The sequence below is a fragment of the Pezoporus occidentalis genome, unplaced genomic scaffold (assembly GCF_034315485.1).
Source record: "Pezoporus occidentalis ecotype Australia unplaced genomic scaffold, CSIRO_AGI_Poc_V1 ctg2, whole genome shotgun sequence".
NCBI lineage: Eukaryota > Metazoa > Chordata > Aves > Psittaciformes > Psittacidae > Pezoporus > Pezoporus occidentalis.
The window spans coordinates 7610017-7851443 of NW_026913855.1; the positions used below are offsets into that span (position 1 = coordinate 7610017).

Sequence of the window (241427 nt, forward strand, 5' to 3'; positions counted from 1 at the left end):
AGCCTTTCCTTCTGAAACAGGAAAAAAAATAATAAAAAAAAAAAAAAAAAGAAAGAAAAGAAAAAAAGAACCAGTCTGGAAACTTTCAATCTACTTATGGCTCTACTTTGATCTCCCAATATCTCCATCTCACTCACTCCTGGTTCCCTCCATCCCGCTTCCCCCTTCACCATACCTTTTTCATATTTCTGCTGTCCAGAGCAATGAGCCTCCAAGCTTACCCTTCTGTTTCCTTCTCTTCACCGACCATGAAGTAACATTTTGAGTTGCTGTGAAAGGGGGTTTGCTTCATCCTCTCTGAAGTCTGATCATTTGAATTAGGAAGGGATCAACTGTGCTTCAGGTGTCACTATAGCAGTGCTGGGGATGCACAGCTCAGCCTCCTGCTGCTGCAGTGACAGCAGTGAGCTTTTTAGGCTCCACTGTGTTTTCTGTGTGTATGTACAGCCAGCTCCCAAACTCTTTCACCTCATTGCATTTTTACTTCTCTTTTCTTCCTCTACTTCCCCCCTCCCACTTTCTTTCAAAGCATTTTTACAAAAATGCATAATAATGTTCATGAGATATTGACATTTTTTAAGGATTTATGACTCAGACAGAACATCTGCATTTGATGTTTCTTCTCTTGGCATAACCATAAGAAATAGTTCAGCTCCTAAAAGGTAGAGAAGTACCAAATTAGCATCCAGGAAGGATCACATGTAAATGACGGGATGTGTGCTGATGTAAGCAGAGGAGAATTGAACATGTAGAACAGGAGAAAGGAAGTGAAAGAGCTGTGGTAAGACACCATCATAGAGGCAGATGCACAAATGGGGAAACGCACCACCCTGAACATAGTCCAGTGGCAAAAGCCCAAGAAAAAAAATCCGCAAGATTTACTGTGGCTATGGCGTGATCTGAGAGGAACTCAGAAGCTTGAACTGTCTCCTGTGGCGTGATTTGCCCCACTGCCCTATTGGTGAACAGGGCTCTGACAAGTTTTTGTAATTAAAGAGATTGAATCACAGTTACCCAGTTCTATAATATGCTTAAACCAAATTAATACATTCAGTGGAAATTCAGTTAATCTCTGCACTGAACAATCACAGTTCCTTCTGCTCTATTCAATTTCCTCACTATAATGAGTCAGTGTAAACCCTGACTAAGATGTAGCTCAGGAGATGTAGTCAAGACAGAGATACTAATGCATCCAACGGAAAAGGACTGATTTAGAATTGCAATTTGCTCGAAGCTCTGACAACTCAGAGGAGCAGAGTTGAGTTGTCATTCCAAGCAAAAACTGATTTTCTCAACACATTTAAATAAAAGACCAGTAACAAGTTGTGTCCCTCAGGGATCAGTGTTGGGACTGGTCTTGTTCAACATCTTTGTCGCTGACATGGACAGTGGGATTGAGTGCGCCCTCAGCAAGTTTGCCAATGACACCAAGCTGTGTGGTTCGGTTGATACCCTGGAGGGAAGGAATGCCATCCAGAGGGACCTTGACACGCTTGTGAGGTGGGCTGATGGCAACCTTATGAAGTTTAACCATGCCAAGTGCAAGGTCCTACACCTGGTTCGGAGCAGTCTCAGGCACAGCTACAGGTTGGGCAGAGAAGAGATTCAGAGCAGCCCTGCAGAGAAGGACTTGGGGGTGTTGGCTGATGAGAAAATGAACATGGGCCGGCAGTGTGTGCTCGCAGCCCAGAAAGCCAACCGTATCCTGGGCTGCGTCAAAAGGAGCGTGACCAGCAGGTTGAAGGAGGTGATCCTGCCCCTCTACTCTGCTCTTGTGAGACCTCACTTGGAGTATTGTGTGCAGCTCTGGTGTCCTCAACATAAAAAGGACATGGAACTGTTGGAACAAATCCAGAGGAGGGCCATGAGGATGATCAGGGGACTGGAGCACCTCCTGTATGAAGACAGGCTGAGGAAGTTGGGGCTGTTCAGCCTGGAGATGAGAAGGCTGCGTGGAGACCTCCTAGCAGCCTTCCAGTATCTGAAGGGGGCTATACAGATGCTGGAGAGGGACTCTTCATTAGGACTGTAGTGACAGGACAAGGGGTAATGGGTTAAAACTTAAACAGGGGAAGTTTAGATTGGCTATAAGAAGGAAATTCTTTCCTGTTAGGGTGGTGAGGCACTGGAATGGGTTGCCCAGGGAGGTTGTGAATGCTCCATCCCTGGCAGTGCTCAAAGCCAGGTTGGACAGAGCCTTGAGTGGCATGGTTTAGTGTGAGGTGTCCCTGCCCAGGGGAGGGGGGGTTGGAACTAGATGATCTATAGGTCCTTTCCAACCCTAACTATTCTATGATTCTATAAGTTCCTAACTTACACTTTTAGTCTCTATTTTGATTTCTTATTGTAATTCAGGATGGAAACAGTATCCCAGTATTGGAATGGCCTGCAGGAAGGTCTGGTATTCCAGCCTTCCTACTGCCTGGTGTTATCCTACACAGTGCTAGAGCAGCTGCAGCTTGGTAATGAGTAACCCAGCGTGCTAATAACCATGTCCTTTCCCACTAAAGTGAAAGTTGAAAGTGCTAATTCAGTGGTTCCGGTTAAATACTTTATATTACTTTATATTTGCACTCAAAGTGGTTTTAAAAGAAGATTAATGATGAATTCTGCGTATGCATTATCTTTAACAAAGGCGTGTGGCATGTTTTAGTAGTATTGTTCAGGACTGTTGTCACATTTCAGCTTGCTTCATCAGGTGTTGTCAGAGCTGTATGAACGTTAGCAGACAGGTTATGGAGCCAAGAGTTATTTACTTTTAGACATTATTTTTTTTTTCATTTGCGATTTATCATTTTTGAAAGAACAGCATTTGCTTCTTCCATCAGATGAAGTTCTGGTTTTTTTCTTTTAGTTTGGGGAAGTTTCCTTATTGGATTTTAATGAGATCAAACTTTCTTCAGTGCCCTTAAATTGGTAGTCAAGGTAGTGTCTTATTCAGTAATACGTAAATGCACAAATTCAGCCTTCAGTGTGCATGTGTATAATTTTCTTTTTTTTCAAGTACCTCTCTAATAATATAGAAACAACAGCTAGCATAGTTTATCAGAAAAACTGATTAAGTAACTAATACACTTTAAGTATCTAGTACATTTCAAGTATTAAAAAGTAAGTTGTAATCAACCAAAGCCTCTTAGAGGACGTTGCTTCATTTACTGCAAAGAAAACTGATCCCATCCATGTCAAGGAATAAAATGTTTACGATTGTGTTCCCAAATAAAAATGAAAGTGATGTTTGGTTTCTTTCAACAGAGCCACATAAGCAGTGCTGTAGTTCACCAACTCACAGTACAAGACCCAGAATGGTACTGATGAAGTTAATGGGTTTTCAATTAGACCCTCAGAAATTGTTTTCTAGAGTTCACTAGGTGAATTACTGAAATTGTATGACAGTCAGCACTTTTGAGCTGAAAATGCAGTGTGTTTAGATGCAGTGCGATAGTTTTATTTTATATACCAATACTTTCACCATGTTTCTGTATTTAAAGGGTGGCTACAAAGATGATGGAGACTTTCTTTTGACAAGGAGTCACATGGAATAGACAAGGGGTGATGGTTACTTCCAGGAAGATTCTGGTTGACATAAGAGGAAATTTTTTCACAATGAGAACAATCAACCATTTGAACAATCTCCCCAGGGAAGTGGGGGATTCCCCAACATTGGATACTTTTAAGATTCATGTGGACATTGTGCTGAGACAGCTAGTCTATGCTTTGCCAAGAAAGGTTGAACCAGATGATCCTTGAGATCCCTTCCAATCTGGTATTCTATGATTCTGTGGTTCAATAGAGCACCAAAATGGAAATGGGAGAAAAGAAAAAACCACTAGGAATGATATCCTGTAGGATACACTTTTATGTTTTGATCTGAGAGACATCTAGTTTGGCTTTTTGAAAATGCTGTGATATCTCTATTTATGAAGGTTTGCTCTGATAGTAATGACTAATCTGCATTGAAGCATAGATGTGGCTAATAGTTTCATAGCTTTTGTGAAGCCGTAGTGATGATTAGTTGACATAGTTTGGTGGTGACTTGTAGTCTGGGAATTATCTCTGAAGGTTTGTGAGAAACGTACTGATGGGAAAGTCTTAAGTATAAGAAAGAAAATGTCAAAAGGTGGTGTAAGAGGTGTGATGTAGGAGACAAGAGACAGAAAAAATCACAATAGCAAACACTGGCAATGTTGCATCCAACATTGTTAGCAATTACAGAAACCGAAAGGCACAAATTAATTAGTCATTGAGGTCTTCCAATTTCTGTTAAAAAAATAAAACAAACAAACCTTGATTTTTGCTCTGTTCCTTACTGACAGTAACAGAGAAGATGTGAAAGGGTTACTGCATTTGCATTCTTTCTGCTGCTGCTCTTACAAACAGGTTTTGGCAAATATATATGGGATATGTTTTCCTACCCTTATAGCCAAACCTGTGCTGACCGAACACTCTGGGGTGGAGTGGGAATCTCATGCCCCAAGTCTGGACAAGTAGAGAAGAAAAGAAGAAGGTGTTATAGCACAGCTGAGCATCAGCGACAGAGCTTGCTGAAGGGGAAAATTAAGAACTAGTCTGGGAAAAAGCTGTAATTTTAAGAGCCTGTTCTCCCAAGCCTAACTTACTACCTCTAGCATAGATCTGCACACAGTAAGCACAGTGCTCATTCTGCACTTTTTCTAGAATGGATGTGCTTTTAAGATATTAAAATCTTGCCTTGTGTCTTTAATGAATAGGGAAAGCATGCTTTTGCACTGAACTAGATACCCCACATAAAGTCCTTCAAAAGACAATGAAAATGAGTGGAGCTATAAGTTCATATGTCGTCATTGCTATCTACATTCTATGAGGGGGAAAATTTAGTATTGGGTTTCTGCTTTGAGAATGTAGGGGCAATTCATAGCATCTTAACACTGGTAAAGGCTGGGGAAAATGCACAGAAAGGGGGGAAAGAGGAATTCATATAATAGGTATTCTTGAGGTTAAATTAAATCTGAACTTTCCTATACTTTTAAAGTAAAGGATCCTAACTTTCTAAAAACATGCATGTATGAGGTTTGAATATAGATCTGTTGTAAAGATTTTGTTTTCGCTCCTCAAAATGTGCCACCCTTGTACAGCACAGTAAGTTGTCAGATTTTTGGGGGTTCTGTTTGTTTGTTTTGTTGTTTTGGTTTTTGGGTTGGGTTTTTTGTTTTGTTTTGTGGGGTTTTTTTTTGAGAACTGAATTCCCCTAGGGTATCTATCTTAACATCATATAAAATATGTGTCTCATACTGGGCTAGATTCCTGTGCTCTCCTTCATGCCAGTAAGAGCTCATCTGCACTTAGTTCACTGTGAAACACAAAAGCCTTCATAAAATAGTAAGACATTAGAATCAAGCTTAAGGTCAGCCCCTCATTCCTTTTTGCATAAAAGTCACCAACACTTGCAGTATGTTCTAACAAAATTCATATGAATCATTATTTTCAACTTCAATTTGTTAGCTAGATAATTAAGAGACTGCAAACATAGTTTCTATAGGTCTGAGGACACAAGGGACAGCTTACTTCCCTGCATTTTTCTAAACTGGTTTCAGTATGTGGTCTTTAAGGACTGAACCAATGTGCTGATAGGAAGGAAATCAAGATTTTAAAATATTGCTGTATCATACTTAATTTGCAATGTTTTTCCTTATCTGTCAGCGCAGTTAAGATGACATTTTGCAGTGATTTAGTAAAGAGCAAAATGTTTTCAGGCCTTTTCCCATGGGTTATTTTATGTAAAGAATAATAAAATTTCACTCATAATTTTTTATGCATTAATACAACTACTTCGTATTGTGTAAAAAGATCTGTAAAGGGCTCAGATACTTTGATTTCTTCTATTTTTGCAAAAGAAATCTTTCTATAATTAAGCTTATGCCATGGAAGATTTTCTTATCGAATTTTCCTTTTGACATGATTGATTTCTGTATTGACTTTAGGAAATGGAAACCAGTAAGTAGAAGCTGACATAAAAGAAATATTTGGGGTCTACAGTAATGCCGTTTGCTACAGTAAGAGCTGAAGTCCTGTTGTGGTTTAAACCCCAGCCAGACAGCTTGTTCACTCACTCCCAGTGAGTGGTGCCGGGCTGGAAGCAATCGAGCCCAACCCCTCCCACCCACCACCCCCCCCCAGGGCTCCCCCCTTCCCCACTCCCAGAGGGATGGGGAGGAGAATCAAAAGAGTGCAACTCCCACGGGTTGAGACAAGAACAGTCCAGCAACCAATGTACAACACAAATCACCACCGCTACCACCACCAACAATAATGATAAGAGAAAATAACAAGGGAAGAGAATACAATACCACCGGCCAAGAAACGAGTCCAACCCAGAAGACCCCGTGTCCTTCCGGGTAACTCCCAGTTACCCCCCACCCCGGCCATGACGTGCTGTGGTATGGAATACCTCCCTGGCTAGCCTGGGTCAGGTGCCCGGTCTCCGCTTCCTCACAGCTTCCCCTCCTCCCTGGCAGAGCATGAGCCTCACAAAGTCCTTGGTCAGGGTAAACATTACTTAGCAACAACCGAAAACATTGGTATTATCAGCACTGTTCCCAGGCTGAAAGTCAAAACACAGCTCTGCACCAGCTACCAAGAAGGAGAAAAATTGACTGGTACTGCTAAACCCGGGACAAGTCCAAATTGCCACCACCTTCTTCTGCACATGCAAATGTATTCTTTTGCTCTGGGTTATGGTTGTATCCTGTTTGAGGAGGGCAAATAAACATAGCCACTGATTCACCTGTCACTGCAATGGTGGTGGGTGGGAGCGAATTTGTACATAATTAGGATACCTGGCACAGAATTTTGGTCTGGAAAACATTAGCATATAACATGTCAGAAAAGCTGAAGCCTTCCCATGCTCTTTCGCATAGAATAAACATGAGAATAACCTGCAGGTGAGTGGATTTCTGTGCCAACCTGCAGTAAGTGTTGGCTCTGCTCTCGCTGCTATTATTCACTGCTCCAGATGACCGGTGATACTGATGTTGTTACATCTATGTTGAGCAGCAGTACTACTGTGTGTCAGATGTGCTGTAAGTCATAAAATTGCAAAGTGATGGTGGTGATGTTCCAAGTGAATTTTTACCTACTGTGTAATTTCATAAAACAATAAACACAAATCTCCTGCATTCATCCTGTAGCATAGTTAATTTGCACAGCATCAGGTGAAAAATCACTGCGAGTTGCTCACCTAATAATAATAACGGTCAGCCAGAATTGCTAATAAATCAGGCTTAGACACTCGAAGACATTCTATCTAGATTATTTATTTTTTCATTACAGGGTTTGATTTTGCAATTTATTATTCCTTTTATTATTTACACTCTACCAGTATCCACATTTTGAGCTGTTACAGACCAAACTCAGCAGAAGATGCACATCCCTGCTTCAGGGATCCTACGCCAGCTATCACAACCTGGTCCATGCTTTGTTCAGTAGCAAATCCTGCACAGGGATGGCAGCTCCAGGCATCTCCTCCCAGCCTGTTTCCACGACCACCTGGCACAGGGGCTACACACAGGTGCAGAGGTCTGGAGGAGCAGGTCCAAGTGTTATCTGGGAGCAGTGAGGCTGCCACGGGTGGAGCAGGAGTTTGACTCCAAAAGATGCTATTCTAATAGACATCTCCTGGCAGAGCAGCAGTGAGTGAGTTTGAATAGGCATTTTTCAGCTGAGAAAATTGTGGCAAGTTGTGGAGCGAAATGCCAGTCAATTCTATATCTCTGAATTCATAATGTGCAGAATAAAACATTAGCATGTAACATTTGACTGTTGGAATAGATGAAAAGAAGTTATTTTCAAATTCCCCAAATGACACGAGTTCTGCAATTAGAAGTAAAGGAACTTCAAAGTCTCCCAAAAATGCTACAATAAGTGTCATAATGCCTACAGGGGAGAAAAGCAATAAAGCTGTCATGAGACGCAGATCTTTACCTTCCATTTTGACTCTGGGATGAGCAGTTGTCCATACAGCAAATAGGTACATATACAGTTGCAGTTTACAGTTACAGTTATGCTTCAGTCTTGGACGTCACAGAGACCTTCCCTCTCTCTTTCTCTGTGTACCACTATTGGAAATAAAATCAGCAGAGCTGCTTTAACTAACAGCCCGAGGTTCAGAAAGAAAGCTGGGACAGACTATGGAGAGCATAATCAACAAAAAGTCTTTGGAGATTTACTCCCCCAACCCTGATCTGTCAGTACTCAAAATTGCTGATTTTCCAAATGTGCTTAAGCCCACATATTTTTCTGGGCTTTCTGTGCAGATGGAGGGAATGGAAATAATTGAGTTGTGAGGAAAGGCTTTCATTTTGGTGCACCAAGAGGCTTGTAATAAGAACATTAGCACACTTATTAAAATGTCTTGTTTGTTCATGCCCGGAGTTTTAGACAGGGTATTGGTTTTTCTTTTTTTTCTAAGATATCTAAATAAAAAGCTAATAGCCAATTTCTGAGCTTGGCTGCCTAGATGGGAACTTGCTAACATTAATAGATTCTCATTAGAGAAATCTTATCATGCTCCGGTCAACAGACATTTGGTCACAGGTAACAGTCCATTTAAAAGCAGGACCAGCTCCAACAACTAGGGTTGCTGTTTCCCACTGCAATGCCAGCACTTTCTGCTGAGAAACCTGCCTTTGCCAATCCTGGGGGAACCACTACAGCCAAGAGGCAGTATATGAGCCATCCTGCTATACCTGCCTTCCTGCTGGTGTTCGGGATGTGACCAGCAGTCCTCCAGATCCACCGGCTGCTGGCTGTCATTTAGGCACCCTGAGGTAGTTGTGGCCTTCACCAAAGTCATCTGGAGCCTGCCCTGGACCAGTTGCCAGGGAGAGAGAATGCTGAAGGAATCTTTCTCGTAGTTCTCATACTCGTGTCACACCCATATGCCACAGGGTCCTGCCTCCAGACGCCACACTTATGCAGACCTACCAGTGCACAGCATGTGTTCTCATTTGGAGCTTGCAGAACAATTGCTTTCTACAGCCTTTCTCTTTGTAGATTAATTCTGTGACTGGAATGTCTCCACAGCCACTGCATGAGAAAAGATGAGTTAAAACTAAGAGCCAACCTGTCTCATAGCTAAACAGAGGGTCCTACTGCTTATTAATGGATTTCCACAGGGATTCCACATGTAAAGCTGAGTTCCAAGGGACCATGGCACTGCAAACTAGACGGTACATTGCAGTCTTGAAAAAGGCAGGTGCTAATCATTGGGAACACTGTCTCCATGAGGGAGATAGCTGCAAAGATCCAAACCTTAAGTCATAATAGCTTTTCCACAGTTAGCAGAGATTACGTAAACCCTGAGCCAAAGCCCCCAACATCTTTTTAATTTTGAACAGAAGGCTGAAATCCAAATGGTGAAACATTCCAGATTCAGCAATCATAAATCCAGGAGTGACATGAACAGTAAATTTAATAGGAGGAACCCATATGAGTGCTGTTACCTTGTAAATCAGCAACAACAGAAAAAACTCCTTCATATACCCATACACATTTCTAATTAAATCACCTAAAAAAGGAAGAAAAAAGGTAGTCTGAGTTGCCCAAGCCTTAGAAAGACATTTCAGCACTTGAACTCCGCCTTCCAACTGAACTGGTGCCAGGGGCTTTGTGAGGCTTTCCTTGGCAGAGGGAGGAGGGCAGCTTCCCTCAGTGTTTGGGGTACATATGCCCCATTTGGGGTCTGCCTTCTCCAGCTCTCCTGTAGAGCTGTCCATGTAGCAATTCCTCTACCCACCCTGCCATAGCCTGGCTCAAGGGTAAGTGCCCTGCCATCTCATGAGGACATTACTTAAGTTTGCAAGTAGTTCTGTATAGACTGGAAACTGACAGTTTTGTGTGCAACTAATTACACAATAGCTTTATGCTTTGCATGGCCTTTAAACACTTCCATAATTTAAAAAAAAAAAAAAAAAAGAAAGATATTTTTACTGTAAATGTTGAAAATCTTCAAAGTAAAAATATAGTAACAGTGAACCTAATGTACTACATAAATTCAGAAATATATCCCTTCATGTCAAAGTATAAATAAAAGCATCTATGCAAAGTGCAAAGACTATTGGAAATTCTGAGCAATGATGTTCAGATATAGCTGAACAGCAGTTTAAATTATATTATTTACAGGAAGTTTTTCCCTTCACACCAAGAAAAGAAATGCAAACCTATCAAGGAAACCATAAATAGTTTGGGTTTGCATCTAGTAAATCATGACGGAGCTCAAATATTATAACAGTTTCCCACGTTGGATGATTTATTTTGTTGGGCACAAAATAATATTTCCTGAGTTGTTTATGCTAGGCAGCTGTTTTGGAAAGTTACTGAGACAGCAGAGGTTATGTTACCTTTCACTTGCTTTATAGTTTGACAAGAAATTTGTTCCAAATGTCCCTTTCATCTGGTGGCTATACCCAGTGCTGGAGTATGAAAATAAAATAAAAAAGTAGGGAAAATATAGAGCAGTTCTGCAAACTGCAGGGTGAAGAATTTCCCCAGGAAAATTAGATATCTGCAGAAAACCCTTTTAGATGTTTATTATCGTTTTGTATTAAGGATTGCAATGCTCCTGTTCACTGGACATTTCTGTATAATACTTCATCTGGTGTTACACATTTGGTTCGTTTGGCCTCAGCTGCCATTATCTAACAGGCTTCATTTACCTCAGCAGAGCTAAACCAGTCTACATCAAACACAGATCTGGTACACAATCCTCAGAGTTAAGAAATGCATAGCCCTTTTCTGTATGGTTAACAGAAGCAGAAAACTTCTGTAAGGATGTAACATTATGTAATTCTGTTGGCAGACCACCACATAAGTGTTTAAGTAACTGTTGGTATAAAACACTAACTAAAAAACCCCAAACAAAAAAAAAAAAACAAAAACAACCCAAAAACCCAAATACACTGGTGCAGACGTACACAGAGATTCAAAACCTAAAAATATATAAAAGACCTAGACATACAGAAACATGAGTGAATCACCCTGCCTTCAAACTGATAGATATGAGTGATTTTATCCTGTGATACTAGGAGTATGATGGACATTGGGTTGTAAATAGAATATGTTCCAGGTGCAGGGAATCTGTGCCCTTCCTCTCCCAGCTTTAGTTATCAGGGAACTATTCTCTATCATTTGATACATTAACTTTTATGGTAGCTCTTTTTCTCCTTTCTACTGCTGGGTTGTGAAAGCCAGTAAGGGGAAAAAAAAAAAGTGCTGATGTTGGTGACGATAACTTATTAAAAAATAAGGAAGTATATTAATATTTCAAGAACACTAAACGAAGGGAAAACAAAGCTACAAAGATCGCTGGGTAAATTTGCACCTGGTGTTAAGCAGCAGAGTGTCACTGAGGTGCAAGATGTCTTCGTCTAGTTCAAACAGAAATTAATTCAATGAGGCTCTGTAGTTTTATGTCATGTAGGTCAGACTGGACGAGGGCTGTGGTAGCTTGTGGTTTTATATATAGACTGCAGAAAGTGGCCAAACTTATGTCCCTTCTTTAAGTGGCATTGTGTATGCCCACAGAGGAAACGGAATCCAGGGCTAAATGGGCCGTTGATCTGACCCAATGAGATATTCTGTTTTATAATCTTATCTATAGATCCCCATCATGACACAAGAGAAGTTCCAGCCTATGCTCATCTTATGAAATATGTATCAATTGGTCTACCTAGATTCTATCCTTCCTCTTATATTCCAATTCTTCCTTTGCTTATATCTATTTGTTCTGTTTTTCAGTTGTTCCCCAAAGAAGGTCATATCTTCCACAGATTTCCTGCAGTGTGATTACTACACTCTTGAGCAATACAAAAAAAAAAAAAAAAGAGAGTTATAAAGATATTACGTTCTCCAGGGCCATGTATTTCATTTCCCATAATGCAGAATTCCTTAATTCTGAGTTATGGAAAACACTGGTAAAACGTATGCGTCAGAAGAACTAGCCACAGACACTGCAACAGACACAGTCGTGCTAGGGGATGGTTTGTCAGATTGATGCCTGCAACTCCAACAGGTCAGGGCCTCAAAGTTCACTTTTCTTCCTAGGAGGCAAATTCAGAAGGTGCCTGCCTCTAGTTGATTCAAAGCATGATAATAAAAAGGGTTTGTTTATGTTAAAGTCAAAAAGGTTTTCAAGTGATGAAAGCCTACTTTGCCAGCAGTCCAGCTTCAATAGCCACCTGAAGAAAACTCCATCCTAGACCACAGACAGAAAACACCCAAAACACCTCATTACCATTATTCATATTCCATTAACGGAGGCTAAAGATGTGTAAAATAGAGAAGGAAGGGATGAATTAATTAACAAGGCAGAGGTTACATTTAGTGACCCCTGTAAGACCAAGATTTTCTGGACCATTTTTAGAAAAAAAAATAAAATCATTATTTAAAAACTAGAGCAGTCTTACAAAGCTTTTCCTGCAAATTTCTCACTATCTTCCTTCCTTATCTAAGCATTGCTCTGTCAGCAGTGTGCTACTGTTCCAACTTGCATTGCAGGAGCACTGCTGAACCAGTGTGGCCTCTGAGAACCACCCCAGCAAGGCACTGTGCAACCAGAGAGCAATAAGGGAGCAACTAGCATATGCAGGAGTTAAAAGTGCGCTTGTCAATGTGGGGCTCTAGAGCTGGGCTGTAAAAATTGAACTGGGAGACACTGCACTGGCTGCTGGGTGAGCAGGGGGTGAAATTTCACTGCTGTTCCTACTCCAGCCTTCCTAAATCTGGGACATAACACTTCCATAAGCACAGTCACTCCATGAATGTTTGTGCCATACAATAGCCAAAATTTGTCCATTTTTTTTAAGTGACTTACAAACTCTAACAAGTATTTCAGATTGGTTTTGGATTGTGATCTTCCTTGTTAAGCATGCTGAGTTACAGAAGTTCAAGAGTTTCTACAAGCAAGCTCCAGGGGGGCAGTGTAAGATGTTACCCTCTGTTTCCCGCCCTCCTCCCATAACACGTTACAAGCCTGTTAGAGGAACCAGCAGAAGGTTTCACATCACAGTCTAGCATACAACTTAACACTAAGGTTTTGTTAATGCAGTTTGGGCTGAGAAAGCAAATAGTGAAGGGATGCAGCTAGCACAGCGGTAGACATCTGGTGCAGCAGGAAGGCAGGAACTTCTAGCAGAGAGAATCTGGGTAATAACCATGAAACCACTCCAGCTCAGTTTGCTGGAGTTCACCTGTCAGAATCCCAAAACCATTTGCTTTCTGCAGTGCCTGATATTTGCTGAACCAAGTCAACTATTTGCAGCAGAGTTCTGCAAGCCAGAATTTCCCCTGAGGTTTTAAGAACTGATAATCCAATATTAGATAGGATAACATTAAATTAGGGGAATACAATCTCATGCTCCAGTGCATATGCCAACTTAAAGCCAAAAACATGTAGGTAGGAATCTGAGCTGTAAGCATATTAATTAACCCATAAATATTGCATGCCTTCTCCTGAAACACCTAGTGCACTGCGTGTTGTCTGGGGCAGAAGGCTAGATGAGAGAGTTTAAGTCTGGTCTGATAGCTACTTCTGACAGCTATGTAGTGATGTGCTAACAAAATACTGTGTATTTGAGTGCTCCCACTGTCAATATATTTGGCACTTGCAACTATTGCAATGTTAATCTGTGTCCCTAAGTAACTAGAGTATGCCCCTAAAAGCACTATGCAAAATAATTTTGACCCTCATTCATGAGTAATGCCCAAATAGATTTGTGCATGAAAGTAACATGAAGAAAGTTGAATGAAGGACTTCAAATAAGTATGAATGAGGATCTTTTTTATCCAGTTTCCTAGTTATCCGGAAGGGCCTTGCCATACAGTACAGCACTGTATTTCTCCTACATTTTCTGCTGTAATAATACATGAACTGTGTACATCTACATACGGATATCATTCAGGCAATATTCCTTGAATATAATCTGGGTTTTGCCCCTTGGTGATACAGCACATAAGAAAAAGCTCTACAATTCAAAAACAGCTAAAATGCTATTTAGGACTTATTATATGTCTTGATTTCTATGTAACACTCATTTCAGACAAAATTAGGGGACTCCATTTATTTTTCCTTGGAGTTGCTCCTAAAATTCTAGGATTTTTCCCAGTGCAGCAACAATCTCTTCAAAGCATATAAGAACCTACACTGAATTTTCACAGACTCCTGAGAGCTGAAAGAAATACCCAGCTTTACTTGAAGTCTGTTCAAGACTCATGTTAACAAGACACTGGACCTAAATTTGGTCATTAGGGTTGAAGTCAACACCATGATTAGATAAACATGTGACTTCCAAAGAGAAATAACTCACTTCTATTGTACCTGGAGCAAACACACAGCTGATCTGCACCTATGTAAATTTATCCACTGACTGAATATTGATTAAATTAATGCTCAAAGATTCCTTGTGATGATACAGTGCAGGTGTTAATTTTGCCTTGTAAGTGTAACCAGTCACTGATTTGGAAAGAAATTGAAAAAAAATATGTAAACAGGTTATAATTTCCAACCAGCCCCTGCAGGAAATTGTTGCCTACTTAGAGCATCTCCATGCACCAACAACTGATCTGGCATTTGCCACATAAAGAACAAGGTCTCCCCTGGCAGAAACTGCAGTTGGTGCAAAAGGGCAGCTGGAAGTGTCCCCAGGGGAAGGAAGGAACTGCTAATAGTCAAGATGTAACAGAGGGAGTTTCTACCCCAGCATCAACACACGTGCTTTAGGAAGGTCCTACTATCTTCCTTCTTCTTACCCCTTTCATCTCACTTCTTCTGTTGTGCTAGAAGTCTAATACCTCTTTATGCGGTCACTCTCTCAGGACAGAGTAATGTGTACAGGGACTTCAAGAAAGAATACCAAGCCTTTAACAAAAAACTATAATAAACCAGTCCTAAATTCAAGTTTGTACTGGGTACTGGAATTTAAAAAGTAGTCAAAAGCTTTTTCTCCAAAGTGTTACCCAACACTTGGGGAAAAAAAAAATTAAAAGGAGAAAAAGAAAAAAAGGGAAACAAAAAAGGGAAACAAAAAAAGAAAAAAGTCAAGTCCAAAATACAGTTTCCATTTTTCCATATAAGAGGAAACAAGCCTATCCCAAAAAGAGTTAGCCCAATTTCTGCTGAACTTCATAACTTTAATAAGCAATCTTCCTTTAAAATCAATACAGAGCCAAGGAAGCGAGATGAGGAGTTTACAATATGATATAATATCTGAAATACTACCGTCTGCAGTCTTCCTTGACACCAAAGGTCAAGTTTATGAAAGATTTTACTCCCAGTCTCCTTTTACCTGGTCCATATTTTTCAATTCTGCTTTAAGAGACTTGGCGAAAATGTATTACAAGGCACTCCAAATATCTAGGTTTATATTAGATTATTTTTGTCTCCAAATGAAAAGTATTAGTTAATAAAAACTGTTTTCACACCCCTCAAGAACTGTATTCCATTATTCATTTGGAGAGGAAAAGTATTGAATGACTTCGTGTCTACATGAAACAGAAACCTACTTTGTCCAGTGACAGAATGACTCTCTCCTGAAGATTGAAGCAGTGAAGCTGTTTTTCTAGATTGTGTTTTTCTATGCTTCCTCTCCTACATTTCCACAAAATACCAAAAAGTGACAACACCTATAACTAAAAAGTCCAATAAAATATGTAAATTAAATTTTTTTTTTAATTGTTGTTGGTTTTTTATGTTCTGGTTGGTTTTGACTTTTTTGAAGTACTTTCTATGTTTGGCTTCACTTTATCATTAATTATTTTAAACTTTCAATTGTGGATATTTTGAACCAAAAAGTAGAATGCTGCTGTGGTTTAAACCCAGTCAGGCAACTCGTTCACTCACTCCCCCCTCTTCTTTCCCTCCCCCTACTCCCAGAGGGACAGAGAGGAGAATCGAAAAGAATGCAACTCCCACAGGTTGAGATAAGAACAGTTTAGTAACTAAGGTATAACACAAATCACTGCTGCTACCACCAATAATAATAATGATAAAGGAAATAACAAGAGGAGAGAATACATCTCACCACCAGCTGACAGATAACTCTCCCCCCCAGCCCGACCAAGCTCTGACCGATACCTCCTCCAGCCCTGCAGTCCCAGCCCTTCCAGGTAACTCTCAGTTACATCCTGGGCATGACGTGCTGTGGTATGGAATACCTCTTTGGTCAGTTTGGGTCAGGTGTCCTGTCTCTGCTTCCTCCCGGCTTCCCCTCCTCCCTGGCAGAGCATGAGGCTCAGACCAAAACATCAGGCCAAAAGTCAAAACACTGCACTGCACCAGCTACCAAGAAGGAGAAAAAGGACTGCTACTGCTGAACCCAGGACAAATGCATTATTATGTCAGTACTGAAATAGATACTATATTGAATGACCAAGTCACTCATTCAATTACTTAACTTGCTTTGGCTTTGAAAAATTAAAGTGAGTTGACCAACTTTTTCATTGAAAAACCTCTGTATTGAAAGGTTCTACATGAGCTAAATGCATATTTACCTCAATACATAAATGATACTGATTGACCTGTTCATATCTGTTGAGGAATTCTGAAATGTGAAACTTAAGTTTCACATACCTAGCTACATAAAAATTTTAATGCTGAGATATCATGTCAATACTGAAAAAACAAATCCAACACAAAGACGTTTTCGATTTCTTCTGTCTCATATCTCCCACTAAGAATCTGTTCTTCTGATCTAATTAAAAAGAAATTAAAAGTTGTAGATATTTATTTATTTCACATTTATTATTTATAATTATTTATAATTTCACACCTTTAAATCTTATGTATTCACATTACTTTTAATATTATTTTCTTCCATTGTTTCTATAATCAAGTAGACTCTGAGCTCTCTTCAAATATTATCTTATGGTTATTTAGCCCTTGGCAGTGTGTCTATTCATATGGCAGAAATACTTTATAAATACTTTATAAATCCTTTGCAGGATCAAGGTCTCAGCCTACAAATAGGTAGTGGTTATGAAGTAGAAGTGCTGTCCTAATTGTATGCTATTCTGTAAAACAAAGTTGTTGTCCTATACGAAGCATCTGAAACTTTAACATATCAATTTGCAAGATAAAAACACTAAGAAATTGACCTCAAAGAGCACAAAGTAAATTCTAGTTCTCTAAAAAGGTAGGATTCGTTTCTTTGGTGAAGCTAACTTCTACCTTGTGAGTTTCATTCAAATACTCAAAATGGAGCTTACTTAAATTCGTCCTGGGTTTGTTTCTGTCACAGTCCATGCTCCTTCTGATGGACAGTCCAGGAATACTTGAGAACACTGTTTATTTCTACATATATGCTATTTTTAGCAGTCTTCTGGATGCAGGGACTTATTCTTGTAGTAATCCCTTCTCTACTAAACCACCCAACATTTCCTTTGTTTCTTTTGCTCCTTCTGCTCTTTCAAATAGAGTTGAGAGCCCACAAAAAGAATCTTGGTAGCTGATTCCCATCAGAGTAATATTTAACCTGTTGATTTCAGCTAAGGGATCTGGCTTTTATTGCCACAGGTAGGGAAGATAATTAATTACTTGCATTAACATTCTCTGCAGTTTGGACTGACTATGGCTCAGGACAGAATTTTTTTCTTTTTTTTTTCATTCTCCATCATACTAAGGAGTTTCTGAACACTTTGAAACACATTATTCCTTGTACTTCCAACAATTTGAAGTGATGTGTGTAATTTATAGTGTCAGAAACAGGGAAAGACATACGGTTGATTTTTTTTCTTCCCATGGAAATCAAAGCTTTAATATTTCGTTTCAGAAAGAAGATGGCAGACCAAAGGAATGCCCTCTGCTTGTTGCCTTGATAGTCAGGAGACATGAATAATATCATTGATGTGCAAACACAAAGAGCTGGAGGCTTATAACTCTGTTTCTGTATGATTAAAGACCTTCAGGAGGTACTTGGTGCCAATAGGCACAGGATATTTATGACATAAGGAAGCAGAAATGACAACTGACCTTTCCTGGAGTCATAAATGAGCCTGCAACAACTTCGGGTTCAATCTCCCTGCAAATCCCTCTTTTGTCTTCCCACTCCACATGATCCCATCCTTTTGGATCCCTTGCTTCATATTACTGTGCGATAGTCAGAGTGTACATTTTAATCACTGGAATTCCTAGTCTCCTTACCTTTTCTTACCAACAATCATTCTGATGAAGAGGATATTCTTCCTCTACTCCTCTCTTTCCTGTCCCTCAGATATCAGTGCTACACAAGTGAGCATACATACAGCAGGCTCAGTCCTACCATCTCTCCCCCTGCTCCCAGAGTGCTCATGAAGTTTACAAGAACCTGGAAGTGACAAACTTGGAAGCCTTGGATATTTGCATTTTGCTTGGGGGTGTTTTATCTTTGCAGCCACTGAAGTAGCCCTGCTGGCATCTAGCAGAACACTGTGTGTGAATCACTCAGATGGCTCCAGAACTGATAGCAGCAGCCTGTTGTAGGCAGGGAGCTTCCCAGACACCACTAGATCTTTGATCACAAATAATCATTAAAAGTTGCTGCCAGAAGTCCAGAATGAGAGAAAAACCAAATTAATTATTTGGCTGCAATTTACAACATATAAACATACCTGTCAACTTTTTGAGCTTAAGGAAAGTTGACTAGCACTCATGTTCTCTGCAGAAATAATCAACAAGTTTGCTTAGAGATAGGTGCTGTGATAAAGGTCATGATGGGACACAAAATCAGTCAATTTTTCCCTTTGACACTGTTTTCATTTGTCCTTGCTCCTTTTGCTCTTCACAAATTGAAAAAAAATGGCAACAGTAGTGCTCACTGGCAAAGTATTTCAAGGATTAACGATGCTGAGTATTGCCCCCATTTAAAAAGAGAAAAGACCAGGATATGTCAGCCATGATACAGAGTAGTAATTGCACCAGACACATTTAAACTCCTCTGGTTTTAGTCTGTGTTATGCTCCTAACCTCAGAAATGTTGTGCAATGACTTTGGAGTCATCCAATCTCTTTTTCATATAATTCCATTGCTCAATGCATAAACAATTGTATCAAATCAGAAATCCTGGTACAGCTGCCCTACTGGAGTAATTTAACCTTTCTCTTGGACAAATATATTAAAATGTCAGTAAAACTGCCCTCATTCCTATGTCCCTAACCATCTCTTTTTTTTTTCCTCTTTTGATTTTCTTGCTGCGGTTGACATCAAATACCTTCCACTTATAAAGCCCATTCTGAAGTGCTTCATAGGTTATCTTGATAAAGCTGCTGGGTCACTGGTTTGGTCATTTCACTTGTTCCAAGAACAGAAAGCCTCATAAATCTTTGGTGACATAATCACCATCTTGCAGCATGTGATGGCCACAGGTTGGGCCCCACTTAATTGCTTCACCATTGGTCATTGTGGAGGAAGATAATGAATTTATTAAAAGAAATAAAGTAAAAATTCCCAAATAAAAACTTTTAAATTCTGTTTCTGCTAGACTGCAAAGGCAGTAACATTCCCTGAGATGAATACCAGAAGACAGTGTAACAAATTAATACAAATGAAGTCATTCCTGAGTGACTCCATCTGCTTTGGAAATGAGGCTCGGACTTTCCAAAATGTGGCCATGTTCCAGATAATTAGGCCTGACTCCAAATGAAGCCACACAGGTAACTTATAGCTTCATTAACTCTCCTCAGGAAGGCAAGCATCCAAAAACTAACCTTAATAGAGCAGCATATGATCCATTCACAATCTGTTTGATATTAAAAAATGAACTTTGTTTTTACTATGTTACATGAGTATTAGGCCAATAACATATGCAGAGCAAAATGTTAGGGATTAGACATGTTCTTGCATCTTGTATTACATGCCAGTCACTATATGCAGAGAACTGGGATTGCAATTTTTTATTTACAAAGTTTAATCAAAATATATTAATAATCTACAAAAACTAAGCAAGGCTGATAAGGTGTCTGCAAGTGTCTTTCCTCTATAATCAACAGGAGGATTAATAGGTAATAACAAATGTTATTCATCTTCATAATGGCTAAATGACAGCCTGCTTAAAAATAACAAATGACTACTCTTCATTGACTATTACAGGGTGAATATGACCTTCACGTATTTTAAGCAAACAAGTCCTCCTTTCAAAGACTTCCCCAGTTCTTTAATTGATAATGATGAGATGCTTTATCTTTGCCAGGGGAAAAAAAAAAAGCTCAAGTTATACCATTTATTTTAGGCTTGTAGCCATTTTATATAGCTCTCTGTCAGAAAAGACGCTGAGATAAAATACTGATTTTTTCATCAATAATAAATTAATGCATAATTAAAGTGGTTAGTGAGGTGCATAATGAACTCCTGTGAGATGTTTTCTCTTAATGTTTATCAGTCTTCTGTGTGACTTTTTTTCTGTTGATTTGGTGCTGCTTTAATAAAACAGAACTGGAAACCACCGATCTGAAAGAAACCTCAAGAAGTTTTCTCATACATCTGTCCATCCCAAGACAAGAGCAGCGATGCCTCAGCCATCCGTGGCAGAAACCTCTCTTACGGCTTCTTGAACACCCCCAGTGTTAACAATTCCTCCCCCTGGGAAAATCAATCCTTGCTACTAGAAATATTTTCATAACTTGAATCTGCCTTGCCATTTAAGCCCATACGTATTACAGAGTAGGCACTGGAGTTTCCAGACTGAAGGTCTTCTATAGATTTAATCTTACCTTCCAACCAAGTTTCTTTGGGTCTGAAATGAGTGAAGTATGTGCAACAGCTTACATACGTCATCAGTCAGACTGCTGAGGTTGGAAGCCTAAACAAGTGCTGCCTCATACAGTAAAAACAGTCATTCTTCCTAGTAGAATTTTTGCACAGTGACTTATTTGGGTGTTTAGGTTGTTTTGTCAATTTAGGCTGCTCTGATCCCTGCAAATGATGATTTACAGAAATTCTGGCCTTTTATAGATACCAACAGCCAGAAAAAGGTGTCCGTACTTCCTGTTAAAGTAATGCACGGTAGTTATACTTTCTAGTAAGGTAAATTAGGGCAGTCTTTCGTGAACTCTCTCTATAGCTAAAGAAAGAAACAGAGTCACTACCATGCCTGTTTCTGCAATTTGAAAGATGCTGCTGCATTTGTCAGCTCACAGCCATATTTGACTCATTTGCCATACAGTTTACACCCACAAGATGCGAGATGAGGTGGAATTAACTGCTTTCTCCTACCTTTTGTTTCTGTCACAGTATGATGGATGTCACAAAAAAAAATGTCATTAGCCAGATATACTCAACTAAGAGATACAGTGATACTAACATTGTTGGAGATCATTTTACCTATCTTAGATAAACATTTGGAGTGAAGAGTGCTGTGCATTAGAAGGAACCTTTTAATCATGCTCCATAAAAGCAATCCAATATTGAAACAAGTACAGTATTGGCTTTCCTTAGTCTCATATTAATTATGGAAGAGTATAATGCTTTGTTTTAAAGTTTTTTTGCTGTGAATTCAGTGATCTGGATCATTACAACTTGGCCTGGTTTATTCTAGTATCTGGCTTTTCCTGCAATAATTATTTATTTATTGTGTAATTATCACTGAATTTTCTTTGTTCAGGAACAAAATGCAGATGTTGATTTCCTTTTTTTAACATGCTTACTGAAATATCACCCTAAACCAGCTAATAACTGAATACTGTCACAAACAAAAGTAAATTGTATCTTTTTGAATTTCCTGAGCTACAAGTATGCCAAAATACAAACCTCTGCTAGAGATGTGCACACACACACACCTGCACTTGCACACACACACACACACATTAATAGAATGTTTCTTATAAATGTATACACTATAAATTTATTCCAATCATCTTCCTTTTTGAAAAATATGATGAAAATTAAATGAAGACTGCTCATTAGATTAACTCATTAGCAACTTTCTGAACATCTGGTTCAAGCTACCTAGGCACAGCAAAGGCAGGCAGATGGTTTGATGTTCTCAGACAGCACATGGTCAAAAGCTAACTAATATTTGCTGTATAAGGAACGTACCAATTGTGCCCTCAGCCTTAAAGAGATGATTTATTAAAGTTATCAGCATTGCTTCCTATAATAACAGCACTTTACTCTTTGTGCCAAATTTGAGAAAATCAGGAGACTGAGGAAGAGCAAGGTGAAAGGGAGTATTATCTGAAAATATTTTCCCTTCTGGGCTTTCTTCTCCAACTCAACCTCCCTCTCAGGAATATTTTCCATCAAATTTCTTGTGTTTTCTATATTTCTTGCTTGTGCCATGATTTTATGCCCATTTGTTTTCTATGTAAAATTACAGAATTATCAATGTGGTTTTAATGTGAAAGCTCTGCCTTTCTCATTATAATGGTGAATTACAGAGTGACAGGCAATATCAGCAAAAGCCTGTTTTTCTTGCCTTTCTCCATGGCAGAATTTCAGTCATTCATTGAATAAACTGATAACAGTAGGAACTTAATGCTAATCACCTCTGCAGGTATTATTTATTTGATTTGAGATGACTACACAGCAAACACTGAAGTAGTGTTGGTAACTAAAGAGTCACAAGCTGAGGGCTAGCACACCAGACTTCATTTGCTGGTTTGTGTAGGGGGTACTGCATTTTGAAGAGCCATCACAGAGACAGAGATTTTCATTCCTGGTGACCAGCAGGGTTCTGGATTGTGTCGCCCTGTATTTATTCCTTCTAAGCCCAGCAAAAATAGGCTCTGTCTCTAATGAGATGTTATTCAGTGAAAGATACTGACAAAGCAAACTAATACAGCGTTGATTAGCAAGAGAAAACTAGTATTAAGGTTAGAAAAGGCAAATAAAGGAGTGCAGCACCATAGATGGCCTAAATATGGGGAGTTCCTGGTCTGTGTATGTGGGCACAGGAGAGGCAGTTTCTTTGGGACTCTTTCCAGCAGGACAGACACGTGTAGGATGCCTGCGTGACCATGGCACCACTGCAGGCTGAGCAGTGATGCACCCAATATGCCTGGACAGGGAAGTAGATGGACCAGACAGCTTTGGGAATCAAGCAAATCTTGGCTTTGCCTGCCAGGTCCACAGGGAAGAGATGAGCAATGCTGGGAGGGGAGTGAGTGTCATAAGTTAATGCCTGAACACAGCAGGTGGGAGCCCAGAAGAACCAACACTGCCTCTGTCTCTCTGTGACTTGAATTTACCCCAGTTTGTTTCTGCTTTGCACAAGCTGCTGATGAGCACACTTGAGCTCTCAACAGACAATAATTCTGCTCACTGGTATTCCCCTCCATTTCCCTGTCCCAAATATTTATTTTTTTTTAGTGCTCTGCAGCCAGCTGAGGAAAGACCAGTTGTCTCTCTAGAAAGGGCTGCATTTTTGTTAAAGGATGCAGTGTCTGTTGTAATTTGAAATCAATGATGCACTAGGAAGTGAGGAAATGGCACTACATAAATCAGTCGGCTATCGATATTGTGTTTGTTGCTTAATAGCATAATTTTAAAAGAAAGTTGTCTCCAGACATTTACCTTTACTGTCTAGATGATGGTTTAAGACAAGGTTGTAAGAGGGCTCAAGCTTTTCCAAGTTCACCTGAGTATTTTTCAGTGTTTTTCGTTAAGGCTTATAGAGGTAGGCAAGGAAGCATTTGTTCCTTTACTTCAGGAGCTGAGATTCATCCCATATTTTCGTTTTAGAGAACTATGTCTTTACATATTGTAAGTCAGAAGGTTCAAGTGATTTTTGTCACTACAAGGCAAATCATATTCGGACCTAGCAAGAAAGAAAACAGGTCCAAGTACAAGGAAGTCACAAGAATTTGAGCAAAGTTTGATGAGTACCTTCTATATGAAAAGCCATATGTATACTTTTATAATGCAAATATCATCATGAATTGCAGTTTTTAACAGAAGTACTTAAATGAGAATAGAAAGCTGATGAAAAGATTCCTAGCATCACTGAACCAAATCTTGTTGATTATAGGTATTCTTGATTCAGTCCTTTGGGAGCATTTCTGAAGTGAGCCTTACAGAAACATGTCTGTGTATTGCTTATCTTCAGTCAACATCTACAAAAGCTGTAGATTTTATCCCCAGAAACACCTGGCATTTTAAAAAAGGAAGAATGCACAAGTCCATAATAATACCAGTACACGTGGTATAAATCTCAGGAGTCAGGGTTTTGTTTATAAGCAGGCTTCCTAGAGATAATCAGCCAGAGAAAACCATATTACAGAGAACCCATTTAAGGATCTATTGAAAAATATTTTTTAAATTAGTGAAAAAGTATTAAGGTAAATTCCCAATGTATCTTCTTTATTACTGTATCTCTTGAAAGAGAGTTTTAAGTGGACCTCTATTATGCAGGCACACAGTAAGGTGCAGGAGCCAATGTCTGATTTGTCAACACAGTTCTTGTTTGCATCTACAAATAAGATACATATCTATTTTCCTTATTTATGCCTATCATTTAAGGGCAATTTGAAAAATTAGGCCTATGTGCAAGTCTTCTCTATGTTTACATGCCTTGCAGTCTTTCCTATGTCTTTCCATAGACATGGGACTGGATGCAAGGAGCTAAAATCTAAGGATCTGTGAAAAAATCAGGCTCAAGAAATAATAGGAAAGATAGAGATTATTGTTATATTAGCCTATGATGACTGGCAGTACAAAACGTCCCACAGATCTTTCAAAAGCTTCCATACAGGTGGATTTGGTGGTGCTGGCTAGAGACTAAAAGACCAAAAAAAAGGGTAATTTGGTCTGTCTGTTACCTATGAATTGTCTAAGGAGGGGTTATTCACACTGCACACAGTCTATGATCCAAGCTTTATGATCACTAGCTGTCTCCATACAGCAGGTAGATCTGGAAGCAGTATTTGGCAGACTAAGTGAACTAACCTGCTTAAGTCATTGCTAGCCTAAAGATCTCTGTCCTCAATGGCAGCAACATCACTACCCTCTCTTGTTTCTTCTATACCTTCACTGTATACCTCAGAAACCTCAGTTACACTAAAATTGTCTGGGGTTTTGCATTACCTGAGTTAACACACACTCTTTTTCACTCTCACATTAGCCTGGATAGGAAAGAGCTATCTCAGATACCTTCAGAACCTACAGAAAAAAAAAACAACCAAACCTAAATTCTGGCCATTACTTGAGCAAATAACAGAATCACAAAACGGATGGCATTAGAAGTGGTCACCAGGGTCATCTAGTCCAACCTCCCTGCTCAAACAGGGTCATCTAGCATGCATTACTCAGGTTTGTGTTCAGACATCTCTTGAATATCTCCGGGGAAGGAGACTTAAAAACCTCTCTGAGAAACCTATTCCAATGCCCTGTCACCATCACAGTAAAGTTCTTCCTCATGTTAAGATGGAACTTCCTGTGTTTTAGTTAATGCCTATTGTATCTCATCCTATTGCTGGCACCACCAAGAAATCAAATGTTTCCTTCAGAGCAAAGACAAAACATTCCATTATAATATCTGTATGAAACAACTTGACTTTCTATTCTGGGAAATAAACCTAATGATACTGAAATAATATTTACCATTTTTTCACTTCTATCTTGCAGCAGAACAGAAACTTTGTAAGTCCATACTCAAGACCAAGTAGTATATAAAATCAACACCTCTTCAATTCACTTTGGGCTTCTCTTCCAAGGAAACAGCACTATCCATGTTCTGCTGCCACTGAAAATAGTATTTTCTGATTTTGTGACCAGAATGTAGTAGTCATCATATGAGGAGCCAAAGGTCAGTTTTTGCTGATGGCTGTCATCCTTTCTATCCATGAATGAGAAGATTCTTAGTAGGATAGCAGAGGTGGCTAAAGGGGATGTAGAAGGAAGCCTATGACTATGCAAAATTCCGAACAAGCAAGCAAGGCAGCAAGCAGGGACGAACTTTTGTGTATATAGAGCTACTGCATGCAACACTTTCTTATCCCTGTTAATTCAGGTCTGCATGGCATTCCACAATGGACCCAAAAGTTGGTTAACATTTTTTTTGGGTACCTTTTGCAAGTTACATAGTAAAGAAAAGAACTGGGGACAAATCAAGTATACTGCATCATTCTGTGTCACATTAAATGTCCTGTCTATTCTGGTCTTATCAGATAAACTCAAGCCAAAATTTAACTAATCCATTTGCATAAGAAAAATAATCCCAGGGAGCCTTGCATGAGATAATTTTTCATTAAAAAAAAAAGAAGTTTGGCAATCAGGTACTTTTAAAAACTACTTTTAAACACAACGTTCTGAAAGTCCATAATAGGCTTGAGAAAAAGGCAAAGCTAATTAAATTAAATTGCATCACTTTTATTTTCTTAAAGTACTTATTTAATATTAAATGAGTTATTTATAAATAACTACAGACAACAAATGGATAAATAAAATAGATCGGGTGGACTGAAAATTAAAAGTTAAACTTAAATATTCATAGAGTTTTTCTTCTCAGTGCTAGAATTGCTCAAAAACTTTTTACTGCAACATTTCCTGTCAGAATGGTATTTCATCAGAAAAAAAATCTCTGTGGGAATATGTCAATTATGACAAAATGGAGGGGAGGGGCAGTAAATGAATCCTTTTAGTGGTATCAAAACATTCTATTTTGAAATGTTACTGAACATTATCAGCATGGTGTTTCTTTTAATTATAATAATTTCATAGTTTGGTGTAAAAGTAAAGATTGGAATAAAATATTCAGGCGTTATAAAATGTGTCTTTTTTAGCCTTTTTGAAAGCTTTTTTTTTATTTTATTTTATTTCACTTCCTTTGTCTTCAAAATTACATTTTGGAAAGTTATGTTGTAATTTAGGACAGAAATATCTCAGCTCTTAACTCTTAAAGAAGGGAAGTTTCAAATTTCACGGGGCTTTACTTAACGTGTTCATATCTTTCACCCCATTGCTTACTTTAGGTGACATATTTGTCTTAGGAGATGACATAAAGAAGATCTAAGATGTTGTGTTGCTTTGTTGGGGTTTATTTTCTTTGAAACATTCATCTTTCAAATGGAAACTTGTTCATCTAAGAGATTTCATCCCCTTCTTTTCTGACTGATTCCCCGTTCTTGCAACATCTCCACCCCATCTGCCCCTTGTAATCTAATTCAGAGCACAAAAATAATTTGGAGGTTTAAACAGAACACAAAAGGAGGTTGGCTTGGTTTTGGCTTTTTTAAATCTATTTCCTTAAAGTAGTGGGTTTTAATGCAGATCATTTTGATTATGCTTGTAATGTAACCGTAAAAAAGGTGTCAGTGCAAGCTGTCAGTTCCTGCAGTAGAGGCAAAGGCTGGTGATGGTGGGTAGGCAGGAGTGAAAGCAGTGAGGAAGAGGGGAAAACAACTTTTCTGCCAGCCTCAATACTACAGGAAACATGGTGGTTAAAAATACTCAAGCTGTCTCATTTTACAGATGATTGAATAGACACCTAAATAGGTTGGGATTTGGTATGAGGACTCTCATCTCAGAAGTCAAGGGTTCAAATGTATTCCAAATCAATACTAACTGAGAGTTATTACCTTTGGATGGCCTATGCAAAATGAATGGTGGTTCCAGCTTAATTTCTAGTTGACAGATGACTGTGCCATCAAAAAAAAAAAAAAAAAAATCCCATGATTGCATTTGGTATTCTTCAGATTAGCCTCAACATTATAGAAGCCAAAGACAGACTGGGCACGGAGGTGGAATTAATCTCATCTAAAGAGACTATAGTTGGTCGTTCCAAAAAGCAGAGCTTATTCAGGCACCTTAAGGCATACTGAAACATTAGTGCTTGAAGTTTGCTCTTCCCATGAATAAAGAAAGGGTAGAGTTTTCATATGGTTTTGATCCAGCATCTTTTTGTGGGGAAAAAGATATAAGAAGCTTATTTGTGCTTCCAAGTTAAGATTGTATCAGTCTCATTTACAAACCCCACCAAGCCATAAAAAATGAATCTGGGCTAAGAGTTGGCAGAGATGTTCTCAGTCCCAAAGTATGTTTTAAACCACATTAAAAAAATATCTGTTAGGCCACTTATAAGTTAAAATACTCAAGACCAAACAGCAATAATAAAAAAGTCCTTTCATGTAAGTGTGGAATGCAAAGAGGAAATCGACTGTCAAATATTACATGGTTTAAAAGATATTCCTGTGTGAATTAAATGAGGAAGCCTTAACAAATCTTTCTGCTTATATCTGAGGATACTTGAGAGGTTCTTCTTGCTTGAACTGTTGGGAATATGCAATCAGCAGGTCCTGGAGACAGACCACAGATTGCTTTAAAAAAATGTGACATTTTGAAATCACTGCAGAACTTTACTGCCATGAAGGAAAAATATGTAGATTTGGCTTACTCCCAGAAGGAAGATGAGCCACATAGTTTCATGCAGCTTGAAGGCGTTAAATTTGGTTAGTGGGAAGGCCAGTTAAAAGACAATTACAACAGCTTAAGCATGAAAAATAAGAGTATACTGCACATCAGCACTCTTGGTTCTCAAGCAGAGATTGTGAACCTTAATTCCTGATGCATTTCTCAACTGCTAAAGAAGGATAACTGATAATTTTAAGGGGGGGAGAGGAAATCTTCTTGTCTGTGCATGATAAAAGTACAATATTTTTCTACACTCAGGTGCCCCCTTCATCCTTCGAGATACCACAAGCCTGAAAAGAGGTAGCTCTTGATCTTGGCACCAAAATGCTTATCAGATAAACGTAAAGGGCTGGATCCCAAGTCACCATGGTTAACTCTATGTTCCAGAATCTGTGGTGCTTTTCATTTGGTGTGGCACTTTGCTGCTGTTCTTTGATGTCAGAAGAATGGATCCAATATGAACCATGGTGGGAGGGAAACCCAGAGACACAGAGAGCTGCTGTCTTCTTTAAACTGGTCCCAGCACAGGCAACTAGGAATGTAGAAACCTGGAGCTTCATGTGGTCAGCATCTCTCCTGCAATCTCCTGCCAAGATTAATTGGACATAGGGCACAAAACAATTTTGAGCCATGTGACCCAGGAATAAAAAAAGGTCTCACCAGAACTATTAAACAGTCTGAAAGCTCCTTAACTGTCTCTACTAAAAATGTTTCTGGTCTGTGTGTTTAAAAAGAAAACAAGCCCATACCAGGCACTTCAAGGGAGCAGGGACACATTTATAGAAAATGTACTGGATTAGTTAATATATTTTTACTATCCCTAAATTGCATAGAGCTAAACTGTAGATAAAAATAACAACCTGGGAATAAAGGGGTGTTGAGAGAAGAGTTAGTACAGAAAGACCAATATTCCACTTGCAGTTTCCAGAGATAAGGCAGTCTTAAATAACAACAGATATCCCAAAATAAAAGATTTAAGTGAATGTCAGTAGTGGATGAAATAATCCTTGGAAGAGCTATCCAAGTAGTCAGTAAAAAGATGAAGGGTGCTTCATCCTGATTTATGTCCTACCTCAAGTGCTACTTGTAGAGGCCTCTTTCATGGTGATTGCATAGTGAAATGCACAAGATCATGTTGTGCCCAATCTGTGAGAGCTGGGGGTCTGGCTGGTGTGGAAGAGAGAAATAAATTCTCTTAGCTCCCTAAGCAAACAAAGGGTTTACAGAGAGGAACAGCTTTTTTGTGTCATGTAATTAAGCTCTATGTATGTGTTTACACATATAGTTGGATTATACATATGTATAATATACGTGTACACTGCATACGTGTATTTTATATGGAGATGAAAACATTTGGAAGTCTTCGTACCGGGTGCAGGTGCCCATGTGCTGTGCCCTGTGCACAGTGGCCAGTGCTGCCCGGTGCCGGACACAGCCGGTCCCAGCCGGCTCCAGCGGCCCCACTGCAGGGCAGAGCTGAACCCCTCAGCCACGGGCGGGCGCCTCGGGGAAAGCCTGGGTAAGGAAGGGCAAACGGTGCCCGGCAGCCAGGGCTGAGGGGAACCGGGTGAGAAACAGCCCTGCGAGCCCCGAGGGCAGAGAGGGAGGAGGGCAGGAGGGGCTCCGGGCGCCAGGCAGAGATGCCCCTGCGGCACCGGGAGGGACCCCAGTGAGGCGGGGACATGGCCTGGAGGAAGCTGCAGCCCTTGGAGAGCCCGCACTGGAACGTGTTTATCCTGAAGGACTGCGTCCCTTGCGAAGGTCCCAGGATCGAGCAGGAAAAAGCGTGAGGAGGAAAGAGCAGCAGAAAGGAGCTGTCAGGCACTGACAGCAGCCCCGTTCCCCTGTGCTGCTCAGGTGAAAGAGATAGAGGAGTCAGGAGTGAAGTTCAGCCTGGGAAAGGGGGAAGAATGCTTTAGGTTTTGTGTTCATTTTTCAAGACAACTTTAATTATCAACATTAAACTTTTCCAGGTCAATTGGCAAGGAAATTTCCTGTATTTACCTGGACCCATGAGCTTTTCCACCCTATTTTGTCCTCCTGTCCTACTGGGGAGGAGGAGTGAGAGAGCAGCTAGGTGGTGTCTGGCACTCAGCCCAGGTCAACCCACCACAATCTCACAGCAGCAAATGGCTTCCAAGGCCCCAGTGAGTAACTTGTGGGTTGTAGTATTTAATCACAGAAGAAAAAGCTGCTGATTGTCTCAAACTACCTATGAGAATTTGATCATACTGCAACATTCAGGGTTTATGAGCCAGAGAAGCATCAGCTGCAGAATATCTTTAAATCCTAGTCCTCTCTGATACAGGGAACACATAGATCTTTGAATTCATCTCCATCCAAGGAAAACTTCCCCTCTCTCCCCTCCACCCAAAAAGATCTATGTCTGATACGCTGCCTAGCCTAGCTGAAGGTAGCAGTATGCTTGCTAACAGACCCTGTGTACCTTCTGCTCACTGTGATTTATAACTTTTTCATTTGGAAAGATCTGACTGCTCCTGAAAAACTAAAATAACGCTTCCTATCCCCCAGCCCAAAGTAATTCAATTGCCTAATGAAGTTTTTGTAACAGGTTTATGCAGCAAGGCGTTTACGGGCGTCAGTCAAGGTTAACTTGTTTCCAGTTATGTTTGCTACAGTTTAGAATTGCTACATTTTGCTACATTTTAGAACCAAACTGTCACGTTTTGCTACTTTTTAGAATACACCTTCTAAGAAAAAAAAAAACACAAAACCAAACAAACAAACAAAAAACCACTCCAAAATCTGGATTGGTCACAGGCTCCACTTCTCTTTTCTGAAACACCTGTAGGAGGAACCCTATCTCATTACATTCATTATCACCTCCTGCAGCTAATGAAGGGGGAAGAATGAAGGAGAGGCAATTCCAGAGAACAGCTCCTATCCTCCTCTCCTTCTCCATTAGCTATAAGAAAAAGTGTGAAGAGTCTAAGCACCTCCTGAAGGTGTTTCAGCTAAGCGGGATGAATCCAGTAAGCCTGAGCCAGGAGCTCATAAACTCTTGCTGCTATAATGAGCAACCTAAACAGCAAAGGCTGGAGCCAATCATCCTGAAGCAGTTTCAGCACTAAATGAGCTCTGACAGCCCCATGGTTCCAGAACTAAAATGCAATTGAAATATACGTTGCACTGAGTGGAAGAAGAAGCAAAAACGAGAGTCCTGAGGTTGCCTGGAATTGTGGAAAACAAGAAGAAAGTGAGGTGGTTTTTGACTTTACCAGCAAACAGAATCCACAGGTGCATTGAGAAGGAAGACAATGGTAAGGTAACTGATTTTGACAGTGGCTTGTTCATAGGCATAACATTTTATTCTGCTGAAAACAAGAATGCTTGTGCTGTCAGGAACAGATGCCAGAGTCTTTTGGGAATTACATATATGCAAAGTGACAGTTAAGGCAAAACATCCCCCCATGACTGATGTGAGTTGCCGGCCCCAGGGCCCCTACTACTTTGCAAAAAGAAACTGCACTTACCCATGTCAGTAAATGCTGGCTGTGAATTGCCATGGTATCAACAGAGGTAATGGTTATCTGCAGTTGCCTGATATATTCAACCCAGACAGGACTGTCACCTTCTCAGAGTCTCAGAGAGGAGAGAGGCTGGGCTGCCTGAGGTCAGCCAGCTCTCTCCGAGATGTCCTCAGCCAGGCAGTGTGCCTGGCAGGCTGAGACAAGTGGGACTTTCAGGACAGATGTCAGTCCTACCATAAGGTTTACTGCCTCCCTAGGCAAGTGACATTGAGGTTAGAGGGCAAGTCTGTGAGCTTGAAGAACGGTGCAACACACTGAGTCCCTGGTGTAGGTGTTAGTCTGGCTGCAATGGTGTAGAGCTGGGTGTTAGAAGTATTATAGCTGGAAATTCTAATAGTAAGCTCTTTCATTGTAAGGGAAAAAAAGTTGGGGAATTTGCTCAGCTCCTGAGACAGAACTTGTACAAAGTACTGAGGATCCGATGAAGTTATGCAGGCCTGTTTGGTTCTGACCACAAGCCTAGGAGTTAGTTCTGTCAGAAGTGCCACAAGCCTAGGAGTTAATTCTATCAGAAGTCTTAAACCCTGGGATGTCTAACAAGGATTGCACCCTGCTAGCAGATGCCAGACCAGAGTGCCCCCTCCACTTCTGCAGGGTAGGGAGCAAGCATGCTAATCAGCACTCAGATGCTGGGGGTGCTGATGAGTGCAGAGATAGAGAGGAGGAAGGAAGATCAACCTAATAAGTAAAGAGATCCCAGACTGCTGTTTGGGGACTGGAATGAAAGAAGTGTGCAATGATACCTGACCATCAAATCTTAAAGGTACTAAATACAAATCAGGAGCCAAAGGGAGATCAGTTACCTCTACTGAGAAGATACAAAGACATTTGCAAATGGCAAAGGCCAGGGAACAGGACTTCAGTAAAGCAGGTGCTATGTAACAAGACATATCATTTTAGACCCTGTCTCTCATGTATTTTCTTCAAACTTGCCCTTAAATTACTGTATGCTGCAGGAAAAGCCAAGAAAGTTGTTCTGGGTTCTCAAAGGTATCATAAACAAACAGTTTTGCCTTTGTTTCTTTTTTGTTTTTGTTTATTTAGCATTATGCCCCAACTGATTTTTACAAATAAGGTATCAACCCTGAGGTTCAGTGATTAAAAGGTCAAGATTAACACTGCCATGTCTGTGAAGTGAGCTGTTAATAAGGAAGAGATTAAACAGAAGATTGAGAATATGACATTTTCAGTGAGTAGAGAGTCAGCATAACCTTGTAAGAATCAGGCAGGAAGGCAAAGTTTTGTTAGTTAGATTAAAAACCAAGGGTTTGAACTGCCAGCATGGCAGCTGGAGGTCTGTTAAAAAAACACTCCTTTTCAGTATATCCAGGTAACTGCAATTACTACAGCTGCATTCTTTTTGACATAAAGTACTAGTCAGATATTGCTCTCAGCCAAGTTGATATACACCTGAAGTAACTGTACTGACATATAAGAGCTGATCTGGGGTTAGCTCCAGCACAGCCAACAGCAGTGTGTTGCACTTAGTTGTGTCTTCTTTCACTGGGAATGTCAGGAGCATCTGCAATGGGTAGCACTTCTGGCTGTGCAAGGTCTCAAATATGGATGTTAAGACAATCAGTTCTAGCTTGTCTTCTGCTTGGCAGTGGCTTTGTACAGAATAATAAGGTGTTAATGTCACTGGCACTGCTGGAGGGGAGAATGCTTCAGTTCTGGTGCTGTGTGAGATAGTGTGCAGGTTTCCTCTCTCTTTTATCCTTGTCAAGGCTTACATTCAGCCCCACTGGAATATGGTAGTGTCCAGTAGTGGCTTATGTGTTGTAGCCAGTAACTGTTTGTTATAGTTCTCTATCATTGGTGAGTGAGGAAATGTGTATTTGGATTCTTTATTTTGTGCTTATTTGGTTATGTCCTTATACTACATGGGTTGGAGAAGTCTACCTCTCCAGAAAGGACCTGGGGTGTAGCTTGGTGCACTTGTATGGTATGCTCTTGTATGGTATGCTTAACACAATTTAGATGTTGCAGGAAGTTATTGCTTGGTTTATGATCCAAAGGCTGTTGAAGTCATCATAAAGAGCCCCACTGTCTCTGAATCAGACACTCATGTTGCCCTTTACATTCATGCAACAACAGAGTCCTTTGGGATAACTGGATGTGAGAATCCAGAAGGGAAGTTTCTTTGTAGAGATCTCAATACAAATTTGAATAAACTAATCAAAGCCAGAGGTAAACATTTGGGTAATAATGTGTGGCCTGGTGGAAACAGGTGGAAAGAATGTAATATGTGCAACACACAGCCTCTGCTGGGCTCTAGATAGATGAATCCTAGAAAAGTGATGTGTCATAGTGGCCAGCTTAGTGAGAACATTGCCGAGTGAAAAACCTCAACCAAAAAGTAAGCAACAGGATTAAAATAAATAAATAAAAGGCATAAACCCAAATCTGACTGCATTAAGAAGTATCAGGAGAATAAACCTGAAAATACTTTACTGATATTGTAGACTTGGGTAGCTTGCCTTGATCCTTAGTATTATCTCTTGTTCAGGTGGTCTCCATCTTAGAAATTATCTGACCAAGTATGTCAGTTCCAATGTTGTTATAATAGTGAAATGTTTTATTACACTTATTACAGCTTATTTATGTCAGAGACTCCAGAAGCCTCAGTTATCCCCTGCTGATGAGGTTTTACGTCAGTCAACAGAAGGGCTCTAGCAACAAAAATAGTTTGAAATGGGAATTTCTCCCTGATTTTTACAATGTCTGCCTCATGCATTGAACTTTAAATCTCATCTTTACCTAGAATATTATTTGAACAGCTGTTTGTGCTCCAGGGAATGACTAAGAGCATTTTCACTTTCTCTTCTTTTTGTGACACATTTTTTTAAAACTTTTATTTCCTGCAGTCTATCAGCCAAATTACAAATGTTTCACACACTGGAGTATTTCAGGCAGCTCTCACCTATTCAGAAGTGTACATTAGTATACCTCATTTAAACATAGGGTAACAGCCTGTCCTTACTTACAGCCTCTGGAGCTGACATGATCAGTGTTAAATCCCAGTTTCTCTCTTCCTCATGAAAGACCTTGGCCTTGAACAGGTGTGCCCTCTCTGAGATAAGCTGCAAGGTGCAGGTGTGCTCTGTCTCACATCAAGTGGGCCTCACCTCCCCATCATCCGCACTATCTGATCACATCCCTTTTTCTTCCAGAAGGTGCACATCCAGGTGCCAGAGCTAAGTGTAGACACAACCACTTGAGACCTGTACTAAAATTCATATGGGACCCTGTCAGTTGTTTTCACCATGAAAATTAATCAGCTAAGGCCTCATAGTATGAATTTTCTGACTTCAAGATTTCATTTGATTCCTTATGTAGAAAACCAATTGGTCTCTAAGGTGCTTCTACATGTGAGTTTTAGTTCAGATGAGGAATGAGGTTTTTAAGCAAATTTCTCAGTTGTCACCCTTACTCTGCTCTGTGTCATATTTGTATTGAAAGCATGTTAACTTCTGGATGAAAATAACCCAAAAGGTACACTCTGGGTGCACACTGATATGCTGCAAACAGTAACAGGTATTCTGTTCACAGGACCAGAGTAAATCTAGTCCAAATTAAAGCCAGTGTTCATGTCATATCCTCTATATCAGCAGTTTAATTCTAGAGATCCCCTCCTATTGTACACCACTATTTGTTAATGCAGACCTAGCATAAGAGGATATTAACACAAAACTATTCCAACTCGCATTAAACTGTCTCAGAAAAATGCCACGTATTTGGCAATTGAAGGGCGCAATAATGTAATATGAAAAATGCACCAGAGTTATGTAAATTCTGGCATTTAATTTTCTGGTACTTCATTTCAAAACAATCTGGATGTGGACAGTATCAACATAGCTGCAGCAATGTTTGTGAATACTAATATTATTATGAAAACTTGCATCTTGAAATACAGTGAACACTGATTTAGAGTCTCCTGTTTCATATTTTTATTTAATCTTTAAAGGAGTTTAAAAAAAAAAAAAATATTAGCATGAAGGACTTCCCAGGAGGCCTTACCCTGCCCTCAGAAGCATGCAACAAGACACCTGTCATGGAGCTCATGGCCTTCATTAGAGCAGACGTACCCACTACCTACTGCTTGATGCAGCAGTAGACAGAGGTTTCATTCCTTAGAAACAGGCAGCTAAATCTCAACAGCTTTGATTTTAATCAACTGTAATATCTGCTGGTGTCCTCATCTTAGTTCCCCCACCTTTTCAGTGCTCTCAGAACCCAGACTCATGGGGCAGTTCCCAAGAGAAGAAACACAGTGATTTTCCGCAGGTCCTTGGGAACATTCTACCTGTGAAGTGACTCAGTCTTTCATAGACCTTGGTGCTCATTAAGCTCTGTGCAAAGAATGGAAGATCCTGTGCTCTTTGTTTTTCACTAGCCTGATCAGAGTAACTGGTGAAAGTATAGAGAAGCTTTCCTTTCAGTTGGTAGGCTTTTGAGTATGTGAAGTTTGGATTAAATAAATTAAAACTATCATAGACAGGAAGGCTGTGGAGAGCCAATAGAAAGCTTATACTCTGGAAGTGACAGAGTTCATGACAAGATGATCAGAAGAGAGGGGAAAAAACCCACAGTAAAACCGTGGAGATGGGCACTGCTCCTTAAGTCAGATACATTCATCTATGGTCAACTGTCAGACTCACAAGACCTTCAAAATTGGAAGCTACATTTATAGAATCATAGAATAGTTAGGGTTGGAAAGGACCTTAAGATCATCTAGTTCCAACCCCCGTCCCCCGGGCAGGGACACCTCACACTAAACCATCTTACCCAAGGCTTCGTCCAACCTGGCCTTGAACACTGCCAGGGATGGAGCATCCACAACCTCCTTGGGCAACCCATTCCTGTGCCTCACCACCCTAACAGGAAAGAATTTCTTCCTTATATCCAATCTAAACTTCCCCTGTTTAAGTTTTAACCCATTACCCCTTGTCCTGTCACTACAGTCCCTAATGAAGAGTCCCTCTCCAGCATCCCTATAGGCCCCCTTCAGATACTGGAAGGCTGCTAGGAGGTCTCCACGCAGCCTTCTCTTCTCCAGGCTAAACAGCCCCAACTTCCTCAGCCTATCTTCATACAGGAGGTGCTCCAGTCCCCTGATCATCCTCGTGGCCCTTCTCTGGACTTGTTCCAACAGTTCCATGTCCTTTTTATGTTGAGGACACCAGAACTGCACACAATACTCCAGGCGAGGTCTTACAAAAGCAGAGTAGAGGGGCAGGATCACCTCCTTCGACCTGCTGGTCACGCTCCTTTTGATGCAGCCCAGGATACGGTTGGCTTTCTGGGCTGCAAGCACACACTGCCAGCCCATGTTCATTTTCTCATCAGCCAACACCCCCAAGTCCTTCCCCGCAGGGCTGCTCTGAATCTCTTCTCTGCCCAACCTGTAGCTGTGCCTGGGATTGCTCCGACCCAGGTGTAGGACCTTGCACTTGGCATGGTTAAACTTCATGAGGTTGCCATCAGCCCACCTCACAAGCGTGTCGAGGTCCCTCTGGATGGCATTCCTTCCCTCCAGGGTATCAACCAAACCACACAGCTTGGTGTCATCGGCAAACTTGCTGAGGGTGCACTCAATCCCACTGTCCATGTCAGCGACAAAGATGTTAAACAAGACCGGTCCCAACACCGATCCCTGAGGGACACCACTTGTTACTGGTCTCCAGATGGAGATTTGTTTGCTACCTGTGATCCTCAGAATGCCAGGTATAAATTTGATGTGGAGGACAGTAATCTCTCTCCTATGTCTTGTTAGGCAGGTTAAAGAAAATGCAGAAAGCCAGTTCTTCAGCTTCTTTACCCAGAAGCTGCAACAAGCAGAAAGTTCAGGAATGTAGAAATTTTTTGCTTATTCATATTTAGACCTTACAGAACTCAGTAGAGGAAGTGTCTTCTTTGCACTAACTTAATTCTGAATTTCCACTGACGATGTTGTGGCAGCTATCATAGCTACAAACAAAAGCAGAATTGGCTGGCGAATCAAGCTAAACAGAGAGCAAAAGAAATACTTTTATTCTTCAATATTACTGTCAGGGTGGCTTTTTCCCATCGAAAGATTGAACAGCTGAGAGCATTGTTCAGTATAAGATAACCAAGAAGAACTCCTCACTCAAGGATGGCTGAAATTGTCCTCCCAGTGAGACACCGCAAAATGTAGAAGATGAAAGCAGACCTTAATGAACACTTATAATGTTTCTCCTGCCTATTCTTGCAACAAAACAGAAACCATCAGAGATGTGTGAATTGCAGGAGCTCAAAGGAAAACTACATAATATTTCCAAAGGGAGGAGGGTGCTGCCAAGCCATGAATAATGTTCACTATATAGGAATTGGTATGCAATTATTTACCCTTGTTTTCTGCGTGTTCACATCAGCACATGAAAAAAAGAAAAAGGCAAAGGAATACATGTAAAGTTAATCTGGGAGTGAGATTCACTGATCATTAAGGAAAGTATAATAATACTCTAATACTCAATTTTTCTGCCTTTTGCATGTCCCCTTCTCCTTACAGTTTCCTCAGTCTTTTAAGCCCATTTGTTATTTGTGAATCGGGAAATATTCCCTGCTAAAGGCATTTGGGAAACATCAAGTGGTGCGTCTTAAGAAGGAAAAATTAAACAAACAAAAGAAAGAAAACCAAAACCACATCCACAAAAACAACCCCAATACCAAATAAGGTTATTTTGACAAGCTTTTGAAAACTACATTGGTCTTAGCTGTCCAAAAGGGAAAAGGATATTTTACAATACCTGTTGAGGATCAGATCCTATAATCGGCATCTACCTGCAAATTGGTCTCTACAAAAGAAAGCTACAGTATGCTGCTTACTTTTTCAAAGGAAATGGGCAGTGACACTTTCTAGAAGCTCTAATTTGAAAAGGTTTCTGCAAATAAAGAAGAAAAAAGGCTGGTGTATATACTGCTGTGATTTAGTTTTGTTTGTCATGAGGAAAGGAAATAAATTTTTCCAGTTTCGAAAGCAAAGAATCCTCTTATTAGTGTGTGTGTGTAGCAGGTCAGGTGAAGAAGAAAATCCATGTTATAGGTATGAAAAAAGCTAGACGTTTCAGCTCAATGTTTATGAAAAGCAAAATAATACATGGTACAAGCCACTTGGCCTGGCTGGGTGCTTAGTGAGGCAGGTAGGCAGGTAGGAAAGTAGAATACCAGGTAGGAAGTAAGGAAAGCCAGGGAAAAAAGAAGGCAGGCAGACAGACAGACAGACAATGTAGGAAGAAAGGAGGGGAAGTGGAGAGGGAGGCTCTTGTCCTTAGTATCTAGTGACAGGATGTGTGGGAATGGTTCAAAGCTGCTCCAGGGCAGGTTTAGACTGGATATTATGAGCCATTTATGTACTGAGAGGGTAGTCAAACACTGGAACTGGCTTCCTAGAGAGGTGATCAATGTCCCAAGCCTGCCAGTATTAAAGAGGTATTTGGACATACCCTAAATGACATGCTTTAATCTGGTCAGCCCTGAACTGGTCAGGCAGTTGGACTAGATGATTTTGTAGATCGCTTCCAACTGTAATAGTCTATTTTAAAGGAAGCAAAGCAGGGAGGAAGCAAGCAAGAAAAAAAGGAGGGCAGAAACTTGAAACTTTACATTCACTTTGCTGTGTCAAGTCTATTGTTTGAATTTTCTTCATATGTCTTCACATTCAAGTGTAATCTTTACCTGCTGAGCTGGATTTCATTTGTGGGTTTTAGTATCCTTAATAAACTTTATTACTGTAACAAAAACAACAACTGCCAATGTCATAGACTCCTGACGACCATGAATTGACATCTCAGCTCAGTGAAATGGTGTTGTTCAGAAACCAATCAAACCCATACTTAGGTTATGCTAAATCCCAAGTAATTTGAAGCATGAAAGAACACAATAAGTGAATAAGTGTCCCTATTCCTATAGATTGTTTCTCATTCATTTGAACTGAAACATGGGTTTGATGTCTGTACCAGATCTGTTTGTAACTGTAGAAGTGTAAATGCATGAAAGACATTTTTATCTAGTGCATTCAGTCTGGCACCTTATGATGAAACAGAACTGAAACACTCATGTGTCAACCAAAACAGGTGTTTGGCTGTTAATGGAGTTGAAGTGAAAGTTTGAATAGTGTAGGATGAAAGATAAGCTTGAGGAAAGTCTAGAGAATACGTTTAAGTGCCTAAATATTCCAGGCCCATGTAGACCTCTCAGTGTGGCCCAATCCAAGGACATATACAAAGCAAAGCTTCTGGAAGCCTCCATCCCCGTGTCTTCCTCTCTGCTTACCTCTATTAAGGCTAAATGTGAGCACATAGAGACTGCCAATATGCTGAAGAGTAAGCATGTCCATTACTAGCCAGTGTGCTGTCATGTCTCAGTTGGAAATCAGGCAAAAAATCTAGAGTACCATTTGCCAAATTTCCTTTCTCTGCTTCCAAAGACTGCCTGTCCATAACCTTCCTCCTTTCCATTCCCCATCAGCAATGCCTATCGTGCAGGCTGGCAGGCAAATGCAGTGCCACAAAAGAAACACTGAAGTTCCTGGCAGTTGTCTAGCACCCAGCTCACTTTCTCAGAAATAGCGCTCTTTTATACAGGTATCAGGTAACTGATCTGGCAGAAAACAAGTGAAAACTGAATAATATATTCTGACTTGACAAAATGCAAAGTATTTCTTGGGTGAATTTGAGAAAAATAAAAAATCTGTGGTCCTCACATGTCATGTAACAGCCCCAACACTCAGAATAAATTATAACATATCAGCTAGTGCATACATTTGACAGTCTCAAATCCTTAATCTTCAGCCCTTACGGTTCTTTGATTGCCCCTTCTCTGATTCTTACTACCTCCTCCTGAGTCTTAGTACCAGGAATTATCTGCAGTAATTCTGTTTCAATTACAGCCAATTGTCAGTAATCTGAGTTTCTGATATGCTTCATATAAAATTATTGTCAGGCTGATACAAAGTCTGTGTTTGTGTACCTTTCCTCTAAAAAAAAAAAAATAAAAAAGGTAGAAAGAAGACTCTTCTTTGCAAATTCACAAATTATGCAAGTTTGTCCATGATCACCAAGGCAAATTAAAATTAAAAACATAATGTACATCACCAGTTTATGAAAGATGTTGCTGAATTTGCCAAAATGGGACAAAACCTTGGGGTGCTATCTGAATCATAAGATGAGCTTGGATGGTCAGTTAGTGACAGTGATTACAAAAACAAAACTCCCACCCCCCCCACCCCACACACACTTTATTTCAGCTTGAGATTTCAAGGAAATGCTGCTCTTTTCTCCTGAATGTGTCTCTGGTTCCTGTGATCTGGATAGGGTGTTTACCAACTCCCGACTGGGTTAACAAAATTTTCTGTACCTAAACAAATGCTTCGGTTCCAGCAGCCACAAAAGTCATCTTTCTGCTGCCTCCAGACCCTGATTATAAAAATTGATTTGTTAAGTGAAGTTTTTCTATTATAGTGACATGGTAAGGAATGTATGACATCAACTGGGACTTTCATTTTTGTAGTTTAATTTACAGGTCTGTATTGAAAGAGCCCCAGTTATCTAAGCAACAGGCAAAAAACTAAACAAATTGTATGTGCAGGCTAGAGTAGGGAGGTTACATGGATCTGAGGTTTGACTCTCCCAAATTTGGAGTTATCAGTATACCATATCATCCAGTTCCGTCTACCTTTCTCATGTTAAAAAGAGCCTTAAGACATGAATGAGATTATATTCCTTCCCACGCTAGTGAAGGTAAACTCTTTTATCCACACAGCCATGGATGGAAATAGCATCCACTGGAAAAACTATTTTCAAGAGACTTCACAGCAATATTTCTATGTGACCAGGCTATGATCAGAAGGCATAAAAAGATGCCAATACCCTTCTAGATACTTCTCCAACCAATGTCCAAACCCTGGTTTCATTAAGACAATGTGCATCCTGCTCTCTGTAGGAATTCTGTTGCATTTGTTGCAGGGAAGGCAGGGAGCACAACATGCATAGTGCCTCAGCCATCGCAAGTCATACTCCCACACTATTAATAGAAGTCTAAGGGGAAAGTAGATTTGTATTAAAATACCAGTGTGTCATGGGACAGTTGAGATACTGGAACATTTTTGCTGCCCTCTGCAGTATTCTGTCCCAAGTAGCCATCTGCACTGCCTCTTGGGTGTCAATAGCCCTGATAAAAAGTGCAGGGAAAATGCTCTGCAAAAGAAACTATAACAATTCTGAGCTATCAGTCAGCTTAGTTGGTTATAAGGCAGATTAGGGACTGTATCTTTCTGCATTGAACTTAATTTGTAAAGGGTACTATTTCTTAGAAATGCTCATGATGTAGAATAAAAGAATTATATCTTATATGGCAGTCTTTTGTATACATGTGTCTACTATCTCTACTGTCTATTTTTACTGGTTGTGTTTACAGCTATTACTGGTAGCATATAACCTTGCTATTTTGGCATTGCGTCCAAGACAACCCTACATCTGTACATGTAATATGGAGCCACTCTCGGTACACGTAGGAAGTCTAGCCAAACCGGGCAATTGCAGAGCTGTTGCACGTTTGAAGATTGATTCTGCATTGCTGGAGCAACATGGGTCCATCTCAGCTGCTCACATGCTACTGGTTTTAGAGCTGCACACACTGACAGGGACATATGAACATGAAAGCTGAAAAAGCAAAAATGAAGGGGCTGCAGGAACTGTGCTGTCTGAATAAATATGAGAGCCCCCAAGTTTCAAATGAAATGGAGTGATGGAGTCTTGTAAAAAACTATCATCGGGGAGAGAGAGAAATGTATTAGGATGCTTGTAGGTCATTGTTAATTAAAAAAGCATCTGATTATCATTAACATAAATTGTCACTGAAGGATAATGGGCCCTTAATTGCAGGAGACAAACAGGCTGAGTTAGCTTAAATAGTCTGGAGTACATATACCATATGATGGAGCCAGTGGGGAAATTGAAAGAAAATTTTAAATTTGCAGATAGGCAACTAATTCAGAAAACAGCCTCATGTTGAGCTTCAGTGTTCTGTTGAATAGCAGCAGAGCCAGTATAGATAAGAGTTGAACTAAAGCTGTAGGAGCAGTGAATTTATTATAGCTGAAAACAATATGCTTACTTTTCCAGAAGCTAACAAATTAAAAAGAGCAATGTAAAAAGTCAGAAACTCTTGATATTTAAAGTATATCTTAAGAAAATAAAATCCTAGCACCTAGATTAATTTGTATCTCTGCCCTTGCTGGATAGTTCCGTGCCAAACACTATGATAGTTTGATTTAGTAATTCTTTGCTACAGATAATTCCACCTAGTTAGAATTTGACTTGGAGGTATTTGGTCTTCCCCTTGCTCCACAATTCATTCTGCTTTGCTCTTGGAGTGCCAGTGGCTATTACCAAGAATAGCCCTGTGACTGACACAGCCTCCAAGGCACTTAGAAAATTATATCTGTTTGAAACTCCACATTTTAGAAAGCCTTAGAAGTGAAAATGTCTTTTGTTTTACTTCCTTATTGTGTGGAAAAATGAAAAATGAAAAATCATCTGAGAGAAGGAAAAATACTAAATAAAGCAGGAAAAGCTGTGAACTCAAACCTTTCACTTAGTTTCTGTGATATGCTCAGTGTTTACAATACTGTAGAATTGGAGATCTCCAAAATGACGATGAATCTTTTCCATCATTTTGGATTGCTCTTACTATGTCTACAGGCAGTTTAGCAGCTGTAGTTTGGGAGTTAGTTTAGTAAGTTACCTTGGTAAGTAACGTTATTGAGTACTGAGTTTTCTTATAGTATCTTCATTTTACCTAGTATGAGTGTTGCTACATAACTTAGCAACTAGTAGACTGGTGACATTTGCCATCAGAGTACACAGCATTAGAGGCTAGCATTGCAGAAACTGTAGTTTGCAAGTATTCATCTCAAGTAATGTAATTCCGTGATTCCACAAAGTTGTTTTGTGTCACAACAAAAGGAAATACCAAGTCTTATGCACACACAGCTGTATAAGATAAGCACTAAGATAACAGATGTTATTTGTAATATTATTTACAGGTAGTAAACATGAGGAAATCAACATCTTTCTTTTGACTTTGTTGGAGTTAAAATGATTTACGTAAACCACGCATTTGTCCCATCTCTTATAAATGTATTTCTCAGGACACCATATCCCTTTTCTAAAGTACTGTATTCGGAGATTGGTTCCTTGGAAAGTGCTGTATCATTGAATATTAATTAAACCATTTACATTATCATAAATTAATAGCTGGTAGATTTTAGCAAAGAGTGATATCTCTTCTAGAGGTATTATAAAAATAAATGTCTTATTTCATTTATAACTCATTGGACATTTTTTAATCTTTTAATTTTTATAATGGTCTTTCATTTTCAAACAAACACATCTTAGCTTCAAGTGTGCACTGCTGTTTTGGACTGGGGACTACTTCATCATTTCTGAAACCATTTGAAAATATCCAGTCCTGTCTCTTCTTTATTGTTACTAAAAATGTCTGCTGAATTTGAAAGTAGGTTGAGCTCTCTAGAATCTTACTTTTTTCAGCTAGACTGACTATGACAACCAGAAGGTGCTTCCTGAATATATTATCTTTGCTCCTTTTGGATTTCTCTCTAGCAGGTAGCCTTCCTCTGCAGAAAGTGACTGGGGTCTTTACTTGAGCGCTCTTGGATATAAACATGCTATAGAGGGAGAAGCGCTCTGTGCTATTGAAAGTTTATCATGGTTTGTTTACCTTAGAACTCTAAACTTGGAGTCCATGGTAGGGAGGTGGCCAGACCTGGAAAATGAAAGGGTGTGACATTTCCAGCAAACAGACCATAGCTGAAATTACAGCCTAAGGACATACTGCCTTTGGCAGAATGAGCCCTGGTCTGGTCAGGGTCCTGAAAGAAAAAAAAATGACAAAACAACCACTATGCAGGTTTGTTGGCTAACAGTTACTATTTTGAACCCTTTGGATGGTGAATGCATGCTTCTCGTATTAAAGTTACTGCTTCATAGGAAAAAACACATTCCAAGTTGTTAATACTCCTGTATCTGACCATTGTGACTTGTCTTTAAAGGAACTTGCTCTTCAAACGGTTTTCTATACTCACCTAGAAAACCCAGACTCTTCCGAAGTATCCTGATACTATAGAAGTAGTCCCCATCTGGACTTAAAGGAGGGTATTTTTCATTTTTCATTCCCCTAATGCCTTGATCCCTGAGCTAAAAAAAGAAAACCTACTTTGTCACAGATACTCAATGATACTAAAATATGAATGCATAAAAAAGGCTCAATTGTATACAGATTCTTTGGGGAAGATGTTTGTTGATACCAACAAGATTTTTTGCTTGAGTAAGGTCCACAGGATTTGACCTGATAGGTGTCTTGAGGTTTTCTACCTGAATTGTGCTGTGATGACAGCTACAGTGACAGTAGCAGTGGATCAGATTTATGGTATTTTTTTAAGCTTGTAAACTCAGCTCACACATGGGCATACTGGAAAACCACTTCTTATGCTGGGCAGGTACATTTACATATGCAAAACAAAGTTTCAGTTGCCTTTAAGCATGTAAATTAGCCTCTTATGTGTCTGCTTGTGAACATGTGCCTCAGAATTAGCTAACGTGCCCTGAACACAGATTTTTGCTATGTTCCAAGGAAAGTAATGTTGCCAAAGGAAAATAAAGAAGAGAGGTTTTGTTGACTTTGCTCTTATTCTATCTATATGAGGAAAACTGAGGACATATTTCATTTATGAAAAGCTACTTCAACCAGCTGAGCAATCAAGTTAGAGGCACCTCAGCAATAACACACTGCCTTTGTCATTTTCCATACATTTCTCTATTTTATGTACTGCACTGATGTGGAGCTTTTCTTGGAGAGTTTTTTTTTTGAATCACTAAATAGTTGAACAGACTGTCACTAGAAAATGCTTTGGAACATTTATGAGCATACATTTATTGTAAATATTAATTTACAGTGGAGCTATTTCAGTACCAGAGCTTAAGAAACAGTGTCATGAAGATTCTTAGCTACAATAATCTATAATTTGTGGGGTTTCTTTAGTAAAATACTCAGTCACAGATGGCAAATTTCAGTCAGAATTAATCAACATTTAAGTATGTTGACATGCAGTATTATTTTAGCTTATTTACCTCTTCAATGTATCCATAAAATCCTTAACGCTTTATCTCTGCCTTTTAGAAAAAACATCATTATGGTATAAAAATAGTTTTTTCTCACTCTGTCTGCTGGGATCTCAGTGTATTTTCCAGCTAATATGCAAATAACTGCTTTCCTGCTTAACTTGTTCCCCTTTTTGAAGATAGGAATAGCATGCCAGAATTGTGGTTAAACACGTTGCTCTAGACCTGCATGTGCAGCTTTGGTCTGTCTTTGGCATCTGACAGCTAAGACTGTGTTCTGGCATGGTATGTTGCAAACCATTGCCTAAATTCTGCCCTAGGGGGGCACATGGGTCTGTTCCCAGGGGTAGCCTTACTCTGCAGCCCTCCTTACTGCAATGTGCTCAACAGCTCTGCTTCTCCCTGAGCCCTAACCATCTCTGAGAGGCAGAAAGGAATGAGCCTGTCCACTTCCCTGTTCAGAGGGATGAGCTGGAGGCCCAAGGCAATAACTGCAGCCTTTGGCTTTCTTCACTGCAAGCTTCCCCTTTTCATTAGGCTTGAGATGGTAACTGAAATTTATTAGCCTAAACTGGTCTGGGACTGATGAGATTTACAGTGATATATAGAACAAATGCCAAGATGGAAAAAAAGGATGAAAAATTGAAAAGATAAAGTTGTACTGGTATCTTGTTGAGGTAATTGAAATGCCTTGTTATGTTGTATTGTGCTGGGTTCAAATAAAATATAGGTGCAATTTGTCTAGATCATGCCTGTAGCACACTACAAAACAGATTCTTCTCTTCTAGAGTTAAGGACATGTTCAATTTTTGCCTGTCAGTGGGGACTGTGAAGAGGTGAGATGAGACTAAAACTTCTCCTTATTGATGTAGTTGACAGTTTGGCATTGTTCGCGCTACACTGCTTGCAGCAGGCCAGTGAGCATTCTTCAGACACCCAGGGGGATTTCTGCAGAGAAGTCCAACACACCTATTTTTGTCCCCCAGCAATTTCCCATGAGATCCCTGTTCCCTACTCAGAGAAATGTGATTAGCTCTGGTGCAGAGCTTTGCCCTCAGAGCCACCACTGAGGCTCCATGGGCACCAAGGGCTGTTTGCACTCTTCACCAAGTTGTGTCTACACTGTGAGACCATTGGCCCTTGTTTGGGCAGGACTTGCAGGTGACTGTTCAGGAGATCCCTGAGCTCTTTGCCTCTGGCCATCAGCAGAACCAAAGTCTAGAAGCAACACACATGAAAAACTGGGATCTCTCTAAGCTGCAACAAAATTACTTAGAGATTATACAGACTTCAGGAGGAAAAAGATGCTTTTTCACAAAAAATTAGGTGGATTTCAGAAGTTCAAACCAAGCACTCACTGAAAATCTTAAATGTTACCTGAGTCAGGATAAGAGACTGAGTATCCTGTCTGGCTTACCTTTTATTTATTCCCAACTTATTCTTAGAGTTCATTCAGAAAACACAAACTCCAAGCCATTCCCTGCAACAGCAATGAAGAGGCAAATATAAAGCCGAGGATCACCTGCTAACTCTTTTTATTACCAGTGGAAGTATGACTCAGGAGTGCCAGGGTATACCTACTGCAAGTCTAAGGGGTGCAACTGTTTTCTAGCAGACTAATTCTAGTACAGCCACCCTGTGGCTGAAAATTGCTTTCCATAAACTTCCTCAGTGCTTGTAGGATGCAATTTGATTACTTCAGGTGGTCAGGAGAAGATCTTGTCAATGCAGGAGTGAAAACATGTCAGACACTATTAATAATGCAGATGAGTAACCAGGTTCCCAGGTAGGTATTATATAATTACATACATAGCAGCATTGTAATAGTCACGGTGATCTAAGGCTGTAATAGAAGATAAGTTTGTGAGGAGAAATAACATCTTTTATGAAGCCAGCTTGAGTACCTAGGGAAAAAAACAGACTACTTTTTGCTGTGGAAAGGGCTTGTGTGCATGATCCGTCTTCCTATTCTGATCAGTTGGTCTAATAAAAAATATTTCCTCTATCTACAACCTTTGCCTTGCAACTATATGTGACTTGAATCAATAAATAGATCTTCTTTGCACAGTAGATAATCATATGATAATTCACTGCCAGAGAGTTTATGTCAGTAGTGACATGTAAGCTGCAGACAAGGTCTTTTTAAATACAACCATATTACATGTATTTTGAAAAATACTTTGTGTTTGAAGGAAAAAAGTCATTTTATTCCTATGAAAGGAACCTGTAATGTGTTTGCGCAACAGAATTCATCTTTCTTTGTCACTGTAGTATCTGTCTCTCTTTCTCCATAATGCCCTTCATTCTCTGCTTTGTGCTAAGGATAAGTATTGACTTTGCAGAATCACTGTAGCAAGCTGTAAATTATGTATCCAAACCATTCTACCATTCTATGATTCTATTCAAAGAGAAATCACTGCCCAGTTCCCATAAAGGGAGCATGAACAGTGCTGGGCAGAGTTACGCTGCATTTTGTATTGTGACATTCAGTACCATCAGGAAAAGCAGCTCAAGCACAGACGTCACCGATTTAAGTTCTGACAATAAAAGCCAGCTCTTTTTAATATTCATATAGGGAGATCTGGAGGGTTTTCCTTCTTTATCTTATTCCTTTCCATTAGCGCCTGTTGTTACGCATGCAGAAAAGGCAATCCTTTATCACTACAGTTCCCTCACCCCAGACAAGCATATAGCTAGCAATTTAACAATTGCCTGTATAGCAACCAGCAAACTACTTGTGGTTTGTCCATAGTACACATATCATACCCTGTGGTAGAGATACCACAGCAAACAATTCACTCCTTTTGTCAAACTGGTGCAATTAAAGATATTCAGAATTGTTTTACTAAATGGCTGGAAGAGCAGAAGATCTGCTTATCAGTATTCCGTAAGACATGTTGGAGAAAAAAGTAAGTAAAATTGTAATAATATAGCTGTATATTTTGCATTTGAAAGTTTCGCATACTGTGTGATAAAAGTAAGCACACTGAAACAGTGGTGCCAGGAAGAGACCCTGACAAGGCCAGCGTGCCATGACAATTCCTTGGCAGCTCCCTCTGACACTTTCAGCTATGCAAGCCTCACGGTGCCCTCTGCCTGGGGTAAATTTTTAGATGTGGGTAGCACTCTGGACTTTTTTGCCTGTCTTGAAACCAAACCAGGTTTCAAACTAAACTAATGAAATCCAAAGCTTTAAAGTTGACTCCTACCCTCGGGATTCCCTGGCACTGCTGTGGAGTTTTACAGCCTTAGCGTGAAGGAAAAGCTAATGCATCTGTCAGAAGTAGAAAAGGCAGTGTTTTCCTCAGTGGCTCCAGACCACAAATTACTTTCCTAAAGACACTGATGGAGTAGACCATGGTGATGATCTTTTTGACAGAAATAGAAATCCATGTTCAATTTGGTGTCTTCCCTAAGGACAGCCATTGAGAAAGAAGATGCTGAATCCTACATCCCCTTGAAGAAACAATGGAATAAATAAGACTAAAATGCTAAACTGAGCATGAAGTTTAAGAAGAGGTGCAAGAGACAAAGGCTTTTCTTTAAAGTGCAGGAGATAGTCAAAAACAAGACTGTGCTACCAAATGCCCAGTAGGTTGAATATATGTTTGAATCAGGTTTGCTTTAACCTTCTTCTAAAAGGTGACCAAGAAGAAAGCCTTCCCCTGCTCTACGTAAGCAGTATAGAAGGTAAGTTACTGTACTAAGTGACTGAGTAAGGCAAATCAGAGAAAGCAGAGCAAAGATGCACAGTTCTGAGGGAGGAGACCTTTACAAAGTTTGCCTGACAGTGGTAAGCTCAGGCAATCTCTTGAATAGGATAAAAACCCGGGCCCTAATCCTGAGCAAGGCCCAGGGTCTCATCACCACTTACGTGGAAGAAAGGGTGAGTAGAGGCAAAAGGAAATGCATGTGCCTGAGAAGATGGTGTCTTGGGGCTTGTTGAATGACACATTCCAAGGTATATCCGTATACATGTCACAGAACAGGTGCATACATATAGATGTGTGTTTTTTTCTGCTGTGCTGCTGTCATTTCAAGTTCTCCACTAGATTTCATGTGCATGCACTCTTTTTAAACAGATTCTGCAGAGTCTGGGATTCTCACCATTGTGGCATGTGACATTTTGGGCTTTCTTGGATAAAAGTAGAGCTGGTATTCTTGCCTGTGGACACGACAACTTGAAAGCTATTCCTATTACTACTTTAGTAGCATTTTACAAAGGTAGATGTGATTTTTTGACCATACTTATTCCTTTCATCATTCTTGTTATATATGTATTGTCTTTATATGTCACTTCTTCAGCAATGTGCAGCTTTGCTTTATGGCTTTGGAAACATATTGATTTTGGGAGACAGCGTCACCTTATTTTTGGGGATACGGAATTCTTTTTAGTTAATATTTACCTTTTCCTTTTCTCAAGTAGACTCTGTAGTGCTCTTGAAAATTGTTGTATTTTGAAAAGCCGTGATTTATTGCACAATAAAAACCAATACAGTTTACATCATGATTAACTGCAAAATCAAATCAATGGTTAAATGAGCACCCAATATTTTAAAAGCCATGAAGGTGCTACAAAATCTACATCGCATCTATTCCTCCAACATTTCCTGGAGCAAATATTCAATTCCAGCAGTTATAAAGAATGAGTGTTCCATGTTAGTCACCTGTAAAGTGATACCACAGCACAGCACAGATCTGTAAAAAAAACCCTTCTTTTATTGTCTGAAGAGTCATGAACAGAGCTGGATAAAGTGAGGCAGCTGTATATGACAGAAACATAAAAGCTGCTGTATGACATAAAATGACAACACAAAAGTGGAAAATAGTTGTTTTTCAGCCTTCTCCTCTCTTGTTCCTTCACCTTTGTCATTTAGGTAACCTGCAACTCATTCTTTATTTCAGTCCTGTAGGACAGAAAATGGTATGAACACATAAGCAATATCCATATATAATGCTGCTTCTTCCCAGTCTCCCTTGTAGGAGAACAGTGTAAATAGCTTGCAGCATACAAAATTCTCTTGTTCAAAGAGCAATAGTAAAATGTTTCTTTCATCTTGCATAAACCCTCTAAATTTTAAAACTACTCGCTGTACTGCATTCTTTAGTATTTTTTACTCTGTTTTGCATGGTTTTAGCATTATGTATAGTATGGTGGCAGGGAGAACATCAAGTATTGGAGAGAAAGGATTTAATTCTTTCATATAAGGACATTTAATAGCAACTGCTTAGTGAAATGCTCTATATTCAAGAACTGATTTTTATGGTTTGTGTAAGGTTCGAGAGGACAGTTTCTTGAATTTAAAATTGAAATTTTATTGTTTGTTTTTGAGGAAGGAGGTGAGCTATAACTTCACCAACCTGTTCTGTACATAATATGTGCATTCTGCAAATGAATGCTTGAAACCTTCTCTCGTATTTCCTGAAAAAACCTTGTGTTTGAAACCATGTAATGTTGAGACAGATGAGTTGATGGGCATATTCTTTGCAATATGCTCTCAACTCTGGTGTCAGGGGCACAGAAGAGTGCAAGGCCAGGCTGGACAGGGCTTTGAGCAGCCTGGTCTAGTGGAAAGTGTCCCTGCCTGTAGCGGGGGGTTAGAACTAGATGATATTAAAGGTCCCTTCCAACCCAAACCATTCTGTGATTCAGCCCTGTACTGGGGAGGAGAAGAGGGGTGGGAATATGAGGCAGTGAAATGCAAGTTCCTCCTATTTTACTGTGTATCACATAACAGGTCTGAAAAAAGTAAGTCATAGGCACATTACTGAAATCTGTGCCTGTGAAGGAAGACAACACAGGGCAGAAATTAGCGCAAGCAGCCACATTTGCATTAGTAAATGTTTGGATAACCCATTCAGCTGTATGTGAAACTTGAGGAGTTCATGTATTAAATGTGGGGGGTCCAGGGCTCACTCTATATTATAGAATTCTCCTGTGTTTTCTGTGTCATGAATGCTGCACTATGCACTATGTATTAATTCTAAATTACAATCTTAAACACTAGACAATATATACATTTTATTTTCATAGTGCTGTGGTTCACGCAGTAATCAAAGAGCATCCACAGCTGTTGCCATTCTATTAAAGCTGTTCTATTCCATTTAATTTTTATTTTTTTTTCTTCTTACTTCAGTCCAGCTTGGGTTAAAAAAAAACCACCAACAAGCTCAAAGGCAACACTTGAATTGAGATGCAAACTTTTCAAGTGGCATCTGTTTAGCCTTTTAAATTATAATCAGGTATATTCTGAGTATGCTGCATTGAAGCAGAGAAATAGAGATGTGTGCACGCACTGCAAGAAGCAAGTATAATGAATAAAATCCTAGTCTAGAAAAAAATGACACATTGATTCAGTAACCAGCTCAATTCTAGCAAAAGGTAGTTGTTCTTTTAGTCAGGCTGCCAGCAGTAACTGTGTACTGATAACTTTCTGGGGTGTTACTGCAACTATTCTGTCCAAATACTGGAGAAGTGGTACTGCAGAGCGGTTTTGCTTACCATTATCAAAAATGCACCAAGTCTCTGTCACTGACCAGCGATGTCTGACAAGAGCCATTTCTGCCTCCTCGGGCTTGCATTAAGAATGTTCAATAAGCCTGAGGAGTCCAAAGATGAACATGCAACAGAGAAACTGGGAGAACAACCTATTGCTTCCCAACACAAAGTATTCATTTATCATAGCTGTAATTCATCATTTGTTTTGGGCACTTTGCCAGCATACAAGCTTCCAACAACTTCTCTCCAGAGGTTTGACTGCCCTTTTTCTATTGTAATGCTGAAATGACTATGTTATGATCACTATGAAAAATGTGGGGCCACAAAACTAGCCAGTGTGACCTTATTTCTGTAAATAATCATTAGAGTAAATCTGGAGAGAGAAAAAAAAAAACAAAACTTGACTGTATAATCTGAATCTTCATCTCAAGATCTAATTGTTGAGGGACTGGCAGAATCCCAAGGAATTGATAATGAGATTTAAAGTCTCCTACTGCCATTCACTGACTTGGACACAGACTGGTGGAGCACAGCTCTGTTCCGCGCTCAGTGAAGTTGCTTCAGGTTTGCCAGTTTAACTGAGATGGGGAATGGGCTCTACACTGACAGCGAAAACAAGTGATTACTACAGGGAGCTGTTACAGAGGTAATAACATTCTCATACCCAAGTGGACAAGTTTCCCTATAGCTGTTACACACACATGTCATGAAAGTTGGTGCAAGTTTGCTGCCTTCCCACACTGGGCAGAAAAATGGAAGTTGGCACAGGGATGGTGTGAGAAATATCTTCCCTCCTAGTTACTTCAGGTCAGGATTCAGGCAAATTAGTAGGCAGAGAGGATGCCTTGTCCTGCTTCTGCCTCTGCTGCTGTCGTTGTGTGGGTAGGGAGTATTTCAGCAAGTCTGGCAGCTTTTATGAACACTAAAATGATCTTTAAAAGTGGATGTAAAACCCCTTTATTATTTGGTTGTTTTTCCAAAGTCTTAGACAAACCCTCCAGGAAACTGTACTGTTTACCCTCATAAAAGTAGCTCTGACATTAGTCTCAGGATGTTTATCAACTAAAACTGAGCCTTCTAAAGACATTCAGCTTTCACCTCTGTACCCGTTTTGCTAAATAAAGAGAGCGTTCGCCTCCCCAGCACTACCTTAGGTCTACCTCAGGAGCCCGTTTTCTCACGGCCCGTGCGGGGCGTTCTGAAATCCTCCCAAGATATAAGGAGCCCTGCAGAGGGGAGACACGGGGGGCTGCTTTTCCCACCGCCCGGAGCTGCGTGGGGCCAGCAGGCGGCAGGTGGGGGGGTCCCTGGGAAAGGCGGGGGGGGGGCGGGGGGAGGTGGGGAGCGGAGGAGGGCGCAGCTCCTAGGCACCAATCGCCTCCCGCAGGTCCCCGCGGTAGCGTTAGACTCGCCGCGATATTAGCGGGCAGCGGAGCCAGGGGCAGCGGCCGCCACTTCCAGCGGGGGCAGCTCCTAGGAGCAGGGCGGCCGCGGGGCTCCCGCCTCCTCCTCCTTCTCCTCTTTCTTTTTCTCCTCCTTCTCCGCCCTCCGCGCAGCCCCCCTCCCTCTCTCCCGCTGCCCCCCGGCTCCCCCCACATCCAGAACCAGGAGCGAGAGGCAGCGCTGCGAAGGCGCCCAGCGCGGCCCCTGCGGACCGAGCGGGGCGCGGTGATGTGAGCGGCGCACCCGCCGGAGAAGGGAAGTCCCATCTCCAGCAAGGCAGCCGGGAGCTCCTCCGCCCTGCAAGGTAACCCGTCCTCTCTTTCGGAGACTTCTGCTTCTTTTTACCTTTTCCCGTCCTTCCTTCCCTCCCCCCCCGCCTCCCCGCTTTTAAATTTTATCTTGTCTTTATTTCTTTCTTCTTTCTTCCCTTTCCCTTTCCCGCGCCCTTAATTCCTGCTTCTCCTTTTACCTTTTTTAAATTATTATTCTATTATTATGTGTTCCTTTTTTTTTCTCCTTCTTCTTCTTCTTCTGCCCCCCCCCCCCCCCCCCCCCGCAGCTGCCCCGCAGCAATCATAGGGTGATGAAAGGGGGGGGGGGGCACGACGCAAGCCCACTCTGGACCGCTCTAGAGTTTGCCTGAGACAATCTTCCCCCCACCCCACTTTCCCCAGGTGCAGAACCGCGCCGGGCAGGGCAGGGCGAGGGGCGTCCCGGCAGCGCAGCTCGCCGTCGCGTCCCGGGAGCAGGTCAGGGACACGGAGGGGAGGCAGAAAGAGTTGCCTGTGGCCCGGAGCGGCGCAGTCCAACTTTCCCGGGGCGGAGAGTGCAGGGAGCCGCGGCGGGGGCTTTCTGCAGAAAGCGGAAAACCGATAGAAAAATGGGATGGAGGTGGGGTGCTGCACAGCAGGAGCTGGAAACTATTCCCCGCTCCCGCTCCCTCGCCCGTCGTCCCTTGCTTAGCCGGGGTTTCCGAGAAATAACACCCCGTACCCATCTCCGGGGGGGGGGGGGGGGGGCGTCCGGGAACTCCGGGGCTCGGCGGGTGCTGCGTGGAGGGGATCCGATGTTGGGGCACAAATGGCAAAAGATACGGAAGGAAGAGACCCAGAGGCTGGGACATAAATCAGGCAGAATACATGGGGAGTTGATGAGAATAGGTCTTTTCACCCTTAAAAAAAAAAAAAAAATAGCCACTTTGGAAGAGAAAAAGGAGGCTGATTATTGGCATCCAGCTCTGAAACCCAGGCAGCTGATGCTGAAGGGAGCCAAAGGGAGCAGTTCTTCTTGGTTTAAAAACAGCAAGACAGTCTCTGCCAAAGATTGCTGTAAACACTGAATAAAGATTTCATTGTGGCTTGGTGTGACTGGAATAATTAGGCAGTTAATTGTTCATTCTGATCTTAAAGTGCAGTAATCAGTGGTGCACAGTAGGAAAAATACGGGAAAAGGGAGGAAAAATAGTGACAGGAAAATGACAGGAAAACGTATCACTTTTCCCTCTTCTGCAGGATGTCTCTTTTCGTGCGTGTATGAGTGGGACCACGTGGGTCCCAGTCTATCTAGACAGAGAACACCTTTGTAAAGCTGGGGCGTAATTGTGCTTTTGCTGCCACTGTGTCAACATCATTTCAGGCTGGACAAAATCAAATTATGAGACTTAAAGAAATCCTATTTTATGGAAATGAACTCTGAAGATGCCTGGAAAATGAACATCTTAACTAGATTGACTAATACCAATTAATGCATTTTACTTATGTGTACACTTTATTGCCAACTCAGCAGGGATGAAAGCTAATGGTGCCAGCTTTTGTGCAGCTCTAAGACATTTTTCAGTCACACAAGGTTTTAATGGTAAACTGGTTTGAGTTTTTAACACAGTGATTGTGTCCCTGTTCAGCTCAAGTTCCTTGCAGCAGTGACTCTTTCATGGTAACCTAATGAAATGATCTCTTGTTACACTGTGTTAGCTATTCCCTGTGACACAGCAGGAAAATACAACCTGTGTATATTTGTACTGGAGGTGGTTATAAGTTGTCAAGCAAGATGTGCTTACAAGCAATAGAACATGACTTACTGATATTAACTGGAAGATGGCACCATAGGCAAAAGATGCTTTTCTTTTCTGTAGAACATGTTTTTCCATATATATGCATTTATGATGAAGAAGCATAATAGTGGATTAATTTACTAGACAGGGTGGAAGGATTTTATGTTTAAAACAAAGAAATCTTACAAAGTCTCAATAGTCATTTGAGCAAAATAAAAGCATTACTCAAAGTCTAATTACAAAAGAGAGACTCATCCTTCATTTTACTTCCTTGACTTTAGAGTAGTTATATGAAAGATTCATCTGGCTTGGAGACATCCATGTAGCCTTCCCATCCATCATAAATAAATAAACAAATACGTGTGCTGGAATTGGGCAAGATTTAGAAAATAATTCAGTTATGCATAATTTTCTGTCACTGCACATGCAGAAAGCTAGGAGCTGCCCATTACAGAGGGGAAAAAAAGGAAAAGAGCTTTCATTCAACTCTGTAAAGCAAAGCAATTTGTTGTATTTTGTTGATGCTGCATTTGTTGAAGGTTTTGCCCTCCACTTTGTGAGATTTTTGTGGAAAGGCAAGTAAAGAAAACATGAAGTATACTGTCTATCTAACAGTGTAGAACTAATATAAAACACTGCAGTCTTTGCTCAGATCATGGGGTGTAGAGGAGCTGGGATGGAATGGTGAATCCAGAGGTTTGTCTAAAGGGATGGCAAAAAAACCCTCTTAACAACTGGCTATGTAAGGGCCAGTGTTATGATACATTTTACAAGCATTTTTATTAGGCTGTTGAATGTGCTCTGTCTTACCACAGTGATACTCAGTATTCTGAGTACGAAGAGCATTCCTGATTTAATTGCAAGCTGTACTGAAAGGACGTCTTCAAGGCATTTTCCTTACCAGTACAGTCTCGAGAGGGATGTTGTTAACTTTATTTGCACCTATCTAGACCAAGAAACCTGAGAATGTTCTAGACTTTTTACAGAAACCCAAAAGTGATCAAGTGATCATGTAAGAACACTGCTCAAGTTCCTGTTTGCGATGTTCTGACAAAGAGAATGTTTCTAAAAATCTGCATAGTCTACAAATACTACAAACACCATGTTAAGCTCTAGAATAATTTGAAGACCAGTAACAAGATTTTGAGAGAAATCTGAAGTGTTTTTTCCTCCATTTTCAAATGCAAAATTAACTAAGTGGCTCTTCATTTCTATACTAAAATGCATTGTAAACGCGCTTTGGCCATCACAGTAACTCTAGGAAGAGGTCTTGCATTGTTCTAACATGATTTGCAAAATACATAGAAGTTTCTACACTTTTATTCAAGGAAAACATTTGATGTCAATTTGTAGTTAAATCCTGAGTACTATCTTACACCTAAAAGTTGTTTGAAATGCACAGTACATTTTCATAATAAAATTGTGCTGTCACAGACTTAATTGTTATTCATAACAAGTAGTCTCACAAACAGATTCCCGTCCCTGTAAGTATTCTCAGTCAGGCCAATTATGACTAAATTACTGCATGTTCTCTTCTGTATCAACTAATTAAAGGGTAATTAATAAAATGATAATTTCATTCCACGGCAATGTCTACATCTGGTTGTCATAGCAGAGATTGTTTGACATATGGTTAAATGGTCAGATACTATATTGTATGAATGCAGCATTTTCACAGAACACCTGCTAAGCCAGAGGAATTTTAACCTTTCAGATATTAATTTCAAGACTCTGTGTCAATGTGCTCTTAGACTGTTTTGCTCATTTTCTCCACCTAGTCTTCTTACTCATTTAAGAAAATTTAGTTCTCAAAGTTAATTTAAGTAACTCTGGAATGGGGGAAGAGTAGGAAGAAGACTTGGGATATTAGATTGGAAATAAAAGATAAAATAATACTACCTTGTCATTGTGGGAAATAAAATAGATGGTTCTAGATTAATTTCTGAGAGAAGACTCTTAATTCATTCTCATATTACTGGGACCTTTTCTTTTAAGGAAAATCAGGCTGGAATTAGTATGGAGGCAGAATTATCTTTTTTTCCTAAATATAGTTCTATGCTGGGATTAGAACTGTGGTCGTGGTCACAACAGCATGGACAAATCTGCATTACAGCCTTTCCACGCTATACCTGTCATATGTAGATAAAACAAAACTTAGCTTCTCAAGGACGATAACCATAAAATTCACACATGATAAAGAAATTAAACAATCTTTTATCTGGTCAACAGATGATATGAATGAACAATTATGTTGTAGATACCTAATGTGCGAGGTAATGTGTGCACCTACTCTGAAATATCAGTGGTTGAAATTTTCTGGGAAGTCCATACATGTGATTTTATATGTAGTTTAAGGGAATAAATCTGAAGATCCAACATTGCCTTGAAAAATTTCAACCACAGCTCTTTCAAAGTCTGTGAAAGACTGTATTTTTGTCCATCAAAAGCATACACTCTAAGTAGTGATACTCTAATGAGGGCTAAATGACAGTTTCTTATCTGTACTGGGTCAAGCTAAATCCCTCATAAAACTAGGAACAAAAAATTAAATAACAGGCATAAAGTTTTCCTTCACTTTAGTAAAAATAATAAATAAAGCTTAAAAAGGGGAAAATAGCTGGTGTTTTTTCACAAATAGAGCAAAGTAAAAAGGATGCAGTAAAATGCAGGAAGACATGAAAGTCTGTCTTTTCCCATGCAAACGATCCTCAATGAACAGTTCCCCAGTGAATAGTCAGGGTCGCTCATCACCTCGCGTGGTCAGGTGCAAAGTATGGCCAGTGATGTTTATAAAGCGCTGTTTGTCCATCTCTCTGAGAGCCTGAGCCCTGCTTCTTGAGAATTTCCAAGTGCACAAATCCATCTCATTTTCATTCTACTCATGTAACTCATTAACACCTGGAAAATCTTTTATAGCATTTAACTGCATCGGATGAACTGCCCGGCACATGTTTTTCTAACAGGGATTTCACTGTGGTATTGTCAAAGGGCCCTTATGTCACAGCTGGGAACATGAATCTGTCATGTCAGTACTGTACCTTGGTTTTATACAGTAATAGTGTATGAGTGTGTTTTATGGAGGAGCTGAACATGCCCATATACTGTGTTAGCAGAGAAGAATGTGAAGCTTGTTCTCCTAAATAAAGATTCAGGCTGGTGCTAGTAGAGTACTTTGTACCATTTAAACACTGCAGCCCCTAAGGCATTGCACTTAAGGAAAGGGAAGTTTGAGGCAAGCAAGATGCATCTTAGTATTTTAGTGGTGTAATGCTGCTAGTTAGCGATATGTCATCATTTACATTTCAGTGGGAAAAAATTGCCAGCAGTTTCTAATTCAGCAGAAGCAAGTTAACTAGAAGTTGATACGAGAATCCTTACCCTGGGAATATTTGTTTTTAAAGCAAGTTTGATTTAAATATATTTGGCAATATAAGAAGAAGGGGAAGAGAACTAAATGTTTCCTAATTCCATATGCTTTTTGTGTCTAATAGGCCACTTTAAAACCCAGTTTTCAATAGATTACTTTGTAGCTCTGTAATCAGAATGCCTTGGGTAAGATAAGAAAAATAAGAAAAAAAAAGAAGGTAGAACTGTGAAAACTGACTGTAACGCATGTATAAAATCTACTTTTTTCACAGGAAATTTTAACATAGCTATATACATTTTAATCTGAAAGTTAAACACTTCAAATTCACCAGCTACAACACTACCAAGTATGTCATGATGGTACTCCAAAAGATAGACCACCACCTTTGAAAGTGTTTTCAGACTTGGGAAACTGTAACTGTTGTGAAGAAGTTGACTTGCATCCTCATTTAAAAAATGAATGGATGAAAGGAGCATTTCATGTAGTCACAGGAGATTCCGATTTTTAAACTTCTTGTTTTCCTTTGAAAAGCATTAGTTCATATGCTAAGAAAAATATGAAGGGAATTTCAGATACTCAGGGTGAAGGTACGCTGTCAAATGCATTCTGTATGTTTAAAATGTTTGTCTCTGTTGTTTTTGAAATAGCTTTTCAAAAGCCTGAGCATTCAAGGGTTGATACCCCAAACCATAAACAATCCAAGCTTAAGCTGGAATGAGTGAAACAGCAAGGTTTACAGCTTACAGGACTGCCTTAGGAATTTCTCATTTGATTTTCTCCTTTTTGCCATTTGCATCATATCCTGTTTTTTTCTAACAGTTACAGAATTGAGGTGCTCTTGAGGGCCCATTCCCATGTCCTCACCAAAGAGGGAAGGAACAGAGCTGGTTAGGGCTGCTGTGGGGCCTTTGGGGAGAACACTTGATATGGTTTTTCAGTAGGGCGTTTCTGTAAATTATTTCACTGTGTTCAGAAGGACTGATGCCCTCCGTACTTCTGTGTAGGTAGCCAACAGAGCAAGCACTCACCAGGATGGGTAAGGTTTGCCTTGACGAACTGTGCAGCACGTGACAAGGTAGCCCAAGAGGTGCTAGCAGGTTTCCAGTTGAATTTAGGGCTGAATTCTTCTACATGATTCTTTTTAGCCTGCTACAGAAGAAAATCAAAGGTAAAAAATGAATCTATGTAATTATGGTGGGTTGACCCTGGCTGGATGCCAGGTACTCACTAAAGCCACTCTGTCTCTCCCCTCCTCAGCTGGGTAAGGGAGAGAAAATGCAGCAAAAGGCTCATGAGTCCAGATGAGGGCAAGGAGAGATCACTCGCCGGATACTGTCATGGGCAAAACAGACTCAACTTGGAGGAAGTGAATTTATTATCAATCAGATCAGTGTAAGATAATGAGAAATAAGATCAAATGTTAAAACGCCTTACCTCCACCCTTCCCTTCTCCTCGTGTTTAACTTCTCTCCCAATTTTCTCTGTCTCCTCCTCCCAAGAGGTGCAGGGGGATGGGGAATGGGGGTTGTGTTCAGTTCATCACACTTTGTCTCTGCTGCTCCTTCCACCTCAGGGGGAGAACTCCTCACACTCTTTCCCTGCTCCAGCATGGGATCCTTCCCGTGGGACACAGTCCTCCACAAACTTGTTCAACATGACACATGGACTGCAGTTCATCATGAACTGCTCCAGTGTGGGTCCTTTCCATGGAAGCAGTCCTTCAGGAACAGACTGCTGCAGTGTGGGTCCCTTCCAGAGGTGCAGTCCAGGAACAGGCCCCTCCAGCGTGAGTCCCCCTCAGGGTCACAAGTCCTGCCAGCAAACGCTCCAGCGTGGGCTCCTCTTGCCATGGGGCCACAGGTTATGCCAAGAACCTACTTTTAGCACAGGTTTCCCACAGGGTCACAGCATCCTGCTCCAGCGTGGGTCCTGCATGGGCTGCAAGTGGGTATCTGCTCCACTGTGGACCTTCATGGGCTTCAGGGAACAGCCGGCCGCACCATGGTCTACACCATGAGCTGCAGAGGAATCTCTCCTCTGGTGCCTGGAGCACCTCCTCCCTTCCTTCATTGACCTTGGTGTCTGCAGAGCAGTTTCTCTCACATACCCTCACTCCTCTCTCTGGCTGCAGTTCCCCAGGTTTCCACCCCCCTTCTTCTTAAATCTGTTAACCCATTGGTGCTGCCACCATTGCTGATGGACTTGTCCTCAGCCGGTAGTGCGTCCGTCTTTGAGCAGGTTGGCATTGGCTCTAACAAATACGGCGAAGCTTCCAGTCGCTTTTCACGGAAGCCACCGCTGTAGTCCCCCTGCTCCCAAAACCTTGCCATGCAAACACAATACAGTACTTAACCTTTCTACATGCCCAGTTATTGTGAGACAGTTAAGAGCCCTTGCAATATATAACTTGCTTACAGCAAAGCAAGTTCAGGGTTGAGTGAAAGGTTTAACTATAAATTGCCTTGCTTATATGAGTTTAATTTAGAATTGCAATCATGCTGTAACATAAATTAAAAATACCAGTAGCAGTTCCCTAGTTGGCAAATCCCTTAAGAATAGTATAAGTACCTCACTAGATTATTATATATAGAGTACCTTCTGTGTGCTTAGCCTACTGCTGAAATTAGTCTACTTTTTAATTTTAAGATATGTTTGACTAGGAGAGCTTTAACAGGTGACTTTAACAGTGCTGACTCTCACTGAGAATTAGGTGACTCATTTCTAGAAAGGGAAGGTTCCTAAATGAAAAGAAGCAATTCCCTGGGGAAAAAAAAAAAAAAAAAAAATGAGAGTTTTGCCCCAAGCATCCTCCAATCCATGCATAATCTGGACAGCATTAGCCATCCAAGTGTGTATTATGTATTGCTTGACCTGCAGGTATAATATCTTAAGGCGTCAGAGCAAAAATATGTTTTTAAGAAACAGAGTGAAGAAATAAGAAAGAAATCATCATGCCTCATGAAGGATGTGTGAATGGCAGATGAATGCCTCCCTGGAAAGAGGAATTTGGGAAAAGATGCATCAGTGGTCCATTTTAGTTGGACACTCAGTTTCTTTCAGTGTCAGAGGAGGGTTCCATGCATCAGCCAGCGACTGTATCTCATGAAAGGAACCACAGCACTTGCCTGTTTGGTTTGTGCTTCCCATATGGATTTGCTGTAGTCTTGTGTCTCCTTCAGAAGGTGATATGGAGATGGGCAGGCACCATGCAAACAATTAGGAGTGTTTGCTCCTCATGAGCATCTCCAAGGCAAGGGGGACTGAGCACAGGTTAGTAAATTTATTCTGATAGCAAGCTTACACATTCTTTTTTTCTGGGCATTCCGTTGGACATCCAGGGGAGGTCCTGTCAAATGACTACTGCACATCCTTGATAATGACAAGGAGAAGAACTAGCAGGCCTATTGGAAAGGCAGCAGTCAACTACTGACATTATCAGAGTAGTGTCTGTGTCCCACAGCCCTGCACACCTAACATCCCTGTGACCCTTCTCAGGAGGAAGGGCCATAAAAAACACATATTGCCTTGGCAGAACAAGCTCTACACTAAGCACTTGTAATGGAGGAGGTGCATAGTGACGGTGCTGTAAGGAAGAGCTGAAATCAGCCTTCAAGCAGATGACAAGAGAGGATCTGTCAAACCAGCCTTCAAGAGGACAGAGAGCATGCTAAGAGAAAATGATGATAATAGCAACAAAACCTTGTGGAGACTGAACAGAGGAAGAAGCTGCAGGAGGGCAAGAAAACAGAGGATTTGTATCGTGAAGCAGAGAGAAAGAAATGACAAATGCCTTCATAAAATAACAGAGACAAAAAAAGGACAGATCTGATCAGTGGCAGGTATAGAATTTGGCTCTGGCTTAGAGAGGGACTAATACAAAAAGAAGACAAATAACTCTTTCACAGGCTTGCGAATGAGAATGGCAGAAAGCGGAGCAGTTTGTGGTAACAAATAGAGATTGGAATAACAGCATCTGGATCCCACAAGAAGACTCCAGGGTGAGTACAGGAGTATTGGAGGGGTTTTGTGAAGAAGTCAGATTCCTATATTTGTGGGGGAGTTTCAGGTTACAGCTCATCAGTATGCCAAGAGAAAGGTGTCAGCAATGTTTTATAGATATTGAGGTTATATACATAATGGAACCATTACATAAAAATGCTGTACTGAATCATGGCTAAAGCTTTCTTATGTTGTATAGACTTCAGAAAGGTTCATACTCATTAGAACAAGTTCAGGGGCATTGTTAAGGGTGCTGTGCTAAATATGCTGTGGTTGAGGATCCACTGGTTTTGGTAGGCTAGTTGTGCTGACTTGTGTGCATGGTAAATCTCAATAGTAAGCTGAGGACTGAAGAACTGAGTGATAGATACAAATGCATAGAGGAGATAATGTTAAAAAATATAGGAAAAAGAAAAAAAACAGCAGCTCAACAGTGAGTTGTCAGCCTCTATCTGTTGTTTTATTGCATGTTTGCCCCATATAGCTCTTCAAGTGCCCTCTCTCTTACTGTCATGCTGTTCTGGGGCAGCGGAAGGAGCTCCCATTCAGACTCATTTGTATTACGATGACTGCTATGCTAAAGGGTGACTATCAGTGAGGCAGTGAATGAACCATGGTTAACAGTAGCAACACTCAGTAGAGTTATTAACTGTTCCATACTAATTATTTGCTGTCTCCATCCCATTCATTTCACACCTTTGGGAGATGGCAGTCCATTGCATTACTTCTGTAATCACTTACTGGGTTGTATAGGTGTTTACACAGAATAAACACATATAACAATGTGTGGCAGGTAGGTATTTATTCTTTACTACAAATTCCTAGCCTCAAAGCATGCATTTTGATTAAAATCTGTTGCCACTTTAATTCCGTTGCCAATCAACCCTTTGACTATGAGGTCCTTATTTTGTTGAAACATCAATAATTCTAGCATAAAAAATAGCTTACAGAGTTTTCTACTTGTTTTCTTCTTCATATGTCAACATCAGGAAAATGCTTATAGATAACCATTCAAAATAGGTTTTTTTGCAATTTGTTCTCTTTCTTTTCTAAAATATGAGTGCTTCAGTGTTAATACCTTTGCAGAAGGCAAAAAGTGATTGTCCCAGAGGTTCATGGCTAAGATTTTTGAAGCTACTGTAGAATCTGGACACTTAACTTCCTATTATTTTTAATGACAACTGAGAATCCAAATTCCCCATATAGCTACAGTTACTTGTCAAATTGGTTTCAAAGTGCTGGGGGATCAAAACTGGTTTCATTCTGAGAAAAACTGCCTTCTTTTCTCCAGGAACTTATCACATTATTTACTGAAGAAGCAATTGCCCAATGTTATAACATATTTTACTTACTAGCTGTAAATATCCAATCTATCAACCATTACGTGCATTTGAAATGGTTTTTAAGTCCATTGGTGTTTCTTTAGCCTCTTTACAAACTATCAAGAGCGCACTGAACCACTTAACTTCTGATTTTAAATATCACCTTATGCAGGATAATTGGATAATTGTTTTATTGGAAGACCCTCTGCATTGCAAAGCTCCAGGAGAGTTCGAAGTCTGGTTTCTGTGTTAATGATTGGTGATATCTCTGGCTAAATAGATATCTTCACTTCTGTGTTCACAGGCTATTCAAGCACACGTCTGAAATCGTTGCTTTGATGAACTTCTTTCTATGATAATTTACTCATCAGGGTACTATTCCACAACATCAGTCTGTTACTTGAAGAACATTTACACATTGTAGTGAAGCAGAATACAAATTAGAGAAATGTTTTATACAGAGATTTTTCTTTCCTGATTTGTTTTACTGCATAGAGATCACTCAAAAAGCATCCCCCTGCTGCGTAACCCTACTGCCAATAGTAACTTTAGTAACAATCATACAGTTCTCCTTTAATACTAGTAAACTCCATAAGAATAAGAAACACAGGGTAATGTAATGCTGCATAATCTGAATGAGTTCAGCATTAGAAAAATTAGCAGTAAAAAAAAAAATAAATGGTAGAATGTGGGGATTTTTGAAAGCTCAATACTAGATAAAAATACTTAGAATGGAGATATCAATGAACTGCAAAGAAGGATATGTTTGAAAGTTCTGGCCATATTGACCAATAAACAATTTATGGAGAGAACAAACAAACCGTTAGAATATTTTGAGACCATAGCTTCTGACAAGTATACTTTATTTATGATTTTGCAGTACAATCTTCTCCAGTAATGTTTACAGGAAGTAAAAAAAGAGGGGAAGGAGAAAGAAGCAACATTCCAAGTATTTTATCCTCTTGTCTTCTGCCACAGTTGGAGTATTGTCAACATCAATGAGAACCTCAATATTCCTGTCTCAGAAAAACTAGGAAAACCACAGATGTGACATGTTAAACATTTAAGGAAAAGGGTAGGAAAGAATGGTTCTGCTTTATCTGAAACTTGTACAATGTACTTGTACAGTGCAAATCAATGAGAGCTGCAGGCACAGCCAAGTGATGCTGGGAGAAAAAATAGGAAGGGATGGGGTGGGAGAAGGGCACCGCCTTAGCACAACTTCTGTCACTGTTAAACACCATATTGGCGATGCCAAAGGTTCCCAGTCTGATGGGATTATATGTCTAGATAAGTGCAGTGTATGAGTTTGGCTCCAAACCTCTGGATACAACAGGGATTTTGTTGCTTTTGACCACACAGTGGATCTAGGTGCTTGAGGAAATACATGGGGTTTAGGTTTCTGGGACCCAAGCACCAGGCTAAGGTAAAACTTCTGTTAGTAGTTATGATTTGAGTTTTAGAGGTGCCTGTGGGTGCTAGGTATGATGCAAACTCCAGTGATATAAACACACATACGACGCAGCGTTGCATCAAAGTGCTTCCAATCCAAATACCAGACCTGGGAGATATCACAGTTCTGTTTTGGCAAAGACATGAGATTCCAAAACCACAGATTTTAGGAGGAAACCAAAGCTTTTAGAAAATTCGCAGATGAAAAAACTGTCAGAGCATTCACATTTAGAAATGAATAGGTAAAATTTTGATCTGTGTCTCAGAAAATCACAAGAAAAAGCCCTGATTTGAGAAATCTTGATTTTTTTTATTTTTATTTTTTTACTTGAAGGAGAATATATGCAGAAAGCCAAAGTGTTGATAAACAAACCCAGAGAAGAGCATGGGCCATCAAGGAACAAGGTGGGGGAGAAGACAAACACTGGAGTCAGCCCCCTGCTTCCTAATCCCCTACTACCAATTTGCCATCACAATTCACCAGACATTTTCCTCTTTTAAACCTAAGCCAGAGTTTCTGAGCCATGGGCTGAGAGAGTGGAGAGGGCAGCAGTGCTCTTTGGTTTTGACACCCACCAGTAATGCCATGTGCACAAAGTGCCAAGGGGTGCCAGTGTCAACCCTGCTGTAACGTGTCCCTTTTGATATCTTGACTTCTTGCAATGGCGCTGTCACACCACACTGTAGCCTAGGTGGGCTCCCTTCCTGGAGACCCTCTGCCCCCTGAGCACCACTTCTTAGGGCAGCACTGCTTCCAGGCCACCATTGAAGAAACTGATGTGGAAAACTGGACTAGAAATAAACACTTCAGGAGGCCCTTACCAGTATCTTTCTGCTTTCAAAGATACTCTGGCAGTGCTGGTTAACTAGACAAGTGTGCCTCTAACAAACATATCGAGCTTGATAAATGGTTCCCTATTAATAACCTAATTTTGCTGGATCTGATGAGCAGCTTATAGAGTTCAGAGGCAGAAAAAGACTGCTTGAAAGATGGCTTTTACAAGAAGTTAATTGCATACAGTGTTTTCAGAAATATTAGGTCAGTTCAAAAGTTGGGTGTCTGTTCTTCTTTAGTGGCAACAAAATTAATTCTTCTGGGCTTGGGGAAAAAAGGAATACTTTGATTTTTGCCAGTTAATATACTGTTAAATCTTACTTCAAATAACATTTTTAAACATTCCAGAATGGAAAGGAAGAATCATTTCAAGGATGAAGGCTGGTGTAAAATAATTTCAACAAAATTGATTGTGTTATAGACACTATGTTTATATGACTTTTGTAAAATATTGCTTTTTTAATGCTAATATTTCAGCAGTAGAAAAGAAATACTGTAGTTCAGTTCTGTTCTGGACACATACATAAAAATACCATTTACATCAGTACAGCAATGAAAACAATGTGATTTAAGTGGGGAGAGATATTTCCCCATAGGCCATATTCTAGCTTTAATTACACCCTATCTATCTTAAAAATCCAGGATTTACTATCTCAGGACAGACTGGTGTCTAGGAAAATGACCCATGTCAGTATTTCAAAGAAAGATGTAAAAAAACTTTACAACATGGCATGTCTTTATGTTATTCTGCTCTTTAATACACTAATGCAAGCTCACTGGTTCCCGTGCGGTTACGCTGGTGAAATTAGAATGAGATTTCACTCAAAGAGGGTCTGAGTTTTGTTCATAGTAAGCAACTAGTTTTTGATTGTTCGATGGTTTCTGTTGTTTTGTTGGTTTTTTTTATTAATTTATTGCTGTTGTTTTACAGGGATGACCTCCCCCCTCCCTTTGGCTTGGTCATTCTATCCATCATGATAGGCCTTATACAGATTCCTGATCTGTACCTTATTACAAATTTTATAGAAAAGTGTTTATTTCCAGTGTGCTTCTTGATTCCCAGGTGTAAAACATTTTTTTAAACCAACATTATTGTGGAAAGAATGATGAAAGGTTTTGCTTATAAATAGCACTTTTAAAACTTGTGGTTGTGAAGAAAGATTAATCTGAAATGCTTTTCAAAGCCCTCTTTATCTACACATCACTCTGAGACTCTAGCTTGATACAAGTCTTCTTAGCTGATATTCTGCCTTGATAGTCCCACTCAAAGGATTCAAAAGGCAAGCTGTAATAAAACAACTAGGTTTGATCACGAAAGTGCCCAATTAAGTATTTTCCTGTTGTTCATTAAATTTGAAAATATTCATAAAGAAAGTAGACCTTTTAGCAAAATGCTCCACAGTGGAAAAGCTGGTTGACATATATTTTGGATTTGGGATGAGATTTTACAGTGGTGTGAAGCATCTTGAGAATCGCAGCACCGTGAGACTGTCACACCTGGTGGGGTTCTAATCATGACTGGAAGGAAGGATCCATGGGGTAGACAGAGACAAGTGGGTCAAGATTATTAGCTTCCAGTTGTGGCCATTTAGGTGGAGTGAAGGAACACCACATTCCTCCTGTCCCCAACAATAAATGTTTTATTTCTGAAACTTCAAGATGAACCATTTCATAACACAGAAGTTAACATATTTGCCTTTTTAAACTGATTTTTAAGAAATTTATAGATAGATAAATTACATTATTTTGGCTTTTTAGCCTGTCTCAGTAGGAATGCCAAATACTATAATTTCCTGTAAGATGAAAATTTTGTTTTCAATCTGATATAAAAATTGTATGATCATAGTAAATATTCTATCTTAAATCTCTTGTAAAGGGAAAATTAATAGGTACTGCTACATTTCTCTTCAAATGACCCTTAGCTAATCTAGACTTTATAGTTGGAGTGAGGTTGCAGCCATCAAACTGTGTGTGTGCACAAGACTGGAAAAATCCCAGTTATCCAAACCTATGCTCCAAAGTTTCCTTCACGCAGAAAAGTATTTTCAATATTAAATCCTTCCAGCATCAGCATCCTATAAAAGCAAACTCTGAGAAATGTTTCAATTAAAAATATAGTGGAAGAAAGAATGAGTAACCCCCAAAAGAATCTCCTTCATGAATGCAATATGTTTTGAAGGTTTGGGAATCTTCCCTTCCAGTGTGTTGAGGAGCAGGAAATTCCAAAAATCCCTTAGCTTCAGTGAAAGGAAAGTGAAAGTGACAGTCTTTTAATGCAGCATGAGAAGTCCTGCCCTGTCCCTTTTATCCACTGAAGACTCATCCAGCTAATGTGTTAGTGCTATTTTTTCTGCTGAGGATATAAATTAGATCCTTACACTGCAGTTCTGCCATATACCCATCTTTTTTTCATAGTCTCCTGTTTCTCTCTCTTGATAGTGACCCTAAAGTGGGCTTGCTATTACATGAGTTTTTAGCCTGAGCACATCCAAATTATTGATCTGTTGAAGTAGTGTTTTGATCAACCTGTAAAAAGGCAGAGATATAAGGCTAGAAAAGTGGCATCTGTTCTCCATTGTGTTCTTCTTTCCTGATCTATACTGAAGGCATGCAATATGCTCTAAATGTTTCTTGAACGTCCTTTCGTCTCTAACAGTGCATTTGCCCACTTACATGTTTCAAAATTTACGTCTATATCCTCTTTTCTATGCTTCCCTAGTGACTGGAGATAACCTCTAGATGACATGACATTAATCAGAAAAGAAAAGAAAAAAAGCCAAAGATCAATAGAGTAGGTTTTACTATGTATTGTCCCAGCATGTAATATACTGAAAAAACAGGCTCTTTCAAAATGTTATGGTAGGTAGGCATTTGCCCAAAGCTGGACTTGAACGACTTTCACACATGAAAGAGATGTGATTCAGGTGCATTATCATCTCCAGCTCCCTGGAACAGTCTGTGAAGTTTGCATCTTTCTAGCAGCCAGTAGGAAGCTGCACCTTCTGGGAAGCCAGTCTGAGACCTTGGCACTAGCTCCCTCAGAAACTAATGACCATCACAAACCCCACCACCTTCTCCTTCATAAGTAAGGTGCTTGTTTTTTATTTCCTAACATATGGCAGAATGCAGATTTAAACCAACAAAAATGAAGTCCTGCCAAAGCAAAATACTACACTGCATACCCAGCTCTCCCTTGGGAGTAGGATGAGGGGGAGCACGAACCTTGCATGGCAGATGCTGGTCATTTAATGCTCTACAGGAAGGCACTCGGATGCCACAATGACATAAGACACCGTGGGGAACACAGCAAAACTTCTATAGCCCTCTTCTCAGCAGCATGAGAATCAGGGCTGATATATGGGTAGAAGCAGTAAACCTGAAAAGATGACCAGGAGCAAGTGCCAACACTAAACAGCCTTAGTGTTTCCACTAGGCAAAATCCCTGCTTTAGAGGATTTAAGTCGGGCAGAGCCCTGTGACGTTTTTTTTTCTGGGGCATGGGTTCCACTCCTGTGTGCATGTGCGTGTGTGCGAGCATCACCCATTCTAACCCAGACAGTGTACACTGCAGAAGTTCAAAGCTTTTGGATTCCTCTTCATTGCTTTTTTTAGAGGCTGTCTCTGATCTTTGCTTTTCATCCCTGCATTTATTTGGAAGCATTTCTCCCTCGGTTCTTCATGTGGCAGGTTGCATGCAGATTCGTTTTTCTGGTATTCAGCAACCATCCACATTGCTTTGTACTTAGTTTACAACTTCACGGGCTGTAATGAAACCAACACTTGAAGGAATAACTGGATAAGCAGGCCTCTCTCTCCAGCTGCCATGTCTAGTTGTAGCAGAAAACTGGTGTTTCATTGTAAAAGATGTTAATTTCAATCTGAGCTGTAGCTGTGTTGAGAGGCGCATAAAAGGAATTCTTGATTATCTATATCAGTACCATTGTCCCTGGGGACAGGCTCTGAATCTTCAGATCACATATGGCAAGAGTGCTGTGATAAAATATGCATCAATAAAACTTTGCAATTTATGATAATAAAGAAGTTGAAAGTTTTATACACAGTGATAATTATTCTTGACTGGTATTTTTTCCTTCCTCTAGTTCTTCAGTAGCCTTTATTTTTAAGCCTTTTCTGCATGTTGTAGCAATGACTGCATCACTGACACTGTGGTTTCGCAAACTGGTGGGTTCACCTTGTTTCTAGGTCCTTTTACCTTCTGTAGGCATTAGACCGCTTCTGAAAAAGCAGTAACTTGCCCTTTTGGGAAGGCTCCACAATACTACAGCTCCACACTCTTCTTCCTGTTCTTTGCATGCACATGCACTGCATCCAGAATGAATTTTGGAGTAGCTTCCAGAAAGGATCAAATTATATTCTTCTGATCTTTCTCTGCATATCTCATTACTATAATCAATGAGAGTTGCATACATTTGAATGAAGGCATTATTTATCCTGTATTGCATGTCACCTGCATTGTTTTAAATGTATTTCATCTAAATAGAGGTTTTATTCTTTCGAAGTAGGAAAACTAATGATATGTTTACACTCCCAGGAAGTAAACAGTGGGCTATTAAAAACAACCAATATATTATCTGTGACCTTATTTTTTTCCTCAGCTCATTATATCTTTGGTGGCCATAGTATTGAGAGACTCTGTCTTCTGCTTGACAGCTATTAATCATATAGCTTGAAATGTATGGCCTGACGCTGGCACGCTTGGGTTGTGGCTGACTTCAAAGGGACTTCCACATGTCGTGTTTACAGGCAGCTCTCCTTTACTGAACACCCTCACTGACGTGTTTGCATAGCACCTAGCACAATGGGATCTCAGGCTTTATTGGGACCCTGCTGTAACACAAATAGTCATCAGTACTTCCTGCCTTGTGTTTTCCCTTTTTTTTCTTTTCTCAGTATTTTACTTCAGTTGGCCTAACAGAAATAAATCATCTGCTTTTATCCTTTTCCAGGCCTATTCCTCCACGATTAAGGACAAGCTGGGAAACTACTTGTGAGAAACAGTTTAGCTGTCAAGCTATCTCAAGCATGTTTTCTTTATTCATGCTCATTTGAGTGAGTTGCGTGCTGCTGTGCAGTGGTAGCAAAGTACTTACCTTGAAGGACATGCTTATTTCCTATCAACTTCAATAGTACTTAAGCACCTGCCTGAGGTTCAGATGGGCTGAAGGGCTTTGCATATTTGGGTACCAAGGCCCTCCTCAAGAAATCTGTACCTATTTAGTCGCGCTTGTTCAGCCTTTCTCCATGTTTCTGAATGTGCTTGAGTTTCATCAAAAGCAGAGATTTAGATCATTTGTGTAAGTGCTTAAGTGAACTTTGGCATCTTTAAAAGTCCTGCTGAACCTGGGCTGATCTGATTAAGAGAACCCAAATGTTTTGCAAAAAAGAACAGATTGATTTATAATAGGAGGGCTAATTGCAAGTACTTTCCCTTTTTGCATAGCTGCAGTTGAAAAGAAGAAATGTTATACTATTAGTTCCACTTTAAGGAGTGATGAGAGATTTAGTTTACAACAATAATCATTTCTAATTATATAGTTCTAAGGAGAAGTGGACAATAAGACCAGCAGTGAAAACAAAGAAGATCTTACGTTTTTTTTCCTACCTCTGCATTTGTGTGACTTAACAGGAAATTACAGACTATTAGAAAGTTGATTGATTTTTTTCTCTTAACTTTGTTATTTTTCACTAGGGTGATCCTTAAAACAGGTGGCTTTCAATTAGTTTTGTTGACAGTGCTGGCTAATGTTGTAGTGATCCTTGGGAGAGGGAAAGAAAAGAGATTTATTGCAGGAGGGATAAGCTAGGCCAGACAAAGAGACAGAGTACATAACCACTAATTAACTCATGTAGTCATTAAAAAAAAAAAAATTTAAGAAGAAGGGGAAGGAAAAACAACATGCAACCTGAAAGAGGATTGTAAAGCATTTCTGCACTGCAGATCAGACCCTTGAGCTTTCATTACACTGTGCATATCATATTAGATAGTATATATGAGCCAACTGCATATAAATCATACTCTCTCAATGTTGCAAGTCCTTGTCACAGAGCATATTTAATTTAACATTGTAATATTTATTTTCTAAAGTTGTAAGTAGGCCAAAACATTCCCAGTAAAATGAGCATTCTGCCACAGCACAGTGCTTGACCTACACTCCAGCAGAAAATTAACCCTAATTCATCTTCATAGTGACCCTATGCCAAATAGTTATTTCAGATGTTCCATTCTTGCCCTTCAGTGACTTTGTAAAGTGAAGCTGTAGCAATTTTGCCTAATTCATTTTGGATTTTTAATTACATCTGTTCTATTCATTTGTTTCCACTTAAAATCGTGTTGTGCTTGGGTGACTTGTAAGCAAGCTTTGCTTCATCTGAGTATCCTTTAGGGATAAGCATAAGTCAGAAGGCGTGTATGTCTGTTGAAACCATGTCAAATGGGAACTGCTATCTCAGATTCAAACTAGAAGGCTTTGTTTTCCAACACAAAGGTTCAAAGCCTGCTTAGTTATTTCCATGTGTCCCTTTCCCTTCCCTTCCCTCACTCCCATCAGGATTATTTTAAATTCACATTGTGGATGAGTGTTTGTGTGCATATGCACAATTCACTGGAAAACAGAGGCCCTTATTGTTCAGAGCTCCTCCAGAAGTGATTTGGTTTGGGCATTCATCTCACAACCATTTGCACATCTCTAAGACCAACAAGATTTCAGTCAATCTGCTAACAAAGTCTGTTTTTAGACACTGTGTAAAGAAATCCTAGAAGCTTCAAGAATTTTTATCATATGTTTGGGTTTTTTTTTATTCTTTATAAGAATTAGTAGCAATTGATTAAGAATATGTGTGCTCATTTTGCCTATTATTTGAGTGATTAATTATATCACAATACAGCTGGTTCTGCGCCTCCTAAGATTAACAAAGATACTGTGTCTGATTTCTGTGATGTTTTCTGTATTTGTAGAAGTGGGCATATTTAGGCTGCAATGAAGCTGCATAGGGAGAAGGCTGGAGAAAGGACACAGACATAAGACAATCTGAGTCTTCTCAATGAACTCCTGCCAGGCAGAGATGAAAATGTTTTGTGACAAAGTCTATCAAATTGCCTTTATCTTTTGAATGCAAATTAATCCTAAGAAGTTACAGTATAGGAGGAAAAGGTGAAATTCATTTAAATTAAAATTAAATTAAAAAAAAATTATCAAAGTCAGGTGACTTCTGATTTTGACATTACAGGCAGAAAAGTAAAGCTTACTTGTTATTTCCTAGCTCTAGTACAGCTCTGCTTATGAAATAAAATTTGACCATATGGGAGCATATGGAAAAACCAGAAGGTTAATATTTGTGGGAAAGTACCTCCTACAGGTGGCATTATAATTAACCTTGTGGGTCCTGAGCTCCCACGTCAGTTAAGTGTGCACGTGTGCCACATCCCTGCATGGGACAGGAGCACAGTTCCCATGACAGGACCACCAGGTGTTCCTGGCCACACCAGGGACTCTGGGCAGGTCCCAGGCAGGGAGTGAGGCTGTCATGATGCCCCCAGGCTACCCTTCTGTGCTGGGAAACTGCAGGTAGCATAGCTCATCCGTATCCTTCAATGTACCCAGCGTCTGGGCATGCAGTCCCTCAAAGTTGAGGCCACACTGTTAGGCAGTGCTGTGCTCTCCCACAAAACCCTGTTGAAATAGTGGCTGGGAAGCTGATTTCTTGCACTGTGTGACTTCCTGGCACCCCTTGCCCTGGCATGGTTGTGGCACCCAGGGTCTCACCAGCTGGAAGTGGAGGGGAAGCTGTGCTGCAGTCTGCTCAGCCTCACTTCTCCTTGTTGCCTGGGCTATTATTAATGGGCTCGTAGGACCTGGCTTAATACAAGGTTTTGGCATTCTGTCTCCTATATTTGGGGCAGGAGTTGGGGTGTCTCTGTGTAAAACACAACCCTGTGGCAACATCTCCTTCAGCCCCATGGGCAGCTGAAATCATTCTGACTGTGCTCTGGACAACATAACATAGGGAACGCAAACAAATATGAGGACTAGCAGTTTACAGAGAGGCATGTGTCTGGGACATAGGTGTATCTGTTAAGGGAATAAATGGTGCAAATATATTTGGGGCATGAGCTGAAGAGGGAAGGTAGGCAAAGGCAGGACCAAGGGCAAACAGCTGGACCTGTGTTTTTCCCCACAACATGTCCATGCCAAGCACAGCTGACCAGAAATTACTGGAGAGGGTGAAGAAATGTGAGCAACTGAGTAGGAACATCTTAAATACCAACAGTACAATCAAAAAGTACTCACCTTTGAAAAAAACTTGAACCTTTTGCATAGCTTTAATAAATAAATTTTGCAGAAACAATGCAATGTTTCAAAATAAATGATGCTCACAGAATCAAAAGCTGTGATTTATCTTTAAGCATCCTCATGCCATGTGGTTTATTAAATTTCAACCTTGGCTCTCAACTGTTCGGTTAATGTAGATAATTAATTTGATTATCATTCACTCAGGCTGTTTTGTGAGTGACCGAAACATCCCCATACTGTTCCTATGAGTATTTCTGTTAGTTAGTGTGAAGAAATAATAAATTTATTTTTTGTTCTTTTGCTTGCTCATTATCGTTCTTTCTGGCAGAGAGTTATTCTGTAGTACCTAGTGTGAGATTACTGATGCCTGCCTTAATGCTTACATGCTTTTTTTTTGAGCACACAGTCAGTATTTGTTCTTAGCTACGCATGCATCTTCTAGTCACATTAGGTGATCCTTTTTTTTCTTCATGCAGAAGATTGAGGAGGAAAGGCATGGACATCCTGTTATACTGCACTTCTTAATGACTGTACATGTATTACTTAAAAAAACCATCGTACTAATTGTAAAAAGCTGCCTGGCTGCAGTATACAGGCTAAAAAGTGTTATGTATTAGTACATTAGATTCTCTTACACTTCTTGGTTGCAAAATTATTACATGAGTACATTAGTTTAGAATAGAGCTGTAAGTACCTAAATATAGCAGATTTTCTTACCCTATTTACTTCTTGTGACAAAATAAATGGAACTTGGTTTTACTGGCGTCCATTCATTGTATTCTGCAGTAAAGCTTCCACTGAGCTCCTGAGATGGAGCTAACTTTATGTGGTATAATCTTATCAAGCACTGTAGGCAGTCTTCACACCGTTCATTACAGAGGATGCCTGATCCAGCCTCTTATGGAAGGTGCTTACTGCACCACTGACTAGCAAAAGGAAGAAGAAGAGGTAGTTAACTGTTGTTGGGACAGATGATAAAGTTGGGCAAACTTTTGGACCCATAACTTTAATTCAGCTACATAAACCTATCTAATGAAGGATATTAATTCTGCTCACAAGACTTGTTACATGACACCAGCGCTACTCTCTCTTACTCTACACTGCACTCTTCTGACCAGTTCCTGAAATAACGCTGAAATCCCCCGGGGGCTGCTGATACAGATATGTTTGGGTTAGGAAGGCAGACCAGCAAAAAAGTAAAACTAGGGCTTTTTTAAGTGATGTGGTCATCTTTCCCTTCCAAGAGTAATTGCAAACTTGAGACCGGGGTATTTGAAATCCTTTTTTTTTTTTTTTTTTTTTCCCAGGGTAGAAATTCACCTTGAACTTCTAATAATAATTTAGCATGGATTGTTGATTTCTCTTATGAAAAAGGCATCTAAAACTGTGTTTAGTCTTGCTTCAAGCCTTCAGGAGTATTTCTTCCCAATTTATGGAGTGCATTACAGTAGATGATAGTAAAACCAGTGATTTCAGGAAAGTGTCTGGTATACCGCAAGGAAAAGAAAGTCCTTTCTCATCTGGCTAAATGAGAGAATTACATACCCTAACTTGTTCTTTGTACCAGCACAGGTAACCTATTGCAGTTCAGAGCAATGGACAATGTTTGCTGCAGAAGGATAACCGTGGGAGCCTGCAGCAATTGTGTTTCTTCTTCTCAGCATCCTTTGCCTCTCCTTTGGACCTGGAATGCCTTGAAAAGGTTATGGGGAAATATGTGAAAGTGCTGAGATGTCTCTTCTCACAGCAGGCTTCAGTCACTGCTGATGCCAGTCTTTAGACATGACATATTTGTTTATAAGGGTGGAAGTGAAAATTATCAAACCTATCTTAAGCACCAGGTCTGAATTCAACTCCACTGAGTTCAATGAGAATTTTAGCACAGAATTCCATTGAAATATTAGGCTCACTAATGCATATAGGAAATGACAGACAATATCAGTAGCCCATGGAGGAAAACAAGCTATCCCACATCTTATACTACTATTATTTGTTACAAGGTCATCTCCCAAGGAGTGCTGAATACTGGGATGACATACTCTACAGAATCGTGTGTGTGACATACTCTACAGAAACTCAACTCCTGTAGCCGAGAGCTTCAAACTCTAAAGCACCATATCTAGGTCCCTGTGGAAAGCCACAGATCTTCTTCTCAGGTTCTTATGTCACAGGGTACATGTGGTGCATTCTTTTTCCCAAAAGCTGTGTATCTCACATATAGAGTAGACAAAATGCAGTATTTTTTTCTTCACATTGTTTTTACACTACTGACAGTAAATTTTATTTAGAGTACTATTTAAATAATATTGTGTTATACTATTTTTTTTTATAAGGGCATAGGAACTGTTCTTAATAAGCACTATGGGTCAATTTAAAATAACTTTTGAATTGCTGCAGAGAACACAATCTTATTCTTGTATCTTCACTTTGTTTTCCATTGCTGTGCTATATTGCTGTTGTAACTAAATGCAGATAACATTTAGAATGTTGTGGGCGCTGGAGGAACAAAAGGAAAAAGCAAGGTTGAAGTTTCTGTGACTTGAGAACCTGAATAGATGCCATGTTGAGGCAAGATATACTAAATAAAGAAGAGTTAAGGCAGCAATTGTTCATGGTAATAGTATTGTAATATTGGTAATGTAGTTCTTGATAACATAATGGCTTTTCTCTTGAAGACAGGCACCTGAGAATAAATAGATTACAGCTATTTGCCCATTAACCTCAGCATTATTAGATGCCAATGAGCAATTGGAGGGGAGCCTTCAGGAGTTTTCTGACTGTAAACCAGAGGATATCTTTGGAAGGTATTTCTTGTACAGACCATGAAGATGGCTTTGGGGGACCAGAGCATGTGCAGTCACACAGGCTAGCAGAGAAATAGGAGCAGTACAGAAATAAAAAATGGGAAGTTATATAGGAAAGTAGAACAATGTAGGATCTTTAAAGCAAAAGATGACTCTTGATCCATATATATCTCCAGTGTTGGTACATTTGCCTAGTGAAATACATTGTTAAGTAAGACCAAAATATTTGATTTGGGGTCTGAACTGAACCCCCTACATTACAGGCAGATTTTCAAGAAAAATAGAAGGTATGGCTACCTGTCCTGACAACTAAAATCAGACTTTATTCACTCTGCTTGTTACTGCAGAATTAATGGGCATGCACAGATCTTGCTAGGACACTTTGAACTATACTGAAAGACAGATGTTTTATTAATCTTGTTCTGGTTAGACTACTTGGAACAAAGCTGTAAAGGAAATACTAAAATATTTTTTCTGAGATTATAATAACCTGCCTAAGTAGCTTTAGTAAAGCAATAGATAATGGTGACAAATTACCATGGAACATTTATGCAGTAGAGATCAGGCTTACAAGAACACTGAATGAAATGACTAAGGACTGCAAAGGTAAAATAAATTCGCGACTCTTAGATGCTGAGGTCTATCCCATGGTGAGATGTGAGAGCTCATTGGGGATTTGTTTCATTTAACTTCTAAGTGAGAAGTAAGCAGAGAAACTGTTGGTATAATGAAATTTAACAAGTTGCTCCAGGAGCAGTGCAATTAAAAAAGCCTGGACTCCTACAGAGTTGTTTTCTACACCCATAGATGCCTGTCCCTCCTCTGGAGTAGCCTTATTGCCTCCGTTATGGCTCCTTTATTCTAAGCCACCAAGACATCTCAAGTTTGCTTCCCCATGCCCCATGAGTGTCTGCATAGCACTCCAGAGTCTTTCAAGGCCTCAGGAATCCACTGCATGACAAGGTCCAAGCCAACCATACACTAGCTGGCCAGCCATATTCACAGGCAGCCCATCAGAGGCCAAGCCTAAAACTCCAATTAACTGGGTAAAATTCGCTATAGGTTTTCTCTCTGTGGGACACTCATTTGGGTCTTTCTTCTCTTTGTTGTAATTTTTGCAGGGTCTTAATCATTTCTGGTGTTGTCAGCTCTGAATTAAGCTGAAAACTGCTGAAATAACTGAAACTGGAATAAGCCAACAAGTCTCAATTCAATTCAAACTAATTATGAGCAGCCTGGATAGGCAGGCATAGATAGAGAGCCCTGTCTGAAGGAGCAGACCATGAGTGTGTGAGCTCCGAAGGCCCTGGTTATGAAATGGCCCTAGAGATCCATCAGTTGGTGCTGGCATTGTGCTTGATACTGGAGATGATCCTGTATTATGCAGTCCTGTAAAGATGATCCAATCCCATATCTCAGACATGAAAACCTTTTGAGGGACTGGTATTTTCTATAATTTTGTGGCAACAAGATGCTCAGCACCCTGGGCTGCTACACATCCAGGAACTGACTGCTGTTTGCTTGCAGATAAGTGGGACGTGGGCTGTAAATCTGATGTACTGGACTGCATCTGCAGGGAGGCTATACCTCCCATGGGCAGCGTGCCTGCCCAGACCCTGTTCCACAGGCACTGGAGAGTCATTCTCTTCATGTAACACATATTTATCTAGAACTGCCAAGTTCCTGAGCCTGGGCTGTCCTTCAACATTGATATGGTGGCTCTGTCACAGTGAAAGGGATGGCAAAATTCTCTAATTTCTGTATGAGACCATGTTTGAAATGGTGCAGTCACTGAAAGGGATTATATTCCCAGAAGGACGAGACAGCAAAGAGACATAAGCAAGGCAGCAAAAACCCTGCCTAAACTGCATGAATATTCCTCTTTTTTGTTGTACAATGGAGTGAATTCAGGATTAGCCAGTTTAAAAATGAATGTAATATAACCGTTTCCTATGCAGTAACACTGAGACATAAGCCTGACCCTGTTTTTCAGCAGCACACCATCCTCTATTCATTTAAGGACACACTTAAGAAAAGATGCACGTTTCTGCCTTGGTGAATTTAATAGTGCTGAAGTCCATCCCACTGCAGGACAGCAGTTAAGTACCTGCTTAACTTTCAGAAAGTCACTAAATGCCTGCTGTAATCCACTCTGAAGCAGACGATCATCTCAAGTACAAAGACATCTGCCTAGAAATGAATGTGTATTGAACTGTTCATTTCATTGCAGTTATTTAGGACGTTTAATTACCATGTTATGCAGTTAAGAGGGTAATAAAATATTATTTAAAAAATTATTAATAGCTCTTGGATAACAATATAACTAATGCTCACCTGCAAGTAAAATCTGTGCTGATTAGGACTGCACTATACATTGGTGCTGCTGGAAGAGCTTTTGTAATGAAATTAGTGCATTGCCTAAAATTGAACAACCCTGTAGTCTATTATGCCTCTTCCAAGACCCATCAAAATAGTAAACAGGAAAGCAAAACCTCTCCAATGGGTTAATTCAATTGTGAAATACTGTGGAGGAGGTGCAGGAGGAAGAGAAAAATAAACTCTTTCTAAACCTTGCAGTAATTAGTTGCTTGGCCAAGAGATGAAACCCAAAGTCTCTGACTTGGATTTAATGCTTATTTAAACAGCAGTTGCTTCTGTGTCCTAGAAATGATCCAATAGTACCCATAAGCAACCCACATAGTACCCATAATCCCAAAGCAGCAGAAAATTTTTCAGACTTCTCACCTTAGCCTTTCCCTTTTAGTGAGCCTCATGTCCCTTCTTTTTAGGAACTTGCCTTGCCCTTCAAACCAACAGCTAAATTCCCTCTCCAGAAAATGCAGGACCAAGTCATTAATTTCTTGGAGTCAATGGCCCTTGTTTCAGTGTGTAGAGGTTCACAATGAGCTAGTGAACAAAGCTTTGCCATTTAGGCACTACAGTCAAAGAATGGCGTCTAATTACCTGCCCAAACAGGGCAAACCAAGTAAAAAAAGAAGACCTTGGGTCAGATTTGGATCTGTGATAAGCTGCTGAAAACTTCAGGGTAATCAGTAATGCTACTGCATATTTAAATTTAGCTCTGTGTCCACTTAGTGCATTAGTCAGAGTCTCAGAATGTGTAATCAGCAACCTGCAATTAACTCACTGTATTTGTATGCTTCTGATTAATCATAACACTCCATATTATTATTAATGCAAACAGTTACCATGAAATATTTCTTCATTAGTTCTGGCTGGTCGACTTTTTGGTTTTTCTCTTTCCTACTGGAAAAAATAATTAGCCAGGAATAATACAATTAAGAATGTTTTAAATCAGTTCTATTAACTTCCTTTGTCTAATCGGTTGTGTGTTCCTCAGTCTCCTTTAAGTTTTATCAGAGGTGCTTCTTCTGCACCAGTGCTTCTTCAAGGATTGTTATGTGATCTGACTGTCCTCCCCTGGTGACTGTGAGACATGCGTATCAGTGGGGGCAGTGCGATGTAGGGCCTTGACCTTTAATTAGGACAAGTGAGTTAGCTGGACGATTTTTGCATTTGAATTACAGCCAACACTATTAGGCAATTCCAACCTGCGCTACATCCTCCCCTCGTAATGCTTCCATCTGGCATCATCAGGCAATACCGCTTTGCAAAATGCCACAGTGGTACCATTTGGGAAGATCTGCTCTGGAGAATGTTCAGTAATTCTTCAGACCAATTCGGGGGAAGCAGACATGGATTTGGAAGTATTTTCTTCATATGTTGGCAAAGTCATTTTGTTGTTGCTCTTCTGGACTCCTTGGATTTAAATAAGACACTTCCTTTGGGTATTATTTGAATACGAACAAAACCAGCATTTGACTGAAGTTCTATTACAGCTCAAGCAGCCTCCTGTCTTTTACCTCTAAAATTTCTAAGTAGGGCAAAATTTTAGCTCCATTAATGTCTGGAAAAACCTAGGGAAGAGTTGTGGTTTGAGCCTTTGCAATACCTTGAAAGCTTAGGGCAAATTTTGTTCTCATTAAATTGAGCTAAATCCAGGTTGCTTTACATTTGTGGTTGTTGTTGGTTTACTTCCTTTAGCTTTAGTTCTTTCAGTCCTCTCGTTAGTTAAGTCAGACCTCTCTTGCTGGAAAAATGGGGGGCTAAAAGGTCAGCTCTGGCTTCCCTTTACGTTTCCCCAAAGCAACATATCAGTTTGATAGAAGGCATCAGAGGAGGGAGATTTAAGAATCAATTGTGTGACTGAAAGGAAATGGGTTAAGGCTTTATTTCTGAGAAAAAAAAATGCCTCAAAGTATAATCTTTCCCCATCACAGCAGTAGGCAAAGACATTATTAATGCCAGTGACATATTAGGATGAGAAGTTTGTAACTGGAGGCCTGCTGCAGCCAAGCTAAAAATGAAGTTACTTCAGCAATTGCCAGCAAAGAGAGAACCAGAAATAAGTAACGTTTGCAGCCAAGGCAAATTAGCCCTCGTAGTACTTAATCATGAAAATACTTCCTCTGCCTCAGTGCTGATGTGGTCTGGTGTGGAGAGGCAAAGACAATCCTTATAAATCCTTAGGGATATAACACAGGAGATAGCCAAAACCTCCCAGTACAGTGAGACAACCAGTATGAACACTTTGCCTTCCCTCTCAAAATGCCTTTGCTTTTTAATTCCAGGAAGAGTTCTTAAAGCTGAAGTGTCCTTCTGGCCCTCATGGTAAACTTTATTGCAGAAGATCACCTTAACCAAACAGAGATTAGCCTTCCTCCATGGTCACTTGGCTCTCTTCTATTACATTTTGTGCTTTACTGTTTCCTGCCTTATTGTTTGTTTTTTTTTTATTTCAGTAGCTTTAAGCTTGTCCATTTTTTCTGGCTTGAGGCTTAATCTTTCCCATCTCCTCTTGCTTGACTGTGTCTTTTTATTTTTTCTTTGCTTCAGGTCTCACTAGTTTGTTCTTTTAACATTTTCTTTAATACTTCACTCCTGAAGGTAGGTTTTCCATACACTCAAGGGTGCAGTGTAGGCTGGGGGTGGTGATTTCACGGTGTTTGCCACTATCTGCTCCCTATCCCCAAGTCCTCCATCACTGCTCCTCCCTATTCTTCACCTCCCCAGGCTGTGCTCAGTATCATACCATTTTCTTTTGCCATCCTATAACAGCTGGTACCAGCTTCCTTGTGGAAGGGCTTGTAGGCAGTCCTCCTGCCACAGGGAGGGAGACTGGCTTTTCTCTAGGAAATCTTGGTACTGCACAAATCTCCCTGAAAGCAGCTTCTCCATCCCAGCCATGCTCATTTATCAGTAAAGACAAAGTTTCCTTGTTTGGGGTGGGAGAGAGGGGAAAAGGAATTATGAGACCCATTAACTAGAGTGCCTATGAAAAATAACTTCTGCTTCTTTAATTCTTCACTTTATTTTGGTCTTTTTGATAGTGTTAATGGTTTGTGTTTCTTCTCATCACTCCTGCAGAGACAGTCCTCCCATTTTGTCTCTGTGGGATCTGTTCCTCCTTGCTGTTGCAGTTTCTCATATTGGCTTTCTGCCCAGTTTCTCCACAAAAAGACACCTGTAACAGGAGTTATTATTTTTTCATTATTTCAGCTTTCTTTGACCTACTTGTTTTTAAAGCTTCTGATTTACAACTTTTCTTTTCCCAACCCTTCTCTTGGTATGTTTTTGTCCTTTTGTCATCTTTTACACTTGCAGAACCCAGGAAACAGCCTGCAGCTTAGGGTGAGGTGCAACTTCTCTTCTTCCAGACACATGATTTAGGTAGTTTAGAGACCACATCAGTCAAGTCTGCGTACAGAAGATAGGAGCGTGCAGAAACAGTGCAACTTTGCTAGTTGTAAGGGCTCTGTTAATAATAACCTGAAAATGACACAGAAAAGAAGCAGATTTCAGAGCAAGACTCTACTGCTCTGCACTTCTGTATAGTACATGATATCAGAAATGAATCCAGTTTTGAGTGCTTTCTCATTACACTATCTTTGTAGTAACTTAAAAGGCTGCCCAAAGCTGAGGGCACTGGAAATGCAGGCAAGACCCATTTTACTACCTGTCTGAGGAGGTTCCCCTGATCATAGCTCCTCTCCCTTACGCTCTGCGCTTTCGCAGACTTTCCCCCTGAACCTCCAGGCATCTCTGCTGGCCCACCTTTCCCAGTCCCTGTGAATGTGCTACCACTGCCCTTGGTATTTGCCAGATCCTTCCCTATATTCTCCTATCAGGTGATCATAGATGGTTGCTCTAATGCTGTGGTGAGTATCAGAAGAGAAAATGGTGCAAGAAGAGTTAACTTCTTAACTGTACCTCTCATTTAGGGGAAAAGGCTGCCTACTTCTGCTCTTTTTTTCTGTCTTTCCTGCTTTCTTTTTTTCCCTTTTTAGGAGTGCCCTTTATTACGAGAGTGACTTGTATCAGCAATGTAATTCTTCCAGCAAACTCATTCTACTAATTTCAAAAGTCTGTTGGTGCTGTTTTATTCTTGTCATGTCAGATGCAGTAATCCAGTTTGCATTCACAATTAGATTAGGAGGGACATGAAATACCTGCATTTGCAAAATTAGTGTAGATATTTACCAGTTGGCAGCTTGTTCTCTTACTCCTCCCCACCTCACTGCTGGAAGCCCTTAATCCACTACTCAGATGTATAAGTTGATGCCTTGCTGTGAATCAAGAAAATGTCTTTCTGCATTGTTAATTTCTGTGGCATGATCTCACCTCATGTTGTCTTCACAGACACGTGCCATAGCATAACCTCATGAGATATAACCTGTACTCTAATAAGCAGCAGGGAGTCAGTATGCTGACGGTGCCTCCCAGCAGCCTGTCTTCAGACAGCCTTGTGAAAGGTACAAAAAAGAGAAAAAAAAAAGAGGCAGCCCAGCTCAGGTAGCTCCTGTGGAAAGGTGCACAAAACCAGCACTACATGGTGTCATTAAGAGCCTGATGCTCTCTGTGGAAATGATTGTCAGGGACCACTTTTGTTTTGTTCATCCCTTTAAGAGTGCCCCAGGACCTGCAGGACAGTGAACAGATAGAGAGCACAGGACAACATCTGAGCCTACAGCTGCCCAGAGCCTGTCTCCAGAGCAGTGAGTATTAACTAGATGTTGGAGACAATGACTTGCAGGCTCAGATGCACCCTAAAGCCAGCACTCAAACTCCACCTGGGTTTAAATTGACCTTTTTCCCTTTTTACATAAACAGGATTCCCTGACTGTCATTCCTTGTGTGTCATCCGTCTGCTGAAACCTTAAAGGTGACGTTCTGCCAAGTGCATGAATTGGCTGTATTTACTATTAAAATGCGGGTACCTTTCAACTTCCTAGCACTTTTGTAGGAATATTCACAACAGAATTGAGCATGCCTAACCATGAAACTCCACTGGGAGTTCATTGCTGTGGTTTAATTTCTTGCTCCCACTTCCCCACACATGATCTCTTCTTCCTCCAGCCCCTAAAACTCTCCTAGCTCAAATTCAGGTATCTTTCAGCATGCTCCTTCCTGCCTAGACAATACTCCAAAAGCAAGAGCAAGAAACAAAGATATGCCTCACAACCAGACCTCAGCTTTGTTTGCAGTCAGTAAAGGGAGGAGATGGGACACAAAGCACTAGCCAAGGGCTCTGAAGTATTTGCTCTTCAGCATCAGCCAGGGACATGTATTTCTAAAGTCACCGGTGAGAAAACACTGTTGGCAACTCTTTTATGTTTAATCTTCTGGGATGCTAGTTTGAGCCCCATGACGTATTATGACAATGTCATCCCAGAGTTACAAACCTGCATGCTTTTCTGCCAAGGAAATGTGATGAAAGCTGCCAACCAGCTCTTTGTGCAGCTTAGTAAATTCTAGGTAATTTTCTCTTACGAAAGTGGTAAGAGTGTAGGGGAAAACAATAAAGAAAAATAATCTGCAATTCCCCAGAAATTACCTAGAATCATCTCTTAGGGAGAGCATCAGGGGATGCTTACCTCTCCTGCCTGCAAAGCAGTTCACATGCCGCTGCTGACCTGTAGCATTTTCACCCTTTTTCCCAGTCTCTGCAGCCTCCCTCCCTGCTCACTCTTTCCCTTGTCCTTCAGCCACGTCTCTTCCCACACACAGGCTGCACTTCCCCAAGGAGCCACCCCCGATCCGCTGCCTGGAGAGATGTGCTTCCAGCTTGCCAGTGGCAAGATGAGCAACAGAACAGCGGGCCAGCAGCCTGCCACGTTGTTTCAGGGGTGGCATCAGGGAAGGAAAGCAGACTTAGCTGGGGGCAGGCTTTTCCCAGCTGAGGATTCATCTGGCCAGATCAGGGTAGTTGGTTAGTACTTCCCAGGGCTAAAGCCTTGGTGCCCCAAGCAAAGGGAATTTAGGCACTGAAATGTCAGCAGCTCTGTTGCCTGCCTGGTGCATATCAACACAGCAGAAAAAGGCTGTTTTCCTTTCCATGGTGGCCTTGCAGCAGAGCTGGATGAGAGCCAGTGTAAGGTGTGGAGATGAGGGCTGCAGCTCTCAGGCCCCCAGAGTCACCAGTGTCTTAAGGAGTGTGGGATGAGCCCAAATTTGTGGGAGGCAGGGTGCTGATGGGGTTGCCTGGGCACTCAGGACTGTCCTTTTCTTGAAGGGAATGAAGCAGCCAGGCTGCAGCTGCCTTCGGTGTGGGCAGTGCATCTGCTCTCTCCCTGAATCTGTTCTCTCCTGTGTGGAGACCTCATAGCAGCCTCCCAGTATCTGAAGGGGGCCTATAATGAATGCTGGGGAGGGACTCTTCATTAGGGACTGTAGTCATAGAGTGAGGGGTAACAGATTCAAAATTAAACAGGGGAAGTTTACATTGGATATAAGGAAGAAGTTCTTTACTGTAAGGGTGGTGAGGCACTGGAATGGGCTGCCCAGGGAGGTTGTGAATGCTCCATCCCTGGCAGTGTTCAAGGCCAGGTTGGACAGAGCCTTGGGTGGCATGCTTTAGTGTGAGGTGTCCCTGCCCATGGCAGGGGGGTTGGAACTAGATAATCTTAAGGTCCTTTCCAACCCTAACTATTCTATGATTCTATGAATACATACCCCTGCCAGGATATACCACTTGCCTCTGAGTTTCCAGAAGCACTCTGAGTCCCTCCATGAGGGCACCCTTGTGCAAGGTGCCACCCTGCTATTGCCAGGTAATCTGGAACAGAAAGATTTGGTGATGGAGGAGTCTGACCCAAGCTGTGGCTGAGCAGAGAGGGTAAGGAGTGATACAGTTTAAGCAAAATGAAAACAAAAGGGCTCTCTCAATTTTCATATAACTGTTGACATACGAAAGCTTAGAGACAGTTTATTTAAAGTGACTCTGTTACCTATTAAATTGCAAAAGACCGAGTCCTTTGGTATTCATGAAGAAGAACTCATGAATTCCATAACAGTTAACATTAAAAACGCAGCAATATGCTGAATGCTGATTACTGAGCTGTGTAAAAAAAAAAGAAAAAAAGAAAAGAACACAGAGCAGTATTTTATTCTGTTACTTTCATTCCAGGTTGATTTCATTACTTCAGCAAGCACCGTGCTAACAGCTGTAACCCTACACTGCTCTCATGAACTGCATTTCTTGGGCTCCTAAGCCCCCATCTTTGTCTGTAGTTTGCTCACAATACTGCAGAAGAGCACACTTGGTTGATGAGAAAGGCTTGCAAGAGCTAAGGATAGGAAAAAATCCAAGATGGGAGTGAGAGTGCCAGACACAAAGTGAAGAGTTAAAGTGTGCATTTGTAATGTATCAGTGGTGCACTGGATTATTCACGCTTCTGCTCCACGACTTGAAATTGAGGGTGGTGAGAACAAGATGTTCAAAACCTATCTAGATGATTTCTCAGGGGGGTGCTGTATAAATGCGATAACCATCACCAGTGAGAATAAATCAAACAGCAGGGAAAAAAAAGCAAGCAGCCTGGTCTTTGGTGAATTCATTCTGAGTCTTATGTGTCAGGAGCTATTGTACTTATCATCTAAAATCCGACTTACAGCCTTATCCCAGCTCTCCATCAGCCTTTGGACTGCAGTGAGTAAACTTCTTCTGAACGACTGTCAGTTTGTAGCCAGCGTAGGCAACGCATCTCTGTCAGGAACAGTAATGCGTGTCGACAAGTGCACATTAATTTTAGATTATTCATCCTGACAAGGCTGTTGATTTTGAGGTTTGCTGCAACTGTTGGTTTAAGCAGGCACAGAAGGAAGCTGGAGGCATGAACAAAACCCAAAAGGGGACTTCTGGGAGGGGAGCTAATATCCTGATGAAAAGTCTTCCTAAATTTGTCTAGAGCTCAGCTTTCTGCTTGGAAAGCTGAAGTGAAATAGAGATGTATTTCAAGGTCTAGCAACACAGGAGATGTAACCATGGCAATTTAACCTATTCGGGCTGAGACAGGAAGAAGCAAGATCAAGTTCCTTCAGTCCTTTTATACAGAAAATGCTTCATGTATGATAAAGGATGAAGGAAAGGTTGACAGTGAATGAATAAAGGAAATTAAATAAAATCCATGCAATGGGAGGCTGTCCTGTACTCTAGAGCTGCCAGGAGGTGTCCAGCTCAGCCAGCCATAACAGCTGGGGCTGAGAAATATTCTGTGTTAAGATTTTACCCCAAATAAAGTTAATGATAAACCGCCCCTGACTTGAAAGAAGAACTGATTTTGCATTACATCACCAAGACGAGCTCTGTGAGGGACTTCTCCCACAGAAGCGTATGGAGAGGTACAGTCCACTGACATGTGGTTCAGAAGGGCCTCCATCTCAGAAGAAAACCATAGAGTACACTGGAGGAGTTTTCTTCAGCATGTGCAAAGCATCCACATCTGCTATCTGCTGTGCAAAATAGATGTAGCTGCCTCACTGCCCACCAGACTCCCTGTGCTTCTGTGCAGCAGGGCCGTGAAGCATTTCAGTGAGCTGCTATCATGTCAAGTGATGCAAATGCATTCATAAGACTTTGAAACAACTTCATGGATCATCCATTTTCATGGATCACTAGTAATTTAAACAAAAAAGACTAACAAAATAAAATTATTGCACTCCTGTTCACACTCCTTAATATTTGTCTCTCTAAGTTGTTACCCTGAAACCATTAAAACTGAATGACACCAGTCAGCATGTTCAGGGACATGCAATATGCTACATAATAGAACTGTCTGCCATCCCCACAAGCAAAAGGAGAACCTACATATGAAAAGAAGGGAGGAGTGAGAGATATTGTGTATTCAGATTTGGTTTGATTTTTTTAATGATGCAGGCAAATATAAAAAAATACAGGCGTGTGTGACAGCATCCACATGCTTTGCTCTTACAGTGAGGAATTCCACAGCTGTGGGACAGGAGGCTGATTCTGTACCTCCTACCATTAAGCATCAGTATTTGCTTTTCTCTTCAGATTACATTTTTAATGTGCATTGCACAACCACAGGCAGCACTTCTTTAACATTGTCTTTTGATAACCACAGCTTAATGGTCTTCAAACTCATATAGTCAGACAATAGTTCTTGTCATTCATAAACTTTTCTGTTATTGAAATAAAATTGTGGCAAAAACCAGCTTCTTCAAGATTTCCTCACAGAGTACAAAGAGCTAAAACTGCGGTCCTCTTTGAAACTTCAACAGCAAGCAGGCTCCATTCCAGAGATCTAAGTGTTTGATGTTCTCCTTAAGGAACAATTTAACCCATGAACTGTTAGTATTTGCAGTTATTTTGGTGAATATGGACCAGAGCATTCCAGATACGCAAGTCTTCAGACACAGGTTTCATTCGTTCTTACAAAAGTGCCACCTTTTGTTCTGGGAGTGGCAAGGAGAAACATTGAGGTGGTGTATGGGCTTTGCTTCCGAGATTAGTAAACGTCAGGGCTGCGGAGCCTAACAGAAATGACAGCCAGGTCTTAAGAGACTGATCATTCTGCAATTTTGGTTGTGAGTACCAAACCGGTGATGGTTTAGTGCTATTGGCTAGTGATTACAGGGTTTACCCAGAGACTGTGTTGTTTCCTGTTTAGCATACTCCTGACCTGGAGCACCCACGCTATTTAAGCCCTGTTCTTCTCTGCGGCAGAAACACTGCCAGCTAGTGACGTGGAGGACAATTTCACAGGCGAAATGGTTAAACAATAATCATCTCCCTCTGGCTGCAGAATTAATACCAGAAGCAAAATGTAAACTGACACAGACCTTGACACAGAACCAGCTTGTTGGAAGGCTTGAGGGAAGGCTTAGGCTTCAGGTGCAAGTAAATTGTCATTGGGAAACATCAGTGGCTTACAATCACGCACAGCTGAATGATTCGCAAGGGGAAGGGGTGTCTCCAGCTACACAGGCTTTCAGAGCAACACACGGAGCAAGGAGGGTGTAGCTTTCCCAACAGAGGATGAGCAGCCCAAGTGAGTAATTGACTAAATAGCATGAAATCTGGCAATACTCAGTCATCTGAATTCAGGTGAAAAAAGTAGGCTGAGATACTGAACCTGCTTCTGGGAGAAGCAGCGCTAAACCTAACATGCTTTCCCTCGTGCCAGGCTTACCAGCCTCTTGCAGCTGGATAGGTCCAAGGCAGAGGGCCCTAATTTGGTATGACTTCCTAACCTAAGGAAATTGCTTACGGCAGCATGTGATTCCCTTTTATTTTTTTTTGCCTGAGCATATATGTCCCAATGCCTTATCTTTATCTTCTTTTTACATGCAGAACTTTGTACCCTACTGCTGCTTCCCTTTCCTTCCTCTCCTTGTATGTCCTAGCCTGCACCCTGCATGTATGGGTATAGGCAAGGGAAGACCAAGACCGTGCTATGACCTGCAGTTTATTCTCTACTTGGAAAAAGGGGTGGAAGGAGCAGGCAATTCCCTCTCAGACTGCAGCAGACTGTGGAGAGGGTTATGTGGCATGCTTGATTATGTGAAGAAAAGCTTGTTTTGAGTCACAGTCAATTACAGCTAACTCATTTCGAAAGATTATGGCTTGTGAGTGCAATGGCATTACAGGGTGGAAGGCTGACGTTTGTGGGCCCTTTCTTCACTCCTGTGGAGAGCTAAAGGGAAAAGAAATAAAAAATAAAAATAGAGCTGTGAGCGGAAGAGGATTTTTAGGATGGCCCTTGAAATCAGATAAACACAGACAAATCTGAGTAAGAAACTCTTCACCCATTATCATTCTGTGCTCTCAAATGCCTTACTAACTGTTTTACATACTGATGCTTACAGGATTTTTCTTTTTCCTTTAGTCATAGCTGTTTCAGTAAGATTAAATAACAAACTCCAGGATTTTATAATATTTGAGTGCGTTGTAATTTTAGTGGTCATCCTTAATCTTTTTTCCCTAGCACAGCTCTTTCTCTGCTCAGCTTAATATTTAAACTGGATTCATTTTTAATGCCTTAATATGCAAACACATTTATGTCAAAATTGATTCAATATTTAAACTTGTTCTGTTTCAAACACATTTTATGCTTCAGCTGCTTCAACTTGTAGATTATTTCAAATGTGGAATTGATTCCAAAATTAAGCAGGTTTAAATGTTCAGTCAATTTATTTTAAACTATGTGTGTGTTTTAGAGACCTGTATTGAGAAATGATAGGGTTTTTTACTGGTGTTTTTCAGTTCACAGTGTGTCAGCAGTTTGAAAGTGAGTCTCTGTGCATATGGCTGTTCATAACTTGCCAAGTCTACTATATGGCTTATAAAATGGCAAATGGTTACGCAGTGCTGAATATGGTATATAGACCAGCTAACCTCAGAAACATATGTTTGTCTGTCTTAAAAATATTTGTTGAAAATTACAATGAAAAACTACCTATCTGTATGTGCATATGTTTAAATATATAAAATAATGCCCTTCCAAAATATGCCATTTCCAAACATAACTGTGAATCTAGGTTATATTTGTGGAACAGCTTGGATAGCCAGAAATGAGAAGTGGTGATACGTTAGCTAAAAGTGAAGGCATTCTGCAACCACCACTGACAGCCACTGAGAGAATCCCAGCAATCTCAGTCAATCCTCCCCTCCATGTGAGAACCTGCTTACTCTGAACCCTGAAAAAGGGTACTGGGTATTTTGGGAAGCAGCATCTTTGCTCTTTATCCTAGCAGAGTTGCTTCACTGTGTAAAACAGACAAATATTACTTGGAATGGAAATTGAAAGCAGGTTTCTAGACTCTCAGGTGAGTATCCTCACAGATCCCTCTCATTTCTCTTTTGTACTCGTAAATGTTTAATTATTTATGCAAAGTGGCACAAAATAAACATGAGAGATTAAAGGAGATACGTAACCAAATTTCTTATGAACCACTGGCTTTGGAAGTCTAATCTGAATCCCTTCTTTGCCTGTTTCAAAGAAGAGATTTGGAGTCTGTTTACTTTCTTCTTCTAGTGCATGTAGAATGTTCCAAAGTGTATTATTTGAGTTTTAATTTTTATTGATTTTTTTTTTCCCCAAAAAAAAACTCAAGTGGCACTGAAATCTCTCTTCAGCAAAAGTGAAGAGAGTGAAGTGGGGTGGTGTTTTTATTGATTTCTTTTTTGTCCATTTCAGAGGTGAGAAACAAAAAAATAAATGTGGCTTGAAGTAATTCCCTTTTGGTTTGGCTGAGAAAAACTGTCTCCAGGAAACTTAGTGTTTTGTAGGTGATTTTTTTAAATCATAGTGCAAGAAAATAATCTCCAGTTTTTCAGCTGGCATGACTTTTTTGTAATCTGATGAGAAAGAAAAGGCATTGAATGAGAGAAAAGCAAACACCTTTACAACTTGATGCACAAGTGATGTGTTTGTATGGTAAACAAGGAAAGACATTTTTATGTTGTCTGGTTTGTATAAATGACCAAAGGTACTCTGCTTCTGCTGTTATTGATCTGGTATTTTTAATGAGTATTGAAAGAAAAAAGGTTAAGTTATTGTTAGATGATTGCTTGCAACATTGTTGGTGCATTTTAGTAAGACCTCTCCTTGCAGAAATTATTTCCTGTCATTCAGAGACTGCTAATTTGAAGATACTGTTCATACAATTGCAATCCAAAGCAAAAAAAGCTCATGCAAATTACTTCTCAGGTTGGTTATAATGTGTGAGGGTAGAAATTAGTTAGAGTTTTGGCTATTTTTCAAGACTCCTATGATTTAAAAATGGTTTTGTTCTTCAAAATGAAATGTCGCTAATTATGTAGATGAACTATTTTTTGTTCTCTTCAAATTAAAATTTCTGAGTTGTGAACATCTGAATGTTGGCTAGAGCACACATATTTGCTGCTTTCATTTCAGAACCATTTAGTACACACAGAGGTATTATCGCCACAATGGTTTCACATTAAGAACTGATAAGTTATATATACCAGCCAATATCATTTGTAAAAACAAGAAGTAGGTTTCACATTTGCATAGCTTTTTAGATTTGCATAAACTTAAGTTTGTAACTTCAGAAACACTATTTAAAGCTGTTTTTAAAGAACAAAACCATAGGTAGCATAAGGTGATTGCATGGGTTTATCAAGAGTCTATGGGTTTCAGAAGACATTACACATAGACACACAGACGCACACACACACATGCTCTTACTGAATGAGTAAGTTCCTGTGTTATAGTTGCATAATTTTTTATGTCACTTTGTAATTTATGGCCAGTTCAGATACTGGTGAGCGCTTTTTTCCTAGAAGGACAGCAGCAGTAAACCAATGAAAATATTCGGGTGCCCAGCAGTAGCAGATTCATCAGGTAGGAGAGTGAGAAATGCAGCCAGTCAGCACCTAGGCAGATGAGAAAAGCAACCTGAGGCTGCATTGATCCTAGTTAATTAAACATGCCCAGGACTGCTCTCTGGTGCTGAGACCAGTAGGCATGAAACAGGCCATAAAACCGGAGACTGTTCTTACAGTCTTTAAAGACTGATGATCACCATCCCCTGCCCGGGCATCATTATTTAATTTACTAAGGTAAAGATAGCCTAGCAGTTCCCATCAAAGCTAACTTTTTCAGGGCACATCCAAAACTCCAATGGTAGCACATGGTGCTATGCAGCCCTACCTGCTTGTTTTCAGAAGCAATATAAAGGCTTTTGGATTAGTAGCTGCCATTCCCGCTCAGCTCCCTTCCCAATGTATGTGGCAGAACAGCCACTGATGAAGCTGGACTGTGCCCAGAGTCCCTGCACTGCACCATCATGCACCCCAACTTTCCTGGGCCCCACGTGCAAGAGCATCTCAGCTCATCCAGGGCACAGGCATGACCTTGGTTTTGAGCTTCATTCCCCCCTGTTGGAGGCCGATAGGAAGCCATCTCTACAATATCAAGGGGAGGCCTCCCAAATGCAGCCAGAAGAAGGAGGAGAAGAGCATTGTCCAGGAATGAATGAGCAAGCTAGAATTGTAAAGACAGGACCTGTGTCCCCTGGGAGACCAAGCAGCCATTAGAACCTGTGGCTGGGACCTCATGAGGAGAAGCAGCCTTAGTATCATGCCTGAAGTCTGCTTTGCTGGAGAGGAGAATGGTGATACTCAGTCACCATCCTTGAGACTGAAAGAAACTTTCACCAGTGAGAAAACGTAATTAAGATGCAGTCTGAAGGGAGATCAGGAAGGTTATTTGGATGTGAGCACTGTGAGAAGTTAGGAAATGGAAAATGTGCTAACAAGTCACTGTCTGATTTATGTAAAGTACCCTGTGCTTCCTAGGACACAGCCTGGCATGAAGGGAAAAAAAAGCTGAATTACGTGTTGGTTTCATTGTGTTTACTGGTCTACAGACGTCAACATGACCTTGTCACTGAAGAAAATTAGAAAATTAAATACGTTTATGGTTTTGACAGAAATCTCAGACTGCTTAATAGAGTGGCAAACAACTAACTTACTTAAAAATCTATCATCCTTTATTAAAGATGCAGAATAAGAAAAGATAAAGATTAATATGTCTGATATATAAACAGCAAAGTATCTCCTTTTTAGTAATATAGCACATTTCCTTAGATTTTAGCTGTAAAAAGACCATTTGGTAACCATTTGGCTGATATTAGAGATTATAGTAATTGTTGCTACTAAAGAAAAACCAAAATGCCATCTGAGCTGGGTCGCAACTGTTTTGTCATATCTTAGGTTCCAAAATGTGCACCAAAGAAGGAGCAAAGAGCACCAAGGAAAGAAAAAAATTGTTTTGGTCTCTGAGACTGGCTCTTATTTGCAACAGCGCTGCTAGAGAATGGCATGCAACTCACACATTCTTCTTGGCCCTTTCAAGAGCCTGCATCTTTGGACTGGTGCTGGGCTGACTTGCTAGTAGCTCCCTCTTTGATGGTATGCTCAGTGCAGCAACCAAAGCGGCCATCTTAACCAAGCACATCAGATTCACACAAAAAGAGACAGGCATGTCAAAAAGCATATACAAATGTATGTAAGAACATCCAAATCACACCCAAAAAAAATAAAAATAAAAGGAGCATGGGAGAAAAAAAGGCTATAAAACAAACACATAACCAAAACACAACAAGAATCCCAACCAAATAGTGGTGGACATGGAAAAGAGCAATAAAAAGAATAGAAATTCATTAAATTCATTCAATACGCAATAAATATTTGCCAGAAGCAATCCTGAATCAAAAGGGCTGTTGATGTCCTCTAGATCTTTCTGATTTTTCCTTGGTTCAATCCCAGAATTTTCCAGGATCAGGAAAAGTAAGATCCTACAATGTTAAGGTGCACCCTGTGATCAGAGGAGATATCCCCATCACACACACTGCTGTCTGCTTACTTGTATGTTACTAATTATACTTCCTTCCAATCAGCTTTCAAATATAGCCCTCCCAAAGGAAATGGTAGGTTGAGTAGCTTATTACCCAGCACAGTGTTTTTATACAACTGATTTCTGTTCTTATTTTCAGGTGCCTGTTGCTCAGACTTCAGCAGAGTTCCCAGTCTTAGTCAGCTGGACGCCTCATTGTTCTCCATGACCTTTGCTGACTTGTATGGTCAGTTTTGAGCAACAGGCTGAACTCAATTCTTGTTACTTCAGAAAAAGCAGTTTCTTACTCACAACTGCTCAGTTATTGTGTAAATACTATAAAGCGAAGAAAAAGAGCCCTGCCAGATCTAAATACACACAAGTTGCAATCCAACATGCACGCAGTCATAATAGGCCTGTAGAGTTTTAGAAGGAGCATCCAGTGATACGTTAATCAGCTCTACACTGCAGTTTGATACATGAATTATCAAGTAAATAAAACATATACTTGTACACCTTCAGTACCCAAAGTTTGGGAGCTCTGAGTCCAGGTACTCTCTTTATGGGCTATCTGCATTGATGTAATAGCCAAAAGGCAGATCAGCTCAACACTATGACCATATTTCTAGAAAAAAGTTACTGTGACCCAGATCTCAAAGAATTACACTGAGATGAGCACAGGAAATGTTAAAAGTTGTCTGTCCTAACTTGCAATATATATTTATGAAATGCACAATGCATTAGGTGATACGGGCTCCTATTTCATTAACTACACATTTTGAAATGAGATTTTTCTTTGTCTTTTAAATAGCTCTTGTAAGAATAAGGAATATCATTACATCAAAGGAACTATTCATATAACCCAAAAGATCTGACATAAGCCCTCAAATGCCAGGCAACCCGTAGAAGATATTAGAATTCTGTGTCTACTTCTAGCCATAATGCAAATCAGTAAGAAGTTCCAATAAAATGTCATCCTTTATGTTGTAATTCTGTGACAAAAGGACTTGAAGGCAGACAATGTGAGTATGCCCAGGAGTTTTTTTGCCCGTACTTTTCCTGAGTATGCTCAGAGTATGATCACCTTTCACAGTGGTAACTTTGTCATTGAAATAATTTTTTAAATGCCATGATTTGTTACCTCATAAGGCAGGGTTTGATACATCTCAGACGCTAAGAAAGCTTGAGATTCACTTTTTGCTCCTGAAGATGGCTTTGGGATGTTCTGCCCTGTGGGAACCTTTCTCACCTCCTTGATGTTGTCAAACCCTCCTGCCGCTACTACTTCTGCTGATGGGGGCAGTTTTGTACTCCTTACATTGCTAGTCAGCTCTTCTAGCAAGGGTATGGCGGTGGCATTGAGTTCAGGATGCAGTCATGTCTTTCTCGCCTTTGTCTGTCTGTGTTAGGAGTCCAGGCTATACTTATGTTAGCAATTTGATTTGGAGCAGAAGTGTAACACTGAAGCAAATGTGTGAATTATCACTATTATTTGCTGGTTGAAAAATCTTCACAATTCTTAAAAAGACAGAGCAAGAACAAGAAATACAAGGCTTTTATCCATACACAGTGGACAAGCAGAACAGAGCATACTGTACTTTGGGTGCTTTTCCTTATTTCTTTATGTTTATTTCCATGAACTTTTAATTCTATGAGAGAAAAGACTAATACTGAACTCAGGATTTTTTCTATTCTTTTAAAATGGAGGAACACATACCACCTGTAATAGAAATTCTAATAAGCTAACAATAAGTTATCAGGATTTTCTCTAACCATCAGATTTTATGGCCTTGAGAGTTAAGTAATGAAGAAGGATCAATACAGAAAAGAAATCAATATGCCTTGCATGCACTCTTTCCTAAGTTTAGAACAAGCTCTCAGAACTGTCTGTAATTCCTCCACTGTAGCCATATATTTTGAAAGCTGTGCAAAATCAGCCATGAAAAAAAGTTCTAAAAGCAAACATGAATATAAAATTCCACCCCTAAAAAAAATCAACCACCACAAAAAAAAACTACAAAAAAAAAAACCCACCACAAAAAACAATCCAACAAAACCATGCATTTGTTCCTTTGTTTAGTCAGAAAAAAAAAAAAGAGATTTTCATATGGTGTCCAACAGAGATGATTCAGGGACTAGTGATGAAAATTACTACAGATACAAAAAGACTTCGATATGAAGAGATAGTGAAAATTGTGAAGCTGCTTAGTCTGGCAGTTAAACAAATAAGACAGAGCATCATAAAGATATACTGAGTAATGAGTAATACAGAGGAGGCAACTTGGGAACTCCTAATTACGTTTTCTTTATAACATATAAGTAACTGCTAAGATGGGATATGTTTTTACCCAAAAGCACAGTTCAATGTGAAATTTGTTGCACTAGCTATCAGTGAGGCCAGCAGTCTAGTGAAAAATGCTAAAAGGTTAGAAATGTATATGTACATTGAAAATGTCTATTGTTACCCTGGGTCATTTTAAAAATATAATATCATTAAGACGTATTTTTCCAAGAGGAAGCCAAATCTAACATGCTTTTGACATCCAGTTTGCTCCACTGTTGTATGTTAAGAGTGCTTTTGCACGTCCTCTGAAACCTCCCTTACAGTCACTGGCATAGGTAGGAGCCTGAGAGGGGTGTCAGTACTGTGCACTGGCTTAGCAGCATCTTTGTATCTCTATAAAATGGAATTAAATTAGGGCTGCAGGGACAAGAAGCCACCCCTGCCCGAACAGGACCAATTATACCTTCAGTTCAGCCTGGTTAAAAGGAATGGAGGTATGAGAGCCTCCCCCTGCAACCTGCTGCAATGCTTGATAAGCCTTGTTCTTGCAAAGTCTCTCATGCGTGATTCAATCCCTCCTCGCTGTCAGAAAGGCCTCCTGTGTAGGCTGCCCACTGTGGGCAGACAGTGGATTGTGCCTTTCTTCTTCGCAGCATACTTTTATGTGTTTGATGACTGTTACGATGCTGCCTTCTTAGTTCTTTCTTCTTCAGGCTAATTAACTGCAGAATTTCCTCTGAAGTCATGTTTTCCAGACCTTTAATCTGCCTCAGTGTTTGCTTTTGCCCTTTCTCCAGTTGAGCTACACACTGGTTGAAGCACAGTGCCCATATCAGAATGCAACCCCACGTGAATCGTTCTTAGTGCCAAGTGTAAGAAGGGCTGTTTCAGATGTCTTGCTTTTCCCCTGTTCATACATCCCACTATGTCATTTCCTCTTCTTGTACCTGCAGGACATTTTTGAGTTTTGCTCAGGGTGTGATTGATTACAACCCTAGAACTGCAAATTGCGAATTATTTCCTCCTGGACATGTACAGCTGATTAACCCAAAGAAAGTATATACCTTACTTTGCCCCTCTCAAATTATGTCCATTGTAAAATAAGAAATGGGATACCCATGAATTTTGTAATATACCGTGTGAACAGGATAATTTGAAGAGGATAATGGGTCACTTAAAGAGAACTTGTTCAGTCGTTTGCTAAGTATAATTTAGCTTTCATTATTTATTACAGTAGCAAATCATCTACTCATAACATCCTATGCCGAAGTCTGAATTCTTTATGACTGAGAATCTTATTACAACAGTTAGCAGTACTGAAAAATTTCGTTGTGTGTGGATTTGCAAAACAGAAACCCTTTTGCAGTTTTCACAGAAGTCAACAATAGTCTTATAGAAATATGTGATCTGATTGGTTAACTTCCTTCAGGAGCTGATGATTATTGATCTTCTAGGAAAGGTAAAATACAGAAATGTAACAAATCATTGAGTGTTTTGACCCAAATATGAGCAAACGTTTTGTCACTGATATTACAGTTTTATGTAGAACAATAAATGGAAATTCTCAGATGTGTTAATCTCATGAGAGGTGCTTAAGATTAAAAACCAAATGTTAAAGACATAACAAAAGGACTGTCAAGAGAATAATTTGGTAGTTATTATTTTAATGTCTTGAACTACAATTTTCAGAAGTTACCCTATTCATTCTTTAGTAATTTACAAATTTGATTATTTTTGCTAGTCCTATAGATAGTTTTCAGATATCTGTAAAGAATTGATGCCAGATTTCACCTTTTCTTTCCAAATGACACAACTGTGTAAGCTATGAAGACTGTGAGACTTTTTAGGTGGATATGAAGGCAAAATTCTAGTATAGGCACTGCTGTATTCACATTGAACTGCCTGCATAATTATGTCTCATTTTCCTATTTATGTGGAAGTTTCTATACTGACATGCTGACAGGACAGGGGTTCATACAGCCTGTGAGGTTTAACGTTCTCCAACCTCAATGAAGAGACAAGCCCAAAGACACCTCAGTGGGTTCAGAGCTTTCAGCCTGGTAACTAGCTCTCAGGACCCCACAAAAACTTCCAGCTGCATGTCTTGCTTCCATGCCTTTGCTTCTCAGATCATTTTCTGGCTCCAGCCCAGAAGGAAGAACAGGAGCTCCTGCCTTCTACCTCCTGCTTCTCACCATGGGTATGGGTGAAGCAGCTGGAGCTGTGCAGCTATTCCCTGGCCAAGAAAAGGTAGAAAGCCAGCCTCTCTCAGGCTGGATTAGTTTAGTCTTCCCAGAAGAAAAATGGACAGCCAAAGAGTAGCTGTGCCCCTTTCTGAATCATCCACTTGTTCATCTGTTCTTATATCCATACAGAAAACATGCCTATTCTCAGTGTGGGCAGATGGCTACATTTCTGTTTAGGTTTTAAACTGGGGGGAAAATTTTATCATGTCTTAAAATTTGAGCCCATACTTGACAGGGTATGTTTCTGCTGCCATTCATAGCCTGGGGTTGTGCTCAGCAGTGGGGAGAGGGGGTGTGACTAGACAGAGATGTTCTTCTTTTTTTTTGCTTTATTCTCAGTTTCTGCTAATCTAGTGACATTGATCTGCTGCTATTAATAAAAGCAACTATTTACCTCACTCGTCTTCAGACTCTAAATATTCTTGCAAACAAAGCAGTGCTGTTTATTTTCTATTAAAGCGTTTTCCCTCTCTGTACTCCCACTCACATACAGACAAAGGCTGTTAACATACCACAGCTATCTGATCACAATCAGGACCTTGCAACTTGATCTTACTTAATGGATCTTTAAGTACAGGAAAATGTTGTTATTTATTCAAAGTGAGTCAAGTCTTTTGTTTTGAACATAAAGGTTCTTTCTAATTCTGCAATTCCTTATTTGTTTACTTAAAGTTCAGAAAGAAAAAAAAAAGCAAAACTAACTTTTTCTTTCCTTTGTATTTAAAGCATGACAACTTGCAGAACATAAGTCCCTGCAAAACCAGTTCTGGCATATTACTTAGGTTTATTATTAGTTGTGTGCTAGTCCTCCACTTAAATTAAGTACCTGTGATTCACTGGGTTAGACAGGCCTTCAGAGGTCCTGGCTGTTAGAGTCTCTCTCGTTTTCCCTTCAGACAGAAAAAAGATGAGCGTGTGCCAGCTCTGAAATATCAACTCCGGATAAATAGTAGTGGTGTCTACCTCTCTGGTTTCCTGCTGTCCAAGGTGCTGACAACCTTTGTGTGTATTTATCTTCAGAGCCTCATTAGGAATATGGATGATGCCTTTTTACCCGTATTTCTTGCCTTTGTTTCAGTAGCAAATGTTAGCAAAATAAGCACCTTGAAAAGAAGGTGGTATATTTCTCAAATGCCTTCATGACCATGTTTTGTTCTTGTCTTCAGGCTGTGTATGATTGTCTGAATACATAGGAATGGATGATAACTGCTCACAAATCACTTTCCTTGGTTACTCCCAGAAGCTAGCATGGGGAGAACTGGGCAATACATTTTAATCCATAGCTCCTTTAAAATCTTTCCTGACCTTTTGTATGAGAAAAGGGCTCATGAACATTTGGAGTAAAGATCCCAAATTATCATTCGAAGAGGCTGGTGGTCCTCTGTCAGGGATCCCTCTTCCACTGGAAGTGAAGCATCTAATAAGGCATTCAGTAGCCAATAGCAGGGGAGAAGGAGAACTTTTTTTCCATTTGTATGTAACTTCACTCTGAAAAATTACCACATAAAAAAGGCATCTTGCTCAGGGGTCCAACAAAACTCTTGAGTTTCTCTAGTGCTTTTTCCTTTAGTTAGCCCTGCAGACTTGCTGAAGGTGGGCAGACGAAAGCTGAGGTTTCTATTCCATCATATGCATCACCTTCAGAAGTGTTTACAGACAGCTAATTAGTCACAGCCTGCCTAATTGCAGTGAGGCCAAAAGAACTGCATGAGGTTCAACAGTGACACAGCTTGGCACATTAGCCGTTCATGCTTGGTAGCTGCGTAAAGGATATTGCTGGTCGAGATCTACACATGATTTGCAAGGTCTGCAGTAGGGAAACAAATATGCACTTTACTCTCAAGCTGAATGTATTTTATGCAGAAAATCAGCATGAAGTAACAAATATAAACACCCAAGATACGATTTTTGCTGTAGCAGAACTTCCTAGGATAACACTGAGTTTTAACGTTCCCAATTATGCTACAGGACATAGAGATCTTTGAGGTCTTCACATGTTAATGTCTTTTTACTTTTTTTTTACTGAATTTAATCGTGGAGTTATATCTACCATAGTATACATAGGTTTAATGTTTAATTCACTAGGTCCCCAAGGAAATCTGCAGGCTCTACACAAAGCCATGAAAATCTGCCTTTTCCATGCAAACACCCTATTGTCAGGCCTACCTCAACACCTCTCTGCAGCTAACATCTCTTGATTAGAGGAAAACAAAATTAGACCTCAGCTGCGATGTGGCTTTTCAAAGCTCCTCACTTTGGCAATTCAGAATAATATTGAAATGTGCAATCTCTGATAGTTGAAACCAGAATTAAGGGCAGATCTGTAAAGGAAAGGCAACTTGGGAATGACAATAGTTATTATGTATCCTCCCATTTTCCTGGTACATGAACTATTGAATGTCCAGCAGTGACACAGGCAGGATGCTGAAGAGGGAGCAGAGAGCATTTGGGCAAAAGCAAACCAGATCTATTTCAATAGAAGTAAGCTGCCACTTCAGGCCAAAGCTGAGGACCAGAAATAGCACTTGGCATCCTTGTCCTTACAGCAGGATATGTGCCAGAATGGTCCCTGGCACATGCCCATTTTGTCTGCACTTCAGGACTCAGCTCAGCCCAGGATAGATGTGGCTGTGCCTGCACCTTCACTCCTCTCCAGGCTTTCAGCTGGGTCCTGGAAGAGTCAAGAGCACCCCAGGTACCTGTAGGGCTCTACACTGCTGAACTTGCACACCAAGACGTTGGGGAAAAAGGGAGGCTGCTGAAAAGACCCAGACTAACACAGAGGCAGGCAGTGAGGGTAAGGAAAATAAATGGATGAAACAATCCAGGCGAATAGGAGAAATAAAGACAAAGGAACTGGTCACTGGCTGCCTCAGACCTGTTTCTCATTTTGCCAATGCCTCCTTGCATGTGCAGCCTACTGAAACCCATTTGCAGCTGTGTCCCTTCCCAGCTATACCACAGCCAAACCTCTTTAAGGCTGAATCACTCTGTACAATTCAGAAAAAAATGAATGAGTGTCCTCCATCACTACTTTGCTTTAAAAAAAAACACCTACAATGACTTCAGTCTTGTGACAGTCATTCCTTCCTCAGCTGGCTCCTCTGAGTTCCTTTCTCACCCACTTCTATTTCTCTTTCTGCTTCTTTTATATGATACTTTTGGTAGAGGCCATGAAAAAGAAAGGCAATAAATACTGTGTGTTCAACCATTGCCAAAAGCTGGAGTCACTTTACAGAGACAGAAGGATCCAGGGTTTACTGTGCAATCCCAAACGTGAAAACTGAGACAGGTCATTGTGGAGCTCAGATCAGAAGCTGCATTGCTACAAGGTTGTTCTGGTTTTCTGTCCTGTCAGTCAAAAGAAATCTTTATTATATTATTAATTTAAAATATAAAAAAAAAAAAAAAAATTAAAAAAACAACAACAAACAGCAACGTACAAACGTAATGTCTTAATAATCTAGTGTGCTGGATTGGAAGCAAATTCATTTCATTGTTCAGGACCAATTTATGATAGTCTTAAATAAGCTTTCTCTAACAGGTGGTGCTGCTATAAATTGCATGCCTCAGTTTACTTGCTAAGGAGTACAATTAAGCCAACACAAAGCTGGTTATGACTCACATATAATGAAATGAAAAAAGTATCATCATCATTAAATAGCAAATAAAGCTGTTGATTCTTTGCATTATGCTGTCAGGTTTAATTCAGTTGCATTTTTTTCTCCTGTGAGTACTTAATGATGCAGTTCATGCTGAATTCTCATTTTAATGCACAGAATGGAGTGATGTCTTACCTTCTTACCTTAGCATCTAAAACACAAGCCTGCTGAGCCCCAATGTGTGTTTGTTGGACTTAATTAAAGACAAACATTCACAGCTTCTGATAAAGGCAAGTATTTCAGTCCTGAGACTGTTTGGGGCGGCAAGACCATGGACCAGCTTTGTGCACAATGTGCTGTTAGGCTGTGGCTGGCTCTTTGTGCCCATCTCCAGCTGAATGCACTAACAGCACCTTCCATTTAGTTTGCAAAGATAAACCAGGCTCCAACAAATGGCCTATAGAGCTGGAGCAAAGGAGAGGAGGGAAAAAAAAAAAAAAAAAAAAAAAGCTGCAGCAGTCAAAATGTGTACGAAAAATCCTGAAAGACTTTGTGGTCTGGTCAAAGGGGAAGTGGGGAGCAGTGCATAAAGGAGGGAGAGGTGGGTGAGGGAGAGGGGCGTTACCTCTGAGAACTTTGTATCAGTAGCAGGTACAGAGAAGCATTGAAAGAGACTACATGGATGCTGGGAGCCCTTCATTATAGGACATGCTGTGCCTCAGATGTACTGTTGGCATGAGCTGGGCTGCTGGTTGCCTAAAATGGCAGGGACATATTGTAATATTTCTGGTAAATAGGACTATCTGAATAGTGGGAATAGAGGGGGAGTTTTTGTTGATTTTTTTTTTAAACAACCACCATACAGATCTGCTGAATAGCATATTCACTGGGTATTGTTTAAGCAGCACTTTTCCCTGCTTGTGGTGGGTTTGCAATACATGTATTCATGCTGAGGGCTACCTTATTCTTTGAGCTATTCATAAAGTACTTTCTTAATATGCGTCAATGGCAAATTTGGTCCTGGCTGAGTAGCTGTGTTAGAAGCAGTCTAGACTGATGCTTTTTTTCCACTTTTGACTTTCTGATGAATATGACCTGTGACTTATAGACCAGTACTGTCCTCTTGCCTCAGACCTTCGAAAGTGATCTCCCTCAGCTCCAGCTATCATAGCACAGACCTCAGTGGGACTGCTTGTTGACTTCACTCCCACTCACTACAAGTCAGGATGTCAGAGTGCATGGCAGACAGCAAACTCTGATTAATTTAGAGGTGATGTGTCTGAGTGATGTTCCTTTTCTGCCCAGATTCACAGGGGCTTCCAACACATTTATGAGAGTACGCGAGTCCCCTTCACAAGAACTGGTGAATCATTTTTCTGCTCCTCCAGATAAGCATATCATAAAAGCAAGAGATTAGAATAAATCCTCTGGCATAAATTCAAGCAAACTTTACCTGCCAACATCTTAATTAAAAACAGAAGGTATCAGATAGAGTGAATTTGTGAAAATATGGACTGTGGGCAAAAAATGTCAGGAAAGAACCTCATGATGTTCATTTCCTCATGAGGTCCTAGGCTCTGTGCTTCTCATGTTCTTTGTAACATGTGCTTAGACCCATGGGAAAAATATGCCTCCCCTTCTTCTACCCCACCTCTTTATTTCTCACAAGAATGAGATGCTTATAATATTAACAATGTTGATGTTGAAGTATTGTTGTCACTTGGGGTGTTTTTTAGCAGAGTATTTCAATTCCTGGAAAAGCCACGATCATCTGATTGCTACAGAGATTTAATTTTTTGACTCCCTACACCACCTGAGGTAAAGAACCTCAAAGAAGTGGAACCTTCTCCACCCACAACAGAGCTTGGAGCATTGTCTGTTAATATGTAGCCATGAACAAATTGCGGAGGAAAAGTTAAGGTTGGTTGAGACTCTTTCAGTCTTGTGAGGACACCACCTCTCACAAAACTAAGTTTCAGCTTCATAATGATCTGAGGTTACTTTTCCCTGAAAAGATGAATATTGTTATTTGTTATCAGATGTCATCACTGCTTTTTTAAGCTTCATCAAGAGGCTAAAAAAGCATGGCGTAAAGTGCTTCTAAATTTCATTTCATATCCTGTACAGGTCTGTGTGGGCATTGTGGAGCCTACTTTTATTCTCCAAACATATTTTTTATTCTATTATGCTGAAAAATACATAACAGAAAAGAAATACTGATTTGGGATCTGTCTTTTGAATGAAGGAGTTTTAGATCAGTGTAGGCATAACTTTCCTGCAGGATGATAATAATGCAGCAGAGTTTGATGGAATTAATACAAGTGGGTCCGTCACCTCAGTGATTTCCTGAAAATGCATGCAGATATATTTAAGTTCATATTCCTCTTCTAAATGGGCAGGATATTTCTTACTGTGTAGATAGTTCCTTGAACACATGTGAGAAAAAGAGAAAACAGCTGTAAGAAAAAGCAGAAACACCTTGCTGTTTTAAACTGCTTTAGCGCTTTAAGGTGTCTCCTTTTGCTTGTTATACAGTTTCCTTTTCTCAACATTTAATCTTCCTTCCTTCTCACCTATTTTGTTTTTCTGTTGCAGTATGCTACATGCTGAATTAAATAAAAGCAATTATTTGCAAACTTAAATGAGCATTTCCCTAAGTAGGTTTGTTTGCAGCTTGTTTACTGCTGTTTGCAGCTGTTTCAGATGATCGTTGCCCATCATATGTCTGGGAATGTTTGCAGTGGAGTGAGATGGTCCTCTGAGAGGTGGAGCACCCCAAATTCCTGACCCCATTGGAGAAGCCCTCACCCACCATGGCTGCAGAGGGTGTTCAGCTGTTTCTGAGGCAAAGCCTCCAGGCAATAGCACTAGAAGCAGCAAATTGGTTTGTTGGGTTTTTGATTATTTTTTTCCATCTGATTCTCCAACTCAGTGAATCATTAATATGGTTTAGAATGGAAATGAAAATGCCACAAAAGAGCATCTCATTGCAGGATGTCTGTAAAGATATATAAAAGGATCTTTCCATGGGTAATTATTCAAACCACTTCATATAACTGTCACCATTAAAAGGTCACTAACTTTTACCACACAGGGATTGCTGAAGATGCAGTCTTGGCACCACCTTCTAAAGTTAGGGGAAGTACTCTAGCATCACTCATGGTCACCTTTGATGCTGCCTGGTTTTATCTTCCCTTAACTTAGCTTAAGTCAACTGGACTCAACTGAACTCATCTTTAGTATGTTAGTAGAGAGGATTAAGCTGATCGCTGTGACTGCCAGTGTACAACCTCATAACAAATAGCAGCTCTTTCCCTGAAGAACTTTCACTCACAAAATGATAGACAGACCATATCTCAGCCACATGGTCTTTTTACTGGTAATAATTGCAATTACAACCTACAATGTTCTTGCTATATTTCATTTCAGATTTTAATTGCATACTATCATTCTAGTTCCAAATTAAGATCCCAGTGCATATTTTAAACTGCCTGTAAATACACATTAAAAAGATTACATCCATTACACAACCATGCAAGCAGCATATATGTGGCACATTAAAGAAGAAGATATTCTTGAAGACCTTGCTCTCAACCCAAATGTATGCATATACAAAGTTTCTGTGGAAAATAAGTCCTTTGGGTATATCCAACATAATCCTTTTCCTTATACAGTGTAACATCTTCTCTGTCACATAGGGTTGAAATTGGATAAATGGATTCCAATTTTATTAGATGAGGACTGACAAGCAGAAGGAAACTACTGTAAACGCATTTCTTTGGGAAATCCAGCTAAAAATCCTTTATTCTCAAGGTTGGTAGTGCCTGTGGTATTACTCCCAACAATATAATATGCAGCTGTATTTTGAGGCTGCAAAAATAGCAGGCTACAGCAATGCTGTTATTCGGAGGCTGCTCTCCTGCTGGCTGCCTAAGTCCTGGGCATCCTGAGCATCTGCAGAGCCTAGAAAAGTTGTATATGGGCACAACAGATCCCAGCGAACATTGAATGTCATCCTTACAGTCAGACATCAGTGCCCCCATTGCAAAACAAGTGAACTTTGAGACTCACAAAAGACAAAAGAAAGGAATGTTTATGTCTGAACTGAAGAGGCTGGAGTGAGGAAGGTTTGAGAGTCCAGAGGAAGGTACAAAAAAGCTGCATAAAAACCTTGTCTTGCTTGGAGTGAGAAATCAAGGTAGATGGTAGGTAGGGCTGAAGTAGCCCCAGAGCTTCCTTCTTTCCTTGGTCAGAGAGAAATTTTCCATATGGCTAGCTCTTCAGAACAGCAACTTTGTGCTTGCACAGACCAGAATAAGGTGTCTCTAGTGATTGCAAGACTGCCTGAGAAACCTGCTATTCTTTAACTTTTTCTTATTCAGCTCTGTTTATCCTGCCCACTTCTCCAATAACCAACAAAAAAAAAGGAAAAAAAAAAAAGAAAGAAAAAGGTAATGCTTGAAAATTTGAAGATTTCATTTATAATGGGAGGTCTGGAGGAAAGTGTTTGTTTCAACTGAAAATTACTTCCACAAATGCATGTTTTACTATGGGAAAATTATGTTTTTAATCACATTAACTAGAGAGTAAAATATTCTAAGATGCACACTAACCTCTTCACAATGAAGTTGTCTGCTGGTGTACCACCCCAAGCATGTCACAGTGATCAGTTAATGTGCTTTTGGATACTTCGTTTGGGAGCTGCCACTGCTGAGGGCCCTTAAATAAGTGCACAATTATTAATCCAAATATCTAAGTCCAGGCAGCTTTTGATATGTTATCCTAGTGGTTGTGCTCAAGTTTCAGTAGCATTGGAGATGGGGGTTTTGGTAATATGTTTCAGATTGTAGAAATTAGAGCAGTGTTCCTTATTAGTGATTGATTATTCTGTACTGGGAACTCTTGTGGAATGGGCCTTTCTCCTGCACCAGTAATAGGTGGCTGATTAGTACTGATTTAATGATGTGTAGCATCTTATCTTCTGATGAGACTGGCACTCACAAGAAGTGCCAGGGATGTGCCTTTTGAGAAGCTGACATGGGCTGCATATTTCATGTACTGCTGGAGAGTGCAGGCAGACTGTGTAATCATCAAACCCCCGAAGATGTATGTATCTACAATTTTCCTGTGTAACAAAAATCCTGTCATCTGTTGACATAAAAGACGTGAGATAACAGCTTCGCAACCCTACATAGTTCTTCAGTCTGGGCAGATGAGACAAATCTAAATAATTGAGCATGAACTCCTATGATTTTCTTCATGTTAATGCAGTGCCACATCTAAAACATAAAATGGTTTTGAACTTAACCACACTCATCTCCTGCTTGCAGTGATCACTGTGTTTTCCAGTCACTGTTAATGAAAAGGCCAGCAAGGTAAATGTTGGATTTATACATGGTACGTAAGGTTTCCCTTCTGGCCGACAGCAGCTTCCTGCTCTGCCTTTTCTGCCACATGCGTTTGGGAAACTGCCCTTTCTTCTTTGATACAAAGATGTTAGTGTAAAAAATATATCCTATATATATATATGACTTATAAAATACCCTAAAAATATATACCCATGTACATCTAGGTGCACAAACATACACATGCATATACACAAACACATTTCCAACTAGCAACAGGGTCGCATCCAGCACCCTTTCTCAGCTGACTGCTGACAGCCTGCAGCCCATCATTTCTCTCCAACCTTGGATTTTTTCAAGCATGTAAAGAAAAAAATTCCAGCATTAATAAATCCCTTTCACTGAGTGGAAAGCTCCTAACTGCCTCCCATTTGAAACTGGGAATGGGCATTTAGTCTGTTGTGATTACCACTGCAGAATATTCCTTTTTACAACTTAATCTTATTTCCTTTTAGTAGTGTCTGTTGGTAGAATTTCAAAAAAAATGACACCACAGCAGAATGCTCACCAACACATTCAAAACAACCTAAAACCAATGCTTTTTTATTGCTATCTCTATTTAAAATTACTGCAGTTTGTATTGCATTTACCTGAGATTCACAATATCATTTCCAACTTACTGTCTGATTTTGAGTACTTTTTTCTTTAAAGCTTTATTTGTTACTGCATTTTTCTATAATTATACCATGATCACTCCTAAGTGCACAGTTTACATTGAACAGAGCCATTAAGCGTTACTGCTGGTAGTTGATTGTTTCACACAGTTGTGCGGAGATCTTTATATTTAGAACCAAAGCAGCTTTATAGGGAAAAAAATATATTTAGCTGCAGGAATTTCCAGTCACTATTTTTGTTGACGTCAGTAGTTAATCAGGCTGGACAACCTATAGGATAATTGTGAATCCAGGGTGAAGCAGTTCTGTGCTCAGCAGTGATCTCAGCATCCTTGCTGTGCATATGGTGATGTGCTTTAGTGGCTGGTTTTGAATTGTGCTCTATCTGATGCAAAGACTTCATGGTGCACTATAAGCTATCAACAATGCATAGTTTCAATCTCTTTGTTGCTTCCTTCTTTAAACTCATCCCTAGATGAGGAAGGGATCTTATATTCATAAAATGTGATATTGATCCCACCTTTTTAGTGAAATTCATTTGAGTTCTGTGCCAAATTTATGTGAAAAACTACTAATATCTTTACAGCTCAGTGGGGTACACTATAGTTTGAGGAAAACATTAGTATGTGTGATACTACTAGTGTTGAATAATTAACATACACTTATAACACCTTTCATCTTTATGGGTTTTAAATGTGCAAGAATCATTTCATTTTTCCCCAGATCACATCTGGGGAAAGAGCAGCATTGAAAAAGGATGTAAGCTTTCAAATAGTCCAAGGTAGGAACCACAGATGACTGCTGCACACAGGTGAAACAAAGAAAATTTTGATAGGCAGAAAGTATTAGCAGGAATCAAGCATCTAGTGGTGGAACTTTGCACAGTGCCTTACACATGTTATTAACTGAACTGGAATTTGGAAATGACGCAGCAGACTTCACTGCCCTGATTGAAAGGCCTGCCGAATCTTTTAATAGCCTCATATAAGCCAGAATTCATTTTAACATCCAGTTCAGAAGAAAGAGCATGCCATCTGCAGAAGTATCTGTGGCAAGTGTGCAGTTCTCAGGGATGTCCCACTCTTGACATTTTCCAGCCCTTCCCTAGCTTTTAAAAGCCCCAGAAATCATAATGCAGAGTGACATGAGTGCTTAAAAGCTACTGCAGGATGCATCGAGGAAGGGAGGGTCTATTTGTATTTGATAGTTAAAAGTTTGCTGAATCAGGAAAAAAATTCTTATGACTGTATGAAGAGTAAACCTGAGCAGCCACAGTGGCCTTTGGAGAGCTCAGCGCTCTAAGCATGAGGTTAGCAGCCACAAAGCTTGTCAAGATAGCTCAGCATCATTTCTGACTCAGTACATCAAACAGCAAAATAGGCAATCCTCAACATACAGGAGAAGGGATTAAGTTGTCCTATGAATGGAAAGCCAAGCATCTTTGGCCTGATGTTCAGAAATTATTAATTTAGAGCTGCAGAGGGGAAGGAAATTTTGAAATTATTTGTAGACCAAAGTGCTGATAAATTAAGTAGCTGCATGGAGCAGCAAACTGAGATAAGCAATACAGTCACAGGAGAAAGAGAGCTCCCACCCTTCGGCACCTCTTGCTCTTGCACTGAAGATTGGGGCTCTCCATCCAGTCAGGATCTCTTGCTCCAGTCCAAATGGAGGTCCTTTTTCCTGTGCATTCACCGTTGCCTCCAGTTTTTGAAGGGAGACACAGTGCAAGAGATTACCTGGATCAATAGTAACAAGCAGAAGGGGAGAAGGGTTGAGTGAGGCACTGGCACCTCTAGTGTGGCTGGCAATGCTGCCTTATTGCTGAGGCACCCTGCACCTCCTCCCAGGACTGCCAGGATGGAAGAAAGTCTTTGTCCATGGAGTCCTCCAATAGGATTGTCCATCTCCAAGGATGGGGAGCAGCAGAGCAGCCACCAACCCACCAGCACAAACCTGCTTTTGGATACTGTAGCACTCATGAATGCAGCAAAGCTTTTTAAGCCTTTAACAACAGCCACAGTGAGATCATAAAGGACCAACAGACATCAATTCTACCGTGACTGGTTTGGGAAAGTTTTGTTCTCTGTCCAGCCACATGGCTGGTTGGCAAGGCATCCTGCACCTTTTGAAGTGGTTGGTTTTGTTCCTGTTCAGAATAGCAGGCCAGGCAGATACAGTGCCACAATGAACAAAGTCAGTCCTCTCTTCCTGCATCTCTGAAGAGAGGCCACCAGTGGGCAGGCAGATGCGTGTTAATTCCTCCCGTAAGTGATGCCTCTTCTTCCCCTTGTATTGGCAAACACTTCAGACGTCGTCTGTAACTTCATCTGATGTGCAATTGCTATTCTATCTTTATATTTCTTAAAAAAAATTATTTCCTATTTTTACATTTCTCTATTTATAAAAAGAAAGAACCATTTTATTCCATATTCAGATTTCTCCAGCATGGCACTAGTTAAAGCCAATGACAGTCTAGTTTGTTTACAGACATGGAATCCCCTTTACTGACTGCTCCTAAGAAAGGAAGGTTTCTAGACAATAAATAATGACTGAAATGGATCATATTTTCTTTGCAGGAAAGTAGGTTTTATTGACTTTGCTGTGGTTTTAAGTTGGAAACAGAGAAGCTGAGTCCCGTCTGGGCTCTAGAAATACCTTTTTTGAAGATGATCATTTGTCCTTTGGACAAATGGGTGAATAGCCCATATCTGCTGTCGTGGTTTAAACCCAGTCAGGCAACTTGTTCACTCACCACCCCCCCCCCCCTTTCCCTCCCCCTACTCCTGGAGGGACAGAGAGGAGAACTGAAAAGAATGCGACTCCCACAGGTTGAGATAAGAACAGTTTAGTAACCAAGGTATAACACAAATCACTACTGCTACCACCAGTAGTAACAATGATAAAGGAAATAACAGGGAAGAGAATACAACACCTCACCACCAGCCAACCCATAACTCGCCCCCCCACCACCTGACCAAGCACTGACCATTACCTCCTCCAACCCTGCAGTCCCAGCCCTTCCGGGTAACTCCCAGTTACATCCTGGGCATGACGTGCTGTGGTATGGAATACCTCTTTGGCTAGCTTGGGTCAGGTGTCCTGTTTCTGCTTCCTCCCAGCTTCCCCTCCTTCCTGACAGAGCATGAGGCTCACAAAGTCCTTGGCCAAACCAAAACATCATTGTTATCAGCTCTGTTCCCAGGCCGAAAGTCAAAACACTGCACCGCACCAGCTACCAAGAAGGAGAAAAATGACTGCTACTGCTGAACCCAGGACATCTGCTCTGATCAAAAAGAATAACTAGTAATGAGAATGTATGAAACTAAAATATGGTAGAGTATCTGAAGTGCATGCTTCTGAAAAAGTTGAATTCACAGGCTTATGACTATAAAAAAGTCAATTCAGAATGGATTTGCCATTCCAGTTTTGCTGACTGTTCACAGTTTTTAGAACTGAAGATCACGTTGCAAAACTTGCACTTTGCTAATTTTTTTCTTGAGTACCTAATGGAAAATGAACCCATTATGAATTTTGCATAGCTTTCTCTAGAGACATTTTAAAATTATCTAGAACTATACATTCTTTTTAGGTAATTAATTTAGTTATGGGCTGTTTAAGAAGCAATTGCTTATTTATGATTCAGAAGTCATAGAAGTTATTAAGGTCAAAGGGGAGCTCTCAGGATTGACATTACAAATTTAAAATGTGAACTTGCATTTTATTTTTTTCAATTAATCTTTTTTTTCCCCACTGCTTTCACCAATTTTACTATGTTTTTGTTTTTTGTATGTGATGTTAAAATTAACTCATTTTTATAAAAGACAAAAGTAAGATCCTTGTACTTTATTGTGGTAGGCAAACATTCTGTCCCAGATTCTACACCAAGTATCCTACAACTCAACGTTGGCATGGCCTCACCTGCAGTGTAGTGTGCAGTGTCAGGTTCCACAATTTAAGGATCTAAAAATATTAGAACGTGTCCAAAGGAAGGCAACAAAGATGGTGAATGGACTTATGAGGAGTGGCTCAGGATGCTAGGTTTGTTCAACTTAGAGAAGACTGGGGGTGACCTCACTGTTGTCTACAACTTCCTCATAAGGGTGACTTCTTCTCTCTGGTGGGTCAAGATAGGACGTGAGAGTGACTTACCGGTAGATGTTGCACCCAGTTGCAATAACCTGAAGTTACACCCTCTGTTCTTCATTAATGACTGTATCACAATTTCCTTGGTTTTCTGACATGAAGCGGGAGCATGAGAGCTGGAGAGAAAAAGAGAAGGACAGCACTAAGTACTGCTGGACTTCTTTTCACTATTAGTTTCTCACTGACTGTGAGAAAAGGGGCTGGAAGAAAGTGTCTGAGGTAGAGTGGTAGTGGAGAGCATAGTTTACAGTGAATAATGCCTTTTTAGAGCTTGACTTACAGCAGTATGTTGAAAGGTGTTTGACATATTCTCGTTTGGTAACAGTAATCATGCTGGTCAAGAGAAGATCCTAATATTTCCCATTGGCATTCAGCAGCCCTAAGAATGAAGGGTCCCTTTCAAATCTGATGGTTCACATTTCTGTCTGTCAGACACTGTCAAAGAGTTCATTTCCTTTGCACAGTTTTGAGTCTGTCTTTGCCTGGAGAAAGCACTTTGAACTCACTTTATCTCATCTGCAAAGGAAGATGACAGCTCTTTTCTATAAAAAAAAATGTGTCAGATTACTATATTATCTCTTAATACACTCCTTTCAGCCCCAGACTGCCAAATAGTCACCACGGAGGCAGGGCAGAACTCCAGACCCCATTGGTCTGTCAAGGGTTAAGACTGTACGTCGTGATACTCACCCATAGAGTAAGGCACAAGATGGACACAGTGTGGGACAAGGAGAGAAGGAAATGTGCATGGGGGAGGGGAATAGCTGAAATTCATTGTACACTTCATTTCTAGTTTTTAAAATATGCCTCATCTGTCCTTTTTACACACTGTAGTCCACTCTGTTTTTCTGGGCTGCCCAGTCCACTCCAGTATAGAATCATAGAATCATTTAGGTTGGAAAAGACCTGTAAGAGTGAGTCCAACTATTTATCTAACACTGCCAAGTCCATCACGAAACCATGTCCCTAAGAGCCACATCTACAAATATGATCTGAAATACTCCTTTATCCATTTCCACCTATGGGGATGGTGGCAATGGTGACTAAATGGACTGCTCTTAACCTCTCAACTCATTTTTTATTCTTTGTCAGATTAGAAGGATTGGCCAAGCAGCACAACATCACCTCACTTTGCAAAGCGGTAGCCTGCCACTGCTGTCTACAACATGACTTCACACATGCTGCATCCAATCTATTTCTACGCTGCATTGTCACCAGTTAAAATTGGTCTTGTTCCTCCATTTTCAAGCTGAAAAGAAAGAGGAACAGATAAGCCCCAGTTTAATTTGTTCTGGCAATTATTGGAAATCTCCCACAGAGAAAAGAGCCCTTGCCTATCGGTGCGGAATGACACACAGCCATATGGGCCCAGACAAAAGGAGACCCTGCTTTTCTGCAAGTCTATTCAGGCATGTATAGACATATTGGCTGAGGTACCAGCCCATTCACATCTTAATGGGGAAAAAAGAGAGACGAGGACCTAAAAAAAAAAAAAAACAGAAGAAGAAAAAGAAAAAAAAAGAAGAAAAACTATCAACTGTGAACTGGCCTTGGAGGCTTGAAAATAAACTGTACTGGTGAAGAGTGGGAATGGAAACTCTTTTGACTATCTAGTCCAGCAGATAACTACACTGCTGCTATATATGTTTTAAAAGTATCAGAATAATTCTGTCATTACAGATAAAGGTTACTGTAAGATTTGGAAATGCAAATTGAAGATGTGTGTTTTGGAGAAGAGGTACAAGCTAAGCTTCTTTTTTTTTCCCTCTTTCTGTCCCTCTCTTCCTCTATTTCTGCAAATCAGGATTCAACATTAATTCAACCCAAATGAAACTGCTAGGATAAAACACCTATGAGAAGCATTTTAAAATATAATTTCCTGCAAAATGAGTGTGTAAGTTTATTAAAAACACCAAAGTGCTAGTCAAAAGGTGAAAGAAATATATTACATGATTATGGAGGAAGAAAGAGATTATTTAAGAAATAGCTGAAATGGCAGTTCTTTTTAAATTGTCATGTGGATGCTTTTAAAATGCAATGACAATGGCAGCTATTCTTTAAGACTTTTTCGTTATACTCTGCTTCTGATCCAAGGTAAAAAGCATTTGTGGAGAAAATCACTTAAATTCTAGGTAGAGTTTTTTTTTTCCCTGCCCCTGGATTAATTTTCTCAATTTATCTCTTTAACAATACTTTATAATAATTCTTATGGCCACCTAAATTGTCTACACTGAAAACAGCTGACAGGAATGAATGTCAAAGTTTGGTCACTGACATCCCAGAAGTGATTTCTCATTACATTAATAACATGTTACAGAAGATGAGCCATAAACTTTGCAAACAACAGACAGCCCTCCCCTTCCCACCTTGTTTTTAAAGAAACTGTCAGGACTTATCCAAAGCTCACTGCATTGATTGACAATGCTTTTGCCAGCTTTGCTGGATTTGGACATAATGCATTGTTTATAGGGATTAGAACCTCTGCTGTTGTTGTTGTCTGCAACAGAAATTTAATAATGTACAAAGCTAAAAAAATCAGCTTGCTTTTTGTTAATGGCAATTTATGTGTGGGATGATTAGAGAATAGCTCTTCTGGCTGACCAGTGTTCTAGTTAGACAAGTTTAAAAAACAAAGTTCAAAAACAAAAACTAGGCTCCCAGATAGTTAGAAAATGCATGTGCAATTCCAGGGAAATTAATTCTTATTGCAATTAGTGGCCATTGTGTTTGAGCATTAATAGCCTGGGGCAAACATAATAAACCAGTTCCTAGCTGTTGGTAATGACACATTTCTCAGGGATTATTATTTAATTAACAATAATTTGAAAGGGTGGTTTAGCTGAGATGAAGTATTCATTTATATGGCATATCTAAACAATACCAGATCAAAAGAACACATAGTCTGCTAACATTCCTCTTGGTCCTTTGGTTTCATTTGTGAATGTCTGTCTGCCTGCCTTAGTACAGAAATCATTATTTTTCATCTGAGCTGCTTTTGTTGTGGGTCCATATAACAATAACCAGTTCCCCCTTGGATATTTGCATCTTGTTTGCTCATCATACAAGTGTCTTCTGGGTCTGTGCAGACGGTGATTTTAATTAGAAATGCTGACTTGATCAGGAAACCACCTCCCACACCCACTCTTTCTATCCTCTCCACACCAGAATGGGACAACTGTTTCCCCAACACATGCATTATTCATACCAACCACCTCAACATGAAATGTTTGCTATTGTTCCCACCACCCACACATGTAGCTTATGTTCTCCCAGCATCCTCTCTAGTGAATGGCATCTGTATACCTCACCTCGTAGATTATTGGTCCCATTTGTATACTGGTGCATCAGTTGAGAAAGAGGATAGATCACCAGACAAAGTATGTTCTGATTGGTTTGGGATGATGTCTTTTCTAAGAGTTGATGCGTACTATGATATAAATGACACTTTCTCTTTAGAGCGGGTTGTGTTAAAAAGAGGACAGAGCTGATGAAGCACCTGTGGCAGATGCTGCCCAGAAGCGCACAAGAGGAAGGCAGTATGTAAATAGAGCTGCTGTAGCAAATGTAGCAAAGAAGAACAGAGAAGTGCAAACATAGTGAAGGGTATGTTTTAACACTACTATTTATTTTTCTTGGTGACATAAAGTATATTTTCTTTATTACTTCTCACTGAATACAGTGAATTGCTCAAAACCAGGAAAGATTCAGAAAGCGTGTATTTCTGTGTTGGTAAGGAGCAAATGAATACGCAGTGTTCTGTAAGATGTGGACAAGCTGTCTGAAACGCTTCTTTAGAAATATTAGGTAGCTCTCTGTTGTATCCATATAAAAGACTCAGGAATAATTTCATTATTTGCTCCTCAAAGTCTTTTCAAGGAGGCTGTAAATTTAAACCCATGCATTACCTGAGACTGACAGTGACATGGACTTCTCATTCTTAAATAAATTTAAATCTCTTCTAATTGAACGGTTGATTCGTAAAACAGGTATTAGGCACATACATTTCTATTTGTGCTTTTAGAAAATTTCTATTCAGAGTTAATCCATATGTCGTGACTGTCTCTAAGTTGGAAGCTTATATTTGGAAGTAGATTAGAATGGCACTTCTGTAGAGCCCAGACTTCCACAGTAGATCAAGAATGATTATAGTGACACAGAATTTCAGTTTTATTTCAGTAGAATTTAAATATTTCTTTAGTCCACACAACATCAAAGGTGTCATTCTAAATAAATACCTGTGCAGTGCTCTATCTTAAGGCATATCTTATTAGGTACAATAATCAGAGTGATACAGTATTGCATCAGAGACAGCACATGTTTTGAAATGTGTCTTGTGGGAAAACAAAACGGGGGATATGTAACAATATATGTATTTCTTTGAAGAGAAGGACGAGTTTCACTGAATGAAGCTCATGCTAATTAATAATGTTGGACAGCTACTATAGCTATTCTTGAAATACAGGATGAATATTAAACCAGAAATAAAAAGTTTTATTGTCCTTGACATGTTTTTTTCCAATTCACTGTTCACATTTCTCTATTTTACTCAGTTTTTCTTCATAGCACAGCTACAGCTTCAGAGTCCACCCTCTGAAATTAATGGTGTGTGAGGATTATCATTAAAGAAAAAAACTGCATTTTTTAATGAAAGCTTCAGAGATAGATAGGTGAATGCCTGTTAAAACCCTCCGCAAGAAAAGCAGTCCAGCTTCTGAACATGGGAAATTCCCACCTTCCCTCCCCCAGCCTCTGACCAGGATGAGGAACACTGATTATTTTGCTGCTCCATCAGGGGCCATCCCTCCACTTTCCCAGCCAGCTATGTCCCTCATGTAGTGTGGTGGCACTACTGCAGGGGCTCTGTGAAACCTCTTTAGGCCAGAGCAGATAGGGACTCACAGCCTTTGGGGCAGCTTTTGGAGAGAAAAACTTGCTTCTGCCCAGGTTTGATGTGTACAAATTCTTCAAGGTTCCCTGCTTCTGCCCAGGGCATCCACATCTGTTTCAAAATGCTTGGAGAAGGGTATAACCTCAGCACTCACTGATTGCCCAGAGCCATTTGCAGATGCTTCTCAAAGCTGGGCTCCCAGGTACTGTCTCTGTCAGCTGGGGCAGGTAGGAGATGCAGGCGGCCACAGTGAGCGTAGGGGATAAATCACAGGAGAAGAAGACCCTGTTCCAGCTTTGGCTGGTGGTACTTGAGGCTGCCTGTCTTTTGAGCAGAACCAGGACACCACAGATCTCCACACCTTGGTGTTACTCCAGCAGCCTGCAACTATCTATGAGTTTTGCAAGATTCCACTTATTTAAATCCTAAAAAAAAATGCAGCTGTTTGCTGCGGCTTCCTAAACCTGATTTGTTATTCTACTTTTGATATTGAGCTATAAATTAGCAGCAACTGACTTAATCAAATCTGATCATGTCTTCTGTGCATCTCATACCCCTCCTCTTTAGAGCTGTCCAAGCACTTATGGATGTGAGCTGCATGAGCTGTTGAGTTTGCACTTCCTAGTATGAGCAAATGGTGCATATTCATGAGCATGTCATATCTTCTAGAGAAAGTGGACACCATGCTTTCCATATGTGTCATATTATATTGCATTATATTATGTCACTTTATAGTATATTGAATTACATTATATTATACTCTTTTACTTTATGTGAGTGAAATGTTAAGAAACCCAGTCTCCTTATATTATGCAAGTGGACATCATTCTGACATTAAAAAGTAAAAAAAAGTCATTTAAGCTGTATTTTGCTTATTATCATGTGATTGGCAGGGAAAGTATTTCTTGAAGGAAAGATATTCTACTGGCTGAAGAAGAGGTGATAGATTTTTTGACAGATACTACTATGAATTTATATTGCACTTCCATGCCAAGGAATGTCATAGCAATATAAATAGTATATGAATAATATTTTAGTTTCTTCAGACATATCTTGTGCCTGCAGTTATTCATTGTTGCTAATGGAACAATTAATAGGCTAATAGGCACAAATGATGCAATACAGGCATTTAATTCTGCTATCTGAATGCCAAAGCTACATTTGTAGCTACAAAGTATATAGGTAGATGTTGTAATTCTTTTATGTTTTTTGTGTGTCTCTGCAGCACTGCAGGTCGTATCTTCATGGTTCTGTTCACCTGAATATTCTTACTGAAGTCAGCTGGAAGGTGGAAATGAACAAAGCAAATAAGATTTGCCCTATGCAAAACCTGTACAAATCCAGAGATTAGGCAAGAAGCTTTTTGAGGGAAATTTGCTCTTATACACATCAAAACACTTTGTTTCACATTGAAATATGGCAAATCCAAGATCAAATGCAATGATGTAGAGCATTGCTGGAAGACCACATAGGCCAAAAGCAAGAGTATCAATGCCAGATTTAAATGGATTTAGGTAAACAGAAAAGTAAGTAGGACCGGAAAAAGAACACTTCGATTCTTACAGTAAACTTCAGTCAATTTTTAAAAGGCAGAAATAGCTAGAGTCTCTTATATGTCAACTGTCTAATGCAAAGAGGAATACCTTACTGTGCCCTATGATGTTATACAGCAAACTATGACAGAATCACAGGGGTTCAAATTTTCTTTTATTGAAAATATGTTTTACCTAATAAGAAGGGTCAGTTAATTATTTTTGCTTGAATACGTATACTGTGAAACTATACTCTGAGGCAGGAATCAATGAGAAAAGTGTGCAGGTAGTCCTTGTCTTCTCATATGGGAATTTTAAAGGTAATGGGGAATAATGGTCTTTTACAAAGCTGTAGGGAGTTTTGCCTAGTTAGCACTTTTGTATGCTAACTCAGACTTTAATAAATTATCAATTAGCACATGGAGAAACAGAAACCCCTTTGCAATCAATAGAATCATTTGATGGTCATTTTATGAAGTAAGGTGACAGTTCAGTGTGGTTAGGGGGATTACAGACTAGTTTGCACTACAAAAGTCGTTATTCTGGGACCAGGGGTACAATCTCCTCCCTGCAGGAATTATCTAAAAGAACGTCATTTACACATATAAGGCTCTGGATATGATTTAACTGTTGTGAAATTATTGCTGCTATGGAAGTGTGGACCCACAAGGGCAATCAAAGTGCAGCTGGAGTGAATGCTTTATTCCCAGTTAGCCCCATGGTACGGCAATCACAGCCAAGCACCTTCTGATCATCTCTTCCTGGAAAAACTAATTTCTTATGATGATCAAGAAAAGCATGAGCTTTTTTCATCATGCTTTTTCCTAATTATCATGAGAAGCACTGCTCATTGTAAGGTTCATTTGGTATGTTCACATAAGCTTAAAAATATCATCCGTGTCTGATAAGGTTTCTCTTTACCAGTGAGTAAAACTGGCTTATTTGAGTATTCACACAATAGAGGCAATTCACAGCACATGTAGGTTCAGCCTAACAGAGGAGGAGGGGAGAAGGTGAAAAAAAACCCAAAGAAATTATAAAGGAAGACTAGATATAATGAGCACTCAAATCTTTTGTTTTACAAGATGTGATTTTATATGCATTTCAGGGACATAGAAATGTAGAAGTTTTCTAATTACCTTCTGTCTTTTCCTTCTGTCACAAGATCAGAGGTCACTTAAATGACTTCCAATAGACTACTCTGTAGCCTTTCTCAAAATCTAAAAAAATTACAATTTTTTCAACCTTTTCACAAGTTCTGTTTTTCCATACCTATGCTTACATTTCTCTCCATCTTTCTGGCAGCGGTCTGGGAGTCTGTCTGATATCTTGTTTAAGCTGTGATGCACTGCCTTTCCCTGCTAAGGATGCCAGTAAAAGTCCTTCAAATACAAGACATGAGCAACTTGCCCAACAGCCTGTTGAAACAGCAGAGTGGCATTTTCCTCCTTTGCAACAACCTATGCATCAATGCGTTGGCTCCTGTTCAGTTTGTGGTCAGCTCCTTTCCTACAGTGCTGACTCCTAGGCCATTGTTCATCTCTCTATGCCTAGGTGTTTGATTTTGCCATTCCAAGGCTTGTGCTTTGCACTTGTCCCTATTGAATTTTTTTGTATTGATTTCCTACTATTTCTCTAATTTATCAAGATAATTTTGAATTCTAACCCATCTTTCCAATGTGCATACATCTTACCCCACTTCCCAAGTGCTTATATCTCCCAGCCTGATGTCATCCTCACATTTTGTAACTGTACTGTATCATCCAAACTGTCAGAATAAACATTGAACAGTGCTGGTCAAAAGCAAAATCCTGCACTGATGATGACTCCCAGTCTAACTCTGAACCACTGCACTGGTTCTTTGAGCTGTCTTCTAGACTGTCTTACTCTCATTTCACCTGGGCCACATTGCCCTATGTTGTCTTTGACAATGAGTTGTGGAGTTGTGTGAAACATTTTAAAAGGTCAAGATGTATTGCAGTTTTCTCACCTCATCTGCTGGGCCAGTCATCTTGTCAAAGAAAGGAAAATAAGAGTGATTTGTTGTCAACTTGTTCTTCACAAATCCATGTTGGTTATTCCTTAGCAATTCATTATCCCCTGGATGCTGAAAAATTGATTGGTTGTTCCAGTAAATTCCCATGCATTGAAGTTGGAATGATTGCACTGGTTCCTCTTCCTCACTGCCCCCTCCCCCTTTAAATATAGGTGTGGTTTTCCTCTGCCTGTCCTCTAGGATCCCACTCATCTTCTACAGTCATATGAAGGCAATCACTAATGTTTTGGCTATTTCTTTAGTTGGTTTCTGAAGTAACTGAGGGTAAATTCTGTGCAGACTGATTAATTTGGCAAGAGATCTTGAAAAGATAGGTTATACAGCTTGTGAGAAGACAGAACATAATATCCAAATACCGCATCAGTTTTCACTGGACACTAAGTCAGGCTTTTGGCTAAGATCAAGCTAAGTTGATGAAGTAAAAATGGATCCTTCCACCACATTTAAAAAGGGAAGATGTAGTAAAAGGCTGAAAATCTGTGAGAAATGGAAGGTGAAATTTATACTGCTACATCTTTTTAAAGAGGCAAAATGATTTTTCAGTCAAAAGGAAGAAATCAAAACTCATGCTACAGTGCATAAACCAACCACAAGGGTCAGCAAGGAATTCTTCTCACAACACTACAGCCTTATTTTTTATGATTAACTAAAGATTGTGTATCAAGCAATATCACACTATTGATTTTAACATTGAGCACTGGTGCTTATTCCCACTGTTCTTTATTTTCTACTTCTCTTCCCCCTCTCTGAAACATCAAATACAAAATATTTGATTAATAACATTACTCCTACAAAGAGAAAGAAACAAAGTTATAATCAAGGCTGGATTTTTCAGCTTCACCTGGAAGCAAAGTTTCCTTGAACAAACATTTTTCAGGCAAATCATTTCAGTTTTCATGCACTTGTCTTTTAAGTTTCATACGTTTTCCCAGCAACCCATAGCTCAATATCTCAGAAAAACATCACTTTTTTTTTTTCTTACACCTTCTCTAGCTAAAATTTTATTTATGTCAGACTAGAAGCCCACCCCATTTCCATTTGGGAAATACTGTCTTTCCAGCTTCTTGGTAAATCCTCTTTGCTGCTATTAATCACAGTTATTTTGATGTCAAGTTTATTTTGTTAGAAAATCCTTCATTTGTGAACTATCACCTCCAAAGCATACTGAGAAAGAGGTCAACTGTTTGGAAGAATTGGCAATTTCCAAAGGCAAAAATATTTCGGTATAGCAGAGATCTGGTTTGGGAGACCATGTTGCTTGATGGCGAAATGACATCAGTCTAGTGTCTATTCCCTATAGGACCTGTTAATACCCAAGGAACAGACAAAAATACAGTAATCCTTGGGATCTCTGTCTTTCATAATACTAATGGAATATCAATGCACTTATATTAGTGCATAAACTCATTTCCTTGGAAAATCAGACTCAAACCAGCTGCAGAAGATTCTCCCTTTTGAAGGAGGACAACAACCAGATGGCTCACAGCAGATAATGGAAGGATGGGAATTTTGGCCAAGAATACCTCAGCTCGTACAAAAGCTGCTATTGCATCAGCATTACAAATTGAATGCCAAGACAGATAGAGCACATGGTTTTTGAGTCCCCTCTGAAAGATTCACCTTTAACAAACTGCCAAGCCAAGAATTTGCCAACAAGATGAAGCTTAAAAAATCTTTTATATTCTAGTAAATGCTAGTTCTTCTTAGACATTAAGAAATTCAGGCAGAGGAACAGCCATCTAGCACACTAAACCTTCTCAAATGGGAAGAGACTGGTAAAGCTGGGAACATGTCCCATCAGTGGATTATGAAGAAGATGGAAAATAGATAATTGAATCCTCTTTGTGAGGGGCATTGTTAGTGCATGCTGCATTTATAGATGGCAATTAGATCACTCTTCATATACACTCGCTGTGGAGACTGAAACAATTGAGTTTGAAGGCAAAAATCTAGAAGCTGGCATGCAAAGCATCTGGGGCTGTTTTTTAGGCTTTACTAACCAATTCTTGCTGTATTAGAACAGTTCTGGAACAAATGAGGTCAACACATCTTTTTCCCTTTTTACTTTATCCTTTCAGCTTGAAAGTGTCCTGTGAAGGCTAGACACGCATATTCTGTATTTCTAGAAACACTTTGAAGCTAGATGATAGGAACAAGGTAGACTTTGACAGTTCAGATTGAGAAAGAAGCTGTAAGTTTCTTTTGCTAGTTTGATTTCATGGACAGCAGCTTGAATTTGGATTGAAAATGTTCATCCTGTTGGTTAGTGGCATGTCTTTATGTTCAGACAAGGCAATCACTGAGGTCAGGACAAGGTACAGATGCCACTGCTGTACAGGTGAAGCAAGGTCAGATTGGAGAAATACAAATTATATGAAAGATTTCCACATCTTAGAATCTCCTATGGCTATTTTATAGGTTAAAGACAATCCTTTCTCTATGAATATAGCCACAATTTTATCAAAAAAAAACAAAATAAACCCCACTGTGTGCTGGTGGGTGCATGAGTGAGGGACGAATATTGTTTTCTGGTTGGAAAAAGGAGTTACCCATCCACATCTTTGTCTTCAACAGATGACTTTGAAAGGTGGTTGTTCTGAGTCTATTTCTAATATGACAAAACACTGTATGAAAAGCCAAGTTAACCAGAAACACAGTCATAATTAAGCTGGTGAGTTTTCACCAGTAACAGCATTTAGGTACTTGCCTATCATTACTTTTGATCTTCATGCATGGGAAGAAATATTACCTCTATCTGCCCCAGGCAGACAGCTGCTTCTCATATCTGTCTCCAGGTAGCAGATAACATGTTTTCCATCTTTGACATTTAGGGAGTATCAGAGAGCTTTATTATCTAGCAGCAGCCATGGGATAAGAAAGAGTCCAGTTTTCACTTCTATGTGGAAATATGTCATATTCTGGGGACTAGCATACCCAAAATGCAATGTTTTGTAGTCAAGGAACATGATTTGCTACCATAGCCACCACGCAGCACAGACAGGGACACCTCAGGTTCAAAATGCAGTCCAGGTGTGCAAAAGGAATAGGTTTTATCCCATTGCGGGGGAATGGCAGATCAGGAAAGGCATCTGCTCAGGATCTGGAAGAGGGGAGGGAATGAAGCAAATGGGCAGAAATGAAGCAAATGAAAAATAGAGGGAAGGCATTAGTACATTTTTCTCAAAGAGGATTGTAACAGTTGTGACTAAGTCCTGTTCAGGGCTTAAATATTCTACTGCCTGGGGCAGCAAGATGCATCCCTGAGCTTTATCTAGCATTTATTTCTATTTTCCAGTTTATCTGCAATGCCTCACTTAGCTCCTACTGAGGCTGACTTCAGCAGGGTTAGTTAAACCAGCATGGAGCTTTTGAAACCCTTTTGTATTTCTGTCCTATTTTTACAGTAGTATTTACGGTACCTCACACTGAGAAAAAGCTGGAGATCAGATCCTCCTCTGATGTAAGTTATCGGCATTATTTTATTTGGAAATGTTTACTTTGTGATTGTGTTTCATTATTTTTGATCTTTTTAGGCATCTATAACCATAGGGTTGGGATTTATATGATGGGACTCCCTCTGTCGTTTTGTGGGATTTTTCACTCTGCAGGCACTCTGTAGCTTTGAAGGGCTTCAGATCTTAAGCAAAATGAGTTCACTGATGTGTCCCGGGAGAGACTGTTGACTGGTCTGTAGATGTAATTTTATGACAACGATTGTATTCTGAGTTAATGTTTATGCACCATATGGTATGTTGTCAAGTTTCATTGTATTTATGATAAAAATAAAAATACATGTTCAGGGCCAGTCTATTTTCAAGAAAAGTAACAAATGCCTCTAGATCTTTCCTTTCAATTTAAACTCTCTCATTAAGTATAACAATAGGTAATGATAGCAGTAGGAGTGGCCCGGGCCAGAGATAAAACATATGATGCTGTGGAAGCAGTCCAAAAACATTTAGGACTATAATCAAACAGCCTGTTTAGAGGTACCTAACTTAGGTACTGCAAGTGTTAGGATTTCTAAAATGAGACAAGTGTTATGTAAATTGCTTAAGATATTTTAGATCCTGGCTCAGTGGAGCCTCCATCCCTAGAGGCTGGTTTTAGGCATCTATTGCTGGTGGCTCGCCTTGTACAGAATATAGCCTACACTTTCTTACTGACTGGCACTGCTGTGGGGTTATTGCAAAGACATTTTATGACAAGGCTGTGAGCAACTAAGAGTACAGGAAACATAAGAAATAAACTGTATAAACATAAAATAATAATCTATTTACCAGGGGGTAAAAAAACTGTTCAGTACTCACACACCCACGTTGGGTTTAAAATAACACGAGAAATTCAAGGAACAAAGTATATAGCTCACTAGGAGAATTCTTTTCAGTCAAATTTAGTTTCTTCCTACTGTGGTCATTAATGAGTTATTTGGTTTCTTTTGGCAAAATGGTGGGGGGAAAACTCTCTAAAAGTGTCATTAAACGCAGAAACAATTTTTCATCAACATGCTGCAGTGTATGTACTGCTAAGAAACACATATATATATATTAGAAATATCACATGTATTTGTGTATTTATGTACAGAGAAAGTGGAGGAAAGTGTTTAAAAATGATTGTCTCTCTCTTCCCCACTTTCTCAGTGTAACATGTCTCCTGCAAATGAATTGGCTCCACTCAAGCAATGTGCCTGCATAGGATCCACTAAGGTCTGTAGCATTCTGCATGACTGCTGGGTCCACACAGCAAAACACATTGGAAGGACCAGGCATAAAAGATATAAGAATGTAATTAATTTTATGAATGCAAATAGTCCACTGGCTTTCTGGGAGATCACTTGATCCACATGATGAACATATACACTAAGCATGTACATAAACCTTTTCAATTCTGAGCTTTTTGACCATAAAATCTCTGTGTTTATGCAGATATATATTGAGCATAATACATTTCAATCCCAGTGGAACTCTCTGGATGCCCATATGGTCATCCAAACTACTAATATTTTTATCCTTTCCTTAGAAGCGATGTTCTTTTCAGAATTAACAAGATAAATGGGTCACGTACAAAAATGCTAGAAGTTGGTTCTATATCTGGCAGATATTTCTTTTTCCTTTTAATATTTTCCCAGAGCTAGATATTCAACTAAGAATAGCTTAATTACGATACAAGTATTTGTTAAGGAGGAGTCTTTGAAATTGGAGCATGAAGAGGAGCTCACACTTGGAAACCACCTACTTTAATTCATAATATGGGGCAAAAAGAGAAATTTGTATTTACATTGGTGGAAAATGCATTATTTTGACCCTTTTGTGTAGAACAATCAGGTAGTTTCTTTGTACCGTGTATGGACCACCAATTGCACAGAGATCCATCGATCTTCACTGTTTTTTATGAAGTCGAAAGCCCTGTTTGTAACTGTTTAGTGACATGAAGAAGGATTCTCTCTGCAATATTTGCAAGAATAGAAAAAATAACCTTAAAGTGTGAGCTGATAATGAAATATTCATCACAAAAGCAGGGGCAAGGAAGGCGTTCACCTTGGGACAGGGATCTAAACAGCACAGGTGCAGCTAAGACTATTACAATGGAGTACTCAACTATGGGTAACAAACTGGGTTCTGAAACATTTAAACTGTTCTTGAAAAATAAAAAGCCTTCTTCAGAAATCCCACAGCTTTTGGTCATGCAGTCTTCCCGGGCTCAATAGTTCTTTTGTGTGAGCAAGGAAAACAAGATTTCCTTTCCTTTACTGCCCTGAAGTCTTTTGCACATCCCCATACTGTGCCATGAAACATGTTTCTATAATGTATTTCATATGACAAGCAGAGGCTTAATTCCATCTTTGCAGATGTTCCTAAGGACCCATTTTGAAGGGTTCTAAGAAAAAACTTGCATTAAGAGAACATTAAAGATTTGGTTTTTACCTCACTCAGTCATGCCAGCAAGTGTCTTCCTGTTTGACTGGTCCCCCTGATCTGCCTGCAAGGCACTACCTAGCCTGAGGCAGAAGAAGAGGCTCTGCCTCAAAGCCTGCATCTTCATTCAGTGACAAAAAACACTAAGGCCCACTTAAGACCAGAGATACTGCCAAGCTAGCCCATTCAAAGCATATGGCTATCATCCTAATGAACTGTTATCTGTAGAGTCAAAGTGACCCCATACTTCTCTATTAAACTCACACAGTGAAGAAGCTGTCTGCATGAGTACTCTGAAAGACTCAGTCATCCCTTACCTAAACTGTAGCTCAACCATCACTTGTGCTACCACACAACTCAAACCCTAAAAGTACACGTGTGCCTTTTACTCTGCTGAGAAATATTCTGCTTGACTAGGAGTTCTTGCAGAGCCAGAGGCCAGTAGTACATACCTGGGGGAGAGGAAATTGTCAAAAAAAGAGTCTCAGAGAAATCAGCAGCACCTGGGGCCAGAAGTTTTTTGTTCTTTTAATACTAGCTGAGGACCTGAGACAGAAAAAATTAAATCCCATTCCCCTTTAGCCTCAGAGACAGAGGAACCATTCTTGATTAAACATTATTAATAGTGGTAATTTACCTTTAGTCGAGAAGTAAACTGTGATGAGTTTGAGCCTGCTTGCTCACAGTTTTGGGAAGACACAATACACCAGGAACTCTGGTATTAACAAATATCCTCTACAAGATTTTACATTAGTTAAGAGAAAGTTTCCTGATGGTTGCCATACCCCAGAATGAGATTACATTGGGAATACGAAATGCTTCTAGGGATGTTACCCCTGCAGGTTACTGAGTTGCGCACTGTTTTCAAGAAATGTTCATCATGGAACTGCACTGCAATCCTGAGTGACATTCAAATGACAAAAGCTGTTATCACAGGGAGCCTGAAGCATTTATTTCCTTACTCTTGCCCTTTATTTCACTGTTTCTACATATTTTGCTTTCTTCTGATAGAAAACACATGCAGAAAAAAAACATCCTGATTATCATATTTCTTTTGATATCATTACTGGTCTACTGGTAACTCTACCAGTTTAGTTAACCATGTCTTGATACTACTTTGCCTGAGTGCTGTTGATCCTTGTTGGCTGAACTTAATTACAGGAGACGTCTGGCACAATTAGTTTTGAATTTGTGGTTTGGAAGTTCACTTACAAACAGTTCTCTTTGACACTAGAATTGGTCCATTGTGTTGTATCACCTTTTTGACACATGAACAAAAATGTAACTGACTTGTACAGTAGATGGAACTTCTTAGAGTAAAAACTTCAGGCAGGACCTTCTTTTCTGGATTGCAGCCTGCCTCCACTTCCCCCTCCTGTTGCATGGCAGAGGCAGTTCTGTGTTCCCTCAACTCATGTTGAGGGATGATGGAAGGCCCCTTCCTACATTTACTCACCAACAAAACATGGGTTGTCAATAATGTCCCCCTGACTTTGCCGAGAAAAACTTGGTCATGCCAAGAACAAGGTGGACATACCCATTGTGTGAAGAGGACTTCAGCCTCCACTACCCAATGTAAGTGTAGATCAGCAATTGAGAGCTAAGGACTCACAGGACAGAGAGAGGTAAGCACTGCACACACAGCTCTTGGACTCTTTTAACTGTGGGTATCCAGCAAACTGAGCCTTGTCCCTGTGTCTCCGAAACAGCTGCCAGCTTCTTTGTGAAGCAACAGACACACAGGTTACTGCTGTCCTTCTGGGCTTGTACTGCTTAAATAAATCCCCATTCTTTGCCTTTGCAGACAATAAGCCCTAGCACATTACATAGGCAATATCTAAACAAGCAGCAGTTCTGTACATTGCTCTGCTTAGAAGAGATTTACCATGTTCCATTCTTAAAGTTTGTCCTTTTTTTGTTGTATCTATTGAGCCTTAGGCTGTAAACTTTCAAAGGTAAAGGGCCTACTAGTTGTTTGCTACACTTCACAAGTCTGTGGACTAGCAGCACTTGTGTAGTCACAGTCCTTCTGGGCTTTATACTTGGAAGCCTTATTTTGTGTAGAAATTAGTCTGAGATAGATCATTAAGTTGCCTTACTTCCGCTATGGACATCTATTCCAGACCTAATCTGCCTTTTTCAGATTTCAGGCAACTTTTGGATTAAATTCTGAAATTCTGTTTCAGTAGATTTGTGAGTGTACACAGTTTTCCAGTTGTACAAGCTTGGATGCTGGGGAATTTTTAAACACTCTCTTCTCTGTTGAAACACTGCATTGTCTCAGTCTTCAAAACATTGTCATGCAACTCTTCAAAGTTTTTTTATGATTTTGAAATCTTTCAAGGATTTCAATTAGAAATATGTGTCAGACATCACCTGCTACATTTATTACCACAGCATAAAACAATTAAGCCTAAATACTTAAGTATAGAACACCAGTAAAATAAAGTGTGAACTGCTTGCTTAAGCCTGAGCCCTGTATGCATTTCCTAATAAGTTTGTCCTGAAAAGAGAAAGATTTCTTAAAAAGAACAGCAAAAATACGAGGCCCACAGAGTAAATGTAACTGGGGTGTTTTGACAGAGTAACTTGGGTGCAGCACCACATCATTAAACTCAGCAAAATGGTGAAGGAAAGTAGCCTGAAGTGAGCTCACCAGCTAAACTGACTTCATGACAACAAAAGATCCTAGACTGATGAGAAAGTGTTCTCTTATAGAGGTCAGCATTCCTCTGCCTAAACAAGCCTTTCAGACTTGTGAAGGAAAAAATGTGTAAGCTTGACTTGCTTGGACACACCACCCAATAACATGTGACCATCAGCACTCTGAAACCTTTTGTGGGTTATAAAATGATTAACTGACCATTCAAATTCTAGAAATGTTGAATTTGTAGCAGCAATCAAATCCTCAGGGAGGAGGCAGCAGAGTGTGAAAGCTGAATTCCAGCAACAGGGAGGTTGAAAGAATAATTAAAATTAGAAATAACTTGGAGCTGCTAAAAGTTATATTTAAGGTTTGCAACATAGCAATAATACCTGTATTTATGTAGACGTGTGGGCTTGCACGTGTATATAATTACAATGACATAATTTTCAAATAGAAAGATGGTTGCCAAAGTGTGTTCACCAGCTATTATTTTTCAGAGTGAACTGTTTTTAAATATTCCCTAAGGACTTCTGGTCATAAATACTTCTAAAGAGTATGCACTTAACTCATGCCAATCAATACTATAAAGCAACACTACAGCTAAGTTAGCGAAGTAGAGAACTCTTACTTATTGACTAAACCCTGGTGATTCTTGTATCTAAGGCTTCAGTTCTGCAGCTTATATGGAAATAGAATTCCTAGTTTCAGAAGGTGTGCATCCTGCTATTGTATTTTTATATAGAAGATTAAATATTTTACAGCATATATGCCTATTGAGGAAAATCTTTTACCTTGGTGGGGGGGGGAAAGCCCATTCTCCTATGACTTTTCTTTAACTTTACAGGAGACTACCATTCCCAGAACAAGGATCTCTTGGACATTTTAAAGGACTACACACAGGAGCTACTTTCTTCACAAGGGACCTAAGATACTGTGGTTTGACTTTTAAGTCAGCCCTTGTAATACAGATGTGGACTTCAGGTAGAATGAGCAATGCAAAGAGCTTGCTTGGACTTGGCATGTCCTTGTATTTTTGGGGACTGATGGACCTTACTACAACTGTGCTGTCAGGAAGTGCCAGGCCCCTCACTGAAGGGCAAGAAGACGACCTGTCAGACAAGCTACATCAGCGCATGAAGAGGAGCTGGGTGTGGAACCAGTTCTTTGTTCTGGAGGAGTACACAGGAACCGACCCTCTTTATGTTGGGAAGGTAAGACAGGAGGATATCTGGCAGAATGTATACATCTGAGTATCTGCAGACTGTGGTGAAATACAGGAAGTTTCCCTAAGTGCCTTTACTTTCCTCCTGGCAGTGAATTTATTTATTTAACTTCTGCGTCTAAGAGCTTTTCCCCAGTGTCACCTTCTTTTGGGAAGAATTTCTGTTTCGGAGGCTTTCAATCTATTTGCCTGTTTCAAAGAAAGAGATCTGCCACATCAGTCATCATCTGTAGTTATGGTAGTGTTAGAAAATCTGCAGTGATCTTTCCAGGGACTCCAACAATGTCAAGGCAAAACAAGGTTTTATTGGCATGGAATTAGGAAAGAAAGGAAAAATTTGTGATCATGTTTCTGTCTGTGATCAAGTCAGCTGAAAGCTGAAATTCACAATCTAACTAAATAAATAGCCAGTTTCCCTTGAAAATTGACATTTCAATTTTTATTTTCTAAAATTCTGTAGGGTCAGAGTATCTTCTTGCTAAGCACAGCTTGACTGCAAGTTAATGCTGTGGACTTCAGAGAAGTTGATCCAGATCTAGAAGGATAGATGGACAGCTCATTAAATCCAACCATGAAGGGTCCTCTTATACCCCAATGTTATCAATATTCTAGCCAATTTTGGTTTAAAGTATAAATTTTATTAAACTGAGTAAGCGATAGCAGATAAAACAGGGCTGGGTGCGCCGGGGAGCCCTCCGCTCCGCCCAAGACGCACACACGCGGTCCCTGGGAGGCGGTCCTTTATCTTCTCCGGTTCAAGGCCCGGCCAATCCTGTCTCCCCTCCTCACTCGGATGTTGACATGGCTCTTCCCCATTGGTTCCCTTTGTTGCAGGGGTCTCATTACTGAGAAGTTTCGGGAAGTTTCGAGAAGCTGCCAGAGGCTTCGAGAAGCGTCCACTGCCAGCCTCCTCACCGTCGCAGCCCCCTCCCCTCAAGCGTTGCAACAAGACACCACTTCGAGGCACCCAGCCTCCTTTTCTCTCTCACAATCCCGCACAACAATACAACTGACCTCCCCCCATTACCTACAGAGTACAACAGTTACAGAGTCAAAAGGAGTATTGTTTCACATAACGACAGCCACAGAGAGCCTCCCTTCCCCCAAACCTCTTGATGAACAAACCCCACACATTACACCAATAACATACACATCAGTACAGATACATGTCAAATGGATCTCTAAGCTCACCCCATCTTCTTGGCAGTATTTTGCATTTACATTTCTGTAGCTCCTTGAGGAAAAAGCTGGTGGAAATCAAAGCAGTGATATCTGCCATCACAATCTCCCTCACTATAACCATCCTCTTTTTTTCTGTTTTCTGACTGCTTTTAAAGACTCTGAATTGTTTAAAGTATTGACCCTTATTCAAAGGTTTATGGTCAGCACCAAGGTGACAAATCTGAAAAAAGTGGGGAGGAGAAGATTTAGTGTACTTAAGTGTTTGAAAAAGACAATTAAGATTTTAGATGCCTAGAATATCAGATACCACTATGATGGGTGCAGACTATATATAGGTAGATATAAAAAATTAAGAACTAAGAAAGGATGTCAGAAAACAATTCCTTTCATTGCTTATTTTTATATGATCAAGGCTTCTTCTTTCTTTCCTATCTATCCATTTGCAGGGAAAACAAACCAAAAACAAGAATCACATATCCAGAGGCCCTTTTTGGACTTGTATTTATCATTCTGCAGCCCCATGAAGCTAATTTGTGCCTTCAGTCACTCCAGTATAAATCAAAATGAATCCACAGGCTTCAAAAGACCTCCTCCTCATTTATCCCTGTGTGACTGACAGCATGATATTCTCTCCTTCCTCCCACAGCAACGGCATTCCTACTGATTGCCGCCAAATGAGACCTCATTAGTCTTCATTCATCTCTGCATCTAGCATTTCAGCTCTTGATATCTGTATTGATTAAAGAAATTAATATTTGTTTTCATGCAATTGCCAGCTTTGGAACAAGGGCCAGACATATTATTTCACACGCTCAGTTTCATCTGAAATGACTCCAGACTTGCACTGTGAGCTGAATTTTAGCTAAAACAAGTCCTGGAAGAAATTGACTCATCGTTGGTTGATACTTGATTTTGTCATTAGGAGCACAAAAACTTGGCGCAGTCGGCAGTGCTCTTGAACTCGCTGCTGCTCAGCTCTGCTGAACGGGGTGGGGGAAGCAGATACAACTCTTCGTGATCTGTGCCCACCATACAAAGGCCCAACCTGCTGTCAGAGAACTCTCTCCAGGAATGCCAAAGCCACAGCTCTGTCAGCACAGAGTGTGAAAGGGCTAATTAGCTCGAACAGTTAACAGAGCCATTTAACCCCATACACTGTTGAGCTGTCTGGGCTGGATCTCTCTGAAGGCCTAGCTCTGTGCTGTTCCATGTAGACCAGACAGGGAACTCTATTGCCAGAATGGGCCTCTGGGGGGCAAACATTTCATCTTCTCCCACCCCTGAACTGGGGGCAGAGCAGGCAGCTGAGCAGTGGGATGAACGCAGTGGGGGTTTCCATGATGGAAAAGCTTACCCTTGTCTCACACAGCCAAAGGCACAGGCTCTCAGAAGGCCATAAAGCCTACTACAATTTGTCACCCTGCCTGCATTTGTGCTGCCTGTGTCTTAGGGATCCTTAGGAAAGGGAATAGTCTGTGGGCTGAATTAATTGTCCTGGCAGGCCAGAATTTTTTCAGTCCAAATCACCTCAGGCTGACTCTGAAACAACTCTGGAAGGGCTTGTGCAGGGCCAAGAGGAGGTGTGGAAGAACTTCCAGCCTACTGCTTGCTGCTAGCACCAGCCCCCCAAATAGCTCTGGGTCCCATGCCTGGACAGGCAGAGCATCTTCTGATTGACACCACCCACAACACCGTGAAACACCCTGCTAGCAAGGCCTTTCTTTTATCCATCTGCCCACTCCAAGCCCAGGTCAGAAGGAGAAAGAGTGCACAGCATAGATCCAGTTGTATCTACTTTATATTCTGAAGGATTCCTGTAAGAGAAGGGCTCTTCCGGATGCTCTTGTACAGCTGTTTCTGGCTAGCTATGTATGACTAGAACAACCCAGAAAGCACCCTGACTTGAACCATAGGTGCAGGCTTGCCTAATATGATTTTCAAGGCTACTATGAAAAAATGTAGTTTCCTATGTAACTGTAAAGCAAGGTGTAAAGTAGCTTATGGACAGGGAAATTAAAAGAAACTTCCTGAGGTGAAGTCGTTATAATTTTTGCTTTTCTGTAGTGTTCATAATTTAAAGTATTTCAGCTTCTGAGGTTCCTGGTCCTGTCAGATAAATACAAGGCTTCAACTTCCCTAGAGGTAGCCATTATTGGCTAATAGAACAAACTAGAGAAACTGAAGCCCCCATATTTGCTACAGCAGCTAAAACTGTGTCAGTAATTGAACTGGGGACAGACTTCACCACTTTGCCATGTTGGAGACTCCCTAACCCTGTTTCAAAGCATTTGAACCATAGCAGATGAATGAGTAACAAAATGCTTCCTTTCTATGGACTATCACTGTAGATCAAACAAACTTACTCATGCATCCTCACTACCTCCCTGGAGGTAGAGAAAGGAAAGCACATCAAGGATGGAGTCACAGCCTGATTAGTAGAGCTGTGCAAGTCCTCCCCTGAGCTGCCCTCCTCAGCACCACTCTATCTGCTTTTTGCCAGGAAATGTGTTGTTTAAATGCAGATATAACCTCCGTAATCTTTCGCACCATCCTCATCAAAAGAAGCAATCCAGGCTGACACAGTTAACAGTTTCTCAGGAGTTATTCGCTTTATTCCTCCCATATTCCATTCCTTAATATGGAGGAGAAAGTACAAATGAATTTCTTCTGTGTCAGCCACAGGGGAGCACAAATTATTGCACCACCTGTAAAACAGAGCAAGCTTAAACCTGGATCACCTTTCCAAAGTACTGACTTCTATGTACAATCTGAACTGCAGGATCCTGATACTGGGTTTGGTGTGAGCAATGGTGCAACCTTCAGTCCCTTCAGACACCAAATTCTTTCAGATTTATTGCAGTCTGGCAGTATTATGGCTTTTATGCTCTTTTTTGCTGTGTCTAGGGAAAGCAGGTTACACAAGAAGCTGCAAAAGTGCCGGTAGCATTTCTTGCTACTTAGTTTTGGTTGAGACCCAATGTTTGTAACAAATCAATTAGACAGAGATCCTCTTGTACTCCCAAATTCTTATTAGCGTGCCATGTTCATTCCTTGTTTGCTCCCTACACAACTGCAATCATTCCAAACAGGCTTTGGACCAAAGGTGCAATTTAACCTATGAGTTTAATTCAGCATCTTCTTCTAAGTCTTTTAAACTTCCCTGAGCACCTGCTATTTTAAAAGGTACGCCCTTTTCTTTTTTCTTTTTCTTTTCCTTTTTTCTTTTTCTTTTTCTTTTGATGTTTATTTTTATTTTCCTTTTTTCTTCTTTTTATTTTTATTTTTATTTTCCTTTTTATTTTTAGTTTTATTTCCTTTTCCTTTTCTTTTTCCTCTCTGAAAGACTCCCATCTCTCAGTTGCAGTAGTCACTAAAGAGATCAGTGATGAAGCAATGAAATGAAATATCAATGGCCTGACATGGCAATTGTCACAGTCTTCCAGTCTGTTGCCATTAGCAATGCTTAGGGCAGATAAGCTAATTTGTCCCCTATTAAACTTTTTCATATGTGTAAGTTACAGTAGAGTTTTCAGTGTGTTTTTAAATACCTCAGAGATGAGATTTCTTCGTTCTTTTTTGAGAGAATAGTTTGTAATTAAATGCATTAAGTTTGACTTCTGCTTTTCCACACAAATTATCATTTATATTTGGAGTCTTTCTTTCAAATCCTACCAAAACTGTGCTCATATATTCCATTTGTTATTCCAATATTTTCCTTTCCAGTACAAATATTTACCTATGCATATATGTATATGCATTATATATGCATTTTAAAATGTGCCAAACTGAATCCAGCCCACTTCGATCACTTTTTTCCTATTATTTACCTATTCTTTATCCAAAATGATAATCACACAATATTCACACCTGAGCCATTCTTGAATATCCCATTTTGATTATTGCATCTCAAGTCTATTGTGTTCCTGTCTTTTGGAACTTAACCAGCCCCGTCTCTGGGCACAGGTCTTTATGTTCTATCCCATAAAAGCATGGAAGTATGAGCATACTGTTAAGAATCTTCCTACTGTGAGTGAAATAAATAGATCGATTTATTTGTCTTTTGATGTAGTATCCCAGTATTTCATGGGAACTGTGTGGTAGTCCACAGGATGACTTCTTTCTCTGTTTTAGATGATAATTAGCACTGCATTTACTTCTCTCCTGTTCTGTTGCATTCACAGCTAAGTGTGGCTGCTCAGGACTAATCAGCAGTCATTCAATAAATCCATTTACTAATTCTCTAGAAAATCTCGGATGCCTCTAATCTCTATGGCCTGCCATGGTCACAATCATTTCTCATTTACTTTACATACTGTCCGTTCTTTCCTGAATATTTAAGGATCAATCCTAAATTTTACTGCTAAAATTTTCATGGTAGAAAAAAAATAAAAGATTTCTGAATCATGACAGTTACTGAGTAGCTCTCCCATCCTGCTTTCCCCTTGATCCCAAACAGATTTGCCTTATCTGTCCCAGCATTATGCTACCCCTGACTCCTCTTAAACCATGTGAGCAAGCACAGTCCGCAGCTTTGCTGACCTCACCTTATCCCAAGCCTGGCAGTGAGGCCTTCTCAGTGGCCATTGCAACCAGGCAAAAGATAATTACTGTGTTGAGTGAGATCTCAAAAAGGTACAGAGCCTGTTCCTTTTTGGTTGTTTCTGCCCTTTATTCTGGCACAGCTCTGGGGCCAGAAATAGGAAGACAGGAGAGGGTTTTTAATTGCAACTCTGTGATACAGACTTTACTGAGTATTTGCCTCTTTCAGCAAAACAAGTTCATTAAAACCAGATCGTGAGTTCCAACAGTGAGATCAAAATGCTCAGGATGCTCATGTGCTTGGTGTTCCTCAGCAGCTGCTTGCCCAGCTCATAGTAACTGAATCCTGTTCCTTTTTGCAGCTCCATTCTGACATGGACAGGGGAGATGGTTCAATCAAATACATCCTCTCAGGAGAGGGAGCTGGCATTGTATTTACAATTGATGATACAACAGGGGATATTCATGCCATTCAACGACTGGACCGGGAAGAAAGGTCACAATACACCCTCAGAGCACAGGCTCTGGACAGACGAACGGGCCGGCCGATGGAACCTGAGTCAGAGTTCATCATCAAAATCCAAGACATCAATGACAATGAACCCAAGTTCCTGGATGGACCTTACGTAGCCTCTGTTCCAGAAATGTCACCTGTGGGTAAGACAGATTTTGTGGAGTTTCTTTCCCTATAAGCAAACTGGAGATGATCACCAAAACATAAATTCCCTGACTCCTTGGACTAAGCCTTTGTCCCTTGTGCCAGAGCCACAGAACAGGAGAGCTTTCCCTGGGGTGCCTGGCTGCCACAGAAGAGGGATAGCAGGTTTACACCACATTCAACTGGGCCCCTCTGAAAGAAAACACACCAAGGGAAGCCGGAGAGCTGAAAAAAGGTGTATTTTGAACATGCCATCCTCAGGCAACTTGCAGTAATGTACTGCCCCTTCTCTCCTTCCATCAGACGGTAGCAACACTTATAACCATTAGGCAACCATTACCACCCAGAAAAATAAGACAGCTTTAGGAACCTATTCTAGTTCATACTGAGAGCTGAAGTAGTGCCCAGGAGACATGACAACAATTATTAGGAGCTTTGTGCCTTCTGATCCCTGTAAGTCTGCACTGAAGTCAGTCCAGTGAATCCCAAGATTCTGGTACCATTTGCTCTCCACTGTTAGAGAATGAGATCATGTCAAAGGCAGTCCCGTTGCTGTAGTGCAGAAGACAAACAGCAGCCTTCCTACCCACCCGAGTCAAGAGAAACCATTTACATGTAATGGATCCAATATTCCCATAAAACATTATTTTTCTGGACTCCTTTCTTTCAGAGTGGCTCATTGCTTTTTAGCTGTGACGTCATTACAGAGATAGTACCATATAAATCTCATGTCCTTCTTTAACTTCTCATACTTCAATATTATGTTGGCATAAAGCTAGAGACAATCATCAAATACAAAAGTTCCATTCAGAAATGGTGTTTCTTAATGGTAATGTCTAGATTGAATTCAGATTTATTTTCAAGTGTGTATCGAGTAACATTGGATTTGTTTCTAACACAGAACATTAAGAAGGCTAGGTATATTCATAAAGGCATTGTCTGACATTTTAAGGAGTCAAAACTCACATATATTTCAAAGTTATGCTTTACCATCTCCTTTTTAATGATAAATTAATTCATCTGCAAGCCATTAATGGCTTTAGAGGAAGCAGACCTTGAAAACCAGTTGAAGAAAAGAAGTCTATATACATCTGTGCAGGTTCCAAAGGGCACTTAAGCACATTACAATCACAAGGTCATTCAATGTAAACTGCAATCCCACAGAGAGATAATCTCAGATACACATCCCTTCACAGTCACTATTTGTGTACAAATGGTTTCCATCTCAACATACAGCATTCATAGGCCTGCTACAGCAGCTCACGATTAATTTCAACAAAGCTATAGATCTTACTTGAGCTGCCTTTAAAAAATATTTAAAATCAAGAAAAAGGGAAAAAGAAGCAAGGAATAAATAACTACCAGCCCTCTGCAACCCATAACAAAGTACTGTTATATTGGCAATTCTGTAACTGTAGTCCTTAGACTACTAGCTTTTTTATATCTTCTTATAGATGCATGATGAATTTATGCCTGTTAATTCCTTTAATGTTAATGAGATAAAAGTATGGGCAATAACAATAAACACTATGAGCATCAAATGAAAAAGTTTGTTGTGGTAAAGCTTTTGTTAGGCACTTCAATTTATTTTGAACTGTACTTTTCATGCCAGCTCTTTATCCCACAAAGTCTTACCTGATGGATTTTTTTGTCAGGCACCTCTGTTATCCAGGTGACAGCAACAGATGCTGATGACCCAACCTATGGGAACAGTGCAAGAGTAGTGTACAGTATTCTCCAAGGACAACCATATTTCTCTGTGGACTCTCGGACAGGTATGTTATTTCATCAAGGAATGAGGCAGTGTGAAAACAAAAGAAAATGTTTCAAGCAGAAAGCAAAGGCAGTGCCTTGTGACTGTGGTCAGAGAAACGTATTTCTATGGCTCAGAGTCAAGATAGAGCAGTACTGTGTGTGGGCTAAAGCAAGGCCATGGTAATGAGCTCCAGAATGATGTGCTTTCTACAGTGCTATATTCATCCAAATGACTGTATTCTGCAGCTCAGAAGCTGGATGGGTCGGATGCTGTATATGTTCTTGTTGGCATCTATCATTGCAACAATGTCTTCAGCACATCTAGATGGTAACAAGGCTTAGAGGGAAAAAAAAGTAACCTATGAACCAACCAGGACTGGAAAGTGCAACTTGGATGAAGTTACCCAGCATAGTTTTTTTACCTAAAGGTGGTCTTGTTAATAACCTTAAATTTATCTATAGGATACCCTCACTGTTTTGCTTTCTCTCTCTCATTTTCTGTGTATATCCAAGGTTCATATCCAAAAGAGGAATCTGGCAGGTTTTGACAGTTTCTAAAGGGCATCTGTAGTGCTAAGGTCAGAAACGCATGAGACGATAGTCACTGCTGAGCCCTAGGGGACAAAGCAGAACAACACTGCATAATCTGCTTCTGAAAGTTAGCAGTTCAGGGAGTAGGTGCTCTAACCAAAAACGAGTTTGTATGTGGCATGCTATTTTCTCAGCTCTTTACATATAAATAAAACAGCAATGTCCATTTTGACTTCAGGTTATCAACCACAGATAATTATAGATTTGCTGGGTGCTGAATGATTTCTAAGAAAGCAAAGAAGCAATATTCAGGGTCAGACCTGGTACAGATTAAACCGGTAGAGTGCAATTTAGAACGAAGATAGGCTTTCAAATACAAAATTATGTTCTTGATTGGTATTTAACCCAGAAAAGTTCTTTTTCTCCATTTATCAATTTCCCAGTCACTTGGACCTGCATCTCTGCTTATGTCCAGAGCTGCCTCAGCCTTTACAGATGGACAACAGGGCACCCTTTTAGACAACATGCAGTTGTGAGCCAGAAGCGATTTCCTCACCACGAACGCAATACTCTCACTAGCTTCCCCACAGCAAACCACCCACAGGATTTGTTAACCCAAAAAAATGCAATTGCAGCTCTCACATTCTTCTAAAACGGAACTAAATTATAAACAATCACCCGCTCCTTTATATTGAAGCATAGTGATTAAAGCACCCAATAGTGGACAACACATTTCAGTATACTGCTCTGTTAGAAGAATTTGGTGTCCTTATCCTTCACCTCCCGACACAATCTCTTGGTTCCAGAAGCATGACTGTTCTGCCACTGGCCTCACAGGTGCTCAACAAATGTATATGTAAAGGTGCAACTTCAAAGGAAAGCTGAGAGCCTCTTCCTCCTTTTTTTCAGGGTACTTTTACAGCCTGACCATGATCATAATCCCCTAGAAGGTAAAACCCAAGGATTTAAATCCCCTCAGGCAGAGCAGGCAAAAACCCCTGAGTATCCAACTTCCCAAGAAACCATCTGGCTGTTGCAAAAAAGAAAGGACATCACCTTAGCTCTGCTCTTTACTACTTTTTTTAAGAGAGAAAACCTCATTCAGTTTGATTAAAACAATGGTATCAGCACCCTTTGCTTTGGAAGATCTGAGGATCTGATCATTTCCATAGCCCTAAGGAAAGTTTTAAGGTTCACCACTATCTCCAGCATTTCCTTGCTGACCAGTTACATGCAGCAGCATCAGAGGCTTCCTGCTCAGCACAGCTGCTCCTCTGGGTCCCATTTGGAGGAACATGAACACCGGCCTGGCTGAGTCCTGCTGCCCTGGAGTGGCCCTTCTGCAGGGACCAGAGGGCTCCAAACATAGGCATGGGGGAGCCTGGCTTTTAGGCACTGATGTCTTTTTTCATGTATCTAGACTGTTCTGTATTAAGGACAAAAGAAGAGTGGAAATACCCTAAAACGTATTCTTATATGAAGAAAATACTTTCCAAAATGATAACCATTTTTGCATCTTATTTATATCCATGGGAAGTATTCAGTACTGGTCACTATTTCTTCCCGCTTGCATACAGCGATAATTGCCAATGCAATATCTTTTTACTGCTTTTTTATTAAACCCATATGTCATCTTCCTGCTAAAAATAAACACTAAATGCAGATCACTCAAGTTAATAGTGTCCTGACATGCAAGTACTGCCTGTTGAGCCATGCAACTAGGATGGTGCCCAGGGCTGACACGTATTTGCCCCCACATAGAAGGCCACCCCAAATGTGTCATGACCGATGTCTAGCAAGGGCTGTAAGTGCCATGGGAAGTGTCCCCTGGCAGTGCATGCCCTGGGCTGCATCACCAGCCACTGCTGCTGTCCTGCTCAGGGACTCTGCTGTGGCCAAGCAGTAGTGTTGGGTAGCCGTGCTGTGAAAGAGAAAGCCACCAGTGTGCTGTGGCAAGTAGTTCTTGAGATGGTATGAGGCACACTGGGAGAACTCGAGGTTTGACACCTCTGCAATGTAGACCTGTGCGCCTCCTTCCTGGCAGACAGCCGTGGGGATGAGCAGAGTTCAGTGGGGACAGCCGGGTGAGAGGGAAAGGAGCGCAAACGCCAGCAGATCTGATGCTCGAGGAAAACCAAAGAGCAGCATCCAAACCCGAGGCAGACCCCCGACAAGCCCAGCATGGTTGGCAGGAGGGGGCCGGGCGGGTGCGGCAGCTGGAGCCCCAGGGACGAGCAGCAGCGTGGAACAGCCGCGGCAGGAGTCGCTCCGCCGCCCCACAGCACCGACCGCGCCGCTGCCCGGGCCGGCTCCCCGCAGCCTCCGAGAGAGAAGTGCTGCTGCCACCTCATGTCCTCTTGCAGTAGTGTTACCCCGAAGGACACGGAAGCTCTGCAGGTGGGGGAAGCGGGGTCACCACCCGCCGTCCGGCCCAAACCAGCGGCAGCTCTGCAGATTGTACTCGCGTAACCCGCAGCGCGGTTCCCCAAGGTCCCTGTCAAAGCCTGTGGGCTTACGCCAGTTTGCCTCCAGGATTGCATGTGTAGGGACGATGGAACACTCACCTTGATCTATCTGTTAACTAATCCCATAACTTCCACTTCTGTGTGGACAGTTATCCCCGAGCAGCACAACACACTCTGCTCCTGAAAAGTTTTTCCAGCTCTCTTGGAAGGCAAAGTCTGCATTTTGAACAGACAGCCTGCCCCAGAGCTGATGCATTTTAACTGGGCCTCTTTAAAATTCACACCTTCTGTTAACCTAGATTTAATTTGGGTGAGTTTTACTCTGTCAGTAAAGGTGAGAGTGAATGCAGAGCCTGGTCTCATTCTTGACATAGGGGGTAGAATGCAGGAGCAAGAGCACTCCACCTTGTTTGTATACTCTTTAACTGCCATTTCTTTTGTTCCCAAAACCTTTTTCCCCCTCAATCTCAGGCTTAATTAGAACAGCTCTAATGAACATGGACAGAGAAGCAAAAGAATATTATGAAGTGATTATCCAGGCCAAGGATATGGGCGGACAGCTGGGAGGATTAGCTGGAACAACCACAGTCAACATCACCCTCTCTGATGTCAATGACAACCCACCCAGATTTCCACAGAGTGAGTACCCACTGCAGTAGGGTGGACAAAAAGGGGTGGGTGAGTTGTCCAGCTGCTGTTTGCTGTCATTGCAGACATTTTCAAACTCTGGATAGCCACTATTAGAGATGAGCAGAATTTCAATTGATGAAGGAACTTTCCTTCAGAAAAAATGTAAAAATGAATCATTCACCACTTTGTCTTTCAGAAAAGGTTTCTGACCTCAACAAAAAAAATACACTTTTTTTTTTTTTTAAAAAAAAGAGGAGGAAATTAATTTAGAGAAAAAGGAAGAAGGATGTCTTTAATGTTCCTCGAATGCTTATGGCCATTGCCTTTGGCTGCTGATTGTTGCCCTGACTCTCTCTTCATCTCACCTCCAAAAGGATGTCTGTCAAATCAGGAACATGTGGCAGTGCTAGAAGCTGAAAGATAATTCATTCACCACTCCAGCCAGGTCACTGCAGGGGAGCGTCTGGTAGCTGTGCTGCCAGTGTACAGTGCGTTGTCATACAGGCTGCTCTCCAGAAAAGCTTCATCTAAACCTTAGCAATATGCAGTCAAACCCTAAGACATGCAACAGCCACAGTTAATGGAATGCAAAAGCAGGCAACTCCACTCTTATCAGAAATATTACTTTGTATTTACAAAAGTGATCCTCAAATCAAGATTTGCAATATTTTGTTCTTTTTAATTTGTTTAGATCAAATGTATCTACATAACTCTACATTATTGTTAAAATGAAAGAAACTTTTCAAGTTTGATTGAACTAAATCTTTCAAGGGATATACTTTTATTAAAAAATAAAAATTCTGATTCTTTTGGTGGCATAGATCAGTCTCAAGTCATTTTGGTTTTACCGTTTTTTCTCATCCAGCTGAGAAATAAAACCTTCTGCAGTTCTTTTTGTTGCTATTCTCCATCTGTTTCTGCATGCTGCACTGTTAAATCAAAGCATTACACTAAGATTAGCAAGAAACCTCAAGTTCTGCTTTTCTGTCAGAGCAACTTGTTGAACACATCATTTTCAATTCTGTTTTGAAAGTGGCATGTATTGTAACTGTTTGATATCAAACTCTTGATTAAGAAAATTAAGAATAGATTAAACCCCATCCTAGGTGTTATCCTGCTTTATAAAGGTCAATAATTGGTGGAGCCAACAGAGAGAGTGCAGCAAGGAAGGCCTGAACATAAAGTATGATGGCAGAATAGTATTTTAGGCTCAACATCTATATTTTTTAAGCATATTTTCAAAATAGAAGCTCTCGCTTTCCCCAGGCTTGCTGCTCAGCAAATTAGTGATGCACCAAATGTGCTCAAGACAGGGCTCGTAGGGAGAGGTAGTATATTTTAATAGAGTAACTAGTAAATTTGGAAGAAACAGGCAAGCTTCTGAGCTCTCAAAGCCTTGTTCAGGGTTGAAAAGAAGTTTGTACTGACTTGAGAAAGGATTTGTGATGCTCAAAACCTATGTGTTTATACCCTGTGTACAAGCTGATCTAATAGCAGATGCCTGTCCTATTAAAGCTGTTTCATATCCTGCTTTATATCAGGGCTTCAACAGCACAAGTGTTAATTGCCCCATTTTTCTGGTTGAAGTTCCCCTTTTCAGTAATATTGCTACTTTGAAAAGAACCCTTTGAACAAACCTGTTGATATGACAAACTCCTAAATAAAACTTTCCCAGGCAACTCAGTGGAGCTGGGGCTTTTTAAAGGAAATCACACTGCTGTTGCAGCTTTGGGAAAGGTACTGGAGACTCCCTGCAGGCTGTGCAGTGTTGTGGCTTGCCCTGATCTACACTTCACATCGCAGTCTTTGGTTCCTTTTCACAGCCTGTTTTTTGCTCCCCTCTCCCTCTCTGCTGCTTGTGCCAGAGCATTATCAGATGAGTGTGCCGGAGTCCGCTCCTGTCAGCTCCACTGTGGGCCGTGTGGTTGCTAAAGACCTGGATGAAGGCATAAATGCGGAGATGAAATACAGCCTTGTGGATGGAGATGGACTGGATGTCTTTGATATTAACACTGATCCTAATTACCAAGTTGGCATCATAACTGTGAGAAAGGTAGTAAAGTTTCCTTTTTATAGTAATTTATATGGCTAACATGTAATTCCTGGTTACATTTTATGTGCGCAGCATTCCCTTATGCCTGTAGTAATTTGGTTCCCATTACGTGACAGTAGCCCCTTTCCTGCTATAAAACACAATTTTTTTAACATTCATTGCTAAAATGTGAAAGCAGACAGCGTTCCTAGGAGCAGCCTTTAAAAAGTAGGGACAGCATTAGCATAAACATGTCTTTTCCTACTGAAGGAATGGTGCGATTCACTATTTATCTATTTAAATATTCTCTGTAGCTTAATTATCCTACAATACAAGAAATTAGATCAATATTTGCATTTGAACTATGCACATTTTTCACTCCTGTGTCCCACAAACAATAATAAAGCATGCCTTAGAATTATTTATAAACCAATAAAACCCAGGCAGGTTTTTTTTTGATTGCTGCTTGAAGATCCATAAATGCTAATTAGGCTAGAAGAAGCTGTCTCTAAAATGGCAGCTGTGAAACTGCTAGTACTCTGTACCGCAGGCTACGCAGAAAGGCATGGAGTCTTTTTCCTTAGACTCCCTGCTACAGGATATTTATTCTACAAGCTTACATAAATGCTAGAAGTTCAACTCTGTTTCTACATTATGAAATTATAACTGTATTTCTGCCTAAGCGTATCTAGTGTACTAATAAGGAAGTATATTCTCCATTTAAATAGCCTGGGATTAAATTGTGCACTAAAATGGAACAGCACATGGCAGAGATTTGACCCTACAAGCCTCTATGCCCTGCAGCAAAGTATTTAAACATGTATTTATGGTCACATTTCTCCTGAGCACTAGTCCCTAAAGTTAAATAACTTTGCTGGAATTAAACAGAGGTTGAATGCAATCTCTAAAGTAATTTTTCACTAATTTATTGATGAAAGAAAATTGTTTCTTTGGAGTAAATGTGTCAATAATCTTGACTTTTGTTATTATGAATACAGTTCTACTAGATGTTTATGTACGTTAGCAGGAGAAGTTATAAACTTTTACAGCATCAATCATACCTAGCATGTACTGGCATCAGGTACACACTGCTCAATACATAAAAGTTTGTAAAATTCTATATATGCCTGTAGTTTTTTGTAATGTTATGATCATCAATAGCAAAAAATTGGGAAAGTTGAACTTTGTATCCACTTAAGAAAAAAATTATTCAACTGCATATCAAAATGGGGGGAGTGGGGAGAGAGAGAAAGAATTTCTAAACCCAGAATGAAATCTTCTTTGAAAGAAAGCAAATCTTCCCCTTTCATTTTTCTAGACAGATTTCCCAAGCAAAATGACTAACACTTCTATCATGGGCATCAAAATGTCAGAATTTACGGTTACAGATAATTACACTGCTTGTAGTCGTGTGGCCACTTACCACAGCCCACTAATCCCAAAAATGTTGATTACCTCCTAAGAGTTACAGCTCTTTCCAAGCTCCCTGCCTGTGAGGCTGATAGTCACTCCAGTGATGGTTTTCCCCCTTCTCCCTTCCTGGACTGCCACGCTGCCCATAGGAGCAGGGTGGTGGGTCACTCAGCCAGGACCAAGCCCAGTGTTTCCTCCCTGGTCAATCACTTCTCACAGCAGCTCTTGCTAAATCCCTCCTGCATGGCACATCTCTTAGCGTCTGTCCCAGCACTGGGGTAAGGAGGATGAGAATGAGGAGAAGTTTCCACTGGTTGCCTTTCCTCTCAGATGTGTTTTACAATGTTCAGTTTGTAGAAGGCAACCCGCTCGCCCTCCCTATGGTTCCACTGTTGGAAAGAGGTTTGAACATACCTGTGGAAGACAAAACTGAGGGTGGCAGTGATGTTGAGGCGTTGGCACGTGAAAGGATCTCTGGGGAGAAAGCCATGGCTGATGAAGAGGGCAAATTGAGGGAGTCTGAATGCAGAAGCATCAAAAATACGATTGCTTAGCACACTTGTTTGATTTATCTCATTTGTCTAACTTGATCATTCCAGGTGATTATGCCTTTTCATAATGTAGTTGGGTTTTATAGCTAGTAACTGTTTCTGTGATTTAACAGCTCTTTTTACAACTTAGCTTTTTAGTGTACATGCAGTGTTTCTCGTGCAGTTTTCCGAGAAACCATGAAATATAATGGCCTCTTTCTTAATACATGTTTAGGCAGGTTTGCATTGAGCATTCCTTGACAGATGGACTATAAGTGTTGCTTGATCATGTGAATTTATTTTATTGCTATTTTTACAATGCATAAATATGCAACTGGTAGACCATAACAGCTCTTCGGTAATGGATAATATGTTTGTAGATCTAGATAAATCTTTGCTGACAAGTGCTATGCCTGCAGTAGTCACTGATTTACCAGGTGGAACTAAGGGCAGCCTGAGCAAGTTTCAGTTCATCTGTTTGCACCTGCTGCCACAGGTTGCACAGTTTGTACTACATCACTGCACAGAATCTCCAGTAATACTGGACTGTCATCTCCCCAGCACAAGAAAACTAATTCCCATTCCAGTTTTCATTTCTCACCTCCATGTCCTGAATTCTGAGGTTTAGGTTTATAATTATTTCAAGAGCTCCAGTCTTTCATCAGGCATTCTTATGGAGGACGTCAGCACTGGCAATTTTACTGCAAAAGCATGAGCTTTTGTATGTCACTGCAATGTTTCTACTTCTCAAGAGAGAAGCTGTTGTGGCAGTAGAGAAGTACTGAAGCCTCCCTTGAATTTAGGGTGCGTTTTGAGGCCCATAGGATATACTTCTGCCATGCCTGAGCATGTGAAACTTGTGCTGATGTTGCTTAAACTAATATACAACTCATGGCTGCAGAACTGGTCAACTGCGTTACTGAGCAGGGCAGAGAAGAGATGGGTTGCAGCTGGCCAAGGCCAAGGAGGACTTCACTGCTAAAGGAATGATCTTTGCAGCTTTGACTTCCAGTTGCTTTGGCATTCTCTGTCTTCATTATTTACCTGCCCATCTCCTTGTCCCAGTCTGGTGGTGGGTCTTCAAAAACAAAGAGCTGACCAAGAAAAGCAAAGGTGTTGGACAGGAACAACAGCAGTGATCTGACTATAGTCCAAATGAAATAAGGCTGTGCACGGTAGTCCCACACATGATGCTCAAGTCACGTGTTTTGACAGCCATTAATGCAACAAAAAGGAGTATGTCCCACTGGGCAACCCTGAGAATTGGTCTTTAAATATTTCTCCTGGTTTGTTCAGTTCAACTGTCAAATTTAAAAAAAAAAAAAAGCTTATGTATACTGTACTACTTCTAATACTGTTTTCACTCAATACTTTTATTCCATCTGCAAATAATTACCTTTATTAGCTGTATGATTAAAAAGCTAAGTAAAGATCTATTTTAAAAAAGAAATATCAGTTTATATTAGAGGGTAACTTTACTTCTGAAAATTAAAATTATATGTCCTAAATCATAAGGCTCAGTTTGCCTGACTCTGGATGTATTTTTCCTACTCAGCCTTTAAGTTTTGAGAGCAAGAAAAGCTACACCTTGAAAGTAGAGGGTGCCAACCCCCACCTGGAAATGCGGTTCTTGAACCTGGGTCCCTTTCGCGACACTACCACCGTCCACATCACTGTGGAGGACGTAGATGAACCTCCTGTGTTTGAGCCCAGCTTCTACTTCGTGGAAGTGCCTGAGGATGTGGAGATTGGAACCACCATACAGACCATTATTGCCAAGGACCCAGATGTGACCAACAACTCCATCAGGTCTGTCTTGTCTTTGTGTGTTCCCCCATGAGTGTTCCCTAGTATGTATGACTGGTGAGGCAATGATGAAACAGCACAGCTGGAAATCACTCTTTTTTAGCTAGTAGTAGCTGTCAGTAGGCTTATCCAAACCAGATCTCACACACTGAGGGGCTCTGCTATGACTGTCAAAGCAATGCGGGAGCTCACCATTGCCTTTTCTGTGGTATAGAGAATGTCTGCATCTAGCATTGCAAAAAACTGGTCAAGCATGTCCTGATAGGATACATTGAAAACAAACCGCATACTGTCATACCTTTGCTGGCACAAAACCTGACAACATCACTAAGAATCTGCTGCCATACCGAGGGGAAGGTAACCAACTTACTTCTCCTTTCTCCCCCTCCTGATTCAAAGCCTGCCTTTGTCAACAGCTCAAATACACAGCTACTTTTAGAGTAGATTGAATGCATACTAATAAATATTCATGAGCCCCTAAATTGTATAGTGCCTGCTTAAAGCTACAGAGCTAGATATTCCCATATGGAGTTAAGAAAGGTAAAGGTGTATTTACAACCATGGGAGCTTTGTAGCTGCAACTCAGCGAGGAGACAAAGGAGCAGATTTGTGTGATCACGCCACTCTGTTCCATAGTAGCTGCCAAGTCAGCCCAGTTTATCAGAGGATCGTTTTTCTCCAAGGCCAGCACACATACTGATTTCCACTACCTGCAGAAGCTCCAAGTGACTGCAAGTTAATCCCAGCAGGTTGGCTGCTTCTCTCATCTAAGAAACACTCTGGGTGTTGAGCTGCAGTTTGCCTGACCTTGGGTCAATCCAGCTTCTGAATTGTCTGTGTTCAGGAACAGGCATGGGAAATACAGGAGGGAGTCAAAACATCAAATATTTGGCGTTTTTAAAGAAAGTTAAATCTACATGAGCAGCTCTGGGCTTCACATAGGAGATCGGAGCAAACACAGAACCTGTTCTTCTTAATGATGTTATTTCCTGTGTTGCTGCTCTAATTAGTTTTTCATCTCGCTATCTTAATATACCTATCTTTTCTATGTTATAAGGTTATCATACTTCTCATGATATTGTCTCGAATTCTTCAATAAAACTAAGTATTATACTGTCTACATCACAATTTCACTACCCTAAACTTGTTTTCACTTGCATCCTATTTTGCTGATTACTGTCTAGCATTGTCCAAACACTGCAGTGCAGTTTTGTGCTAATCTGCTTAAAACAGTGTAAGAGTAATTCTGCAGACGATCAGAAGGCAGAAGTGTTCATTGTCATTTTTAATGAGGTTTCTCTTAGTTTTCTTCAGAGTTTTCCAGTGACTACCCTTGATGAAACAGCACTCTATAAAGCACAGAATGCATCACTAGAGATACATTACAATAAAAAAACAGTCGCAAATATTCACGGACTCCTTTGTAACTCTGTCACTTCCTGACTTTCTTCCTCTCTTTCTTCCCAGCTTCTGCCCTTCCCACTTTCCCTTCTTTCCTCCTTCCTCCCTTCTCTCCTTCCTCCCCCACACCTAATACTTACAAATGTAAATGGTTGGGGTAGAGGAAATAGGAAAAAAAAAAAGAAGAAGAATAAATACTACTTGTAATGCTATCTAAAATACAAATGTTAAGAACTGGTTCTCCTTGCCTGTAATGGGGTCCACTCCGTCCGTGACAGCTTTGTGCAGTATCATTCTGTGAGTGTTTTAGGTTTGCTTTGCATTCTCTTTGCACAGGGCAAGGCAATATAAGAAAACCAAAATCCCATGTTTTGTTACACAAGCTGAAATCCATCTGAAATTAAAACAGTGATCTGACCCTCCTTTTGCCATTTTTTTCCAGTATGGAAAATCCAGGACATATTGTGGGGAGGGCTCTCAAATCTTCATTTTTCCAGCATCCAGTTTCTGGACTCTCACACTGTGAAATTATAATGGCTGAAAATACATCATGATTGTTGTTAAGTGATTCAGGAAGATTACCTAAAGAATACAATGGAAACAAGTGTGAAGGAGCAGGTGTTATTAGCAGGAGAACTTACATGGAGAACCAGGCAGAGGCTCCACCTGTGCCTCTTGACACCTGTGATTAATACCTCAACACTTAATCACAAAGCCATATTCAACTTCAGATACTTGCTGGCCTTAAACTGTCAGAGAATAATTCTTTTTATAGCTCTTATACAAGAATAATTATTATAGCTAAATATAGGAACACTTGTACTTATTTCCTAAATAAATCAAAGGCCTCAGAAATCTATTTAAGAAGGGATGGGAAGGACTGGAAAGGAAAGGGAAGCAAACCTGCTATCCCACCTTCTTTGATTTTTCTGGAAAAAAATTGTAAAAGAATTTCCCAACAACACAGCTCAACAATATTTTATATCCCAGTTTAATAAGTTCCTATATAAAGATCAGGCTGGCAAGCTTATTCCAGTCAATGCACCTGTGCTGAAAAGAGAAAATTCAGAAGAACAAGCCCTGTTCAGAGTCTGTTATGCTAATGTTTTCACTTCCCATCAACTTCAAAGAAAGAGCCAGCAAAAATGAGGATGAGTCTGGGCTCTGTTCTAGGCTGTGACATTTACATAGGTTTGTGGGTGGCTTTTGCCAAAGGACCTCTTACCATGAGTATAGTTAGCTAGGAAGGCAACTTGTGCAAAATGCTGTTACGAGCAAGGTGATGCATATGAAGGGTATTGAGTATTTTACACACCCTGAAAAATGGTCACCCTGACTGCAGTGACAGCTGTCAATCAGCTGACTCCCTGCCCAAGTTTCCTGGCCTTCAGGTACCACTACATTTTCTTGCTCATGGATACAAAAAGTTTATTCCCAGCATTAAACCGACATAATATTAGCCAGGCAGGTTCAGCAATTATGATGAATGAACCTCACAGAGTGGGCTGCTTTTCCAGCTGAATGATGTGAGAAAGCCATTCATCATCCCCTTGAGTTGACATGGCTCAGTCAGTATGGATGGTTCAGGATGCAGGTGGAGTTTAATCGCCTGGAGGAGGAGAGAATACAAAAGCACAAGGAAGGGAACAGTTCCTCCTTGTCAGCGTAAGGTGCTCAGAGAATGAGCTGAGTAAAGTAATTTTCATTTTTGTCTCAGTCATGCCCAAGGAAAGGGCATAATTATTTTGCTTAGAAAAAGAAATCACATTCCCCACTGACAGATTTTCTCTGTAAAGCAGATGTTCCTGTGCTGAGCTGTGCCTTGCTTTGAGGCTTCTTCCTCTAAATCTTCCTGTCTTCCAGCTCCATCCAAGTAGTACTCACCATTAAATGCTGTTAGCCACATGAACTAGTTTTTTGAGCAGCTGACTTTACCTATACAAGTCAATGAAGCATATAACTAGGTTGTGGAAGAATGTGGATCTGCTGGGTATGACATTATTCCCATTGCTGGGGTATTTTGTTGGCTATAACACACAGTTTTCACAAGGGATGCATAATACTTTTGATATGTACTCTTGCAGATACTCAATTGACAGGAGCAGCGATCCAGGGCGGTTCTTTTATGTCGACATTACATCAGGAGCACTGATGACTGCAAGACCTCTTGACCGGGAAGACGTTTCTTGGCACAACATCACTGTGCTGGCCATGGAGCTGAGTAAGGAGAATGCAAACTGTACATAGATTAAAAAGATATAATAGACAAAGTAGGCTGAGAGACAGATTCAGCAGTTCACATGTTCTTATGCACTGAGTAGGAAGCCGTGTTAATTGAATTACTTTTCTGACATCGACAAGCAAATACTGCATTTTATTTATTTTTTTGTGCTCCCTTTCACAGGATGGTAGGAGGAGTAGAGGCTGGCAATTCAATGCAGAGCGCTGCTTTTCCAATTCATTAGTATTCCAGTATTAGGGATTTATTTAAAACTCTTTCTGATGTGTTTCTGCAAAAACTCTGTCTCTTCAGAAGGGCTAGGTAGCTAAAGCAGATGTTGTATATGCTGCACAGATGCCAGAGCTGCCAGTCCTACCTGGGAGGATTGAGTGGTGCAGGGACTGGTAGGCAGAAGTGATCCTGCACTACTAGGTCACCAGCTGAAATCTGCTCTGGTTCAGCAGCAAGTAAAGGTCATCACCGTCTGCTTGCTGCATAAATAATTTGGGCCAGAATGCTAAATTTGTTATGCATTTTGGTTTTACAGCAAACTAAAACTCAGCTCAAGATTCATCTGTTCCAAGCATTTACCTAGGCTTTGAGAGCAAGGAGATGCTGATTACTTCGTAGTGTCTCTGAAAAATTTAGCTGAGTTTGAAATACTAACAGATGTGAAATTCATAAAGGAGTTTGGGGAATATAAGCAAACAAAAGGTTCACGCAGTCTTCACCAGAAATCTCTCTGGTCCATATAGCTTTTGCTCAGGATCTCAGTGCATCTCCTGAGGGGCAGCAGCTTTTCAGAAGCTTGCTGCCAATAGCGGTATCATTCCTCATGTCTGAGAGAGTTCCCTGCGCATTCAGGCTGTACCAGAGATATAGGGCAGTTTGAGAAGAAAAAAGATTCAAGACGCTTGCCCAAAAATGGATCAGCCAACTTGAAGTTAGCAAAAAGAAGGTTCCACAAGAGTCAGGGTGACTCTGCCACATGTTTGCAGGCTGTTCCAGAACATGATGTTTTTCTGTCCCCTTTTTACTAGTGAGGAGTTGGTGACATGATAGGATCTCACCCCCATCCATTTTGACGCAAGTTTTATTTTCAGTCACCAGCAGCCATTGCAATTCCATGTAAATCCAAATACACACACAAGTCTGTAAAAGCTGCCCCTGTAGCAGCACTCAAGGGTGAGAGCAATATGAAGGCATGTCTTCCTTTGACTCATCCTCCATCAATCCTCTGTCAGTTTTGATCTGTACGTGTACAACACAGTATTTTAGTCTAGTGAATACGTGCAAAAATGTCATAGTTGTGCACTCCTGAATAAAGCTCCTACTTTAAAAAGTTAGATCAATATTGCTAAGAGTGTAAACACAGACATTCATCTGACACAATGACAGGTGTGTTAGCAAGATATGTATAGATATGTGGGAAGATGAAAGATTAAATTATAAATTAGGGAGAAACAATATAGTTTAAGACTATTATCTCAATGATACAATGTGACACATGTTACGGATACGGTACATTGAACATTTAAGAAAATTCCACAGAATAAGAAAATTCTCTATTGTTTATATGAACATATCAGTTCTTGTTATAAAGGGAGGTCTATTTGGAGATAAATGCACAAAGTGGTATGGTGAAAAAGGAGATGAGAATACTCTTTTTTAAGAATTTTCTGGATTTTTGCACCTTTTCTGACCTCATAATAATGAATTTCCTTTTTTTTTTCCTGTTTTGCTCAGTGTTTTATCAGTAAATAAAGGAAAAAATATGTTTGGAGTTAAAAAAAACACAGTAAAAAAGAATTCTGTGGACACTTAGTTTGGAAATTGTGAAGATATGTGAAATGATGTATGGATTTACTGGCAAAGAAAGCTAATGAACCAGTGGGACAGAAGCATCACAAATGTTGGCATGCAGAATGCAAAAGTTTCATTGCAATTTTAAGCTTCAGTGAAAGTTTTTCTGTACAATTTCATGTGTTACTACATTTTAACCCCATCTGTACAAAGTAACAAATCTTTGACAGCATTCATGAGTTCAAGGAACATAAATTCTGAGCAAATTCTAAAATGCAGAATTACCACTTTCAACGAGATCTGAATCACAAACCTATGCTTAAAAGAGTCCCTTTCTAATTTGTGCCACCAGCAGAGAGGCTTCACAAATACTATTGCCCAATCAAGGGACAGTAAAAAAAAATATATATACTGGCATTGTCTAAAACTTTTGTTATAGAAATAGTCCCACTGGACCAAACGAGGTTGAAGTTTTCATGGAATTTGTTTGAAAGAGGTGTGATCAGATGGGAAGCCAGGCTAGAGAGAGATGCATTTGCAGCTTCACTCCGAGTCACACAAGCCGCAAGCAATCGCAGCTCCCTATGTGAAAATGCCATTTAACATGAGTCAGTACCCAAAAAACTGCTTTACCTCTGAAGCAAGGTGAGGAGCAGCCCCTTCCCCTTCCTGTACACTGTCTTTCTTTACATTGTTCCTCCTCCTTCCAGACAACCCCTCTCAGGTGGGCAGCGTCTCTGTGACAGTGAAAGTCCTGGATGTGAATGACAACGCGCCGGAGTTTGCAAGGTTTTATGAAGCTTTTGTTTGTGAAAATGCCAAAGCAGGGCAGGTGAGAAACACTGGTAATGCCAGGGGCTGGGGAGGGAATGCCATCCTACACAAAGGCAGCATGTCAGAAAGGGTCAACGTTGAAAAGAGGGTTCAGCTAACCGCGCATTTCACCTGAACTCTGGCGAACAGCTGTCTATGCTGCTTTCCAAAGGCAAGTACATCACACTGGGATTAGCATCATACATAGCACCTCTTTTTTCTCCCCCAGTAGTTTCCAGGATCACTGCACAATATGCTTCATGGCTGAAATTAAGCCTTCCTTTGGGCAGGTGCCATCAGGCAAACATCCAGTATGTCCGATAACAGCAACAAAGAGAGAAGTGTTATGAGAAATGCCATGGAGTTAGTCCGGCCCGCCTGTGGCAGACAAGGCTTACTGTTAAAAGACTCTATTTATAAGAGCCTTAAGCACCCTGGACTTATGGGATTTGAGCAGAACAAACTACACCAGCTTCAAACGGGAGCCAAGCTGAACCCGTTTTGCTGGGACAGAGAGTCATTGACAACACAGGACTTCCCTCTCCACACACTGTAAGCCAGGACCTCTAACAAAGCAGGGAAGCCTTTTTGCTCCTCTCCCATCTAAAAGCCCATTAAACCCCTTGAACAAGGTCTGCCTTTGTCACAGATGGACATGATCTCTCTCTCGCTGGAGCTGGTGTGAGCTCTACTGCTGATTGCTTGTAGGGAGGCAACTTGGGTGCTTTGCCACCCAGGGTCCACAGTGGAGACTTGTGTCTCCTAGTGCAAACCTGACTAGCATAGTTTAAACATATAGACACATCACTCGTGATTTGTGAAGGAAAAATTATGCTAGTAATATTGCTGTGTGTTCACTGAAGCTTCTTCCAGCTTGCTGTGAAGCAGAATGAAATAGCTACTCACTGCTGGGACAACTGTCTCACAACTATCACATATAGGATAATTTCATCTCCCTAATTTACAGAGGATCTTAAAAGTACAGGGAGTAGAAATCATTGCATACTTTTTTCCTGGTTTTGAAAAGTGGGTGCCCTAAATAATAAGTTTTCTGAGAAATGCACTCTAATTTAGACTATTTCCTTATATAAAGAAAGACAGCTTCTGTTTCCACTCTTTGAAAAGTTCTGAAATCATTTTTAAGGTGGTGAACAAGACTTCGTGGGTCTGTCATTTACCTTTGAATTCAAAAATAACTTTTGAATGTAAAAATCCAGGTGAAGATTTATTCCTTGTCTAAAAAGATGTCAGAATGTTTATTCAGACAGAGCTATAGCTCACTGTGCTTCAAGCTGTTAGACCTACTTTACTAAGCCTCTATAGGTGAGCTGACAAATCTCTTTATGGATTTAACATTGTCTTAATTTCTTTCTGTGATGTTATATATTGCACACGCAGAGTGTTTGCATAGTTACCTTTACTCATTCTCTTTTCCACTGACAACTTGGAAAGAATTGAATTGATTTAAAATTAAGAGTGATAAAATAATTAACCTGAAGTCCTTTTCTACCTGCGAAATGAAGTTGAAAATAAGCATGGACTTCTTACAAGCTCTCTAATGCACAATGAGTATTCTGAACACACTGGAAAAATAATTGTGCAAGAGAAAATAGGGATGCATGAGAGAAAAGTGCCTGTTATTTGAAGCAAACCAACTATTTCCTTTTTTTAAAGGTGATTTGCATAATGATAGCAAAATATATGAAGCCTGCAAGGTTTTGAGTCTCTTTTATTTATCTACTGTACATCTGCAAGACAGTTTCATTCAAATGCTCCATTTGCTTATATATATAAATGTATATGATATCTGTTTATTCATATTATATATATTTTGCTTCTCAACTGTTTCTGCTTTGTTATCATACCCTATAGCTTATCCAGACGGTGAGCGCCATTGACAGGGATGACCCACAGGATGGTCAGCACTTCTACTATAGCTTGGCTCCGGAAGCAGCCAACAACCCCAACTTTACTCTAAGGGACAATCAAGGTAATCAGAGTGGACACAGACAGTTATATACTCTAATTTCTAATGCCTGAGTTGGACTTGAGAGGCTGTGACTTACACTGTGTGATAAGACTGCCATTTCAAATAATACCAAGTGACGCCTGCTCCTTAAATGCAGCGATAAAATAACATATTACTTAATACACTTGAAGGTTATAAGGTATTTTCTTCTTATAAATATTCTCTAGAAATAGGCCCCTTTTTCTTCTTCGATGAAATGTGTCAGTGTTTTGTGCAAATTCAGATCTTGTGGCCAGGCTGCAGGCATCTTGGATAGCAGAGTGGAAATTGCATTCATTGAAAGGGAGATGCTTAAATGTAGGACAGCAACTGGAACTAGGAGACATATCTGAAAGGAATTATGTTGTTCCTTTTTTTTTTTTTTGTACTTTTCATGTTTTCTCCCAGGCACAGAAAGGGAAGGTTCTAGTACTGTTCTAGTCTTTTACCCCAAGCACTTTTTTTCTCCCTCTTTTGTACATCCTCATTTCTGTAGGAAAGGGCAGGAGATAGGGAAGAATATGCAGAGCCTTAGGTGGATAATGGCATACAGCTTAAAGTCTGTGTAAGATCTACTAAGTATAAACTGAAACAGCAGTGAGAAGACTCATGGCAAAGTGCTGCCATGTGAGTGTCCCAACCAGTGGAATTTACTTCTTTTGGGGAAACTTTGGTAGGCTTAGACCATGCAGGAAAGCCCCACTTTGGCAAGCCTTTGCATGACTGCTGCTGATAGAAGATCTTGACGGGCAGATACTGGTGCTTAGGTCAGATCCACAACAGCCTTCATGGGGAAAGAGGGAGGACTTTGAGTGACCTGGTGCAGAGCTTTGAAAGCCAATATGAAGGGGCCGTATTTCAGTAGAAGTTTGGTATGTAAAGTAAAGCAGATCGGCAAGTGATTCCAGAATAAATGGGCAGAAAGACGCCACCTGCAGCACCTGTGCTGGCCTCCAAGCATTCTGCCTGCCTGTGCTCCTACACTTGCCTGCTTGTCGCATGTATTTCCATAAGCCCCTGTCTGTGCCTCTGCAGGCATATGAAAAAGCAGTGAGGATGCAAACATCCATTAAAACATGCTACTTGCAAAGTTTGGAACCCTCCTATACTGCACGCTAATGTTTTTTCATCCCAAACCCCATTTTCTTTCTATAGTGTCCCTGAAGCCTCCACACAGGATTTCTTGCATTTTTATTCCCATCTCTCTCCCATTGTCTCCTTCTTTTTATTTTTGAATATATATTGCCAAAATAAGTGAACAAATAAAACACAACTATTGCTAAAACATTTGGCAAACTAGGCTCATTTCACCCTCAAGGCATTGTTCTAAAAAAAGAAACAAAATTATCAGCATCAGATGCACTTTTTCTAAGGCTGTACTTCTGATAATTTATAGTGACAGCAATGACTGAATGGCTGTGCCTCCCGCTCTGTAAAATACCAGTTTTCCAGAGATATACAGCACAAGAAACTTAGGGTACTATCGGTTACAGACCTGAAATAAAAAATGTAAAATATCAAACAACTGACTATTCGAAATATAGATATTAAGGATTAATTTAGTGCCTCAGCAATTTTGAGTGCAGTAGTCATTTCAGTAACAATAATTTATATTTATATTTTCAGCTAGAGACCACTAAGGACTACATAAATCATATGACATAGTCACAGAGGGGGCAGCTATATTGTATGTCAAAGGGTGGCAAGACAAGAAACAGAACCCTCCTTGCTAGTCCCAGCGTCCCCATGTAAACACAAGACAGCAATATTTCTCAGGCTGCGGGAAGGCGCTATTAGGATTTGCAGTTGTGCTGATTACTTGGTTGTCCAATATAGCAGTAGGAGAAACTGCAAAACATGAAGCCTTCCTGGCACAATTAAAACCTTGATTTATACTGAGCAACAGATAGATCACACTTTGAATTCTGATGAACTGTTTTACATATTTCTTTGGCCCTTGTCATTTTAGTCTCTGAGAACTTCTTCAGTCTCTTTATTCTCCACATATATCTGGTAGGCAGAGAAATCCTATTGTTCTCCATTTTTACAGTCGGGGATCCAGGGCAAAAAGAAATTAAGCTACTTACATGCCTAGTTCCCTTTGAGCTTAGTAAAATCAGTGGGAGATAAACATGTGAGTGTCTGCAAAGATCTGCAACTAAATGACCTCCCAAGGCCTTGTAGGATATATGTGATAAAGCAGGGAATTGAGCTGCAGTCTCCCATCTCTTTGGTTACTCATGTAGGACATTGTCAAGCCATCTTTGCCTGATTCTAAATCTACTGAGATTATGCTAGGGAAAAGTTGTCAAAAGAGGCTTGGTGTAAGAATAGGATGAACAAAAGAATCTTCCTGCATTTCCAGATTAAACTCTGAGCTGATCTTCTGTTGACCTTTAACTGATGGCCTCCATCTTTGGGTGAAGAGAGCAGACATTTTCATGGGTGCAGATTTCAGTGTCATACCACAGCCAGGACCATCATTAGAAGCCTCTGGCAGTCCTCCCCTAACCCTAACCCTAACCCTAAACTTGTCCTAGAAAATTACGGGCTGTTTGTTCCTCCCCTAAAACCTCAATCTACCTCACACTTCAGCAGAGAGCAAAAGCAGTGAGCTGAAAATCCCCAAGTAAAAATGTGACCCCTTCCTCAAGCCAGTGGTGTCTGTAATGCCTGCTTTCTTGTGCTTTTTCTCCCACTCCGGGTGAAATATTTCTTTGCATGTTTCTCTATATTCATAATTATTACAATTAGGTTTTAGAAACTAACAGAAGTTCTGTAGTAACCATCCCCCGTTCCTGTACAGATGCACACAGAAAACAAGGCTTTCTTGTAAGAAGAGTGGTGTTTAGCTCTGATCTCAGTGTTTGGACCTACACAGTGGTTAAATCCCCTAACCTCTCCAGGGAGGTACACCACTTTCAGTGGGGCAGAAAGCTGCAGGAAAGAGATGCTCCACGGCTTGCTCTCACAACCACATAAAGACACCAGCCTGTACACCTGCGGGAAGTACAGTTTTCACCTCCTCCTAATGACACGGGCACAGGAATAGCTATGCTGTGATCACCAGTATCTCTGCTCAGCACTGTAGCTAAGTGCTACTATCCAGCCTTCTGTGAGCCAAAGAAGCTGTGTTGGAAGCTGCGATGCAAAAATGTTGTGCATTCTTATCATGCTTGTTTTTTTTTTTTCTTCTTATATAATGGGGCTTTCATGTCCTCACAAGCCCTCTTCTCTTGATGGCTGAGGCTTAGCAGATATCAAATTTGGAAGAAAATTGTGTATTCCTTTTTCTGCCATGCTGCACCACATCCCGGCATGTCCTTCACACTGCAGTAGTACATCAGATCACATTAGCTTTTGATGAGTCACACAACAAGCTTTGGCACCAACATATTGCAGTTGCAAAGTAACAGGTAGAGCGATTCTTTAGGGATGATTTGGATGCCTGACTGTTGCAAAGCAAAACAAAACTAAGGGATGAAACGTAATGCTGAGAGTCACCAGGAGAATTTTATCACCAAGAACACTTAAGATGTGGGTGATATGTTCAGCATATCACAGCAAAAATACATACATGTGTGTATAAAGTTATTATTATTATTTGATTATAGAGACTTGGTTTTGGCCTGAAAAGAAAAAGTTATGGTTAAAAACACTTGAGATCTCTCACTAGCTAATTTTGCACAGCTTCATCCAGGTTTACTGCCTTTGACTTCTTTTACAGGCAAAGTACGATCAGCTCAGAATAATGAAGTCTTTTTTCTTCACAAAGAGCAATTTCACATAAGATGAAGGTTTTTTGTCACCTAGACATAGAATAGAATTTTTTACTCCTGCTGTAAGTCAGTTTAAAGAGAATGAGTCTTTCACCCAGGAAAGAGAAAAGCAACCAAATTAGTACACTGTTAAGGTGACATAGACATTTCCATTCACACAGCATAAATGCAGACACTTGGCCATTTTCTGCACTTTGGGATGCTTTTTCTTATGCTAAAACAGGCCCAGTGTTGAAAAGACATGGTATTAATAGCTGGAGAGCACATACTAGAGGGCACATGAAAAGCCCAAAGGTATGGGCACCAGTACCATATGACGCCATAAGATTTGCAGCACAAAATATGGAATTCTGAGCATAATTTAAGTCTAGCAGGCAAGTCTAGTGAGTCTAGCTTGAGTTTGCTTATATTCCATAGCCAGCTGTACATAACACTCTTGATTTCATTCCTAAAAGCCATCAAATAATTTCTGATGTTCAGACTACAGCAGGTAATACAGCTGATTTATCTGCATGCAACCTGAGTCTCTGCACTGAAGAAAATAACCCAAGATTATAATTTTAGCAGTAAACTGATAGGGAAATAACAAGGAAGTGGAAAAATCCCTTCTTGATATTTTGGGGGTTTTCTACAGTGTGCTTGTGATCAGGTTTCTTGCCATTTCTGTGTTGCAGCCGCTTTGTGCCAACCCACCTAGGAGCAGCCAATTGGCATCCTGCATTTCCAGGCTTAGCAGATGTACATTGGTAACAACCTGGAGATGCAGGTGGCCCGACTGTGGCCTCTCTTGAACCAAGGAAACAGGAAACAAAACTAAGTAGTAAAAGAAACCACATGAAACTCAGCTCCCAAAAACCCACAGCATCACCGCATGGGGTCAGGTCAGGTAGGTCTGCCAAAGAGAAAAATTACTTGTGTTCCCCATTTATCATTGCTGGACCAAGATTTGCAGATATGTTTGTAAGAAGGGCCAATTTTCCTGCAGGTTCCTTTTGACTCCCTGGTGGCCCAGTTCCCATTGGAGACATCCAGTCTTATGCTTTCCAAAAGTCTCTGAGGCCAAGAAGCTTGAAAGTCAGCACTAAAAAATCATCACTGATCTCCAAAGATTTTGCCTAGGCATTCCTGTGGTGAGAAATGAGAAGAACAAATTCCTGAGTTCAGTTTCTTTCTCATTAGGAAACATGGTGCAGTCTGAGGAATTTGAGGGAGAGGGTAGGCAGGAATTCAAATGCCACTGGGAAATTCTGACATTTTTAAAAAGAGGCTGAATATGGAGAAGAAGCCCCAAAGGTAGGAATTTTGCTTGAAATGACCAACAGCAACTGACTGTTAGGTCACTCTTTTACTATTTTTTATAGCAGCATCACTTTGATTCCTTTTGATTTATATAAAAAACAGGCAGTTACATTAAATGAAGCAGAATGGTCATATCAAAGCAGAATAATTCTGACAATGATGACATAAAGCATTCTGGCTTCTTTCAATGGCAAAAGTGCCAGTGAAATTGCATGTATTGCACTGAAAAAAAAATGTTTAGTTGCAAGTTTTCAACTCATTGCTGCTTTAGAATAGCAATCTGTTTTTTCCTTTGTCTTTTTGTTGACTCAAGCAGATGACCATGCCATATATCAAAAAACATGAAAAGTACCTTAACATGTCCACAAGGGTTATACACCAGCATTTCCAAAACAGTGCCAGTGCTTAAGAGTGAAGTCTAGAAAAGATGTTAAGTATGAACAAACAAGAACAACAAGTTTCCTTCAACTGTTTGTTTCTGTCTTGCCTTCTGAAAGCTCTTTTAGCTAAATCTGGAGGCTGTGAGTTTGCTCTGGGCACTTTATATCAGAAGGGTTAAAAGCAGCTCCTAAGGTGTATATGCCTTGCAGGTTTGGAGCTGTGGCATGAGAAGAGACTGTAATGAGGCAGAAACAAAATGCTGATTTGTGACAAATTGATACAAACCAAAGAAAAAGAGAAGACAAATACATGTGTGGGTCTAGGGGTGATTTTTTTAACCTTCCTTCTCTGCTGAATTCATGTGCTCTGCATGTAAGCTCTTCTCCCCATTTATTTTCTACCCTCAGATAACACGGCATGGATTTTGACGAGGCGCTCTGGTTTCAGACAACATGAGCAGAACACCTTTTACCTCCCCATCCTGATCAGTGACAACGGCCGCCCCGTGCTGAGCAGCACAGGCACGCTGACTGTGCATGTGTGCAGCTGCGATGACGACGGCATGGTGATGTCCTGCAATGCAGAGGCCTACGTCCTCCCCGTCAGCCTGAGCAGAGGGGCACTCATTGCGATCCTTGCCTGCATCTTCGTCCTGCTCGGTAAATCCTTGGCTTCTTAGGAAAAGTCAGACTCTTCAGCTCTGGCCAGGGGGTTGCTGATCAACCAAAAGTGAAGGATGCACGCGCACATGCACACACACGTCTATGCATATGTATATATTATATGTAGACACACACATACTGAAAGGGCCAAATCAAGGACCAGATGGCCAGACGGTATAGTCACCTGCATATGGCTTCAGACCCTGGGGTGTAGGAATGAGGAAAAACTATGGCCTGCAAATATTTCTGCCAGATGCCAAAGTGCCAGGGTGTCTAATATCACCCTGCTTTCCTGGAAGAGGTATGCCAGGAGGAAGTCCTAAGAGCTGCGGCTGGGGACAGATTACTTTCTCATCCTCAGCAGTTCCTGATCATGTTCTCCCGCAGGAAACAGGAATGGTAAGCCCTATTCCATCTCTTGTCTTTTGACAGTAGATATTCCCACCTCCATATATTTTCCTTGAGGCACTACATTAAAATGGTGCCTGTGCTGCTATAAAAGGGCTGAGCATCTTGCATGAGTTCTGTCTCTACAAATAAATTTAATTCCTTTCTTGCCCAGACTTTCTATGTCCCCTGATAGCTGTTGGTACCAAAAGAATTTCAGAGCTGCCCTCATTCACTCTCTCGAGTCATGAGATATTAGTTCAAAACACACACTCCCTGAAATTTCAGGGGACACAGTTTGAGGAACAGTGGAGTAAGATACAGGAAAAATTCTTTAGAAGTATCTCAATTCTGGCTGTTCAAAGGAGCCTAGATACCTCGGGTGGAAATTTCAGCATTCAAAACCTTTGCTGAGTTCTAGCCCTGGAAATACAGTCAGCAATTGATGGCACATTTTCAATAATAAAGGGCTCTGGTGCTTTTCTGACCACTGGTTCCCATGCTAAGAAGCACGGAGAGGATGATGAGCACCAGCGCAGCAGCACTGCAAGAGGGTTGCAGATAAAACAAAACCAAAAAAAAAACCCTTTGGAGGAGACCAAAGGGCTAGCTCTGCATTTTTCTATGTAGGCAAAAGTACCACCATGGTGCCTTGGCACCATCCGTCTATGTGACATGCAGCCCCAAGCCAGAGTCAGACCTTGGGCTGAGGGCTGCAAGCAGGCTGCAAAAAGCTGTTACACAGCAGGAAAAGAAAGTACCTCTATGGAGCTGTGTGCCACTACAGATAAACTGTTATTGATTGTCTGATCTGGCTAACTTAAAAGTAGCTCAAGTATTGCTATAGTGTATCGCAACCACCACTGGATATACATGCCTTGTCACTGAGAGTTAAGAATTAAGGTGGGAAAAGGGACAGATTAGCAGGACCTCACACAACTGTTAGACTTGGGGTTGAAGGATTGCTACACCACCCACCTGTGAACACCACAGCTCTTTAAATCCAAGGGACCGACTGGACTCATGAAAGGGAAATCAGGGCAGCAGAGAGCCTAAAGCCCTCATAAGATCTGCCCCTTCACTGATGGCCCCATGTCTCTCTGTTGCCTCCTGCAGTGCTGGTTCTCCTCATCCTCTCCATGCGGCGTCAGCGGAAGCAGCCATACATCATCGATGAGGAGGAGAACATCCACGAGAACATCGTCAGGTATGACGACGAGGGTGGCGGGGAGGAAGACACAGAGGCCTTTGATATTGCTGCCATGTGGAACCCGCGGGAGGCTCAGCTGGTGCTGAAAAACCGGCAGGACATGCTCCCTGAAATAGAGAGCCTCTCCCGATACGTACCTCAGGCGTGCGTCATGGACAACAACGTCCACAACTATGTGCTTGCTAAGCTGTACGAAGCTGACATGGACCTGTGGGCGCCTCCCTTCGACTCCCTCCAGACGTATATGTTTGAAGGGAATGGCTCTGTGGCAGAGTCACTCAGCTCCCTACAGTCGGTGACGACAGACTCAGACCAGAGCTACGACTACCTGACAGACTGGGGGCCGCGCTTCAAAAAGCTGGCCGAGATGTACGGTGCCACGGACAGCAGTGGGGCTCTGTGGTAACAGACGAGGAATGGCAGAGGGGTTTCCATGCAAAATGGCGTCCAGTTAGGTCCATTCTCATCAAATGCTTCCATGGACATGAGTGAGGTCTCCTAAAAAAATAGCAATACGGTGCTTGGATGAGAATGGGAAGAAGGGTACAAATGAAGGTCTCTCTGGATCAGCTTTACTCAGTTAAATTAAGTCACATTTGCGAAACAGTGGGAAGTAGAAGGAAGAAAGTTTTTTCCTGTTTCATACAGCAAAATTGGAAAGCTCCACAGCTGGACTATAATGACATTTATTCTCTTTCTCCCTTTCTCTCTCCCTCGTACACGGCAGCTTACTGAGCTCTGTACTTCTGGGTTCAAAGATCTACGAACTCCAACTGTAATCTCCAATTCACTATGAAATAGCCAGCAGAGAAAATCTGTTCCCCCCCAGTTATTTTTCCCCCATTAAAAAGGAAAAAAAAAATAAATAAATTGCTTGCTAACAAGAGGAAGAAAAAAAAAGAAAAAATCCCTCAAAGCAGAAAATTGAAACTGGAATCTCAGAGGGCTCTTTGTAAAGTAAACCTCCTCTCTTTGCTGGTAACGGAGTCCTTTTATAATCCTTCAGAAACAAGGCTGAGGGTTTTTTTCCACCTGGCTGAGAGGGCTGGGGAAGAGGCTTTGAATTTCTGCTCTAGTTTAATGGCTGATCTATAAGTCATTGGCGTTAACACTAATCCATCTCCTATCAAGATTGTGTAAATTTATTCTTGGCTCCTTAAAACCATGACTCCACTAAACTGCTCAGAACAAAACCAGAAAATCTGCCTCTTTTGCACTGTAGATGTCTCTTCCATGTGCCAAATGTGAAGATTGGATTCTACCAATGAAAGCCAAATAAATTTAAAAAAATAAAAACTATATTTGGTAACTACATGGGTTAGATGGGCTTTCCTAATCTGTGTGAGGTCAATCCAAGGGATGTTTACATACTGTAGATAACCTACTTGAACAAATGCAGTATTATAGACCAATAAATGGATGTAAGAAAATTACATGTATAAGTTTTGTATATTTGTTAATTTTGGTAATAAATATGATGTACTGCATACAGTACAGTACCTTAGCACCTCTTTTAATAAAAGTTAAACAGAAGGGAGAGTCTGATGGTAATTTATTGACTACTTTACTCACAGCAGTTAGTGTTTTTCTGTGGCTTTAAAAACCTTGAGCATCAAAAAGAAATGGTTCATCTGCATCGTGTCAAGGAGACAGGCCTTCAGTTTGCAGGTTCAAGCAGATTGCCTAATTCTTTTGTTGTTGTTCACTTGGGCACTGTCCTTAGCAGTGAATTGTAGAATCATACAATGGTTTGGGTTGGAAGAAACCTCAAAGACAATCTAGTTCCAAACCCCCTGCCATGGGCAGGGAGGTCTTCCACTATACCAGGTTGCTCAAAACCCCATCCAACCTGGCCTTGAACACTGCCAGGGATGGGGCAGCCACAGCTTCTCTGGGCAACCTGTGCCAGTGCCTCATCACCCTTGCAGTAAAGAGCTTCTTCCTAGTACCAGCCCAAGTGCATTCCAGCCATGGTGAAGTAAAAAGAAATTCTTGGTGGATGATTTTTGAAACATTATGGCTGGGGCATTTTGAAGCTTGGAAACCAGTTACACATCCCTGACAAAATCTCGTGCCTTCAGAGACGTGACAGACTGTAACATGCAATATCCATTTATGGCTATTCTTACTCTGCAATTAAAGTTTTGAGCCCAGATCTTATCTTGTTTGCGTATGCAAATGGGAAGGGGCAGGGAAATTACACTAACACAAGTTTCATGGAAGGTGGCTAAAGGCTTCTGAAAGCAGAAAAGTCAGCAAAGGCATTTGAAGGTTTCTTTCTAGCTAAGGAATCTGTCTATCTCAAAATACCCAGAAACAGATGTGCAGACATAACTGTCCAGTTACCACACGTTTACCATGTCAGTACTGTGCTCAGTTTCTGTTGCAGATGTGTGTGAAACACTGCTGTCTCTAACTTTGCCTCATCTACACCTGTACTAATTTAAGACAGGAGCCTTGTTTCCACAGAGTTGTACAAAGTCACGTGCCCCTGGAGAGCCAAGCAGCCAGCAAGATAAAAAAAGTTTTAGTGACTTCTCAACAAACAAAGATGTGAAAGCTGTGCCTTCACAAACACAGTATGCCATGGGTTCTACTTATCACCTGAACCTGCCTTACAACATCACAGTAAAAGCACTGAAAATTATGTCATAATGATTGTTTTGCTTATCCGGAGCACTTATGTTCACATATCACATTGGTTTTATAACACTAGACAAAGGACTGCAACCACCATGATCAAGTAAATGGTGTAGAGCATGCAAACCTGCTATTGAGAAGCTTCTGAGAGCTTCTTATCCTCCTGATGTAACAGGAATCACAGAACATAGGATAGAAAGGAACAGGAGAGGACATTTATTCCACCACTTCCCTGTCTGAATTAAGCATCAGTTTTATACACTTTAAGCAGATGCCTGTTTATTCTTAAAACCCTCAACCGTTAAGGATCTGTAACTTTTCCAGGAATCTCCCACTGCATCAATATATTCAGTGCTGAAAGCCTTCCCTTGGAAGTATAAGGCAACTATCCCTGTCGTACAGGCTGCATACAGACTGCAATGAACATAGATAATTGTTCCTGTGTATGGTTACGGTTTGGTATTTTCAGACCATTACTGTTTCTCCTTTTAGTCACAGTCTACAAAAAGGCTCTGTACAGTTCCTAATGTTCTGATATCGCAATGCTTTACTTGTCCCATTGTAGCACAGTGAGAGGAAGGGGGACAGAAATGCTGTCCATAGTCTTATTGTCTTCAACTTGAAGGTATCTGCTGCATGTACTGAGGGTTCCCCAAGGCAAGCTGCTCCAAGGTCTGGTTTTACACCACAGAAGCCCCCAGCAGTGGGTTATGCAGCAGCTGAGACCAACTTCCTAGGTTGTGTATCACCCAGCAGGAAGGATCAACAGCACTATGGCTAGGTGCTTGCACTCACACCATAGGGAAGCCTCTGAACCCACCTTCCTAAGCTGTCTGTCACCATTAGGCTACCTGATTATCCTTAAGTTTGCCTCAGCTTGTGAGCACAGTTAGTAGCTGTACAGCTTGATGCTGTGACACTTCACAGCTGGTGTTTAGTAGGCACTTGGCAGCCTGGCTGGGGTTTTTTCCACTTTATGGAACAGGTGACTGCTTTTGCAGTCTGTGAGATCTCCATGCAAACAACCAACACTTGCATCTGTCACCCTCCCACAAACAAAACTGAAGAACTCTCTGTTTTTACCAATGAAATGTAAATAGGATCTATTTACAGACACATCAGGGCTCAGCAGGCATGGCCCAAACTAGAACAAGGGAGGAGACTCTAAACTCAAAGGAAACATATGATGCCACAGGCTGGCAGTGAAACAAACATGCTGATCACAGAGGTCCTCAGTTTCCTGCCCTGGGGCTTCTCAAGGCCCTGGCAGTGTGCATGAACATTTGCAGCGCTGCATAAAATCTGCTCATGAGCCAGGGAACTCAGCTAGCCATGGTGGAGGGGCTATGCTTCGCCACACTAGCAGACATCTCCAGCTGACAGCCCCAGTCCTGAGTAGTACCCACACTCTACCCACTGCCCTTGTGTAAGGGCAGAAATGTCAGAGGGCCAGGGCAAGACTCTATATGGCCTCACCAGTGTCCTCAGTCCCCAAGGTTAGCCTGAATCCATAAAGCTTTTATCACTATCCATTTCATTTTGTTCCTCTGATGACATTTTTTTCCACAGCTGCCAGTCCTCAGGGAAATACAAAAGGACTTGCCATCCAGGAACAGCCCCCTAGTTTCAGCTTGGGCTGAAAAGAAATGGTTCAGAGGTAAAAATAACAGGGTATAAGTCATTTTACTAATTCCAGCCACTTAAAAATTGAGCATATGGCCTAAGCAACTCATCTAACTCTCCCTCTAACTAACTGAGCTAGACAAAGAGTGATTCCTTCCCTCTGTGTTGACCATCTGTATGACTATGTCTATATATGTCTATGACTCTCTGGAGGTGCTTCTCTCAGTTAATGGCCTGGTCTCTGGGGATCTGTGCAGGCAGTTCAGTCTGGCCCTAGACACTGACATTCTCAAGCCCCCCTGTTCTACATTTGGTTTGATGAGTGACCATGGGCAAACACTACAGTCTCTGATGTTTTCCTTTTCCCTTCCTACCACCCATCTGTCTTGTCTAGGTAGACTGCACAACCTGCCATCTCTTGTTGCCACACCTAGGCTCTGAGTAGCAGTATTCTTTAAGCTGTCTGTCAAAAGCCCAGATCTCTTCAGAACAAAATGCAGAACTCAAGAATGCTAAAAAGAGTTAACATCTTTCCTTCTGTTATAAAATTCCTTGCAACGCTGTGTTTCATTTGATCCTGCATTGCCCATTTTTCCAGCTTTATTAGGTCCCTCTTGATTTTGTCATTTCTATTCCAGCTTTTATTGCTCTTAATCATTTTATTCCACCATCGCATTTGCTGCATACAATCCCCTTTTAGACCATTCATTAAAGCCAGTAGTGACACAGATCCTTGGAGGACTCAGAAGTTATAAAAGTTATAATTTGGTCACCTTGAAATATGATTTACTAGCCTGTGCCTGGCTTTTGCTTGGTGCAACTGTCTTATACCACAAACTCGAACCACTAGAACCCGCTGCATTGCCTGCTGCCTGACAACAGCTCTCAGGAACCATCAAACCAGATGGACGGATGTCTCCCAGAGGTCTGCCCTGCATATGCACCACATCTCACACGTCCTGGCCGCAAGTAAGAGAAACAAGACATGTAAAACAGGCACAAATTATACCTGACAGACTCCAGAAAAGTTTTGACTTGGACAAGTTCAAAGTTGAGGATATTTAGTTACTTTTGCCTTTGTGCTGACAAGGTCTTATTACTAAGGTGCAGCCAGATGTGATCACTTTGGTTTATGCTAGCATAGCTATCAGACCAACCCAGGAGAGGCTGCTGCTCCCCAGGAGAGAAGGTGGCTTCAATAACAAGTGAAGATGGCATATGAGGAATTCCATACTGTTGCAAAGCTAAATATGTTGCTGCTTTCCCTCCTCCTCTTTGTCAAGATGCGAGGCAGTCCATTGCATCCTGCTCAAGAAATAACCCACAACACATTCTTTTTACATGCAGCTGTTGTAAACTGAGAGTGAGTATTTGAAGACATTCCAATTTGTGCCTGCTGATAGTCACAGTACTTGGAAGAGAAAGGGCTGCCTTTCACTCAATAGTGCCCTGTGTCTCAAGGAAACGCATATGCCATCAGAGTGCTCCAAGACAGCCACTGCTACAAAACAGCTGTATTACCTAAGGGATTCGTTCGCATGCATAGAGGTCAGTGATTTGTCTCTCATTTGGACTGTAATGCAGTAATAATCTGTATCAGTGCATCCTCTTTAAACAGACGGAGGAAAATTAGCAGGGACAGCAGTGAACCTGAGGTGGAGTCAGAGTGATGATCCACAGAAAGCGATAGGGGGTGGGGAGTCCCACTGCCAAACTGAGGCTTTAGGGACAGATTTTCAGTTCTGCTTTCCTATATCAGCCTTCTGAAGATCCTGCCCATGCTTTTTCCACCATGTCTAGAAAAAGAAAAATTTGGAAAATATCATTTAGATGCTGTTTGGAGCATTCATACAGCCTGAAGCAGTGTGCAGTGCCCTGCTCCTCCCAGCACAGCTTAATGCTCCTGACCTCCACTGACACCAGCCCTTCAGCCCAAGGCCACCACTCCCAGGTGGGAAAGGCAAAGGAAGGGAATGAGAGATCTTGAAACTAGTAGTGAAGATAACCTGTGGTCAAGGGAACATGCCTTCCCTCTTGCTCCCACTCTTATAGGTACAGAAAACCTCCCTGCATCTCTTGTTCCCCCTTTACAATGGGATGAGGGTTCACTGCCATGATCACTGCAGAGCATTAGAGCTACGGCTGGTCCCCAGTGGGTCTCTAAGTGCCCAATATTGCCTTAACCTGGTCACCATTCAAATCAGTTATGATGGAGAAATCAGGAAACACAAGAACCCCCTTTTTCCTTCAGACGTAGATGTATTTCCAAGGAAACTTCATTTCATGGTTCCTGAGTATTTGAATCTCTCAATTACTACTCAGCCAGCTGTCCTACCACTAAAGAAATCAAAAGTCAATGTTGCATTTACAACTCAAAACAGATGAGCAGGATAAAAATGTGTGAAAGCTCTTATTAAATCTTATCATCCAGAGTTAATTGTCAAGTGTTTTCATAAACTGTTAGAGTAGTGAACAACACAACACAAATTATGTGTAATTTTAAGAAATTAGAGATAATGTTAGCATTTTAGAAACATCACTCACAGTGAGAGCTCCAAACTGACCGATTTATAAGATACTAAGCCTCCTTCACCTTCCCTGAAAAATTTTAGCAACCTCATTGATCTGCTTGATAAATGAACAGCACATCCAAAGATGTGGTAAACTGTTAGCTTTGCTTAGAACAACAACAAATTAAGCAAGCATTTTTTGTCAGCATTTTCTGACGGGGCTTGGCCTAGAGCTTTGTCAGCCCTGACTTCGTTCACAGGTTGGTGCAAGAGAAAATAGTCAGTAAAAAAATGGCTCCATCCCACAGTTAAAGTTAGACTGCATAACCCACTACACCAGCCACCCAGCAAGTCTGGTGAAAGACAAGGCTGAAAAGTCTTCCCCAGTGTTCCTGGTGTCATATTTTTATATCTGGGCTCACAGAAAGCAAGATATCTCCCACCAACAGTTTGGTGAACAGCCACAGCCCTGTGTAAGCCACATACTGCCAAATGTGCTCTCCCAGCTCATAGCTAACAAAAAACACCAAGGCACTATGAGACTTGGGGTCTGGGTTTGACCCTAATGCTGATGGTACATGTGAGTGTGATGAATTTTCACAGCCTGTCTGTGCTGTGGATTTCCACCCAGCATACCACAGGGATAACTATTACCCACTTTAAAGTAGCATAACAATGTGAAGAGTTTTAGTATTTATTTAAACAGACTCCTAAGCATTTTAGGGCCCGAGGCACATACTAGATATGATATAAAGCTGCATATTTCTTTTCAAAAAGCACATACCCTTCTGGCTCTGAGAAAAGAGAAAAAGAAGGATGACTCATGAGCAGCAGATGTTGGCAGCATATCTTTTAACGCATTACTGGAAGGCACTAGGAGATTGTAGTGATTCAGGCTTCCTTAAAGCATACCTAGAATAGAACTGAGCAAAATTCTGTAGAAAACCAGATCCTAATCCATCTCCTTTGTCTCACTTTATCAGTTGTAGTCACAATATTTTGCTTCTTTGTCAGACCTCTCCAAAAACATCAGAGAACACAGTAAATACGAATTACTGCAGCAGCACAGCATCCTTGATGAGTATAGTGACTGTTATCAGTAGCCCTTAGAGAGCATTACACGCTAATACTATTGCTAAAAGAAAATCAACTGAGTGTCTTTGTGCAGCCCTGCAGGATTTGAAACCAGTAATACAGCAGATCCCAATTTTCCAGAAAAAAATGTAGAACTGATCTAAAAATTAAATGTCTAAGCTCTTTCTGTAGACAATATAGAGAGAGAGGAGGATTCCCCAGCAAGTAGAGCATATTACCTTAGTCACCCTTCTCAGGAGAAGAATTGGCCCCTAGAGGGGTGTTTCTCCCTTCTCAGGCCATTGGCTGCTGGATGAGCAGGGGGTGTCCACATGGGCCAGAGGTCCTCAGGGAACTGATGAGGGATCCTGACAACTGACTGCACATCTCCAACAGGGATGAAGAGAGGTTTCACTGAGACGTTAGTGCAAGATACACTAGTGAAGAGTAAAATCTCAGAGGAAACCAAATTGCTTGGTTATCCGTAGTGTTTCACACACTGCTTCACAAGGATGTACAGCCCAGAAAAGAGGTGAGACCTGCCACTGCTGGTGGATACACTTGCTGTCAGCACCAATTACTGCCACCACGGCTGCTCAAACCAACATGTGGAAAAACCAAGCTGGCCAACCTCTCTTTCAAATAAAAGATGTTTGTATAAGATACAAGACCATGGCACTGATTTTGTACATAGCTGTGATAAAGACTTTACTTAGACCTCTAGAAAGTAATTTTTTCTATTACTATCAAATCCCTATCCACAAATCAATGGTAATAGTGTCCTCCATCCCTGCTTGTAAGGCCAGGGAAGCATCTCTCATTTCATGTGTGGATAATGACTACTGCAATGTACCGGAATTATAACAAGAAAAAATTATGCTATTTAGCTACTTTTGCTGTAACATCTTCCCTGCCAGCTTCTGCCTGCAACTCATTGTCCTGTCTCTGCCAGTAAATACTGTCATAGCATCTAAAAGCAAAACACAGCTGTAGTGAAATATCTGATCAGCTTGCAGCCAATCAGCTTGGAGCCATTAAAGAAACAGAATGCTGGCTCTTTCTTTTTGTTTGAAATATCATTACTGGGAACAAGTCATCTCTTTCTCTGCCTTTGCGCTTCAGTGCACACGTTAGGCTTTTAAACCTGACCTAGTTTTGGCTGGAAAGTTTTGTAGGAAGAGCCTACAGACAGCATTGCCACACATGTTATTTTTCCTATTAATCAATACATTATCAAAGCTGGAGCATCTCCCTTTGTTGAAAATGAAGCAAGGGATCAGGAGCCACAGTATGATCAGGCTCTAATGCAACTCCTTGCAAGCCAGCTTCACCGTTACACGCGCTGGCCTCTTGTCTCCTCTCATTCCTTTTGACTTCCCTGATGCTCCACATAGCCAAAGAAGTCCATGCCAACCTTACAATAGATCCAATGACACCGCTCTGAGAATGGGGAAATCTCTTCTTCCAGCAGTGTTTGTGGAGCCTGGTGATGTTTTTAAAGTGTTTGGTGCCTTCAGAGAAGTTTGGTTTTTCCAGCTGTGCTCAGGATTTCTCTCAGTGCTGAGCTGCTTTGAGAGTAACTGATAAGGGGTTATGTGCAGGGCACAAGCAAGACAGAGTACACAGTCAGTAACAACTAGTTTGCATTCACGATGGCCTTGGCAAAGGGTAATTAATTCCTGAAGCTTGCTTGTGGGTGAGCTCCATCTAGCAACACCAGCATCAGAGAGAATCAAAATGCATGAGATCACAGAGAGCCCACAGAGGCTGCACAGATCCCGGACAGTCATTGCATGCAACTGGCCTCTCCCTGTTGCTTTGTACAGGCCATGGGACCTACGCAATGGGTCAGGCAAGCACAAAGGTGCACAACTGAGATGTGCAAGGGGACTCGTGTAAAGGGGCAGTGCAGCTCACATGGAAAGGGAGGATGTAGTGTATCAGGCCTGCAAAGTGCGCAGATCCAAGAGCAGCAGATTTGGGGCACATTGGACAGAAAGTACTCTTTAAAAGGGCTGGGAATCAGACAGGAGAGAAGCTGGAGGTATTCAGCTGAGATGACATTAAGTTTATCCCTGCAAGAGCACATTCAGAACATGAGGACAGGACAACAATAATAAAAAAGCGTTGACGCCACTTCACATCCTTTTAGCTGAAGAGGAAAAGGAGCAGAGAGTGAAGTAAGGATCATGTTAGAAATGCCTGAACAAAGATCTGAGGATGAACATAAAGCAATAGCTGCAGTAGCTACTTCATGCTGGAATTTCTGATGCAGCTGAGGAGGTTACACAGTCATGTAAAGCAATGGGACAAAAAAAAAGACATCATTATACCTGTGCTTGCTAATTTGAATGTTTTCGGATGCCATTCTCTGGAAAGTGTCCAATAATGAAGCTAAAAGTTGCACAACAACAACAACAACAACAAAAAGTCTTTGATTTATATTTTTAGTGTTATTAATAGCAAGTATCCAGATGAAGGATAATTCATACTGGAATTAGAAGGAGATATGAAAGACAGTTAATATTAACTCATGTGGTTGCTTTTATAGGGAGTGAAATCAGTTACATCAGTTACAAGCATTCGAAAAAGTCACAAGTCAGCTATCTCCAAATTACTAAACTTTCTTTGTTTTACCATATAATATTTTCCTTTTCAGAAAAAATTTAGTTTTATTTTTAACAATTTGCCACTACACTGGCAACTTTGGAGCTCATGTCCCAAAGCTTCCAGCCAGGAAAACATTGCCTCTCTAAATAATTGAAAAGCTGAGCTGCTTGTTTAGGAAGCTGTTTTTTTTAATGAAAGCAAACAAATTGCTTGAGTTTTGTGATGAAATCCCCAAAGCCAGCAACACTGACCAGGACTCCTGGAGTCAGGTTTGGTTTATAAAAGAAGGGAATGATTTTCTTAGTATTTTATACCTAAATTTAAACCTTTGATAGGAGAGAAGGGTACATGAACAGAGAAATAAGACAGGCACAGGCTCATCGCGTGCTTTATGGTACTGATGCATTCTGAGAGGCAATGGGTTTCAGGGACATAACGCTAGGAAGGCCAGGCTGAGTCAGTGTCACCTCCAGACAGCTGCATGATATCACACCCCACTGCACTAACAGAACACGGAGAGAAACTGGCATCGTTTTTTGGACCAGTGTTCTGATGTCCAGCCTTCGTGACAACATGTCCTGTAGCATAACGTATTACATGCCATAATGAGATACATTTCATCTGGGATTCTTAATTGTTCTGCAAGTGAGTGAGGTCTCCAGAACACAGGACAGACCTATGTGAATAACCTTCTGAAAGATGTATCAAACATGAGGCACTCCAGCAGCTATGAACATCTTTGTCACACAGAGACTTGCATGGAATTATATAGGGTCTGTAGACTTCACTGTCTGGCACCAGCTGCTTATTGGCAATCCACATGTGTGCTAGAGTGGCACAGAAGTATTTATGGAATGCTGTCCATGCTAATATTACCTATAGTGTTCTTGCTTTCCTGTCTGTGTCTGCAAAGCCTTTTTGCAAAATGTATTAACATCCTCCTCATCCCATTAAAGTACTGTTTGCTCCTTTGCTTGTTTCATTTCATGAATTTGCAGGCTGCCCATGAAAAGCAGCCATCAAATGCTCAAGCAATATAAAGCAGGGAAAAAAAAATGAAAGAAAAGAGAAAGGAGAGAGGAAACACTCCCCTGAGGGAGGAAAGAGATTTCAATTTCCCATTTCTAATAGGCTAACATAAAAAGTAAAGGAGTGGGAGGGAAGCATTTGAAAACTTCATTTGAAGAAAATGCCCTGACAGTCTCTTCAGCAGCAGCAGTGCTGGGGCTGGATGACACATCTGTAGGTGAATTGGGAAGAAAACAAAGATGTCCTGGGTGAGTTTCCCCAGGCTCCCACCACAGAGCCCTCCCTCTGCATCTCCAGCTCCAGCCAGAGCATGGATGGCAGTACCGGTGCTGCTTGCCAATGAGTCCTGTCTAGACACCCACGGTGGCACCCGTGGGGCTCAGTGGATCACATCTCTCCTGGAGGTTAAAAGTCCCAGTACACACAGAAAGTACAAAATTTTGCTAGAAAGCATGGCCATAAAACCAGCCAGAATTACACAGCCAGCCTAGCCATGCAGCTTCCAAGGCAGGCAGGAGGGCCTGCCAGTCCTCCACAGGGCCTCTACAAAAACAAGGAAATGCCCTCACCCTTTCAGACTGAGGGAAAAAGAGATTTTGGGAATATGTTTCACTCCAAGGTTTCCACAGTCCCTGGAACCCTTCCTTAGCACCACAAATAGGCAAAAGTAAGCACAGGCCCAGAAATGCCCTCAAGGACCCCCAGGTTAAACCAGGTTACCTATGACTTGATCAAACCAAAACAATGTTGGCCAAGATTTTATGTTGTACTTCATACACCACTAAGAACCCCACCGGCTTCCACTGGGAAGGACCACCTGGCATCTGGCAGACACACTTCAATTCTGAGGGTGGTGTAACAGCCTAAAATGCAGTGCTTCCCACAGACTGAGCAAATGGCTGTGCTCCAGTCAGCTCCAGCAGCCATAACAGGGTATTTCAACAGGCTTTGTGAAGCAGCTTTAAAGTCAGTGTGATAACTTTCAGAAAGACAAGAACTAAGACTTGGAAAGGAAAATAAGCAGCCACTATGAAACACATGGGATCCTTTCCATTCCATTGCCCAGTATGGAAGACATGCTCACATAAAGTGCTGGTATCATATGTGTAATTTGAAAAAATAGGGCATGAAGATGAAGATCAATCCCGCTTTACTCCAAAGAATAGGTTCACAAATGAATTATAAAGTTACTTAAATGATTTATAGCTGTTATAACCATTTTACAGGTGAGTAATACATTTCATAAGTCCATTAACAGAAGATTTAATAGATAAGCAATCAATCAGTCTGCATTATAACTAACTGACCATATATTAAAACACCTCTCAGTGCCCTGTTAACCCCTAGTGCTCTGGTCATGAACATAACCTTAGCACAACCCCAAGTACAAGTAACAAAAGACAGTCTCAAAGCCGTAAATCTCCAGCTCTTCACCTGCAGTTCAGGGGTGAAGGAGTGTAGCTAACCTGTCAGCCTGCCCCTGAAGGTCAACAGGCTCCTGTTCTTGTGGAGCAGTGCAAAATGCAGCATCTCCCTTCTCATTATCTGGATATCTGCTAGCAAACATTTTTGGCAGGGCTCTCTATCGTGCTTATCATGACTCTGGGACACTGGTATTCCTCCTCTGCTCTTTAGTATTTAGTACTTTGTCTCTAGGAAAGGTCAGCTAAGAGGCATAAGAGGAGCCAGTTGCTCATTTATAGAAACAGGCTATGATGAAATGCACTTTTCAGCACTCTTGCTAGACAACTCTCTACTCAATTCTTCACACTCAGTAAGCAAGACTCTTTATCCTTATCCACTAAAATATGTATCATAGGAGAGATCACACTCACACATGCTGACTCAGGACCATGTCCTTTTTGAAAACAGTTTACCTTCTTCTCCAAGTCCTACATTGAGCAATGGCTAATTCTATGTCTAGCCCACTTATGTTTTATCCATCAAGGGAAGAGATTGGTGTCAATGTTTCTATAGGAAAAGCAAATACAGTCAAACCTTCAGGCCTATCAAGATCCATATGAAACATCTGCACTAAGTGCAGCCACTGCAACCCTCATCTGGTTAAGGTTGCACTGAGCTCACCTGCCGAAGGGTCACGGGGTCTGTGTAGAAACACGCTTCCTGCCTTCCTTGTTAGTTTTTCAGATTCTGAAAGTATCTGCAAACATTTGAAAAGACACACATGCAATTTTAAACACATGCTACCCCACAGAGGTAAAATACAAAAATCTGACAAGCCTTCGCTTGCACAAGCTTTCAGAGTCCATATGGGTTACTGAATACTCCTGTCCCATAGGAAAAGCTGAAGTTCACATGCTAATCAACTGCAATCTGGCTGCACAGAAATTTCATTTTTCTCAGAATAACAAACCCTGCTTCATAGCAGTGCTAGAGGCCTAACACCGCAATACCAAACTGTACTTCTCCCAGCAGGAGAAGCATACCCCTGTGTATGCCTTATGGCATTGTGCGTATAAACATCTTGGCACTGGTATATTCATCTGGCAATAGTGGAGTGGCCATTCTCCACTGCAGAATCAACTTCCTCTAGGGTCTTATCATTGGATGAATCTGTCACTCAGCAAAAAGAATCACATTCACCGTCATCTGCCTTTTGTGATGATCTGAACACACAGACAGAGAAGGAGGGGGGAAATAAAACACAAAACCAATCACTGTCACTAGAATGTATCCACGCTCAAAGAAATGTAGTCATTGCTGCAGTCTGGGATGGTGCCAGTATTATTTTTCACTGCACTAGATGTGCAACTCAGCTGCCTTATTCAGCTGTGTATTGCTGCCAGTCTGATTACTCAAACTCACATCACAGGGGCTGTAAAGAAGTTTTTAGAAAACTAGGAAGGAAGGGTAAAACAGTGCCACAAAGAAGTGAGCTGAAGGCACCCAGGTTTAAGAGAGGCTGGATTCTCTTCATGCAGAACATCTTATCTTCCCAGCCAGCAGACTGCAGGAAAGGCAAGCTGTTGTGTATTGCACAAATAGGCAGAATACCCCAATGAGTAAGCAAGCTGACAAATTTGGAAGACAAAAATGCAGTGTAAGAAAGAGCAGGCCACAGCCAAATGCCTGTTTTCTCTCATCCTGGAGGTGAAGGATGAGCCAGAGTAGACTCTGCAGTGGAAAAGGAGGTTAACAGTTTTTTGGGGTTATTTCTCCTTTTTTTGTACACTGTGGTCCTACAGGTTTTGTGGGTTTGGGTGATCTTTAGAGATTTTTTCAGGGCATGGAGCCTGTGGCTCCATCTCTGCAGGCACTGGAGGGATCTGGTGATGATGACGGTCCCTGCTCTCACTGAAATCAGCACACTCGTTTTAAGACACATGTTTGCACCTTAAAATTTAAAAGTTGGGGAACCTTTATGACATATCCCTGCTACAGCAATTTCTTCCCAGAATTCCTTTAAAAATCCTTTCACTGCCACTTCACAAACAACACATGTCTCTCAAGTTAGCTAGTTTTCAGGGAAGGACACATAACCCAAAAAAACTACCTCTTCAGCTGACTGATACATTCAGTAATTGAGTTTATAGTTCAGCACATTTTGAGGGAAGTAGTTAAAAATAATGGGAATTAGTAAAAATATAAATTGCTGGAGGAAGAAGCACAGATGAACCTAAAAGAAAAAACAATTTTCCTACTGACAGACAGCAAAGCATTTCAGGAAAACTGCTCAGAGAATGGTGAAAAATTAAGGTGATTCAGATGACAAAAGGAGATCTCTTATAAAGGGAATGCTATGCCTGTGAACTAAAAGAGTTCTGCTTCACTTAGTTACAGCGAATAATAAATGGGCAGAAGGAGTAAAAACCTTGGATGTTACACTGTCTTCTCTTCTGTTTCTTTGTGAAGGCTGATCAGCATGTTAGAAAGCAATCATGTCCTTCAGGTAAGTGGAACAAGTCTGAACAAGTGAAAGCTGCAGACACTAGCAGGCAGCTCTCAGAGCTCATTATATGGTGCTTCCTCAACAAAAAAATAATTCTGTACATAAACCTGCAAAATTTGGATCGTCAGACCCTAGGCACATAGTTATTAGCAAATTAACTCATCTATCTGGAAGTAGCAGTCCTTGGAAAACCCAAGGATATCATTATTTTGTTCCAGAGAAATCTAACTGCATTCAAATCTCAGACGATGTCCAAATCACAAAACTGGAACTGTCTGAGCTCCAAGGAAACATACAGTATTGTAAAGCCAATATAAAACCGGTTTTATAACTCAGATTTTTCCAAGGTCAGGTGGCAGCACCAAATACAAAGTGTGCTCAGTGCTCCTTAGTGTGGCTGAAAAAACAAAGGAAATGCAATCACTGGCTCTGCTTTTGATCTAAGAGGAATTAAAGGACTGCAAAACACTAAGCACACAGCTTACTACTGTGCCAGAAGGAACTCAGATGCTAAAATGACATATGGCCCTGTACAGAACAGAATAACAGAGCTTTATAGCCACACAAATAAGACAAGATGCCCTCTCAATGTAATTATTTGAGAATTTTGGATTCTCCAAACACAATGCATTGCCCTCCACGGCACACCAAACTGCCTTAAAAAGCAATTATTATTCACAGGCAGGAACCTAAACAGTTGTCAAAGAACTGAATTTATTAACTTGTTAGGAAAAGAAAGGGAGAAAAAGAGAAAAAAAAAAAAAAGAGAGAGAGATTGACACCATATAAGTATGGCACAAACATGTTTCAGTATTCAGAAAGTGGACTAAGAAAGTTGGTGCTGTTCAGTCTGGAGAAGAGACCTCACAGCAGCCTTCCAGTATCTGAAGGGGGCCTATAGGGATGCTGGGGAGGGACTCTTCATCAGGACTGTAGTGATAGGACAAGGCGTAACGGGTTAAAACTTAAACAGGGGAAGTTCAGGTTGGATGTAAGGAAGAAGTTCTTTGCTGTGAGGTTGGTGAGGCACTGGAATGGGTTGCCCAGGGAAGTTGTGAATGCTCTGTCCCTGGCAGTGTTCAAGACCAGGCTGGACATGGGTGACATGGTTTAGTGTGAGGTGTCCCTGCCCATGGCAGGGGGGTTGGAACGAGATGACCTTAAGGTCCTTTACAGCTCTAACCATTCCATGATTCTATTCAAATTCAAGTCCAAAAGCTGTCAAGCATTTATGATAATGTTAACCAGTCTTAAGTAGCCACTGATTAGTATAGAGCTAGTTAATGCAGCTCTTCTTTGAACAGTTGGGCAGGTTTTTAATGACTGAAATTACTACATATGTTCCAGACCATAGGAAACAGTAGTTTCATTCATCAATAAACATTCACTTTTAGGAAGATGTTATAGATAATATTATCCTAATGTGTGGTTCAAGCAGAGATTACAACACCAACTCCTAAAGTGGCACTAAGAGTTATTCATTTTTTAAACCTCATATAGAAGTTACTGCTTCTACCCCTGCCCCACAGGGGTAGATATGAATGTGCAATATCCTGTGATAAAGGGTGGCTTTAATTCGTTTCCAGTCTCAGGAGCAATGAAGACCAAATAGATGTTAACAGAAGTTACTAATACATACTTTCTGGAATAGTAAGTCAGAGGGGTTTTGGCTTCCTGAACATAGGCATGAAGTACCATTTTAGATGCCCTTACGTATGTGAGACATCCATGTGGGGCTGACACACATGACATGAGACTGCAAATCCACAAAACCGTCTGGAGAAGCAGCTGGAGTGTAGGAGATGGAGGGCATCTGAAAGGGCACTATGACACCTCGGTTTTGAAAACTGGGTCCCATTGCTAGTCTTTTAAAACTCCTTTCAACTGCAGTTTACTCTGAGCATATTTGCTTGCTGCTTGTATGTGATTCACATCATGCACTCTCTAACTGTTTCACTTTAATTATAACAGTTCTATCTGCCCTGATTTTGTCCTACAGCAATTTTTAGTCCAGATGAAACAGTTCCGTGAAAAGACCTTTTGACTCTACTATGAAAGAATTAACAACTTCACTGCTTTTCCAAGGAGAAAAATTTAGACGACTCATTCTCACAGGTACATAGTGTGCTTAAATCCACATGACACTGCCAATAAATTATATGGTTTTTCCCTTTTAATTTATCAGCTTGAATCCCATTCAGCTTGAGAGAAGGGCATGGCTCACTCCTGAATTAATTTCTCACATTCAAGGCTGTGTTCTGGAACAGGCTGGAAAAAACAGAATCCAGGACAAGTTTTTTCTTACACAAGTTGGCACTATCACTACCAACACCAGGAGGACCAGGCATAGAAGTGGCCAGGTTAACTCTATGCTTCTCCATGCTTCCTGACAGCCGGGTATTAGCAAGGGCAAGAAAGCACAGGCTTTCTGATGTAAGAGTTCATCCTAAGTTTGTGATCTTGAAGATCCAGAAGTCACCGTGTCTACACGTCCCTGACCCATAAGCGTTAACAGCTCTAAAACTGTTTCCCCTTCTCGCCATTCCCCAGTAAACTACATTTGATGGAAGAGCAGTACAGTGACTCAGTTACACTGTGTGTTCTCTAGTCCATGTTATCCTCTGTGTATTCCACCATTTCCAGCACACAGTTACTCTAAATAATTAATAAGAGATAACATCAGCATGATTAGTTGAGCTAAACCCTTTGCAAGTTGCCTACCAATCCTGTTTACTTTCATTTCATGTCATTGTTACACTAGAAATACTTTTGCTCCAAAGAGGCAGGACACACACAAGAAAGGAAAGGAAACACAGTGCTCGGGCTTCCTTGTCCTGATTTTGCCCTGGGGCAAGGCACACTTCCTGCTGAGTGTTATGGTCTGTAACCCGCACACTGGTTAAGAGCCCTGCTCTGCCTACACTCAAAGGAAAAAGCGAAGCCACAAACAGAAGATCAGCATTTTTTAAACATAACCTGAATCATCATTTCTGTTTTTTTTTTCCATGGGAAATGGTTATGATGCATAAAACAGCACACTCAGACAGGGAACATGGGTAGTACAGTAACCTGAAAAATTCATGTTCAGTAACAGTTAAAGTGACCTTAGTGGATATATTGATGCAGTCAGGTCTGTTTCCCAGAAGCTCAGCTGACTGCAGTCAAAAGGAAAAGAGGGTATTGATACTCTAAAGTAACTTATTTACTCATCAGAAAGTAAAAGATGCCTGGCTATAGACAGCAAAAAGCAGCAATATGTGCAAATGAAAGAGGAATGGGAAGAGTTTTGTGGGGTTATTTTTTTTGGTTGCTTGGTTTGTGGTTTTTTTTAATTGCTGTGGCAATGACATTTGGTAACACAAGTCCTGAGAACCTCAATACACAGCTAACCATCAGTTTTGATCTGCCTCCTGTTCCAGCCTCCTTTCCATCCTGCTCATCCTGCTCATCCTGTCACAGCATCCCTTCCATCAGCTCAAACCTGTTGCATTATTATTATTGCTGTTGTTAAATGTTGTCATTACAAAACATGCTTTCTTTCCTTGAATACTTACCTGTCCTCCTCAGGAAAAAAAAAAAAAAAAAAAAGTGTTCACTTTTTCAATTAAAAATTGAGATTTTCTGGACATTTTGACAAATTACTTAAAATTATTTCAATTCTTCATGAGAAAAACTTCACCTAGTTTCCTGGTTCCTCCTAATGTTTTATCTACCCGACAGTTTCCTCAATGTTGGAAATTAGCTTTTAAACACAATTTTAATGTGGTTGATTGTTTTTTACAGTATGTGCAAATAGTAATGATCTAAATATCCTTTTTTCTAATAAAAAGCAAGGGGACAGATTCACAGGGGAGAATCCCCTTTACAGAACCAATTAACAAAAGGCAAACATTATGGTTGTTTTTATTGACTTAAGTAGCAGCTGGTAGGTGCTGTCTTCCTGATAACTAGGAAACTCACTGAAAAATAAGATGGAAAGAATGAACCTGGGAATTCACTTATTAAGCTTTAACCGAGGGAGTGTATCAAGAGAACATAAAAGTCTTCTTCCACTTGGGAGTGGAAGTGTACGCCTTGAAACTCTAACTCAAAGAAACCTCACTCCATCCTGTGAAAAATTGTATTTACTTATTCCAGCTTCATTTTTTTCCTTGCACAGAGAGCAAAATCAGGTTTCTCCTTTGCTCCTTGCATTACTGCTTGTATCACTGCTGTGCATGGCAAACTGACTCTTGGGCTGGTGTCACAGCGTGTAGTGACTTTGACAGGTTTAGAGATTTCAATTGCAATTTAGCTCTAATGAGGGCTAAGATATTGCCAGTTACTGCAGTTTCAAATCTTGAGAAACAAAATGACCATACACCTGAACATTTGAATGCTGGTAATCACTTGTGTTTAATTAATCTGGTGATTAAGAAGCCCTCAGAGTAGTAAAGACTCACTTAAGAGTTATTTAAGAAAAAAATCAATCAATATCTCCCCTGCAGCTTTTTTGTTTCCTTACAGCACAGTCTTAGGCTGCTTTCTCCAAGGAAGAGGAATGTCTGTTCAACTGTAATCCACAGGAGGCTTCACACAGCTGATACAGGGAGCTGTAAAGTGCCTTTTTCTCCACTTTCTTACCTCTTCAGACAATACCTAGTGGTGAACAGGCACATGAGAATGTAAAATCTAGGAAGAGCCATATCTTCCTGCAGAAAGGGGAATACAAAAAGGGAAGAAAGCACCCAAAGAGAGGAGCATCCACTAACAAGGAGCATTCCCAGCAGTTATTCAGTTGGAGCTTAAGCAGTTACTGTCTCTTTTAGTTTGCATTGGTTGTACAAAGTTAATTCCTTCCTACCCTGCAAGAGTAGCTTAACTCTCCAAATGAGACCAGAAAATTATTTCAGATGAGTAAGAAAAGAGAAGCAGTCAGTGAAGCCAACAATAGTTAGTGACTTCTTATATTCCCACAGTACTATGAGGAAGTTTAGGTTCCAGTTCACAAACCAGCAATGTGATGCAAAGATGATGTGAAGCTGTTTTTCAAGGGCTACATGTCAGACCAGAGCCTGAGCCCAGAAAGGGAAGAAGGGTCTAAACTCACACCTTTCTTCTCAATCTGCTGGGAAGCATCTGCACCCCTAATCACAGCTCACCTCAGTGGGAGGTGATGATGCCAGAACCAGTGTGAAAGTCCATTCATAAATCATTGTTAAAAGTCTATCCAACTACACACATAATTGGTGAAGTAAAAGAAATGCTATGAGATGCTCCCCCTACTCCAAAAGTGAGGAAAATGTTCTTTCATGCCCTGTACTAAGACAGCATGGGTCTATTAATCAGCTGCAGGGAGCCTAGTCTGTATTTAGGAAATGGTATTTATAATGCAGTACTATACTCAATGTCAGTTCCCAGAGGACAGTCTGTGCCGTCTCTGCTGCTCTAGTGGAAGTGAACAGCTGCTTTCTAGATTTCCCAAAGCCCTGCTGCAAAAGAAATTCTTCGCTCTCCACTTAGTTTTAAAGAGCAACAATGGCTGGGCAGGGAATATATGCAGGAGAGAAGCAAAAGCAAGGAATGAATTGTTCTGTATCATTTTGCTTTTGTATTATCTGTAAAGTTATCATTTAAGCTTAACAAAACTGGCAAAATTAAAAACACCACTATGAGTGCAAAACAGTAACTGCTACAAGGTACAAAGATCACCTCCCTCTTCTCCTCCCCAAACTATATTCAACCTTTCCTGTTCCACAAAGTCCTTACTAAAATAAAGAAAAATTAACCTGTAAAATTAAACATATTTTATCCAAGAGAAAGAAACAAATCAGGAGCAAACAATATATAGGTTTGTTTCAGTTCCTGTAAGCTAACTTTCAAGGGACTAAGGTCAAGACTGACTCGCTACCATTTCACTTCTTGTTTTTAGCAGATTTATACAGCTGTGTTGATTTAGCATGCTGCAGACAGAAATTCAGTTTGCAAAGCAGAAGAGCCAATTGTTTGATCTGAAGAGGTCACAAAACTAGTCTTAGATTATTAAGACATTACAATATTTTAGTTTCTGGCCACGTTGGACACCAAAGTTTTGTTTTTTAAAAGATGAGACAAGTCTTTACATTTTTTTGATTAAGAAATCTGAAGGGTGTAGCTCCTTGACCTTTTTGTCCACTTACCATTTGTCCTACATGTTTTTAAGCTTTTCTCAGAGTGCTCCTTTTAAGAACATACCTATAACAGAAAGAGATGCTAGTATCCAAGCCAAGATACACTGGTGAAGACGATAAGAGCAAGCTGGCTTTCTTGGGCTCTCCCTTATGGGGAGATGATTTCTAATGTATTTCAGTGTTTTTACCATCTGTCTACCTTCTCAATCATCATATACTTCAACTCACACAAGCTTATAGTTACGGTGCTGCCCTTTGCATTCAGTTTTACTAATGGATAGCATGTCTGATGGATAGAAATTTGCCTGGTGTCTCAACTTCACCTGGAGTTTAGTAGCATGCTGATCTATCTGCAAATGCATTTATGGTTTAAGGGAGTAATGTTTCATCTCTCATTTCCTAATTAAAAAAGACAAAGTAAATAAATAGTAACATGTATACTTTCATACACCCACTCTGCTCTGTCTCCATCTATGCACATGTGCACAATCTCACATGCATGAGATGTAGACCATATGTACTCACGTATACATCAATTTAATGTCCTCTCTTCTTTAATCAATTATCCATAATAATCCATTGTATTCCCTTAGATACTAAGTCATCAAAGCCTCTTTAAACCTCTTCTTGAAGATCAAATGGCTCTTTAATCCATTTATTTACAGTTTACTGAGTTATAGAAAATTAATAGGGATCTTAAGTTAGCTACTGCATCAAGCCTCTTCTGAAGCCTGCTATCATGACAAACAGTAATTCTCAGAGAGCCAACAGGATGGGGGAAGAAAGAAACAAATCTCCTGATGCCTGTTCCTCCCATCAGACACAGTCAATGACTGCCTTTTTCTGATCCTTGTTTGAGCAAGCTGTACTCCATCAAATCCATTTAAATGAATTAGAGCTACTAAGGTAGCAGAAGAACTAATTAGTTTTAAACTTTGTGGTTAAGTTCTTCATATAGTGTCTCCTGGTGTCTAGCAGGCTGAGCTGGAGATTTCCTTCTGAAGTAAGTTGGGCACAATAATGATTTCACAATATGTGAAAAAAGTGTGTGAGTTGCACAAGAGAGACCACATTTCTTTGAACTCTGCTAAAGTTTCTCTTTAATGTTCCATGTCTTTCTTACACAGAGTTCTGTATACTATGCAGCCTACCAACTAATATTTAGGGGCCACTGTCTGGATTTTATCAATACTGAACCACTATAATCACTCATTGACTAGATAAGGTTCCACAAATTTGGGGCCTGAATTATTGCACATTCACACGTAAGCCATGCATTTTCATACCTGTTCTTTTCTACAGTGGTAGAGAAACTCAACCAGCAAAAGTGACACATAATGAACACCTGAATGAATTTCTTACTAATTCTGCAAAACAAATTCAATGGCACAAATTAGCAAGACTTTAGTTTTGTTTCTCTTCCTAGGAAGATATTACAATCAAGACCTACATTTTCCAAGTGTATATACTGAGTAGTGCACTATACATTTCCAAATGCATATAATGCAAGAAAATAGACATATTAAAGCTTTGCTATTATTGTAACAAAACCTCATGAGGAGGTCGCACATAAACCTTTTCTTCATCACAAAAGATTTAGATGTGATATCACCTCACTCAGAAAACATTCACATCACTTATTCTTTTTGACATGGTGCCTCCAAACTACTTCACAAGTGACCTCTCATTTCTGATTATTTCTGTGTTAAAGTGTAGAATGTTGTCAGAGAGTAACAGTCCCTCCTGCTGTATAACACCTATTTACTTCTGTTACACCAAATCATCAAGGAGCTGGATCCTGTCTGAAAGACAATGTACATCTGACAGTACTATTGCTGAAAAGCAATTGAGCTGCTTGTGAGAACATGCTACAGCTAATTCTCAGGCAGTTTGCTTTCTAAAATATACTTTTTTGTTGGTTTTTGTTGTGTGTTTTTCTTGTTGTTTTGGCTTAGTGTTTTTTCTTTCTTTTTAATTACACACTTTCATAACTAAGCTGGGTCCTGACAGAGTGAAATTGTGTGCATTAAAAATTATATTGATAAATAAATGCTATTTAAGCAACTAGACTGTTTGGTATTCATTTAGTAGAATTATTGAATAAAGGCACTTGGTCCAAATCAATAGGAGGATGTCAGAAGGAGAAAATTAAAATAAATCCTCCCAATTTAATGTGACAATTTTTTCTGGCTATCTGCCAGGAAAAATTGTACCAGCTTGTATTCTTGTACAATCATATCTGTAATCATCTATTTGTAAGTCTGGGCATCTAATTCTTCCTTCGTGTAGTTCAGTCTGCTGCTGGAGAAGTTCCATCAAAGTATGTGATACCTGCACCAGAGAGACTAACTCTGCTTTTCCTTGCAATGTGTAAATCTCCACACAAAAGTTGCATAGGGGAAAAGGAAGTCAAGCCTAGTCAATATAACTTCAATACTTTATCCTTTCTTTTCCTGATTACACTCCTACTTTATAATCACCTTAGTTATCGGTCATGGTTTAATCACAGGTGGCAGCTAAGCACCACACAGCCACTCACTCAATCTCCCACAGTGGGATGGTGGAGAGAATCAGAAAAGTAAAAGTGAGAAAACTCTGGGTTCAGATAAAGACAGTTCTATAGGTAAAGCAAAATCCGTGTCTGCGCAAAATAAAGAGTTCATTCACTACTTCCCATTGACAGGCAGGTGTTAGGCCATGTCCAGGAAAGCAGGGCTCCATCAGGCATAACGGTTGGGAAGACAAGTACCATCACTCCAAACATCCCCCTTTTCCTTCTACTTTGCCCAGCTTTGTATACTAAGCATGACATGATATGGCATGGAATATCCCTTTGGTCAGCTGGGGTCAGCCACCCCAGCTGCATGCCTTCCTAGTCTCTTGCGCGCCCCAGCCTGCACACTGGTAGGGTGGGGTGAGAGGCAGAAAAAGTCTTGACTCTGTGTAATCACTGAACGGCAATAACTAAAACATCCCTGTTTTATCAACACTGTTTCCAGCACAGATCCAAAATAAGCCCTAAAGAAGCTACTATGAAAAAAACTAACTCTATCCCAGCCAAAACCAGCACATCATCTCCCAAAACACTAGTTATCAGGTAAGGCAGTCAGATAAAGACATGATAAAACCCTTGTGAAGGATTCAGGCCACCATGGCAATTTCCTTGACTTTATTCACCTTCTGCATGGCAAGAACAGCCTCTGAATCCTGTGCCTCAGGACTCCAGGGACTTACCTCTGGAGAACATCTGCAGTTTCCTTCTCCATTCTCCCTATTTCCAGGTTTCATTCCTAAATTGCCCAATCTAAAGCTGTATTGGGTTTCTGCAGCAAGGTTTTGATAGCAGGAGGGTTACAGGTGTGTTTTCTATGAAAAGCTGCCAGAAGCTTCCCTTATGTCAAATAGAGACAATGCCAGCCGGATCCAAGATGGGTCTGCTGCTGGCCAAGGCTGAGCCCATCAACAATGGTGCTGGAACCTCTGAGAAAATATGTTTAAGAAGGGGGGAAAGTGACTGTACAGCAACAACTGCAGCCAGAGAGGGGAGTGATGATATCTGAGAGCAACAGCTCTGCAGACACCAAGGTCAATAAAGAAGTAGGGCAGGAGATGCTCCAGGCACCAGAGCAGAGATTCTCCTGCAGCCTGTGGTGCAGACCATGGTGAGGCAGGCTGTTCCCCTGCAGCCCATGGAGGTCCATGGTAGAGCAGATATCCACCTGCAGCCTCAGGAGGACCCCACACCAGAGCAGGTGCATGCCGGAAGGAGGCTGTGACCCCATGGGAAGCCCACACTGGAGCAGGTTTGCTGCAGGACCTGTGACCCCATCAGGACCCGTGACCCCATCAGGACCCACACTGGAGCAGTCTGTTCCTGAAGGACTGCACCCTGTGGAAGGGACCCACACTGGAGCAGTTCATGAAGAAACGCTGCCCATGGGAAGGATTCACGTTGGAGAAGCTTGTGGAGGACTGTGCCCCATGGGAGAAACCCCACACTGGAGCATGGGAAGAGTGTGAGAAGTGCTCCCTGCGAGGAGGAAGAAGCAGCAGAGACAACATGTGATGAACTGTCCCGTTCCCTGTCCCCCTGTGCCCCCCAGGGGAAGAAGGTAGAGAAAGTTGGAAAGAAGCTGAGCCCAGGGAGAATGGAGGGGTGGAGGAAGGTGTTTTAAGATTTGGTTTTATTTCTCATCATCCTGCTCTGATTTGATTAGTAAGAATTTTTTTATTTTTTTTTTCCCCAAGTTTGCCATGTTTTGTCCATGACAGTAACTGGTGAGTGATCTTCCTGTCCTTATCTGGACCTGTGAGCCTTTTGACATATTTTCTCTCCCCTGTCCAGCTGAAGAGGGGAGGGATAGAGCAGCTTTGGTGGGCACCTAATGTCTAGCTAGGGTCAACCCACCACAAAAGCCAGAAATCCCTAGCAGTACTAAAAACTATTTTGGGCAGAAAGCTAGACAGCCCACAAAACTCTTCATAAATGTACAGTGAATAGAAACAGTACAGAAATCTTATGAACTGGAGGATATGGGCAACTTCAAAGAGGGAATTAAATGTATATTTCCCAAAATTATGCTATGTCAGATCCTGCTTATTAACCTCTTATCCTTCATATCCCAAAGGATCTTAATACAGGGTCTCATAAAGCCATTATTAAGAGACTGTGTAAGCATTTTTCAGCAAGGCATCAAACAACTCTGCTACGTGTAGCTCATTCTTCCTTTTGCCTAAGGGGAGAGCTATGTGTGCACTTCCCAGACAGGAGCAGGAAGGAAAATAATGCAACACTGAAGTTCACCCCAAAATACGGAGATGGGATTCTCCAGGCTCCTCCATCTAATTAATTTCTGCATGGGATAAAATTATTGGGGTGTATAAATATTTCTCTCTAGTCCCAAACACCCAGGAGGAATCGGAAACAAAACGTACGACACATTTCCCAGTGACCGAAAGATGGCAGTGTTTCAGAGCGCTACACGTATCTCTGTATGGCTTTGGCTAGTCATGCAAGTTGTCCTCCTGAAGGTAAAGTTCAATTGAATTGTGATTCTGCAATCCAATAATAGGGAAATGAACAAAAATATTCTATGCCATTTCATTACAAGGTACCCACAAAAACAGTAACCAACTGCGAAAGCTATTAAGGCATTCTGCGTATTCTTCAAGAGTGATGAGCTAAACTTCACACCAGAAAGGCTGTAACAGGTCACCCTGTTCCCAGCATAAACAAACAGGGAGGGAAAATCATACATATGTCTGTGTCAGTGCTGAAATTAGCTTTCAGTTGTGCAAATCACCTGAGAATCCAGCAGTTGTACCTTTTTAGTCTACATCAGCATCATTGCAACATGGAGATGAGACATCATTATGAAAGTGCACGGCTATTCTTCATCCCTTAATAAGGAAAACTTTTCAATATCTGTAGTGCTACTACATTGATGACTGCAGAGACTTGCAAGCCCATTAAGCCTATTTTAATTGCTCTGTCACAAGTAGACTTCAAAGTTTTGGGAATTTTCAGTGTGTTTCAGCACGCTGTGCTACCTGCAATCTCCTACAGATATACCAGCATATCAGACAGGTCTTGAATAATACAGGCCTATATGAAGGGCCTACAGAAGTGTTGCAGACACATTCCTCATTTTCCTGTACAATTGCATAATTCTGTTTCCAGCTTCAATAGGAAACAGAGCATCTGCTTTCTGTCTGTACTCATTTCACAGCTTCTCTGTTCTGAGTCAGTTTTCACTGATGAATCATTCAGATTTCCTTTGCTTTTCATTGCTTTTATATTGGTGTATACTGTAGGCATCTTTGCTGGGTCTATTCCTGATGGATGCTAAGCCCTCTTAACAATCCTGTAGCTTTGAACCAGACATTTAGTTTTCAGTTCTTTTTTCTGTATATTTTTTGCATTTTCAAAGCTCTCAATATTCCATTTAGTCATCTAATTTCTGCAAATTTTATCCTGTCTTCATTGGCTTTCCTAATTCTACAACCAACAGCTCATGCAAGGGCAGTACACAACACCCCTCTCAAATGTGCTGATTGCTGTGTTTCCTGAAATGTCTGCAGCCTCCCACATGGTTTCCACATGCAGTAGTCACTACTTGAAACCTTCCTTGGGTGTAACCTTTCCAGTTCACTTTTTTTCTGGGAATGCACTTGAATTTTATACTAGAAAGAGTATTTGTGAGACCTAAGGTCATCTCTTACTGGCATAGGAAGACTAAACATTAAGGAGGAAGGAAACTGGAGGAGAAACAAAAAGATTTCATAGCTAAGAAAGTGAAAGTCAGCCTGAAGAACAGTATCCAATCTCTGTTTCTGCTGCTGGATTTCCTTTTGATGCAACTGCCTTTAATCTTCAGGTCTCAGTCTGTAGTCAATAAAAAGCAAATGATATTATCTCCTCTACTTAAAAGATGTTGTGAACTCTTTGGTATTTGAAAGCTAGAAGATCATTCCAGCACAAGCACCACAGAAAAGTCTGAGATGAAATGAAGAAGTCCACATTTCTGAGAGAGTATACAAGCACATATCAAGGAAGAGTGGGAAAACTACTTCAAAAGATACTTGGTGAATGAGCACCAAGTGTCCTGCATGCTGCGTGAGACAGGAGGCCTGTGAAAAAAGTGACCCCAAAAAAAGGCATATTGTGTGTAAAGGCATCAAATTAAGGCTTCAGCTGAGCACGAATCCCAGCATTTCTTTGTTTGTGGGTACTTGGCTTCGCATCTTTAATACTAGCATTTTTAAATAATTTCATGCCATTTAGCTACCCTCTCCTCTGTCAGAGACTATGGATGCTTTTATCCCAGAGATGTGCTCACAGGAAATGAGTCTCCAGTGACTTCAGTGCAGAATACAAGGTGTTGGCAAAATAAAAATAGATAGCAATGAAACCATTATTTTATTTTTTTTTTTCTTTCCCTTCTGCAAGGAAGCCACATCCAGGGCTCTTTGAAACTTGTCTGGAGCAAACAGCCAAAACATTGAGCAAGTTTAGCAGGAGCCAAATTCCGTTGGAGGACAAGGAAGTTGTAAAAAGAGTTATCACTTGTTTCAAAGTAGCTTTATATTCCTGGGACGGCTGTGCTGTGCTCAGCAGCTCCGCGATAGTACGTTACAAGAGAGCTTTCTCTTCAGTTCAGCTGCCTTGTTCTTACAGAGCAGTAAGAGAGGTCTGGGTGTACCCACCCCCACCATTAACGTATGAAGCTGCCACTTTGCAGTTGCCTAAAAGGTAAAATTTCTGTGAAAAGACCAGACGAACTGGAAGGGCTCCCTTCTAACTACCCACAAATGCCATCCAGAGAAGGATGCAAGAAGCTATTGCTGTCCTCCAGGCTCATTTTTGCTGGGCCTTAGTACCCTAAAAGAAACTTTTTCATTTCATTGATCAGCTTGAAAAAGCACAAGGAATGGGAAAAGCCCTAATAATTTCACATCACAGAATGATAAAAAGCCTGAAAAGAAATTACTAACAGCACAGGCACTGGGAATGCACACAACCCAGCTTCTTTTCAGAGAGATCCACCTTGTACCACTTCCTTCAGACAGTTTACTGGGGCTAGTGACACTCCTGGTTTCTCTAGAGCTCAGTCAGCTTCACAGAGAGGCATGAACACCAGAGACTTGTTATTCATCTTCTCACACTGGCAGAAAATCAGCAACAATTCCAGTACACACTATGTAGAGATTAACAATGTTAGGAAAAATTATTTACTTCAATAAAATTATAGTCCATCTACTGCTTCCTATCCTGTCTTTCATTTAGCATTTTTCAGCATCAGCAAGGTTTCTAGTTATCCAGTTTATCATTAGGCTTTATGCTACTGCCCCTGTAACCACCATTCTTATCTCAACACCAGATACTTCTAACGTACGGCTTTGAGGTAATCTTACTGAAAAATAAATAAATAGATAAAATGGCAGACCAAAGAAAACACAAATCTCAGAAAATCAAAGGTGAGCCACTGCCTCTGTATCAAGAATTTTGGATTAAACATATGGATTAAAGTGCTTACGTCCCAATTCTTCTTTTACTCCTTGGATGATATTTTCAAAGTCTATAATACCACATAAGAACACCCAAAAAAGAAAGACAGGAAAATCGATTTTTATGGAAGGAACAGCAGTTAGTGAATGTACTTTCATTCCTTCCTGGGGACCAATACCTAACTTTGCTATAATAAATTCTCCCATTTTAAATCTCCCTCTATCAGTGTTTACACTGACATTTCTCATATATCTGCCATGCCACAATACCTATAATCACATTGAACACGTTGTTTATTGCATACAGTGCTTTACATAGTGTGTACATCACTTCATAATATATTGGACGATATAATAAAACAATACTGAATTGTTTAGCATTCCTTTTCTGCAACACCTCCCACATAAAGCACAGGTAAAGAGACCACAGCAGAAGTGAACTTGGCCATCCTTTCCCTCACATTTTCCCAGCAGGAAAAGAAAAAATAGATTTCTTTTCTTACCCTACCCTCTCCCTACATGATCCAGTGTACCTCCACACTACCACATACAGCATTATCCCTCACATTTCTCTTGTCACCAGGTCCTGGTATGCCAACCCCTTGCTGAGAATATTTACCTGTCTGGAAAACCCTGACTCAGATGGGTTAGCTTCTGAGCAAATCCCCTCAATGGATGGTAGACACTAACGGGCTTTCTTCTCTTTTACTCATCTTTATACTTCCAGCCCCTCCCACTTTTGAGCTGTGAATATCAAAGTTATAGAGGGAATGGCAATGCAGAGCTACATCTGGATGCAGTGACAGCACCCATCAGGGCTGGCACTGCAAAATGCCATTCAGGTCTTCAAAGAGGTCGTGTCTCCATTCACATTTAGTGCCTGTCTACTTCACTCAAAAATTCTTTTAGCTTGCTTACCCTCAGAAGTGTAATGTTTTCACCTGTCAGCATCTGATTCCAAAACACTACAAGTATTTTTCAGGGCTATGCACACGGTGAGTTGAACACTACAGAGCTTTCTTTTTTTTCTCTCCTGACAAGTTATTAAAACATTCTCTCATTTTTACCTTCAGCATTACCTTTTTTTCTTGTTTCTCATCTTCCACATCTATGCAACTACTTTGATTCTCCTTCCCACCCCCCGCCCCACCATCCACCAAACTATAGTGTCTCTCCAAGAAGGTGGTTTTCAGGACCACATGTCTGCCTTCCTGCCAGGCATGTGATTCCCATTAGCATCAGCACAAGCTGTCTTGCAATGTTACTGCAGTCCATGGTTCGCATGCTCTCCACCAACTTGGAGAGGTTCTGGTGGGTTTACACTACAATTTTGTTTAGTTTCGTGGGAGTGCAGATTTATTTCACTCATTTGTCTGCTAATAAGACTGGACTGGCTTTCCAGTCATTTCCATTGCTCTTGTTCTACAGTCAAGAATGTAACTCTGTGATAAATCTGAGCTACAACAGCACAGATACACATTTTCTAAGTGCCGCTGCAAGAACACAAGAGTCAGAAGACCCCACTAAACCATTGTGACTGCCAGGCTGCGGAAAAGAAGATGTCATTTCTCAGGTGAGCATTTAACAGCTGATTGAACTATACCATCTGCCTAGGAAAAACCACCTACGACAGATGGCAGAATATACATCAGATTATGTTTATTAGTTTAATGCAATTAATAAAATACATAAATAATAACCAGTTGGTTTTTTTCCAGGATTTTCTTTTAAAATTAGCTATCTGTCACTGTGGTAAGTGCACCACTTGCTAATAGTCCGTATGTGCATTCTTGGAATATAATTCTTATTCAAGTAAATACAATAATTTTCTCATTTCAGCCTTCAATATTACTTAGACTCTCAGCTTAAAAACAAGAATAAACCCTGTCCAGAAAGCTGAATGGGGTCCTTTTGGGGCTATCTAACTGAAACTATATTATCCTAGCAGACAGTTGTTGTTTGCAAAATCATTGACTTTTAATGACTTTTTGCCCTAGTAACCCCACAGTGATTTGAAGTATGAAAAATATCCAGAAAATGATAAGAAAGAGGAAAGGTAGCACTAACTGTTAGGTAAACATTAAAGAAAGTGAGCTCTCAGACAAAGAACTGAAGGATGATGACTCAATCCATTGAATGTCATAAAAAACTGTTTCAGGAGGATGAAGAGGGCACTGCATCCAGATAGGTATTAATTTCCATGGACATGCAGTTCTCCTGCATTGTTTAAAGTCACATATCTGTGCTTGGGAAGTTCCTTTGCAAATCCTCTGTTTCTTATTTCAACTGCCACAGAGTTGAAGTGGGGTTAAACTGTAAGCCAGGATGTATATACTTTAGTATGTATATGCTTTAGGTTGCATCAACACTGTCTTTGAGATGCAGAAAAGGCAATACAAAAAAAAAAAAAAAAGATGTGCCTCTGAAAGAGCATTTGAGGAGATCCACATTGTGAAAAGAGGAGTGCATTAAGCTTTAAGATGGGTCTACTACTGAATTTAAACCCTAGGTCCAGATAATACAATCTTGTCACCATCCACTAGGGAGGCTCAGCTAGACCATGACAAAATTCACAGGCAGCAGATCACAAAAAATCCTCTCTTTGATGACAGATGATGAAAGGACATGCAGACATTTCTAGCTGAATTATGCCTGAAGTAGAAAACAGAGACAAGAAAGATAAGGCAACAGAACCTGATACTGGAAATCAAAGGACCTGCAGTTCTGCTTTGGAACTATGTCACCTTAAGGATATTTTAAAGTCACTCTATATTCATTTGACTCAGTTCTCCCTAAATATTAAATACAAAACATAAAATACAAATCATCAAAGCTAGATATATTTACTCTTTTTCAAAACACAAAGCAATGGAATACAGTAATACAGTAATTGTTCACAATGCAAATTTTAAAACAAGCTGCCATGTTTTATAGGTAGCTAACTGCCCCAGACTATAGAGCTCCCAAGTGTGCACACCTTTTGAGTTGCAGATTCAAAGAATTTCCCACCCTGCAGAAAAGATCATATTTGCAGTATTTGTGGTCTAAGTGTCCTCTTTACAACAATCCCTTCTTAGAAATACTTCTATCACTCATTTAGAAATAAATATTAAATAGTCACCATATATAAAATTTGCTAAGTGGTACGATAAAGTAAAATGGTGTCATGCCCTCCTGCCAGAACAAGCTATGCCTTATGCAGTTGAAGGACTGGAAGGGGGGAAATATCATGGCCACGGTGAACAAACAATTTCATACAGACTCCCATGCTGCAATAAAAACAGTTTATGAGATACCTTGATCCATAAAGAATAGAGTCATCAGGAGGAAAAGGAATTGACATTGCCTCTGTATTTCATGCATTTTATACTAATCCCAGGCAAAAATATGTTCTTTTGGCCAGTTTTCCTGAAGGACATTGAAAAAATGGGTAAGAAAAATAAAACGTAATAAAAAAATCTGCGAGCTTTACAGGAGCAAAGGCAATGACTGTAATACTATTGACAACAGATTTGGAAGAAGTAATTGTGGTGGTGAGTAAGAGGCATCCTAAACAGAAAATATTGGCAATCCCTTAAATGATAAGAGAAAGCTAGAATGCTGATGCTGACCAGTAGCTGAAGACAAATTTAAACAATAAATTAAGACTTGTATTTATTATAAAATTATTTTATTATATGTTTCATTATATATTATTATAAAATAAGCATTTTATTCCACAAAACTAGGACTGGGTGACTGTCAGGATTATGCATGATAGCCATCTTCAAAGGTCATTAAGAAAAGCAGCCAGGGCCAGGACAATACTTTTGGACAGGGGAGGTGGGTGTAGCAATGACTTTCTGCAGAGTCTAACCCCTTCTGGCAGATGGGTTTGCTACTGGGTGGCCTCATAGACACTCCCAGATAATACAAAGAGGTCAGGAGCACACAGCAGGAGGAAATCCCAGAGGTGGCTGTGGCCTTTTACACATCTCCTTTTCATGGTCTTTCCTGAACAGATTACAGCCCTTCTGAATTCAACCAGCAGAGTACTTAACGCATCTCTCTACACTGAAACACCCAAAGCTAAGAAAGTGTAGAAACACAACAGAACTTGAAGTGTGTGATTCTGGCTGCAAGCACCTCTCTTTACTGTCTGTGCAAATTCCTCAGAAGACAATTATTTAAAATTGTTATCTTTTTGAATGAGCCATCAGAAAGAGCCAATGAAGTACAGTGATACAAGAGAGGCCTTGTAACACTGGTCATACAAGGAAACAAATCAGGCTGCAATGGCCTCCCTGTCTTTATGACCTGAGGATCCAAAAAAGCCCTTCTCCAGATCCCAGAGTTTTCTCACAGGGCACCTGGAGACTGTCTCTCAACTTCAATTCAGAAGTCACTCTCTGTCCCGGGTTCAGCAGTAGCAGTCATTTTTCTCCTTCTTAGTAGCTGGTACAGTGCTGTGTTTTGACTTTCAGCCTGGGAACAGCACTGATAACACCGATGTTTTTAGTTGCTGCTCAGTAACGTTTACTCTGACCAAGGACTTTCGGAGTCTCATGCTCTGCCAGAGACGAGGGCAAGCCAGGAGGAAGCAGAGACAGGACACCTGACCCAAACTGACCAAAGAGGTATTCCATACCACAGCACATCATGTCCACTATATAAACTGGGTGCAGTTACCCAGAAGGGCGAGATCACTGCTTGGGTAGGGCTGGGTATCTGTCGGTGGGTGGTGAGCGGTTGTATTCTCTTCCCTTGTTATTTTTCTTATCATTATTATTATTGGTGGTAGCAGTAGTGATTTGTGTTATACCTTAGTTGCAGGACTGTTCTTATCTCAACCCGTGGGAGTTACGTTCTTTCAATTGTCCTCCACATCCCTCCTGGAGCGGGGGGGAGGAAGAGGGGAGGGGAGTGAGCGAGCAGCTGCATGGTTCTGAGTTACCAGCTGGGCTTAAACCGTGACACTCTCAGAGCTCAGTTGCTTGTTTTGCTATATTTTATCAAGTTTTCTTTGGCTCCCTTTGAGGCAGATTTGAGAAGAAAGAGCAAGAAGATGGAAGAAGAAGAGATGAAAGAGTCTCTATTCACTGAAGTATTCATGTCTCCACCCAAGAACAAGTTTATTGAGCCCTGCTATTAGCAAACATCTCTGAAAACCTCTGCACAGAGTATTTTCCCCATCTTATTCTGGTGATATTCAAAGCAGAGTTTTACGGAGCCCAAGGCAAGAGAGTACCACTACATCCTCTCTTGTATTGCAGCAGCACCTGTACCAAAACTAAATATTTTAACTACAAGGATGGTTTTCAGTCTACAGAGTGTTACTGTGAAAGCACAGGTGAATCAAAGTGCTGCTTGTGCTTGAAATTTCTAAAGGTGACCTTGAGAGAATAAGCATGTGAAGGAAAGATAGCTCTGAAGTTCTCAGCCCATCTGACACAGAGAAATGATGTCTTGCCCAAAACACAGCGATCAGTATGACCCCATGTAGGTGAGCAAGACACACCAGAGAGACAGATTAGGAAAAGCATGCTCTCTGTCAATCCATCCAATCCTCCAACTACTTCAGGAAGAGAGGTAAAAGTAGCAAAGAGTTGGCTGGCTGTACAGTGAGAAAGCAGAATTCCTTCCTGACCAACACAAGAAAACAGCTGCTATCCATAAACATAAATAATGATCCAAAACGGTCTCAGCAAAAGAGACCTGCAAATATTAGGATTATGTTGAAGATAATGCAAGCAACACAATGCTCAAGACTCAAGAAGAAAGTATAATTTTTGGAGCCCTGCAAACTGCTAAACCTGCAGAAGATCTGTATCCAGCCACTCCTGCACTCTTCCCAAATATATGGACTAGCTCAATAATTATAAGGTTTTTTCCTCAGAAATGTCTTTAGTTCATGTTTAAAAAAGAAATTTAAAAAAAAGCAAACAAACAACACACACACACCAAAAAAAAACAAACCACAGCTTCACTTTGAAAAGTCATAAAGAACAATGTATCCCTTACTACTCATGGCAGCTTTTACAATAATTCCTAAGGCTCACTGCTAAGCAATCGCCTTTTACTTCAAGATAAAACTTATCTAATTCCATCCTTGGATCTTTTTACACCTGTGTTAGCAAAGCTGTAATGCTCTCTTACCCTGAGACCAGATATTTCCTATCAATAAGTACCTATGCCCAGTGATAAGATCACTTCGCAATTTCATTTTGATTAATAGGGAAGATACCACTGCTATACATTACTCGCCCATTTTACTGCAAAAATAATTGATTTTTTAACGCACCAGCTCGAACAACGAATACAACAGAAAATTGTTTCAGGCCCAGTCAAAACATGTATTTTCCAGACATTCACAAGCATTAATACATTTTACTTCACGTTTTATTCCATCTAAGACAAGTGGCTGATGTAATTTGTTGTGTTATTTAACCATTTAAATGTTTTTCTGGGTTTTCTTGTTTGTGTCTAAAGATACGTTGCTCTCAAACAAAAAAGATTCACAGGCTTGTGTTGAAATGTTGAACCAATGCATTTTAGCATTTCCAGAATGCTGAAAAGCTTTTTTCTTTTTTTCACATTTTTAAATTTCCCCTTGCTCTGCATTTTTCAGAACAATGGGGATGTGAAAGTATCACTATAGGGAATCTGTCAACTTTCCCAAATTTCCTCTTTCTCCCTTAAATGTAATTTATCTGAAAATGGACTAGTGATCTGTGTCCTCAGTCTCTCTGTAGATAATAGGGAATTTAACACATCTACAGTGTCTGACTGGAATATCATAAATAATCCTGGCACCACCCACTAAGAAAGTATGAGTGCAAAATATCAATTAGCCAGCTTATAAAGACAGCTCTGGCCATTGGCACTGAATGTGGGAAAAAGACTGTGTGATCATATAATCAAAGGCTGGATCACAAAGCTCATGCACAAGAGGATTGAGTTAAGCCTGCACAGGCAAATACCTTAATTCTGTCATTTATAAACTCAACTGGCATTTCCTGAACATTTTGACTTTGCAGTCTGAATAGCATTAATTAATTTAGGGGTTGTATGTAACTAATAGTGACTAATATGACAGACCCATAATCATCTACCTATCTTGGTAAGAAAGACAGGTGCGTAGATAGCCAAGTTTTTCGCATAATTCATCTGAATAACAAATAAACCAGAGCCTGAGTCTCTTTTAAAGCTCAGAGGGCTTGGAGTTAATAACATGTTGGATAGCATTCTGCGTGTTCTTGTAATATACACATAGCACATACCTACCCACCACAGAACTAAACACAAAAAGAAGCATAGGTTTTACCCCTTGATCATATGCAACTTGCATCCCATGAATTCTTATCTTGAACGCAGTGATTATGCCTTAAGAAAGACCATTGCAATGGGATTCTTTGTCATAATCTACCAGCATGGATCCACCAGGCATGAGGTTAACACTAGTGGAAGAATAATTTTCTTTTGGTGTGAAAGCTTTTATTTTTTTCAGTGTTCTCATTTTTTCAGCTTTTTCTTCTTCTTTATCTTTTTTTTTTTCTTTCCCCCTTCCTTGTTTAGAAGTGTCTGAATGTTGGTTTTGTGCTAATTCGGTTGTTACTTTGCTCAAGACATTTTTGAAGCTGGCATCAGTTCCATTTGTTAATAGCACCAGGAGAGACAGGTGCATCAAAAATAATGGCCTACCAATCACTGCTGCACAAGAAAGATTATAGGCCCCAACCAGAGCCTAAAGTAGTAATGGGAAATTGGCCTTAATAGATTTGTTCTTGGACTGCAAAGTAAAAACCAACGTGGTTTAGAGGGATTTTCTTAAAGATTATCTTCCAACTCTTCATGTTAACATCCTCAGATAGTCAAAAACAGGGGAAATGAGATGACAGTAATCTTTGGAACATCCTAAGAGGTATGTTAACAAGTACTAAAGACACGCATAAAATGTAACCTGATATATTTCAAACATTAAGTGTCTGGAATTACCATAAAGAACCATGGCAACAACGGGCAATTAATTCACACTTATTCAGATTACCATAGAAACTGGACCAACATACCAGAAATTATCTATAATTTCTCACTCCAAACATTCAAGCCACAGTCTATAATTTCCATAGTAATTGACTGCTTGTAATAAGCATGAAAATATTATAAAATCTCTATGAAACACTATGAAATCTTGACATAATGAAGGCCAAATGTAATTTAAAAAATCTGCACAGCGTTTGCCTGTATCGTAATATACCATACAGGAGCCAAAAAACTTTTCATCTTCCAATATGGTACTGCAGGAGAAATTAACGCTATTTTGTCAGATGAAAAGAAAAATGCACTTACATCACAATAAATAACAGTAAAAAGCTGCCAAAGCAGAGCGGAGCTGCAGTGTGCGAAGCACAAGCTCCATAGGCTCCATCAAGCTTTGCCTTGTTCTTTGTATCAAAAAGCCTCCCTTAGCTCAGGATTAAGCAGCCATTTTGTTGCTGAAGCAACAAAACTCTATATGAAGACTCTGTGTGCTCAGAAGGGTTGTCCTTGACTCCCTGTGTATGTTCAAAGCTTTTTCAAATCTCTAAATACAGAAAATTCTACTGAAAACATTGTTGACCTTATTACAAGAAATTGGTACCTGATTATGTCCAGTATGACTAATCCTATATAAAACATACTTAGGAACTATTTACATGGGATTTTCAGTAGTTTCAATCAAAGTACTGCCAACAAAACCATTAAAACATAATTCGAACTAATCAACACTACTAATAAGGGTGGGGAATTACTGATTCAGTGGAGTTTTGAAGGCATCAGGCAGACAGGACTGGAGCAGAAGTGAATGCAAATTATTGACTCAAAGAGCTGTGACAAGGAAGAGCAGCCCAGAAGAGAAACTGCCTTTTCCCTTTTGACTTTGGGAAGTCTAAGCATAACTGCTCTCCCCATGCAAAAATTAATCTTTGAACATTTCTCTTCGCCACCACCACCATCAGCCCTCAAGTCCATTATTCATTTTGCATTACACATGACATACTTCAAAGCACATGGAAGTCAATGGGAACATTCTCATTAACTCCAATTGCCCTTGAATCAGTTCTTCAGAGCAGTTTCATACCAGTTGAGTTTCATAGCTTTTGACTGAGTTACTTCTAATTTACACTGGCAGTAGAGATTTCTGTCAGTTAATGTGAGAAGCCTTGTACATATCTTTTCACACAACAGAAAATAAAAAGACAAACAAACATTTGTTGTCTGTTGGAAAATCAGAAGGACAATTAACTTTGTGCTGAACATCTCCAAAACACATTGTGAAAGACTCTTCTCTCTTAAAAATGTAGCTGTGGCCAACTTTGAAAAGGTCAAAGAGCACTAATGTCAACGTCTTGGTGGACAAAGAATTGGTAATAATTAGTGAAAGTGTCTGAAATATTCAGAAGCTGTATTCCTGGTTTGGAAAAAATCCACTTTCAACCTTTTGCGTAATTCCTCAGAAGTGTTCCCAATCAGGAAGTGAAAACTACAAAGGAAATCTTGTGTGCAGTGTTTTCCTATGCCAGTGCCATAACAAAATTTAAAAGATAATTAGCCCACTCTTTTTGTTTCTTCTATTTTCCTTTTTTTTTCTTTTCTTTTCTTCTTGGAATGCCTGAATTTAGAAAATTCACAGAAAAAAAAAAGGATGCAAAATGTCTATTTCAGACTCTAGTGAATACCAAAGTTTTGCTCTTATTTGTTTAGCAATCCTGGTAGACAACCATACCAAACAACCACATTCTCTGATGCAATTAAACATCAGGTATCCTCAATTACAGGTGAGGTTCTTAATGACTTGGTGTAAATCATTTAGCATGGCTCTGTCATTATAACATACATTAGATATTGCAAGGATATTGTAAATCATTTGTCATTGATCCTTGAAAAACACTAATTCCTGCTAAAATTGCTACAGTGATAAAGCACCGTACTTTTATTGTACTTGAAGGAGTTGTGGTTTGGGGTTTATTTTTTCATTCCCCACATCATATTTTTCAGGAAACTCAATACTGTCAGGGAGGTACAAATTTCTCCAGCCTGCAAATATGAATATAAATATATAAAAATATCTAAATTGAAATCTGGGCTTGGTGACAGTCATAAAGTTAATCTAGCTCTGCTTCTCAGCCTTTACAACCACTTGAGCACATCACAACCCATAACATAAACTGGTCTCAAAAAGGCTGTGCAGTTTTTGATATGTAACTTAAAATTCAAGGCACTCACAAGGACCACCTATGTGAAGTATCAGCTGTGACTTCAGCTGTACAACTCGCGGCACTTTCTGCCAGCTGCCAGGTCCATGTGCACATCCCAAACACACCCAGCCCCTCACGGCCATAACTGAGGGAGGCCAGGACACAGCAGTAGCTCACAGCATGCATCCAGCCCACATGAAACAGGCATAGATGTTGTGGCCACCTGGGCTTCCTCCTGACAAAGCAGCTGAGATTCATAGCCTTCTCCTCCGGCAACTACAAGTGCCTATTCCCTTTTGTGAAAGGGACCTTGCCAGAAAGAAGTAAGGCTTATGAAACATTTACAGATGCTAGAATAGAGGCGGTGTGGTTGCAAGGCAGCTGCAACTGAGGAGCAGATGCTCAGTGTGGGCAAATTATCACAGTCTAGTAAAATTTCTGACCCTCTGGCAAGGGTCAAATAAGGAGCTTCTCCCAGAATTTAAGATTCAGAGATACAGTTCAGTGTGATATAAACACACATGATTTTATACACAAGTGTTTCCACTGAACATATTACGTCAAAGTGTTAGTGGTTTCAGTTTTATGTGTTGATATCCTTAAGCACCTAAGCAGAAAAACTTCTCACATGCTTTACATTCCATATACAAGTTGAATAAGTATTTTGCTGACTCCGTGCCAGGCCCTGGATGAAGCTGATACTTGAGGAAGACTACCATTCCTACTGAAAAAGCTTAATGTCATCTCCAGAAGAGGGCAGTGCTGGCTTAAACTAGCAGGACGCCGGCCCTCTGAAAGTCTTTGCTTGCAAAGGGCAGTAATTTCTTAAAAAAAAAAAACCCAGTCAGAATATTATGAAGACGTATAAAAACTATCACACCACACAAGAACAGCCAGTGGAGCAGTCCTGAGTGAGACACCAAGTTTTAAAACACTTAATCAACAATGTTCAGATTTTGTCTCAAGATTTGTGCAAAAGCTGGGTCTCCTTCTCACAACTTTTCTGTCTTTAGAAAGCCTTAGATGGGTTACATGAATTCCTATTTCTAGGAAAAGCAAAGTGATTGATAGTGGTTGTTATCTCTCACTTGATCTTGTAGAACTCAATCGGCCTTTTTATTTTATCAGAGACATAAGGAAGGGCTTCATGCCCAAAGTGACTCAGATGTTACCCCTCCCAGAAGCACAGGGAAACTTGTGGGAAGGAACTCTTGGTTCAGATCCTCCTCAACTGGGGTAACTCACATGTAAAACCAGCAAAAACGACGCACATGTGTAAAAATGACATTACTGAGAGAGTGGAGGTCCTGGAACTAAGAACTGTAAAAGGGCTGTTCAAGCAACAGAAAATGAGTTGTGGGAATGGTACAGAAGAAATCTCCAGACAAGGGTAAATAACATGACTTAAAGGTCAGCTTCCTTTTAGCAGATCCTCTGACTTTCCTGACAACCGCCCATCCTCGTTAAGCAGAAGAAACGGGATTGTGAGGAACTGTATATGCTCCGAGTGCTCTGGGAAGAGGCAGCAGGAGGAAGGAAGTATTCAGCCACATGCGAGGCTGGGGTGGTAGGTTCACACCATGGATGGCCCAGGCTGCTGTTGGTCTCCTTGGCTGTGAATGTTTTCTGACTAACACATGGTCCTGTGGGTAAAGCAAACTCAGAATACACTAAGAGAATGGAGCGACTCAAGACAGGGCCAAAACTCATGGAAAATGAGAAGAAGGCTACTGCTGAAGACTTAAACAGAGCTTTGTTATGTGTCAGCAGGAAATGGGTGTCAGCAAAGCAGAGGGCAATCAAGAGATAGCTTTGTCTCTGACAAGCTCCATTCTTGACAGGCTTTGACTCTGATCATTTGACATTTTAAAGAGCTTTTAGCTATTTCAGGTAAGGGAGGTTATGCAATGCAATTATAGAAAGCAGCTGGAAGAGGCCTGCGTACCAGATAAAAACTTGGCAGAGATGCTTTCAAGCAAGAGACAGGTAAACCAAAAGCTTCATGCACATTTTGATGAAAAGAACAGGAGCACATTTTGGGTTGTGCTTGTGCCCCAGGACTGAGCACACGGAATCAGATTTCTGGAGGAGCTGTGCGAACACAGGAACTCAAGCCAGAGTAATGTTGAGCTTAGGGGAATGTGGACAATGGCTTCACACTGTGAATATGATAGAAATAACAAGATACTACTCAAAATGAAACTGAAAAACACAGGCCACACACAGCTCAATGTCAGGGCACTGCAGCAGCTGGTGGCTTCCTGGGGCTGGGCACCAGGATTGTTGGATGCTCCCTGGATGCGTCATGGCAGGGCCAAGCAGCCAGAGGCTGTCCCACTTCCCCAGCCAGGAGCAGGGCAGCCATGACAGCCTCATGCAGCTCCCCAGCGATGGGTCAAGGCTGGGCTGGGATGTGCACCTGCATGTGTGGGATCAGGGTCAGGCCCCATGATGGGAACCAGGGTCAGACAGAGCAAGGCCTGATAGCATGTTCAGGCCCTGACGCTCAGTGAAAACGTGCAAAATTCAAGAAAATGAGAAGCCCTACAACACATGAAGATACTACCCTTTGTGTTTTAACAAAAACACAGCCTAAGACAAGGACCAGAACATGGGGTGGTAGGGAATCACTACAACAGATCATAAACATATTGGAAGAAGTAGTGATGGGTGTCCAGCATGGACAAGAGGGCGACTTGTACCCAGTGAAATGCTCTCCACAAAGCAATTGCAAAGTAACAGGAGATTAACATCAGTAACAGAAGCTGACCTTTTGGAAAGAAAAGGCATATTTACTAGTTTCAAATGTTGGCACAAACACAAGGAAATGGAGTGTCAGGAAAAACAGCCTGATCTACTGTGTTGACATTTTGAAGGGAATGAACTAGTTAAGAGAAAACAGTAGCCTGCCATGAAGGTGGTGGTAGTCAGGGTCGGGGGGTAAGTGTTCTCTTCGAGCTCTAACATCAGTGGGAAAACAAGAACAGCATTACTATGCTTTCCATTTCCAGCTTTGAGAAATAGGCAGGACTAACAGAAAGTGAGCACTTATCCAGCATCACTACCCATTTCTTACATTTGTGTTTTCACAGTGAAAGTCAGTGCTACCAGCTATCGTGGACTTCCACATTCTCCTCTCCAGATGATCACAACAGGAGCAAAAGCTACTAGCAATTTTTAGCCTACTGCTAACTGATTGAGCCCTAAGCCAGCAAACAAAACTCTGGGTATTTTTTCCCCAAATCTGCATGGATGACTGACTTTAGGGAGGTTCCAGGTTTTTGCCCTTTATAAATATAACCCACTTGGTACCAAAAAGACTTTTCTGTATTGAAGATCATTGCCTTCAAAAAGCTTTACAATATCCAGTATTTCTGTACAACTGCCTAGAAGAGGATCTAGGTATTACTTCACTCTCCTCAAGTTAATGGTGACTACCTGTTGCAAGGCATTTTTCTTTGAAGGAAACAGGGGATCTTTCACTTCCAAAGAGTATGGATCAGTCTCATACACTGGAAAACACAGGAAAAGGAGAGAGAGAAGAAAGAAGGATTTATAAAAGGACAATTAAGAGATTTGCTGTCTTCAGTCTATCAGTGAGACAATAATAGCACTGCCCCCATCCCAGATTCCCCTGCAAACACTTACTGGTTTTGTAAATACACTTGCCTTTAAAATTATTTTTCCTCCTTCATTGTTATGGGAAAAATTCACATAAGCAACAAGGGAATCATCTGACAGTACACCAGGGAAAGAGTGAAATTATTCCAGGCAAAAGTGCTTTGAAATACACAAAAGGAATGTAATGAAAGAATTATAATCTCTTGGATAATCTGCAACATTAACAGGCACAGTCATGCAGACAGAAGTGTGAATTTTTTTATCGGCAACACTCATCGGAGTATCTGAGACCCTAAATTACCTCCTGAATCCACATACAAAATACTGTTTTCATTAAAATAAGCTATTACCTAACATTTTTCTTTTTCTCTTCACCTTATCATATTCCTTCTTTACTTAAAGGCTAAGCATTCCGCTTGTTCTTTATAGAGGCAAACTAATTGAGCTAACAACTGAAATCTCTGCAAATGCAACTCAGATAGTGTGTTATTTCTCTCATTTAATTCAATCAATTCAGGACAGTTTGCTTTGTTTTCATTTTTGTTTTTGTTTTTTTAAAAAACATATCTGGGATGTTTTAATGAGACTATTACAGTACTGGCATCGTACTGTAAGGCTGAACTTCATCTGGGTCCTGAGTGATTCTGAGAGCAGGACAGTGATACAATGCTACACCCCAAAGCAGGCTTTTCTAAATTAGCTCTTGAAAAACATTGGAAAACATTCACCTGGACTTCCAACTTTCAAGAATTGGAGGTGGATATATGTGCTGTGGATTTACAAATGAACCAGTCTAAATCTATTTATTCTGTTACTACAGGCAGTAAGAAGGCAACCAGTGAAAATGCAGTAGTCGCACGCAGGCTTTACAATTTTAATTGGAAGTTGACTGACAGAGGTAATTCATTGCTGGAGAATTCACAAGGATCTGATTAATGCAAGACTTTCAGTAGATTCATCATGTGATAGACCCTGATGGGAAAACGCAGTAGGTGGGAAGGGGTATGTTGGATACAGTGAAGAAAAAGAGGAAATGCAGCACAGCATTAACCAGTATCACTCTCATTGATTTCATTTTAACAAGCTGGACATAAAAATCCAATTGAGAGAACATAGCTTTGTATAGCAACCACTCACATATTAGGTGCTAGTCTGTGATGATCTGACTCGCTTATGTAATGACAATTAAGTTGCTGTGCTAAATGACTGCTGCTGTTAAAATGCCATCGTGCAGGTGCTATTCTGATTTACATCCATCATGTAAAGAGTGTGGCTTAATGGAGATGCTGATGATATTTACAAATCAGAAGCTGAGGGTGATGGAAAGGCAGCAGAACCTCAGTAGTCAACAGCTGGACTGCTTTAGTCACAGAGGATACACTCAGACCAAATGACCCTCTTAAAGCATCTCCTTTTACTGAGGGGGGAAATCCCCATACCAGTGAAGGTAAATGGCTGACATGGGGCCAAGCAATCTCTGGTTACTTCTTCAGTCTTTTATCTCCCTTGTACTGGTACCATCAGCACCCAGGACTGCAAGGGACCCAGCAACTGAAGTCAAAAAAGAAGAGGCACCTAGTACCTCAAAGCTGCAGAAAACGGTTTCCACTAGGTTTCACTGTGGGCTTTCATGCTTTCCAGTGAATGCCTCTTTCCACAACCCCTTAAGGAAAGTATCTGACATGTGGTTTGTCCTGCAAACATGTCAGCATAACTTGAATGTCAGGTACACTCAGTACTTTTGCCTGCTAGACAGAAGTCAGATCTTGAGACTCGGGGAACTTCTACAGACAGTGCATGTAACTCCTCCACAGCAGAAGCAAGAGACAGGACACAAAAAGCAGGAGGCTGTGGTTTAAAACCCCTCTCAAAAACTTGGTATCGGAATCCATGACAGCTCTCACTGTGTTTAAAATTGGACTATCTCAGTTGCTTATAAAACATAAAACAAGCCAAGATAAGCTCTGATGTGGGAAGTTCCTATGGCTGGCAGCAGGGAAGATTTCTCCAAGAGATATCCCTTTGGGCTTACCCTGCTTACAATCTTTTCCTGACAGTTTGCCGCTGGCCACTGCCAGACCGGAGGACACTAACCCACATGGACTTTTACTCTGATCCAGCACAGCCACTCCTGACGTTCCAGCAAAAGAGTGGCTGTCTCCCCCTGCCCTCTCCACAGCACTGACTGAGGAGGTATGCTCCTTCTGAGAAGAAGGACTTTGCATTTCACCCAGCTTGCAATAAGCTTCATGAAACTGAGACAGCAACAGTGACAACACTATACCCTGCCTGACAGACTGGGTGTTTTTATTTTATTATTGTTTTTTCTCAACCTGGCTTTAGTGCTGCTACAATATTCCAGGAAGAGTAAAACAGATTAAAAACCAATGCACATGACATGAAAGAAAACCACTCAAAAGTCAAGCCTTCTCCTATAGTCAGATGCTCTATAGATAAACATGTTGGAGTTCAGGAACTAACATCACGGGTTGAGGATCCCCACTACAAAGAGCCAGAGAAGCACCCTCATACCTCTGCAATCAGTTTCTTCCACCTCAGGCTCATGGTTGATAAAAGACTAAATACCAAGATGTTAGAAGAGAAAAGCTGGTCTGTCAGTGAAGATGAGAAAGGATTTTAAATTCCACAGAAAGCACAGCTAGCAACATGCTGAGGTAACAGTTATGTCCAATACATCAGCATCATACATCATTACTACCCCAAGGGTGAAAACTACTAGACCAGAAAACATATCACAGAGGCCCTGAAATTCTATTTCTTGAGGATATCTATAATGCCATAGTCAGTATTCCTAGGCTGACAAGAACAATAAAGGTTGGTAGGCTACCCCATTCTTGTCAATGAGAAAAAAATACAGAACACCATGAGCTACACAAATAGATTTATGTCCCCAGACAAGAGGTGACTGTAGGAAGACAGCTTGGACAGCTGGCCCAGCAATAAATAAAAACCTGACCTTCCAAAATAACATTCCAATTACCATTCAGTATCTTTTCCTCCATCCTGAACAACAGTCATCTGTATTTTTTTCAAATAGATGTGTTCATTCTATGGTTATTGTCATATTTTTCTTGTTAATTTCTCCTCCTAGCTCATTTTAAATGATTTCTAGTGAGTGCGAAGAGAAAATATAAACAGGCAAACATTTTCAGAATCTAAATGGCTGCTTCACCTGCAACTTTTAGCTAGACCTTGTGCAGAATAAAAGGTCTGCATCAGTCAACCTGAACAACCAACCTTAATCTTGATATATTATTGACATTATCCTTACCTATTGCTGTGACAGAAACTGATCATATGTGAGGAAGAAAATGAGTAGAGCCCTGTTACATTAATTACAAAGTGTCAAAAAGATGCACAAATCTTTGCACACAAATAAAGAAAAGAGTCTCTACCTTTGAGATTTTAATCTAATCTTGAAGAGACACTGCCAGTGGTACCAGTTTCACATGGTACCAGCATCATCATGTATACAGACTGGTGGTATACATAAGTGGAGAGCCCAGAGGTTATTTTACTGACTATGGTACAGGGTCTAATGTTTTCACATTAGCATTTCCACATGCACACTTTCAGATATCACCCTACAAATTGTACACGATAACTCATGTAAACAATGGAAGTTCTTTATGAACAGCGTGTGTTTAGCCTAGAAAAGAAGATAGAGAAAAAAGGTTAACAGGTGTCAGAGCTGTTTCTTATGAACATGCAAACCATCATAAGCATGAGATAAGGAAAAGAATTTGGCTATTCAAGCCAAAGAGCCTGAGGATAAAGACAAGTAATGAATAAGCTTAGACTGCAAATTAGGCTCAGCCATGCAATTTAATTCGTGACCAGCCTTCTAACAGGAGGCAGAAGAAAGAGAGCAGGAAGATCTAACTACTTTTAAATGGAGATTGATTAGTCTGTGAAAGAGACTTCATGGTATGTTTGCACCCCAAAAATAGGACTGGATGATATGGGGCAGGAGGGAGTTTCCTATGACCCTTCACAGCTTAAGCCACAGAGACAGGAAGGAATTTGAGTGCTGTGTTATGACTCAGAGCTGTAAACCAAAAATCATGCCAGATACAGTGATGATGGCTCGCACTCATGTCTGTGAACAATGGGTTAAACCCAGCTCTGCTCTCCCTTCCAGCTGTATGCTGTTCAGAAGAGCTAATGGAGTGCCCAGGAGGTAGAAGAATGCCACTGGGAAGGTCAAGTTCTAGAGGCAGGCTCATGGGACTAGGCTGTTGCTTATGCCAGGGGATTTTCTACTGTAATTTCTATTTCTTGTCAGAAACAATTGAGCAAAACACCTTCCTGACAGGCTCTATGTTTTCTGCTAAATCACTCTTTCTCATGCCATTGTGAATGGATTCAGGAGCTCAGGTGTACACCTCAGCAGTTTCTCTCTTCAATTAGAACTTATCAGAGAGAGCAGAGGGCTGTAGAGATGAGTGTAAGCAATACACCATCATCTACAGGAATGATGTACAACATGGGCCCATTCTCTGCAACTCAGCAGGGTCAGGAACAGTAAGATTAGAAAACATTGCTCTCTTCTTCACGCAGAAGGATAAAAGCCTAGCTTTGTGCTGTTGCTTTTTATATACCCCCAAGATAAGTAGTTTGCCACCCTGTACAAGAGGGGACCAGAGAGATTCCACAAGAGATGGAAAAGTGTGTCTCTATTTATAATGTTCAATGAAACAAGATTGTTTTCCCCAGAGCAAAGCAAGACTAAACTGCTGAGTTTGCAGGGGCAAAGTCAATCTCTTTTCATCAGTGAAAGCTGAATGAATGAGAAAGGTGACTTCTAGCTTTCACATTTAGAGGGTGATCTTTTACACTTCCCCAGTCACTATTACTGTTTAAAGGTAAAACCTGTGGATTATACATATTATGACCCTTACCTATCTCAAACTTGGAACAATGGCTGTCTATATTATCTTCCTTCACAAAATTAGCCACAGAAGTTGTTGAGACTTTCTCTGACACTTTGGGATATAGTTTGTATGTTAATGATCAGCCTCTTATTAGCTGGTGCTGGTATAATCCCTACAGGTATTCCAGCTAGCTGTTGCCATGGCACCCTTGTCTTGGTGAGCAGCCAGAGTACCTGGGGTGTCATGAGTGATTTCCCACAGAGCAGACTTGCCTCACAACCCTTGACCAGCGATTCATACAGTGAGCTGCTGGATCATAATACATAGTGTTATTTCACCCTCACTCACCACCGCACATCTGCTCAGGTTTCCTCCAAACAACATGCTCTGGCACGTTAGGCAGTTACAAAGCTGTGACCCCAGGCAACGATGGTCAGTGGCGGACACATAGGAAATTTTATCCCAGATTTTTGCATGCTACCTTTTGAAAACAGGTGAACGTCAGTGGAGACTGCCAGCACAGCAAACACAAATGCTTCAGACTGCACCCTCTGCCATTAAAACTGATGGGAAACAGGAGGCTATAACAAAATTTCACGGTAGGCACCAAAATTTCAAGGTGATAGGCACCTCATCTGGCTCTTGCATGAAGGAGAAAGGACAATGTATAACAACAGCACCCTCCGCTGGTGCAGTGATGCAGATGAAGTAGTGATGTAGCAGATCTGTAGCTGTCAAGTAGGGGGCTGTAGCTCATGAAGTGGGGGAGAAGCAAGACAGATACTCTCCACCTTCTTTGGCCAGTTAGTTGGTCTTTGGGCTTGCCCCTCCAAAGTCACTGTTCCTTATGAAGGAGGCTGGGATCTAAGTCACTGGAGTAGCTAATATCAGCACTTCCCACAAAGTACGTGAATTGGGGCAGGCTTCCCCCTACCCTTTCTTCACTTCTTGGTTTCACTTTAGCATAAAAGGTTCAGTCAAGCTGCTCCTAACATTATGAGCATTCACAGCCTACTGCAAACAAACAAGTTTCTGCTCAGGAAATATCTGTCACTCCTGAGATGCTGCTGGATAGCTTCCTATTAGATAGTTACAATAAGAAGGGATGAAATGGGCTTTTCTCCCCTTTTGTCCCCTTCACTACAAAATTATATACCCCACTGCAGTTGTAGTTCCTTCTGTGGGGCTGGGGACATTAGGCAGAAATAGCTGCCCAGCAGAAAGAAGTCTTCAAAGGCCCACCAGGTAAGAAACAGGCACTTATCTTGATTTAAAGAGCATGAACAGCCTTTAGCTGGTTAAACTCAAAGATACATACATATCCAAAAAGAGGTTACAAACAGAAATCCCACATTCCTAAAGCAGTCTGGCAAGGCCTTGCAAGGAGCTATTTGGGTGCAGGCAAAATGCCAAAGAAAGTGGTCTCCTGAAATGAAACACATCCTGATGAGGCAGGAAAGCTATAAGGTCACACGAAAGCAGTGATGAAAGCATGCAGAGACAGCTGTGGTGGAGGCAGAACCCAGCAAAAGCCCTGCAGGGAATACAGCACACTGTTAACTGTTTTACTGTGAGAAGCAAATTGTAGATCATGGCCTTGAATATCTTTCCAAGCAAGCACAAAGCACCCTCAACCCTTCAAACTCACCAATTGACCACAAGAACAAAAATTTTTACATTTTCTTTTTTTTTTTTTATTTTTTTTACTGTTATTCCTTAGACACCTCTGAATTCTGAATTTCCCTGATGGGAGAGCGACCCTCCTTTCAAAACAAATCAAAGTAAATTTCACTTGTATGGAAGCAAAAGTGTCAGCAAGACTCCAGCTGTGTTTTTGGACTTCCCATATTCAGTGGGATGAAAACATGTAAGAAAACAATAGCGGTATTTTCTTAAATACTTTAAGGCAGAGCCTTGTTTTGGGAGGAGTTGGAAGAACACCGTGATTCAGTACTGGTAGTGTCATGGCATACAAATACAATTCTTACCGAGAGCATAACAATCACTTTGTTTTGATGTGCACAACTGACCAAGTAAGCCATCACCAAAATAAACCTGATTCAAACATGTCAGAAATGTTTTTGTTTCCTTTCTTTTTGCTCTTGGGTCATATTCACTGCTGGTACAAGAGAGTATAATTGCACTGAAATCTATGGCATACATTCTGTATAGACCAGAGATTAATGTAACTATAAATACTCATTTTCAAAATATCTCTTAGTTTATCTTTTCAGACTTTTTAAATTCTGCCGAAATATTTTTAATTGTTCATTACTTTGCTTACAGACGTATGATGAAAACCATGAGAAGTAGATGAGTACAACTCTTACCTCTCTGTGGGAGACTCACAAATACGAGGTTTTATTTGCATGTTTGAATAAGCTCTGTTTGGGAAGACAGAGGGTGACCGGAACTTCTTATCATACATGCTGAGGGATTTTTGAGGTGTAAAGTGAAGTGTGTATGATCAGCAAGGAGCAACGGGACATTTGGTTAGAAATCTCCTAGCACCAATGGGACACTAGATGCTTGCAAAACCCCACTTTCTAACCCTTCTCCCAACTGCATTATCCCCACTGAGGTGATGATAGATGGACAGTTCATGGACACACCTTAGCTTTGTTTATTTTTAAATAAATGGGAGGGAAGGTATTCCCTGTTGGGCAATGATTCCTCCAATTCTTCTTCTAGTCTCATTAAGCAAATATTGCAAATTACTGCTTCTGCTGTGAATTCCCTCCCATTGCTTGCTCCCCTTCCCTACTTTCACACACTTGTAAGTGATGTAACATCTTCAGAGATTTCCTATACAGACATTACCTCTCCTGGTTTCCTTAGAGGCATGAGTTTCCTCCTCTCCCACACTGCATTATGATCTTAGGATAAGCACTGGTGATAGTGGCATAGCAGTGATGATTTGCCATGGAACTGCTCAGGGGAGGATACAGTCCCCCACAGTTGAAAAGGATACTCTTGAGTATGGTACTCAGAGGCTGGTATTCTCCTCATTACTAAGGAAAATACACTTAAAAGTTGGCATTTGCTATCCTCAGTAACATGTTAGGGAAGGCAAGACTCCTGCATTTTTCACTTCTAGGCAAGTTATAAGTGTACTCCACAGGTATGGCATAAAATGCTGAGCTCATCTTGCTACCACAGATGTCTTGTTTCAGCAAGTTTTACAGCATAAGTACCCATGTTAGCTATCCATTGGGAAAAGTCTAGCTTTTTGACTACAAAACTAATATTAAAATTTGCACTCTCAGTATCTAGACAGTCTACTTGCATTACAGCATTGAACAAAACACAGTAACAGAAAGAGGTGATGATACAATTTGTCATGGTGAGCCAAAGCTGCAATGTTTTCCCACCAGGTTAAATAAAGGTCTAATTCAATATATTACATGATATATTATATGAGTCATTCCCACAGACAAGCCCACCCATGAGTGTGGTTTTGGAAACATGGCACATGCTCAGCTGTCAGCTCTGCTGCACTTCTGCATGCCTCCATGGATCACCATCAGCAATGGCCAATGGGTCATTCACATCATAAACACTCCTTAGGTCCCTTTACTCCCCTTTACACAGAGTAACTTCATCTTAATCACGGTTGGCTCAAGTGGCATTTTCTAGTCATCCTCTAGACTGCAGAAAGCTCCTTCTTTTTATTTTTTAAATGAAAGCTTAATTCTTATGCAAACTCCAAACCGAAACTTTAAAGAACAATGCTATTAACCTAAAGGCATAATATAAACCATCGGAGACAGCAAATCCATCACTACCGAATCAAGGCTTAACTAAATTTGGATTATCTTCTGACAAGCAATTTCTTTATTGTTCTCATAAAAGTGACTTCTAAATTAATGAGAAATACCCTAAGTGTTTATCCTATTGAGCTCCTTCTCCTGCTGCCTGAAAAAAATAATTAATCATTGTTTAATTAATTATTTAGTCGTGTCCCTTTGGCAAAGAAATATCTTCCTGCAAGCAGCTCTCACCACCACAAACTTACACAAAATCAGCACTCCCGTCTCATTTGATTTAATAGGAGATTACAAGATAAATACCACTTAAATATTGCATACTAAACAAACACAGAAAGAAAAGCTCATCCAGGGGAAAACAGCAAGTCAGGAATATCTGGCCTTATTTGCCTTCTCCTGTCATCAAGGAGAACACTTGAGACTTAGAATGGCAGGCCTGTTGGCACCACGGGATGTAGCTCTCGTTAAAAGGAAGTACTATTTTTAAAATACAATGCAGATGTCTTAGAAGAATTCTAAAGAGATCGACAATAACTCACAATCCACACACAGAAATAGAAACGGCCAAAGGTAGAATGACTGATGAAACAACACAATTATAGTCAAAAAGTGAGACTTTTCTCTTTTGTTTTGATTTTTTTCTGTAGATAAATATTGACTAATGTAACACAAAAGCATTGCAACCACCTCCCCACTAAAGATGAGTAACTGAAATTGATGTAACAACTTTTCTCGCTGTTATATTTGTTGGCTCAGGCGCAACTTGAGAAAAGTCCTTCCCGAGTGTACTTAGAAGCTGTTCTGAAGCCACCAAATTGATGAGTAACAGCAATGCCAAGTCTTGACTGTGAACGAAGAGGATATGACAAGAGATTTCTGTTATTGCAGGTGACAAGCTTTGTGGAACAAGTACATTTGAGGGACATTTGGGGCAGGAAAAACAATTCAACCAAGCAGTGAACTTGGATGACAATAATTCACGTTAAAACCTGTCAGCATCCAGAAACACAATACTGTCTGAGAAATGAAGCTAGTGGCCTCATTCTCATGTGCCTCCTTTAAAAGCATGAAATCTGCCTCTCTTCTGAAAGGCAGCAGGGCAGCTCCTGGAACAACAGAGCACACAGCAAGACACGAACCATTTCCTCACTCATTGCAATTTTCAGTTGTTTTCTTTACCTAATCTCACATAAAATAGCAAGTCCCTTCCCCTCCCAGCAGCTGCCCTCCCATTTATGCTCCACATGAAGTGGCGAGTCTCTGCTGAGGAGACTACCCAGCATGTGGAAGCAGAGGAGAAACTTCTCCATCCCAGGCAACCACCTATCTTAAATTCTATCACTTTTTCCTGTCTCTTTACATCTCATCTCTCTGCTCATTCATGACTCCAGGTTTCTCCTGTGTGACACAACCAGCTCTGCAGCACTTGAGCTTTCTGAGGCTCCACCTCAGCACCAGGCTGTCAGGATTTCATAATGCTGATAAGAAATGTCCTGGGACTTTCTATATCACTACTTCCTGCTTGTAGAAGGACATATGAGCACCAGGCCACGATAATCCTTATCTCTTTCTGACAGTGTCGTGGTTTAAACCCAGTCAGGCAACTCGTTCACTCACTCCCCCCCCCTTCTTTCCCTCCCCCTACTCCCAGAGGGACGGAGAGAAGAATCGAAAAGAATGCAACTCCCACGGGTTGAGATAAGAACAGTTTAGTAACTAAGGTATAACACAGATCACTACTGCTACCACCAGTAATAACAATGATAAAGGAAATAACAAGGGAAGAGAATACAACACCTCACCACCAGCCAACCAATAACTCGCCCCCCCACAACCTGACCAAGCGCCGACCAATACCTCCTCCAACCCTGCAGTCCCAGCCCTTCCAGGTAACTCTCAGTTACATCCTGGGCATGACATGCTGTGGCATGGAATACCTCTTTGGCTAGCTTGGGTCAGGTGTCCTGTCTCTGCTTCCTCCCAGCTTTCCCTCCTCCCTGGCAGAGCATGAGGCTCACAAAGTCCTTGGCCAAACCAAAACATCATTGTTATCAGCTCTGTTCCCTAGCTGAAAGTGAAAACATTGCACTGCACCAGCTACCACGAAGGAGAAACATGACTGCTACTGCTGAACCCAGGACAGACAGCAATGCTGCAAGGCCAGGATGTCTCCAGTTCTGAGCATGAAAATCTGGATTTTGAGACTCTCTCACTGTTGCAGAAGCCTGCTCATGATGCCCCAAGGCCTGACCCTTCATACCTTCACCTCACCCTCAGTCAGAAAGCCCTGAGCATTTCTCCCCTTTCTCAGAGCTCACAGCTGGGGAGCCAGGGCTTCACTTTTCACCAAGCTCAGAGGAAGCACTGACCATGCTGGTGGGTGAGGAACAGTGGATATCTGTAGTGGGTGAACAGGGCTAAATATTTTAACACCCCCAGGACTCTGAAAAGCCAAGCAATACCACTCATAAGAAACCAGAAGATCCAGACACAAAAAAACTGTTTTTTGACCAGACACCTAGGAGCACCGCCTCTGACCCTCCTGTTCACAGACTTGGGTAGAACACCATTATTACTCCCACTTTTTCCATGTGGAAATCCATATTCACCACATCCCACAGAGGATAGGGTAATGATCCCTACCAGTCAGTATCAGAAAGTCAAAACGTATTTTGTTCTCCATCTCCTAGGGCTCTTCACCTCTTCCCCCACCTCTGCCCCTTGTTTACTCACCATGAGCACCAGCTGTTTGGTAGAACCCATGGAGAAAGTTCCAGCAGCAGCAACTCTCACCTGAAGGAGATCTGAAGACTGTCTTGGGGAGCTTGAAGAGAAAACAGGTTACTTCGAAAAATCTCTTTGCTTTGTTTTCTGAAGTCTAGTGGGGGGAATTAATACTGAATCTCAGCTGAAAATAGGAAGCTTTTTATTTGAAACACATTCTCAGATTGACCAGGGAAAGAATATTTTATACAATTAATAAGGTCTATATACTTTATATACACTTTAAAGGGAATGTATAAATAATAAGTTTTTAAAATAAACTTATAAAAGACATTTTAATATCAGCAAAGTATAATGTCAAAGCTAGCTGTTAATTGTTAAACTTGAACATATATCCAAGGTTATTACTGCTCCTCAACTTAATACTGTGGTAAGTGCATTAAGATAAAATATATTGGTTTATTTATTTTTTGAAATGTGGAAATGTGTATTTCTCTTACCCTTCCAGTATGACTGGGTATACCATTTCTGATCCTTAAGGTTATGTAGGATCTTGTTTACAGAATAACAACACGATATTAATTCTAACTTCAGCATTTTATTTTTCTGCTTAAAGCTTTGTTAAGAGAGAAAAAAAAACACACAAACATACCTTAGTAGGCAGATCAGCTTCATCTGCAGCCCAATGTACCAACTTTATTTGCATGCATTTGTATTTGTTGTTTCAAACACTTATTATTTCATAAATATATATGAGTGTAGAATCCATGTGCTAACTTAATTATAGAGAACATATTTTTCATCTTTAAAAATATATATATATATAAAATCTAGGATGCCAGGGAGGGAGGGAAGGAAAGGGTATGAGAGGGATGGTTTTGAGGAGGGGCAGAAATTGCTTCTCTGAGAAAAGGGAGATACAAAGACATCTCAGGAGATTGGACAAAAGGGGAGGAAGAATGGGGAAATGGGTCTGCATGGAGGGTCAAACAGCTGTTGGTTCTTTTAAAGGTTGGAAGAAGGGGGGAGGGGGAAAGGAAAAACTAAACACAGCTACCTCCCCACAATGCCACCAACAGAGGGCACAAACTGAAATGCAAAAGTTTCCCTCTGAACACGAAGAAACACTTTTTTGCTGTAAGGGTGACTGGCACAGGTTGCCCATAGAGGTTGTAGAGTCTCCATACGTGGACATTCTAAAAAGCCATCCAGACATGGTCCTGGGCAACCATTTCTAGATGGCTCTGCTTGAGCAGAGGATGTTGGCCAAGATGACCTCCAAAGGTCCCTTTCCAACCTAAGCCATGCTGTGATTCTGTCATACTGCCCTTGCCTGTCTGCAGCACAGAGATAACAGGCTGCATCTGCAACGTGTGTTATACAGACACAATGTCTCAGCTGGGGCACATGGGACCTTATTCCAGCAGCACTTCACTTTCATATCAAAGCAAGACCTGGGCTAGGAGGAGCTTCCATGTCCCTGCTTTTCTCATGGAAGGATGCCCCAGAGGACTTGCAAGTTGCTTGGCCAACATCCAGCCAGGGTTAGTAGGAAAGAAATTCGAAAATCACTGCTTAGTGTCATTGTGGCTGGTTGTAGCATTTCACTTGTGGTTTCTGAATGCTAGGCTAGCATTGACAGAACTGACAAACATGGGTGCTTCATGTCAGCCACTCTTAAGACACCTAATAAATTAGCTTCTTCTGTTGAGAGGACAAGCCATTACAGCAGGCTGAACCAATCTTCCAGTCAATATTTCATCATTTATTTTAAAATATACTTTCCAATTCATAATAATAAATAGAATAGGCTTTCAAACTAGAGGTAGCTAAGGAAAAGACATGCTCTTATGTTAAATGCATACAAGTATTTGGCCTCCCCTAAGATGGAAGTAATACTACAGGCAGTATAGAAACCTTTGGACGTTTTTGTATCTTAGTATACTGGAAATCTTGGTCAAAAAACGTGCAGTGCTTCTCCCAGAAAATGTATCATCAAGCCCTCAAAAAAAAGGAAGAACCATTTATCCTTTTATAGGTGGTTTTCTATTTAATTTTTAATCCATACAAAATTGAACTATACATGCTTTTCTTTTTGCGTAAACACAGACTAAGACATACCAAAAATATTAAAGGCATTGTAAAAGGAAAACTTTTTCAGGGAAGAGGGGAACAACACCATGACAGGATGCTGGTATCCACCCAGTGAAAGGTTAAAGGCTTGCCACTTAAGGAATTTCCATTGTTTATACACACGTATTCCTTTGGCTAGGGAGGTACACCTAAATGGCGCACTTGCTTCCTCTCTCTGTGCTCAAGGTCTACAAATAGAAGTAGAGATAAATATGATTTTAATGTTCATTTCTCATCTCTGGTGAGTCCATAAAATAATCTCTAGATATGGTTTCAGGGCTGAAATAGTTTCACACACTTTGCAATGAGTATAGATGAGATGGCTGCAGAAGTAGTTATATTCAAAGATCATTTAATTACAGAAAATACACACTTCCTATTCAGACTGCATACCAATAGGGAATGACACCTGCTGCAGACTCCCAGGCCACTGACAGGAAGGCCTGACACCAGCATTCCACTACCACTGTCAGAATTACAATGAGTAATGGGCAGGAAATCATTCAGTACTTCAGCAGGATTGTGTTAGAGCTATGATAGATATTAAAGCACCTATGTTTGCAGAAGCAACATTTTTATTTGCTTTAAAAATACTTCTGATTACAGTGTAGTCCAGCATTAATAAGGCTAGGCCTTGGTTTGATGTTTGAGAGGTTTTGTGTAACTGTATGAAAGCATCTCAGCAGTTCACCCTGTATTTAAACTGGAACGCCTGAATTAATAAAATTTTCAATTTTCAATGCCTACGTCAACCGATTACATCAGTATTTATCTCTTAATAGAATACTATGGAAACTGAAAATTTTCTGATGGCACCTATTGGCCGCAGGTGGTGGAATAGCAGGAGACTGCGCTCAGTCCCTGTGTTTCTTCTGTTTCCGGCTCTTACTGTCACAAAACACACCAACCATGAAAAAAAAATTGCTTCTACAATCTTGAATTATATTTCTGTCTGAAAAAAAAAAATAATAATCTGAGGTGCAGGTATGGAAATGTACTGGAAGCAGAGTTATTTCCATGGTCTGGGTATGAGCTCCTGGAATTCAAACAAACTGAAGTGAACCCTTCTCAAAATGGTCTAAACCTAAGCGCAGAAAACTGTGGACTTGAAGTACTGGTCTGAGGAAAAAAAAAAGTCACAAGCTACTGAGGGGAGAGTGGGCCACAGCATAGAATGAGCAGGGCTCTTCCTCACTGATACCTGTGCAGTGAATCTCTTATGCTAGTAACTGTTTCATAAACCTTGGGAGTCTTTCCTGACAAGCATTAGCAGTTACAAAAAGTGACCTCAAAGAATCACAATGACAAATTTTCACATCAGTGACAAGATGGTTGTGCTTCTAGTCCTGTCTCAACACAAAAAGCAAGGAAATTGCTCCTTCAAATCAGCGCTGAGATTAGCCGTGTTATGGATAAAATCCTGGTAATTAAAAAATCAGCTAGTGAAATGTAACAGCCCTCCCAGTGCCAATCAGGTCAATGTCCAGTGAGATCTGTGTGTATCTAAGAAAGAGCCATTTAGGAGTCTGCAAGCTGATATATTTATTTTGTAATTGGAAAGGAGTTGGTGACCCTAGATGAACAGGAAGGAGGTAACACATTACATCCCAATTGTTTCTGATGAGCAATATTTTTAACCAAAACTCAGAGATGTCATCTCTGATGTGGGGCTACAAGGATCTCCATCCAAAACTAATGGAATTACACATGCATGCTCTGAAGAAATACTGTTCAATTGTTACGCGAGAATAGACTTCAGTATATACCATTTTCTGTATCAGTAGAAAGATGTCCATTTACCTCAGCTGAACTTTGGACTGGAGGTCTGCAAAACAATTTCTGGCTTGAAAGATGAACCTCTTTAATAAAAGGGTGGATTTACTCATGATGGTATTTATCTGATTTACTTTCTTGGTACTAGTAAATCTGTCAGATGAGTTCTCAGAGTACTCTCTAAATTCATTCCCCCAGGAACCTAAAGATGATTTCATGTATCCTAAAACACTGTACATTACTACTAAAGCAGTAGATAAAGCGATAAACAAAATTCAAACAATTTTGAAAATACCGTTATTTATCTTAAAGCTATCACTACAGCACAGGAGAGAATGTAGCTATTGAACTACACATGGCATCATGCAAAGTTTTCATTATAAAAAGAATCAAACAACTACTAGTGAGTATAAACCAGAACTCTGTAGATCAGCTCTTGATGGAAATATAAAGCAGAGCAAGTTTTGTGCTGGGAAACATTCCATGAATGAATACAGCATAGTAATTTCATTTGATAAAGGAGATGTCTGTCTGTAATTCATAGGGTACTTTGGTTTTATGATCATTAAAACCTCAGCCAGCTTAAAAGGTTGCATATACTAAGTTCCCGGTCCCTCAGTCAGGCAAAATAAAACATTTTGCTTTTGTCAAGGAAAAGCTTTGCGTTGAAGCCTTCAAAATTGGATTATAAGGTGGAAATATTGCCCTCTCCTCAGGCAGTAAAAACCTGGCATTCAGTGAGCCAGTACACTTCTGAAGTATGAGTATCAGAGGACTTCTGAGGAAGGAGTAAGCAAAGACATTTTACATCTGCATGCTGACTGGAGTCTGAGACAGGGACACATGACCAAGGTCTTCATACTGTAGGATGACTACTGTTCTGAAATACACAGATTAGTTTATTTTTGTAACTGTATTGAGCACTAACTGTATCACAAAAAAACACTTCCATGATTAATAGCATTTCAGATAATACTGTATATTAAAAATAGAACATATTGAGAAAGACAATGTTCCTATGTTTTTCTCATTCAAACATTACAGGCAGGTTTAGGCAGTTAAGATGATAATGAGGACGACACTGCAAAGTAAGAGCCTCAGATACATTGTAGTCTTAGTGGAGAAGATAAGATCTGGGCTTGAAGGAAAAAAAAAGCTTCAGTGTTAGCTGAAGTGCAGCTATTTTCCTTCCATCACGAATTTTGAAAACACTAAAGGATTTCCCGCTCTGCTCCCCAGAGTTGCCTGTTCCGGGTAATTATGTTCATATTGAAATTCAGTTGTAGTAGGGAAAACCTTAAAAGCTGCAAAGAGCCTCTGGCATCATTTTTAAAACTTTTTCTTGTAGATTTAGGTATGAAATACCAAGTCTACTGTGATCTGATTTTCTCCACAACTTTTCAGTAAATCATTCCTGTTCTACAACAGCTACTTATCAGGATAGGAACTGTACACCAACCCTTTTCTCTAGTGGTTTTCCAAACCCATTGAGTGCACTAAAACTGAATGCATTTCTATCCCCAAAAGGTTTAAATGGAAGGGATAATAAATAAGAATAATTCCCGAGTTTTATATGAAAGTCATGACTTAAAAGGATCACAACATGATTTGTTGTTTAGTAGGTATTACAGACCAGATTTAAACTATGTTATAATCAATGGAAATCTTTCGTTTTGGCTTAAATTTGCTTTGTATCAAGAAACACACACAGATTCCCTCCTTCTCCTTCCTAGTACATCAGAAATCTCTCAGGTGAAATGTATGAGCCCTGTTACACCAGTTGCTGTAGCTTCAAAGCTTAAAGAAAGGAGATGGAAGTAGCACAACTCAGGCAATACAGTGCTGTAAAATCACACACAAGTGGAAAAAATGTGTATATCCCAGATACACAAACAATTTTACAAGAGCTGCTATCAGGCCGTAAAAGCAAGCAGACAAAGTTGCCCAAGACAGAACTGGGCATGCTTGCGCATCCTCACAGTGGGCTTCATCACCTCTGTGTACCATGCTCACAGCACTGCTCTGAGTAGAGCCAGCTCCATCCACATGTCTCAGAAGTCTCTGCCTACTCCTCCCTGTGCTTCCAGATCAAGGCTTTGACCCAGGCAGCTCATGTCTGCCTGCAGCTCCTGGTGTGCACAATTACTGCGAGAGCAATGACTGCACAGGTTACCTTGACAAGGCTCCTTTAGGCAGACCCCACTTTAAGCAACCTGGTAGCTCTTTCACTTTGGTGCCTGAAGAGCTCTAGGTTCAGCCCAGCAGACAAGAAAAAAAGCAGTTATACAAAATGCCCTGACCCCCCACATCAGCTATCATCTGTTCTAGCTTTGTCTCTCACATCTTTATGCCCTCTTCCCACTGCCAAAATACTTGTTCGCAATACCTCCCTCCTGTCAAGACTTCCTCTACAGAATCCTGCTCTGAAAACCCTGACACATTAATTCCTCCACATCTTCCTCTGTGAGGATGAAATTACTGGACTTCACTTTGGGGTAGAACACATGATAAATGGCCAAGCCTGAGACCAGAAGACCTTTGTCCCTATTAGTTTCCTGTGTACCAGGGAAAGAGCAGTTGCATCCCACACTCATCTAAGAGGAAAACTTTCCAGACTGCACTCTAAATTCCAAAACCAAAACACAGTTAAGTGTAATGCCTATTCTGTGTTCCCCTTACACATCTAGCCACCTCTTACACCTTTTTATCTTAGATCTGAAATTTCAAATGTTTTCCCCAGTCTTTACTGTATCACCCTTATAAGCATGTAAATAGCAGCAACAGTGCAATACAGGTTTGAAATGAGATATTTTTCCCCTCTTCTAAAAGAAACTGTAATATGGAAATGAGTTTGCATTGTACAGAATGTGACTGGTCATTTTGTGCCAGAAATGATCACATTATACTCATTAACTACAGGACAACGATGCCTTAAGGTTAGTACCCAAGGTCTATGAGTTTAGAATTTGGGTGACAGCAAATACGTGAGCCATGAAAAAGACCACACTCTCTTAAGCACTGTTTAGCATGCTGTCTATGTCTGCATGGCAAGAATGATGGCATTATGTCCAAATCCTGTGATAACATCCAATCTGAAATTGAAATCCGACATTTAAGTGATAAGACGGTGATGAAAGTTATAGATTGCATGATACATGATGCATCCACAACCTCAGTCCTAAACTCTGAGCTGATGGGAGAGGGACCTGAATGCTAAGGAAACAAGGAGATTATCTATCACTTTTATATCCTACCTTCAAGACACATTGGGAAGATACTATACCTGAACAAATAATATAGAATATCCTGATCACTCAATACTTTGTGATTGAAAAGAGTGAGTGTAATACATTCACAGAGATAAAGGCCACAAAAAGCAGAAATGAATTGCACACTCTATCTTAAAAGTCATTAATGCTCACCTACCTAGTCTTGTACTGGAAAAAGTATCTTGTACCTTTTATTTTCTACAAAAAAATACACTTTCAGAAAGGTGACATGAGCACCAGGAGGATAGGGAAAAAAGTCTGTGAGGGTTTAGCTATGTTATTATGCAGAGGTCCTAGTTCAAATTCTGTGCTTTATTTGCTGTCTCCACTAGTGTAATTTTAACTTCAAGATACAAGATCATGTCACACGCTTGTCTAGACCTCATTACTCCCTCTCCTTGAAGGTACTCCTGCACTGTAAACCTGTCATCTCTTGATTCTCATTGCTGATAAAATACTTAAGTCTTGTTTCAACACCAGATTCCCAAGCCCTCAAAAAACATCCACTCTCACTTCCTCTTTAGTTTTCCAAAACTCTTGAAATGGACACCAGAAGACTAACAATCTCACTGTGGCCAGACATGGCATAGGTCACAAACTAATACCTAATCAGTAAATTAGTCATGAGTATTATTTATGTTTCACCACTCTTAAAGTAAAAACAACTCCTGCTTCCTTTATAACCTCCTCCTTCTCCCTCACCTACTTTGAAAGACATTTTAGTTTCTGAATTCCAGTGGGTTTTAGGAGGCTGGTACTGTACTCCATTCCACCAAAGCCTGATTATAAAGAACCTTTAACTATAACTTACTAAAACCAAAAAAAAAGTTCCAATTTGCAACAGTGCTAAGACATCACAAGTTAGACACCTGTGTTTGTTAGGCACTTTCACATCTTTCACTTTTTGCTATAACAGAACAAACTTTGCTCTTTATCAGCCAATTATGTTATTTTGGACTTGCATTCCTAACTGTACCAAGTGCTAAGAAAGCTCACAAGCTTTTCTGATCACACTTGAGGACAGCTTTCTTCTAGATCTCAAAATCAAATTCATTTTCCCAAATATTTCATTGGGAAAAAAAAAAAAAAAGCCATTTTTATGCCACAAGCTGGATTGTTCTGTATGACAGCAGTAACTACTGTATGTGATAAAGAACTTTATAATATCTATTGTGATATCACACATAATACTCATTATGTTTCAGAATAAGGTCTTAGCCCTCACAGTAGTATTTTGCAGCTCTATAAATCTTGATGTTGACATCAGCAGCAATGGGCTTGACTGAGGCCTTAATTGTGTGAATACAGACTATGACTGAAATTAAAAGAAAAATGATGAAAAGAAAAATCGAAAAACAGACAGCACACTGCGGTGATATTTTCACATTAGTATGTGGAAGAAAAATCAGTCTGATCTTTGGTTATTCCCTTTTGGTGATGTGCATCAGATTTAGTCACGTATCTGGATCTGGAATATTGATCTGAATGAACAGCAATGAATTTATATAATAATGTGAAGGGTTTAAGTTGAATTATGTCATTGAAGAGTTAATTTTCTCATTAATTTTAATTATCTGAATAATGCATAATCTGGAACCTCTTGAATCAGAAAAATTAGAGTGGCAGCATTCTCATGGTTTGCCACATTTCCCATGTCTAGCTCATGCACGAATACCACCTCTGTTCTGTTGGGGGTGTTTCTTTGTGAAATTTGTCTGTAGCAAACTGTCCTTTTCAAAAATCCCCCTCATGAGCCTAAAAACTGAAACTGACACACCCCATACAACAGAAGGGAAAAAAGACATACTATCAGTGAGAAGTGAGAGGTTAGAGAAGCAGGTGAACCGCCTCAAGACCAAGAGCTCTTTCCCATTTTCTACTGACTTTGCTAAGCAGGACAAAGTAATCCAGATATAAAAGCTCATTTATAATGTCATCCTCTGGGTCAGTCTCAGAAACACAATGCAAAGCAAAAGCACTCTTCCCTTCAATGAATCATGTTGTGGGCTTTGAATATGGAATGTGAATGAGTTTGCTGCTGAGGAAGAGCAATGGGCAGGAGCCTGAAGTGTCAACAACTGGAGAAGTGGGTATAAAAAATGAAGCTGTTTGCAAGCCTGGTGAATGGAGGATGGATGGTCAGCAGGATGAGAATGACAGAAGTGAGAGATCACATGGCAAAGAAATGGCTTTATTTTCTACAAAAAGCCAAGATGAATACCTAAAGAGCGATCTAATATCTCTTCTCCCCAACAATCACATACTAGGTGGGCTTAAATTACTGAGTTGCAGAAAACTATGTCTAAGGCTAATATTAATATGGGGAGAGGGTATAACTGCCACTATTTTGGGCTAGCCAAGGTGAAACCTTCTGGTGGGCAGACATCTCAAGGGTTTGGATGCTTAGCAGTTTCTGAAAACAGGATCCATTTAACACATCCTAGTCAGAGCACCAAAACAATGAGGCTTCGTTGCCGCTGACAGACAGAAACAATCAGTCAAGAATAAAGGAACAAGCATGAAAAAGCAAACCTCTTATTTCCACAAAGAAAACTATTTTTAGGTGCAGAATTCAACAGAAGTGTTATACAGCCAGGTTATAGTAGATGAATGCATGAACAAATGTGTGCACACAGGTAGCCACTCTCATCCTGGAGTAATTTCCCCCTCACTTCACTAAAAGCAGAAATGAAGGCTAATTCCATGGCCTGAATTCTTCCGATTCCCTGAGCAGCTGCATTGATTTGACCTGTACAGTACAGTGCTGCTGGAGGTGAGAAATTATATCATTATCTGGCCCCAAGGATTTTATGAACTCATCTCACTCTGAAAGAACAAAAGATACAAACACCTGAGCTCTGACCATGCAACTGATCCTCATAAAGCTGTCAGTGCAGAAGATTGACAGACAGTGGTTGAAAGGTCATAAAATCAACACACAGAAAGTCAGCTCATGGGAAAGCTAATTGAAGAGTAACTGCCCTTTGGCTCAAAACGAGAGAGAAAGGTACACATCCTTGATGGTTTCTAGGTAGCAGCTTCTATGCTGCTTTGAAAGACCAGAGAGATGCCTTTGTTTTTCTGCATCCAACTTATTTTTGCTATCAGTCTGACCTGCAGACACCATAATAAGAACAGTTCTTAAACCTGGAGATAACACCTCTCATTCCTTACTTGTAAATCATCCAGCAGAGAGAGTGTTTATCTGATCCTTAAGCTTTCTGGATGGGCCAGAAGCATAGCTCCTCTGTGCAAATACAAAACGAGCAGAGCCCAGGTGCTTGTGACTGAAAATAAGCTGTGCAGCTTCAGCTGGCAGGGGCAAAACCATAGAGGCTGCAAGCACAGCTGGAATGAGCCCTGTAGTGTAGCAGTGCTTTGGAGAAGCCTGATGCTCATTCACTTCCAACACACAGCTATGAGTGCTTTCAGGACTTTGCCCAAACCCTTCCAAGGAACAAACACAGCTATATAGCACTTCTCCAGCTGGCAGTCTGTTCTGGGAAACGTCAGTGGAGGGAAGCCTAAGCTCTATCATCTTATGAGTGTTTTCCAGTCTGGACCAGGATTGTTTTTTGCATGATGGCCAAAACACCATGGGCAGTATTACCCTGGAAATTGTCTTCTCCTGCATGAGGTGCCAACCTAAGTATAGAAAAATGAACAATTGCACTGTGGGTAAGGGGGAAAAAGTGAAAGACCCACAGAGAGGATAACAAAAGATGACATAACTTGTTATACTGTCAGAAATCCTAGCAGTTCAATTTAGATTACATGCACACATGTGTAATGCAAGGGACGTTTACTCCAGTGCCCTTTTTCCAGGAACTTCCCGGCCTCCAAGCCCCAGTAGCCCGATTTCTTTTATCTGGGAATACCCTAACATATGGTCTGTCACAGAACATTTTTCACACTTTCAGGATCCAGCAGCTTACCTGGGCATACAAATTATTCCTCTGCAACATTTCCAGTGTTTTTGAGGGGTTGTGAACTCTAAGTGTGAAAATGTGGTGCTCTAGCAGCAGCTACACTATAGAGAAGCTTGAAAGAAAAAAACATCCAAGTAGCATTGCAGCAAAAAAGGAACAGAACAACCAGAAATGGACGGGTCTCGCTTGTGTTCAGCTGGCAGTGAAAGCACATTGGATACTACAGATTGCTCTGTTAACTTGGTAGTAAGCTCACGAGTGTCCATTTGACTTTGCTTCCCTCAAACACTTAGTCAAAGGAGTAACAGCAAAATCAACAATATTAAGACTGCAGTGGCAACAAATGCATTTTTTCACTTTCAATTGTAAAAAAAAAAATAAAATTAATAATCATTCATCAAAAAGAAACCGTATTCATATGATCTCCACTGATCCACAGTTCACCGTACTTCTGGCTTTCGCATACCTCTGACAACTGCTGACCAAAAAAGTATGTCTGTGAGTACTCCAGTGTATTCTCAGCCAACATGTAGCCTACTATAATGTACCTCCAGCTTTGCGGCAAAGCATTCCTCTGGTTTTCACATGCATATATTACAGCAGTGTATAATACAGATTGATTTGCATAGGACATTCACATCAAATTCTATGCAATAAGAAAGAGATATGGAGGGTTTTGGTTTAAACATTAGAGTATTGATATGTAGCAGTTTGGAGTCACATCATTCAAGAAGGAATATCTATATGTGTGCCAGCATGAAAGAGTGAAAGAACAGAGAGAGGACACTCCTCCCAGAACTGAAAGGCTCCATGCTGAGGTGAGTTGCATTGAAGAGTAAAATCTCCAACCTTATTATTTTTTCAGATGAAAGGTTTTTGCAGGCTTTTCCCTATGAGTTTTTTATAAACTGACAAAAGCATTCTGTGCTCCTGAGGTTTCTCAGGGAATGCCATGTGAAATTTTTCAACTTTTGTATCATTAGATGCACACACATATACACACACACACTTGTATGCGCATGTATGCACATACATTTAGAAAACATGCTTCAGCTTTCATGATTTCTGAATTTACACGTAGATTTTGCATAAATGTGAAGGGAAATCTGACTCTGCTTTTTTTAATTTCACTCAAATATTTTCAAGGAATACTAGTTATTGACAAACTTACCCAATTCTGCCATGATACCTTCATCATATTTGCTGTTTTACTAAAACCATACAGGCTTGCAGGAGGAACAGTTCATTAACACCAAAACCTACATTACCAAAGTAAAAGATAAAACCATGTTGGTCTGAAATTTTTACTTTTGTTTGGCTTTGAACTTAACTAGTAAATAATTTCCAGAGCCATGAAAGGGTTGTTTCAATTCCATTAATATATGGGTTTGGTTTTGATACATTGATATGCAATTTAATTTTGTAGCATTTTTGATATAAACCATATTCTGAAATGTCTTTCTGCATTAAATAATGCATGGCAATATTTTAAAAAAGTTTTAAGCAGTTCATTTTGAATTCAGCCATGTATTCTCAAGTGATCAAGGTCAGAGCCTTCATTTAAAAACAAGACCTGAACATACTTTTAAAAAGTTGTTTTGAGATAATTGCTGCACAAGGTCCACGGAAGGTGTAATCAGGAGGGCTGGTAAGGTAGTGGTTTTTTTCCTTTTAGGCTTTCAGAAGTACTTCTGCTACATCTCAAAAGATACAGCGTTGCAGAACTTAAGACAGCAGGGATCATTAGAACATCTAGCCTGACTCCCAACACCATCCAAATTTCTGGATGCTACAGGTATGCATCCATCCTCCAAAAGCCAAATTATGGAGCACCTGCAGAAAGCAGGCAAGAGTATCCTCTCCATCTGATGGCTCTCTGAGCCAGTTTTGCAGATGCATACAGGTGACCCAAAAGCTGAACCTCTCTGCCCATGTAAAGATGGAACACCAGCACCAGCCTGACCCTGGAGAGAAATTTTCTTGCTGCCCACAGCTTTGTTGATTACCACGGCCCATGGAATAGTCAGGGAATGGTCATCAGGCATCTTGGAGGGTGTTTGGCACCAGCAGCAAGCTGCTTCATTCAATATTCTGCCTACAAGCACTGAAAAAATGCCATGTGTTTGTCAGCAAGGTCAAAAAGCAGCACTACTGTTAGCTTCCCTACTGTGTTCAGGTGCCTGCATACACTAATGAATTTCCCTCCCCGTCTCCAAACAAACAAGAGAGCGGATGAAGCTGGAGTCTTCATCCTCCCTTCAGAACTGGCACTTGACATTAGCAAAGTAATATTTTTTTTAGGGCAGCTGTTGGTCAAACAGGAAAACGGCCACAGCCCAATTTCCTGCTTTATCAGACTCCTGCTGAGGAGCAGGCCAAGGACACAATCCTGATGTAAGGGCAACTGCACCTCCCTGTGCTTTGGCTGTAGCATGCCCAACACTCCAGCACTGCTCCTTTTGCCCAAACACACTGCTGGCAGATGTAGAACTTCCCAGTTCTGGGAGGAAAGTTAAACAAGAGCCTCCTTTGCATGGCATGGCAGGAGGCCAGGGAAAGTCACAAGGACCCACACCTAAAGAAAGTCTTTTCTTGCCTAGGTACATTTGTACTTCAAACCCAGCTGAAGACAATAACAGGTTAAGCACAGTCTTAAGATTTAACAAATGAACTCCAGCCAACTGCTATTATTTTACTACGCTATTCAGACCTTACACATCCCATGGTCTCTGTGTAGGCTTCTCTCATCAATATTTGAATATACAGAGAACAAAGGAAAAGCAAACAAAAAAAAGACATAATTGGAGGCAAGAATCTCAGGGTGTAAGTAGAGAAAAACACTTAATTTTATATAAGTGCTTGGCACTAAATTAGCTTGGCGTGCTAATCTGCTGTTCAGTAATACTTACTCATGCTGAGAGTATTTTACTCACCGGTAGCCCCGGTATTTCAAACGCCTCTCCTCACAAGGCATCATGAGAATAGAGGTGGCAGAACTGGGCCTTCATGATTTATCCATTCTCCTCATAGAGCCACCGCAAAAAGGTGCACAAACTGCATTGCTCCCCTTATGTAGGCATGGCAGGGACCGGTCAAAAGTGATACATCGGTGCAATTAATGTGCCCATCTGCACCTGTGAACAATTAATTAGGCTGGGAACATGGCTGAGCTGAGCAGCAGCTTGGGAGCTCTTGTATGCCATAGATAGTTACCCCAGGTTTCTAACCAGAGCAGCAATGGATGAAAATATTAGTGTGTTTACTTATTTGTGTTTTGATTCCCCTGAATATGTCCTAAATTACAGCTTCTCCCTGCATTATTTGTTGGGGCTTTTATTTCTTCCCAAATGTGGGTAGGATGCAGAGCTGGCCCACTGACTCTGAAGGAGGTATCTCATTTTTTGAAGTCTGGGGATTCTCATCTGTTCTGGACACATCAGACTTGAAGACAATGACAATTATTCAGACGCCTCAGCAGCAGCAGCTGTATGTAAGACTAATGAAAGGCTCAAATTAATTTGTATGAGTTAGAAGACTTGATATTCAGTGGTAAAAAGTAGTGTCAGAATGAAAACCCCTGCATATTCATTGTCAGTCGTGCCACTGTATTTATTCGACTAATGTCTTTTTTCAGATGTGCCAGGGAACACAACCAACACCCTTCTATTCAGTAAAGTTTCCTGAAGGATTAATTTAACCCATTGCATTTTGCAATCAGCCCCTGCCCTGGCAGGCTTCTGACTTGCTCCATAGCTCTCAGCCCATGACAGGTGATAGAAGAACATAGAGGAAAAAATAAGCGATAACCCCAGATCAGAATAGTGCTGACAATAAACTATGTTGCCTAAACCCAGCTCAGGGTTTAGTAATCACCTAACACTGACAGCAAAGCAAGTCAGCTAGTTGGCACTGTGCCTTCCAGTTGGGACTTTACAAGCTCATTTGCAGCCACTTATCTGACCTGTTTGCTTCATTCCCCTTTTCCTAGTGCTGTAGTGAGCCCTGCACTTCAAATGAAGACTGCATGGCCTAAAATACCAACAAAACACCACAGCCTTACTGCTCCTACCACAAGGTCAATTTGCAAGCATGCCCATTCAATGGAGCAGAGGGAACTCACTCTGTCGTAGCTGCAAGGGAAATGAGTAACAGACTCTTAGCTGTGTAAACTGTTACAATATCATCATCAAACCCAGTGAAAGAACAAAGCAAAGCAATGAACAGCATCAAGGTTAGGAAGGCAGTATTCATGCATTAAACACACAAAGCAATATACTCACCTGGGTGAAGCTTAAAAATGCCACAGATAACAAACAGCAGGCAGCAAATCAGTCCTTCAGATTGCAGGAGAAACTTTTGAAAAGCAGTCATTAATTTGGCTACTGTGATGAATTTCTCTGTGGAGAAAGCAACAACTGACTTCACTGCTTCACAGATTCATTGCCCAGGAGGCCCTGAAGAACACTGTGATAATTTAACCTGTCTTCCTGAATAAGACTCTAGCTACCAGCAATCTTTTAGAACGCCTTCATCTGGCAGTAAAGGGGTGGTTTTGATGAGACATCTTTCATACCCTTGAGTGCAGCTGTTGCCTCACTCCACTTGAGGAAAATCCTCTCAACTTCCCGCACAGGCAATGGAGAGAAAGCCCTGCTGCAGAACCTCTGCAAATGGCCCGATTTTGCTGTCCTTTCATACTCAGAAAAATACAGAAATGTCACACCAAAAGACACACTTAGCAGTGTAAAACTGCACTGCATGGTCTCCCTACACATCCCGTACAAGGCCTGTTACACAAATGGCTGAACTTGTTACTGCTGGCCAGGTGTTCAGCCACATTACACAGTACCATAGATGATTCTCACATTGGATATGCAGCCCCAGATATGTAGCCAACGGCACACACAAATGCAGGGCTCAGGGGAGTCTGGATCTCCTAGTGGTTATCCAACCCCCAGATAAGTCTAGGTCAGTCTTTTTCTTCTTTCTCCCTTCTCATGCTCCATATGATTGAAGCAGTAACTGCTGACACACGATTTCTGCTCCCCAGATATGTTTTCAGTGCTTTGCACTCTAAGCTATTCTAGTTAGCTTGATAACGTAAGAAAGGCTGTTACTCGCTGAAGCAATGTATCAAGTCCTTGAACATATCTCCCTTATGTCAGACTTATGCAATTAAAACTGTCAAATTCCCTTTTTTTCAGCTTTAATCAGAAGCTCTTCTTGTCATTCCTGAGTGTAAAGACGCTGGAAATATCCATCATGTGTGACTGTTGATGACATAGAGGAATTAAAAACATTGCTGTTTGAGAATATTTCCATGCATCCTGACAATTAACAGCTGTACTGGATCCTGAGATTTCCTCATCTTTTAGACTGGGATCTACTGAACATCAGTATTTCATGTCACATTTCAAGTCTCCCTCAAGCCTTTTCTCCCTTAACCACTTGATTTTTGCTCTGGTGAAGTTGACTCTTTTGCTCTCTACCTGTGCTATTTGACTAAGAGCTTTTCTGACTCCAAGTTAAACTTCCTCTCTCTTCCATAATCACATCTGTCTTACTCTCTCAGTACTCCAACTAAGTGGCATAACAAAGGCAAATTCAGGGCAATTGTCATCTGCCTGTATCTAGTTTTGATACAGGCTACTGTTACTGCAGGCTTGAAGGGGAGATTGTGGGCACAAAACCCCATGGGTTTTCCTCATTTCTCACTTCAAATACTAAAACATGTTACCTCACCTGGCAAACCTGATCTACACTCTAAGTTCATCTTAGCTAAAGCAATCATATGCACTAAGCTGTCATAAATGATAGAGCGCTGTATGGTTTGGCTTGCTTTTGATACTGAAAAATAATCAAACACACATTTACTAGGCATTTCCCTTTGATGATGCTCCTTTACAGTTCTGCCAATTGGTATTTGTCCTATCACAGTGCAATCGGGTGACCCAAGTTTAACTTCTCCAAGTCACTAAATGCAAGGCAATGTCATAAAAATTGTGCCATGGCATTATTAATGAAGAGATTCATCCTCTGGTGACTGCAAAACTCCACTTGGCTTGGGCTGTGTACAGGCAATCAGTACCTCTGTAATTCATCACTCAAGACTAAGATATATGTATAAAATGCTGTTGTCGTTTAAGTCCAGCAGGTAACTCAGAACCACGCAGCCTCCCACTCACTCCCTCCCCTTCCTCCCCCCGCTCCAGGAGGGATGAGGAGGAGAATAGAAAGAATGTAACTCCCACGGGTTGGATAAGAACAGTCCTGTAACTAAGATATAACACAAATCACTGCTGCTACCACCAATAATAATAATGATAAAGGAAATAACAAGGGACGAGAATACAACTGCTCACTACCCATCAACCGATACCTAGCCAGACCTGAGCAGTGATCTGGGCCTTCCAGGTAATTCCCCACAGTTATTATACTGGGCATGACATAGAATCATAGAATCATAGAATAGTTAGGGTTGGAAAGGACCTTAAGATCATCAAGTTCCAACCCCCCTGCCGTGGGCAGGGACACCTTACGCTAAATCATATCACCCAAGGCCTCGTCCAACCTGGTCTTGAACACTGCCAGGGATGGAGCATGCTATGGTATGGAATACCTCTTTGGTCCGTTTGGGTCAGGTGTCCTGCCTCTGCTTCCTCCCGGCTTCCCCTCCTCCCTGGTAGAGCATAAGGCTCAGAAAGTCCTTGGTCAGATTAAACATTACTGAGCAACAACTAAAAACATCGGTGTTATCAGTGCTGTTCCCAGGCTGAAAGTCAAAACCACAGCCCTGCACCAGCTACTAAGAAGGAGAAAAATGACTGCTACTGCTGAACTCTGGACAAATGCTAGAAGAAGCTGCATTTTGAAAGAAAAGCAATTACATGAAGAGAAGCAAAAATAAAATCTAATTTCCTGTGCACTGCTGTCTCACTGTTCACTGCAAGTTCCAATTTAAGTTTTTCTTCTGCTTGGGTCATTTCTTGGGGAGCATCTCCCATGTGGTCTTAGAATCATAGAATCATAGAATCATTAGGGTTGGAAAGGACTTTAAGATCATCTAGTTCCAACCCCCCTGCCATGGGCAGGGACACCTTACGCTAAATCATATCACCCAAGGCCTCGTGTCTTCCTAATTTCTAGTATGATTCAAGTCCACATTGTAGCTTTTTCCTTTTTTTTTGGCACACACAGGATCTGTCTCTCTCTTCCCTCTACTTTTCTACCCACACATCATCAAAATAGAAATGTAATTATGTTTTAGATGGCTATCACTCTGTTAAATTTGGTTTGAAAGGTCACTGGAAAGGGACACACAGACAGAGCATGAGTGTGCATGTCTTATTTCCACAGGAAACCAGTCTTAAAAATTGAAGATTTACAAAGAAAATCAGCTGCACTTTAGCTCACAACAATATACTAATTTGAAACATCAGAGATTGCTGAATATAAAATAATTATCTATATCTTATCTATGTCTTACTTATATCTATTGGTCTTCACCCTGTGTGGTGTAAATCCTCAGAGCTTCTCTGAAGTCATTGGATTTACATTCATTAATATGTATTAATTTCATGTTTCTAAGGGTGTGTGTCAGTTAAGGAGGTAAGACTGTACCTCTAGCTTGACACACATGTGTATGCACGTGCACCTATACACTCAGAGCATCCACTGGGAAATACGACATTTTCATCGTAAAGGACAAAGATTTGCACCCAAGTCAAGGCCAAAGCTGTACCAAACTGATAAGGTGTCGTGGTTTAAACCCAGTCAGGTAACTTGTTCACTCACTTCCCCCCTTCTTTCCCTCCCCCTACTCCCGAAAAGAATGCAACTCCCACGGGTTGAGATAAGAACAGTTTAGTAACTAAGGTATAACACAAATCACTACTGCTACCACCAGTGATAATAATGATAAAGGAAATAACAAGGGAAGAGAATACATCATCTCACCACCAACCGACCGATAACTCGCCCCCCCCCAGCCCAACCAAGCTCTGACCCATACCTCCTCCAGCCCTGCAGACTCCCAGCCCTTCCGGCTAACTCCCAGTTACATCCTGGGCATGACATGCTGTGGTATGGAATACCTCTTTGGTCAGTTTGGGTCAGGTGTCCTGTCTCTACTTCCTCCCAGCTTCCCCTCCTCCCTGGCAGAGCATGAGGCTCACAAAGTCCTTGGCCAAATCAAAACATCATTGTTGTCAGCTCTGTTCCCGAGCTGAAAGTCAAAACACTGCACTGCACCAGCTACCAAGAAGGAGAAAAATGACTGCTACTGCTGAACCCAGGACATAAGGTTACCCAGGGAAAGAAGGGGAGTGCAACCCATTCCTTTTTCTCCCTCTCCTTCACAAGCTTATAAAAGTGGCTTTCTGATAGACCACTTCAAAGTCACCTCCACCCATCTGAAACTTGGCTGAGGATCTCAGTCTTCCTTTATTACTGCGCAACTCTATTAAAGCTCCCAGTGGAATCGATGAGTGAATGTCCCATCCAATTTTACTTTTTCTATTAAAAAAGAAAAGCACACACTAGTCTATTGAAAAGCATTTTTAAGAATTTTAATCATAGCAAAAGTGTCTGAATAGGTTTCATTAAAACAGCACTTCCGCATATACAAAGGACAAGACTCCAGAGACTGGCCCACAAAAATATGTGTTGAAATGAAAGGGTTGAGAGGGGTGGTCAGAAACTTAGCAATTTTTTTGAGATGCCTTCTAGGACAGACAAAGCAAGCAAAGAATGCTTCTCCAGACATTCATATTTATCAACAGCACTTTGATTTCACCTTTACAAAGTCAATATTTGGCAAAGTTTTGACATGGCAGCCCAGCAGCTCCTGTATCTATAGCCCTTCACAAGAAGAGGGAAGTTGTCTAAAACCAAGTTTCATGTGCTCTTGCTTCTGAAACATGTCAAGGACTTCAATTCACAGCTACTGAACAGTGCCAGCCTGCTTGTTTAGCTAGAATATAATTAACAAGGGTTGGGGAGGGAGCTTAGGGAAGGCAAGGGACCATGTAAAACAGAGTGTAGAACAAGGAGCAAAAATGGTGGGAGAGCTGTAGGAAAGCCATGTAATACCTGTGTGCCTGAGGCTAGACTCAACCTTCCAGCTTCTGGTTCAACTGTTCTTAAAATAGAAGCCAAACCTTCATTCGGCCCTTGTTTTAATTAATGTACAAAGTACATGGATACATGCACACGTCTTCAAGGTTGGCACTGAAACAGAGAACTAACTTTCACTTCAAAGCTGTGCTGAGGACACTTCAGCTGACATGAAGATTGTTCAGTTATTTCCTTTTTATTTTAACACCTGTCAAAATTTATTTGCCTTCACCAAAAAAAAAACAAAACAAATCTCCCCAATCATTCAGCATCCTCACTCCTTCCTATCTACCTTAGCAATACAAAAAACCTTTATTCATATGGATAGTGCAAAAAGGCCCTGTGGGTTGGGCTTTTTAGGTCTGCTTTAGGTTACAGCTCTCTTGCAATGCCTTTGGAGCCATCAGGGATACGGTAGCTGAAGTAATCTAAACTGATATAAGCTGCAAGTAACTCAAAATACACATCAGGAAGCTGACAAGCAGCTCCCCCAGGGAATATATGCATGTGTGCAGTCAGTCTTGCCCTCTGTCCACTGCAGCCCTGTGCCGT

At 40.6% G+C, this 241427-nt stretch overlaps 1 protein-coding gene across 2 annotated transcripts; it reads left to right on the forward strand.

Moving 5' to 3' along the window:
• Positions 1-53969: 53969 nt before the first annotated feature.
• On the forward strand, positions 53970-167414 carry CDH20 (cadherin 20). Of its 2 annotated transcripts, XM_062617705.1 has the most exons (13): positions 53970-54301; positions 63320-63412; positions 131999-132365; positions 138460-138754; positions 140411-140530; positions 143978-144145; positions 146002-146189; positions 149667-149920; positions 153403-153539; positions 156053-156174; positions 158028-158145; positions 164030-164281; positions 165788-167414. In XM_062617705.1, the coding sequence occupies exons 3-13, from the start codon at positions 132123-132125 to the stop codon at positions 166285-166287; spliced, it is 2397 nt and encodes a 798-aa protein (XP_062473689.1). In that variant the 5' UTR covers positions 53970-54301; positions 63320-63412; positions 131999-132122; the 3' UTR covers positions 166288-167414. The 2 variants fall into 2 exon arrangements, with proteins under 2 accessions (XP_062473689.1, XP_062473688.1); XM_062617704.1 differs by lacking the exon at positions 63320-63412.
• The last annotated feature ends 74013 nt before the right edge of the window (positions 167415-241427 follow it).

Bases quoted from the DNA above. Each gene is read 5' to 3' on its own strand.
- CDH20 (XM_062617705.1), top strand. From the start codon at position 132,123: ATGTGGACTTCAGGTAGAATGAGCAATGCAAAGAGCTTGCTTGGACTT. The intron at 144,146-146,001 runs GTGAGTACCCAC...TGCTTGTGCCAG, and splicing joins CCCACCCAGATTTCCACAGA to AGCATTATCAGATGAGTGTG. The intron at 153,540-156,052 runs GTAAGGAGAATG...TCCTCCTTCCAG, and splicing joins TGTGCTGGCCATGGAGCTGA to ACAACCCCTCTCAGGTGGGC.